The sequence below is a fragment of the Eumetopias jubatus genome, unplaced genomic scaffold (assembly GCF_037043125.1).
Source record: "Eumetopias jubatus isolate StellerSeaLion01/CBP00866 unplaced genomic scaffold, mEumJub1_p1.0 scaffold_8, whole genome shotgun sequence".
NCBI lineage: Eukaryota > Metazoa > Chordata > Mammalia > Carnivora > Otariidae > Eumetopias > Eumetopias jubatus.
The window spans coordinates 14,722,238-14,975,809 of NW_028274814.1; the positions used below are offsets into that span (position 1 = coordinate 14,722,238).

Below are 253,572 nucleotides of genomic sequence, written 5' to 3' on the forward strand. Positions count from 1 at the left end.
ACCATTAGAAGATGAAAGGTATTTTTCTTTTAAAATTCAACAATATTTATTGAAAGCCTAATATGGGCTATGTGCTTTTTGGAGAAATGAGTAAGAGAGAGACAAAGTTCTGCTCTCAAGGAGCCTGTATTTTAGTAAGTGGAGTCATATAATAAACAAATAATGAATAAACAAGGAAACAACTAAGAGTGGTTAAGTGCTGGGCAGAAAATTAAATAGGGTGGTGATTTGAAAGAGAGCAACTGGGTCACTTTTTAGGTCAACTGGATGCCTTTTTAGGTTAGGAGATTGAGGTAAGTCTATCAAAGGTGGTCAAATTTCAGTGCAGAACTGAATGGAGGGAAGAAACCAGCCATATGAAGATCTGGAAGAAGAGCAAGGGGAGTGCAAGGCCCTATGAGGGGATGAGCTTGGTGTGCTCTGAAGGAAGACCCGTGTGGTGAGAGGGAGGATGATGGTATGAGGTGAGGCTGCACGCGGCCAGATTATGAAGGACTTTAAAAACCAGAAATGTATTCTAAGCATCATGGGAAGTCATGAGACTTTTCTTTTTTTTTTTAATAGACTTCTTTCTTATTATTATTATGTTATGTTAATCACCATACATTACATCATTAGTTTTTGATGTAGTGTCCCATGATTCGTTATTTGCATATAACACCCAGGGCTCCATGCAGAACGTGCTTTCTTTTTTTAATAATTTTTATTGTTATGTTAATCACCATACATTACATCATTAGTTTTTGATGTAGTGTTCCATGATTCATTGTTTGCATATAACACCCAGTGCTCCATGCAGAACGCGCCCTCCTTAATACCCATCACCGGGCTAACCCACCCTCCCAGCCTCCTCCCCCCTAGAACCCTCAGTTTGTTTTTCAGAGTCCATCGTCCGTCACGGTTGTCTCCCCCTCCGATTCCCCCCCTTCATTCTTCCCCTCCTGCCATGAGACTTTTCAATCAAAAATGAATGAATAGGACTCATCTGGACTGCATCCTGCAGCCCGCGGCAGGTGCTGCTGTCCCATGATTCGCGAGGAACCCGGCCATGGTGGCTGGCCCCCACCCCAGCTATGGGTGAGGTCACCTTCAAAAGTGACACTCAGCTCTCAGATGTCCAAATCTACACCCCGAACCACAGGCACCTCATGGTGCGGCTGAATGGCATGGGGCAGCCCATTTTCTGGTCCCAGTTCAAGCTTCTGTGGAGCCGAGACTCTCAGACAGACTCAGGGGTTGAGGGTGGCCGTCATGCCATGGGTCCCGCAGAGGAAATGCCTCCCTCTGGGCCGGGCAGTGCCAGAGCCCCCTCTGGGGAATGGCTGCAGGAGTGACGCCACCAGCCAGGAGCGGGTGGGAACTCGGCTGGACGAGGACGGAGATCTGGACGTCGAGAGGAAGCCACGGGCGGCTTCAGACCCCGAGCCAGCGGGGCCTCCGAGAGACAAGGTACATCCCACGATTCTAACGCAGGAGGAAGATGACCCCCCAGGCAGACGAAGCACGAGAGAGCATCCCCCAGGATATCATCAGAATAGAACACACCATGGCCACCCCCCTGGAGGATGTTGGCAAGCAAGTGTGGCGGGGTGCCCTGCTCCTGGCTGACTACACCCTGTTCCAACGGGACCTCTTCCAGGGACGCACGGTGCTGGAGCTTGGGGCGGGCACGGGGCTGGCCAGCATCATGGCAGCCACCGTGGCGCGTACCGTTTACTGCACAGATGTCGGTGCAGATCTCTTGGCCATGTGCCAGCGAAACAGTGCCCTCAACGGCCACCTGGGGACTGCTGCAGGAGGTGGTGTAGTTAAGGTCAAAGAACTGGACTGGCTCAAAGACGACCTGGGCACAGATCCGGAGGTCTCCTTCAGCTGGTCGCAGGAGGACGTCTCCGACCTGTACAGCCACACCATCATCCTGCTCGCGGCCGAAGTGGTTTACGATGATGACCTAACCGACGCTCTGTTTAAAACGCTGTCCCGCCTCGTTCACAAACTGAAAAACGCCTGCACGGCCATTCTGTCTGTGGAGAAGAGGCTGAACCTCAAGCTCAGACCCCTGGACGTCACGTGTGAAGCCTACCACCACTTCCGCTCCTGGCTGCAGCGGCTGGAGGGGCTTGCGGCCGGCCGGCTGCGCTTCGCGGTGGAGCGGATGGAGGCCTCCCTCCCACAGCTTCTTGTCTATGAGCGCATCCGGCAGCTGGAGCTCTGGAAGATCTTTGTGGAACCGGTAATGTGACCCATCGCATCCACCAGCACGGCTTCTCGACTGTTCTTAGAATGCGTTTCTAATAAAATGGAAAGCTCATGAAAAAAAAAAAAAAAGAATAAATATCTTGAAAGAAAATTAAGCAATGGATAAAACATTTTAATAAACTAACCTTAATATCAACCTTCAAATTATTGTATCATGAAGTATGTATTGTACCAAGATTCCCCCCGCAGCTGAAGAATATTATTACTATCTGCTTATTGAGAGAAATACAATGTACAACAATGTGTTGAAAACTGGTTTAACATTTTGCAATAAAATGAAGGTCTGATTCTAATTTCAGTTTATGTAGATGCTTAATTTTAATGGATATCATAAGTGAGCATATTCCTTACAAAGAGACATAAGTCCCAAAAATGAAGTATATAGTTGGTTCTGCTACTAAGTCATAACTTGTTTTGCAATTCCATTCAGCAATTATGCAAAGGTTTTTGCTAAAATTTAGATTAGCAATTTTCTATCCTTGCTGATGTCAAAATAATTGTTCTTACAAACAAATCAAAAAGCGAAGGGTTTTTATATTTTTAACAAATGGATTTTAAGTCCACTGAAAATTTTCATTTGGAAGATTTAAAATGAGTTGTTAAGAATTTAGATAATTTGAATTAGCGATACAAATAATTTTTGGCAAAAGAAAAAAAATCATATTTGTATAATGATGGGAAAATTTCCAAACACCCATTTCCATGCTTCTTTTGTAGTCTGAGCTCCTTTCTTGGTCATTGTTAAAGTATTGATTTTACCTTTAAGAGATTCTGTATGTGTTTTAAAATATTTTTAGGAAGTGCTAGATAGCAAACTATGGACAAACACTTGCCATTACAAAAAAAGATCAGAAAATTTGGCCCAAGGCCAGGTGCTGTCAGAACACAACCACGGGAGGCTGGTTGAAGCCAGTGTGAGACTGGTCACTTGGCTGAGGTTAGTGTGAGTTGGAGAGGGTTTGAAGAGATGCACCAAGGTGCCTAACGCAGGTTGTAATGTATCAGAGTGAAAACCTTCGCCTTTGAGCAGTTAGTTGCTGGGCACAGCTGGAGGACACTCAGTGAGAAAGAAGGAGTGGATTTTGTCAATTCACACTAAAACAAGTTAAAAATAAAAAAGCAAATCGACAACAGTAAAAAGAACACTTTATCTCCAAATGTCCCTTGATCACTAATTTAAAAGGGCTGGGTCACAGAATATTCTTTAGTGTGTCTCTAAATAGACCCTTAATGCGGAGTTTTTGCAACTTCTCTTTCTCCTTCAGTTTGCTTTCAGTATTTATTTCAACATGGTTTCATCTGGACAAAAGTGTTCTTTAGGTGAACCCACGGTGGTGTCTGGTCCAATTCTGTACCGCCTGGAGACAGCCCTGGTGGTAAGGGCTGACAGTGCAGATAAGGACCAGGTGTAGGGTGAGCAACTGAGGGAAGGGAAAGTAGCAGATCTTGCCAGACCACTGCGGTGTCTTCATTCTACTCCAGGCCTAATTTGAAATAGTGGCATCATTATAATTGATTCAGGGAAATGTGGTCTCAGCAGGTACTTAGGAGCAGGAAGAGGGCAGAGAAAACAAGCCAAGAGAAATAAAATGTGGTTTTTTTCCCATACCACAGATACCTTGATTTCAAAACTCTCAGTTTTGCTTCCATTACCTCAATTTTTACCAAGTTGCAAGTCAGAAATAATCAAATATCCTGCAACTTCAGAACACAGGATTTATGCATATTGGGCCACATTTTTCACCTCTTACCAATAATTTACTGTATCAGTAATTTTGTTATTGTCTATTAGTTAGCCACAGCTTTGGTACTCACCAAGTAAGTGCAGTGATACCAAGTTCTCAAAAGAGATCATTTCAATTGATGTGCTTGTCAATTATTAATATCATTTCACAGTTATAAAATTAACAAATGGCAAAGTATTAAAATAAGAGTCAATAAACCTGATTTTAGACGGAGGTAAAAACCTGAGTACCATTAATCACACTAAGTTAACAAAAAAGCAGAGCCAAAATACATGCTTAGGAAACCATTGGTTAAAAGATAGCATGTGCTGGGGTGCCTGGGTGGCTCAGTTGGTTAAAAGTCTGCCTTGGGCTTGGGTTGATCCCAGGGTCCTGGGATGGAGCCCCACCTCGGGCTCCCTGCTCAGAGGAGAGCCTGCTTTTCCCTCTCCCTCTGCACACCCTCTCCCCCGCTTGTGCTCACACAATCTCTCTCTCTCTCTCTCTCTCTCTCTCTCTCAAATATAAATAAATAAATAAAAATAGCATGCGCTAAACACAATTTAAAGGCGAGCATAGACAAGGTTAGATCAATATTTCAAAATTTCAGTTTCTATTTCTCTTCCTTATGTGCAAGTGTATGAAAGGAGAGGGAAAGGGGAAGCAGAAATTTCTGCCACAAAAAATGATAGTAAACGAATGGGTACCTGGTTATTGGCAACTTGTACCATTTCCTCTTTTATAAGCACGATTCTTCTCAAATTTATAAATTTCGGTTAGAATCTATATCTCTTAATTTGAAGCTACTGAAATCCTAACAACAGTAACAAAAACTATGTTCATGCAGGTAATTTCTTTAGAATGTTAAAAAATAACCTTTGCCTGTAAAACTGTTCTTTGCCCCCTGGTGGTGAAATTATTATTGTTCAAGTTTTTAAAAGTTGTTAAACGAGTCTAATTATGTATGGGGTCTTGGCACTAGGAATCTTTCTGTGGTGGATAAAATAATAGAGAATTATATATTGGAAGTAGGGAGAGATGAAGCTGGGCCATAGGCGTGGTAAAGGAATTTAAGTTTCCCATAGCCTACCATTGGGAGCTAAGTTTTCCTTAATCTATCTCTATTTGTTTCCATGTTGAACACATTGCTAATTCAGTATTATTTTAAAATTCTGCCTCCTCTTCGTAAATTACATAATAGGCATTTCTGAGGCATGGAATTTCTATGGGTAAACTAATGCCTTAGTTGTGGCCTGTTGACTGAGGTGAACAGCAACTTTGTACTGTTTTTTCCTTTGTATTCCAATTTGGCATCACAAACAATATTAGGACTCTGTGGCAGAATGCCAAAACCAGGCTGTTCAGCCTGAAAGAGTAGATGATGAAGGGGTCTGTTAAAATTTTCTTTTGCACACTAATTGGAGCCTTTGTATATGAGTAAAATACAATGTGGCTGTGCTGCGGCTGAATTGAGGAGTCAGTAGGAGAGAATTTATTTCCTCCTTGGTTGGCTAAAGGGAAAAGGAGAAAAACTCGTTTTCACATTATAAAAAGTGATTCAAATGAGTTACTGGAAACCTTTGAAAAAATCAGTGATAATCTTCAAATTGTAGAAGGTGAGAGAAGAAAGAAATTTTAACAGGGATTGTGTTGTGACATGCTGAAGTCTATGTAAAGTGGAAAACCTCATTATCTGAAAATACAAGGCTACTTCAGGGTAAGACAATGACCGGTGACTATTTAGTGACTAAATCATTGAATGTGAATATTTCCCCTTCCTTTTGTTCAACAGGGTCACATGCTTTTAATTAGGTATCTATTGTACAACCTTAAGCCGGATTTAGCCCCAAAATCGTGAATAACGTTTTATAGAGTTGGAACAAAAAAATTAAACTGGCTTTGAGAAACAGTCATTATTTTGTAAAGACAGTCTCCCACCATCTTGGGCAAGCCAGTGATTGGATAAACTTCTGGTGAAGTGGGCAATCACTGCCTAGGTTTAGTGACAAATGACTTAAAGATAACATTTTTTTAAGATTTTATTTATTTATTTATTTGAGAGAGAGAGTGCGTGAAGAGAGGGGCAGAGGGGGACAGAGAAGGACAAGCAGACTTAGCAGTGAGCTCAGAGCTCAACGCAGGGCTCGATCTCACAACCCCGAGATCACGGCCTCAGCCAAACCCAAGAGTCAGACACTCAACCAACTGAGCCACCCAGGCACCCCTAAAGATAACATTTAAACATTTAAGAACAGATAAGATTTATTTTGGAACCTTTAATACATGGTAGATGGAGACTTCCCATAAAATAATAGTAACATTTAAATTGTAACTACTATATACCAGGCACTATCTCACTGAATTCCCACAAGGACCTTATGATTTGGGAAGTATTATTCTTTTTTATTACAGATGAAGAAGCTGAAGGATAGGGCTCAGTCAACAGGCGATCCGGGTGGTAGAGCCAGGATTCAAATTTAATCAGTCTGGCTCTAGAATCTGTGCTCTTAAACACTATGACATTATTCAAGTAAGTAGTACATTATTCAGAGAAATGAAAACCATGTGTCAACATGTTAGAAATATATTTATTATTTACAACATGAAGAAAATCTGTATTTATGAGGACCTTACAAATGATTAAAATTGAATACTGCAATAAAGAAGAAACTACTTTCCAAAAGGGTGCTTCTCCCAAATAATATTTTCCTAAACTTTGTCAGTTCAATATAAGTTTGTGAATGGTGTTTGGATAAATAAAATTACTGAGTGATAATGTTCCCTTAAAGAACAATGATATCTTAGAACTTCAGGTCCTATATTTGAGAAACAGTTACAAGGGAGCAAAAGAGAAAATTTCAGGATTTAATGAGAGCCAGACATTTCTAAATCATAGGATGAATAGGCCTAACCACTAAATGGCAATTTTAAAAGAGGTTTGGATTTTTACTATAATAGGTATTGTATTCAATTCTGTTGGTATAGTTAAGTCTGATCTTACCCAAAGTGAGGAATGATGGCTTCTTTATTTTATTTTTTAAGATTTTATCTATTCATTGATGGAGAGAGAGAGAGCACAAGTACCCGCTAAGCAGAAACCCCAATGCAGGGCTCGATTCCATGACCCTGGGATCATGACCTGAGCCAAAGGCAGACACTTAACCGACTGAGTCACTCAGGTGCCTACAGATGGCTTCTTTGAACCTCTTTGAGTCATACTGGTCTATGAAATTACCAGTGCTCTTTCACAATTGCTCCCAGAAAGTAGGGGTCATTATGATGTTCAAGTTCATCTATAACAAGATCATCACATACCTTCTATGTGGAAGACCCATCCAACAACCTAGATCCTCTCTGCTTTCCTCATTGCCAATGGCATATTCTTATAAGACATCTTAGCCACACACACACACACACACACACACACACACACACACACACACACACGACAGCTTAGCCACACACTATCATGGTCACATCTTGAACCTTGTCAACACCAGAACCTACAAACCGATGAAATTTTTAAAAATTATTTGTATATGAACTAATATGCACCCCACTCACTTGTATGAATGCCATATGAAAACATTTATGGTTATTTATGTACCCCCTTATGTTGAACATTCAACTCATGAATTTTCTGTCTTCCTAAGACATTTAAGCCTACAAATGCTTAATCTTTAAAGTTACTGCCTTCACTTGGTGGGAATGCAAGCTGGTGGTGCAGCCACTCTGGAAAACAGTATGGAGGTTCCACAAAAAGTTGAAAATAGAACTACCATACGACCTAGCAATGGCTCTACTGGGTATTTACCCCAAGGATACAAAGGTAGGGATCCGAAGGGGTACGTGCACCCCAATGTTTATAGCAGCAATGTCCACAATAGCCAAACTATGGAAACAGCCAGGATGTCCATCAACAGATGAATGGATAAAGAAGGTGTGGTATATATATACAATGGAATATTATGCAGCCATCAAAAGGAATGAATGAGATCTTGCCATTTGCAACGACGTGGATGGAACTGGAGGGTGTTATGCTGAGCGAAATAACTCAATCAGAGAAAGACATGTATCATACAACCTCACTGAAATGAGGAATTCTTAATCTCAGGAAACAAACTGAGGGTTGCTGGAGTGGTGGGGGGTGGGAGGGATGGGGTGGCTGTGTGATAGACATTGGGGAGGGTATGTACTATGGTAAATGCTGTGAATTGTGTAAGACTGTTGAATTACAGACCTGTACCTGAAACAAATAATACATTATATGTTAAAAAAAGAAGAAAAGAAGAAGAAGAAGAAGAAGAAGGAGAAGGAGAAGAAGAAGAAGAAGAAAGAGAAGGAGAAGAAGGAGAAGGAGAAGAAGATAGCAGGAAGGGAAAAATGAAGGGGGGGATTTCAGAGGGGGAGACGAACCATGAGAGACTATGGACTCTGAAAAACAAACTGAGGGTTCTAAAGGGGAGGGGGTGGGGGGAAGAGCTAGCCTGGTGATGGGTATTAAGGAGGGCACATTCTGCATGGAGCCCTGGGTGTTATACGCAAACAATGAATCAGGGAACACTACATCAAAAACTAATGATATTATGTATGGTGATTAACATAACATAATAAAAAAAAGATTACTTTCATCTTACTTAAATGTTTTACTCATTGAATAAACACTAAGTTAAATGAGATATTTGGGGAAGATGCCTCTCACCTTAAGAAAAATGACATGCCAAAAAGCAAGCTAAAAAAATTGTACTGGGAGAAATGGTGGAGGATTTTCACAGTTGCAGGGTTCACTAATTAAATGCTAGCATGTGCTGGGCATTGTGCTTTGTACTGGGGATACACAGAAAAGGTGATACCCCTTACTATGGACTAAATGTATTTCCCCATAATTCATGTGTTGAAGCCCTGACCCCCAATGTGATGGTGTTGGGAGATGGGGCCTTTGGGAGATAATTAAGTTTAAATGAGGTCATCATGGTGGAGCGATTAGTGCCCTTATTAAAGGAAACACAGATCTTCATAGACCTCTCTCACTTTCTCTCTCTTTCTCCCTCTCCCTCCCTTCGTCCCTCTCCTCCTCCCTTCCCCCAGTCCTGCCTTGTAAGGGTACTAGAAGAAGGCAGCTGTCTGCAACCAGGAAGAGGGCTCTCACCAGAACCCTACCATGCTGGCACTTAGGTTTCAGACTTCCCAGCCTCCAGCACTGTGGGAAATACATGTCAGTTGTTTAAGCTACCCAGTCTATAGTATTTTGTTGTAGCAGCCCTAGCAGATAAAGACACCCTTGCTCTTATATCTTTGAAAGGTAAGCCTCAGGATCAAATTAAAATGTGATGAATTCAACCATATACATTTTAAAGCAAGGTATTCTTGCATTCATTTATGACTAAAAATATTTTTAAGTTTTATAGTAACAAAAGGATTTCTTAAGATTCTTCCTAGATACTGTTATTCTACCTTTATCAAATATAAAATATACTTACTATAAGAGTGAAAATAGTTTTATCCTTCTCCTATTGAGCTTAACTTAACTTCCCAAGATGGGAAAAGTATAATGTAAAATTTTCAAAAACTGGGCGAGCACCCTGAGTTATACAAGCATATGTTCCCTTCTACATCCTCGACAAGAGTAGGGAGTCAGGGAGGAGAAGTGTGAGAAGCCTGAGAAGAAAATAAAGTTTATGCAAGAGCAAGCAATAGTGGTAGAGGAAAAACTTAAAACATACTGAACAGAAGCAATGTAAAACTAGGAGGTAGGACATTAGTGGGAAAGAGAAAGGAGGTTGTAAGCCTACATGTCTTTTTAAAAACATCTCAATTGGGAAAGGAACCCCAATTGGAAATGGGCTAAGGTGGATAAATTGCACTTCCCTTAAGACCATGATTGAGTCAACATTATTCATTCTACCAAGCTGCCTATTTTATGGTATTATGCCTATGAATCTTATTTAGAGGTATACATTTTTTTGTTGGTCCGAATTCCATTTCTGCTTCACCTCTGTCATAAAGGACACTCTAGACTACTCACTAGATATTCCCCCTTTCAGGCCATGGGTTCAATTCCTCCTATATCTAGGAGCTCCAGTGGCGCAACCGGTTAGCGCGCGGTACTTATACAATTCTTCCTATATCTTGATGACCGACAGTATAATGAAATGTATGTAACAGAAGCCATAGTCAAATCAGTTTCAAGATAAGCTCTATGTTTTCAGTATGGGGCTAGGAGAGTAAGAAGGTAGACGTTTCCAGGGAAATTTATACTTGGGATGCTCCAGGTACACGCGTGATTCCATGTGCCTTAATCTGCGTGAATAAACCTACAGCTTCTCAGTGGGCGCGAGCGACAAAAAACGCATTTCTCCGAGGCCCGGATCTGGGGCGCCCAGCTCCCCTACTTCCGGCCCCGCCCACCCTCCCGCGGTTGCTAGGAGACGTGATGTCACCGGAAGCGAGGCCTGGGATAGGCTGAGACGAGGGGAAGCCTCTCCCCCTCTGCAACCTCAGCGCCCCGCGCTGGCTTCACAGCTGTTTGTAGGCCTGGGGTTGAGGGTCTGCGGAAGGTAGAGCCGGCTGCGGCCCCGCCCGCCCACCCGCCGCTGCGTTCGCCCGCTCCTGGCCGCCTTTGCCCTGCCGCTGGGGCGGGCCGCCGAGCGGGCGCCTCCGGTGCGGCTGCCCGTGCTTCTGACTGACAGGCACTGTCCCCACAGCCCGCGCTGCCCGCCACGTCCCCGGTCTCGGCCGACGGCACAGCGTGGCGAGTGACCTTTCCGAGCCCAGCGCGATGACGGCTACCTGCTCCCTGCTGGCCCGTCTGCCTCGGCGCCGCTGGCGACGGCTGGTGCCGTTCCCGCCGCCGCCGCCGCGGCCACTGCTGTTGCTGCTGCTACTGGCAGCCGTAGGGCAGGCACACGGCTGGGAGAGCGGAGACCTGGAGTTATTTGACTTGGTGGAGGAGGTGCAGCTCAACTTCTACCAGTTCCTCGGCGTGCAGCAGGTAAGCGGGGCCGCCGGCCCGCGCGAGGGCTGAGCCTACTTCGGCTGCTCCGGGGCAGAAACGTGCAGGTCGGGGCAGGAAGGAGGCGGTGGGGCGGGCTTTGACCCTGTTTCCTCCGAGGGAGCCGGGCACCGCGGCCAGCACTGGGGCATCCTGGGCTCTGGCTGCCCTCCTCACCCGGGCCCACCGGGGGCTCTTCGTAACCCCAGCCGCAGAATTTGTCCCCCTACCCCCGCTCCTCACCGCCGTGCTCCTCTTCTCAAGTTCCGGTCTCAGTGACAGGTTGGGACGGTGCCACCAGCCTGGGGTGGCGATACCTTCTCTTACCTCTGCCATTCTCGGGGAGATCCTTCCACCCAGCTGTGTTGGAGGAAGAAGGAAGAGTAGTATGGGTAGACCTTTTACACCTTTCCTGTCCTGCCCTCTGAATGTGGAAAGAATAGTCATGGCTCCCCTAAATTTTCACCTACCCGGTTACATTTACTATTTTAGTTGCTTTCTTGCCTCTTCCTTTCCCAGAAGATAGGAATGCGTTTTCGTCGGCGTCTGTGTTGCCCAAGTTTTTCTTGCACCGTACTTTGGACTTTTTAGCCTGTTGGATAGGGGTTCGTATCACAGTTTTGAAATCTGGAGGATCTTGAAGCCTCCACCGAGTTGGTCCTGGAATTAGAAGAGAAGGCGCTATGAAGTGTTCTGGGCATCGGAGGCACTTGGGGTGCTACAGGAAGAGAAGCCCAACCAGTAACGCGAAATCGTTTTCTTTCTTTTTGTTTTCCTTCCATTTCTTTTCCTTTCCTTTTTTTTTAGCTTGAGGCCAACCTGTAAAGTCCGTTTGTTGCTCTTTATCCAATCTCTATCTGAAACCTACTGCCAAGGAGATGGCATTTCACTGATTTAAGGATAATGGAGTCAAAGACTTAGAATTTCGCACGATCAGATTGAGCCCTTCAAAAAATGCTTAGAATAGTTATGTGGGTAAAAAAAAAAATTAAGGTTTACCAACAATTGTCATCCTAGACAAGATATGAATATGATATGTCATTCATGACTAGGTATGAAATGTACATTTTCCGCCTATAGAGGTTATCATAAATTTGTATGAACTATTGAGTTTAACACTAAATGGAATTTTACATTCAGTGAAAACTGATGGAATATAAAATTGCTTTTGCCCTGGCACCATGATTTTAACAATTTCATTTTTGTAAGAGTTATAAAGTGTAAGCATTTCACACTTAAGATTCTTACATGCAAACAATTATGATATGTCTATATTCATTATCTTCACCTGGTGCCACTTCCTTCTCATGGAGACAGAGTATACCTCATTTTCAGAGTTAATGATGCTACAATATGTGTAAAAATCATTAGTGAAAATATAACTCTGAAGACTTTTAAGCATAACTTTAATATCAAGAATACTTTTTAGAATTTATCATGATTAAACTCTGTAGCTAGAGTCTTTTTTTTAAGCTTTTATTTATTTATTTATTTATTTATTTATTTATTTATTTATTTATTTAGAGAGACAGAGGAAACAGGGAGGGGCAGAGGGAGAGGGAGAAGCAGACTCCCGGCTGAGCCGGACTCCTGGGATCATGACCTGAGCGGAGGCCAGGCAGACGCTTAACCTGCTGAGCCCCCCAGGGGTCCCTAGAGAGACTCTCGATACATAACCTGACCAGAGATCCTTAAGATGCTCTCCAGTTACTCATGGAAAATTAAGGCCTTTTAAAAGAATACAGAAATTTAGTAGCAGTAGTTTAAAATGTAGTTTATATAATCTAGCTTGCATGTGAACCCTCGTAAAATTTTCTTTTATAATTTCATGCAGTTTAATTTCAGAGTTAATTAGGCAGTATGAATACCAGAGTGCTTAACTGTATGGGCAAGGATGGGAAAATAAAGACGCATAGATAATCGAGAAGATTCTATGTCGAGATAGAATTTGAAAAGAAGGATCCTGAAAATTGTTTTTCATCTGTGTTTCTCTACTTAGCAGTGTTGAAAGTGGAAGGAATGTCAGAAAAAAAAATTTTATCCTACCCAAGCAGAGACACTGATTGGAACAATTTCTTTACATTACATTGAATCTTAACTTTCTTGAAAGACTTTCAGGGGACCAGAAATTTGGTAGAGACAAGTGCAGCCTCTTTTTGGTTCTTAATGTGTAATTTTCAGGCCCGAGCCAATCGGTCTTTCGGGGACTAGGACAAAGCGGATAGGCTCCTTAGGGTTGTAACCTGGCTCTCTGCACTCGTCAGTTCTGTTGTGAATTCAACAGAAATTTATTTGGTGCCTGCTAAATTTTAAGCCCTGGGAATTGGCTGTTATATAAAACAAAACCCCCTAGCCTCATGAAACTCACATTTTAGTAGGGGGAATTAGTTGGAAACAACCAACCAAGTAAATATCAATGTCAGGTGGTCAGAAAAGGCCTCGGAAGGAAGTAAGGGCATGAGTCATGTTGACAAGTTGGGGAAGAGCATTCAAGAAAGGCAAACAGCAAATGCTCAGGCCTTGAGGCAAGAGCTTGCGTCGTGTTGGAGGAATAGTGAGGCAGCTAGCACGGCTAAAGCAGGGTGAACCAGGGGGACAGTAACATGAGATGAGATCAGAGTCATGGACTTTGGTTATTACAAATAAGTAAGTTGGGGACCATGTTGGGGAGTTGAACTAAAGAGGTACGTGATTTGACTTACACTGCAGAATGATTATTGTGTTGAGGATGGTCTGTATGTATGTCATTAGTTACTTAGTGGGATAATTGTGTTGTAGAATGTAGAGTGGATCTGGTCAAATTCTAGATTTAATTAGAACAAAGAGCTGACAGAATTTTACTGACTTTTTTAAATGTGCGATATGAAGGGGAAAAAGTTAAGGATAATTCTAAAGCTTTTGGCCTCAGCAATTAAATACTTGTCTAATTGCAGTTGCTACTACTGAGATGGAGAAGCCTAGTATACAAGCCGGTCTGGTTGGGGGAAAATCAGAAATTTGGTTTTGGTCATGCTAAATTTAATGTTAAACATCAAGTGCACCTGGCATATAGAGAGTTGGTTATGTAAGTCTGGAGTTATAAGGGGAAAGGTTTGAGCTGTAGATATAAATTTGGGAGTCATTGGCACTTAGAAGGCAATTTGAAGCCACAAAACTGGGTAAGTTCACCAGGGAGAGTGAAAGTAAGAGAGAAAAACAGAGGTCTGGGAGGTAAGCCATGGGCATTCCAAACTTTAAGAGTCAGGGAGATGTGGGAGAACCAGCAAAGGAAATGGAGAAGGAACAGCTAGTGAAGCAGGAGGCAAACCAAGAAAAAGATGATCTCTTTCAAGTCAAGAAAATAGTGGATATTCTTTCCTTGTTGAAGATTTGCCCATATCGTTGTGGGTTCATTTCTGGGTTTTCTATTCTGTTCCATTGATCTATGTGTCTGTTTTTGTGCCAGTACCATACTGTCTTGATTACTGCAGCTTTGTAATATAACTTGAAGTATGGAATTGTGATGCCTCTAGCCTTGCTTTTCTTTTTCAAGTTTGCTTGGGCTATTCAGGGTTTTTTGTGGTTCCATACAAATTTTAGGATTGTTTGTTTTAGCTTTGTGAAAAATGCTGTTGTTATTTTGATAGGAATTACATTAAATATATAGATTGCTTTGGGTGGTATAGACATTTTAACAATATTTGTTTTTCCAATCCATGAGCGTGGGATGTCTTTCCATTTCTTTGTGTCATTTTCAGTTTCTTTCATCAGCATTTTACAATTTTCAGAGTATAGGTCTTTCACCTCTTTGGTTGGGTTTAGTCCGAGATATCTTATGGTTTTGGGTGCAGTTGTAAATGGGATTGATTCCTTGGTTTTTCTTTCTACTGCTTCATTATTGATGTATAGACATGCAACCGATTTCTGTATGTTGATTTTGTATCCTTATTGAATTCATGTATCAGTTCTAGCAATTTTTTGATGGGAGTCTTTTGGGTTTTCTGTGTAGAGTCATGTCATCTGCAAATAGTGAAAATTCTACTTCTTTCTTGCCCATTTGGATGCCTTTTATTTCTTTTCCTGTCTGTTTGCTATAGCTAGAACTTCCAATACTATGTTAAATAATAGTGGTGAGAGTGGACATCCTTGTTCCTGACCATAGAGGAAAAACTCTCCCTATTGAAGATGATATTAGCTGTGGGAATTTTGTATATGGCCTTTATTATGTTGAGGTATGTTCCCTCTTACCTTACTTTGTTGAGGGTTTTTATCATGAATGGATGTTGTACCTTGTCAGGTGCCTTTTCTGCATCTACTGAAAGGATCATACGGTTCTTGTCCTTTCTTTTATGAATGTGATGTATCATGTTGATTGATTTGAGAATATTAAACCACCCTTGCAACCCAGGAATAAATCCCACTCAATCGTGGTGAATGGTTCTTTTAATGTACTGTTGGATTCAGTTTGCTAGTATTTTTTTGAGAATTTTGGCATTCAGATTCATTAGGTATATTGGCCTATAGTTTCTCTTTTTTGAAGGAGTCTTTACCTGGTTTTGGTATCAGGGTAATGCTGGCCTCATAGAATGAATTTGGAAGTTTTCCTTCCTTTTCTATGTTTTGGAATAGTTTGAGAATAGGTATTAACTCTTCTTTAAATGTTTGGTAAAATTTGCCTGTAAAGCCATCTGGCCTGGATTTTTGTTTGTTGAGTGATTTTTGATTACTGACTCAGTTTCTTTGCTGGTTATTGATCTGTTCAAGTTTTCTGTTTCAGTTTTGGGTGTTTATATGTTTCTAGGAATTTACCCATTTCTTCCAGGTTGTCCAATTTGGTGGCATATAGATTTTCATAATATTCTCTTATAATTGTGTTTCTGTGGTGTTGGTTGCTATTTCTCCTCATTTGTGATTTTATTTATTTGGGTCATTTTCTTTCTTTTTTTTATTATGTTAATCACCATACATTACATCATTAGTTTTTGATGTAGTATTCCATGATTCATTGTTTGTGTATAACACCCAGTGCTCCATGCAGAACGTGCCCTCTTTAATACCCATCACCAGGATAACCCATCCTCCCACCCCCCTCCCCTCTAGAACCCTCAGTTTGTTTTTCAGAGTCCATCGTCTCTCATGGTACGTCTCCCCCTCCGATTTACCCCCTTCATTCTTCCCCTCCTATCTTCTTCTTCTTTTTTTTAACATATAATGTATTATTTGTTTCAGAGGTACAGATCTGTGATTCAACAGTCTTGCACAATTCAGAGCACTCACCATAGCACATACCCTTCCCAATGTCTATCACACAGCCACCCCATCCCTCCCACCCCCCCACCACTCCAGCAACCCTCAGTTTGTTTCCTGAGATTAAGAATTCCTCATATCAGTGAGGTCATATGATACATGTCTTTCTCTGATTGACTTATTTCGCTCAGTATAATACCTTCCAGTTCCATCCACGTCATTGCAAATGGCAAGATTTTGTTCTTTTTGATGACTGCATAATATTCCAGTGTGTGTGTGTGTGTGTGTGTGTGTGTGTGTGTGTGTGTGTGTGTGTACATTCACATACATACTACATCTTCTTTATCCATTCATCTGTCGATGGACATCTTGGCTCTTTCCACAGTTTCTTTTTGATAAGTCTGGCCAGGATGTTATCAATTAATTTTTTCAAAGAACCAGCTCCTGTTTTCATTGATCTGTTCTATTGGGTTTCTTTTTTGTTTTTGTTTTGTTTTGTTTTTAGTTTCTATGTCATTTATTTCTGTGCTAATCTTTATTATTTCCTTCCACCTGCTGACTTTAGCCTTCCTTTGTTCTTTCTCTAGCTTGTGTGGGTGGAAAGTTAGGTTGCTTATTTGAGATTTTTCTTATTTTATGAGGTAGGCCTGTATTGCTATGTACTTGCCTGTTAGGACTGCTTTTGCTGCATCTCAAAGGTTTTGGACCACTGTGTTTTCATTTTCACTTGTCTCCATGTATTTTTTTTTTATTTCTTCTTTGATTTCCTGGTTGACCCATTCATTATTGAGTAGAAGGATGTTGTATAACCTCTATATATTTGTGGTCTTTCCAAATTTTTTCTTATGATTGACTTCATTTTTCATAGTGTTGTGGTCAGAAAATGTGCATGGTATGCTCTCAATCCTTTTTGTACTTCTTGAGGCCTGATTTGTGACCTAGAATGTGATCTGTTCTGGAGAATGCCCCATGTGCACTTGAAAAGAATGTGTGTTCTGCTGTTTTAGGATGGAATGTTCTGAATATATCTGTTAAGTCCATCTGGTCCAGTGTGTCATTAATTTTTTTTAAAGACTTTATTTATTTATTTGTCAGAAAGAGAGAGCACGCACGAGCACAAGCACAAGCAGGGGGAACGGCAGGCAGAGGGAGAAGCAGGCTCCCTGCCGAGCAAGGAGCCTGATGCGGGCTTGATCCCAGGACCCTGGGATCAGGACCTGAGCCGAAGGCAGATTCTTAACTGACTGAGCCACCCAGGCGTCCCCCAGTCTGTCATTCAAAGCCATTGTTTCCTTGTTCATTTTCTGTTCAGATGATGTAAGTGGTGTGTTAAAGTCCCCTACTATAATTGTATTATTGTTTCTTAGTTCCTTTTTGTTTTTTATTATTTTATATATTTGGGTGCTCCCAGGTTGGGTGCATAAATATTTACAATTATTAGACCTTCTTGTTGGTTTGCCCACTTTATTATGATACAGTACCCTTCTTCATCACTTGTTAAAATCTTTGTTTTGAAGTCTAGTTTGTCTGACACAAGTATCGCTACTCTGGCTTTCTTTTGACACCTATTTGCATGATAAATGTTTCTCCATCCCCTCAATTTCAGTCTGCAGGTGTCTTTAGGTCTAAAATGAGTCTCTCATAGGCAGCATATAGATGGGTCTTGTTTTTTTTATCCATTTTGACACCCTGTGTCTTTTGTTTGAAGCGTTTGGTCCATTTACATTCAGAGTAATTATTGATAGATATGTATTTAGTGCCATTTTATTACTTGTTTTGTCATTGTTTCTGGAGATTTTCTCTGTTCCTTTCTTGGTCACTTTGGGTCTTTCCTTTGCACTCCAAGAGTCCCCTTTAATATTCCTTGCAGGGCTGGTTTAGGGGTCACAAACTCCTTTAGTTTTTGTTTGTCTGGGAAAATATTTATCTTTCCTTCTATTCTGAATGATAGCCTTGCTGGATAGAGTATTCTTGGCTCCAGATTTTTCCTGTTCAGCACTTTGAGTATATCATGCTGCTCCCTTCTGGCTTGCCAAGTTTCTGTTGCGAAATCTGCAGCTAGCCTTATGGGTCTTCCCTTGTAAGTTAAGGACTTCTTTTGTTTTACTCCTTTTAAGATTTTTTTCTTTATCACTATATTTTGCAAATGTAATTACAAGATGTCTTGGTGTTGGCCCACTTTTGTTGATTTTGATGGGCGTTCTCTGTGCCTCCTGAATCTGGATATCTGTTTCCTTCTCCACACTAGGGAATTTTTCAGCTATTATTTCCTCAAATAAATTTTCTGCCTCCTTTTGTCTCTCTTCTTCTGGGACTCCAATGATAAGAATATTATTATGTTTGATGGAGTCACTGAGTTCCCTAAGTCTAATCTTGTGTTCCATAATTCTTCTTTCTCTTTTTTGGTCAGCTTCATTATTTTCCATTTTTCTGTCATCTGTATCACTTATTTGTTCTTCTAATTCTTCCAGCCTTGTGTTCATTGTATCAAGCCTGTTTCCAATCCCAGTTATTGCATTTTTCATTTCTGACTGTTTTTTAACTCCTTTATCTTCATGGTAAGGGTCTCCCTGAAGTCTTCCATTCTTTTCTCAAGCCCAGTTGAAATGATTACTGTGTTTTAAGTAATATCACAGTATTCTATTTTAAGAGCTAAATATTTTGGCTTTTTACTTATATTTTCTTAAAATTTTTTTTAAGAGTGTCATTAGGACTTAATTAGAAATTTAATCTGGAATCTGGGTCTTATTCCCAAGTAAGGTTAGGATTCATTCACTTATTTAGTAAGTGTTTCTTTTTTTTTTAAGATTTTATTTATTTATTTGAGAGAGAGAGAATGAGAGATAGAGAGCACGAGAGGGAAGAGGGTCAGAGGGAGAAGCAGATTCCCTGCCAAGCAGGGAGCCCGATGTGGGACTCAATCCCGGGACTCCAGGATCATGACCTGAGCCGAAGGCAGTCGCTTAACCAACTGAGCCATCCAGGCGCCCCTAGTAAGTGTTTCTGATTAATGTCATCCACCAACTGAAATCTCATATGTAATTGAGCATGTTGCAAAAGCAAGGATATGCCACATTCTACATTTCTGGTTAGAGAGAATGTGTGTTTAAAACAATGTTTCTTTATTAGAAAGACACCCATTTTAGTGCCAGCGAGGCAGTAAGCATAAAGCTCTGTGCAGCTACAGTCAGTTAATAGAATTTGAATTGTTAAAGGTGAAGAGTAATTGTTGAAGATAAGAGTCTAAAATCAAGTATTAAATAAAGGGAATGTCATAGTATAAACAGTGGAAAATGGAAAAGAAGCAATATTAAAATGCCACGAGAGCAAACACTAGAATTCTAAGAAGGAATAATTTCCTTAGTTAAACAAATTCTGGAATACATGCAACACCTGGTTATGGAAGGCACAAGAATTTTAAGAAGTTACATGAGACTCTAATGAGCAGTAGTCAAAACCATTTAAGACCAGAAAGATCATTGTCATTTACTGAGAAGGTCTGAACAGATCATATAGAAATCATAGGGTCCATATACATGCCTACTAAGGAAGGCTGAGACTTCTTATTTCTAGTCAATTTTTGAGGACTTTATTCATACCACATCAAAATAGGTCAAGTTAAGGAAGCTATCCCATGACCAGTTGAAGTTATACATTACTAAGAAGCCTCTGACTTTTTGAAATTAAAAAAAAATTGCGGGGCGCCTGGGTGGCTCAGTCAGTTAAGCGACTGCCTTTGGCTTGGGTCATGATCTCAGGGTCCTGGGATTGAGCCTTGCATCAGGTTCCCTTCTCCCTCTCCCACTCCCCCTGCTTGTGTTCCCTCTCTCGCTGTCTGTCTCTCTGTCAAATAAATAAATAAAATCTTTTTAAAAAATTGCATATCTTATTAGTTATTTTCAATGACCACACTTTTAGTTAACAGATAAAAGATTAGTATTTAGGTTCTTTTCTGACTTTAAGTGGTGTTCTTTGTTAATAATTGGTTTCTAAATTTGATTTAAGGAAGCTAACATGTATGTATAATGTAGGATGGTTGGAAATTGTGATTTTACTTGTAGTTGATTATATCCTATCTTGTGGTATTTTTTCATGGATCTTTTATCTATGGTAGGAAATAGACTTCTTATGTTTAAAGAATTTTGGTTTAGACATTTGATAAAGTTCAAATGATTACCATGCTATACAATTCTGTAGTAGTTACACGGAATTAATGTGTGACTTTTTGTATCACGTCTTTGGAAGTAGTATATGAGGTTCAACTTAGACTAAATTAGCTTGATCTTGAAATTATTTATTGTGGAAAGTGTTAGAGGTTTTCAACAGTATTGCCATCTCTGAAACTATTGTCGAAACTTCTTATTTTGAATCACCTTCAAAGCCTACAGCATATTTGGCAGATTATTCTCATTAATAGTACATTTTTAAGATGGATTTGATTTTCAGCTATAGCTAATAGTGATTTGGAGCTAAATTTGGCGACTAAATTGGGTTAACAAGCTTGGGTAAATATAGTTTGGACTGATAAAGAGATCTGGATATAAATTTCATATAAGGTTCATAAACTAATTTAAGGACTGTTCTCAAAGAAGATTTGCAGAGAAGTTTGGAGCAATATCAACATGAAGTAAATCTATAGCCTTACAAAGTAATGTATTCTAGTAAGCGACTTTTGGAATGCTTATTACTTTGTGGGTAGCAAATTTTTTAAAGATTTTTTACCTAGAGGAGAACAATATATGAAGATTATCTTAATTTTAGAGAGGTAGAAAAATACTGAGTTAGAATAAAATAATTTGCCTTCTTTTAATATTAAAAACAAGTATTCATTATATAATACTTCTTTAATAAAGCTAGTTAAAGCAGAGTGGGAGAGGAACCAGAATAAATGTTAGCGACAGGGACAATACCTGAGAATACCACTGACGTGAGAAAGTAGAAAGTACATAGGGAGAAGGAAATGTAGAAAAATGCAAAAACTACAAATAAAAATGGTAATGGAGTAATATCTCCATCTTGTGGCCTTCTTTGGGTATTGTCATTAAAAATGTTGAAGGGTTGTATTTTCACAACTGTAGGCATAAGTAAAAATAAAATATGAATCAGGTGAAAATAAAATATGGGTCAGAGATTTTTGCAATGTTTTATGGGGACCTTTAAAACCAAGCTTCCCAATTAATGTGCTACAAGCAACTGTGCTTAAATGGTGATGTCCTCTCTTGAGCAAACTTAACAGTTTACTCCAATGTGTCTATACAAATATAATTTTCTGAGAAATGCCATGGTATGAAAAAGGTTGGAAAAGCACTGTAAAGGCATATGGTTCTGATGTCTTTCTTCCAGGAGAAAATTTATAAGCATATATGTATGATATGCTTTTATAAGAAATTATATATTATATAATAATATTAATATATAATATAATATATAGTAATACACACATATAAATATAAAGGTAGTTTTATTAAAATCTTGGCTATACTAAAGATCCTTATGTAGCTCTCATAGATGCAGAAGCATTATTTACTGTATCAGTGAGAGAATCTGAATATAAAAGGAATCAATAAGTCTGATGATTCAGTGTCCTTCAGATACTTGATTACTCATTCTGGATGCTGGAATAACCATTAAATATTACCATAGTTTGCAATAACTTAGAGGAATACTTTAATGATTTGTACCAATCCTCTGTGTGAAGTGGATACAAATGACTTTGGAATATATAAATATACAAATTATGAGTAACCTAAAGTAATATTTGTGACATTAGGAGATAGGTAATAAGGTAATATTTTACTTAGAAATCCGACTGACATATATTTCAAATTTGGAGCATTTGACACTTTTTCAAGCCATTGATCCCTTAGAGCAGCACTGTGTAATAGATAATATAATACAAACCACATATGTAATTTTAAAGTTTCTAAAAACTACATTTAAAAAGTAAAAAAGCAGATTAATTTTAATAATATATTTAATGCAGTGTATCAAAAATATTTCAACATGTAATCACATTTTATTAATGAAATAGCTCACATTCTAGCTTTTTTACTGACTTCAAAATCTGGTATGTATTTTACATTTATACTTCCAGTACACTTCAATTCAGATACTAAGTTTTGATAGAAAATACTTGATCTGCATTGAGATTTCATAAAATATACTGCTAACTAGTGGATTCATGTACCCCAAATCTTCCAGGCACACTTAAAAGCTTCCTAGTAACTGAATCAAGTATCATGTTTTAAATTTAAATGTAAATTAATCAAATAAAATTAAAAATTTGGTTTCTGAATTGTACTAGCACATTTCAAGTGCTTAAATATGGTTAACGGCTACCTCTTAGAAAAGCACAGGCTTAGAGAATTAATACTTCTGTGTTGTATAGATACATCTAAATATTTTTGGATAAAATCACTTACTACTATTTCTATTTTGTCAGGGACATAGTTTGTAGTTTTTGTTGTTTTATGGGTTTTTGGGGTTTTTTTTTGTATTTTAAGCATAGTTTTTGTTGCTTTGTTTTGTTTTTAGATTGTTCCAGTTTTGCTAGGTATCATCTTCCTGGTTAATTATCTGTACATTTTTCCATTCTTTTCTTTGGCCTATAAAGGCTATTAGTATAGTCCATGCTACTCTTCTAGGGACAGTGGATTGTCAGTGTCAATGCATAGAGAGCTGTCTCCTAATAAGGGTGTTTTCAAGTAATCAGCTTGATTCAAAGGGGTTATTTACTTTTGCTGACTTGCCTGTTACATTTGATAATTCTTAAAGTGTTATTAATATGTTAAGTTTTCAATGTTGCTTTAACCAAGAATTCACCAGTGTTCCTAGTTTATAATTTTAACTTTGAGGTTGCCCATTCTATTTATTCTGAAACTCATCCATCATATATATTGCTAGCTATGAAATAGTTACTGTATTCTCTACTGTCATCTATTTTGATTATTATAGCTTTAATTAAATGGTTTTAAAGATTTCTAGATGCAGTTCTATTTATACGCCAGTATTTTGGCTCTTTATCAATCAGGGATGCCAAGTCATCCTTTTTTACTAGATGCCTCTGCCACCTCTACATAGCTCCTAATAAGTATTGCCTTCCTTTAGACTGAATAATTGTCTATCTTTTTGAGTTCACCTTTTGTAATTTCATACACACCTGAGGAAAAGACGTAGATCTTAATGTTGATGATTTTTATATCTAGCTATTGTTGTTTTAGGTAATCCTGGCACAGGAGCTCCTGGGTGACTCTTGATCTCAGCTCAGGTCATGATATCAGGATTGTGAGATGGAGCCCCTAGTCAGGCTCCCTGCTCAGCGGGGAGTCTGCTTGAGATTCTCTCTCTCCTTCTGCCCCTCCCCCTGCACGCCCACGTTCTCTCTCTCACTCTCTCAAATAAATAAATAAATCTATAAAAAGAAATCCTGGTACAAGAAAGAAATTACACTGAGGTCAGAAATGTTAAAAATTCTGTTGAGTGAAAAAAACAAAAATTTAAAAACCAATAATAGAATCCTGAAGTTGGAAGAGATCTCCCCAATATTTCCTCATATAGGAATCTCTTCTATAGGTCTTCTAGCAGATGGTCATCCACCCTGTTTTATTTATGTCTAACAATGGGGTTATGAAACAGCCTGTTAAGTTTTTGGATAATAGTATTCAGTGGAAATGTTATTCTTATGTGAAGCCAAAACTGTAATTCTTACCTACTTTCAGCTTCATTTGCAATCTTCTTTTGGAGTACCACTGAATATGGTATATATTCCATCTAAATTATTGCTGTGAAATGCCTTAAAATAAAATGCACAAGGGAAGTAGTTACGTGTTGATTCTCTCTACAGTAGTAAGGTTACTCAAAAAAAGGTTAACCCACAATTCTTTATGAATCAGTTATACCTCAATAAAGCTATTAAAAAGAAAATATACTGGCAACTTGAGGAACCTTCTTGTTTTCATGGTCTTTAGATATGTACTAAATCCATCCTAGAGAAGACCCAAGCCATCATAGTTACAGTTGTCTTAGAACTACACTAAGCGTGATTTGAGATTACTATAAATGATTCCCTGGGGTAAAAAGTCAGCAACAGCAAATTTCTAGAAGTTGAAAACATAAGATGATTTGGGGTATGTCAGCTTTGATAATGTGAGCCACAAGATTAATTTAGTTAAAATTGTACCCAGAAGTTGTTATAGACTCTTAAAGAGGAATGCATATGTGCCATTGTACAGGTTGTGTGTCTACTAAAAACCTCCTATCATTATAATATAAAAATATCTTAGACTTTGAGATTACTATAAAGAACTGCGCATAGGTGATTCAACTTGAAGGAAATAATTTCTTTTTTATAATTAAGATGTTATATTTCTTTCAGTAAAATTTTAGTTTACAAGTTTATCTTGAGTGGGAGTTTCTCTCTCCTTTTCCTGCAGCCCTCCCTAGGGGCTTCACAGTGGCTTTTACTCCTATAGGCAGCTTAGGGCTCCCTCCTGAGGTTATATTGGGGCCACTGCAGATCCAGCTACCAACCCTGCAGATCGCTTGGCCTGGTCTCAGCTGTGGCGCTGAAACCATGGCCTCTTACCATCTCAGATACATAGTATTTTATAAGCTGTAGCCTCAGGTAGTGAGTGGCCTTTTCGCTTTTTACTTTTTTTTCCCCTACAGGTGGTAGAGTCCCACTGTAACTGTTGGTTTCAAGCACTGAGCCTGGCTCTGATCCCAGGCCTTTTGTAGAGTATTTTAGTCCTCATTATTCGTGAGAGGCCTACTTCTCGATTACTGCCTACTTCTAGGTGTGGAGTCCAGTAGGCCTATACCTTAAGCTCTCATTGCGGCTACAAGTTTCCATTTGTTTTTGTCTACAGAGATACTTAACTAGTATTTTTCATGGTTATGTGTTTGTAATTTTCTCTCTAAATTTTATCATTGGTATGTATTTGGAGTGGGGTTAAGGAGGAAGTCCCTCGATTCTTGCAGTGCTACTTTAACCCTGGAATATTTTTAAAAGCTGCATTTCTCTTATAATAATAATTATTTTTAATGCTAGTTTTCCTGTTATCTAAGAACATTTTACCATTTATCATCCAGAAGTATAGTCAGCCTATTATTCACAGTAATATAAGAGACTATTACTTAGATATTAAAAGGGACAGGACAGTAGGCCGTTCACTTTCTGACCACTGTTCCTAGACTTTATTCAAGTGTGGGTGCTAAAAGAGTCAAGTAACATTTCTAAAATAATTGGCTCCTGTAAGGTTTTGAATGTGATAATAAGTAGATCACATTACCTCAGAGTGATGTGTATGGCCCTGTTGTTGGAGATGCCCAGAGGAGAGTTCTGAACTTTGTCTTGAACCTAGTTAGAAAAATATGCCAGGTGGGGAGAAGACAGTGAAACTCAGCATACATTCCATAAAAGCCATTGCTGGGGGAAATGGATGGTCCTAACGTTAAATTATATACAGGTAATGTCATGTGAGCTGTAAATATTTGCTACTTGCAAACCTCTTAAAAAGACTTTCTCTGGGGCGCCTGGGTGGCTCAGTCGTTAAGCGTCTGCCTTCGGCTCAGATCATGGTCTCAGGGTCCTGGGATCGAGCCCTGCATCGGGCTCCCTGCTCAGCGGGAAACCTGCTTCTCCCTCTCTCTCTCCCCCTGCTTGTGTTCCCTCTCTCGCTGTATCTCTCTCTGTCAAATAAATAAATAAAATCTTAAAAAAAAAAAAGACTTTCTCTTTCTGGGCCTAAATAACATTATGTTCTTTTATATTCAGTCTTCAAAGATGCACAAAACAAAACATAGGACAGTGAGGGTTAACCTCACTGAAAACTGTTAGTAATCAGCTTCAAGATAATACTAAAATCATAGAATTTCAGTGGATATTAGCTTCATGGAATTGAATTGGATGATCCTTAATTGAAGCTTCAACAAATGATTTAAGGAAAGAAGTATAACAGTTCAGATTTACAAGGAAGATAAAGAGTCCTTTCATTCTGGATTCATAGGACTCAAATATAATCGGTGTACATACAATTTGAGGAACACGTTTGTTTTGTAATTATATGTACATTTAATATTTAGTTGTTAATACCAGGGAAGTCTTTAAAGACGCTAACATGGAAGAGAATGGTGGTATAATGATCTTTTTAAAAGACATTTCACTTACAGTCATTGTTGGTTTTCTAACATGGATAACAATACTGTCTCTGCAGCAGTTCTCTGCAGTAATGTTTCTAACCTTTGTTTTTGTGACAGTAGAATTTGCAAAGCTATCTAGATTATGTTATGAAACCGATAACAAAGCCTGTTTTTCATATTTGTTAATTCATTAGTTCTTTTGATAGCATTACTAATAATAGTAAATAATTGGAAACAATCAAATTTTAACATGAGACTGTTTCGGTAAATTATGACATTCTTGGTCTGATGTGTAATCATTAATAACACAATATGTGAAAAGTACACAGCAACATGGAAAAATACTTATAATGTATGTGAAAAAAGCCAAATATCAAGTAGTTCATATTCATATTCATATTTGGTTATAATGTTGTAGGAGTTATATATGTGCACAAAGGTGAGGCAGTAACATGAGCTAATGGAACAGTTTGAATTGTGGGATTAGTAGAATTATTTTATTTCTACTAATAATAGAAATATTATTATTAGTCAAATGAAGTCAGATGAAGTAGCTTTATGGTTGTAAATATACTTAGGATAAGCTGCAGATATTGTTCTTCATTCTGGCGAACGAACACTATGGTATCCTGGCCAAGAAAGCCAACTAATAGGTCTTGAGGATGAGACCACACTTCAGTGCCTCTTAACTTTCTATTATTCTTCTGAATGCTTTAATATATGCACACAGTATATTATAGATACTGTTGAACAATCAGCTATATTATAGGCTTATTTATAACTTCTTCAGTCCTCACAATGCATATAGTTTAGAGGTGTGCTGTCCAGTATTGTAGCCCCCAGCCATATATGACCGTCAGGCACTCGAAATGTGGCTAGACAAAGAACATTAATTTTACATTTTATTTAATTTTAATTAACAATTTTAAAACTGAAGGAGTATAAAATATTTTCCCATTAAACACAACTTTATTGTTTGGGGAGGACTACATTTCACTTTAACTGTCAAAAATTTGGCTTATTCATTGAGATGTGCTGGCCATGTAAAATATACAGTGGATTTTGAAGGCTTTGTATAAAAAGTATATTTTACTTTGTGTAAAATATCTCAACAATTTTTAATATTGATTACATGTTGAGAAGAATATTTTTATATATTGGTTTAAATAAAATATTAAAATTAATTTTATATATTTCTTTTTCCTTTTTTTAAATGTGACTCCTCGAAAATGTAGCTATACATATGGTTTGCATTATATTTTTATTGGACAGTGCTGGCTTACTGCAGGCATCAGCAAAGTATGACCTGTCCCTGGTTTAGATTTCTGGGTGGAAGAGCAGGTACAGGGTGCAAAAGATAATTGTTGGGCTCAGGAAAAAATGTTGAAGCTTCTACTCACTTATATTTTATCCTTTAAAATCTCCTATTTTCATATATGTTTTATAATATACCATATATTGGTATGGTAATAGACTACATATAAGTTAATGAATAAATAGATATATAAAATTCAAATATAAATACAAAAATTAAAATTGTTTATGGATAGTTTATACAACCAAAAATATTTGGAAATCATAATTTAGAGGTGCTGTAAAAGAGAGAAAAAGAGTGAAAGACAAGGCTTTTGTATTAATGGAGTAAGGAGCTCAGCAAATCTGCTTCCCTCCTCCCCCCAAAATGATGAAATTTGACAAAATTGTCAAAAACAACTATTTCAGGACTCTGAAAATTGAACAAAGACATATGACAAATTGAGAAGCATTTGTTAAAAAATAAACTGGTGAACTTCAGGTAAGGTAAGTGGGAGTTGGTGGCATTTTTGCCTGGGATTGTACCATCCCTCCCTCTAGCTCTGTGAGGTAGTGGGCAGAGCAAGCTATGAGAATCAACTTCACTGCTGGTGGAAGGTGCTGACTTGATTTGGAGTGAAACACAGAAAAGTCTCTTGCCATTGGTTGTAGTCAGGGTTACTAGCTATCTCAATGGCAAACAAATAGGGAAGGCCATGATCACAGCCTGCCTGAGGTTGTGATCCTAGATAGGGAAAGCAATAACCCAGTAGAGGAGTCAAAAAATTAACTATGAGATCCAGAGAATAAGACAGTCATGTGGGCCTTGATAACATCCCACATGTCCATTATAATCTGGAAGGCCATGGAGGGAACGGAGAAGGTCCTAGCTATTCACACATTCCTGCCTGAATAAGAGGTCTTATGCATATACAGATGAGCCACAAGAGGGTCAAACAAAATAAGAGCCTCAAAAGACTTATAAAATGCCTAAATTATGAATATGTTCCCTTGCTGACACACAGACCCATCATCAAAAAGTAGAAGCTTGGGGCGCCTGGGTGGCTCAGTTGTTAAGCATCTGCCTTCGGCTCAGGTCATGATCCCAGAGTCCTGGGATGGAGCCCCACATCGGGCTCCTGCTCAACGGGAAGCCTGCTTCTCCCTCTCCCACTCCCTCTGCTTGTGTTCCCTCTCTTGCTGTCTCTCTCTCTGTCAAATAAATAAAATCTTAAAAAATAAATAAAAGTAGAAGCTTTACTCACCTAAGATATTTGAGCACAACCTCTAGCTAATGATTAACTAATCATTAAACTATGTTGCACAAACTTAAAAATAAAAGCAAGAGGGGGAATCCCTGGCAGGTCACTAAACATACGAACAAAAACATAAGAACAAGCCCCAGTGCAAGGGGGCAATCAGAATCTAAGGTTGCTCCAATATATTATCAAATAGCCAGTTTTCAACAAAATCTGTGATACATAAAAAGGAATAAGAAAGTGATCCGTACTCAGGGGAAAAAAGAAATCAATAGAAACTGTGTTTAAATGGGCCCAGATGTTGTACTTATCAGGCAAAACTTCAAAGATGCGGTTATAAATATGTTCAAAGAAAGGAAGTCACGTTTAAAGAAAAATATAACAATGATTCTGCAAATAGAGAATATAAAAAAAATAGAAATTTAAAAAATAAAACCAAATCAAAATTCTGGAGTTGAAAAAGACCTTAACTGAGATGAAATACTCACTTGATGTGATCTGCCGCAGATTTGAGATGGCAAAACAATCAGTGAACTTGAAGACAGATTAGTAGAAACTATTCAGTTTGTAAAACAGAAAGAAAAAAGAATAAGAAAAATGAAGACTCAAAAACCTGTGGGACACAATCAGGCATATCATCATGTATGTAATGAAAATCTCAGGAGGACAAGAGGAAAGTATGTTGAATGCCCCCAAATTAACCAAATTTGATAAAAAAAAATATTAATCTGTACATCCAGGAAGCTCAACAAACTCCAAATAAGTTCAACACAAAGATATCCATACCTAACCAAATCACAGTGAAATTGTAAAAATCCAAAAATAAAAGAGAAAATCTTGAAAGTAAAATTTAAAAATCATACAGGATGACAGCAAGATGATTAAAAACTGACTTCTTATCAGAAACAACGGAGGCTAGAAAACAGTGGGCTGGCATATTCAAAGTTCTGAAAGAAAAAAAAGTGTAACCAGAAATTCTATATCCTACAAATTTATCTTTCAAAAAGAAGGTAAAATAAAGACATTTCCAGATAAGCAGAGATTAAAGGAATTCATTGCTAGTAGACCTATCTTACAAGAAATATTAAAGGAAGTTCTTTAGACCGAAATGAAATGAAACCAATGTAATGCGAATCTATATGAGGGAAAAAAATCAGAAAATATAAATATGTAGGTAAACACAATTACATAAAACAACTATAAAACTCTATTGTTGAGCTTATAACATATAAAGATTACTATATATAATAATGATAACACAAAGAAAGGGAAGAAATTGAGCTATAATGGAGCAATGTTTCTATATTTTTTTTTCAGTAAAAGATTAGTATTAATCTGAAGTACATCTTGATAAGTTACAATATATATTGTAATCCTTAGAGCAACCACTAAGAAAACAACTAAAAAATTTATGTAGTAAAAATTCTAACAAACTAAAATGGAACACTAGGACATATCTATAGCTGTGTAACTAAAAAGAAGGCAATAAAGGAGAAATGGGAAAAAGGATATGAGATATATAGAAAACAAAGCAAAATGATGGATGTAAATCCGACCATATCCATAACTAAATTAAAAATGACTAGATTAAACATTACAAAATATAAAGTAGAGAATGTCAGGCTGGATTAAAAAAAGATCCAACTGTATTCTTTCTACAAGAGACACTTTAGATTCAAAGACACAAATAGGTTGAATGTGAAGGGATGGTACAAGCATTAATACTATATCAGTAATATACTAACATTAGGCAATATACCAATATATAATATACTGTTATACTAATATTAGGCAAAATTGACTTGAAGACAAAAAATATTACTACAGAAAATGAGGGACATTTCATAGTGATAAAAAGGACAATTCATCAAGAATATACAACAGGTATACACATCTAACAACAGGACTCCAAGATACATGAAGCAAAAACTTACAGAATTGAAAAGAAAAATAGATAATAAGAAATAATAATTTAATAACCTCTCAATAAATGATAGAATACCTAGACTGAAAATCAACAAGAATATACAAGACTGGAATAATTCTATCAACCAGCTTGGCCTTACTGACATGTATAGGACACTCCACCCAAGAACAGTAGAAAACACATTTTTTTTAAATTCACATAGAACATTTGCAGGATAGTTCATATACTAGGTCATAAACCAAACCTCAGTATATTTAAAAGGATCAAAATAATACAAAGTATATTCTCTAATCACAATGGAGTTAAATTAGAAATCAACAACAGAAACAAATTTGGGAAACACCAAATATTTGGACCTTAACACATGTAAATTACCCATGGGTCAAAGAAAAAAAATCACAAGGGAAATTAGAAAATATTTTAAACTGAATGAAAATTAAAACAGAACATATCACATTCAGGAGATGCAGTTAAAGCAGTGTATAAGTGGAATTTATAGCTTTAAATACCTGTATCAGCAAAGACGACAGATTTCACATCAGGTGCCTTAAGCATTTGCCTTAAGACACAAAGAGGGGAAAAAGAGCAAACTAAACTCAAAGCAAGAAAAATGAAGGAAATAATAAAATTAGAGCCAAAACCAATGAAAAATAAAACAGAAAAACAATGGCAGAACCAATCAAACCAAAAGTTTGCCCTTTGAAAAGATTATAAAATTGATAAACTGTTAGCTAGACTGATCAAGAAAAAAAGAATAAATGACCAACTTCAAGAATGAAAGATGTGTATCACTACGAATGCTACAGAAGTTAAAAGCATTATGAGAGAATACTATGAACTTTGCCAATAAATTAGGCAACATAGATGAAATGAACAAAATTTATTTACCACAATTGTGTCAATAGAAAATCTGAACAGACCTATAACAGGTAAGTAAATTGAAATAGTAAATAAAAATTTTCCATGAAGCAAAGCTTATACCCAGATGGCATCATTGGTGAATTCTATCAAATATTTAAAGAAGAAATAATTACAGTCTTCCACAAACTTACAGAAAATAAAAGAGGAGGGGAGGGAATACTTCTCAACTCATTCTGTGAAGTAAGTATTACTCTGTAACACAAAGTTAGACAAAGATGTCACAAGAAAAGAAAATTATAGACCAATTACTTTCATGGATGTAGATGTAGAATTTCCAGCAAAAATGTTAGTCAACTGGATCTTGCAACATGTAAGATGAATTAAACACCGTGATTAAGTGGGTTTTATCCCACGAATGCAAGGGTAGCCTAACATCTGAAAACCAATTAATGTAGTACAGACTGTTAATAAAATCAAGGACAGAAACAACATGATCATCTCAGACACATGCATCCGCTTTTAAAAGCCAACTCTAATTTGCATTAATAAACTTATAGTAACTTGATCATAGAAAGTGAGAAACATAATGTAATCCCTATCAGTATATTATGTACAACCCTAGAAATAGATATATTATCAAATGGAATTTTTAAAAGGGTGAGTTACAAATATAAAAGTGGTTCTGGGAATCTTATCCAGTGAAGAAATACTTAATGTGAAAAGGAGAGGCTAAAGAGATGTATGATCACTGACTTCAAATATTAGAATTAAGAAAAATATTTTTAAACTATTTTTACTTATTATCTTTCATTTTGGAATAACTTAAGACAAAAAAAGTGGCAAGAATAATACAAAGAGGTCCTTATACCCTTTTACCTAGCTTTCCCAAATATCTTGCATAACCTTAGTAAAATTATCAAAATCAGGAAATTAACACAGATAGTACTGCTAACTGACCTACACTCTTCTACGCCTATCTTTTCACTTGCTAATTGTCTTTCTCACTTTACTGAGAGGCTGGCTTTCTGAATTCTATAAATTACTTTATCAGTATACGAGTACTACAAAATCTTGCTTCAAGAAATAATGAAAGTTCTTGTGGAGTTTGCATTTATGTTTCTCTCTTGCTCTTTCCCTCCCTCCCCCATTAAGATTTCCCTTTCTTTGTTGTTGTTATTGTTGTTGTTTTTAAGATTTTATTTTTAAGTCTCTACACCCAACATGGGGCTTGAACTTACAACCCCGAGATCAAGAGTCACATACATGCTCCACTGACTGAGCCATTCAGGCACTCCAAGATTTCCCCCTCTTGATGGAGATATGCTTCTAGGTGGCTAGTGGCTGTTTATGTTTTATATTCTTTAGTACTTCTTAAATACTGTATTACCTATTAAAAAGAGTTAATCAAGAAAAATCTCACTCTATCAATTTATATTTGGTTGATGAGGAGAGAGAAAGGTGGAAGGACTTTTGAAGAGAAGAGCTTTAGGGAAAAAAAAAAAACTACTGAAGCTTATCCAAATTACAAAATAAGCCAAATGTTCCTATGTACAAACTAGCCATCTTCATTTAAAATTTAAAAAAAAAGCTTTTGCTGTTAAATATCGTCTAAATGTTGGCTTAATGTACAGAATGTACCAAAATAATTTGGGAATGGGTTTTTTTTTCCCTTGTTACTTTGGGAAAATTTCATTTATTTATTGCTTTTCTGTAGACTTTTCAAAGAATGTTTATATTAGACAATCTGATCAACTTTCCAAAAGAGAGAAAAGACCTGTTATCGGCCTTCATTATCCAGGTAGGGAGGGAGAGATCCATTGATGTAATGATCATATGTAGGGTCAGCATGAGAACATAAGCCTCCTGACTTTTAACTTAAATGCTGTATTATATAGATTAGGTTGTACTTGTTTTATTTAATGTGAAAAAAAAAAATTCATGGTAATTGACTACCTGCTCCTGGGTATGTCTATTTTGGTGCTCTGCACAGGGATTCAATTCTAAACTTAAGTCCAAAACGGGCTCCAGGACTAGAGTGTTCAGAAGGAAACTAGGAAGAGATATCTGTACTTACACATCCTTGCTTGGGTTAAATTAATAATCACTACTTTTGGAAATTATTTCTCCTTCAGAATGATTGCAATTTGTATTATAGTTTGTGTGTTTATCTACAAAACAAGGAAGTAAATTCCTGAAGAAGACCTTGTGTAAGTGCTTTAGAGAAACGGAGCTTTGTAAATTAATTAATTGCACTATCTATATTGCAACTTTAGGTAAATAACCTATGTTTACTTGTCATAGTCTAGCATTGTATTTTTCTTTACATTTTTGAAATTTGGTACTTTTCTTTTTAAAAAATCACTTAGATATGGGGTGCCTGGGTGGCTCTGTTGGTTAAGTGGCTGCCTTCAGCTCAGGTCATGATCCTGGAGTCCCAGGATTGAGTCCCGCATGGGGCTCCCTGCTCAGCGGGGACTGTGCTTCTCCCTCTGACCCTCCCCCCTCTCATGCTCTCTCTGTTTCTCTCTCATTCTCTCTCTCTCTCAAATAAATAAAATCTTTAAAAAGTCACTTAGGTAAAATCTTGAATTTTGTGTGGCATTTAAGTACTAAGTACTAAGATTTGCTTTTGTGCTTGGGTGTCGACCATATCCTCTATCTACCTACAAAGAAGCATCAGTATGCTCAGGCTCATTCATGAGAGCAGATTTGGAGTTAACACTGTTTCTTCTGTTTCTTACCATTCATTGGTCCTACCATTGGTCTTCACTGATGCTGTTGTTTCGATTGGTTGCTTTTGCAGTGGTTGTGCTGGTGTTGTTATGGAAGAAAAGAGTAATGGGGGAAACTGGTGGGTGGCCTGCATTCAAGAAGAGACTTCAATAAAGGCAGAGGCTGTATCCTTCTCTTCCTTCACTGATTTTAACCTAGCCGTAGAAGTCAATAAACATAACCTCTGTAGCATAATGCAGGCCAAATTCTCCACCTCCCTCCTCTTTTGTTACCCATTGGGAAGAACTGAGAAAAGCCAGAACTAGGAAAAGTCCCTTGCTCCTCAAAGCAAGTCTAACCTTTTTGAACTGGTATTAATGTTTATTAATCTTTGTTGGGTTAGGAAATATAGTGTGTATTCCTTTAAAACCCACCTCAAAAAACTCTGTTGGCATTTTCCCCAGTATTTGATTAGCATCTTAAAAAGTATTGTTATTGGGGCCCCTGAGTGGCTCAGTGGGTTAAGCGTCTGCCTTCTGCTCAAGTCACTGATCTTGGGGTCCTGGGATTGAGCCCTGTGCGGGGCTCCCTTCTAAGCAGTGAGTCTGCTTTTCCCTCTCTCTGCCCCTTCCCCCTCTCGTGCTTACTCTCCACTCTCTCTCAAATAAATCAGTGAAATACTTTAAAAAAAAAAGTATTGCTATTAAGATTCAATGATAAATACATGACCAGAAGAAGATTTGACATGGAATTTTAGCTAATAGTGGGATGATATTGGTAACCTTCGGGAGCTGTGGGTAGTAGGGAAAAGAGTGTTAGGATTAATGAATAAATGTTTATGTGGATTGCCTTCACTTACTATTGAACAATATATGCTTTTATTATTGGCCGTACTATGTCATAGAAGCAAGCCTTTCACATATGCCACCATTTCTCATTCATCATTACCAAACATATGCATGCCTATATAAAGTGTGTGATACTTTTCTAGGTTTGATAGAATGTGTGGAAGATATGATTCTTGCTCTCAAATATAGATCATTCAAAGAAGATACATAACTGTATTTTGAAATTAGGAAGATGAATACAATTTTCAACAATAAACCTATTTACTGTCTTTTTAAAAAACTATAATAATATAGCCCTTCAAGATGCAAAGTTCTCGTAAGTAGTAAATCATGAATATAGATATAACTGCTTACACAGCAGCTGGGTGGTTTACAGACATCTTCAGTGCATATTAGGATTTCCCTATTATATTTTTGCTCATTTAAATATGTTTCTCTTTCCCTAATTTTCCCCTAATTTATCTAGAAGAAATTTGAGGTGAATCTAACTGAAAAAAAAAATCCTTTAGGCCAGAAAACTTGAGTAGTAATCAGTTCATAGTTTAATAAAGGACATGTGTAGTTTGAGTTTTTGGATAACCTTCCTTCCTTTGAAAGCGTTCTTAATTAAAGCCAGATGAGAGTAGTAAAGAAGGTATTCAGAACACTAAATAAAATGGATATGCTTCATGGAATTTGCAGAATTCATCAATACATGTAACAATGATTTATAATTACATTTGGTTCTAACACATCAGTGTAGATCTAACAGAGGCACATTAAGTAAGATAGCTAGTATAAAACACTAAGGTGAAAGGGTTAATTGGCCTTGCACAGTTCAATTTGCCACTCTAGTGGCACTTTCTGTTGTCTGTGTAAACAGAGTTGCTAAGTACTTTCCCACTAAGCTGCCACCCTTTTATTTATACAGTTGAACCACCGAGGAGGAATGGATCAGTTTACCAGTTGTTAGGCCTTTTCTTCCTGCCTTTTCAGTCCACTTCATGCTTTCCCCCCCCACCCCCAGCTGTTGCTACATACCTCCCTAATCTTTCCTTAGTCCATATGATTTTGGTCCTTTTTCCCCCCAGCTTTTTTCTCTCTTAATCATTGATGCAAGTGTATGGATATATACACCTGATTCTCCTCTACCTCATTGTTTCTACCTCTACTCCCATTCATTCATTCTACTCCTATTCCTGTCTCAAAACTTGCTGCAACTCTTCCCAAATTTTTTTCAAGTAACATTTAAATATTCTTTAAAAATTAAAACATGACATATGTCACTTAAAGGCTCTCAAACCTGCCTTTACTATCTGAGAACCTCCCACTCCCCTGTGAATTAATATATTAAAATATATATATACTTCTGGCCATTTTAATAATTTTGTATATGTATAATATGGTATTGCTGGAAATTACATATTTCTGGAAATATTGTTCTGCCTCTTTTTTCACTCTATATTTTCAAGATCTGTTAACTACTTCATAATATTACATTGTATTTTACATTTTAATTATCTACCTATCAATGGACATATAAATTATACCCAGTTCTATTTTAACAATGCCACAGTGAGCAGTCTTATAGATGTTGTCTTGTACATATTGCTACAGTTTTTTAGGGCAGTGTTTTCCATGCAGCAGGTGGTGAAATCAATTTAGGTAGGTTGGAATCTGCATTTTGAAAAAGAATAGAATGTAGTAGAAAGTGTCAGAGTAAAGGGCATTTATTTTTTTCATGAGACATGTATCACAACTCAAAATACGATTATATAAAATGTATTTTCCTACCGGTCTCAATCAAAAAGTTTATAGTGTGATACAAAATATATTTTGTACTATGTATCTGAGTCTGTTTTGGTTATATACCTAGATATGGATTAACTAGATCATAGGCTACATAATATTTTGAATTTTGTTAGACACAGCCAAATTACTTTCCATAGTGACTACACTAATTTACCTTCCCTACACCCTAATCAATAATTGATATTCTGGTCAGGCTTTTACATTTTCTATATTCTTAAGGGTGAAAAATTCCATTTTATTTTAATTTTCATTTTAACTGGTGAGGTTGAGCACAATTTCCTTATTACTAAAAAGAAAGTTGTCAAGAACATTGGTTGGTGGGATTGCTATTCTTGCAAATCTTTCTTCAAACTAAAGAATGTTTTACCTCCACAATCTTTGCACTTTCCTTTTTTTTTTTTTAAAGTAGTGAGCATTACAACTACATGGACTTATGAAATAATTACTAAAAATAATGTTGTTAGCCAAGACACATTTAGGTTTGTGTCAAATTTGTTTTGAAACACAATTTCCTTATCCACTATGAATAACTTTAGGTATAATAACATATTTGAGGAATACTGATATCACTCAATATATGAATTTAGATTCATTTCCCCAAAATTCCATCTATCATGGCCATTTCTTCTATTGTAGAAGAGGAGTTCCAGCCAAGTGCTAGGAAATGTTTCATCCCTTTGTTAGGACCACTATGGATGGATAGAATCTTAGTATTGAGCAGAACATTAGAAAATAATTTTGGTTTAATTGTTGGTTATCTACTCTAAAAAATTTATAAGAAATATATACTTAGGTGTGCCTGGGTGGCTCAGTTGGTTAAGCAACTGCCTTCAGCTCAGGTCATGATCCTGGAGTCCCTGGATTGAGTCCCGCATCAGGCTCCCTGCTCGGCAGGGAGTCTGCTTCTCCCTCTGACCCTCCCCCCTCTCATGTTCTCTCTCTCTCTCATTCTCTCTGTGTCAAATAAATAAATAAAATCTTTAAAAATATATATATAGTCATTTAAATGACCAAAATATATTTCTCAGTTATATTTGGTCTTTATTCACAGCTCCTAAAAATACCTTGGAGCCATAAAGGTGACATGGGTATCTTGTTATTAATGAAGGTGACTCTTGGACCCTGCCCATAGGTAGAGCCTGGTTGCCAGGAGGACTAACCATGTGATTAAAAGGTTGGAACTTTCAGTCCCACCCCTTGACCAGAGAGGGGAGAGGAACTATAGTTTGAATCAGCCATGGCAAATGCCTTAGTAAATCATGATGGCAATGAGGTCCCCAATGAAAACCCAAATCGGAGGGGGAGACGAACCATGAGAGACGATGGACTCTGAAAAACAAACTGAGGGTTCTGGAGGGGAGGGGGTGGGGATGGGTTAGCCTGGTGTTGGGTATTAAGGAGGACACGTACTGCATGGAGCACTGGGTGTTATATGCAAATAATGAATCGTGGAACACTACATCAAAAACTAATGATGTAATGTATGGTGATCAACATAACAATAAAAATTAAAAAAAAACACCAAAAGGATTGGATTCAGGGAGATTCTGGATTGGTGAACACATGGAGGTGCTGGGAGAGTAGTGTGCCTGAAGAGGGCATGGAAGCCCTGCCCCCTTTCCCCATACCTTGCCCTTAGGTACCTTTTCATCTGACTGTTGATTCATAACTTTTATCATATTATAAACTGGCAAACAAATGTGTTTCCCTGAATTCTGTGAGCCACTCTAGCAGATTAAAAGAACCTAAGGAGGAGGTTGATGGGACCTCCAATCTGAAGCTGGCAGGCTAGAAGCACAGTTAATAGCCTGGGGCTGTGACTGGCATCCGCAGTGGGAGGGTCTTGTAGGACTGAGCCTTAACCTGTGGAATCTAATACTATCTTTTGGTAGATAGTGTCAAAATAGAGTTGAATTCTTAGACACCAGCGGAGTGTCCGAGGATTGCTTGGTGTTGTGGGAGTGGGAACCCCCCGCCCCTGCTGCCATGCCAACACATTGGCATTAGATCTGGGAACCCTAAAGGAGTTTCTAGCGATAGATTTGCCTCTGTTTGATTTTCTATGGTAATAGAAATATAGTCACTTTCTTCTTAGATAGGCTTTTTCATTGTTAGTTTTATTATTTTAATAATAATTTCTTTCATTGGTGCTATATTTGCCCTCAGAAGTCACATAGGAAAGAGTATACTTCTTTAATTATGACAGTTTAATATCGGAAGCAACAAGACTTCCTTGTTATGGGAATTGTGATTTTTAGAGAATTGAGAAACCAGAACACATGTGCAGTAGTACAACCAACAACAAGTAGCCCTGTTCTTTAGGTTATGTTCATATTTATGTGTGCATACTAATAATTTCTGGATTTATTACTTTGTAAGGCTTATTCCATAAGTTGCCACGTCTTAATATTACCTTACTTCAGTTAACCATGTGGTTTATAAATCTGTTAATGAAGTTGGAAGCTGATTTGAAGATGACATCATCTTTTGTTTTGGTTTTTTTATTTTTAAGATTTTATTTATTTAATAGAGAGAGAGAGAGAGAGACAGCGTGAGAGGGAACACAAGCAGGGGGAGAGGGAGAAGCAGGCTTCCGGCTGAGCAGGGAGCCTGATGCGGGGCTCGATCCCAGGACTCTGGGATCATGACCTGAGCTGAAGGCAGTCGCTTAACCAAATGAGCCACCCAGGCACCCCTGACATCATCTTTTGAAGAGCCTTTCAGCTTTCTACTTTTTTGAAGCAAAGATTTTTTTACTGGAATATATCATGATACTCTGTTTCTGTTTTCAACCTAACATTACCCTACTTCCATTTTCTTGATGTAGAATATGAACTATACCAGCAACTATTCTCAGGTAGTAGAAATAGGGCAGAAGTAGTTCTGGATTAAAACCAGTGGATGATCATCGGTCTGTCTTATGCTGCCCATAGCTGTATCCTCCAGACCTCGTATTTATCAAGTAATGTTTTATACCAGACAAGTAGGAATTGGTTATGGGACTGCTTTGACAACCAGTGTTACTCTTGAGGGGAAATTAGATTAAATTAACTTGTAGTTTCTTTTATTATCAAGATCCAGGCTTGTTGTTTTTTTTTTAATTTAAATTAACATCAAACTCTGAACTTGACTTCAAATGTAATAAAGCTACTTCTTAAGGAAGCAGGAAGTTATATTCAGTGCATTTATTTTAGATTCAAATATATCCTCTTCAACAGCAAACTTGCTGAATACTTAGCACTTGAATAAAGCTTCAACCACTAATTCCTAATTATTATTTTTTTGTGTGTTATGTTCTTTTTGGTCTCTGAGATAATGCTACTCAAAGTATGATCTGGGGACTGGTGCTTGTTTGCAGTGTGATAAATACAGAAATTGAGAGTAAGCATTTAGAAATTTTATGGCAATGTGGCAAAGATATATATGCCTGTTGAAACTAATAACAAATTTGGTGGTTATATCTGGTATGTCCTTGTTTCAAAATTTATTCTTCCAGTAATTCATTTATATTGCATTTTACATAAGTCTCCTTGAAAGCAAAACAAACCCTGGGTCATGCTCCATATTAGTAAACAGCTACAGCAGAGTGGAATTCTTAATTTTATTGAATATGTATTAAATAAAGAAGATAAAGGGAAAAGAGAAGTTGGTGAACTTATAGAGTCCAATTCCTGAAAGTTTTTCTGAGAACAGCATTTTTTTGTATTTGAAATTTGTTTAGATGACATATTCAGTCCTATTGTGTTGTTTTCCCTTGATATGCTTCAGTTACTCTATGCAGTTATAATACCATCCAGGTTGCTCTAAATTTCTAAAGTTCTGTCAATGACCGAGGTATCTTTTATGCTATACATTTATATCTGTACCTTTTCCTCTTTAGTTTTAATGATTAATTTCAGTAGAAGTAATTTGAATTATGATGTCAAACTCTTTGCTCAATACGTAAGTTTTAGGAGAGTTTCTGAAATGAGCAGAAATTGGTTGACAAATTATAAAAAAAAAGTACAACGTATCTTATGTTTCTCAAAGGAAGGGGCTTTAAAAATGACTCTGTGTTATGTTTTTCTTATGTCAGTTTTTCTGGGCTAGTAATTCTTAGTTAAAAGTTCAAATTATATCTCCAGATGTCCTTTTCTTTTGATTTCTTCTAGAACTTAAAAATTTCTCTTAAGCTGGTCCTTATAAATATATAGCAAAGAGGAAGACAAGATGTGACTCTTTGAGATGATTTCAGCTTCTGAAGGTGAAATATATTAAGATAAACAACTCATTGTTTGACATTAACAAAGGATATCCAAATAAATTATTTCTTTCACCCGAGTTATTGAATTGTTAATGAGCCAAATCTAATGTTTAAAGGGAAACATTTATTAGTAGTCATTGATTTTCTGAATATCTCTAAATAAACTATAAAATTAAGGCATTATATCACATGTATGTTTAGACAGTTATTATATATACTTCTGTGGCCAGAGTCCTATCAAGACAAACTAAAATATTTACCCTAATTAGTATGGAATAAAAGTTTAGAAGCTATCTCTCAAAATTTTACTGTGATATAAAATGTATATGAGAGATTAGCAATATAGAAACATTTGGGTAGGATTAGAAAAACATCACAAAATATTCAGGATGAGGTTCCAAACTCTTAAGCTGATAATTTTATCTTTTTTTCTACCATAACCAGTGATCGTACTTATTGTCTCTGAGAATATTAGGAATAGTTTTGTGGAAGTAGCACAGCAAAAATCAAATCAACTTCATATTTATTGTGGTCCATGTTTAAAAATAAATCTTTGGCCTATAAGAAAGAGATGCTGATGGGGCACCTGAGTGGCTCAGTCGATTAAGCGTCTGCCTTCAGCTCAGGTCATGATCTCAGGGTCCTGGGATCGAGCCCCAGTCTGGCTTCCTGCTCGTTGGGAAGCCTGCTTCTCCCTCTCTCTCTGCTGCTCCCTCTGCTTTGCTCTCTCTGTCAAATAAATAAAATCTTTAAAAAGAGAGAGAGAGAGAGATGCTGACACAGGAAGGAGTCTGTCAAGATCTACAAAAGAAAGTATTCATTATGGAAGGACAGGAACAAATACTTGAATAGGATCACAAATATTTTCTCTCCTGTTGATAAATTTCAAATCTTTTATTTAAAAATGTTTATTAGCCTGTTTTGTAACTAAGAATTTCCTGCTTCTACTTGTTTTCTGGCTCCAGTGCTATTTCTGAATTTTTGTTTTTAAAAATTTTTATATTTTAATACCTACTGAGAAATGGGGAATTTTTTGTTTTCTTCTACCGACCTCCTTAAGGAACTTAGTATGAGAGGAAAAGGAGACTTAATTTGTTAGTTAACTGTCAGAATAATAAAATTTGGAGAGCACAAAAGAAGAGAATTTACCTTATAATTCATAGTGTTCATCACATTTTTATTTGATAGTACAAAAGTACAGTTATACAGCTTTGAATTACATTATTTTTTAGAAACATTGCAATGTTGAGTAGCAAAAAATACTAACAAATCAATGAAATTATTAAAAGAATTTTTCACAGTAACAATGATAATTTAAGAAAGTAACTTAAATGCCTAAAATATTTTTAGTTGTTACCCCAGCCTTACAAATTATATATAGGCTAAAACATAAAGGAAATCACGAACTGAATAAATTGGAAACTCAGGGGAAAAGCATTACATTTTATGAGCCTGAAAAAATTGAGAAAGTGTCCATGCTATGATATGGGTAAATTATCAGATTTTTGTCCTATGTAATGCATAAGCTCCTCATCAGAAGGTGAGGTTGGTAGGAGGGGGCATGATTTTGTTGATGTTATATCTGAAGCTCTATATTAAGATGTCCTATAGTGAATTGTATAGTAAACACTGTTTTTGTTATCATAGCATGTTGTACCATGATTTTATATACTAATTAAAAGGAAAACATACTGTTGAGGCTTTTTACCATTTAGAATTTTCATATTTATCAAAAGATAAATAAAGAATTAATGAGACATAGATTTTATTATTTATAACTTTTGCACATACCTGAAAATGAAAATAGATATGAAATAAATTGGTTAAAGGATTGCTAAATTTCTTTAAATTCGAAGTCCAACTCTCCAATCACTTTTTGACTCAGTCAGTGATGTTCTCTTTTTCCACATGGAGTCTTTGTCTGTGCAGCATTTCTAAAACGAATCAAGAGGCATTGCTGCTGAATTCCTAAGACCGTTTTGCAATTATGTGGAGCTAACCCACTTTTTGATTCCCACTTTGGAAATGTTGCTTGGAAGTGTTGCTAAATAGGTCTTCTTTCCTCCACCTTCCCCCTCTCTTCAGCAGTTTTTTTTGGTTCTTAAGAATTAAAAGAATGTTCCAGTATCATCTCTAGGATTTTCTTCCAACTCAAATTCTGCAGGTTTGGTACTAGTGTTTTGGAGGTTTGTGCATGCACAGGGAATGACAGCTGCCACATTATTGTTGCTTAGTGTTGCTTCAACAGCTGTCGTAGTACACCAACAATTTTAAGATGCGTCCTGAAGTTAAAGAGCTTAAAGTATGGGGAAAATGTTCATTTTAAAGCATAGTGGCTAGGATCTCAGAGATGGGTTGCTCTAATACTTGCTCATTGTATCATCTCGGATAAGTGCATAAGGTCTCTAAATCTTGGTTTCCTCATCTGTGAAATAAGCAGTTCTTACCTTTTGAGATGGTTGTGAGGTTTCTGTATTTTGATATATATAAAATATACGGCTTAATAAATGTTAGCTATTACTTTTAGTTTCTAAAAAAATATACTTTTCTTGAGCTTCTTGTATATTTTTTTATTTACATATGCTTTTGCTTTAAAGATAGCTGTAACTTGTAAAGGAAAAAATGCAAATTCAGGTAGCAAATGGCTGAGTGAAAATTCTGAAAAAATATTTTAATTGGACTTTAATTATTGATGCAATATAAAATTATTCAAATATGTATTTACAATTAGAGGATGGTAATGGAAATTTGTATATAATTGTTTTAGAAGGTAATTGATTATTTTAAATTGTAGACTCTGAAATGATACATTTTGTAACCATTATAAGAGTAAAGGTTAAAGCTGTTGGCATATTTTGTGACCTTTGCTTTGGTTCTTGATCTGTGATCATTCAGTGAAATATTGCCACCTTGCACAGTTAAAAGAGCAGGAGGGCATATGGTTTGTATGTGGGATGATCCTCTCAGTTGAAACAATTACAATATTGATTATAATATAAGGGGGGAAGTTAAATGCAATTACTCAGCTAGCGTAAAGGTAGCATTTCTCAGAACATCAAAACTGGGCTATCTCAACCTGGTGCTCTTTTAAAAAAGGCAAAAACATCTCCCCAGAGATTTTGTAACTATAAGTAAGTCTTCAGGTAAGTTGGCAGTCCTGTGTTATGCTTCTTATGTAGGACAAAACCTCAAGTGGGGAATTTAATTTGAAGTGGACTCTAATTGGCACAAGAGTCTCTAGTGCTAGTTATCCACCCAGATTCCCTAGGTTATAGATGAATATATCCTGTTTATGGCTGCCAAACTGAAAACTACATTTACTAACTTCCCTTGAAGGTTGGTGTGGCCAAGGCTAATTTTGGCCATGGATTATGAAGTGTCATGTGTGGCACTTCTCTGTCTTGCCTTAAGAAGAAATGCCTTTGTATGCCCCCTTCTTGTGTACTGATAATTAATGAAAACTTGAGTCAGCAGAATTTGGACACGGAGATTAAAGTATGTGTTGAACTGCCCTGCCAGCCAAGCAAGCACTGCTTATTTCTAGACTATTACATGAGAAGGAAACAATCTATCTTATTTAAGCCATTATATTTTAGAATCTCTTTGTTACAGGAGCTTAGACTAGCATATCCTAATTAATGCCCTTAAAAAATAGCCAACAGATTTGAAGAAGGACCAATTAGTACTAATATAAATGAAAAAGAAAATTGAAATAAAAACCCAATGAGTAAATAAAAAATAAAAATAAATAAATAAAAAGAACCAGGGCTACATGAAATGATTGTTTCCAGGGCTGGGACAGGGAAAATAGATGAATCTAGAACACTGTGTGTGAGAAAGTAAGGAAGTGCCAGGGCACCTGGGTGGCTCAGTCAGTTAAGCATCTTGACTCTTGATCTCAGCTCAGGTCTCCATCTCAGGATCATGAGTTCAAGCCCTGCGATGGGCTCCATGCTGGGTGTAGAGCCTACTTTAAAAAATAATAATAATAAAGAAGTACTTAAAATAGGATAAGGTTGTAATACTGCTCGGTAATTTTTTAAAAAATGAAATAATGATACATGTAACAACATGTATGAACCTCTAAAACATTATGCTAAATGAATGAAGCCAGATACTTAAGACTATATATTGGATGATTCCATTTATACGAAATTTCTGGAGAAGATAAAATTAAAGAGATGGAAAGTAAATTGGTGATTGTAATAATTTACTGTTCATTCACCCAGCAGTGATTTATTGCCTGTTTCCTATGTGTCTAGCACTATTTTAGGGACACAGCACTGAATAAAACAGACAGAATTCCTGCCCTTATGGTATTTACATTCTGGTGGAGGAGAATGACAATAAATAAGTGAAATACATGATATACCGGATAGCATAAATGCTATGGAGGAAAATAAAGCAGAGAAGATGGGTAGGAAGTATCACGGGAGAGGTTGCAGTTTTAGGTGGAGTGATCAGCAAAGCCCTTACTTTAAAGGGTGATATTTAAGCAAAGAACTGAAAGAGGAAGGATGTGAGCCATGAAGATGAGGGGGAAGTCCATTTCAGGCAGAGGGATCAGTAGATGCAAAGTCTCTGAGCATGATTGTGTTCTGTGTGCATTCAAGGAACATCAAGGAGGTGTGAGTGTGGAAAAGCCAGAGGAAAAGTGGAGATGAGATCAGAGAGATAATGAGATATGACTTGGTAGGCCATTTTGAAAGACTTTGGAGATTTTAATGTGATTGTGAAGACTTTGGCTTTTTTTTAAAAAGTGTGGTGAAATATGTATGACAAAAAGTTTGCTATTTTAACCATTGTTAAGTGTACAATTCAGTAGCATCAGGTACCTTTGCAATGTTCTAAAACCCAAATCACCATCTTTTTCAAATGTTTTTCTTCATCCCAAACTGAAACTCTGTACCCTTTAGGCAATAACTTCACATCCATCCTTCCCCCAGCCCTTGGTAACCTCTAATCTATTTTCTGTCTTACAAATTTGCCTATTCCAGGTACCTCACATAAGTGGAATCATACATTATTTGTGCCTCTGTACCTGGTTTATTTCATTTAGCATAATGTCTTTTCAAGGTTCATCCATGCTGTATCAGTATCTCATTGCTTTTTTTATATTCCATTGTATATGGTTTCATCTGTTGATGAACTTGTGTTGTTTCCACCTTTTGGCTATTGTGAATAATGCTGCTATGGACATCGGTATACAAATATGTTTGAGTCCATTTTCAGTTCTTTGGGGAATATACTGAAAAGTGGAATAGCTAATAATTATCATATGATATCTAACTTTTTGAGAAACTGTCATACTATTTTCCATACTGACTGCATCATTTTACTTTCTCATGAGCAATGTACAAGGGTTCCAATTTCTCTACATTGTTTTCCACACTTACTGTTTTCCATTTTTAAAAAGTATATCCCAGTAGTTCTGTAAAGTGGTATCTATTATGGTTTCGATTTACCCTTCCCTAATTATTAGTTTCCTAATTATTAGTGATGTTGAGCATCTTTTCATGTACTTATTAGCCATTTGTATGTCACTTTTAGAGAATGTTCAAGTCCTTTGCCCATTTTTTAACAGTATTGTCTTTTTGCTGTTGATTTCTTTATGTATTCTGGATTTTTTACCCCTTATCAGATATATAATTTGCAAGTATTTTTCCTCTTCTGTGGTTGTCTTTTCACTCTTTGATAGTGTCCTTTGAAGCTATTTGCTTCTATATCTTGTATGTTTTTTGTTCCTCAGTTTCTCCTTTTTTGGCTTTTTATTGTATTTAGTTCATTTTTGTAGTATACTCTTTCTACTCCCTTTCCTTTTTTTAAATTTCTTTTTTTTTTTTGTTATTTCTTGATGGCTACATAGGTTGTTTCAAGTTAAGCTAGGTTGTGATAAGTTCAAGCATTAATTATAATTCCTGAGATAACCACCAGGGACTTTGACTTTTGATCTGAGTAAAATGGAAAGCTGTTGGAGGTTTTTGACTAGATCTGTTTTTTGTTTTAATCTGGCTGCTGTGCTGAAAACAGACTATTGAGGGAAGGGGCCAGGCAAGGGCTGAAGTCAGACAGTGTGTTAGGAGATTTTGTAATGATCCAAACAAAAAAGGGTAGTAGCTTGGCCATTGTGGTAATGGTAGAGATGTTAAGGTTCAGATTATGGTATGATTTTGATAGCGGAAACATCAAGACATGCTAGTGAATTGGATGTGGACTGTGAGAAAAAGAGGAGGCAAGGGTGACACCAGATGTTTTTGAAAGGTGGAATTGTAGGCGATAAAATTGCATTTGGAGACAGAATCCCAAATTTTAGAAGACCTACATTAAATGGATTCCTGGATGGGTTTTTGTTTTGTTTTGTTTTGTTTTGTGTTTTGTTTGCAAATGTATTTCACATTTAGGAGAAACTAAAACATCTCAAGGATATATGTTCTGTTTTCTTTTGCTTTTCGCTAAGCTATCAAGATATGTAATGGATTCAATATTAAAAGGCCATTCCTTCCGTATACCTTCCATGTATACTATATTGAAAAACTGTGGCTTTTTGAGAGTGATGATCATTAGATATTACAGAGTGAAAACTGGTAAAAGGAAGAAAGGAAGGAAAGAAGGGAGGGAGAGAAATAGGCAAAGGAGTTCAGTTAATATATACTGCCCTTACCAAATGAGCAAAGCATGTTTATAACTTTTAGAAAGAACTTCAACTGCAAAACCTTTATGCAAAAAAAAAGAAAAAACTTTTTTTTTGCTAAATCTGATACTTAAGTCTATCAGAAAGAGTTCATCCCTTCCATGTATATGAAATGTCCAGAAAAGGCAAATAAATCCATAGAGATGGATATGAGAGATCTTTTTGGGGATGTCGGACATATTTTAAAACTGGATTGTGATAATGTTGCACAACTCTATAAACTTACTAAAAAAATCATTGTATACTTAAAACGGGTGACTTAATACTTAAATAAAGCTGTTACAAATATAAATGCACCAGAAAGAAAATAAAATTCTCATTCCTCGATCATTCTGATTGATATTTTAGTACTTAAATGGAGAATATTTTGGTTAAACTTTAATCCAATTATAGTTTTAGTTTCCCATCCCTACTTACAAATTTATTTGTTAAAATAATGTATGTTTTCCATAATGGTATTCCTAATTAAATATTTCTTTTTTTAAAGATTTTATTTATTTATTTGACAGAGAGAGACACAGCGAGAGAGGGAACACAAGCAGGGGGAGTGGGAGAGGGAGAAACAGGTTTCCCGAGGAGCAGGGAGACTGATGCAGAGCTTGATCCCAGGACCCTGGGATAATGACCTGAGCCGAAGGCAGACGCTTAACGACTGAGCCACCCAGGCGCCCCTAAATATTTCTAATAATAAGTCAAATCCTTGGTAAGACTAGTGTTAAGTAGCATAACTTGTATGAAATGAAGACTACACCAAAGCCCAGCCAAGGAATATGTGAATGGACAGAAGCAGGCATTAATTATGAGTTCTGTGTTTTTAATATAAGGAAAGTACTTTGCTTAATGATGGTATAATATAAAATGGAACCTTCCTACACGTACACATGTATGAAAGTAAATGCATTAAAAAGAAAAGGTACTGAAGTATATGCAACAAACCGATAGCCATAGTTACTTTTGTTGCAGTAGGGCTTGGTGGGGAGGATAGTTAGTGGGATGTTTTACTCTGTGTTATTTAAATTTTAATAAGACATATGAATTTATTTAATCATGTTTTACAGTTTAGCTAATAGAAAACAAAAGTATAAAGAGACTAAACAACTAAAAAGAAGGAAAAAAAGGTCAGAGCCTAAATAAAGGCAGTGAGGATAGAGAAGAAGGTGAAAATGTGAAAAATATTTAGTTGCCAAGTCAATATAGTGCAAAATCATTGCAGATATCAACAGAGAATGGGTAAGTAGATTATACCAAATTAACTAAATGGTGCTGTATTACTTGAACATAAACGTTACAAACATTGCTTTATTAAATTTATGAAACAAAATGGAAAATGGTTACATATATCAACTAAAAGATAAGGATGCAGTGTAATATGTACAATTTAGTTTACAACAGTAAAAAGAAGTAGGGAAATTGAGAAGAGATAAAGATGACAATGAGGGTATTTAAAGTTAAACGAATAGAAGAGCCCCTATTACTCTGTGCTTTCTTTAAAGGATTTCTGAATAATCAAATAATTGGGAAGAAACCTTGCTCTAATTGGGAATTGGCAAATGCATATGGTTAAAGTTATTGCAAAAAATTTTAGAAATAAGAATTGTTTGAAAAGAAAAACTTATACCCACTTTCATACACATCTTTAAGCAGCACTCACTTAAATATATACCTCTAGTGTCCTCTTAATTATTATTCAGTTTTGCTAGTTTTCAAACCTATGGTTGACTGTCTAATTTATATTTTTTGCCTGGTTAGGTACAGTTATTTTTATCATGAATTTTGTCATGAATATGTTATATTTCAACGTTCACATGTAAGATAGAACATAACAGGGAGAAATATAGGAAAACCAGTGAAAACAGCTTACTTAAGTAAGCATAACTGAAATGCTAATTTTAGCAAGAGTTTTTCCTAAAGTCTGGTTTCTAAAAAAACTTAGTAAAAAACCAGCATGTTTGAAAAATTTAACACAATACAAAAATAAATAGAGTAAAAGGTGATATTCCCATACTTTGTTCCTCAATCCCATTTGCCAGAGGTAGCTACTTACATAAACTTGGATGAAATTTATGTATCTCCATTATTTTCATGTTCACCTAATATTTTCATGTTTGTGTATACAAACATTGCATTATGAGGTTTGCCCTTCATAGTATGCTTTTAATTATATAACACGTTATCCCCTAAACTGTAAGACTTAGAGTATTACTCTCCTAACCCATCTGTAGATTTAAAAATTTCTGTATTGTGGTAAATAACTTAAAATTAGGGAAAACTAATTTCAGATAATTTGGTCATCATTTGTTTCTGCAGTGTTATAACAGATTAAATTGTTATCTTATATCAGTGATTCTCAACTGTGGGCAATCCCCCCAGTCTTCCTCCCCCAGACATTTGGCATTGTCAGGAGACATTTTAGATTATTACAACCTGGGGGGTGAAGTGATGCTAATGGCGTCCAGTGGTAGACGTCAGAGGTGCTGCTAAACATCATGCAATGCACAAACAGTGCCCCCCACCCCGGGCCAATAACGAATTATCTAGGGGCACCTGTGTGGCTCAGTCAGTTGAGTATCCAACTTGATTTCGGCTCAGGTCTTGATCCTGGGATTGTGGGTTCCGGCTTCACATTGGGCTCAGCACTGGGGGTGGAGCCTACTTAAAAAAAAAAAAAAGAAAGAATTATCTAGTCCAAAATGTCAGTAGTGCTAAGATTGAGAAAACCTGCCTTATATGAAAGTGGTTAAGAGTAAGGACTACCCAGGGAGACTGCTTAGGTTCATATCTTATTCCCACCACTTACTGGATGGTTATTTAACCTCTCTGGGCCTCAATTTCCTTATCGCTATAATATTAATAGTACCTATGGTAGGGTTGTTGAGAGACTATTGAATACATGTGAAACATTTAGAATAGTGCCTGGCATATAGTAGGAACTCAATAAATGTTGGCTGTTACTGTTTTTTGTTAATTTAAATGGGGATTCATACCTACAATCAAAGTTATAAATTTTTCAAATTCTCTATGATTTATAAACAAGTGTCATGGTAAAAATTAAAATCTAATCAAAAGAATAAAATCAGAGCATTCAGAAATTTTCATGTTACAAATATATAAAACAAAAAGAGTGACTCAGTACGTATTCTAGCAATTTGGAGGAGTTTCTAAACATGATTATGAGACTTAGTAAGTTAACTATACTCCCACATACTATTTCATACACAATTTTTTTTAATATTTTAAAACGATGCATGAGTGATGATGCATTTCACAGAGCAATATCCCTTGAACCGAGACATTATTTCATTGGTCTTTTAGGTTCTGTAGTTTTGTTTCTTTGAAAGTCCTAAGTCCTGTAATGTAATTCAGGAAGTATGTGTTCATAAAAAGAAGAAAAGATATTAAATAATTTGGATTTGAATTGAATCTTTGACGTTTCCTCATTGTGAAATTTCTTTTGTTTTGTTTGTCTTAGTGTTGAATCCCTTATTCTGATCTTTCTCCATTCATAGGCTGTAAAAGACATTTTGGGGAGGCAATATTATGAGTGCACCCTGAGAATACAATGAGAGTGTTCAATTTATTAAAATCTATATTATTTTTAGAGATAATAGAAAATACTTATTTTAGTTATATCATGGTTTTATTCTTTTCATAACTGTTGTACTATAACATTCTTTATTCACAAACAATTCTTTGTGTTTCTCACTGCTATCTCTATCAGTGAAGTAATTTATGAACTGTACTTATATTAAATATATCATTAAACTACCTAATGATTTAATTCAAAGTATTTTTATACACCTTGCAAATATAAGAATATCCAGAAAAGTTCAGATTTACAATGTATAGTGCTATTTTCTGGAAACAGATGGCAAATTTATTTTCTCCTTAATTTGACCAAGAATTTAAATGGCACAGGAAAAAAAAACAAAACCACAAACTCATTTTTTGAACCAAAAAAGGTGTATAAGTGGTATAGAGGACATAAATTTTTTTCCTGTCTTTTTTTTTTTTTTTTTGCCTTATTCCTTTTTTTCCCCCCCAACTTCAGTTTTGGTTTTTTACCACTTGATGGCAGTGATGGAGCTAGAGCTACCCTAAGAAGGTTAGGGCAAGAACTCATTATGAATGACAAAAAGGTAGATAGAAAAGAAATCTCTGACATTTTAATATTATTCACATTTCTAGGTGATATTACTTATATTGCAAGTGACAGTAATAGGGGGAAAAGCCTCTAGATGGAGCTTCAGTACTTTCTAAGGGAGAACATTTTCTCTGTCTTTCCAAATATATGCTTTATATTGTTTAGATAATATGTTGAATCCAGAATGTATTTTTTAAAAGTAATATTTAAGAATGAATGTCACTTGTAATTAGAGAAATAGGTCACCAAGTCTACCAATAATTTGAAAAAAATGGCTATTAAGTATCTTAGAATTCTATTTCATCGTTAATATTTGTTGAAAAAGTATGTTAAAAGTGTTCGTCAAATGTTCCTAACCTAGTATTAATTAGAATGACTTTACAAGTTAGTAAAAGACACTTTATTAGTAGGAAATCAGGTGCTCACAATCAATATTGCACCGTAATTAAACATTAGCATCTATACTGTTAATTGTTATATTCTCTTAACAGAACTTATTTTTTCAATTCAATTCCTTAAGTTTTAAAAAAAATTAAAATTAATTTAACCAAAATTTAGGATATTTTATGTAAAATATTCTTTTAAAGAATATACATGTTCTTTAAGTGGTAAATATTCTTGCTCTCATTAGAAATGTTTTCCTTTTATAGTCAAATAAAGAATCCGTTACCACTATATGTCCCTGGAACTGAGACATATATATGGGAGTAAAGTTGTGATTTTTATTAGGGAAAAAAAACGGATGTTGATATTCTCAGTACACTGTTGATTTTAGTGTCTAATTCTTTTAGGATAACAAGAAAATTCAACAAGAATAGTAAGTTTTCTTACCTTCCTACTAGTATACCATTACCTGGATTAATTTTTTTTTTGAGGATTCATTTTTTTAAATTTTATTTTATTATGTTATGTTAATCACCATACATTATATTATCTGGATTAATTTTGATGTCTTATAAAGCGTTTTAGTAAGTCTGTGCTGTTGGTTTACAATTAGTATTTTTATCACTCAAAATATCAGAGGGAAACCATGGGTAGTATTTGGTCTGACATTAGCATGAGATAATAGTTTTTCTATGTTGAAAGAGAATGTATGTTTGGAAAATAACATGAAAAGCATGAAAAATGGTTTGTAGTGGTTTTACTTTTCTTTAGTTTCTTGATAAAATTCTTATTCTCTATCAAGATAAAAAACTCACTGAAGTAGAGTACTTGCCAGTAACTTCTATAATTATGCTTAATAGAGTTTGTAACAGGTTGGGGTTTTTTTTGTTTGTTTTGTTTTGTTTTGGGTAAGGAAATATGGTACACATTCATTTCAGGTTGTGTATAAAGTCAGCTAAATTTGCAGCATAATTTGCTTATTAAGCACCTTAATGTCTGCAATCTTCCAGAAAGTCATGAATTGCTTCATTTGTTTCTTATCTTACTAAGTTTTGGGACTCTAGTGAAAAGGAAACACATTTCAGAAACATAATTTTCAAGCATCTCCTTTTATTATTAATACCTTCTAAACCAATATATTTGCATTAAATTAGTTTTCAATTCTGTAATAAAATGAACTTTGAAAAGATATAGTCTGTTTCTCAGAGATAGGAAAACTCCAAAAAATTGTTAAGCTACTTCAAATATCTATAAATGTTAACCTTGTAAATGTAGTTACTAATGAAATAAATCCATTTAAAATAGTTATGGTTAAGTTTGAACTGAAATTTTAATTTGAGCAATCTCTCTTGACAAAAGATAGCTGAAATATTCTCCATTTTTCTGAAGCTCTTGCCCTGTGAAAGAAATCAGTTATGTATCAAGTTAATTTCACATGTTAAACCTTTTTAAAGGGAAAAAGAATGAAGCTGTGCAGTTATTATTTGCTACAAACAAATTTTAAAATTGTCTTTAATTTGGTGGAAAGTTCCTTTATTTTACATTGAGGTTGCAGAGTTGCATTTTCTCCTTTTTAACCAGTATGTTGGCATTGTATAGTATCATCTTTAGTATTTATTTATATTACTTTTATACTTGCTAGTTGTAGTGCCAAAACCTACAATGTAGCATTCCTTTTGACTAACATAGCATTATAACTAGAGTATTCTACTCACTTTCAATGTTAGTGCTATACCCATTGTTAACAGTAAATTTTATCAATGTCGGTAAGACAAAAACTAACCAAGTAGAAAAGGATAATCAAACATTTCTTTTTGTAAACTATTTTTTTAAAAATAAATTTTCCTGAAATGTAGAATACTTAACAGATTTTTATTAAACTATATTTTGTAAGTATAATAAGCAAAAAGAAATCTGTAGCAGTTATTATACTGCTTAATAAAAATCTTTTGATTTGTCAAAACATTATATTAATATACCAACAAAAGCAGATACAGACTGAAAAATACAGCTTATGTTTGTCAACTCTTAAGATGTGTCTGGACAACTCTATATTCCATTACATATGTGTTCTAATATTGTTTGTCTTCACTCTGTGTTCAAGTTTTGGTTTTACATTAATATTTGATAGCTTTCATTGCTACCTAAAATATCAAACAGCAGCTAGAAAAACAGTTTGGTTCTCTGGTTGTTACTTTATTTTAATAAAAATTTTCTTTATCCTTTTCATTTATTCTGGCATTAAAGAATTCCTATTTTATTTTAGTTTTAAAAATAAATTATATGTACAGTGAAATAATTTGTTTCATTATATATTGTATCATCAGGCTACCTGAATAGCTAATAAAATACTTTCCAAAGCTCACTGTCTTCTGAAAAAAGTTCTTTAATGAAGCTGTACTACACAAATGATATTTGGGTTGTCCCTCACCCTGGATCCAACCTTCCCTAAAGTTTTCATTATTAAGCAGAAAAAAAACCATGATTACTTATGTAATAATACCTTTTTTAAACTAAAAAGCAAAAGATACCAATAAACAAACCCTCTGAATTTATTCTTTTGCCTGCTTTAAATATTTATGAAGGTAAATAACACTGAGTAAAAGGCCATATTAATGTAATTAACGTATATGTAATTTTCATAGCAGAGGTATTATTTTAATTGACCTTTTTTAAAAAAGATTTTATTTATTTGTGAGAGAGAGAGCATGAGTAGGTGGGGAGGGGCAGAGGCAGAGGGAGAAGCAGACTCCCCACTGAGCAGGGAGACTGACATGGTGCTCCATCCCAGGACCCCAAAATCATGCATGAACTGAGCCAAAGGCAACTGGTTAACCCGCTGAGCCAACCAGGCACCCCTTAATTTACTTTTAAATATAAATCCTTTGTTAATACTCTTAAATAAAGTAGCCCTGATTTATGAACAAATTTATTTGCATCCAGATACAGGTGTGATGGTTTGTAAAACTTGTAGTCATTATGTATCTCCAGATTCATTGATACTTAAAAAAAAAAAATTAGTTGATATCTAAAAAGGAAACTTCACTATGAATTAGTAGCTTATTAATGAAAGTGAAATAATAAAGTCATGACATGTGACACAAAGTATATATAAAGTCTGTAGAGTGGATTATATGTTATATGATTATAAATATGTATGTTTGTAAGATACATTTTGTGGCATATTGATGATAATGAAATAATCAGTTATTGATAAGAAATAATAGTAAACATTAGGAACTGCATAGAGAATTTGCCAGTTCTCTATTCATCTGTTCTCTAAAATGTCAGCTAAATAATATCTTATTTTTTAATATTTTGATGATACCTTAAAGAAATCTATGTTCTCAGTCCTCTTGCTAACATATTTATTGAACTATAGCATGAAAATAATAATTAATAACTAAGTAAATTCATGTAACTGAAGATGAACTGTAAACAGAAAATTTTAACAGATACAATGGTATATATGTGTTAGAGTGTTGTATTATGAAAACACATTGTATTTTATGATTTTAATTTTCATCCCAGACCTAATACAAAGACTAGTTTAATGAAATATTGAAATTGAAATATTTAATTTAAGTATTTATCTTAAATTTTATATTAGGTGTTTGAATCGATAATAGAATTTTTTAATGTTTTTTATGTTTTTAATTCTTTCACTTCCTTTTATTTTTGATACTCAGTTTATTGGGAATGTACTTTTGCATGTAAAATAAATTTCTAAGTTCACTTTGAATGTCATCTATTTTAGGATTAAAAATATGTCTATTTTTAAAACTTTCACAGACTTATGTTTGTTAATATTTTCTCAATTTTGAAAATTAATTAACAAGGAGGAGTAATGTTTTATATATTGAATGAACATGTGTGCATGTAAAGAAACTAATGAAATATTTAGGGTCATTTCATAATGTTTATTTTCTTATAGGCTAGCCTAAGTATTGCATTTAAAAATAAATAAATTTTATCCTAATGGGTATGATATTTTGATATGAAAAGCTATAACTTAAACCTTTTTATGCTAAAAAATTTTAATATGTCAAAGTTTATAAATTAGTTTGTTAATCACTTATAATTATTTGAATACTTCATAACATTACATAAAATGATATAGCTCCAGAATAGTAATTTAAACACATAATGAAACTTAAATTAGCTAGTAAATTTAAGAATATGGGGTACCTTGTATATAAATTTTGACTTTTATTTTTTGTTCATGGGCTTAAGAATTTGGGGGGTTATTTAAATTGGGATATCCTTGTATTTAATATAGACCTAGTAGCCAAATTTCTTTAATTAATATGTACTTTTTAGAAAGTTTGCTTGGTATGCTATTTTGCATTTAGAGTAGTCATGAAGAAGACTTTAAAGTGAAAAGACTTTAGAGTAGAGGGTTAAGGAAAAAGTTTTCATCTGAACTCCTGACTTCCTGATCCTGGGTAATTTTCTTTGTATACACTAGTTTCTCTTTCTGATTTATTATATCAAATGGTTATTACATATGTATGATTATCTTGAAGTTTTAGAAGGAGAGTGTTTTGTTATCAAGGTAAGTTGTCATTATCTTTAAAAAATTAATTTGCTTTGACTTAAAAATTTTTGTTCAAATTGTCTTAATAAAGTTCCCTGCAAAACCATGCGGACTCATAGAACTGGATATTACAATTAACAAAGTAAGCCTAAATTATTCAGATAAATAACTGTGAATGTAATTAATTAAGGTCGTTCATAGTTTTGTTAGCTTATCAATTAAGTTGTTTTCCAGGTAATGTTGTTTTAATGCATAATGATATCCAAAGACTTGTTTTGTTTTAATTATAAGTACAAATTTTAAAATAGAGCTATTCTGGGTTGGAGTAGAAGTGTATTTGACTTTTGAAGACTAGTTTGATTTCTCAGATATTGCTAACATTATGGTTCAAGGAAATGGGATATAATAAAAGTAAGTAGTACTAATCAGTCTTTATATCCTTACCAACTTGAGGTCTTTAATGTTTAAGTCTGTAACTGAACATTTAAAGTTCTGCATATTTCCTGCTTTTCAAGAATATCAGAAACCATTGCACATAATAATTTGGGGAACAAAATAAATGGCAGAATACTGACTCTAAGAAGCACTCATAGTATCACAGCAATCTCCAAATCAGTCCTAATAGACTCAACATAGAAAATTTCTAATTCCAGGCAGATTGTGTTTGGTGACCTGTAGTGTACATTAGGAATCAGTCTAAGTTCAAAAGAAACTTAGGACAAGTTAAGAGTACCTCTTGTTTAAAATGCTTGCCGCTTATCTCAGCTTCATTCTCCACTCCTTCCCAATTGGAGACTTTTCTAGGAAATTGATGTTACTAAAACACATTTAATTAATTTGGAAGAGTACCTCAAAGAAATTTTTATCTGTCCCAGTGAGAGGTCAGACTCCACCAGTTACACTACAGGCAATACATTTTTAAACGTTTTGCTCACCGTAAGTAGTTAAAAGTCTTAAAACTTGGATGTATATTAGGGGTTTTCCTTTCTGACTCTTCTGTTTACTGCTTAAAAACAAACAAAAACCAAAAATAAGTAAGATTCCTGAAAGAGAAGTGAAATAATCCTAGTTTAAGAATGAAGGTTCAAATTTTTTCCCTGATGTTACACGTGTATTAGAACCAGGAATAGATTGTTGAAATAATTTCTGGATTTGCATTAGTTCTTTTTTTTTTTATTCTCTACTTTTAACTGGTTTGATAAATGATTTAAAATCATTTCCAGATTCACAAGAGTTATATCCCATTCTGTTTTGAAGTATCCATGTTTCAAAAAATGATTGCTTTCTAACATCAAACTAGGTTAATCAGTCCTTTAAGCCTTCAGGGTTACCTTGGTAATTAGGAGAGTTAAGGAGAAACATAGTTCTATGAAATAACACATACCATACTTTTAATTTGGTTGGGTCTTTGTGTGTGATTTTTGCCTCATAACCAGTGTTTAGAACTAGGTTGATTTTATGGTTTTGCTTAAGTAAGTGTTCATTGCAATAGCGTTTTTTTCTAATTTGTTCTCTCTTCTTAGGAACCAGCATTACTGAATTCTTCAATCTTATAGATACCTCTAGTATCCATTTGTTGTTACTTTGCTTCTCAGATCACATCAAATTCCCAGTCTTCTCTGTCTACATACCACTGAGGCACTTCTTCCTTGTCTTTCACAATCATTTTCTACTTCAGCTACTGCCATCATCTCCCAACCCATTCAGCCATGTGCTAATTCTTGGAAATATAGATGAAATAGAATTTAGAATTTAATAACCTATATTTGCTTTGTTTCTTTTGTAATCTCTGCAAAGGTGGACTTAAAAAGTATTACAAATAATTCGATGAAAATTTGGTCTACAAGTAAAGTGTTGACAAATATACTAAAGTAAAATACTTCAGAATTTTTTTCAGAGATAAGAACTATCAGACACTTCTAGAACATAATGATCATGAAATAATCTATAAGAAGCTATCGCATAATAAAATGCCCTTGAGGAAACAAGAGTCTGAAAATTCTTGGCTTCAGGAGCTGCTAAAATGTACAGAAAAAATACATAGTATCAAAGTATATACTCTAATACCGATTTTCTTTTATTAATAGCTGATTTGCTTCTTAAATCATAGAAATTAGAACTATCCTGCAGCAGGGAAAAGAAATGATCGCAAATCTTCTCTCTGGTTATATAGTCCTAAAAGTAACCACAGAGCAAAGAGGAAGAATAAATTAGGCCTTTATCATTTCATATAGTTTTATCTCTTGGAAGGCTACAAGTGAGGTTTCTTTCCTTTTGTTTATTACAGTAAGGAAGGGGGGAGATCACATGATGCTGTGGAATGAAGCTGGTTGGTGGAAAGTTTTTGTTTTATTTGTGTGTGATATTTTTTGTCCTTTTGTTTTTTCTTTGGAAGAGAAGTTGTTTAAATGTGGAGATTATATATTTTATTTTCTATTGGATTATTGGTATTTCTGTAAGGAGCTCTTTGGAGAGTCAGATTTACCAAAGTAGTTTAAGAGATATACAGTTTTCTGAAGTAAAATTTTTACTGAAATGCACAAATTCTTACATTCAGAAAAATGCAAAAAATTATAAGTATTTAGTTGAATGAGTTTTCACAACCAAATCCATTTGTGTAATGACCAAGGTTAAGAAATAGAATGTTACCCCACTTACCCCAGAATCCCCCCACTTGTGCTCCCCCTCAATTACTGTCCTTCCAAGGACAGTCATCATCCTGCTGTATAACACCATAAATTAGTTTTATCTTTAAAAAAATGTATATACCCAGACTCATATAGTATATATAGTCTGGTTGCTTGACTTCTTTTGCTCAACATGCTCATGAAATTCATCCATGTTGAGTAGAACAAAAGTTCCCTCGTGTTCATTGCTGTCTATGTATTTCCATTGTTTGAATGTACCCCAATTTATTTATCCATCCTACTGTTGATGGGTATTTAGTTTGTTTCCAGTTTGGAGCTATTATGAACAGTACATCCGTGAACATTTTTGTACATATCTTTTGATAAGTATATGTTTGCATCTCTGTTGGATATGTACATAGGAATGAAGTTGCTCGATCATAAGGAATGTGTAGATGCAGCTCTAGTAGATACTGCCAAACGGTTTTCAAATGGTTGTACTAGTTTTATATTCCCTCTAGCTGTGCTTTGATGGTATAGTTGCTCCATTTTTTTGTGAACACTTGGTATTATCCTTTTTAAGTGGAAGTCTAGTTAAATTTTTCATTTTACAAAGATTAAAAATTATCTTTTTAATTTTGACCATTCTAGTAGATATGTAGTAGTATTTCAGTGTGGCTTTAATTTGCTTTTCCCCAGTGATGAATGAAATGGAATACTTTTTCATATGTTTGTTGGCCATTTGGATATAAAATATATAGATGATAAAGTATTATCTACTTCTATGTAATGTTCTTACATAAGGAGAAAAGCTGGGAATTTGAATTTACTGATCATTTTCTTCAGTGATTGTCTAGTATAATTTTGATTTTTCACATGTCACTTCTAAAATTAATAAATTTCAGTTATTTTGCATAAAATTAGAAATATTAAGAAACACTAATGTAGGAAAAAGGGTTAAGTTAAGATGTAAACTTATCACTACATACTTCAGATCTTCTTTTAAAGAACAACTGGACAAAATTTACAGACCGTTAGTAGTTCTATCTCCCCTCTATCCACTTGTCCATTTTTAGTGTGACTTTCCTACTACCTCTGATGAAGAATTGAAGGCTAAAAGAATTCTTTTACCACCAGTTCTTTTACTGTCATTCCCGTAAATCCAAGTAAAGAATTACATTCCCAACTTTTGTTAGCAATGGAATTTATATATCATCAAAATTTATAACATTTACATTCAGATGCTTTCATCTGTCCATGACCCACCTACAGACTTATTCCTACATCTGTCCTCTCCTTTTTGCTGTTGGAGATGTCCCTATTTTGAAGGCCAGTTTTTCTCTCAGAATTTGAATTTATCCCTCTCTCTGCCCCCACCTGCTCTGGAAGCATACTATCAATAATCCTGTATTCACCTGTGTTTAAATTCACCTCTCAACTGGATCCTTCTCAACAGAATAAAAAGGGAAGAAAACTTATCTCAATCCCACATCTCTTAACTTTTAGCAGTCAAGTTTCTTGAATTTCTTCATTTCCTCACTTCACACTCTCCTTATCCCACTCTGCTTTGGCATCTGTACTGAAACAGTAGCCAAGGTCACCAGTGATCGTCATAATAGCAAATCCAGTCAATATATTTCAGTGTTCATTTTACTTAACAGTAGCAGTGTTGATACTGCTGACCATTCTTTTATTCTTGAAATAAAACTACACTTTTCTGACTTTCTACCTACCTCTGGTTTTCTGCCATTAATTACTTATATTTTTTATATTCATTAGGCTTTCATATCTTACCACTCCATACTTTCTTCTTTAAGCAATGTTATTTTCATGGTTTGATTTTTCTTTAGGTACCAACGAAATTTATATATCTAGCACAAACTACTTCTTTGAGCTTCAGACCTATGTATCCAGATGCTTAATTGACCACTTGACTGTTTCAAAGGCACCTCCTGCTTGGCGAACTCATGGTCTTCTCTGCCCTTCCAGTCCTCTTCCAGTATTCCTTATTTCTAGTAATGGTACCAGTATCCTTACTTGTACAAGTCTGACACCTACAAGTCATCTATCATTTATGCCCTTAACCTCAACCTAGTTTATCAATGGAAGTTCTTCTAATAACATTTCTTTTATATATATATATATATATTTTTTTAAAGATTTTATTTATTTGACAGAGAGAGACACAGCGAGAGAGGGAACACAAGCAGGGGAAGTGGGAGAGGGAGAAGCAGGCTTCCCGCCAAGCAGGGAGCCCGATGCGGGGCTCGATCCCAGGACCCTGGGATCATGACCTGAGCCGAAGGCAGACGCTTAACGACTGAGCCACCCAGGCACCCCCTAATAACATTTCTTACAGATTCTTCCTTCTCTTTCCCCCACAAGTTACCCAAGATAATAAACTCATTGCCTGTCTCCTGTATCTCTTACTTAAACCATACTCTGACTGCTACAATTAGGAATCACCAGGATCAGGAAACTTCCATGACCAGTTAGCCACTGCAACTTCTGCCAGCTCCAGAACTACCCACCTCACTCAAAGAAGTGTCCAACATTCATGAAGCTAGTGGTTGAATACTAGGACCTTTACTAATACTATCACAGAAAAACCTTTGACTCTGTTTGCCAGCAAAAGTGGTCTTTACCTCATTTCTGCATTCTATATCAGAGTGCGTCTGCAGGTCAAACCCAACTCACATCTAGTTTTTTACTTTCTATCTTCTGTGATATGAAAAGGTGCTCTAGAAATGCGTTGTCAAGCACAGCTGGTAGCCACATGTGGCTATTTAAATGCCATCTTTTCTCTGAAAGGGAATAAATGCAAAACTGCATTAGGTGAACAACAGATTTTAAATGTTCCCTGTGTCATATCTAGAACTTGTCTGGCCTAATCTTTTAGATGAGATCATTCGGCTCTACTATTGAAAAGGAGACAGAGGCAGAGGAAAGGAAGGTAAAACTTGATATGCGACCATTTTCACGATATAGAAACTGAGGTTTTAAGTTACTACTGAGGTACCCTCTGGTACATTTTGTTCATCTTGCCAAAAAACTAGCTTTTTTCCTTTTTTGTTTCACTACTTTCAGCTTTTATAATTATTCCTATTTTCTTCTGTGTATTTTTTTTTCTACTTCCTTAGGCTGGGCACTTGGTTGATTGATCTTTCAGTTTGTCCTGTTAATAATAGCATTAAAAAAATAATAGCACTTGTGGTTGCATATATTTCCCTCTAAGTAGAGCTTTAGCTCTCAGAAGTTTTGATGTTGAATATTTTCCTTTTTATTAATTTCTAAGCAATGTGTATGTAATTTCAACTCTTAATTCTGCTTCCAAAAATCTTTTTTAAAAAAATCTGTCAGCGGCTGAGGGGCTTTTTGTTATTTTTGACACTGATAGTTATTTGATTATTATTTTAAAATGTGACCTGTAAAATCTCCACTTTTTAGAATTAAGGCTTTCTTTGTGACCAAATTCATTACTGATTTTTTTAATGATCTCTGAACTTAGACTTTGGTATACTGTGCTGTTTATATATATGTTTGTATGTTTCTATCTTTGTGAAGTATAAGCATCTTAAAGGTTTTTTTAAATTATTCAAATTCCTTATAACTGTGCTTATTTTTCATTATGTCAAATTCTGTAAAAGGCATATGAAAGTCTTTGACCATAATTGTTTTTATGAAGTTCTTATATTTAGGAATTTTTGCTGTTACATGTATATGGGTTTGGGGTCACTTGGAGCATAAAGGTTTATGACTATTTTAATTTTTCAGTGGGTTATATATCTTTTGTAATTACCTACTACCACTCTTTGTGGTGAATTTTGACTGTACATTCCCATTTTTCTGATAGTAATGTCAGCACTCTTACTTTACTTTCGTTTACTTTTATCTTTGTTCATCTCTTTGTTTTCAGTCTTCTGGGTTTTGTTTTTAACCCAGTTTGGCGATCATTTGTATTTTGGTAAGGGAACTCAATATATGTTTATATTTACTGAGAAATTACTGTGTTTGATTTTATTCTTATTTTGTCTGTGGTATTTATGATACTTTTTTGTTGTCTTTTACTTGCTGTTGTCTTAGCAAAATTTCTTTTTCTGTTAATTTGGAAATTTTCAGTGTCTACCTTCTCATCTTTAAAAATGATAATAAAATCTCTATTTCTCTAATGGATCATAATCAAATAGTAGCTTTTGCTTCACTACTTATCCTTCTTTCCCTCTTTACTCTTCCTTTTTTTTTTTTTAATTCTTGGCTGTTATTAGGTTGTCTCTTATGCCATATCTCTTCTGTTTCAAGAACACTTAGTAAGTACATGTAATAACCAATTATAATAGATTTAACTATATAGTGCGTGATTTATTGCTTACCATTTTGATTTATGGGGGTTTTATTATGAATATTTAAAAACATACACAAGGGGCGCCTGGGTGGCTCAGTCGTTAAGCATCTGCCTTCGGCTCAGGTCATGATCCCGGGGTCCTGGGATCGAGCCCCGCATCGGGCTCCCTGCTTGGCGGGAAGCCTGCTTCTCCCTCTTCCACTCCCCCTGCTTGTGTTCCCTTTCTCGCTGTGTCTCTCTCTCTCTGTCAAATAAATAAATAAAATCTTTAAAATAAATAAATAAATAAATAAATAAATAAAAATAAAAACATACACAAAAGTAGAGAGAATAATTTAATCTCCCATATACCTTCACTAAGATTTAACAGTTAACAACATTTGCCACATTATCCTTTTATTTTTCCTGAAGTACTTAAAAATGAACATCAGATAGTATAACATGTTATGTATCTTTTAGGTAAAGGTATTTTCTTAAATAATTATGATATAATTATCTACCCAATAAAATTAATAATAATTCCTTAGTAGCCCCTAGAATGTAGTTCTTTTTTTATTATTATGTTATGTTAATCACCATACATTGCATCATTAGTTTTTGATGTAGTGTTCCATGATTCATTGTTTGTGCATAACACACAGTGCTCCACGCGGAACGTGCCCTCTTTAATACCCATCACCAGGCTAACCCATCCCCCCACCCCTCTCCCCTCTAGAACCCTCAGTTTGTTTCTCAGAGTCTGTAGTCTCTCATGGTTCGTCTCCCCCTCCAATTTCCCCCCCTTCATTCTTCCCCTCCTGCTATCTTCTTCTTTTTTTTTTCTTATTTAGATATTCCCAGTTGTCCCAAAATGCCTTCTCACCTTGGTTTTGTTTGAATCAGAGACCAAACAAGGTCCATACATTACATTTGGTTGTTCTCTCAAATCTCTTTAATATTGAACTTGTCCCTCCCGCTTTTTCCACCTGCCATTGACTTGTTAAAAAGACCTCCTTTTAAGAGGAATTAGTTGCAAAATGTAGTCTAAGGTAACTAATCTGGTTACCAGAAGTGATGATTTTGTTTTCTGTATAGCAGTCCCCTAGTAATTAGATCTCAGAAGCAGATGTTTCTTGAAGCTACAATCTTTTTTTATCTACATTCTGGAAAATGCTTACTTTTTTAATCTTGTGAGAGCAGAGGTGTGTCCAACTTAAATAAACATGTCATTAATCCAAATTTACTTAGATACAAGTTAAAAATGAGAGGGCAGAATTCCTCTTTTACTGTACTCGAAATTACCTGATTTGTCAACAAATCATTTTTACTGATCATGACTCTCAAAGAATAATCAGGTAAATGTTCTGTATGAGCATTAATAACCAGGAATTTTATACAGGCAAACCTATCATTGGTTCCTGTGTGTAGTTTAATGCTAAGAAAAGTCTATTAAAGCTGTCATCTTATATAAATCTCAATAGATTTCTCTAAAGGTAATTGACTTTAACAGTGATTTATAATGGAAGAACTCAAAGCTTCCCCCTGCTTCTTTTGTAGATTAGCCATGGAAGCCCGGACTTAATATTTATCATGAAGAAAACTACTTTATTCTATGATATTTATTTACTTATTTATTTATTTATCTTTACCATGGAAGTCATTGTTTATTTTTAAAATATTTTCCTTTTTCAAGTTATTTTGAACTTTATATGCACCTGTTATAAAATCCCATGGTCCTGAGATATGATGAATACATGTATTAGTATGAATGAGTTTAAGTTTCCTGCCTTATCCTCCCAGTCCATTGACCGGAGACAGCTTCTTTTCAATGTCTCTATTATTTAACTGTTCTAGTGGCACATGCATTTATGTCTAGGCATACAGTTTTTGTTTGTTTGATGGCTTTTGGGGGGAAATGAGGGGGGGTAGACTCTGCTGACTGATAAATTTAAGTGCAAAGCCAGAATTAAGAGGACAAAGTTATTAAGAGTTTATTTAGTTTGAGCTTTTAGTCAGTAATACCAAATGTGAAAATGACCAAGTCAGAAAGATTACATGGAATTAGTAACTTTGAGGCAGTTGATCTTATGTAGTAACACTACACAAATTAAGATTCATAGATGTCAACCAGAGTTTGAAGTTCTTCAATTTTGTGCCTAACTATATAGTTTGGGTAACTGTAGTCTTTTCTCCTTGCTGAATCTGATAGCCAAATATATGTTCTTCTCTTGGATTTAATATCCTTGAGTTTTTCCAAGACAATAGAAAGTTTTATTAAGAATTTACTTTGGGGGCGCCTGGATGGTTCATTTGGTTAAGTGTCCAACTCTTGTTTGGGCTCAGGTCATGACCTCAGGGTCATGAGATCAAGCCCTGCATTGGGCTCCTCACTCAGTGGGGCATCTGCTTGAGATTCTCTCTCTCCTTCTGCCCCTCCCCCCCCACTCACACACTCTGTCTCTCTCTCTCAAATAAATAAATAAAATATTTTTAAAAAATAAAGAGGAGTTTATCATGGTCAGATCTTGGATAAGGTCTTCTGATTTTTTGCTTTGATTAACTAGTCATGTGTTTTTCTACCACCTGGCAGACCTAAAAAAAAGGTAGGTCTCACATTTGCAGAATGAGTGTAAATAAAATGAGTTTTAAGTTATTAGCAATCCATTGATATAAATCAGAGGTCAGGGCTGGGTGGCTCCGTTGGTTAATCATCTGCCTTTAGCTCAGATCATGATCCCAGGATCCTGGGATCAAGCCCCACATCAGGCTCCCTGCTCAGCAGGAGGCCTGCTTCTCCATCTCCCTCTGCCTGCCCCTCGCCCTGCTTGTGCTCTCTCTGTCAAATAAATAAATAAAATCTTTAAAAAAATCAATCAATCAATCAGAGGTCAACAGACTACAGTTCATGGCCCAAAGACAGGCTTTACCTGTTTTTGAAAATGAAATTTTATTGGAACCCCACCACACCTATTTGTTTATGGATTTTCTATGGCTGATTTCTCACTACGATGGCAGAGTTGAATAGTTGCAACAGAAACTCTTTGGCCTGCAAAGCCTCAAATATTTACTGTCTGACCTTTATATAAAAAGTTTGCAAATCTTTTATAGAAAGTAAAATAAGAAATCTCTCTTAGGTTATGTAAGGAAGAGATTTCAGTGCTCTTTTCAAAACTTTTATGAGGATAGAGGTTGTGTTTTGTTTACCACTATATCCTCAATGCTTGCACATAATAAGTACTCAATAAATGTCAAATCAATAATTAAAAACGTCCAAATCCATTTTACTCTCCTCAGTTCCCTAGTCCTTGTGGTTTAAAGCACAAATACATCGAAAGAAAGAAAGAAAGAAAGAAAGAAAGAAAGAAAGAAAGAAAGAAAGAAAGAAAGAAAGAAAGAAAGAGAGAAAGAAAGAAAAAGAAAGAAAGAAAGAAAGAGAAAGAAAGAAAGAGAAAGAAAGAAAGAAAGAGAAACAAAGAAAGAAAGAAAGAAAAAAAAAGAAAGAAAGAAAGGAAAGAAAGGAAAGAAAGAAAGAAAGAAAGAAAGAAAGAAAGAAAGAAAGAAAGAAAGGAAAAGAAAGAAAAGAAAGAAAAGAAAGAAAGAAAGAATCCAAATATACTTCAAGTCAGATTTGCCAAGTGTAAAATGAAGGAGAAATAGTGACTTTCTAGCCTACATTTTATAATGATTTTCATTTACTCATCACTACTACCACATACTATAATAAGCACATCATTCATATACATCTCATTTAAACATCACAGCAGTGTTTTAGGTGTTGTAGCATTATCAGCCCCATTTTACAGGTGAAAAATTGATATTAGAGAGAGCAGGTAATTTGTCCAGAATCACAAGCCAGTAAGTGGCTTCGTTATGTTCAAACCCATCTCCATCATAAACATTGTAATAAGTGGAAAGGGGTTTAACTCTAATATGTTCTAAAATATAAGTAAAATTTCTCTGAGATCTGCCTCAATCTAATAGCTAGCCCCCCACTTTTTTTTAAAGATCTTATTTATTTATTTGACAGAGAGAAAAAGAGCACATGCAAACAAGGGAATGGCAGGCAGAGGAAGAGGGAGAGGGAGAAGCAGGCTCCCCGCTGAGCAGGGAGCCCAATGTGGGGCTAGATCCCAGGACCCTGGGATCATGACCTGAGCCAAAGGCAGATGCTTAACCAACTGAACCACCCAGGCACACACACAACCCCCCCCCCCGCCGCAGTCTAACAGCTAGCCTTACCAGGTTTATACATAAGTAAATTAGATGAGAACTTTTTCTTTTACATTAGTATATCTGTCTCTAGAAGAGCCGTTCACAGGGAGCAACCCATAAATTGTATACATCTCTGGTTGAGCTGTATCAGATCTGCTTTTCAGATTCCCAGAGATAGCTGACTCCATTTTGAGGTATATAGCATATCTTACATTAAAAGATAACCAAGGAGTGGCCATAGGATATGCATAAAATAGTCTTTAAAAGAGATAGCATGAGAAGTGAGACCAAATTTCTTGCAGGAAATTTTTGCCATGCTACCTGTGTAACATTGGGCAGATTACTCAGCCTCAGTTTGAGCCCCAGTGTCCTCATTAAAATAGAGATAGTAGTTACACTTATCACAAAAGGTTGTAGGAAATAAGGCAATTAATAATATATATGGTGGCTAGAATAGTGCCTAGTACATAGCATGCAATAAAGGTATTTCTACATTCTTTCAATTTTTTAAAAGTAAGATAAAATTCATGAAACAAAATTCACCATTTTAAAGTGTATAATTCAGTGATTTCCAGGATATTCACAGTGTTGTGCAGTCATCATTTTCCAGAATATTTTCATCACCCCGACAGAAACTCTGTGTACATTAAGTAGTCACTCCCTCATTCCTCCTTCTCCCCAGTCTGTGGGAACTACTAATTTGTGTTTTCTCAATGGATTTGTCTATAAAGTACAAATGTACAGTTAAAATGGAATCATATAATATGGCTTTTGTGTCTAGCTCTTTTCACTTAGCATAGTGTTCTCAAGGCTTATTTGTATTGTGACATATATCAGTACCTTATTCCTTTTTATGTCTGAATTATATTCAATTGCATGTATAGACCTATGCCACATTTTGTCTATCCATGCATAATTGGTGGACATTTCGGTTGTTTTCACTTTTTGGCTATTGTGAATAATACTGCTATGAACATTTGTGTACAAGTTTTTGACTAAACACCTGTTTTCAGTCTTTTCAATAAACGTCTAGGAGTGTAATTACTTGGTCATATGGTAACTCTATGTTTATTTTTTTTAAGGAACCACCAAACATTTGCCCAGTGGCTGCGCAGTTTTAAATTTTGATGAAGTGTAGTTCTCTATTTTATCTTTTGTTTCCTGTTCTTTTGATGTCATAGCTAAGAGTCCACTGTAAAATCCAAGGTCATATAGTTTGACCTCTATGTTTTCTTCTAAGAGTCTTATCATTTTAGCTCTTACATTTAGAGCTTTGATTCAATTCCAGTTAATTTGTGTTTGTAGTGTGAGGTAGGGTACAACTTAAATCTTTTGTGTGTGGATATCCAGTTGTCTCAGCATCATTTGTTGAAAAAACTATTCTCTCCCTATTGAATGATCTTGGCATCCTTGTTGAAAATCAGTTGACCATAGATGGATAAGTTTATTTCTGGACTCTGAATTCTTTTATTGAGCTATACATCTATCCTTATGCCAAGACCACACTATTTTAATGACTGTAACTTTATAGGAAATTTTGAAATCAAGACTCTGTGTTCTCCAATTTTGTTGTTTGTTTTCAAGGTGTTGTAGCTATTCTGAGTCTCTGGCATTTCCCTATGAATTTCTGCAAAATTCCAGGTAGGATTTTCATAGGGATTTCATTGAATCTGTAGATCAACTTGGAAAGTATTGCCATTTCAACAATATTAAGTCTTCCCATCCATGAAATGAATTTCCCTCCATTTATTTAGATCTTTCATTTCTTTCAGCAGTGTTTTATAATTCACAGTGTACAAGTGTTACACTTTTGTTAAACTTATTCCTGAGTATTTTATTCTTTTTGATGCTATCATAAAAGATTTGTCTTTTCAGATTTTCTTATTGCTAGCATATGGAAATACAACTGATTTTTATATGTTGATCTGGTGTCCTACAACTTGTTGAATTTATTTATTAGCTCTGATACTTGTTCTGTGATGCTTTAGGATTTTCTTTTTTTAAGATTTTATTTTTAAGTAATATCTACACCCAATGTGGGGCTCAAACTCACAACCCCGAGATCAAGAGTCACATGCTCTTCCAACTGAGCCAGCCAGGTGCCCGGTGCTTTAGGATTTTCTGTGTATAGAATCATGTCATCTGTGAATGGAGATGGTATTAATTCTTCCATTCCAATTTAGATGTTTTTTATTTCTTTTTCTTGACTAGTTGCTCAGGCTAGGACTTCCGGTCCAAAAGTGGTAAGAGCAGACATCCCTCTTATTACTAATCTTGAGGGAAAACTTTCAGACTTTCACCATTAAGTATGAGGTCAGCTATAGGTTTTTCATAGATGCCCTTTATCAACTTGAGAAAGTTCCCTTCTAATCCTAGTTAGTGTTTTGTGATCAAACAGTGTTGTATTTTACCATATCCTTTTTCCATCAATTGAGATGATTATGTGATTTTTGGCCTTAATTTTATTGATTTGATATATAATACTAATTTTCATACATTGACCCACCCTCGCATTCATGGTATATAATCCTTTTTATATGCTGGTGAATTTGGATTACTAGAAGTTTGTTGAGGAATTTTGTATCAATATTCATAACGGATATTGGTCTATAGTTTTCTTTGTGGTATTTGTCTGGCTTTTGGTATCAAAGAGTTAGGAAGCATTCCTTCTAATTTTTGGAAGAGTTTATAGAGAACTAGTAATTTCTTTAACTCTTTACTAGATTTCACTAGTTAAGTCATCAAGTTTTGAGGTTTGGGACTTTGTTGGATGTTGAGTTTTTTGGATTTGGGTTTTTTTTAATTGATCAATTTCTTTACTGTTATTTTTTTTTTAAGAGTTTATTTATTTGATAGAGACACAGCGAGAGAGGGAACACAAGCAGGGGGAGTGGGAGAGGGAGAAGCAGGCTTCCCACGGAGCAGGGAGCCCAATGCTGGGCTCAATCCCAGGACCCTGGGATCATGACCTGAGCCGAAGGCAAACGCTTAATGACTGAGCCACCCAGGCGCCCCAATTTCTTTACTGTTATAAGTTTATCTAGTTTTTCTATTTCTTCATGAGCCAATTTTTGTGTTTCTAGGAATTTGTCTATTCATTTGAGTTTTCTAATTGCTTGGCAAACAATTATGCATAATATTTTCTTAGAATTGTTTTTATTTCTGTAAGATTGATGTCCCCACTTTTATTCCTGATTTTAGCAACTTGAAACCCCTGTCTCACTCTCACTCTAGGATAGGTTTATCAATTTTGTTGACATTTTCAGAGAACCAGCTTTTGGTTTTATGGAGTCTCTCTGTTGTTCTGTTCTCTATTTCACTTATCTCTGCTCTAATCTTTATTACTTCTTCTATTTGCTTTGGGTTTACTTCACTATTCTTTTTCTTGTTTTCTTAAGGTGGAAGGTTAGTTTGAGATTTTTTTATCATTAGTTATAGTTGTAAAATTCCTTCTGAGCACTGCTTTTACTGCATCCTAAGTTTTCTATGTTGTATTTTTGTTTTCATTTATTTCAAAGTACTTTCTAATTTTTATAGTGATTTCTTTTTTACTTTATACAGAATTGAATATCATTATTTAATTTAGTTCTTGCTTAATCCTTAGTCAAGTTAGGAAAATAGTTAGAATTAATTATTTACATTAATGCATTAAAACTTCACAGAATGCATAAATCCAAAAGGAAATTATATGCTCCTGAAATTTAATGACCTTTCCTGTTTCAGTCTTAATCTAAACATCACTGGAAAAAAAATTCTCCAGAGCTTTTCAGTTTTATTCTTCAGGAGCACAGTTTTCTGGCCTGTTACTATGTTCTTCTAACATGTACACAGTTATCTTATAGGGAGATAACATAATAGCACTTTTCATTCATATCTAAGTATTTTCTAATTTATTTTTTATTTTTTGACCCAGTGGTTGTTCATGAGTGTGTTATTTCCACATATTTGTGAATTTTCCAAATTTCCTTCTGCCGTTAATTTCTAATTTAATTCCATTTGGAGAATATACCTGGTATGATTTCAGTATTTTAAAATTTGTTTCAGGGCATCTGGGTGGCTCATTCATTAAGCGTCTGCCTTCAGCTGAGGTCGTGGTCTCAGGATCCTGGGATCAAGTCCCACATCAGGCTCCCTGCTCGGCAGGAAGCCTGCTTCTCCCTCTCCCACTCCCTCTGCTTGTGTTCCTGCTATCGCTATCTCTGTGTCTGTCAAATAAATAAATAAATAAAATCTTTTAAAAAAAATTTGTTTCAGCTTACATTGTGTCCTAAAATCTGGCCCATTCTGGAGAATGTTCTGTGTGTATTCTGCTGTTGTTGGGTGGAATGTTTTGTGGTTATCTGTTACGTTCGTCCAGTTGCTTTATAGTTGTTCAAGTCTTCTGTTTACTTGCTAATGTTCTGTCAAATTTCTGTAGACATTATTGAAACTGGGGTGTTGAAATTTCCAGTGTTACTGTATATATATATATTATAATATTCCTGTACAAATGACCTGTTTTTCCCTTTAATTCTGTTAAGTCTTCACTTTATATATTTTGGGGTTTTGTTGTTAGGTGCATATATGTTTATAATTGTTATATCTCCTTGATGCATTCACCTTTTTGTTATTATGTAATGTTCTTTTTTGTCTCTTGTAACAATTTTTGTCTTAAAATCCATTTTGCTGGTATTAATATAGCTATCCTAGCTCTCTTTTGGTTACTGTTTACATTTAGTATTATTTTCCACCTACACACTTTCAATCACTTTGGTTCTAAAATGAGTCTCTTGCAGATACCATATAGTTGGAGCACGTTTGTTTATAATCCATTTGCCAGTTTCTGTCTCTTACTTGGAGAGTTTAATCCATTTTTTAAAGATTTTATTTATTCATTTGAGAGAGAGAGCATGTGTGCATGAAGAGGAGAGGGACAGAGGAAGAGAGAGAGGAACAAGCAGACTCTGCACTGAGCCTGGAGCCTAACACAAGGCTCGATCTCATCACCCTAAGATCATGACCTGAGCAGAAATCAAGATTCAGCAGCTTAACCGACTGAGCCACCCTGGTGCCCCAATCCTTACATTTAAAGTAATTGCTGATAAGGAAAGACTTACTTTTGCCACTTTGCTGTTTGTTTTCTGTTTGTTTTATATCTTCTCTTTACCTCATTTATCCTTTACTGCCTGTTTTTGTGTTAGATCTTTTTTTCTACTGTACCATTTGATTCATTTTTTGTTTCTTTTACTATGGATCTTTATTTTCTTTGTGTTTGCCTTGGAGATTTCAATTAACACATTAATTGATAGCAATCTAGTTAGAATTAATACCTATTTAGTTTAAATCATATAAAAAATTTGCTCCTACAAAGCCTGTTCCTATTCCTTATGTAGTTATTGTCACAGATTACATCTTTATGCATGTATGCCCATAGACATAGATTTATGTTATTGTTTTATTTGACACTGATTTATAATTATTGCTTTATAGTTGTCCTTTAAATTATATAGAAAAAATTTAATTACTACCCCCAAATACACAAATGTTGACGTTTGTATTTACATATTATCTTTATTAGTGTTTATTTCTTCATATAGATTTGAGTTACTGTCTAGTATTTCTTTCTTTTCAGCCTGAAGAACTCCCTGCAGCATTTCTTCTGAGCAAATCTAGTAGCAGTGAATCCAGTTTTTGTTTAATTGGAACATCTTCATGTCTCTTTCATTTTTGAGGGATAATTTTGCTAGATATATAATTCATGGATAAAAGTTTTTCTTAGCACTTTAAATATGTCATTCCCCTATCTTCTGGACTCCATGGTTTCTGATGAGAAATTAGCTGTTAATAATATTGAGAATCCCCTGTATGTCATGAGTTACTTCTCTTGCTGCTTTCAAGATTCTCTCTCTTGGTCTTTGACTTTCAACAATTTGATTATTATGTTTTGAGGTATGGCTATCTTTGAATTGATCCTACTTGGGATTGTTGAGATTCTTGGATGCATATATTTATGTCTTTCATCAAATTTTGGCTGTCTTCAGGCATTTTTATCTTCAAATATTTTTTTTTCTACCCCTTCTCCCTCTAGGACTTTCATTTTATGTAGGGTGGAACTCTTTATGGTGTTGCACAGGTCTCTTAGGCACTGTTCATCTTTTTTCATTCTTCTTTTCCTCATGTCGGGTAATCTCAATTTGACCTATCTTCAAGTTCATAGATTCTTTCTTCTGCTCAGCTCTGCTTTTGAGCCCCTCTAGTGAATTTTTCTTTTGCTATTGTATTTTTCAAGTCCAGAATTTCTTTTTGGTTCCTTTTTAAAATTTCTGTCTCTTTATTGATATTCTCAATGTGGTGAGACATTACTCTCATACTTTAGTTCTTTGTATATGCTCTTGAGCATATTTTAAATAGTTAAAGTCTTTGTCCAGTAGGTTCAATTCCTCAAGGACAATTTCTATTAATTTCTTTTTTTTCTTCATACTTTCTTGTTTCTTTCCATGCTTCATAATTTTTAATGAATACTAGACATTTTGGGTATATCATGTAATCAGATTCTCCCACCCCACTAGGGGTTTGTTTGTTTGTTTGTTTGTTGTTTGGTTGTTTCTTTTGTGTGTGGTTTTGTGTGTGTGTGTGTGTGTGTGTGTGTGTGTGTGTGTGTGTGTGTGTGTGTTCTGTTTTTGTTTTTGTTTTTTTGTTTTTGGCTTTTGCTGCTTGTGGTTTTTATTTGTCTAATGACTTTTTTTAACTAATTTTGTAATGTGTGTATTCTTTGTTGTGTGTAGCCACTGACATCTCTGTTTGATTTGCTTAGTGGTCAGCTAATGATTCAACAGATTTCCTTAAAGGCTTGGAACCATTGGGGGGAAAAAACTCAGTCTTTGCCAGTGGGTTCTGTGTATATATTGGGGCATGATTTCTACACTCAGCTAGGTTTACAACTCTCTCTTAGCCTTCACTTTCTGCTGTGTCCAGGCTAAAGATCAGTCAGAAGTGAGAATTTAGGGCCTTTGCACATCTTTCTGAGGATGTACTCCACCTTGGGCATGCACATGGTCTTCTGGTTTCCAAGGAATATATGGGAGCTTTTCAAAGCCCATATTCCCCAAAGCATCTCACTAGTCTTTTCTCCCAAGCTCTTTGATGTTTCTATTGTATGACCCAACGGCTATCCCTTGCCCCATTTTGGCACTGGCTAGTAAATTTGCCTTTAAATGTTTTTAACAAATGTCCTAGATAATTAATTACCTCTCTGACTTGGGAGAGTACTGAGTTAGGTAAAATAAAGGTAAGCCCTTTACACAATCCATCAGGGAACCAACAGACCAAAACGAACAACCACAGTTGAGAATCAAGTCTGTTTTGCTTCCTTCTCCACTAGGAACCCACACCAAGAACTCAGATTAGTGTCTTCAAGACTCTGAGAATCAGCTACCTTTTCCCTGATTAAGTAATTGCCTGGTTTGAGTAGTTTGCATACTTCAGATTGGGTTGATTCTGACTGTTTTTGCCAGAATATTTGCTTGTTTCTGTGAAGGGACAGTTCCCTACTCTATTTTTGCTGATGTCCATTGCATTTAATTTTGACAAACATATTACTTTCATAGTTGGGGTTTTTTGAGGGGGCTGGCTTTTGTTGTGTTTGTTGGTTGGTTTAGAATGACCATATGTATCTTCTTTACAGAGGTCATCCAATTAAGATAATTCATGTCCAAGTTGCCAAGGAACTATATCACATGTAGAAGGAAAAGAATTCTGGCAATTGAACCCTGCAGATCTGATGTCAAAAGTGTTAAAGATAGCCAATTCACTGATAACCCTATCAAAAAATTTTCTTTGCATGCGAGAGAGGTAAAAGGCTAATCTAGTGAGTATGGGAGGTAAATGTTTTAATATTCAGGTCTCTCGCAGAAAGATGATGTGAAATGTTAGACAAGTTAACACATATCAGCATCTTTATCTTTAAAATTGCAGTTGAACATTCACATTGTAGTTATGTGGATGTTTTCCATATGGTTTATCAGATCAGTATGATTGTAACAATTGTTCTCACTGCCTTCCCACTGCCTCTTGTGAAGTGACTCAGTCCAAATCTACTAACTGAATCTAAAGAGTGAACATAGGGATCTCTGATTCTGATAAAACACTTTTGGGGTTTGAATTCTATTTTCATCTATTTACCAACAGCATGAACTTGAACAAGTTACTTAACCTCTCTCTGCCTCACTTATCTTATCAGAAAATGGGCCTAATAACAACTATAGTTACCTCATAGCTTTGTTATAAGGATGAAATAAGATTCTTTGAATAATTTACTAAAATTAACTACATAAGCTACTTCGAGGTGAAGCTTATCTAGAGCATGTCTTTTAGATAGGGGAATCCTCAAGTTTTTCAGTTCTGTCTACTTAGGGTGGAGCTAATTGATGAAATAACCATCCTGGGCAGATTCTCAAGAGGAAAAAGTCAGGCAATATCTGTGTGTAGGCCAAGACACTCATTCTCTAGTCAGGAGAGAATTGTCTGTATCTACAGCTGGGTGCAAAACAAAAACATGAGGTTGGGGAACAGCATCCTAATGTGTAATGATCTGGGGGACCAGGAGGATGGGCCAAGATAGTGGGAGATAAAGCTAAAAAGATTGGAAAAGACAGATGATGAAGGCACTTGGGAGTTACTGAAGGGTTTGAAATAGGAGAGCCATCTGGCTACATTTATATTTAGGGCACATATTGTGGCAGAAAAACAGAGAATTAGAATCAACATGGCAAGACTGGAAGGAGGGAAATGCCTGAGGTGACTATAAGTTATTTTTATTTTTAAGTAAGTCATAGGTGTTCCATAATGAGCATGCATTAATTTTGTAACACAAGAAAACACGTAAGCTTTATTTTGTAAGAAATCTACTTTGGGAATTTTTCTATGATATAGTCCTAATTTAATAAAATCCAAAATTAAAGTCCCAATTAGAGAACAGTTATTCATTTGACACTTGACCTCTTCGCTCAACAAAATCTCCATCACAAATTTTCAGTAAATAATCATCCTTTTCTACTTCATGTTACCTATTAAGTATAGGGAATACATCGATTCTATTTAGCAAATTAGAATGAAAATATTAACTGTATCATCTGCAAAATTTACTCTGCTAACTTTATATCTTCTCAGCCCTCTGTAAGTCACAAAAATATTCACACCTAAGTTGACATTTTTAACTAGAGTGACACCCTGGAGGAGTATGCCCCAGAAAATTGATAATGAAAATAACGGTTCATAAAGAAAAGTTTGACAGACAAATTATAGTCTCATTTTGCTTCTCTCCAGCTCTATTTCTTTAACAACTATTTAATCCCAGGGACACAGATTTTTCTTCTGTTTTGTTTTGGTTTGGTTTTTTAGTCATTTGAACTTTTTCAATAAAGTAGTTTTAGGAGTTAGCTGAACAAATTTTCAGCTATAAAACAAAATACAATTTAATAAACAATTTTATTATCATTTTGTCATTATCATTATCATTACCACTATGACCATGCTAGTTATTGGAATAATTTTTAAACTCAGTGGAGATGAAGTTTTAAACCCAATTTTACATCATGTTCTTTGTTACCATTATGTGTTTTATGCTGGCCATGTAAAACCATGTTTTCTGAGTTTATCTGTACACACAGGATTATATAGAATGTAATTTTAACATCTGCTTAATCCAACATACTCTTACTGAACTATTATGACTTTTTAAATATGTTTAAACTATATTAATAATAGTGGGCAAATTTATTTCTACAAACTAGACTGTGGAAACTGGACACCACTGAAAACACCCTTGGAAGTACTAAAGAAATGTTAAGTACAATATATACCACTACTTCTAATTACAGTTATTTTGGATAAATGCAAATGTAACAGCCTTCAAATAGGCATACTTTTGACATAGGAAATTGAGATTCCATAGGTTGTGGCTCAATGGTAAATTCAATATAAATAACAATGAAGAAACCACATATGGTAAGCCTGGGATTCAGAAATTGGCTTTAAGATTCTCAAATAAATAAAGACCTTCTTTGAAGGCACATGGATGTATTAATTTTTAATTTGTTTCTTTTTGATCTCTTAATTACTGAAAAAGATTTATTGGTTAATTTTAGGAAGGCAAGTGTTTGAAAAGTTTTGCCAAATACTGTCTTCTTTAAATGACTGTATGGTAATGAAAAGTTAAGAGGAGAGCCAAATTAGATTGAATAATTGTTCAGTCATGTGGGTCAGGCTAGTTGCATAGCCTGGTTGTTAGACTGATTGCTCAAATTACATTGCCTGGGGTCCTGCACTTGGTTGGCTGTCTTCTCAGATCTTAACAAGGTTCTGGGAATTTCTTTTTCTGACAACGTTTGCTTTGTGTTTTTCCCCTCCCCCTACCACCTCCAGGATGCTTCATCTGCAGACATTAGAAAAGCATATCGTAAGCTTTCACTAACTTTGCATCCAGACAAGAATAAAGATGAAAATGCAGAAACTCAGTTTAGACAAGTAAGTGACGTGTGCTGTTGTTATATATATTTTGCAACAAATTTATAAATTAATGTTTTCTAATAAAAATAGTAACTTATATGTAGAATATTTTTGTTTGAAAATGAGGTTGTAGTTGAGAAATAGAATGTCATGTTCACTCAATTTTTACAGAATATCACCATTTTTTATATTAGAATCTCTAGGTTCTTGGAGGGTCATAATTGTCATAATTTCCTTGTCTGAATTACAGCTTTTGCTTTTTAAAAGCACATTTTAACATAATTATTACTTTTGCATCTCTCACAAAGATTTATTTTGGTATCAAGCATTTTATAATCTCTTAAGGTTCTACTAAAAATATAAAATGTTACATATAATTAAGATTGTATCTGTTCATTGTATATATGAGCACATAGGGTTTCTCTTTGTGCATTATAGTGTGTTCACCTTCCTAAGTGATTTCTTATAGCTGAGAGTATTTTTATTTTAAAGTAATGCTTTTATTTTAGTTGGTGGCCATTTATGAAGTTTTAAAGGATGATGAACGAAGGCAAAGGTGAGTGTTCATTTCTGCTTTTGAATTAAGATGTTACAGTTTGGTATCTCAGTTTATAAAGGAAGGAATTGTCTCACTAGACATTTATTATAAGTTAGTATTTTATTTTTGTTCCTTCCTATGTTTAGAGCAGAGTTAATGTCTATTGAAAATATTCACTAGGTTGATTCAGTACTTATACGCTTTAGGATCATGAGTCATAATGTTACCAAGTCATAGCTCCATTAGATATGATTTAACATGAGTGTCTATGCTCCGGGAAATACACATACCATTTGACTTCAAACAAATGCCCAATCATTTTTGACATATCAGTAATAGCTCCTATCTGTGCTTGGTGGTCTTTTTCTTTTTTCCCCTATTCCTTAAATGTTTTGGAATTAGGCTGTTAGTGATACTCACGTCATCACAATTTCTTGATGTTTCCTCACTCTCAGAATAAACCCTGATATTTGTGAGAGAACAGACTTGTATAAGTCTGTAGAAAATAGGTGTGGAAGAAAAATATTTGTTTCTTTTTCCTATTTCTTTTGCCTCCTTCCTTTCCCTTACTCTGCTCTGGTGATTCTGCATTTAAGTTAAACTTTGGAGTGGAGGCAGCCCCCTCACTTCGAGACTTCTCTGTGCCCCTTTCAGAAGAGTAGTAATATATTTATACGTAGTTTATAGTGCCAGTGACTTAAGAGGAGATTGCAGAAAGGCCCCTTTCTTCTACTCCTTTAGAATGTGTGGAATGTGTAGACACTATTGCGTTGGGCTAGAAAGTTTCTTGAGTCAGTCCCACAGTAAGAAGTATATTTAGGGGGAAAAAAGCATGTTTCGCATGATGCCTCAGAACACACGTACACATACACACACTTGAAGCAAAAATTTCCCAAAACACTTTATAATGTGTGATACAGACTGATATTTTCTATTCTAGACTAGTACAGACTAGTTTTTCTTTAAAAAAAAAAAAATTCTTCAGATATATTATCTGGAATTATTCTATATCCTAAAATGTTAGCTACTACTCTTCTTATCGTAATTCTTTAATTTGAATACCTCAGTTAGTCAGATTGCAAAGCAAGGACTCAAGATATTCTCTGTAAGTGTTCTTTGCTTTATAACAAGGGCTGGCATTGGTCCAGATACCATAGCAGACATTCCTCTGGTTTGAGATAATCCATAGTGTTGAAAGAGTCCTAGAAGTGTGTTGAAAGAAGTGTTGGTCATTCTGTGCATATTTTCTAGTTGGTTTCTCTCACTGAGCCCCTAGTTTTATTTCACACATCAAGAATGTGTCTGTAAAGATAGCTTTATTTAGTTTCCCTATGTCTTTGGCATCAGATTTTGTCTTTTTGTTTGTTGTTATCTTAAAAGTCAGTAAACTTTGTAACAATTTCTTTCAGTTCCTGAAAAATCATTTATATCTTTACAGAACAAATCACTTCTTCTGTATAAAATGTTTCTTCATTAACATAAATGTTTCTAACATTTTCTTTTTAGGATTCATTCCCTTTGCAATTTTTTTACAGTGTTAGTAGAAAAAAAATGGATCTGACAGTTACACAAACAGCTGTAGTATTTATACCCCTTGAGGCACAAGTAACTCTTTGGTAACTGGTTTTCCTTGAGGCAAAAATCTTAACTAATCAACTGAGAATCACTTCTCTAAAGCTTGCGCCTGAGGCCAGGTGACCTATGTGTATTTAAACATATAGGAGAAATGCACCTCTCTAGACAATTACCTAATGTTTCTAATTCCTTTGGGAAGAAAAACCCAGTAGTCATTTATATCTTCTAAAGGAAGATTATCTTATACTGGTATTAAAAAATGCTCTTTGGTATCACAATTATTTATTATAAATATTCATTAAATAAGTACTTTTAAATGTGTAACCTCCCAGGAATTTGCAATTTGGAAAATTGTCCTGTATGTTTCTCTATTTCCCTTATGAGTAATTGTGTTTTCACTGAAATCAAGTGCATTCTTTAATTTTGGCAGGAAAGAGAATAGCAATGAAGTAGATAAACTGGATAACCTTTTTTTTCTTTTTAAGGAAAAGGCAAACAATTTTTAAACTGCCTTATTTAGGTATAATTTGCATACCGTAGAAGTCAGCTATTTTAAGTGTACAAGTCAATGATTTTTAATAAATTTACAGAGTCGTGCAAACACCACAGTCCAGTTTTAGAACATTTCCGTCACCTCCAAACATTCCCTCAAGCCGGTTGGCAGGCAATCCCCACTCTGATCCCAGACCCAAGCAGTCACTGATCTCCTTTCTGTGTTTATAAATTTCTTTTCTGGGCCTCTCCTATTAATGAAATCATGTAAAGTGTACTCTTTTGCATCTGGCTTCTTTCTATGATAATCTTTTTGGGGCACATCCATATTGTAGCATATACCAGTAGTTAACTCTTTTTTATTGCTGAGTAATATTCCATATCATATACCACTTTTGTTTATCTGTTCACCAAGTAATAGACATTTAAGTTTTTTCCACTTTTGGGCTATGATGAGCAATGCTGCTATGAATATTCACATACAAGTCTTTGTGTGAACAGATATTTTTCTTTATTTCTCTTGAATAGATTCCTAGGAGTAAGATTGTGAATGAACTTCTAAGCCTTTTTTTTTCTCCCCAAAACATAGACTATAGTATGAAAATAACAAGTTTGTCTGGTTAGCATATGGAAGGTATAGCAGCCTTTTCTAAACTCCCAGGTAATTTGCTTATTTTGGGGAACAACAACTCAGTTTTATTCTGACATAAATTTCTGTACAAGTGCCCTAAGTGTTAGCTGAAAAAAGTACCAAGTAGATACTAGTCATTACATATATACACTAGATTGTGCTTTAGTAATATTAGTATATTACTTTTATTTAAAATCTATTATAAATTTTTAACCAGTATTATTTTGCTAACCCAGTTGTGCAACTTTAAATTTGCAGGGGAGGGTTTGTATATTTTATGGTACTATATTTGTAAAAGTTTAATTTTTTTTTAGTTTACTAAATAAAATCATGTTTTATTTACAAATCCATTACCTCATTATTCTAAATTTGATTATAGGTGTGTTTGAAGAAAAATAAACATTAACCTGAGAATAAGAACTCTTAGTACCTTCTCTAATTAGAAGATATAAGATACCTGTTATATGGAATATATAAAGTGCTCTATACCACAAGTTTTGGCATATATATATATACATTTTTAAAGGAGAGTAAGATCGATTAATTTAGATGTGTTTCCTGTTTATGATCTTTGTGTAATTAATTTTTACTCTTGGGTTCAAAATGTGACCTAAATGGATATTGTTGTTATTGTTTTAAACTAAAAATTCAAACTTTGTATGATGGGAAATTCACAATTTAGGCAAATTCTAGAATTATTTAAATATTTATTTTCATAATAGATATGTTTTCTATTTTAGTTTCATAGTTTTATATTTCAAAATATGAGAATATTTTGTATTTACATAAAATTTTTTCTGTTGGTAATTTAAATATTCTTAGATTTATTTGCTTTCCAGTGTTTATATATTTGCTTTCCAGCTAAATATATTTGATAAATTGAGATTGTAGAATGAAACTCACTAATGATTATGTAACCGTTATTTTATGTTTATCATGTACATTTTAAGAAAATCAAACCTATATTAAATCATATGTTGAATATGGTATTGATTAATCAGTGTTTTAATTTCTAAGATAATAGCCTTTATAATTCCGTATCATTTTTTGCATTAGTGATATTTTCATCACACATATTTACTTTTGTATTTTTTTATAACATAATGATATGTGTGTACATTCTTAATCTAGTTTTAACAGATTATTCAGAGCAGTTTGTATGAGCTGAATTACAGAACATTTTAACAGTGTTATGTGTTAAAATATAGAAAAAGCAAAACACAGTGATGTTTTAAATTTTATGTGTTCTCAACACATTTTTTCTTAAATAACTATGACTATAGTCTGTATATTTTAAGAAATATCTTTATTTTTCAGTGTTTCAGGAAAGCAGTGATTTATCTCTTAACAGCATATATTCTAAAAAAGTGAACTATAATAGAAGCTATCTTCCCTTAAAATGGCCAGTCGTGTGAGCCATAATGTTCATTGATAGTAAAATCAATAGAGCATTGATTCTAAGCTTAATCCTTGGAGACTGTTGTTTAGAGTGGCAGACATAGCTTAGTAAATATCTGGTTCTGTTTAATGTGTTCAGTGCATGAGGTTTTGCTGTCTTGAATTTGGCTGTACACTATATACAACTTGTATGTGGGGTAGAAACGAGTAGCTATTAATAGATACATGGCATTTCAACAATGATGATGATAAAATATGTAGGATGAGATTCATAGCTATGAGTTTAGTTATGTTTTCTTCCAATACATTTTTTATCTAAAACAAATTTAATACTTAATGCTCTTAGGGAATTGTCACCATTTCCTGAGATGTCCTTTATTAATAACCACTTTTCATAAGTTATTTCATGGGACAGATTAGCTGGAAATAGTGATTTTTATATTCACCTCTTTCTCCCTGAACAAATCTGGAGTAGAATATAGATTTAGAATAAATTCAGGATTTAACACTCATTGGCCTTCATTCAAATGTTGTAATCCTGCAACATTTTGCCAATCCATTTCTAATTTAAACTGAGTCAGTTCATACAAAGATAAATTGAAACACACTTTTGAGGACAGGATGATAGTTTTTGATGAAATCATATTATTTTATCTTGATATTATAGTGTTCAAGAATTGCTATGCATATTTAAAAAGGAGAATATTTAACATCAAATTTTGTCTGGTCTAGCTACTACACAGCCATATTTTAATCTGTATACTCTTGTACATTACACATTGCCTTTTAAGAGTTTAGTACTAATTAATGTCTTTCGCTTTGAACACAGGTTATTCTGATCTGCCATTATTATTAATAATCTAAGTTGATCTAAATGTTAGGTTTTCCAGATTTGCTAATAAAATATATTTTGAATTTGTAACCAGTATTTTTCTACTGAAAAAAGAAGTTGCCTATAATAAATCCTTTGCTTATTTTTTTTAAGCATATCTCCAAGGTATCAATTTAATAACTATCAAAGTAGCTACTGCAGTTGTTGCATTTAAATTGATTTACATGTCAAGACTGGCAGTTTAGCAGCTGCGCTATTATTCCTAGATCGGTCAATTTACTTGAGAAAAACCTACTACTGAGTTCTACTGACCTGCCTGACAATATAGGCCCTATTTCTATTCCTGTAATTAGGCCTGCGACTAACTCAGAATATTTTTAATTAAAATATTTTGGTCAATGTGTTGCACCAAATTAGGCCTTTCAGTGAAGATTTAATTCGAGAAATAGTGTGATTAGAATATTTAATGAGTTGTGTTCAATTAAGATTAACAGGTTGTGTGTTTTGAACATACAGTGTTTGTGTGTGACCATTTTGAGTTTTACAGTCATAAATGTTACTCCTGATTTTTAACCTTAAAAATATATGTCTTTGTAATGGTCTGACAGGTAAATTTCAGTTCAGCTGAAATTTTATTCTAAAGAAAGCTGATTTAAAATGCATTACTAGGAAAGCTTGTATTATGTTCTTTCCCTCCAGCAAAGCCAAAAATGAGGAAATTGCCACTTAAATGTTTACAAATAAACAGTTTTATTGAGAAATCTGACATAAACACTGGTTGTTTCCCATCTCTTTCTAATTTGGAAACTTTTTATCCTTTAAAGGAATTTGAGCAATACAAAATTAAAAGGTACTCATAGGTTTCTAATCATGAAGAAGCTTTGATAAAATAATATATATAAATATTTCCAACAGGGTTGGAAATAATAGCACTGACTAGAAAAATTTATCCTGAATTCGGTTCAATTAATATATAATTCATGGTAACAAACAGAGCTCTTATCTTGATTTTTCTTCCATTGAGATCTTTCCTTTTGTTGCTGACTTCTATGGTGGGGTCTTTACCGCAGACTGTGATAAAGAAGTAGATTATATAGCTCCTTTAGTTTAGTTGTCATTCCAGAAGTCACATCATTGGGGTGCTGTTAAACACAGGGTCTAGTATCCACAGTATATCACTGTGTATCTTTTGGAAGGTTGTCTGTGACTGTACTATATACAGTGTTTTGAATTTATAGACCATTGTAGTGCTAATAATCTACATAAATCTTACATATTTTGGAGAAGTTCTTTTCTCTTTCCTCTTTTTAAATATAGGCATAAATTAATTTTTTTGCTTTTATTTTAAACTTCCCATGAAAAACTGTTGTATTTGCTACTGTAGGTATGATGATATTCTGATCAATGGACTTCCAGATTGGCGACAGCCTGTATTCTACTACAGGCGGGTGAGAAAAATGAGCAATGCTGAGCTGGCATTACTTTTGTTCATTATTCTCACAGTGGGTCATTATGCTGTGGTTTGGTCAATCTACCTGGAAAAACAACTGGTAAGTATTGGTAATAAATCAAATGGCCTAGCCTTAATTTTATATGGAATTTCAGACATTTTATTTCTCAACTGATAAAAATTTCAATTTTTCTATATATACTCCTTATCCTAAAAGTTTTCTACTCAGTATTTAGTGTTTGATGTGTTTCTAAGTCAAGAAGAACCCGTGACATAAGAAAAAAAATGCTTCTTTTTTAAAAATATGGCATTTGAGTTTGTCATAAAATTTTGTGAAGGCCCAAATATCTAGCTGATAGTTAGAAGGTAAAGTCACATTTTCTTAATTGTCACCTTCTAAACAGAAAATTTTTTATGTAAAAATGATTTTAGAAATTTTTGTCATATAAAGTATGTTTACTTTAAAAGGTTTTAACTAAATACAAGACTTGAAATGAGTATAATTGTTTAATTTCAGAGATCACTTGGTTAAAAAATTATACTTTTCTTATTTTAACATACCATTACATAGTTTATTCAGCTCTGGATTTTTATTTATGTGCTAAAGATAATCAAACATATTTATCAGTATTCATAAATTAGCATCTGTTTACTCATTCTTTTTGAAGTGACATTATTAAAGTTGGATGAATGAGAAAAAGTAAGTTGAATGCTTTCTCTTCTTAGAAAACTTTGATTGCTATGGAGATACACATGACTGACAGTGCTGAACTTCATGTGTGTTTAAGGACTGGATGCCATGGCAACAGTTATTGTTAAAGATTGATGATTTTACTTAATCATGTTGGACCCTACATACATTTGCATAAATGTTCTTCTATAATGTTTACCCTTCACAGAAGACTCTTGATAACATTTGAAGAGTACATGTTAATGATAACCTGTAACCATAATTCTTTCCACATTAAGGATGAACTGCTTAGTAGAAAAAAAAGAGAAAAGAAAAAAAAGACAGGCAGCAAGAGTGTGGATGTATCAAAACTTGGTGCTTCAGAAAAAAATGAAAGGTGGGAGCATGTAAAAATATTTTGTAATTTGAAACTGTTTTAAAATGTCTTTAATATTATTCAACTTAATATATATATTCATTTCAGATATGTAATATTTACATCTGTAGTAGGTTTTTTAAAAGATTAGTACTGTGCCATAGTTTATGAAATAAATTCTAATCTTAGACAAAAGTTCCACAGGTTTTTTTTCCCCTTGGGAAATGTTAATATATATTTAAGTAATCAAACCCCCAAATTCTTGTCGTTTGAAATTTTTATACTGAACTTTAGAAATAAAGTATTCCTAGAAGAATCTATCACTTTGTGTTTAGCTCAGAAGTGACAATATGTAGAAAGGCAATGAAATGCAGTACACTCAGAAAGATACCATTTCTAATATCGATTCATAAAAAGAAATAAAGGGTTTAAATAGTTCACACAGCAGGGCAGGAACTGGATCAATGTGAGATGGAGATCAGAGACTATTCTGTCTGTCTTCTGTTCTGATGACATCAGTGAGTAATGCTTCAGTGAACTGCAAATGACATTAATTTTTATGTATTGGTTTGTTTATGCTACAGTCTTCATATCTGCTTGTCAGCACTTGGGAACACTCTGATGATGTTTAGTCTTTTATAGCTGAAGTAATCATAAGGTTTAAGAATTCATTTTGCAGAACTGATGAAAAGTCCAGGTTAGAAAGAGGCCTTTTGTTTCTTTATCTTTATAACTTGTTTAGGAGTCTCCTTCCCCAAAATCTTAGCCTAGATGCTCTTAGTTGTTATACATGTTGCATTTGTTGTAACTAACGTATTTCATGATAAAATACCTCAAATGTAGTGATAACTGTCATAAGGATTACATTGAAAAATTTCTTTGTACTTTTGTTGAAACAGGCATTCATAACAGAATTCATGATCTTTATAAAAATATTTGTCTCCCACCTTTCTTTCTATATTTTGCTTCTTTGTTTTTGTTTTTGTGTTTTCCCTTTAGATTACTGACAAAACCACAATGGCATGATTTGCTTCCATGCAAGCTGGGAATTTGGTTTTGCCTTACACTAAAAGCATTGCCTCATCTAATCCAGGTAAAGTATATCTCCTCTTTCATATAATATTAGATGCTTTCATTTTAATTATTCATGAAATAATTTATGCCCATGTCTGCTATCTGAGTGCTGATATACAGTGGATGCTTTATAATGCTGATTGAATTGATATAAGTGTAAACCTATTTAGAATAGTTCTAAAATTATTTAGGTATCTATTCCTATAACTGTCTCTGACATTGCTTTTAGAACACCTTAGAATTCCAAGACATTAGAAAAAGGAAAAAAATACTATCATTAGGACAGGTAAAAGAGCAATAAAAATTTAATTCACTGTAATCATTTAAGGCGTATCCAGAAAAGAAGAACAGGACTCAAAGAGCCTGTCACCCATTATTTTAATAGCATTTAAGAACACAGTATAAAAAAAAAAAAAAAACACCTTTACATGAACATTTGTGTAATTTTGCAAAAATATATATTGCTTTCCATTTTATTTGCAACTTTAAGAGGAGTGAGGTATTTTATCTTATATTGGTAATCAGTTTCTGTTGCTAGTCAGTCTTGGTCAAACAATAGAATGTGGGTCTATATCATATTATGGCAACTTCTCTTATTTTTTTAATATTCAACATACCAAACCAGATTTTATTAAATTATTGCTTTGCTAATATTAATTATCACATCTGGTTAGAAAATTCCCAACACCTAAACATAACATTTAAAAGTATATGTAATATTTTGGGTGTACAAATTTTGAGGTTAAGTTGTAATTTTGGGGAGGAAGTGTTTCATTTCAGAAAATGTTTAGAAAAAAAAGAGACAGAATTCCTACCCAGTTCTACCCACTTCTTTTCACATATCAGAGTTGTTCTTCCTAATCATTTAAGGAAATGAATCACTCCAACTTCTGCATTTTATTCTCTTTCTTCCTCGTATAATAAAAATTTTTTGTTAGAAGGGAAAATGAAATAAAAATCACTAGTGTGTTTCTTTCTAGCCTTTGTGAAATTATTTACCAGTCTTCCATCAAAATAGTTCATCTTAGTAGTTATTGCTTACAGATTCATATATTTTGTTTCTTTCTAATAGAGAAAATTACAGTATTTTGGTAATTTAAAAGCTTTTGTTTATAAGTTGTTTAGCATATTATTTATTTGAATAAAAACCCACAATCCTTGTATGCTATGTATGTCTTAATAAGAGAGAGGTAAAGTATATTTACCATACCAGTATGTATATGTGAAAATGTGACCAAAAAATATTTTAGGACATGTATTTTCATGTTTTTTTAAGAGTGGTTTTTGGGTTTTGGGTTTTGGGTTTTTTTGCTTTAGAATTTGCAATAGGCAAACCAGAGTGTAGATGAATTTATAGTCATGAGGCAGAGTAAATAGAATATCACATAAAATGTCAGTTGAAACACTTCTTTGTAATTTTAAACTAAGCCATTTGAAACAACATTTATTTGGTAAAATTAACATATTTCCTGGTTAGCATGCAGAGTGATTTGCAAAAATAGAACCAATATATTAAGATGGCTTAGATTTATAAGTTATTATTTTAAATTATCTCCCTGTGGTATCTAGAACTAACATTGTGTTGCCTCACCATATATTTTTTTAAAAGTTACAGAAATTAGGAATTTTACAAAAAAATTTTAGTCTCTTTAGCGACTCTGCTTTCTTAAGCTGTTGGATCAGTTTGAATTTTAAAGTTTTTACTTACTTGGTGATACCTGTTGCTTTCAGTTTTGAGATGGTAGGCATTAGATTTTTAAAACCTTTGTAAATCTAACTCATAAATTTTGCTGTAATTTTTTTCTTTCTGATAAATTCATTCCAAGGAGAAAAATAAGACAATGCTCTTTTTTTTTTAAGCAAATACTTGCTATTTTAATTCTGCTTCGAGGAAGTAAGATTCGTTTTTTTTCATGTTCACTAACAAAATAATATAGTAGATTCTGATACAAACTGTGAAAGTGAAAGTATTGCAGATTGATAAACATAGAAAGCTTGAGCAAAGCAATACTGAGTAGTTGCTTTTAGGATTAGATTTTTGTCTCCTTTTTTTTTTCTTCAGTCTACTGTAACCTTTGTATTAATTTATCACCCATAAAATTGTGTAATGTGAGTACATATGCCTTATCCACAGTACTAAAGTTTTGATGTGATACTTCTATGAGGTCTTAAATAAGATATTTATGAAATTGAGAAGAAGCCCTCCTTACCTAAAGCAGTCTGGGTTGGTAATTGGTACAGTGGTCAAAAAAGAGCTCTACTCGAGCTCTGAGTATAAAAATGATACATAGGACCTTAAACATTTTAAGCATGTACTTTACCTGTATTCACCACTCTTGTGATATAGGGCCATTGTTTTATTTTTTCTTGCATATACTGCATCTATAATCTTGGTTTCTTTAGGGATGAACTTCCAGTTGATTTCTTTAAAGAAGAGTTAAACTAGACTCTTACAAAGCAGTATAATTGTATAATCCTTACAGAGTTTAATGACTTCCTGTCTTTCATAACTGACGGACTTCTATCTAGTTAACAGCATTTTTAGCAACTCTTTTATTGAGCTTCCCAAAGCATCTACTTGGTTTTCGTAGAAACAACTCTTTTTCTACTTACTTTTCACCTTTTTTTATATAATACTTAAATTGAATCATATAATTACAATAACAAGTATCACTGACACAGACAAGTTTAAGAGCTAATATTATCCAGCTCCTATTAAGCATTCAGAAGTTAGATAAGCAGGTATCAGTTAAGAGAATTTTACTTCTGTGTGTGAATCCTTTGACTTTTGTGAAATTCATTAAAACTGGTCTGCAAGGATTCTGTATAAGTATGGAGCTATCGGATAAGAAGCAGGGTCCAAACTGAAAGTGGGAGACTCAGAGACTTCCAGCAAATGGCCTTTACACTAGCCAGATCTGTACTTAAATTTTTCCTTGTCATATCAACAGCTCTTCATCTCCAACTTCTTTCCTCCTATTCTTCCTCTAAATACCCATTCCTTTATTGTACTTTATATACATAAATGGTTATCCAGTGGGAGTTGGAAAAGTGGCAGTTCTGGTTCAGCTTATGCTCCTAAGTTCACTGTTTATTACTGGGCATCTAAGATCCCTAAGAAAACTTCTTATTACCTGATTAATTTACCTAAATTATTTTCTATCCCTCTGACAAAAAATTACAAATGACAATATTTACAACAGTATTTGATGTGTAAAGCTTCTTCTAAGTTATTTATTTAGAGAAACAGGTTAGCCAGTTCAGTAAAAATTTATTAAACATATCAGAACAAGGCACTATTAACGGGCCATTGAGATGATATGCCTTCTGGGACCTTATAGTCAGGTAGAGATTATAATACATGAATTAAAATAATTATAATATAATATGGTATATAATCTTCACGTATGTCATATAAACAAAAGACTTCTGTAGATGATCAGATGAGTAAGATTGTCTCTATTTAGAATGACCAAGGAAAACTACAAAGAGGAGCCACTTGAATTGAGTCTTGAAAGATGAATAGACCATTGACAATGAAGTGCCCACTTTGTGTAGTAGGTAGTATACAAAAATGATTTCATAGATACAGTAATTCCCATACAATCATTCTGCGTTAAGGCTGAAAGAGCCCTAAGAAAAACATCATACAACTGCTTTTTATTTAAAAAAAGGTATCACATAGCCCATTACTATCATCTAAGCCTATATCCCAGCTCTCCAACTCTGTATATAACCATTCAGGAATTTATACTCTAATAGATAAATCTGATATGGGGAATCTATAACGGACATTTAGACAGAATAAAGTTTATTGATTAGACAGCAAAGTATTTCCATCACACACATCTGTCAAAGACACATACATAATGTTAGGAGTGGAAAAGTAACAGTACATAATGGGCAGAAAAGACCCAAAGTTGTTCTGTGATCAGACTGGGTAGAGATAAAGGTATATCTTTGATAGCTTCCTTTGCTTTTCAAGAAGATCCTTATTACCTCCAGCTCTGGGGTTTTTTCCTTTCCTTTGTTCTGAAAAAGATAATGGGAAAATTACAAGAATTGATAGACTAGAAGAATGAGACCAAAAAACTAAAAACTATTATATTTGATACATATAAAATATTTGATAATGTTAAATAGATATCAGACATTTCCCAGATTGGAAAATATCCAAGCAAAGATGTATGTATTTAGCAAAATGTATACTTCATATCATTCATGTACCCACATATGCAGAAAAGTAAAAAGTCAGATGAGAAACCAAAGTAAAAAATGTGGAGAGTGTTTGTAAATTGATGAGTAGAAGGAAGGTTAGTGTGTGCATAGAGCGATGAGAGAACATTAGAGAAAAGTTAAATGCATGACTATATGCAAAGAAGTTGGGAAAACTTGAGAAAATGTGTTTAGTGCAGAAAGCAAGTGGAATGATCAACAGAAGACTTGGAATATGAATTAGAATATAACAAGGAACCTGGACTGTATCAAGAGAGGCATTGTATACTTTGAGCCTAGAATTTTAATTTTAACATTAAAAGTTTAGCCCTAGTGACACTTGTATCTTACTAGTGTGTTTCTGTTCTCATGGTAGTTTCAAAGGGAATACACATTCTCTTGGAATCTGACTAAACCAGTCTTCCGTGTTGGCTAATTTCAGCCTATAATCCCAAGAAATTTTTCTAGCCTCCAAAATGCCCTTCTTGGATATTTTTTGATTTATCATATATGTTCTGAAACATATTCATAACCATGAAAGTAGCAAACAATTATTGAAATATACCATGTGCATATTTTCAGTTTAACCCTTATAACTTAGTTTATTTTTGTCAGTGCCTATCTGTGTTGGAGTCTCATATATTTGGGCCCATAATAATTTAGATTGGTAATACCACCAATTTCTCATATATAAAATCAGTAAGTGCCAAATATCCTAAGCGATTACCAGTCTAAATCATGGTGTTCATAGTTCTCTACACTTTCTAAGATGACACAGGTCTTAGGTATTCAGAATTTATTTGCTTAATAGTTTGATTCTGTGGGAATTCAACATTCAAGTTTCTCTCTAACTGCTATGTTATATTTCTCAGTTACATAATTTGTAAAATATAAAATTCCTTTATGTGTGCATTGCCTAAAGTTGTAAATTTTTCCCATTGTTAAGTCCCAGCCCCATCTTTTCTCACTACCAAGCTGATCTTATGTGAACACAGTTAAATTAAAAATCATTGTAGGAAATTTCCAGCATGGATAGCTCCACCCCTATCAGGATTTGTAGGTTGTCTAGGAACAGTGTCTGAGAAAACAGAGGAATCTTATCTATAGTCCTGTGGCTTTTGCCTTAAAAAATAAAATGAAAGTTGCCTAAGAGAGTATTGGAAATATTATACTTTATAGAACTATCTGTAAATGGAGGCATCCTCCCTCCCAAGAAGCTTCTCCCATGGAAACTACAACTGTAGACAAGCCTGGAGGTCACTCTCTGTACAGTCAGGGCCCTTCCTTTCTAGCCCCTTTGCTTCTGCTTGCTGGGGCTCTGTCAGAAACCAAATAAACAAAACATTCACAGCTAATTAGCAACGGAAAAAAGCTTCTAAAAGGCTTTGAGGCAATTGTAGCAAGCTGAGTTGCCTGTTCTACTCAGAGTTAAACACAGATTCTCCAAGGGATGAAAACGTTTACTTTTAGTCCTCTAAGAACTTTTTAAAAGAACTTTTCAGACAAACATCCTTTATGTAGGGAGTATGCAAACAAATGAAAAGGGATGGAAAAGTACGTCTGAATTTTTGTAAGGCTGAAACTCTACTGCTACAGAAGGATAGAGAGAGAAAGGAAAATTGGAAACACCTCCCAACAGAAGACAAAGATTCCATTCCTTCTGCCCTCTGAAAGGGGTGGCATAAGATACAAGTAGTAGGAGGTCCAAAGACAGAACATAAAGTAGAGTTCTGTAGGTTATTGCTAGATGTAGAAAAGATTTAAAAAAACACAAAATGTTAGGTAAGATGTTAGAGATATATATTCTCATTGATTCCATATTTTATAGATAAAAACTTAAGACTCAGATTGGTGAGGCAGTTTGCTCAAAGTGACACAACTACTAAATGGTAGAAATGAAACTTAAAGCAAATGAAAATAAATATTAAAATATGAGACATATAAAAGCTGAGAAAGAATAAATTTTCCCAATAGTGGGATAACTAGCTAGATAACTACTTTATACTGAATGAGTAAGCTGTCTGATCTTAAAGTCCCTACCAGAGTATTTAGGCTGATTGTAATTATTATAAAAGTTATAGAAGGATTCTTGCATTGAGTTGGAGCTGAATAGATGACTTCTGTAGTCTCTTCTGTTTCTTAGCCCAAGTGGAAAAAGTAGCTCTTAGCCTTATATCTCTTTAAATACCACTGACTCAGGAGAGGAAGGCATAGCTTCTGGGTTTTTGTTTTATTTTTATTTTATTACTTTTTTGTGAATTCAGTGTTTGTACAAAAATTTGGACTCTTATTCAAAGTCTACAATTTAAAATTTTTCCTGTGTTCTTCATTGTAATTTTATTACACATTATTTGTAATTCTGAGATTGTAGTTTAAGCCAGGGGGAGAACAAAACTTGATACGGAGTAAATGACTGTGTGAGCAGATTGTCCGAAATGTACCTCTGGTATTTTCCTATGTTGAAGGTTATATGTAAGCTTCAAATGAAAGAGATTTGTGTTGGCCAACAGTCAAAAAAAGAAGTGGAACATCCTTCATCTCTTGTGTAGTTACCTGTCCTCAGAGCACTTCCATGTTCCTTAGTCCAATAGCATAGGTGATAGCAGTTCACTGTTTGTACCACTCTAGATCAACCCCTTTCTTTCCTAAGTTTTCCTTCAGTTGTTTAATATTTTGAACTTTATATGGAGAAGTAAAAGTAAACTGAAACATGGCAGATAGTACTAGCTCAGCATGTTATTTTATCACTCAAATGAACTATGTCAATAATGTTAAAAGAAAAGCTTTTGATATAGATATCCTCCATCTCATAACTCACTATTCTTGAAAATATTACATCTTCAAGGCTTACATAAATGGTCTTCATCATTAGGAAGCCTTTCCTGACCAGGCCAGTTGAAAACTCCCATTGTATATTCTCTGTATTAACTTCATAGCACTTATTATTTGTATTATAGTAAGGATAGACTGTGGCAAGGTACACATCATCCTGAAAATCCAGTGGCTTAAAATTTTTTTCTAGTTTATGCCACTTGTCTATCACTGGTTGATAGGAAAGAGGGCATTCTGCTCTAACTAGCCATTCAGGGACTCAGAACAATGACATCTTGACCATCTTCCAACCGTACCCACCTGGAACATGTGGCCTCTTTCCTCACGATGGATGAGTAGAGAGCTGAAGGATTGCACGAGCTTTTTGATTCTTTGGTTTGAAATGACACATGACATTTCCATCCAAGCCCCATTCAGAATTACTGCCATGATTCAACCTAATCTCAAGAGGACAAGGAAATGTGGGGAGACAGAATGTTGGGTGAGCTTCATTCTCTCTTCCAGTAATTCATTCAACAAATATTGAGTGCCTGTTTATTATGTGCCAGGTGCTCCTCTAGGCCCTGGAAATACAAAAAATAAATAAATAAATAAATAAATAAATAAAAATAAATAAAACACAAAAATCTCTGTTCTCACATAGGTTATATTCCAAATTTTGGGTTATTCAATTATTTTTACATATGCCTTAAGGGCAGCTGCTTGTCTTATCATATAATCTCCATATATCCTAACAAGGTACAACATATATAATAGTGGTTAAGTAAATAAGCATAAATAAATATAACTGCTTAATGTCTTCTGTGCAAGAGCCATGCTCTACAATTAGATACAGAGGATACTCATAACATGCAAATTCTTAAAGTTGGCTATAGTTCTATAACGTAAAATCAGTTCCCTGCTTGATATCTATGTAGACAAGCTTTGAGCCCTTCAAAAAATTTTGTCTAGTACTAGGAGAATTGCTTCTAAAGTAAAAACTTTTGCTCATGTTCCATCCATAATGATTATAATATAAACTCCTCGAGGATTGGAACTCTTTCTGTTTGGAACCATGTAAATCCCATAGTTTTAATACAATATTACAGAGCTAAACCTCAGCGGTCCAGAGCCCTGATTGATTAGAGTAAACATTCATTCATTCATGGAATATTTATTAAGCTTCTATTATGTTTCAGGCAGTGTCCACAAAGATTGATGTTTATATCTATAAGATATTCTAATTTTCTGTGTGTAGGTAAACTGGGGCTTATTCTGGACTCAAAATGAGACTTTATTTTCTCTACTTGACAAGTATATTGACGTGAATTAGCCACTCATGAAGAATGGGGGGGGGGGGGGTTTGAAAACAACTGCTCTTTTTTTTTTCTCTTTTTTCCCCTTTATTTTTTTATTTACTTATTTATTTTTTAACTTCAATTAATTAACATATAATGTATTATTTGTTTCAGGGGTACAGGTCTGTGATTCATTAGTCTAATATAATACCTAGTGCTGTTTACAACACATACTCTCCCCAGTGTCCATCACCCAGCCACCCCATCCCCTCACCCCCCTCCCCTCCAGCAACCCTCAGTTTGTTTCCTAAGATTAAGAGTCTCTTATGGTTTGTCTCCCTCTCTGGTTTCATGTTGTTTCATTTTTTCCTCTCCTCCCCTATCATCCTCTGCCTTGTTTCTTAAATTCCACATATCAATGAGATCATATGATAATTGTCTTTCTCTGATTGACTTATTTCAGTTAGCATAATACCCTCTAGTTCCATCCACATTGTTGCAAATGGCACGATTTCATTTTCTGATGGCTGTGTAATATTCCTGTGTGTGTGTGTGTGTACCACATCTTCTTTATCCATTCATCTGTCAGTGGACATCTGAGCTTTTTCCATAGTTTAGCTATTGTGGATATTGCTGCTATAAACATTGGGGTGCAGGTGCCCCTTCGGATCACTCCGTTTGTATCTTTGGGGTAAATACCCAGTAGTACAATTGCGGGGTCATAGGGTAGCTCTAATTTTCACTTTTTGAGGAACCTCCATACTGGAAAACAACTCCTCTTATTCAACCCCTTTTGAATACGTGATTCTCCCTTAGAATATACTTTAAATAATAGCCACCTGGTCTCTTCTTGAATATTATCTCTGAAGTCAGTCTCTTTCATTTTAAGGTAGTTTAAATTATTAGAAAACTCTTCTTTGTATTTATCCAAAATCAAAATTTCCGTCTCTGGAACCATATATGGTGTTACACCATTCTCTCCTGTAATGACCCTTAAGATATTCTCTGATAGTTACCAGGTTATCTCTAATCTTCTTATCTCCATTCCCCCTTTTTTTTTTATGTAGTGTTCCATGCTTCATTCTTTGTGTATAATAGTTTCAAGCTTCCTCACCATTTGATCACTTTCTTCTTAAAGTCTTAGTTTGTCAGTGCACCTTAAAGTACGGTACACCAAACTGCACACAAGGAGAGTGGGAACAATGTAGAGTGTTGAATGCAGGAGAGCTATTTGAGATCATAGGTTTCTTAAAGAAGTAAGCCTTTCTGGAGTAGGCATATTGTACTTACAGTTTGAAAATACAAGTAAGATGTGAAGAAAAGAAAAAGGATGAGGAACATTTGAATGCTTAGAAATGGAGCAGAGGGAAGAAAGCGTTCTCGGCCTAGAACAAAACAGTGAGTGAAACTAGGGAATGTGTTAAAACTCTTGGAATTAGGTAGAGTAGGCTAAGGTGATGAGGTACATAGTGATCCTCAGATGAGTGTGATTTTTGGATCAAACAGATAATTTTAAGGAGGGATTTTAGTGGACTTCTGTGCTGTAGCAGGAAGAAGCACATTAGCAGAGAAATACTCAGATTTGGTAGGACCAGTAGGAAGAAGCTACTATTACCCAATAAAAGATTTTTGCATGGAGACGGTACCAAAGGTAAAGAAAATCATGTAAGCAAGAAGATACAGGATTCTGCCAGAGGAGTTTTGGTGAAGTATGAAGCAGAAAAACTCACTCTTTGTGGTGCAGAATATGGTTTTTGGTAAAAGGATGAAGTTATAATCAAAATAGGTAACATATAGAAGGCCTATGTGTAAGATGTTATTCTAAGTGTTTCCCATTTATCAACACTTCGGTCTTTACAATAGCCCTGTGATTATCCCCATTCCTGAATGAGATAATTCACCCAAAACTAAGTGAAGTAATTTGCTCAATGTTATATAGGCTCTAAGATGGCAGAGCTGAGACTTTAATTCAGGTAGTCTGGTTCCCAAATCTGCCCTCTTACTCCCTGTATTTTATCTCACTATACTGTACCATGATGGTTGATTTCAACCTACCTTCTTTCACATCTCATGAATAACTTACCTGTGCCCTTTTTTCTTGCATGGTGCCACCTTTCCTACTCCCTTCAAGGGACCAGTGCCTTTCTGACCTTTTCTTTTCCCTACTATTAAAAACTACTGTCTGCAAAGAAGCTAATAAGCGCATTCATTCATTCATGTCAAGGAATAAATGACTGATATGGCTTAAGGAAAATAATAGTGTTCCAGGTTGAGTTTTTTAGGGGGGACAGGGAATGTTAAGGGGCCATATATCCTTAATCCAAAAGTATATATGGGCTAGGAGGATAAGTATGTTGGATGCATGACTTTCTGTACCCTTGAAGTGATACCATTATTTCACACACCCAGGGCTTATGGAATCCTTCTGGTAGAAATGAGGTGGGAACATAGAAGTGAGAATGGGAGAATAGAGCTAAATCCTTCTGGTAGGGCTTATGGAATCCTTCTGGTAGAAATGAGGTAGGAACATAGAAGTGAGAATGGGAGAATAGAGCTAAATCTTGATTATATTGATCCAGTGATTTTAGAAATACCTCTTATTTACCTAATTCAGTGTTGGGTAGAAGAGTTCTGATATAACCCCAAGAGACATAGACTCTAAGAATATCTGTAACTCATAGACAGTCATAGATGAAAAGAGAAAATTCTATTCTAGAGTTTAAGTGTTCATGCATTTCAATTTGAATCAAGGTAGAGCCAAGAATTTATTTTGTTCCTTTATTTCCTTAAAAAATAAAACCCTCTCAGATGAGTCTATGATTTATCTGCCCTAGGAATCTTAAAATCTGGGAATGTTACCCTAGAGTTATCCTTGATACCTCTCTTTTTCTTATTCCACATCAATCATCAAGCCCTTTCATTTCTTTCTTTACAAGATTTCTCATATATTTTGATCTAGTTCAGTTCAATGAATATTTATTGTGTACCTGTTTTATGCCAGATACTGTACTCTGGTCATACAAGTACCCCTATCTCAAATTTCTCATTTTCTAGGAGAGAATATAGCCTGATACAAGCAATCCTAGAAGTGTGCTTAAATACAAAAGCAGTATACAGTAGAGAATTACTCTGCCAGGGAAGGTCAGAAAAACTTGCAAAGGAGGTGATGCTTGAATAGAGTTTTCAAGGATGAATAGGAGTTCATCAGAATAATGGCAGGGCAGCAAAATATTCTAGTTAGAGGGCAAAGCATAGGCAAAGACATTAAAAAAAAAAAAAAAGCACAATGTCGCCTGGCAGCTATAAGTATCTTGCTATATAATGGATGAAGTTTGAGTTAAGAGGTAGTGGAAAATTACCTATTCTGTTTTTCTCCTTGCTGGGATCTTCATATGTCTAGGGCATCAACTTGTTAATGTCCATGTTTGTGATTATTGAAGCCCTAGGCTTTTTTCATTACTCTGCTAGAGTCTTACCTGTGTGCCACTCCTTGAGACTTTGGCCACTATATTTTGACACCTAAGTATTTGTCCTCAATCCCCAACTCTCCATGATAGGAACTAATCTCTAAGTGTGGTGGAAGGAGGAATGACAACTTCATTTGTATCTACATGATCATATAGGTTTCATAATCAGATTTGCATATAATAATTTTGAAAATCTTTTGAAGTTAAGGGACTAATATGAAAATAGTACTTTGTTAGTTGCAGTAATATAATTTACTGTACCAAATAATTTAATTCAGTTTAGCAAGTGTGTTTTTCTGCTCTTTGTCCATTCAATAGCACAATACTGAGAAAATAAACAAGGGTGGAAAACAGGAAGAGGAGTCCTCTCTTCCATATCTAAGAGAAAAGACTTTACTTAAATTTATATTCCTGCAATTACTAGCCTTAATAAATAAGCTCTCTAAGAGAGAAAAATCATAAACATTTAGTTTCTTCTGTTCATCATAAAATGTAAAAACATAAACAGAAAGGAAGACTGCTTGTTAAATGAATATACTCTTTAAAATGAAATCATGTGGAAAATAGTGTCAAAGCAAACTGATTTTCATGTTAATTTATTTGTAACTTCTTTTTTTAAGGATGCTGGGGAGTTTTATGCTAAATATAAAGAAACAAGATTGAAGAAAAAGGAAGATGCATTGACCAGAGCTGAACTTGAAACACTTCAAAGTGAGTTTTAAACATTGTCTTGCTGTCTTAACAATATCATATAAAACTGATTATTTAAATTTGGATTTTCCCTTAAAGTCAGCAGTAATTAAATGTTCTGTGCTTTCTTTACCATCCTCTAAATAGAGTTACTTCCTTAATGTATTACTATATTAGTAATTACTGAACCACCCACAGTTCAGTATCAGAGGAGAGATAAAATCAACATGGGGTCATAGAGTTCCTCAAATCCAGGAGGCATCCAAAATCCAGAAAGTCCTAAGATACTCCAGTGCTGTAGTTGTCATTGATATTTAGTGCCAGGTCTGTCCAGCTGATCACTCAACTTGCTGTAAAATAGTAGTAAATGGGAAGCCTGAAAATATCAAGGATTTTTGTTTTGAAAGTCTTTGTTTCATTAATCAGTGTATTGTTATAACATGAAAACCCTTGACTAAATTGTCAGTATGTTGAAAAGAAGTCTTCTACTGAACACTAAAGGCAGTTGTTGCTGATTTTAGGAAAAGCTGAATATATAATTAAAGAAGGCATTTCCTCAGCCCTTGTCTTCTTGTCTAATTTTGCCCTATGTACATCTTCCCCACATGTATACACTCTTCCCTTTACTTTGCTTTATTTTTATTCAGAGCATTTAACACTACTTAACATTAATTTATTTGTTAATTTACCGTCTGGTTCTCCCAACAGAATGTAAGTTCTATGAGAGTAGGGACGTGATCTATTTTGTTCACTGCTATGTCTATCCAAATACCTTAAACAGACCCAGTCCACAGTAAATACTTGTGGACTGAATTTGTGGAGGTGAAATCTCTATTCTTTTAAAAATTCCAGTGTGAATATTTGGGATTTAGACTTCATTTCCCTCCACCTACCTGGATTCCTAAGAAGTGCCTGGTGTTGGAGCACCTGGGTGGCTCTATTGGTTAAGCATCTGCCTTCAGCTCAGGTCATGATCTGGGAATCCTGGGATTGAGCCCCATAGTCAGGCTCCCTGCTCAGTGGGGAGTCTGCTTCTCCCTCTCCTTCTGCCCATCTCCCTGCGTCTTCTCTCTCTCTCTCTCAAATAAATCTTTTAAAAAAATTTTTAAAAAGAAGTGTATGGTGTCATGGTACCAATATGGGCACAAGAGACAACACAATGATAATTAATAACTGGTCACCTCACACCTATAAATGCACACACATGCACAGCACACATAGTGTTACAAAACACTTGAGTGCTTTTGAGGAGGGTGTACAGTAAAAGCTGTTCCTGCAGCCCATATAAATATAGTTGACCCTTGAACAATGCAGGAGTTAGGAGCACTGACCCCCCACACTGTCGAAAATCCATGTATAACTTTTGACTCCCCAAAAACTGAACTACTAATAGCCTACTCTTTACCAGGAGCCTTACCGAGAACTCAGTTGATTAACACATATTTTGTATGTTTTATATATGATACGTTGTATTAAAATAAAGTAAGCTGGAGAAAAGAAAATGTTAAGAAAATCATAAGGTACAGAAAATACAGCACTGTATGCTATATATTGAAAACAGTCTGCATATAAGTGGGCCCACAGAGTTCAAACCTGCATTATTTAAGAGTCAGCTGTAATTTAGCCAAAGCAAACTGGAAGAGAGTAGCTGTGGTATTAGTATACCATGCATCGAATTCATACACTTCATATATAGAAAAATGGTGATAACTATTTCCCTTCAGAACTCTTTCCCTTTGTTTTCTGCCTTTAACCTGGCACCAGACAATGGTTTGAGAAGAGAGAAGAAAATTAGGTTCTCTTCAAACTCAGAGTACATTGCCACTACCTAAATGTGTGACTTTGAGGATTTTAGTTTCCTGTGTGTCAAAAAAACATTTTGGGCTAGGTAATCCAGTATTTCTATTGCTGCTCTCACAAATGGTCACATATTTAGTGGCTTAAACACAAATTTATTATCTCACAGTTGTGTAAATCAGAAGTCCAGCATGGGTCTCATTAGGCTAAAACCAAGGTTTACCAAGCAGGGCTTTTTCCAGCTTCTAGAGGTCCCCCATATTCCTTGGATTATGTTCCTCTTCCTCCATCTTCAAAGGCAGATGTGTGATGTATGACTTTTCTTCTGTAGTCACATCTTTCTCTGACCATAACTAGGAAAAGTTCTCTGCTTTTAAGGACCCATGTGATTAGATTAGGCGAATTTGGATAATTCAGGAGAATCTCCCATCTCAGGGTACTCAACCTTAATCACATATGCAAAGTCCCTTTTGCCATATAAGGTAAACTATTGCCAGATTCCGGAAATAGAATGCGAACATCTTTAAGGGTCCATTTTTCTTCCTATTAGAATCCCTTGGGTATCTGAGCAGCTTTAGAGCAGGGGCTGCTTCTGTTTTATCTTTATGTCGGCAGCATTGACTATGGGACCTGGCACATAATAAATGGATATATTGGATGACTATATGAATTAATGTAATGCCATAAATATTAATGAGCACCTATCCTGTATACAACACTGTTTCAAGAAGCACATAATTTAATTCAAAAAGTTTCAACAGTTAGAAATACTAAATAATATTCAGGGGTGCCTGGATGGCTCAGTCAGTTAAGCAGCCAACTCTTGGTTTCAGGTTGGGTCCTGGGGTCGAGCCCCGAGTTGGGTTCCGCACTTAGCAGGGAGTCGACTTCCCCTCTCCCTCTCCCTCTGCCCCTCTCCCTGCTCACTCTCTCTCTCTCTCAAATAAATAAATAATAATAATCAAGTCAACTATATCATTGATTAAAGCAGATTTCTGTTAAGAGGCAAGAGTTTAGGATGATAGAGGATTACATATTAAGCTATGTGTTGGGGAGGAATGGTGGGAAAATGATTATTATTGTTATATTAAACCTAGGATTGAAACAGAAGCTTATCTTATAGAAATTGTTGAGATAGTTTTAATTATATTGAGTAAATCAATAAATAAATGAAACTCTTAAGTGTACTACTTATATAATTATTTTTAATTGTTATGTAAAATTTTTCGAAGCTTTTTAAGACAAGTCAGAAGGAGAGGGGAAAACACATTTACAAGAAAAGAGAAAAATATCAAACTTTACCCAGAATTTACTGGTAGAATCAAGGTGAAAATACATTTTATTGCTTACATAGACACAGCTTATCATTTTTTTGTAGCTTTTGTAACAAACCACCTAATTGTTATAATTTTGGCATATATATTAGAATTCTGTAATAATAATGGGTATGTACACTACAACTTAGAATATAGGGGTTAGACATAAAATATTTATCACAATGTAAGATAATTGATCACTACATAAAAATTCCTTTTAAAGTTTATGACCATGGTGCGCCTAGGTGGCTCATTCGTGGAGCATCTGCCTTCAGCTCAGGTCATGATCCCAGGATCCTGGGATCGAGCCCCGCATCAGGCTCCCTGCTCCGCAGGAAGCCTGCTTCTCCCTCTCCCACTCCCCCTGCTTGTGTTCCCTGTCTCGCTGTGTCCCTGTCAAATAAATAAAATCTTTAAAATAAATAAATAAATAAAGTTTGTGACCATTTTCACAAAATCACTCAATTTTTGTTCTAAGAGTTTGATAGAAATTTTCAAACAGATTAATCTTTATTTTTTATTGTCTAATAAAAAAGATGATGTAAAGAAACACATTTTCAAATACATAAATATCTGAAAACTCTGTTTGCCAGTAAAAATATATAGTAATCTTTTAAAAAGTTTGAAAATTCGTCACTAATTTATCAAGTTATTGAAACTCAAAATGGAAAAAGTAAATGTCAGAAAGCATATTAAAAACAATACTTGGGGCACGCCCCACTTCTGGAGCTGTTGGATCCAGTGCGAGCACCTCCTGGGGAGAAAACCCGGAACACTTGGCTCTCAGGACAGGAGCTGATGTTCCAGCAGCATCATGGGCTGATTTCACTGGGGCCCGGGGAAGACTTTGTGGAAATGAGCGCTGCAGGGAGGATTGTTGTGTTATGGGGGGGGAAGGAAAGGAGGAGTAGGGGACCCTATTTCAACTGATCCCCGGAATTGAGCTAGAATCTACCAGACCACTCTGAGCACCCACGAAACCAGCCTGAGTTGTAAGAAGATCTGAATCTCTACAAACAGAATATCGCAGGCAATTGGTTTCGAGGTACGAAGCAGGGAGCCATGATTCCGCAGGCAGATATTGGAGGATAAATGGCAGCGGGAGGGAGCCTGGCCGTGGGGATCCTACACCGCCAGTGAGCAACAGCCTCACGCTCTGGGGACGGGGCACAGACTCACAGACCGGTAGCGGCGGGGAAAGGAGTTTAGGGCAGCCCCCGGGGCGGAAAGCGGAGCAGCGGGGTCCCGTGTGCGAACTGGGGGCGGCGGCAGTTTTAGAAGCACAAAGGGCAGAGACATGCCCCAACCTGGAGGCAGGACTGGGGGTGCTGCAGAGGGGCACACAACCCAGGGTGCTGCAGTTTATAGCAGCACAGACAGAAACGGAGACGGTGTGGCCTGGAGAGCTCAGTGAAGAACAGACTGTGATCTCTCTGCTCTGAGGCAGAGGGTTGGAAACCGTCTCTTCTGCTCTGACTCGCGGAAGAGATGTGGAAAGCCGCCAGGGAAAGCCCCAAAAACTGATTCCCGCTGAGCCCATCCCGTGCCACAGGGGGCAGGGCAACTCTGCCGAAACAGGGTTGCCTAAGCAACAGCGTGGCAGGCCCCACCCCCTGAAGACAGGCTGAGAAAACAAGAGGCCAGCAGCCCTAAGGTCCCAAGAAAACAGGTGCATCTTGCTTGGGTTCTGGTCAATAATTTGGACTCTTTACATTCCCTCAAATACCCATCAATGGAATGACTAGGAGGAGGAGCCCCCAAAATAGAAAAGACTCAGAGATTATGACTTATGCTGCAGATTTACAAATGAATGCAGATATAACCAAGGTATCGGAGATGGAATTCAGGCTAGCAATTGTGAAGACAATGGCTAGAATGGAGAAATCAATTAATGGCAACATAGAGTCTCTAAGGGCAGAAATGAAAGCTGAATTGGCAGAACTTAAAAATGCTATCAATGAGATCCAATCCAATCTAGATAATCTAACAGCTAGGGTAAGTTAGGTAGAAGAACGAATAAGTGACCTGGAAGACAACATAATAGATAAAAAGGGAAAGGAGGAGGCCAGGGAAAAACAACTCAGAATCCATGAAAATAGAATCAGAGAAGTAAGTGACACCATGAAGCGTTCCAATGTCAGAATAATTGGAATCCTGGAGGGAGTGGAGAGAGAGAGAGGACTAGAAGATGTATTTGAGCAAATCGTAGCTGAGAACTTCCCTAATCTGGGGAATGAAACAAACATTTGCGTCCTAGAGGCAGAGAGGACCCCTCCCAAGATCAAGGAAAACAGGCCAACACCCCAGCATGTAATAGTAAAACTTACAAATCTTAGAACCAAGGAAACCATCTTAAGGGCAGTTAGGGGGAAGAGATTCCTTACCTACAGAGGGAGGAACATCAGAATAATGTCAGACCTATCCACAGAGACCTTGCAAGCCAGAAAGGCCTGGCAAGACATATGCAGGGTACTAAATGAGAAGAACATGCAGCCAAGAATGCTTTATCCAGCAAGGCTGTCATTCAGAATGGATGGAAAGATGCAGAGCTTCCAAGACCGGCAGAAACTGAAAGAATATGTTACCACTAAGCCGGCCCTGCAAGAAATATTAAGGGGGGGGGGTTCTATAAAAGGAGAAAGACCCCAAGAGTGATATAGAACTGAAGTTTACAGGGACAATCTATAAAAACAACGTCTTCACGGGCCACATGATGACAATTCATATCTTTCAATAATCACTCTCAATGTGAATGGCCTAAATGCTCCCATGAAACGGCACAGGGTTGCAGATTGGATAAAAAGACAGGACCCATCCATATGCTGCCTACAAAAGACTCATTTTGAACCTAAAGATACATCCAGACTGAAAGTGAAGGGATGGAGATCCATCTTCCATGCCAGCGGACCTCAAAAGAAAGCTCGGGTAGCAATTCTTAAATCACACAAATTAGATTTTAAACTAAAGTCTGTAATTAGAGACACAGAAGGACACTCTATCATTCTTAAAGGGTCTATCCAACAAGAAAATCTAGCAATTGTAAATATCTATGCCCCCAACATGGGAGCAACCATCTACATAAGCCAACTGTTAACCAAAATTAAGAGTCATATTGATAACAATATGTTAATTGTAGGAAACCTCAATACTCCTCTCTCAGCAATGGACAGATCATCTAAGCAGAAAATCAACAAGGAAACAAGAGCTTTGAATGATACACTGAACCAGATGGACCTCATAGATATTTACAGAGCATTCTACCCTAAAATAACAGAATACTCATTCTTCTTGAGCACACATGGAACTTTCTCCAGAATAGACCACATACTGGGTCACAAACCAGGTCTCAACCAATACCAAAAGATTGAGATTATTCCTTGCATATTCTCAGACCACAATGCTTTAAAACTGCAACTCAATCACAAGAAAAAATTTGGCAGAAATTCAAACACTTGGAAGCTAAAGACCACTCTGCTCAAGAATGTTTGGGTCAACCAGGAAATCAAAGAAGAACTTAAACAATTCATGGAAATCAATGAGAACGAAAACACATCAGTCCAAAACCTATGGGATACTGCAAAGGCAGTCCTAAGGGGGAAATACATAGCCATCCAAGCCTCACTCAAAAAAATAGAAAAATCCTGAATTCACCAACTAACTCTACACCTTAAAGAACCAGAGAAAAAGCAAAAAACGATGCCTAAGCCACACATTAGAAGAGAAATAATTAAAATTAAAGCAGAGATCAATGAATTAGAAACCAGAAACACAGTAGATCAGATCAACGAAACTAGAAGTTGGTTCTTTGAAAGAATTAATAAGATCGATAAACCACTGGCCAGACTTATCCAAAAGAAAAGAGAAAGGACCCAAATTAATAAAATTATGAATGAAAGGGGAGAGATCACGACTAACACCAAGGAAATAGAACCAATTATTAGAAATTATTATCAACAACTGTATGCCAGTAAACTGAGCAATCTGGATGAAATGGAGGCCTTCCTGGAAACTTATAAGCTGCCAAGACTGAAACAGGAAGAAATTGACAACCTGAGTAGACCAATAACCAGGAACAAGATTGAAGCAGTGATCAAAAACCTCCCAAAAAAACAAGAATCCAGGGTCTGATGGATTCCCTGGGAAATTCTACCAAACATTCAAAGAAGAAATAATACCTATTCTACAAACTCATGCTATGAGGCCAGCATTACCTTAATTCCCAAACCAGGCAAAGACCCCATCAAAAAGGAGAATTTCAGACCGATATCCCTGATGAATATGGATTCCAAAATCCTCAACAAAATCCTAGCTAATAGGATCCAACAATACATTAAAAGGATCATCCACCACAACCAAGTGGGATTTATCCACGGGATGCAAGGGTGGTTCAGTATTCTCAAATCAATCAGTGTGATAGAACACATTAATAAGAGGAGGGAGAAGAACCATATGGTCCTCTCAATTGATGCAGAAAAAGCATTTGACAAAATACAGCATCCTTTCCTGATTAAAACTCTTCAGAGTACAGGGATAGAGGGAACATTCCTCAAGTTCATAAAATCCATCTATGAAAAACCCAGAGCAAATATCATCCTCAATGGGGAAAAGCTGAGAGCCTTTCACTTAAGATCAGGAACACGTCAAGGATGCCCACTCTCACCACTATTGTTCAACATAGTACTAGAAGTCCTGGCAATAGCAATCAGACAACAAAAAGAAATAGAAGGTATTCAAATTGGCAAAGAGGAAGTCAAACTCTCTCTTTTCACAGACGACATGATACTTTACGTGGAAAACCCAAAAGACTCCACCCCCAAATCACTAGAACTCATACAGCAATTCAGGAATGTGGCAGGATACAAAATCAATGCACAGAAATCAGTTGCTTTCTTATACACTAACAACGCAACTGTAGAAAGAGAAATTAGAGAAACAATTCCATTTACAATAGCACCAAAAACCATAAGATACCTTGGAATAAACCTAAGCAAAGAGGGGAAGGATCTATACTCTAGGAACTACAAAACACTCATGAAAGAAATTGAAGAAGACACAAAAAGATGGACAAATATTCCATACTCATGGATCGGAAGAATAAACATTATTAAAATGTCTGTGCTACCCAGAGCAATCTATACCTTCAGTGCCATCCCAATCAAAATTCCAATGACATTTTTAAAGTGCTGGAACAAACAATCCTAAAATTTGTGTGGAATCAGAAAAGATCCCGAATCGCCAAGGAAATGTTGAAAAAGAAAAACAAAGCTAGGGGCATCACGTTGCCCGATTTCAAGCTATATTACAAAGCTGTGATCACCAAGACAGCATGGTACTGGCACAAAAACAGACATATAGACCAATGGAACAGAATAGAGAACCCAGATATGGACCCTCAACTCTGTGGTCAAATAATCTTTGACAAAGCAGGAAAAAACATGCAATGGAAAAAAGACAGTCTCTTCAATAAATGGTGCTGGGAAAATTGGACAGCCACATGCAGAAGAATGAAACTCAACCATTCTCTAACACTATTCACAAAGATAAACTCAAAGTGGATGAAAGACCTCAATGTGAGACAGGAATCCATCAAAGTCCTAGAGGAGAACATAGGCAGTCACCTCTTTGACATCGCCCACAGCAACTTCTTTCAAGACACATCTCCAAAAGCAGGTGAAACAAAAGCAAAAATGAACTTTTGGGACTTCATCAAGATAAAAAGCTTCTGCACAGCAAAGGAAACAGTCAACAAAACAAAGAGGCAACCCACAGAATGGGAGAAGATATTTGCAAGTGACACTACAGATAAAGGGCTGGTATCCAAGATCTATAAAGAACTTCTCAAACTCAACACCCAAAAAACAAATAATCAAGTCAAAAAGTGGGCAGAAGATATGAAAAGACACTTCTCTGAAGAAGACATACAAATGGCTAACAGACACATGAAAAAATGTTCATCATCATTAGCTATCAGGGAAATTCAGATCAAAACCACATTGAGATACCACCTCAATGGCAAAAATGGACAGGGAAAAAAACAAATGTTGGAGAGGTCGTGGAGAAAGGGGAACCCTCTTACACTGTTGGTGGGAATGCAAGTTGGTACAGCCACTTTGGAAAACAGTGTGGAGGTGCCTCAAAAATTTAAAAATAGAGCTACCCTATGACCCAGCAATTGCACTACTGGGTATTTACCCCAAAGACACAGATGTAGTGAAAAGAAGGGCCATATGCACCCCAATGTTCATAGCAGCAATGTCCTCAATAGTCAAACTGTGGAAAGAGCTGAGATGCCCTTCAACAGATGAATGGATAAAGAAGATGTGGTCCATATATACAATGGAATATTACTCCGCCATCAGAAAGGATGAATGCCCAACTTTTACATCAACATGGATGGGACTGGAGGAGATTATGCTAAGTGAAATAAGTCAAGCAGAGAAAGTCAATTATCATATGGTTTCACTTATTTGTGGAACATAAGGAATAGCAGGGAGGACATTAGGAGAAGGAAGGGGAAAATGAGGGGGTGGGAATTGGAGGAAGAAATGATCCATGAGAGACTATGGACTCCGAGAAACAGACTGAGGGTTCTAGAGGGGAGGGGGGTGGGGGATTGGTTAGCCCTGTGATGGGTATTAAGGAGGGCACGTACTGCATGGAGCACTGGGTGTCATATGAAAACAATGAATCGTGGATCACTACATCAAAAAATAATGATGTATTGTATGGTGACTAACATAACATAATAAAATTTTAAAAAATAATAAAATCTTTAAAATAAAATCAAATCCTTTAAAAAAAAATACCCATACCAGCCATGAGTAATAAAATTCCTAATGCTCATGTTTTTGATATCAGTGGTATATTAGGGAAAGATGATGGTATCAACATTAAGAATGTTAAAGAACAGTCACATTATTAATGATGTCAGAAACTGTCATGTATTTTTTAATGTAGTCTCTAATGGTTTACATGCAAAGAATCTTTTAATTAATTTTGTTAACTTCATTACAGTGTTCTGTATTATATACTTTAGAATTAATATATAAAGACCCCAAATCCCCCAGTGTGCATTTCATTTGCCCCTATCCCTCTTAATTTTAAAGACCATCATTGGAATACTGAGTTCATAATAACATTTCCATCTGCTTAATTGAGTAAATGCATCTCATGCAGATTAGCAGTAGCTATTTTATGCTGCCTGTTTTTCATGACCTAATTGTTAATCTGCCCTCAAGTCTATCTGCTCCACTGCTGAGATTGTGCAGTATCCTCGGAGGGCCGTACCAGAATATACATTGAGTAAGGTGTGGTCGTCTTACTAAAATGGTATATTAGAGGAGAAATACAAAACGGGGAATTTCTTAAAAATTAATATCATTGTTCTGGGAATCTATGCAAAAAATGTGATATCTATTTGGAAAATTTGAGGCACTTATTTCTTTATTACAAATTTAATCAATTTTATGTTTTAGGCTTAAATAAGTTGAATATTTATAAATATGACTTTTTCATTGTTATATGTATGTTATATTATACATTCTTTAATTATTTGAGTTTCATTTTAAGTCAGTAGATGTGAATTCTAAGTGCTATAATGAAACAGCCCATATCATGAATGGGAAAAATGAGTTATTTTATAAAGAAATTGGTTGTAGGGGCGCCTGCATGGCTCAGTCAGTTGCGTGTCTGCCTTCGGCTCAGGTAATGATCTTGGGGTCCTGAGATTGAGCCCCACATCCAGCTCCTTGCTCAGCGGGGAGTCTCCTTTTCCCTCTCTCTCTGCCCTCCCCACTTGTGCAGGCTCTCTCTCTCTTTTGCTCTCTCTCTGTCTCAAATAAATAAAATCTTTTTTAAAAAAAGAAATTGGTTGTAAAGGTGAAATTTTGAATAGACAAAATTGGAAGAATTAAAATTTAGTATTTCCCTTATCTTTTTCTCTGTACCTTATATGATTTAAAACAAAAACAAAATCAAGTAATCAAAACTTTACTGTGAAGTATTTCTTTTTTATTTGCAAAAATAATAGTTCCAGACATTAATTATATTTTTCTCCTTGTTTCTTGGTCCCTGTTGCATACCCCAGTGATGGACCTAAGTAGAGGTGCCAAGGGAACAGTGAGAAGGTGGAGAACAGAATATGCCTTTTTGGGGTGGTAGGATGGGAAAACATTCACTCTCCCCAGAGTAAAGCAAGACTGGTGTTTCGAAAACTCGGGTTCATGAAGAAAGGAAATGCTAGTGATGATTTTAAGTTGATTCAGGGGTTGGTGGTGAAAAGGACAAGGGAGATAGGGCAGAGGTAGCCCCAATTTAGGTTAGATCATTTATCCTGTGGCAATATATTGTGCTCATGGATGGGAGAATACTGTCTGAGATAACTTACAAAAAAGCATAACACCAGTCACTAGCTCCAGTACATTTGGAAACATGACCAAGCAGAAACTCTGCCTTAACTTATGAATCATATTATATGGTGAAACCTAATAGCCCTAGTCCCACGAGTTTATGTGTAGGCAGAGAATACCTAAAGAATAGTCTTATTTCCTAGGTACTTTCCTCAATAACAATGAATTTTTAAAATCATATAGCTCAAATATAAATTTACAATTCCTTCAGCATTTCAAACCATAATGCTAGGTATCCTTAAGTATAATGCAATCTTAATTTCCCACTGAAGTGATTTGAAAACTTTTTATCCAATTGAATATGTAAACATTTATGGCTTTAGATTGGTTAAATTTGAACTAAGATTTTATTTAATTAATTTACTTAATTTGGAACTAAAAATATACTTATTTAATATTATACTTTTAATAAAATAATATGTCCATTTATAAGCTTCATGCAGGCAGGTATTTTTGTTTGTCTTGTTTATGGCTGTAACCCCAGAGCCTAGAACAATGCCAGGCATGTGATAGGTACTCAGGAAATATATTTAACAGAGTATATCACTTTTATTTCCATATGTAATGAAATATGGTCCCGTATGTGGTGCTGACACTGGAAATTTTATCCCAAGTCATAAGTACCTATTCATCTCATATTAAGATTTTTTTCCCTTTCTTCATGATTGCTACAATAAAATCACTATATTGTTTCTTTTTTTTCTAATATTTTTTATTGTGGTAAAACACGTATAACAAAATCTGCCATCTTAACCATTTCCAAGTATATAGTTCAGTAGTATTAAATATATTCATAATGTTGTACAGCCATCACCCCATTCGTCTCCCATAGCTCTTTTCATCTTGTAAAGCTGAAACTTCATACTCATTAAACAGTAACTCCCCATTCTCACTTCCCTCCAACCTCTGGCAACCACCATTCTACTTTCTGTCTCTATGATTTTGACTACTCTAAGTATCTCATATAAGGCTGATCATACAATATTTGTCTTTTGTGACTGGCTTATTTCACTCAGCATAATGTCCTCAAGGTTTATCTGTGTTATGGCCGGAATTTCCTTCTCTTTTAAGACTGATTATTATACCATTGTATGTGTATACCAGATTTTGCTTATCCATTTGAATATCTGTCAATGGATACTTGGGTTGCTTTTACTTTTTAGCTGTTATGAATAATTCTGCTATGAACATGGATATACAAATAACTGTTTGAGTCCCTGGTTTCTGTTCTGTAATTCTATTTTTAATTTTTTTTAAGTAGGCTCCACACCCAGTGTGGAGCCCAACATGGGGCTCAAACTCACAACCCTGAGATAGACATGAGCTGCGATCAAGAGTCAGATGCTTAACCGACTGAGCCACCCAGGCACCCCAATTCCATTTTTAATTTTTTGAGGAACTAATATACTGTTTTCCATAACAGCTGTACCATTTTACATTCCCACCAGCAGTGCACAATGGTTCCAATTTCCTCACATCTTTGCCAACACTGATTTTCTGCGTTTTTTGTTTTTGGTTTTTTTGTTGTTTTTTTTTTTTGTAGCCATCCTGATGGGTGTTTCTTTGGAGAAATGTCTATTCAAGTCCTGTATTCAGTTTTGAATTGGATTGTTTTTTGTTAAGTTTTAGGAGTTCTCTATATATTCTGGATATTATCCCTTATCAGATACATGATTTGCAAATATTTTCTCCCATTTTGTGGGTTGCCTCTTTACTCAGTTGACATTGTCTTTTGATGCACAGAATATTTTAATTTTCATGAAGTCTAATTTGTCTGTTTTCTCTTTTGTTGTCTATGCCTTTGTTGTCATATCATAGAAATCATTTCCAAATACAGTGTCATACAGCTTTTGCCCTATATTTTCTTCAAAGAGTTTTATAGTTTAAGGTCTTACATTTAGGTCTTTGATCCATTTGGACTTAATTTGATAGTGGGTAAGGGTCCAACTTCATTATTTTCATGTGGATATCTAGTTTTCCCAGAATTGTTTGTTGAATTATTACTTTTTTATTTAACTTTTTACTTTGAAATAAAGTTCTAAAAATAGTATAGAGAGGGTCCTATGTGCCTTCCTGAAAACCAGGAACTTGACATTGATACAAAGTGTGTATATAATTCTCTACCATTTTATCACAAGCATGTATTTATGTTAGCACCATCCCAATCAACAACTACCCCTTTATGATTGCACCCATATCCTCCCGTTCCCCCATTATCCCTAATATCTGGCAACTACTAGTCTATTTTTCATCTCTTTAACTTTGTCATTTTGACTATATGATTTAGAGAATATGATCTTGAGAATCATACAGTATTTGACCTTTGAGATTGGCATTTTTCACTCGGTTGTTCCATGTATCAATAGTTTATTCCTATTTATTCTGTGTATGGTTGTACCATAATTTGTTTAACCATTCACCAATTGTAGAACATTTTGGTTGTTTACAGTTTTTGACTGTTACAAATAAGGCTGCTGTGAATAGTCGGGTGTAAGTTTTTTGTGAACTTAGTTTTTATTTATCTGGGATAAATGCCCAGAAGTACAATTGCTGGGTCATAGGATAGGTTTATGTTTAGAGTTTTAAGAAACTGCCAGATAATTTTCCAGACTGCCTATATAACTTTTTACATTCCTACTAGCAATGTATGAGAGTTCTAGTCTCTCTGTATCTTTTACCAGCACTAGGGATTCTGTTTTTTATTTTAGCTGTTCTAATACATTTGTAGAGATATCTCATCATGATCTTAATTTGCATTTCCTTAATGGCCAGTAATGTTGAAACATTCATGTGCTTATTTGCCATCTGCATGTCCTCTACAGTAAACTCTTTCTTTTTGCCTTTAGCCTATTTTCAAATTGGATTTTTTTTTTAACTGTTGAGTTTGAGAGTCCTTTATATAATCTAGATATGATTTCTTTTTCACATATGTGGTTTACAGATATTTTCTTCCAATCTGTAGCTTTTCAACTTAATAGTCATTCACAGAGCAAAAGCTTTTAATTATGATGAAGTCCAATTTATTGTTTCTGTTTTTTCGATTATGCTTTTTATGTTATTTAAAAAAACTCTTCCCCAAGCCCTATTCTAAATATTTTCTCCCTTATTTTCTTCTAAAAATTTTATAATTTTATGTTTTACATTTAAATCTATGATCCATTTTGAGTTAATCTTCTATAAGGTGTGAGGTTTAAGTTAAAGTTTACTTTTTGCCTAAGAATATATAGCCAGTTTTTCTAGCAAACTAGTCTTCAAAAAGTGAATTGCTTTTGCACCTTTTGTCAAAAATCAGTTGGCCTTACATGCAAAGGGTTCTTTTTAAGTTCTTTATTCTGTTCCATTCATCTACATTTCTCTTCCTCTGTCAATATGACAGTCTTGATTATTGTGGCTCTACAGTAAGTCTTAAAATCAGGTAGAGTGATTCTTCCCACTTTCCTGTCCATTTTCAAAATGTTTTAGCTATTCTAGTTCATTTATATAAATTTTAGAATAATCTTGTATATATCTACCAAAAATCTTGTTGAAATTTTGATAGGAATTATGTTAAAGTTGTATATCAATTTGGAGAGCATTAATATTTACTATCTGGAGTCCTTTAATCTATGAACACAGTCTGTCTCTTCATCTGTATCTTCTTTGATCTCTTTCTAAAGTGTTTTATGGTTTTTAGCATACAAATCCTGTACATGTCTTGGTAGATTTATATCTAAGTGTTTCTCTTTTTATTTTAAGTGATTATATTTTGAGTGATTGGGTTTTTAATTTCAGTTTCCACATGGTCATTGCAAATAAAGAAATGCAGTTGATTTTTATATGTAGGTATGTATCTTGCAACCTTGGTAGATTTGCTTGTTAATTACAAGAGTTTTTATGCAGATTTCTTGAATTGTCTATGTGGACAATCAGGTCATATGGCAATAGGGATAGTTTTATTTCTTCCTTTTCAATCTATATGTATTTTATTACCTTTTCATTGCTTATTTTGCTAGCTGTAACTTCCAGAACTATATTAACAAGAGTGGTGAGAAAGGACATCTTTCCTTTGTTTCCAACCTTGGGTGGAAAGCCTTTAGTATTTTACCATTAAGTTTGTAAACTACAGGGGTTTTTTGTTAGATGCTCTATATGAAGTTGAGGAAATCTCACTCTATTCCTAGTTTTCTGAGTTTTTTATCATGACTGGTGTTGAATTTTGTTAATTTCTTTGTATCAATTAATATGATCATGTGATATTTCTTTGCTTGTTAATTTGGTGGATTATATTGATTAAATTTTGAATATTGAACTAGACTTGCGTCCCTGCAGTAAGTACCATGTAGCCACAGTGTATAAATTCTTTTTATATATTGCTAAATTCTATTTGCTGATATTTTGCTAAAGATTTTTACACCTACATGAGAGATACTGGTCTATAGTTTTCTCTTTTTGTACTGTCTTTGTATGATTTTGGTATCAGAGTAGTACTAACATCATACAAGGGATTGGGAAGCATTCTCTCTTCTATTTTCTGAAAGAAACTGTGTTGAATTGGTGTTAATTCTGTAAACATTTGGTAGAATTCTCTGGTGGGACCATTTAAGATTGGATATTTCTATTTTAGAGTTTCTAAATTACAAATTAAATTTCCTTTGTAATTACAGGACTTATTCAAATATCTCTTTTATATATCTATTTTATGGGTGAGTTGGGATAGTTCGTATTTTTCAAGCAGTTGGTCAGTTCCATCCAAATTGTCAAATTTATGTGTGTATAGTTGTTTCTAATACTAATTTATCCTTTTGATGTCTGTATGTTCTTAGTGATTTCTCCTGTTTCAGTGGTAACTTCTCTTTTCTTTTTCTTTGTCAGTTTTGCCAGATGTTTGTCAATTTTATTGATCTTTTCAAAGAACTAGTTCTTTGTTTCACTGATTTTTTTAATCTATTGCTTTTGTTTTCTATTTCATTTATTTCTGCTCTTATTTTTATTATTCCTTCTGCTTTCTTGAGCTTGTTTTGATTTTGTTTGCTTTTGATGTGGAAGGCTAGATTATGGTCTTGAGGCTTTTCATCTTTTCTAATGTAAGCTTTTAGTGCTTTAAATTCCTCTCTCAGCACTGTTTTGGCTGCATCCCACATATTTTGATACATTACATTTTCATTTGATTCAGTTCAGTATTTTTTTCCTTGAGACTTCCTCTTTTTTTTTTTTTTAAGATTTTATTTATTTATTTGACAAAGAGACACAGCAAGAGGGGGAACACAAGCAGGGGGAGAGGGAGAGGGAGAAGCAGGCTTCCTGCAGAGCAGGGAGCCCAATGCAGGGCTCGATCCCAGGACCCTGGGATCATGACCTGAGCCGAAGGCAGACGCTTAACGACTAAGCCACCCAGGCACCCCGAGACTTCCTCTTTGATACCTGGATTATTTAAGTATGCTGTTTAGTTTCCAAGTATTTGGGGATTTTTGTGTTATCTTTCTGTTACTGATATTTGGTTTGATTCCATTTTTGTCAGAAAACCTATTCTGTATGATCTCAATTCATTTAAATTTGTTGAGGTGTGTTTTATGGCCCAAGATATGGTCTAGCTTAGTGTATATCTCATGGGCATTTGAAGAGAATATGTATTCTGCTGTTGTTTAATGGAGTGTTGTTATAGTCCCCAAAGTCCCCAAGGCTCTATTCTTTTTTTTTTCTCTCTACTTTTCAGATTAGGCAATTTCTATCATTCTGTCTTCAAGTTAACTGATTACTTTCTCTGTTCCAGTTTTCTGTTGAGTTCTCAATTGTTAAATTTTTAATTTTCGTTAGCACATTTTCAGTTCTGATATTTCCATTTGGTTTTTCTGTATGTCTTTTGTGTCTTTGCTATTGACTTTTTATTTCTTCATTTATTTTGAGAATGTTCATTATTATTTATCAAACCATTTTTATATGGCTACTCTAAAATCCTAGTCAGATACTTTGGATCTCTTTTTCATCTTGTTGATTATCTTTTTTATTCAAATTGAGATATTCTTGGTTCTTGGCATGATGAGGGATTTTTTTAAATTAAAACTTGGACATTTGGGCGCACCTGGGTGGCTCAGTTGGTTAAGTATCTGCCTTTGGTCAGGTCGTGATCCCAGGCATCCTGGGATTGAGCCCTGAGTTGGAATCAGTGTGGAATCCCCTGTTCAGCGGGGAGCCTGCTTCTCCCTCTCCCTCTGACTCTCCCCCTGCTCATGCTCACGCTCTCTCTCTCTCAAATAAATAAATAAAATCTTAAAAAAAAAAAAAACTTGGGTATTTGGGGTATTATGTTATAATACTCTGAATCTTGTTTAAGTGTACTATCTTAATTGATGTTCTCTGACAGTGCTCTGGCTGAGCCAAGGAAGGGGAGAGTTGCTGCCCTATTACACTGTTACACTCAGGAAGTCCACAGACTGTTTTACAGCTGAAGGAGAGGGTGGTCGTGGATCTTCTTAGGGTTGGGCAGGTGTGGGTGTTCTCACTTGCCAGTGGGCCACACTGATAACACTCAACTGATATCCCCTTGCTGGGATAGGCAAGAATGCCTACTTACAGTTTCCCACCTGGCCTCTGCTGACATTGTGGAGGGTTGGTCTCTTTACTCCTGGGCTGTTGTGAAAGCCCTGACTCTCCTCAAGACTTTCTCTAAAGCTGCCGTAGCAGGGAGAGGGAGGGATGCCCCATAAGCCCTGGGTAGATATGGAAGTCTAAGCTTCCCATTAGCCTAGGCTACCCCTACCCCTATCATTGACTTTACAGGGGAAGGGATCCTTATTACCTCTCAGCAGGAAAGAAAGACTTTCCCATCACCCTGGTAGGGAGATCGGGGTGCTTTATTCCAGCCTCACAGTGGCAGAAGTCTAGGCTTCTTATTAGCCTTTGCTGGCAAGAAAGGGTTGGTCACAGTTTTATCCCTTGTTTGCTTGAAGTGTAAATCAGTTGTTATCTAAGCTTGTCTTACTATGCAAGGAAGCCAAGGGTACTCACCACCTTGGTGTTCATCATATCCTGTCACACCCAGCTGGCCTGTGTTCTCTTCAAAAATCAGTCTTCAGTGTTTGTTTTATATGTAACATTTAGGGTCTTTACATTTTCTTAGTGAGAGGAGTATGGAAAAGTACTTTTCCTCCATTTTTTTAGAAGTGGAAATTTTGAATTACTTTTTTAAAGTGATTTTTTAAATGCTTCCTTACAAAAGCATCAAACACTTGCAATTGTGATACAGTACCCCAGAATTAAATATAAACAGCTACATTTACTTATTTGCTTTATAACTGATTCTCTATAAGAAGGCAAAATTAGTACTAATGAGGTGGGTTCTAGCTTATATGTGTTTTCTTCAAGCAGTATTTTGGTGTTCAAAATAAAGAAATTGAGAGAAGCTGAGTAATGTGACATACTTCATAAGGAGTCAGTTCTATGACTTGTTCCCCTTTTATGAAAATATTTTGAAAAACAAAAACCTCGTCTACAAATTTGGGCTCATATGGTACTCTGGTGACACCATCCTAGTTTTTTGATAGTTTTATATTAGATTCCCCAGTCACTTAAATTACCAATTGTCTAATATAGTATCAGGGACTTTTTTTTTTTAAATCACCCATCTTAAAAGCCTGGCAATATAAAGGTATGTAAGCAGTACAAGGTAAAATATAGTAGTTAGATACCACATAATTTCTAGTTAAGGTAATCCTTTTTAACTAGAACTGTTCCCACAGTACTGTATTCTTAATGTACATTATTCTTGGCACACACTAAATTCACAAACTTGAATGAAATGTGAGTGAATCAATAAATGATACTACTCCTACCTTCAAAGTTTTCTGTTCTTCTGGAAATTCTTTTATTGGAAGGGGAAATAAAATTCTTAGAAAATTAGGTATTAATTTGTTCTACTTTGACCTTTTCCCTTAGTTGTTTCACCTGGTCCACATATGCATTTTAGTACTTCTTCCTTTCTCCAGAACTCCCCTCTTTGTATCTTTTGTATGTTAGGATAGTAATTTTTAAATCTTAACAGTACTATGTTTTGCGCAGTTCTTTACAAGGTCTTTATATTCTAGGTACCATTCTAATCATTTTATATGCTTTAATCTCTTTACTCCTCATTAACAACTCATGAGATATAGTATTACCATTGTTCCCATTTTACAAAACAGTAAAGGACTTTAAGCAAAAGAGCTAGTAAATTGCAGAGGCTGAGTTTTAGTCCCAGATCTGTCCACAGTGAGAGCTTTTTCATTCTTTCATTCATTCATTCATTCATTCACTGTTTATTTAGCACCAGATATTGTCCCAGGCACTGGGAATTCAGTAGTGAACAAAAGAAATAGGAATTTTTGCCCATGTATGTGGCGCCTGGGTGGCACAATAGGTCAAGCATCCGACATCTGATTTCGGCTCAGGTCATGATCTCTGAGTCATGAGATTGAGCTCTTATGTAGGACTCCATGCTGAACATGGAATCTGCTTGAGACTCTCTCTCCTTCTTCCTTTGCCCTCTCTGTCTCTCAAATAAATCTAAAAAAATTAAATAAAAAAAAAAGAAAGAATTTTGCCCTCATAGAAAGAGTCAACAAGATGAGTAGTGATATAGCCTGGTGATGGGTATTAAAGAGGGCACATTCTGAGTAGAGCACTGGGTGTTATGCACAAACAATGAATCATGGAACACTACATCAAAAATTAATGATGTAATGTATGGTGATTAACATAACAATAAAAATTTAAAGTAAAAAAAAAGATGAGTAGTGATAAATGCTGAAGTAAAGAGTATCAAGGAAGAGGGATGGGGAGCACATGTATATATATATATGTGGATGTGGCAGGCCTACTGCAGGGACAAGGAAGGCCTCGGCAATAGAGAGACATTTGAGCAAAGACCTGCAGGAGGTTGGGGAGTAAGCAAGGCAGGTGAGGGAGTGGCTTTCAGGAAAAGGCAACTGATGAAAGGTTTGCATTTTTTAGGAACAGCAAGGAGGCTGGAGAATATTAAAATGAGGTCAGAGAGATGATGAATGGGTGGGGATGGGAGGCATACTCACTTAGAGTAAGAACTTGGATTTTACTCTGGAATGGGAAGTCCTAGGAAGGTTGAGCAGAGGAGTGACATGATTTGATACATGTTCTAAGAATTCTGGCTGGGAGGTTAAGAACAGACTGAAACAAGGACTTGATACAAGGAGACCAACCAGTTGGGAGTTGTTGTAAGACAGACAAGAAATGGTGATGGCTTGGATCAGAGTGATAAAAGTAAAAAAATGGAATTCTTACGTATTTTGAAGTTAGAAACAAGATTTCCTACTGGATTTCATACAGGATGTAAGAGAGAAGGGGAAATTGATGACTCCAAGGTTTGGGACCCCAGTAGGCCGAAGGAATGGGAACTATATTGGAAGAAGCAGATGGAAGTGAAGGGAATTTTATCAAGAGCTTAGTTTAACACATAGTTCTATCCCTCCTTAATATTTAGAGCACATTCCTGTACAAGTCAAGATTTCATTTCTGCAACTGTGCTGTGAGATAGGTAGAGCAGATATTTCATTTTACAGGTGGAGACTTAGAGATAAGTAATGTGAAGGAAATACTAATGTATTGGTGAATGACTAAAGATACAGAACCTAGTTTTTCTGACTTCTTGTTTTCTCATTTTTCTACCACTTTTCATATTAATGACATGATTTCAAATCTCCTTACTGTTCTGATAACTTTTCTGACATAATCTAGTTTTTCAGTTCTGGATTTTAAGTATAATGCTCAAAACTGATTAAAACTTCCTTCCTTTTCCTCTTCCAAGTTACATTTCATTAATATCTGCTGCACTATTGTCTCAGCATTTCCAAAGAGAAATCCTCTGTGCCTGCTAAAAAAAGAAGGTAATAACTTAAGATGTTATGACTTTCTCAGTTTAAACTCTTTTCTACTCTTTTCAAAACCATAGAGGTACAAGTGTTAATCAAGACCTAAAGAACAGGGGCACCTGGGTGGCTCAGTCGGTTAAGCATCTGCCTTCGGCTCAGGTCATGATCCCAGGGTCCTGGGATCAAGCCCCGCATCAGGCTCCCTGCTCGGTGAGCCTGCTTCTCCTTCTCCCTCTGCCTGCTGCTCCACCTCTCTCTCTCTCGCTCGCTCTCTCTGTCAAATAAATAAAATCTTTAAAAAGGAAAAAAAAAAGACCTAAAGAATATCCTCAGGTTCATGGTCAAAGAGCCCAAATTACTATTCAGCAAATGTGTCTTAGCATAATAAACACTGTTGCAGTGTGTGACAGGAAGTATTTGATCTAAATGGCTGACTTATTAGTTGAATTGTTTAGTGTAAGTTTCCAAATATATGAGAAGGTAGGCAACTTATGCCAGAGTTTTTTGTTTTTTTGTTTTTTGTTCCTGGACCCAAACTATGTCATTTTGTTGAATAAGAGCCTTAAATGGAAGGACTCCCTTAAAATGATATTTGGCTCATTTCTCATTCCTTTGACATTTCTCAAAATTTTTCTTTTGAGAGGAAACCATTTCTCTTCAGTCACTAGACACTTAAGGTAGCATGGGTTTTACTTCTTTTTTGATTTGTTTATTTTGGATTTTGTTGTTTGATTTTTCTTGTTGTTGTTTGGTTGGTTGGCTTGTTTTTGTTTCTAGCCTTTGTCAGGCTTGTCATTAAGAAGAACCAATCTATCTTAACTTGATGCCTATAACTTACTAAACTTTAATAAGACTTACTCTTCCAAGGGAGACAAACCATAAAACACTCTTAATCCCAGGAAACAAACTGAGGGCTGCTGGAGGGGAGAGGGGTGGGTGGATGGGGGGGGGGCTTGGTGATGGACATTGGGGAGGGTATGTGTTGTGGTGAGTGTTGTGTATTGTGTAAGACTGATGAGCCACAGACCTGTATCCCTGAAACATAATACATTGTATATTAAGAAAATAAAAATTAAAAAACTTACTCTTCTAGCAAAAATACTCTATACCTTTTATTTAACTCAAAAATTTCCCTATAAAATTCATTATGCTGCTAAAAAAATCTTAGATTTGTGTTTCTTTTTTTTTATGTTAGTCATCATATAGTACATCATTAGTTTTTGATGTAGTGTTCCATGATTCATTGATTTGTGTTTCTTGGATGAACTATAAATAGGGTTGTGTTTATAATGCCAAAAATCATGATAGCTGGGCCCATACTAATTATATAGAGTTTATTGAAACCAGAAATTTGCAGGAAAGATGAGGGTAGTTAGCAAATAGAGGTCTTTTTTTCCCTTAGACATATTTTGAAAACACATTTTTTCTAACATATGAAAGATTTTGCCAAGCGCACAATGTTAGATGCTACAGTCTTAGCCTTGTATTAGTAAAGTAGCAAGAAATCAGTGAATATTTATAAGCTGTGGGTTTATTGATTTTAGAAGTTGTATTTTTAGATAGATTTATGTTATATAATCTTTAAATTTTGTTTTTATATTTATACCTACAACTTTATAAAAATATATAAGTATACATTCATATATATTATTTATTTTTTAGTGATATGTTCCTTCTCTTTTCCTTCATTGTCTCTGTGCTTCCTCTTTTCTTTATCTCTACCCCCTATATACCTTATAGACACTCATCCATATTTTTCTCCATGCTTTTATAATGATATTCAAATACATTTAGATGAATATATATACACAGGCATATGTAGAGATTTGAAGAGGCATTATTTTGTTTTGCAAATAGAGAATCTTACATGCTTTTCTCCATCTTGCTTTTATTTCCCGAACTCATGAAAATCTCTGTAAGTCAATCGGTATAGCTCTACTTCAATATCTTTTGATGACAAATTAATATTCCTTAGTATAGATACATCACCAACAATTATTCTCCTACTAATTTCTCCTAATATACATTTACTACGTTAACAGTTTTGTATCTCTATGAATAACAAATAATTGTACAGACATACATATATACCCATGTACTTACATACAATTACATTTTAATGCTTTTACTTCTGAGGGAATTGCTGGAGAAAACATTTTTTTTTTTTAATCTTAACAGGTTCTCTTAGATCACTTCCCAAAAAGGCTACAATATAATAATTCACATTTCTACCACCAATGTAGAGATGGCCCTTTCCTGGCCAACAGTACCTTTTATTAGATTTTTAGATTTCTGCCCATATGATAGGTATAAAATCATATGTTATTAATCCAAACTGCATTTCTTTAACCTTTAGAGGATGTATCTTTTGTTTCTTGGCCATTTAGATTTGTTCTTTTGTGACTTTTGCCCATTTTTTTCTGTTGGGTCCTTATCCTCTTGTAATTTATAATATCTCTTTATATGTTCTCTATATCAGTCATCGTTTGTACTCTGAATTGTAGATACTATTTTCAAATGTATTATTTCTCTCTTGATTTGTTTATTCTCTCCTTTATCTTTTTATAGCATCTGTATTTCCATTTTAGTTAAGATTTCCTCATCCTTTAAATAGTACATGTAGTTTTCTCGATTTCTTTTTGCAAGATGTTTATTATTTGGGTTTTTAAAGTCAAGTCTCTTATCTAACTGGAATTTATTTTTGTGTATTGTGTAAGATTCTGTCCAGTTTTCTTTCAACTGGATATTCAGTTGTGCCAGCATCATTTATTAAATCCTTTTCCCACTGAAGTGAAACGTTTATGGATTCTGTGTTCTAGGAATTTATCTATTTCTATGACAATATTGTATTAGTTTTACTACATCAGCATTAGAGAATATGCAAACACACATGCACACACAATGGTGAAGATATGATTATAAGAAATTTGACTACAGAATTTGACTATAGCAATTAAGAGTGGAGTTGCTTCTCAATATTGACTCTAATCAAAAGGGCTTTAATGAAGAGGCCAGTTGATAGCCATCTATTAATAACTACCCCTGGTGCCATCAGATTAGATTTTGCATTTGTTAAAATATCGAAAAGATGAATGTATATACTATTTATCAAGAGCCACTTTTGCACCAAGTAGTATGTTAGCGTTATATCATTTTCCACATATCAGCTTTATAAGATTAGATTTAGCTTTCTCTTACAGATGAGAAAATAGACACTTGTTCTAAGGGTTAAGTTAATTGCCCAATATTATGTCACTGTTATGACCAGGCTTTTTTCATTGTGTTAGTATGAAACGTTTCATAAAAAGTACTTTGAAAACTAGAGATATATACAAATTGACATGGTGGTTATAGCGTGATCATCATCTCATCATTAGTATCTCTGAGTTTCATTTAAAAACGGTGCAGTAGCTACTGCACAATAAAACAGCTAGTTATTTATAGCAAAGCAATTGTAATTTTTTTTAACCCCCTTCACCCATTTCTCCCACTCCCCACACCCGCCTCTGAAAACCACCAATCTGTTCTCTATATCTGTGAGCTGGGTTTTTTGGGGTGTTTTGTTTGGTTTTGTTAAGATTCCCCACATAAGAGAGATCATACAGTATTTGTCTCTCTCTCTCTGACTTATTTCACGTAGCATAATGCCCTTGCAGTCCATCCATATTGTTGCAAATGGCAAGATTTCATTCCTTTTTATGGCTGAATTATATTCCATTGTATATAATTCTGTTTTGATGAAAGAACAATATATGTTTTTTCAAGATTCGGTATATGAATAAAATGTTAAAAATTATTTTCTTTCTTAACAAACCTCAATAATTTATTCTCTTAAACATTTTTAGAACAGAAGAAAGTTAAAGTAAAAAAACCAAAACCTGAATTTCCTGTATATATGCCTTTAGAAAGTGCATATATTCAATCTTATGATCATGGAACTTCTATAGAAGAAATTGAGGAACAAATGGATGATTGGCTAGAAAACAGAAACAAAACACAGAAAAAACAGGTAAGTAAACTTTAAAAAATTTATTCTAATTAAATAAAATACAGAAAAGTACATAAAATATAAGTATACAGTTCAGTGAATTGTCACAGGTGAACCAAGTTAACTGTTGCCAAAATCAAGAAGATATAGAATATTGCCATTTTTCCAGACGCCTCCCTCGTTCTTCCTCCTGGTCTCTACCTTCCTTTTCTTCCACAAAGATAAAACAATCCTGACTTCTAACATCGTTGATTAGTTTTACCTGCTGTTTGAAGTTTCTAAATGGAATCATCCTGTTTTAGTCCATTCAGGCTGCTATAACAAAAATATAATAGACTGGGTGGCTTACACAACACACATTTATTTCTAACAGTTCTGAAGACTGGGAAGTCCAAGATCAAGACGCCGGCAGGTTCGGTGTCTGGTGGGGGCCCTCTTCCTAAGTCATAGACCGCAGTGTTCTCGCTGTGTCCTCACATGGCAGAAGAGGTGAGAGAGTGCTCTGGGGTCTCTTTGGCAAGGACACTAATCACATTCATGAGGGCTCCACCCTCATGACCTGATCATCTCCCAAAGGCCCCACCTCCTAATACCATCACATTGGGGGTTAGGATTTCAACATAGGATTTGGGGGGAACGCAAACATTCAGTCCATAACACATTCCATATGTACTCTTTTGCATCTGCTTTCCTTCATTTAGTCTTATATTTGTAAGATTTGTCCATTGTTGTGTGTCATTCGTTTTCTTTAATGTGTATAGCAGAATTTTTTTTGTTGAAAATTGTATTTTTTCCAGTTTTTCACTACAATAAATAATTGTCCTATGAATGTTGTACTTTAGTATGCATATGTGTAAATTTCTGTTTTGAAGTTAAGTTGCAGTAAAGCTCAACTTTCCTTCTAAACAGTTTTTTAGAATGTTTTTACCAACTTATACTTCAGCAGCAGGATGTGAAAATTCCAGTTACTCTACATTCTTGCCAACACTTGGTCAAGTCTTTTGTATTTTAACCATTCTGGTAGGTATGTAGTGAAATCTAATTATGGTTTAATTTGCATATTTTTTGATCAATAAGATTGAATGAACACCTTTTCTTATGCTTACTGGACCCTGATAATTTCCTATGTGAAGTCTTTTCAAGTATTTTCTTAATTGGTTTGCCTGTGTTTTCTAATGATGATTTGTAAAGAGTTTGTTATATATTTCATAAATAGATCTTCTGCATATATTTTATCCCACTCTGGCTTGCCCTTTCACTCTCTTAATGGTGTCTTTTGATGACCAAAGTTACTAATTTTAATCATCATGCTTTTCCTTTCCTTTCCATACTTGGTGTATTTTGTGTTGTGTTTAAATCTCTTCCTACCTCAAAGTCATAAAAACATTACTAAATCCTTCTATAAGCTTTAATGTTCTGTTTTTCACATTTAGATCAATAATCTGGAATTTATTTTTGTGTGTGGGTGAAGTAATGTTTAAATGTAAATTTTTTTTCAAAAGTTTGCCAAACCAGTTGGCTCACTTAATGAAAATACTGCTTCCTACAGCTCTACAAATACCATCCTTATTTAAAAGAAATGTTCATAACTGTGTGGATCTGTTTTCAGGCTTTCTACTTTGTTCTGTTAATCTACTTGTACATCTTGCACCAATACCATACAGTATTAATTATTGTAGATTTATAATAAGTACCTGGTGCAATAATTTTCCAACTTATTTTTCCTTCTATAAGATTACCACTTTATGTTTTCATATACATTTTTAAAGTAGCTTGTCATTTTCCACGAATTATTCAGCTGAAATACTTAATTTGAAGTATATTGAATATATGTAGATCAATTTTTGAAGAATTGATATCCAGACAGCATTGATTCTAAAAACCATGAATAAACCCATTCATTTACATATTTAAAAATTTTTTAATAATGTGTTACAACTTTTTGTATGTACATATTGCATATTTTTTCCTTGGATTTATTCCTGGGTATTTAATGTTTTTAGATGACACCATATATGATATTGTTTCTTAAATTTCACTTTCTAATTCTATTTAGAAATATAATTGATTTTTGTGTAATTACCTTATATCCAGCAACCTTGCTAAATTTATTTTTCAGTTCTATTTATCTGTATATTATACTTTTATTTGTGCTAATTAGGATCTCTAATACATGTAGAATAGAAGTGATGATAGCAAGTATCCTTGTTTCATTTCCAATCTCAAAAACTTCCATCACTGAAATTTATTTCATCATTGAAATTATTTATTAAAATTTCATCTTTTCATTATTAAATACAACGTATGTTGCCAGCTTTTTATAGAATTTTTTATTGAGATATATTTCACATAACATAAAATTCACCATTTAAAAGTACATACACTTTGGTGGTTTTTAGTCTCTTCACTGTGTTGTGCAACCATTACCACTATCTAATTTGAGAACATTTTCATCACACCAAAAAAAGTAAAATAACCCTCTACCTGTTAGCAGTTAATTTCAATTCTCAGCCTTCCTCTTCCATGACAACCACTGATCTACTTTCTGTCCCTATGAATTTGCCTATTATAGACATCCCATGTAATTAGAATCATGCAGTATGTGATCTTTTGTGTTTGGCTTCGCATAATGTTTTCAAGGTTCATCCGTGCTGTAGCATTTAACAGTGATGATGACACAGTTTCTATATCTTTAGTCCTTTGTATGGGACATATTGTCTTTTTTCTTTGCAGGCCTTGTAATTTTTTTTGTTGTTATTGAAGACCAGATATTATGAATATTATAACTTGAGAACTCTAGAAACCAGATTCTGTCTCCTTTCTAGGATTTGTTATTTGGTCTAATTGTAGTTGTTTGTTTAGTGCTTTTTTGAACTAATTTTATGAAGCCTGTATTTTTTTTTAATTTTTTATTGTTATGTTAATCACCATATATTACATCATTAGTTTTTGGTGCAGTGTTCCATGATTCATTGTTTGTTCATAACACCCAGTGCTCCATGCAGAACGTGCCCTCCTCAATACCCATCACCAGGCTAACCCATCCCCCTACCCCCCTCCCCTCTAGAACCCTCAGTTTGTTTTTCAGAGTCCATCATCTCTCATGGTTCGTCTCCCCCTCTGACATACTCCCCTTTTCTTCCTCTCCTGTTATCTTCTTCTTTTTCTTTTTTCTTAAAATATGTTGCATTATTTGTTTCAGAAGTACAGATCTGTGATTCAACAGTCTTGCACAATTCACAGCACTCACCGTAGCACATACCCTCCCCAATATCTATCACCCAGCCACCCCATCCCTCCCACCCCCAACCACTCCAGTAACACTCAGTTTCTTTCCTGAGATTAAGAATTCCTCATATCAGTGAGGTCATGTGATACATGTCTTTCTCTGATTGACTTATTTCACTCAGCATAACACCCTCCAGTTCCATCCACGTCGTTGCAAATGGCAAGATCTCATTCCTTTTGATGGCTGCATAATATTCCATTGTGTATATATACCACATCTTCTTTATCCATTCATCTGTCGATGGGCATCTTGGCTCTTTCCACAGTTTGGCTATGGTGGACATTGCTGCTATAAACATTGGGGTACACGTACCCCTTCGGGTCCCTACATTTGTATCTTTGTGGTAAATACCCAGTAGCGCAATTGCTGGATCGAACGGTAGCTCTAATTTCAACTGTTTGAGGAACCTCCATACTGTTTTCCAGAGGGGTTGCACCAGCTTGCATTCCCACCAACAGTGTAGGAGGGTTCCCCTTTCTCCACATCCCCGCCAACATCTGTCATTCCCTGACTTGTTAATTTTAGCCATTCTGACGGGTGTGAGGTGGTATCTCATTGAGGTTTTGATTTGGATTTCCCTGATGCCAAGCGATGTTGAGCACTTTTTCATGTGCCTGTTGGCCATTTGGATGTCTTCTTTGGAGAAATGTCTATTCATGTCTTCTGCCCATTTCTTGATTGGATTATTTGTTCTTTGGGTGTTGAGTTTGATAAGTTCTTTATAGATTTTGGATACTAGCCCTTTATCTGATATGTCATTTGCAAATATTTTCTCCCATTCTGTCGGTTGTCTTTTGGTTTTGTGGACTGTTTCTTTTGCTGTGCAGAAGCTTTTTATCTTGATGAAATCCCAATAGTTCATTTTTGCCCTGGCTTCCCGTGCCTTTGGCGATGTTTCTAGGAAGAAGTTGCTGCGGCTAAGGTCGAAAAGGTTGCTACCTGTGTTCTCCTTTAGGATTTGGATGGACTCCTGTCTCACGTTTAGGTCTTTCAACCATTTGGAGTCTATTTTTGTGTGTGGTGTAAGGAAATGGTCCAGTTTCATTCTTCTGCATGTGGCTATCCAATTTTCCCAACACCATTTGTTGAAGAGACTGTCTTTTTGCCATTGGACATTCTTTCCTGCTTTGTCAAAAATAAGTTGACCATAGAGTTGAGGGTCCATTTCTGGGCTCTCAATTCTGTTCCATTGATCTATGTGTCTGTTTTTGTGCCAGTACCATACTGTCTTGATGATGACAGCTTTGTAATAGAGCTGGAAGTCCGGAATTGTGATGCCGCCAGCTTTGCTTTTCTTTTTCAGTATTCCTCTGGCTATTCTGGGTCTCTTCTGGTTCCATACAAATTTTAGGATTATTTGTTCCATTTCTTTGAAAAAAGTGGATGGTATTTTGATGGGGATTGCATTGAATGTGTAGATTGCTCTAGGTAGCATTGACATCTTCACAATGTTGATTCTCCCAATCCATGAGCATGGAACGTTTTTCCATTTCTTTGTGTCTTCTTCAATTTCTTTCCTGAGTATTTTATAGTTTTCTGAGTACAGATCCTTTGCCTCTTTGGTTAGATTTATTCCTAGGTATCTAGTGGTTTTGGGTGCAATTGTAAATGGGATCGACTCCTTGATTTGTCTCTCTTCTGTCTTGTTGTTGGTGTATAGGAATGCCACTGATGTCTGTGCATTGATTTTATATCCTGCTACTTTACTGAATTCCTGTATGAGTTCTAGCAGTTTTGGGGTGGAGTCTTTTGGGTTTTCCACATACAGTATCATATCATCTGCAAAGAGTGAGAGTTTGACTTCCTCTTTGCCGATTTGGATGCCTTTGATTTCTTTTTGTTGTCTGATTGCTGTGGCTAGGACTTCTAATACTATGTTGAATAGCAGTGGTGAGAGTGGACATCCCTGCCATGTTCCTGACCTTAGGGGAAAAGCTCTCAGCCTTTCCCCATTGAGAATGATATTTGCTGTAGGTTTTTCATAGATGGCTTTTATGATATTGAGGTATGTACCCTCTATCCCTATACTCTGAAGAGTTTTGATCAAGAAAGGATGTTGTACTTTGTCAAATGCTTTTTCTGCATCTATTGAGAGGATCCTATGATTCTTGTTCTTTCTTTTGTTAATGTATTGTATCACGTTGATTGATTTGCGGATGTTGAACCAGCCTTGCAGCCCAGGAATAAATCCCACTTGGTCGTGGTGAATAATCCTTTTAATGTACTGTTGGATCCTATTGGCTAGTATTTTGGTGAGAATTTTTGCATCCATGTTCATCAAGGATATTGGTCTGTAATTCTCTTTTTTGATGGGGTCTTTGTCTGGTTTTGGGATCAAGGTAATGCTGGCCTCATAAAATGAGTTTGGAAGTTTCCCTTCCATTTCTATTTTTTGGAACAGTTTCAGGAGAATAGGTATTAATTCTTCTTTAAATGTCTGATAGAATTCCCCTGGAAAGCCATCTGGCCCTGGGCTTTTGTTTCTTGGGAGATTTTTGATGACTGTTTCAATTTCCTTAGTGGTTATAGGTCTGTTCAGGTTTTCTATTTCTTCCTGGTTCAATTTTGGTAGTTGATACATCTCTAGGAATGCACCCATTTCTTCCAGGTTATCTAATTTGCTGGCATAGAGTTGCTCATAATATGTTCTTATAATTGTTTGTATTTCTTTGGTGTTGCTTGTGATCTCTCCTCTTTCATTCATGATTTTGTTGATTTGGGTCATTTCTCTTTTCTTTTTGATCAGTCTGGCCAGGGGTTTATCAATCTTGTTAATTCTTTCAAAGAACCAGCTCCTAGTTTCGTTGATCTGTTCTACTGTTCTTTTGGTTTCTAGTTCATTGATTTCTGCTCTGATCTTTATGATTTCTCTTCTCCTGCTGGGTTTAGGCTTTCTTTGCTGTTCTTTCTCCAGCTCCTTTAGGTGTAGGGTTAGGTTGTGTATTTGAGACCTTTCTTGTTTCTTGAGAAAGGCTTGTATTGCTATATACTTTCCTCTCAGGACTGCCTTTGCTGTATCCCAAAGATTTTGAACAGTTGTGTTTTCATTTTCATTGGTTTCCATGAATTTTTTTAATTCTTCTTTAATTTCTTGGTTGACCCATTCATTCTTTAGTAGGATGCTCTTTAGCCTCCATGTATTTGAGTTCTTTCCGACTTTCCTCTTGTGGTTGAGTTCTAGTTTCAAAGCATTGTGGTCTGAAAATATGCAGGGAATGATCCCAATCTTTTGGTACCGATTGAGACCTGATTTGTGACCTAGGATGTGATCAATTCTGGAGAATGTTCCATGGGCACTAGAGAAGAATGTGTATTCCGTTGCTTTGGGATGGAATGTTCTGAATATGTCTGTGAAGTCCATTTGGTCCAGTGTGTCATTTAAAGTCTTTATTTCCTTGTTGATCTTTTGCTTAGATGATCTGTCCATTTCAGTCAGGGGGGTGTTAAAGTCCCCCACTATTATTGTATTGTTGTCAATGTGTTTCTTTGCTTTTGTTATTAATTGCCTTATATAATTGGCTGCTCCCATGTTCGGGGCATAGATATTTACAATTGTTAGATCTTCTTGTTGGATAGACCCTTTAAGTAGGATATAGTGTCCTTCCTCATCTCTTATTACAGTCTTTGTTTTAAAATCTAGTTTGTCTGATATAAGGATTGCCACCCCAGCTTTCTTTTGGTGTCCATTAGCATGGTAAATGGTTTTCCACCCCCTCACTTTCAATCTGGGGGTGTCTTTGGGTGTAAAATGAGTCTCTTGCAGACAGCATATGGATGGGTCTTGTTTTTTAATCCAATCTGATAGCCTGTGTCTTTTGATTGGGGCATTTAGCCCATTTACATTCAGGGTAACTATTGAAAGGTATGAATTTAGTGCCATTGTATTACCTGTAAGGTGACTGTTAACTGTCTGTTGTCTGTGTTCGTTTCTGCTCTTTGCTGCTTTTAGGTTCTCTCTTTGCTTAGAGGACCCCTCTCAATATTTCTTGGAGGGCTGGTTTCGTGTTTGCAAATTCCTTTAGTTTTTGTTTGTTCTGGAAGCTTTTTATCTCTCCTTCTATTTTCAATGATAGCCTAGCTGGATATAGTATTCTTGGCTGCATATTTTTCTCGTTTAGTGCTCTGAAGATATCTTGCCAGTCCTTTCTGGCCTGCCAGGTCTCTGTGGATAGGTCTGTTGCCAATCTAATGTTTCTACCATTGTAGGTTACATATCTCTTCTCCCGAGCTGCTTTCAGGATTTTCTCTTTGTCTCTGAGACTCGTAAGTTTTACTATTAGATGTCGGGGTGTTGACCTATTTTTATTGATTTTGAGAGGGGTTCTCTGTGCCTCCTGGATTTTAATGCCTGTTTCCTTCCTCACATTAGGGAGGTGCTATAATTTGCTCCAATATACATTCTGCCCCCCTCTCTCTCTCTTCTTCTTCTGGGATCCCAATTATTCTAATGTTGTTTCGTCTTATCGTATCACTTATCTCTCGAATTCTGCCCTCGTGATCCTGTAGTTGTTTCTCTCTCTTTTTCTCAGCCTCTTTATTTTCCATCATTTGGTCTTCTATATCGCTGATTCTCTCTTCTGCCTCATTTATCCTAGCATTTAGTGCCCCCATTTTTGATTGCACCTCATCAATAGCCTTTTTGATTTCGATTTGGTTAGATTTTAGTTCTTTTATTTCTCCAGAAAGGGTTTCTCTAATAACTTCCACGCTTTTTTCAAGCCCAGCTAGTATCTTTAAAGTCATGATTCTGAACTCTAGGTCCGACATCGTACTAATGTCCGTATTGAGTAGGTCCCTGGCTGACGGTACTACCTCTTGTTCTTTTTGCTGAGGTGATTTCTTTCGTCTTGTCATTTTGTCCAGAGGAGAATAGATGAATGAGAGAACAAAAGGCTAACAGGTTTACAACGTCCCCAGGAAATATACTGTATACAAATCAGAAAAGACCTGAAACCAGGGGAAAAGAAAGGGAAAGAAAGAAAAAAGAAAGAGAAAAAGAAAAAAAAAGATAAAAACAAAAACAAAACAATTCAAAAAAGGCAGAATATGATCAAATATGATCAGGCTAGTGCATAGATCAGTGCCACACACTAGATTTTGGGCGTATTTTGGTCTGTTAGAAAAAAGTGCCTCCTAAAATTTTAAAGGAAGAAAGACATATATGTACAAAATAAGGGTTGATACAATGAAGGGATGGAAGATGACTGTAAAGATGAAAATTATGAAAGATTTTATAAAAGGACTTGGTAAGATAAGTTGTTTGAAAAAAGAAAGAAGATTTAAGGAAAAAAAAAAAAGGAAAAAGGGAGAGAATGTGATCAGGCAGGAGACTAGAACAAAGCCATACACTAGTGGTTTAGGGTATATTTTGATCTGTTAGAAGAAACTGTACCTCAAAAATTTAAAGAGAGAACAACTTATATATATATGCCAAAAACAAGGATAACTACTATGAAGGGATAAAATATGACTCTAAAAATGAAAAAAAAATAATGTTTTTTTTTAAAAAAAGGGATTTATAAGATGTTGGTTGAAAAAGGGAAAAAGAAAAATAAAAAAAAGTCAACAAAAATTAACTTTGATGAAATAATGAATCATGGTAAAAAAAAAAAAAAAAAAGCCATGAATCTATGTGCAGTATTCCCCTAGCGCTGGAGTTCTCCTATTCTCCTTGATCGATCAACGTGGTCTTGGCTTGCTGGCTGTTTGTGTTGATCTTCTGGGGGAGGGGCCTGTTGCTGTGGTTTCCAAATGTCTTTGCCGGAGGCGGAATTGCCCCGCCCTTGTCGGTCCGGGCTAAGGAAGCTGCTCCAGTTTGCTCTCAGGAGCTTTTGTTCCCTGCAAGCTCTCGGTACAGCTTTGGAGGACCAGGGCGAAAATGGCGGCCTCCCAGTCTCCGCCCGGAGGAGCCGAGAACTCGGGGCCCCACTCCTCAGTGCGCCCCCAGAGAAAAGCAGTCACTCCCGTGTCCCCGGTCTCTGGCCGCACTCCGTGCTCACCCGGCCTGTGATCGAGCGTTGCTATCTCTGGCACCCGACCCCGCTCGGAGTCTCCAAACCCAGCAGATCCCTGCAGTGCGTTCCCGCACCGCTCCTCCCCGGGGGAGGAAGGGGAGTCTCCCCGGATCTGCTGCTTGTTGGGTCCTTGCTGGGGGAGCCGTGCCCCGACTGGGCCGCAGATCACAGTTTATGGCAACCCCGAGCTGAGAGCCCGCGACTCTGCTCCGTATCTGCAGCCGGCTTCCCCGCCCCGACACCTGGGAGCTCTGCCGCACTCAGGCACCCCCGGTCTCTCTGTGACCCCAAGGGTCCTGAGACCACACTGTCCCGGGAGGATTCCACCCCCCGCTTAGCCACTGCAGCGACGTCCCTCCGCCGAGCCAACTTTTAAAAGGTCCGATTTTGTGCTCCGCGGCTCTAGCACTTGCCAGAAGCGGCCGGCGGAGGCCCCTCCCCCGCCGTCTATCCTCCCGAATATCGCCTCGGATTCACTTCTCCGCACGTCCTACCTTCCAGTAAGTGGTCGCTTCTCTGTTCAGAGAGTTGTTGCTACTCTCCTGTTCGATCTCCTGTTGAGTTCGTAGGTGTTCAGAATGGTTTGATCCCTATTCAGCTGAATTCCTGAGACCAGACAAAATCTAGGTCTCCTACTCCTCCGCCATCTTGCTCCCATTCGAAGCCTGTATTTTTTGTCACGTGTGGCCACTGAAATCTGTTTCATTAGCTTAGTGATCAGCTAATAATTGGACAGAGTTTCTTTAAATGCCTAGAGCCCAAAATTCTTCCAGTCTTTGCCATGGTTTCTGTGTATGTATTGGAGATTGCCTTCCATACTCAGCCAGGCAGTTTACAACTCTGCCTTAGCCTTTACTTTGTGTTTCCAAAGACACTCAAGGTCATCAGGTAGTGAGAACTTTTGTCATTTTCAGGTCTTTTCTGAGCATGCTCACAGCTCTGAGCATGCATGTAGACTTCTAGATTCCCAGGAATGTCAGAGCATCCCATTCCTCCGCCTTTCCTCCCAAGCTTTTTGGTTAATCTCTTGTTTTCCCAACTGTTTTCTGTCACCTCAGTCAGCGGTGGCTAAAATATTAGCCTGTAAAAGTTTTCAACAAATGCCTCCAAGGGGGGCGCCTGGGTAGCTCAGTCCTTAAGCATCTGCCTTCGGCTCTGGTCCTGATCCCAGGGTCTTGGGATTGGGCCCCGCATCGGGCTCCCTGCTCAGCGGGAAGCCTGCTTCTCTCACTCCCACTCCCCCTGCTTGTGTTCCCTCTCTCATTGTCTCTCTCTCTGTCAAATAAATAAATAAAATCTTAAAAAAAAAAAAATGCCTCCAGGGAAGCAGCTTTAGAATTAGGCCAGTTTTGAGTTAGGGAAAATAAAGACAAGCTTTTTGAACCTGTATTCCAGGGAGCCACCAGACAGGTTAGAACAAATAATTATAATTCTTTGCAAATTAGCTCATTCTGCAACTGCCATGATTAGAAATCAGTTACTATTTTCACAAGCGGTGATGAGCTGTGGAACAGGGGATAGGACTAGGGTCCATCAAAGTGCCACAAAGTTTGCTGCGCTTTTTTTAATTGAAGTATAATTGACATACAGTGTTATATTAGTTTCAAGTGTATAACATATTGATTCAACATTTGTGTACATTACTCTATACTCTGCACAATAAGTCATCATCTGTCACCATACAACATTGTTACAGTATTATTGACTATATTCCCTATGCTGTACTTTTATCTCTGTAACTTATTTATTTTATAACTGGAAGTTTGTACCTCTTAATCTTCATCTATTTTGTCCATCCCCCAACTCCCCTTCCCTCTGGCAACCACCAGTTTGTTCTTTGTATTTAAGAGTCTGTTTGTTTGTTTTGGTTTTTAGATTACACGTATAAGTGAAATCATATGGCATTGTTTTTCTCTGTTTGACTTATTTCACTAAGGATAATTCCCTTTAAGGCCATTCCTGTTGTCACTAATGGCAAGATCTGATTCTTGTTTTATGGTTAAATAATATCTCATTGCGTGCACGTGTGTGTGTGTGTGTGTATGTGTGTGTTTTGTGTGTGTATCCCATCTTCTTTATTGATTCGTCTATCAATGGACACTTAGCCATATCTTGACCATTGTAAATACTGATACAGTAAACTCAGAGTGCATATATCTTTTTGAATAAGTATTTTCATTTTCTTTGGGTAAATGCCCAGTACTAGAATTACTGGATCACATGGTATTTATATCTTTAATGTTTCAAAGAACCTCCATACTGTTTTCCATATCAACTGCACCAATTTGCATTCTCACCAACAGTGCACAACTGTTCCCTTTTCTCCACATCCTCACCACCACTTGTTATTTCTTGTCTTTTTGGTACTAGCCATTCTAACAGATAAAAGGTGGTATCTCATGGTGGTTTTGATTTGCATTTCCCTGATGAGGAGTGATACTGAGCATCTTTTCATGTGTCTATTGGCCATCTGTATGTCTTTTTTGGAAAAATGTCTACTCAGATCCTCTGTTTTTTCATTGTAATGTTTGGATTTTTTTGGTGATGAGTTGTATAAGTTCTTTGTGTATTTTGATATTAATCCCCTATGGGATATATCATTTTGCAAATATCTTCTCCCATTCTGTGGGTTACTTTTTTGTTTGTTGATGGCTTTCTTTGCAGTGCAAAGCTTTTTATTATAGTGTAGTCCCAATAGTTTATTTTTCTTTGTGTTTCCTTTGCCTGAGAAGACATATGCATAAATATGTTGCTAAGACCGATATCCAAGAGTACTGCCTATGTTTTCTTTTAGGAGTTTTCTGGTTTTCAGGTCTCACATTTAGGTCTTTAATTCATTTTGAGTTAATTTTTGTGTGAGGGGTAAGAAAGTAGTCCACTTTCATTCTTTTATTGGTAGCTGTCCAGTTTTCCCAGCATCATTTATTGAAGAAACTGTCTTTTCCTCATTGTATATTCTTGCATCTTTTGTCCTAAATTAATTGACTATATAAGTACAGGTTTATTTCTGGGTTCTCTATTCTGTTGATCTATGTATCTGTTTTTGTGCCAGTACCATATTGTTTTGAATACTGTAGCTTTGTAGTATAGTTTGCAATCTGGAAATGTGATACCTCCAGCTTTGTTTTTCTTTCTCAAGATTGCTTTGGCTATTCAAGGTTTTTTGTGGTTCCATACAAATTTTACGATTATTTATGCTAGTTCTGTGAAATATGCTGTTGGTATTTTGATAGGGATTGCATTGAATCTGTAGATTGCTTTGTGTAGTATGGACATTTTAACAATATTAATTCTTCCAATCCACGAGCATGGTGTATCTTTCCCTTTGTGTCATTTTCAGTTTCTTTTATGAATGTCTTATATTTTTCAGAGTACAAGTCTTTTATAGGACTATGTTGAATAAAAGAGGTGAGAGTAGACACCCTCATCATGTCCCTGACTTTAAAGGAAACACTTTTGGTTTTTCACCATTGGGTATGATGCTAACTATGGTTTTGTCCCACTTGATTGTGGTAAATGATTTTTTTTAATGTATTGCTAAATTTGGTTTAATACTATTTTATTGAGGATTTTTGCATCTGTGTTCATCAGAGATATTGGCCCATAGTTTTCTTTCTTTGTAGTGTCTTTGTCTGGTTTTGATATCACAGTAATGCTGCCCTCACAGAATGAATTTGGAAGTTTTCCTTCCTCTTCTGTTTTTTTGGAAAGTTTGAGAAGAATAGGTATGAACCCTTTAAATGTTTGTTAGAATTCACCTGTGAAACCATCTGGTCCTGTACTTTTGTTTGTTGGGAGTTTTTAGATTACTGATTCAGTTTCATTGCTGGTAATCCATCTGTTCAAATTTTCTATTAATTCATGATTCAGTTTTGAAAGATTCTATGTTTCTAGGAATTTATCCATTTCTTCTATGTTGACCAGTTTGTTGGCATGATTTTGCATAATATTCTTTATAATTTGTATTTCTGTGGTGTCAGTTGTTATTTATTTTCCTTTATTTCTGATTCTACTTATTTGAGTCCTGTCTTTTTTTCTGATGAGCCTGGCTAAAATTTTATCAATTTTGTTGATCTTTTCAAAGAACCAGCTTTTGGTTTCATTAAGCTTTTGTATTGTTGTGTTGTTGTTGTTGTTGTTTTTGTCTCTGTTTCATTTATCTGCTCCAATCTTTATTATTTCTTTCCTTGTTCTAGCTTTGAGTTTTGGTTGTTCTTCTTTTCAACTTCCTTTAGGTGTAGAGTTAAACTGTTTATTTGAGATTTTTCTTGTTTCTTTTTTTATTAAGTTTTTTACTTTAATTCCAGTATAGTTAACATACAGTGTTATATTAGTCTCAGGTATACAATATAGTGATTCAACAATTCTATACATTACTCAGTGCTCATCATAATAAGTATACTCTTTAATCCCCATCACCTCTTTCACCCATTCCTCCCCCACCGGCCCTCTGGTAACCATCAGTTCTGTATAGAGTCTGTCTCTTGGTTTGTCTCTCTCTTTTTTCTTCCTTTTCTCTTTTGTTTTTCTTAAATTCTACATGTCAGTGAAGGGATTTTTCTTGTTTCTTGAAGTAGGCAGGTATTGCTATAAACTGCCCCTTTAGAACTGTTTTAATAGTGTCTCAGAGATTCTGAACCATTGTGTTTTTGTTTTCATTTGTCTCCATGTATTTTTTAATTTCGTCTTTGATTTCTTCATTGACCCCGTGATTGTTGAGTAGCATGTTGTTTCACCTCCACACATTTGTGTTTTTTTCCAGTTTTACTTCCTGTAATTGATTTCTAGTTTTAAACTGTTGTGGTCAGAAAAGGTAATTGTGGGGCGTCTGGGTGGCTCAGTCAGTTGAGCATCCAGCTCTTGATTTTGGCTCAGGTCATGATCTCAGGGATGTGAGATTGAGCTCTGCATTGGGTTCCACACTCAGCATGGAGTCTGCTTGAGATTCTCTCTCTCCCTCTGCCCCTCCCCCTCCTCATGTGCACTCTCTCTCTCTCAAATAAATAAATAAATCTTAAAAAAAAAGAATAGATAATTGATATGATTTCAGTCTTCTTAAATTATTTGATTTGTGGTTAAATATATGATCTATCTGGGAGAGTGTTTCATGTGTACTTGAAAAGTATGGGTATTCTGTTTTGGGATGGAATGTTCTGTATATATGTTAAGTCTGTCCATTTTAATATGTTCAAAGCCACTGTTTCCTTGTTGACTTTCTGTCTGAATGATCTATCCATTGATGTACGTAGAGTGTTAACTATTATTGTATTACTACTATTATTGTATTACTGTCAATTTCTCCTTTTACATTTGTTAATATTTGTTTTAGGTATTTAGGTGTTCCTATGTAGGGTGTGTGTATATATTTACAATTGTTATATCCTCTCATTGGATTATTTTATCATTAGGTAGTGCCCTTCTTTGTCTCTTACTGCAGTCTTTGTTTTAAAGTCTATTTTGTTTGATATAAACATTGCTGCCCAACTTTTTTTCACTTCCATTTGCATGGTATATGTTTTTTCATCCCTTCACTTTCAGTCTGTGTGTGTCTTTAAGTCTGAAGTGAATCTCTTGTAGGCAGCATATAGTTGATTTTTTTTTTTTTTAATCCATACAGTCACCCTAGTTCTTTTTTTGGAATATTTAGTCCATTTACATTTAAAGTAACTATTGGTAAGTAAGTATTGCCATTTTGTTAATTGTTTTCTGATTGTTTCTGAAGTCCTTCTATGTTCCTTTACTTCTTCTCTTGCTCTTTTCCTTGTGAATTGATGGTTTTCTTTAGCATTATACTTGGAATCTTTTCCTTTATTTTTTGTGTATCTATTATGAGTTTTTGATTTCTGTTTACCATTGGGTTCATATATAGTATCTTATATGTATTGCACTGTATATTAAATTGATGGTGGCTTAAGTTCGGACATGTTCTAAAATCACTAAATTTTTATACGCTTTTCCACATTTTATGTATATGATGTCATATTTTACATCTTTTTATTTTGTGTATCCCTTGATGAGTTTTTGTACGTATTGTTGATTTACTACTTTTGCATTTTAACCTCCACACTGGCTTTATAAATCACTGATCTATTATCTTTACTATATTTTTTGTTTTTACCTATGAAATTTTTTGCTTTCATAATTTTCTTCTAGTTATGGCCTTTTCTTTCCATTTAAAGAAATCGCTTTAATATTTCTTTCAAGGTTGGTTGAGTGCTGATGAACTTTAACTTTTGTTTGTCTGGGAAACTATCTCTCCTTCTATTGTGAATGATAACCTGGCAAGGTAGAGTATTCTTGGTTGTAGTTTTTTTTATTTTCAGCACTTTGAATATATCATACCACTTCCATCTGGCCTGCAAAATTTCTGGTGAGAAATTAGTTGATAGCCTTATAGGGGTTTTTTTTTGTACATAACTATTTTCTCTTCTTGCTTTTAAAATTCCCTCTTTTACACAAACAATGAATCATGGAACACTACATCAAAAACTAATGATGTAATGTATGGTGATTAACATAACATAATAAAATAAAATTTTAAAAAATGTAGTGTTTGGCCCAATAGCTAATTGTGCAACTTATACTATGCATTCTATTACTAAAAAGAACTAAGTAGATACTAAATACCATGAAAATTATTTTGTCGCAAAAACCAAGGAAACTTTGGGCACCTGGGTGGCTCAGTCGTTAAGCGTCTGCCTTCGGTTCAAGTCATGATCCCAGGGTCCTGGGATCGAGTCCCACATTGGGCTCCCTGCTCTGCAGGAAGCCTGTTTCTCCCTCTCCCACTCCCCCTGCTTGTGTTCCTGCTCTCGCTATCTCTCTCTCTGTCAAATAAATAAATAAAATCTTAATTAAAAAAAAGGAAACTTTGTTCTTATTCTAAAAATGCAGAGGAGGTTTAAAATCTTTTTTTTAAAAAATAGAACTAATGAATCATTGAACACTACATCAAAAATTAATGGTGTACTATATGTTGAATTGAATTTAAATAAATAAAAAATGAATAAAAAATTTTTAAAAATTCCCTCTTTAGCATTACTTTTTGCTATTTTCATTATATGTCTTGGTGTGGGCCTCCTTGGGTTCATTTTGCTATGGGCTTTGAGCTTTCCAAACCTACACATCTGTTTCCTTACCAGATTAGGGAATTTTTCAGCTATTATTTCTATAATAAGTTTTTTGTCCTCTTCTTTCTCCTCTCCTTCTAGGATCCCTATACTATGAATGTCATTCTGCTTAATGATATTGTAGAGTTCCCTTAACCTATTTTTATTATTCTTTTTTTCTTTTTCAGGCTCAGCTTTGTTGCTTTCTATTACCTTGACTTCCAAATCAGTGATCCATTCTATATCCTCTAATCTTTTTTTTTTTTTTTCCAGAGCGAGGTAGGGAAGGGGCAGAAGGAGAAGGAGAGAGAATCTCAAGAAACTCCACACCCAGGGTGGAGCCTGATATGGGGCTTGATCTCACAACCCTGAAATCATGACCTGAGCCAGAATCAAGAGTCAGATGCTTAATCAGCTGAACCACCCAGGCACCCCCGCATCCTCTAATTTATTGTTGATTCGTTCTAGTGAGTTATTTCAGTTATTGAATTTTTCAGCTCTGACTGGTTCTTTTTAATATTTTCTATCTCTTTGTTGAAGTTCTCACTGAGTACATCCACTCTTTTATCAAGTCTAGCGAGTATCTTTATCTCCATTACATTAAATTCTGTATCAGAAAGTTTACTGTTCTTATCAAGAATTTGCTGACTTGGGGGAACCTGGGTGGCTGGTTGGTTAAACCTCTGACTCTTGATTTCTGTTCAGGTCATGATCTCAGGGTCCTGAGATCGAGTCCCACATTGGGCTCTGTGCTCAGAGTCTACTTGAGGTTCTCTCCCTCTGTCTCTCAAATAAATAAATCTTTTTTTTTTTAAGCTGGTTTTCTTGAAATGGTCCTGCAAACTTTTGGCTAATTTCCAGAGTTCAGAAAAAGCTGATTCTAAAGTTTTTGCCCATTTTTTTCTTGCTTTGATGGAGAGATGGAATTTGGAGTTCCTTACTCTGCTTTTTCATTGACATCATTGTAGATTTTTAAAAAAATCGAATTAAGTTAAGTTCTCTTCCAAGTTTTGCTATGAATTTTTATTCATTAAAAATTAATATTATCGGGGGGCAGAGTAAGATGGTGGAGGAGTAGGAGACCTGGATTTCGTCTGGTCTCAGGAATTCAGCTGGATAGGGATCAAACCATTCTGAACACCTACGAACTCAACAGGAGATCGAAGAAGAGAGTAGCAACAACTCTCTGAACAGAGAAGCGACCACTTACTGGAAGGTAGGACGTGCGGAGAAGTGAATCCGAGGCGATATTTGGGAGGATAGACGGCGGGGGAGGGGGCCTCCGTCGGCCGCTTCTGGCAAGTGATAGAGCCGTGGAGCACAAGATCAGAACTTTTAGAAGTGGCTCCACTGAGAGACGTCGCTCCAGTGGCTAAGCGGGGGATGGAACCCTCACGGGACAGTGTTGTCTCAGGACCCTCGGGGTCACAGAAAGACCAGGGGTGCCTGAGTGCGGCAGAGCTCCCAGGTATCGGAGCGGGGAAGCCGGCTGCAGAGACGGAGCCAAGGCGCGGGCTCTCAGCTCGGGGTTGCCATAAACTGTGATCCTCGGCAAAGTCGGGCCACTGCTCCTCCAGCAGGGACCCAACAAGCGGCAGACCTGGGGAGACTCCCCTTCCTCCCCCGGAAGGAGCGGCGCGGGAGTGCACCGCACGGATCTGCTGGGTTTGGAGACTCCACATCGAGTCGGGTGCCAGAGATAGAAATGCTCGGTCACAGGCCGGGTGAGCACGGAGTGTGGCCAAAGACGGGGGACACGGGAGTGACTGACTGCTTTTCTCTGGGGGCGCACTGAGGAGCGGGGCCCCGAGTTCTCGGCTCCTCACGGGCAGAGATTGGGAGGCTGCCATTTTCACTCTCATCCTCCAAAGCTGTACCGAGAGCTTGCAGGGAACAAAAGCTCCCAAGAGCAAACCCGAGCAGATTGCTTAGCCCGGACCGACAAGGGCCAGGCAATTCCGCCTCTGGCAAAGACATTTGGGAACCACGGCAACATGCCCCTCCCCAAGAAGCCAAGACCAAGTTTACCGATCAATGAGAATGGGAGAACTCCGGCGCTAGGGGAATACTGCACATAGAATTCATGGCTTTTTTAACATGATTCATTAGTCTTTCAAAGTTAATTTTTAACTTTTTTTTAATTTTTCTTTTTCCCTTTTTCAACCAACATCTTATAATTCCCTTTTTTAAAAAAAGCATTTTCATTTTTCATTTTTAGAGTCATATTCTATCCCTTCATAGTACTTACCCTTATTTTTGGCATATATATATATAAGTTGTTCTCTCTTTAAAATTTTGAGATACAGTTTCTTCTAACATATCAAAATATACCCTAAATCTCTAGTGTATGGCTTTGTTCTAGTCTCCTGCCTGATCACATTCTCTCCCCCTTTTTTTCTTTCTTTCTTTCTTTTTTTTTTTAATCCTCTTCTTTTTTCAAGCACATTATTTTACCTTTTGCATAATGAGTTAGCTAGAACAATTTAACAAAGAGAACTTAAGCTAAGCACAATGGCTTTTTTTTAAATTTTTTATACTTTTAATCTTTACAGTAATATTCCCTCTCTTCAATGTATCAACCCTTATTTTGTACATATATAAGTCTTTCTTTCTTTAAAATTTTAGGAGGCACTTTCTTCTAACAGACCAAAATACACACAAAATCTAGTGTGTGCAACTGCTCTATGCACTAGCCCAATCATATTTGATCATATTCTGTTTTTTTTTGTTTTGGCTCTGGGTTTTTTTTTTTGTTTGTTTCTTTTTATCTTTTTGGGTTTTTTTTTCTCTTTTTTCTTTCTTTCCCTTCCTTTTCCCCTGGTTTCAGGTCTTTTCTGATTTGTTTAGAGTATATTTTCTGGGGACGTGGTTAACCTGTTAGCATTTTGTTCTCTCATTCATCTGTTCTCCTCTGGACAAAATGACAAGACGAAAGAAATCACCTCAACAAAAAGAACAAGAGGTAGTACTGTCTGCCAGGGACCTACTAAATATGGACATTAGTACGATGTTGGACCTAGAGTTCAGAATCATGATTTTAAAAATACTAGCTGGGCTTGAAAAAAGCATGGAAGTTATTAGAGAAACCCTTCCTGGAGAAATAAAAGAACTAAAATCTAACCAAGTTGAAATCATAAAGGCTATTAATGAGATGCAATAAAAAATGGGGGCACTAACTGCTAGGATAAATGAGGCAGAAGAGAGAATCAGCGATATAGAAGACCAAATGATGGAAAATAAAGAAGCTAAGAAAAAGAGAGATAAACAGCTACTGGATCACGAGGGCAGAATTCAAGAGATAAGCGATACGATAAGACAAAACAACATTAGAATAATTGGGATCCCAGAAGAAGAAGAAAGGGAGAGAGGGGCAGAAGGTATATTGGAGCAAATAATAGCAGAGAACTTCCCTAATGTGGGGAAGGAAACAGGCATCAAAATCCAGGAGGCACAGAGAACCCCTCTCAAAATCAATAAAAATAGGTCAACACCCTGACATCTAATAGTAAAACTTACGAGTCTCAGAGACAAAGAGAAAATCTTGAAAGCAGCTCGGGAGAAGAGATATGTAACCTACAATGGTAGAAACATTAGATTGGCAACAGACCTATCCACAGAGACCTGGCAGGCCAGAAAGGACTGGCATGATATCTTCAGAGCACTAAACGAGAAAAATATGCAGCCAAGAATACTACATCCAGCTAGGCTGTCATTGAAAATAGAAGGAGAGATAAAAAGCTTCCAGGACAAACAAAAACTAAAGGAATTTGCAAACACGAAACTAGCCCTCCAAGAAATATTGAAAGGGCCCTCTAAGCAAAGAGAGAGCCTAAAAGCAGCATACACCAGAAAGGAACACAGACAATATACAGTAACAGTCACCTTACAGGCAATACAATGGCACTAAATTCATACCTTTCCATAGTTACCCTGAATGTAAATGGGCTAAATGCCCCAATCAAAAGACACAGGCTATCAGATTGGATTTAAAAACAAGACCCATCAATATGCTGTCTGCAAGAGACTCATTTTAGACCCAAAGACACCCCCAGATTGAAAGTGAGGGGGTGGAAAACCATTTACCATGCTAATGGACACCAAAAGAAAGCGGGGGTGGCAATCCTTATATCAGACAAATTAGATTTTAAACCAAAGACTGTAATAAGAGATGAGGAAGGACACTATATCCTACTTAAAGGGTCTATCCAACAAGAAGATCTAACAATTGTAAATATCTATGCCCCGAACATGGGAGCAGCCAATTATATAAGGCAATTAATAACAAAAGCAAAGAAACGCATTGACAACAATACAATAATAGTGGGGGACCTTTACACTACCCTCACTGAAATGGACAGATCATCTAAGCAAAAGATCAACAAGGAAATAAAGACTTTAAATGACACCCTGGACCAAATGGACTTCAAAGACATATTCAGACCATTCCATCCCAAAGCAACGGAATACACATTCTTCTCTAGTGTCCATGGAACATTCTCCAGAATAGATCACAGCCTAGGTCACAAATCAGGTCTCAACCGGTACCAAAAGATTGGGATTATTCCCTGCATATTTTCAGACCACATTGCTTTCAGACTGGAACTCAATCACAAGAGGAAAGTCGGAAAGAACTCAAATACATGGAGGCTAAAGAGCATCCTACTAACGAATGAATGGGTCAACCAGGAAATTAAAGAAGAATTAAAAAAATTCATGGAAACCAATGAAAATGAAAACACAACTGTTCAAAATCTTTGGGATACAGCAAAGGCAGTCCGAAGAGGAAAGTATATAGCAATACAAGCCTTTCTCAAGAAACAAGAAAGGTCTCAAATATACAACCTAGCCCTACACCTAAAGCAGCTAGAGAAAAAACAGCAAATAAAGCCTAAACCCAGCAGGAGAAGAGAAATAATAAAGATCAGAGCAGAAATCAATGAAATAGAAACCAAAAACACAGTAGAACAGATCAACAAAACCAGGAGCTGGTTCTTTGAAAGAATTAACAAGATTGATAAACCCCTGGCCAGACTTATCAAAAAGAAAAGAGAAGTGACCCAAATCAACAAAATCATGAATGAAAGAGGAGAGATCACAACCAACAGCAAAGAAATACAAACAATTATAAGAACTTATTAAGAGCAACTCTATGCCAGCAAATTAGATAACCTGGAAGAAATGGATGCATTCCTAGAGATGTACCAACTACCAAAATTGAACCAGGAAGAAATAGAAAACCTGAACAGACCTATAACCACTAAGGAAATTGAACCAGTCATCAACAATCTCCCAACAAACAAGAGCCCAGGGCCAGATGGCTTCCCAGGGGAATTCTACCAAACATTTAAAGAACTAATACCTATTCTCCTGAAACTGTTCCAAAAAATAGAAATGGAAGGAAAACTTCCAAACTCATTTTATGAGGCCACCATTAACTTGATCCCAAAACCAAAGACCCCATCAAAAAGGAGAATTACAGACCAATATCCTTCATGAACATGGATGCAAAAATTCTCACCAAAATACTAGCCAATAGGATCCAACAGTACATTAAAAGGATTATTCACCAGGACCAAGTGGGATTTATCCCTGGGCTGCAAGGTTGGTTCAGCATCCGCAAATCAATCAACGTGATACAATGTATTAACAAAAGAAAGAACAAGAATCATATGATCCTCTCAATAGATGCAGAAAAAGCATTTGACAAAGTACAGCATCCTTTCTTGATCAAAACTCTTCAGAGTATAGGGATAGAGGGTACATTCCTCAATATCATAAAAGCCATCTATGAAAAACCTACAGCGAATATCATTCTCAATGGGGAAAAGCTGAGAGCTTTCCCCCTAAGGTCAGGAACGCGGCAGGGATGTCCACTATCACCACTGCTATTCAACATAGTATTAGAAGTCCTAGCCACAGCAATCAGACAACAAAAAGAAATCAAAGGCACCCAAATCGGTAAAGAGGAAGTCAAACTCTCACTCTTTGCAGATGATATGATACTTTATGTGGAAAACCCAAAAGACTCCACCCCAAAACTGCTAGAACTCATACAGGAATTCAGTAAAGTGGCAGGATATAAAATCAATGCATACAAATCAGTGGCATTCCTATTCACCAACAACAAAACAGAAGAGAGAAATTAAGGAGTCAATCCCATTTACAATTGCACCCAAACCCATAAGATACCTATGAATAAATCTAACCAAAGAGGCAAAGGATCTGTACTCAGAAACCTATAAAATACTCATGAAAGAAATTGAGGAAGACACAAAGAAATGGAAAAACGTTCCATGCTCATGGATTGGAAGAACAAACATTGTGAAGATATCAATGCTACCTAGAGCAATCTGCACATTCAATGCAATCCCCATCAAAATACCATCCACTTTTTTCAAAGAAATGGAACAAATAATCCTAAAATTTGTATGGAACCGGAAGAGACCCCGAATAGCCAGAGGAATATTGAAAAAGAAAAGCAAAGCTGGCGGCATCACAATTCCAGACTTCCAGCTCTATTACAAAGCTGTCATCATCAGGACAGAATGGTATTGGCACAAAAACAGACACATAGATCAATGGAACAGAATAGAGAGCCCAGAAATGGACCCTCAACTCTATGGTCAACTAATCCTTGACAAAGCAGGAAAGAATGTCCAATGGAAAAAAGACAGTCTCTTCAACAAATGGTGTTGGGAAAATTGGACGGCCACATGCAGAAGAATGAAAATAGACCATTTCCTTACACCACACACAAAAATAGACTCCAAATGGTTGAAAGACCTAAACGTGAGACAGGAGTCCATCAAAATCCTAAAGGAGAACAGAGGCAGCAACCTTTTCGACCTCAGCCGCAGCAACTTCTTCCTAGAAACATCGCCAAAGGCAAGGGAAGCAAGGGCAAAATGAACTATTGGGACTTCATCAAAATAAAAAGCTTTTGCATAGCAAAAGAAACAGTCCACAAAACCAAAAGGCAGCCGACAGAATGGGAGAACATATTTGCAAATGACATATCAGATAAAGGGCTAGTATCCAAAATCTATAAAGAACTTATCAAACTCAACACCCAAAGAACAAATAATCCAATCAAGAAATGGGCAGAACACATGAACAGACATTTTTCCAAAGAAGACATCCAAATGGCCAACAGGCACATGAAAAAGTGCTCAGCATCGCTCGGCATCAGGGAAATCCAAATCAAAACCTCAATAAGATACCACCTCACACCTGTCAGAATGGCTAAAATTAACAAGTCAGGAAATGACAGATGTTGGCGGAAATGCGGAGAAAGGGGAACCCTCCTACACTGTTGGTGGGAATGCAAGCTGGTGCAACCACTCTGGAAAACAGTATGGACGTTCCTCAAAAAGTTGAAAATAGAGCTACCCTATGAGCCAGCAATTGCACTACTGGGTATTTACCCCAAAGATACAACTGTAGGGACCCGAAGGGGTACGTGCACCCCAATGTTTATAGCAGCCATGTCCACAATACCCAAACTGTGGAAAGAGCCAAGATGTCCATCGACAGATGAATAGATAAAGAAGAAGTGGTATATATACACAATGGAATATTATGCAGCCATCAAAAGGAATGAGATCTTGCCATTTGCAACCACATGGATGGAACTGGAGGGTATTATGCTGAGTGAAATAAGTCAGTCAGAGAAAGACATGTATCATATGACCTCACTGATATGAGGAATTCTTAATCTCAGAAAGAAACTGAGGGTTGCTGCCGTGGTGGGGGGGTGGGAGGGATGGGGTGGCTGGGTGATAGACATTGGGGGGGGTATGTGCTACGGTGAGTGCTGTGAATTGTGCAAGACTGTTGAATCACAGATCTGTACCTCTGAAACAAATAATGCAATATATGTTAAGAAAAAAAAAAAAGAGTGCAGGAGGGGAAGAATGAAAGGGAGTAAGTCGGAGGGGGAGACGAACCATGAGAGACGATGGACTCTAAAAAACAAACTGAGGGTTCTAGAGGGGAGGAAGGTGGGGGGATGGGTTAGCCTGGTGATGGGTATTAAAGAGGGCACGTTCTGCATGGAGCACTGGGTGTTATGCACAAACGATGAATCATGGAACACTACATCAAAAACTAATGATGTAATGTATGGTGATTAACAATAAAAAATTTTTAAATATATCAAATATTATCAAATACCTTTTTCTGTGTTAATTAAGGTGGTCGTGTGATTTTTTTCACCTTTACTTTGTTAGTGAGATGATTTATATTGATTGATTTTCTAATATTAAATAACCTTGCTTACCTGAAATAAACCCATTTTATTTTTTTTATTATTATGTTATGTTAATTGCCATACATTACATCATTAGTTGTTGATTTAGTGTTCCACGATTCACTGTTTGCATATAACACCCAGTGCTCCATGCAGTACATGCCCTTAATACCCATCACCAGGCTAACCCATTCCCCTGTTCCCCTCCCCTCTAGAACCCTTAGTTTGTTTCTCAGAGTCCATAGTATCTTATTAAACCCATTTTATTGTTTTGATTTGACAGTACTTTGTTTAGGGTTTTTGTTATGTTTAAAAGAGAGATATCAGCCTTATGAGAAAGACTGATATTCTTTTCTTGTATTTTTTTATTTTAGATCTTATTTTTTTAATTTTATTTTATTTTATTAGGTTACGTTAGTCACCATACATTACATCATTAGTTTTTGATTTAGTGTTCCATGATTCATTGTTTGCATATAACACCCAGTGCTCCATGCAATACATGTCCTCTTTAATACCCATCACTGGGCTAACCCATCCCCCCACCCCCCCTCCCCTCTAAAACCCTCAGTTTGTTTCTTGGAGTCCATAGTCTCTCATGGTTCGTCTCCTCTTCCAATTTCCCCCCCTTCATTTTACCCTTCCTTCTCCTAATGTCCTCCCTGCTATTCCTTATGTTCCACAAATAAGTGAAACCATATGATAATTGACTTTCTCTGCTTGACTTATTTCACTTAGCATAATCTCCTCCAGTCCCATCCATGTTGATGTAAAAGTTGGATATTCATCCTTTCTGATGGTGGAGTAATATTCCATTGTATATATGGACCATATCTTCTTTATCCATTCATCTGTTGAAGGGCATCTTAGCTCTTCCCACAGTTTGGCTATTGTGGACATTGATGGTATGAACACTGGGGTACATATGGCCCTTCTTTTCACTACATCTGTGTCTTTGGGTAAATACCCTGTAATGCAATTGCTGGGTCATAGGGTAGCTCTATTTTTAATTTTTTGAGGAACCTCCACACTGTTTTCCTAAGTGGCTGTACCAACTTGCATTCCTACCAACAGTGTAAGAGGGTTCCCCTTTCTCCACAACCTCTCCAACATTTGTTGTTTCTTGCCTTGTTAATTTTTGCCATTCTAACTGGTATAAGGTGGTATCTCAATGTGGTTTTGATTTGAATTGCCCTAATGGCTAATGATGGTGAACATTTTTTCATTTGTCTGTTAGCCATTCTATGTCTCCTTTTGAGAAGTGCCTGTTCATGTCTTCTGCCCATTTTTTGACTTGATTATTTGTTTTTTGGTTGTTGAGTTTGAGTTCTTTATAGATCTTGGATACCAGCCCTTTATCTGTAGTGTCATTTTCAAATATCTTCTCCCATTCTGTGGGTTGCGTCTCTGTTTGTTGACTGTTTCCTTTGCTGTGCAGAAGCTTTTTATCTTGATGAAGTCCCAGAAGTTCATTTTTGCTTTTATTTCACTTGCCTTTGGAGATGTATCTTGAAAGAAGTTGCTATGGCCAATGTCAAAGAGGTGACTGCCTATATTCTCCTCTAGGATTTTGATGGATTCCTGTCTCACATTGAGGTCTTTCATCCATTTTGAGTTCATCTTTGTAAATGGTGTTAGAGAATGGTCAAGTTTCAGTTTTCTGTATATAGCTGTGCAGTTTTCCCAGCACCATTTATTGAAGAGACTGTCTTTTTTCCATTGTATATTTTTTCTTGCTTTGTCGAAGATTATTTGACCATGAGTTGCGGGTCCATATCTGGGCTCTCTATTCTGTTCCATTGGTCTATATGTCTGTTTTTGTGCCAGTACCATGCTGTCTTGGTGATCACGGCTTTGCAATATAGCTTGAAATCAAGCAATGTGATGCCCCCAGCTTTGTTTTTCTTTTTCAACATTTCCTTGGTGATTCGGGGTCGTTTCTGATTCCATACAAATTTTAGGATTGTTTGTTCCAGCCCTTTGAAACATGTCATTGGAATTTTGATCGGGATGGCTTTGAAAGTATAGATTGCTTTGGGGAGCATAGACATTTTAACAGTGTTTATTCTTCCGATCCATAAGCATGGAATGTTTTTCCATCTTTTTATGTCTTCTTCAGTTTCTTTCATGAGTGTTCTATAGTTGCTAGAGTATAAATCCTCTACCTCTTTGGTTAGGTTTATTCCAAGGTATCTTATGGTTTTTGGTGCTCTTGTAAATGGAATTGATTCTCTAATTTCTCTTTCTACAGTTGCCTTGTTAGTGTATAAGAAAGCATCTGATTTCTGTGCATTGATTTTGTATCCTGTCAGATTACTGAATTGCTGTATGAGTTCTAGTAATTTAGGGGTGGAGTCTTTTGGATTTTCCACATAAAGTATCATGTCATCTGTGAAGACAGTGACTTTGACTTCTTCTTTGCTAGTTTGAATACCTGTTATTTCTTTTTGTTGTCTGATAGCTGCTGTCAGGACCCTAGTACTATGTTGAACAATAGTGGCGAGAGTGGGCATCCTTGTCGTGTTCCTGATCTTAAGGGAAAGGCTCTGAGCTTTTCCCCATTGAGGATGATATTCCCTGTGGGTTTTTCATAATGGATTTTATAAACTGAGGAACGTTCCCTCTATCCCTGTACTCTGAAGAGTTTTAATCAGGAAAGGATGCTGTATTTTGTCAGATGCTTTTTCTGCATCAATTGAGAGGACCATATTGTTCTTCTCTCTCCTCTTATTAATGTGTTCTATTACATTCATTGATTTGAGAATGTTGAACCGCCCTTGCATCCTGGGAATAAATCCCACTTGGTCATGGTGGATGATCATTTTAACGTATTGTTGGATCCTGTTAGCTAGGATTTTGTTGAGAATTTTGGAATCCATATTCATCAGGGCTATCGGTCTGAAATTCTCCCTTTTGATGGTGTCTTTGCCTGGTTTGGGGATTGAGGTAATGCTGGCCTCATAGAATGAGTCTGGAAGCTTCCCTTCTGTTTCTATTTTTTGAAACAGCTTCAGTAGAATAGGTATTATTTCTTTGTTGAATGTTTGGTAGAATTCCCCAAGGAATCCATCAGGCCCTGGACTCTTGTTTTTTTGGTGGTTTTTGATCACTGCTTCAGTCTCATTCCTGGTTATTGGCCTATTCAGGTTGTCAATTTCTTCCTGTTTCATTCTTGGTAATTTATAGGTTTCAAGGAAGGCATCCATTTCTTCCAGGTTGCTTAATTTATTGGCATATAGTTGTTAATAATAATTTCTAATAATTGTTTCTATTTCCTTGGTGTTAGTCGTGATCTCTCCCCTTTCATTCATAATTTTATTAATTTGGGTCCTTTCTCTTTTCTTTTGGATAAGTCTGGCCAGTGGTTTATCAATCTTCTTAATTCTTTCAAAGAACCAGCTTCTAGTTTCGTTGATCTGATCTGTGTTTCTGGTTTCTCATTCATTGATTTCTGCTCTAATCTTAATTATTTCTCTTCTAATGCATGGCTTAGGCATTGTTTGTTGCTTTTTCTCCAGTTCTTTAAGGTGTAATGTTAGTTGGTGAATTCGGGATTTTTCTGGTTTTTTTGAGTGAGGCTTGGATGGCTATGTATTTCCCTCTTAGGACCACCTTTGCAGTATCCCATAGATTTTGGACCGATGTGTTTTCGTTCTCATTGGTTTCCATGAATTGTTTAAGTTCTTCTTTGATTTCCTGATTGACCCAAACATTCTTGAGCAGAGTGGTCTTCAGCTTCCAAGTGTTTGAATTTCTGCCAAATTTTGTCTTGTGATTGAGTTCCAGTTTTAAAGCACTGTGGTCTGAGAATATGCAGGGAATAATCTCAGTCTTTTGGTATCATCTGAGACCTGGTTTGTGACCCAGTATGTGATCTGTTCTGGAGAAATTTCTATGTGTGCTTGAGAAGAATGAGTATTCTGTTGTTTTAGGGTGGGATGTTCTGTATATATCTATGAGGTCCATCTGGTCCAGTGTGTCATTCAAAGCTCTTGTTTCTTTGTGATTTTCTGCTTAGATGATCTGTCCATTGCTGAGAGTGGAGTATTGAGGTCTCCTACAATTAACGTATTGTTATCAATATGACTCTTAATTTTGGTTAACAGTTGGCTTATGTAGTTGGCTGCTCCCATGTTGGGGGCATAGATATTTACAATTGCTAGATCTTCTTGTTGGATAGGCCCTTTAAGAATGATAGAGTGTCCTTCTGTGTCTCTAACTACAGTCTTTAGCTTAAAATCTAATTTTTCTGATATAAGAATTGCTACTCTAGCTTTCTTTTGAGGTCCACTGGCATGGAAGATGGATCTCTATCCCTTCACTTTCAGTCTGGATCTATCTTTAGGTTCAAAATGAGTTGTAGGCAGCATATGGATGGGTCCTGTCTTTTTTATCCAGTCTGCAGCCCTGTGCCGTTTTATGGGAGCTTTTAGGCCATTCACGTTGAGAGTGATTATTGAAAGACAGGAATTTATTGTCAGCATGTTGCCTGTGAAGTCCTTGTTTCTATGGATTGTCTCTGTGAATTTCTGTTCTATATCACTCTTGGGGTCTTTCTCCTTTTATAGAACTCCCCGCTTAATATTTCTTGCCAGGCCAGCGTAGTTGTCACATATTCTTTCAGTTTCTGCCGGTGTTGGAAGCTCTGCATCTCTCCATCCATTCTAAATGACAGCCTTGCCGGATAAGTTATTCTTGTCTGCATGTTCTTCTTGTTTAGTACCCTGAATATGTCTTGCCAGCCCTTTCTGGCTTGCCAGGTCTCTGTGACGTTATTCTGATGTTCTTCCCTCAGTACATAAGAAATCTCTTCCCCCTGACTGCCCTTAAGATGTTTTCCTTGGTTCTAAGATTTCCGAGTTTTATTATTACATGCCGAGGCATTGGTCTGTTTTCCTTGATCTTGGGAGGGGTCCTCTCTGCCTCTAGGACACGAATGTTTGTTTCATTCCCCAGATTAGGGAAGTTCTCAGCTATGGTTTGCTCAGATGTATCTTCTAGTCCTCTCTCTCTCTCCACCCCCTCAGAGATCCCAGTAATTCTCACAGTGGAACATTTCATGGTGTCATTTATTTCTCTAATTCTGGTATCATGGATTTTAAGTTGTTTCTCCCAGGCCTCCTCTTTCTCCTTCTTTTCTATCAGTTGGTCTTCTAGATCACTAATTTGTTCTTCTGCCTCGTTTACTCTAGCTGTTAGAGTATCTAGATTAGACTGGATTTCACTGATAGCATTTTTAAGTTCTGCCAGTTCAGCTTTCATTTCTGCCCTTAAGAGTATGTTGCCATTAATCAATTTCTCCTTCTAGCTATTGTCTTCACAACTGCTACCCTGAATTCCATCTCTGACATCTTAGTTATATCTGTATCCATTTGTAAATCTGTGGCAAAAGTCACAGTCTCTGAGTCTTTCCTATTTTGCGGGTTCCTTCTAGTCATTCTGTTGAGGGGTGGTTGAGGGAATATTCAGAGTCCAAATTATTGACCACAACCCAAGCAAGATGCACCTGTTTTATAGGGACCTTAGGGTTGTCAGCCTCTTGTTCTCCCAGCCTTTCTTCTCGGGGAGGGGCCTACCACAGTTACTCAGGCAACCCTGTTTGGGCAGAGTTGCCCTGCTCCCTGTGAGGGGGATGGGCTCAGTGAAAACCGGTTTTGGGGAGCTTTTGTTCTCTGGCGGCTTACTGCATCTCTTCCAAGAGTCAGAGCTGAAGAGACCGTTTCCAACCCTCTGCCTCAGAACAGAGATTGCAGTCTGTTCTTCAGTGAGTTCTCCAGGTCACACTATCTCCATTTCTATGTGTGCTGCTAAAACTGCAGCCCCTCAGCAGCACTCCCAGTCCTCGCCTCCAGGTTGGGACCCATCTCTGCCCTTTGTGCTTCTAAAAGCTCCAGCCGCCCCCAGTTCACATGCACGGCCCTGCCACTCCAGGTTTCAGTCTGGGGGGACTGCCCTAAAGTCCTTTCCCCACTGCTTTTAGTCTGCGAGAATGTGCCCCATCCCCAGCGGGGGAGTCTTTCACAATCTGGCAGTGTAAGATCCTATCAGCTCCCTCTCCCTTCCGTTTATCTTCCAATATCTTCCTGCAGAATCAGGGCTCCCCGCTTCATACCTCAAAACCAACCGCCTGTGATATTCAGTTTGTAGAGATCCTGATATATCTTCTTACATCTCAGGCTGCTTTCGTGGGTGTTTGTTAATGTCTCTGGGAACATCTTTTGTCAAATTTATATCTAAATATTTCATACTAACAATACCAATATTTATACCAACAGTATTTCAAATATTGTTGATATTCTTCTAAATTGGTGGCTTTAATTTTCAATTTCTGATGACCTTTATGAGTATACAGAAATACAATTGATTTTTGTATATTGACCTTTTATCCTGAAACTTTGCTAAATTCACTTATTAGTCTTAGTACCTATTTATTTATTTATTTATCTATCTACCTATCTATTTAGGTACACTCCTTGTTATTTTTCTACATAGATGATTATGTTGTCTGCAAATACCAACAGTTTTACTTCTTCCTTTCTAATACTGAGGCCTTAAATATCTTTTTTGTTGCCTTTTTGGTTAGATAGGACCTCCAATTGTAAGTGATGAGAGAAGATATCTTTGTTTCCTTCTTGCTCTTAGAAAGTCTTTAAGAATGATGTTAGTTCTAGGCTTTTAACAAGTGCTCACCATTAAAATGAGGAAAGTCCCTTTTATGTCTAGTTTTTGATAGTTTTTATTGTAAAGAGATGTTAGGTTTGGTCAAAAATTTTTTTCTGCATCAAATAGGATAGTAATACAGCTTTCTCTTTTGTGTGTTAATACAGTGAATTCTACTGATTTTTTAAAAAATGTTAAACTGGCCTTACATTCTAGGGATAAACCCCACTTTGTCTAAGTATTATCATTTTTTATGTATTGTGGATATGTACAAAAAAAATTTTTTTTAAGTAGGCTCCATGCCCAGGATGGAGCCCAATGTGGGGCTTGAACTCATGACCCTGAAATGAAGACCTGAGCTGAGATCAAGATTAATATAACTGACTAAGCCACCCAGGCACTCCTCATATATGAGAATTTTAAAAATTATGTCAACGGTCATGAGGGCTATTGGCCTATAATTTTGTTTTATTTTAATATTTGTGTCTGTTTTTCATGTCAGGTAAATTAGCCTAATAGAGTGCATTGGGAACTATTCTTTCCTATTCTCTTTCCTACAAGCATTTGTGTCAAATTTCATCTCTTTTTTCTTAAGTGAGCCAGTAGTTTGTGTCTTTAAAGGGATTTTACCATTTCCTCTGTTTGAGTGTACTGACATAAGTTGCTTGTAATATTCCTTTATTATCATTTTAATATCTATAGTAGCTGATGAGAGAAGATCTCTTGAGTGACGACTTCTCTTTTGTTTCTCATACGAGTAATTTGTGTCCTCTGTTTTATTTCTGGTCAGGGTCCTCACAACTACATGCATTTTACTGATTTTCTTTAAAACTCAACTTTCAGTTTTATTGATTTTCTTTGTTGTTCTTCACTTTTGTATTTCATTGATTTCTACTCTTTCATTTTCTTTTTCCTGTCTTCTACTTATTTTGGTTTCATTTGCTCTCTTTTTTAGTTTCTTACGGTGGAAACTTAGGTCATCGATTTGAGAACTTCCTTCTTTTCTAAGTGTTATTGCTGTCAACTTTTGAACACTGTTTAATTTAAGTGTAATTTTATATCTTTATATATTTATGTTACATTTTGGCTGTATCCCACAAATTTTGATATGTTTCATTTTTATTCAGTTCAAAATATTTTGATTTATCTTTTCTTTTTTGACTCATGTTTAGTTACCTTGTTGATGCGTATTTTCCAGAGATCCTTCTGCTATTGCCTTCTTTTTGCATATAGTTTTTTTAATTTAAGTATTACAGTTTTTAAAATCTTGGGTGAGCATTTAATTCATTTATATTTAGTATTATTATTGACATTTTGGGATTTAAATTTATTATCTCAGTGTTGGCTATTTGTCCTTCTTGTATTGTGGGTTTTTTTGTTGTTATTGTTCTTTTCTCTCTTGCTTTCTTTTATTTTTTAATTTCCATTTCTTTCTGTGAACTTGGTATAGCCATATGCTCTTTTGTTCTTCTTTTATTGGTTAATCTAGAGTATTCAAATGCATCTTAACCTATTACACTCTTGTATGACTTTGTTTTTGCCACTTCCCAGACCGTGAAATGATCTTAGACCCTTCATGTCATCTGTCTTCTTCCTGAACTTTCTGTATGATTACATGTTATGAGTTGAATTGTGTCACTCCCAAAATTCAAATGGGAACTCCCAGTATCTCAGAATGTGACAAATAAATATAGGATAACTGCATATTTAGTTTAAATGAGGCCATACTGGAGTTTTTGTATGTAAAACTCTGTGATTATGCAGCGTTTCCTTTCCTCGATTTCTGTGTTTCAAAGCTTATTTTCTTATTAGAATTTTTATCTATGGTTTCAGTGGTTGAACTGACCATAGAAATGTGTACACATTAGACTCTTGGTATTTGTTAAATTAATCAAGTGTCCACAGTAAGTTATTATCGTGACATCTGCCAAGAGAGCATAATAATGAGGGGAGTGCATGACAAAATACTGGACTTTTAAGGTTGGGAGAACTGAATCCTAGTTTGAGCATCACTGTTTATTCTCTACTTGATCTGGGTTTTCATTTTCTTATTACTTAGCCCCATACAAAAAGTGTGAAGTTATCAACTCTTTCCACTCTAGAAATAAGAATATGTATGTTAAAATATTTTATAAACTGAGAAACCTAAAACAGTCTTCCTTTTATTCTAGCCTTTTTTTTTCTTTTTTCTTTTTTAAAGATCTTATTTATTTGACAGAGAGAGAGAGAGATCACAAGCAGGCAGACAGGCAGGCAGAGGCAGTGGGAGAAGCAGGCTCCCTGCTGAGCACAGAGCCTGTCACGGGGCTCGATCCCAGCATCCTGGGATCATGACCTGATCCAAAGGCAGATGCTTAACCAACTGAACCACCCAGGCGCCCCTTATTCTAGCCTTCTTTGAGATCCTGCTGTAATTTTCAAAGTTTTTATCTACATTTCCATTTTTCTTTTGTCTTGGAAACAAAATGAAGATAAATATGTCCCAGTTGACCACTCTGCCCTTTGTTTTAAGAAGTTGACTTTTTCTTCAAGAGTTTCTCTGATATTCTCCCTAACTAGTTTTGGTTTTGTCCTGTATATATTTGGGAAGGTTTTAACTATCCTATCTGTAAGTTCTTACAAAGTATTGATGTAAAATGATATAATTGAGTGATGTGCTTCTAAGAGGAAAGGGTACGCTGGACACATGACATGTTGGTGAATAACCATAGACAGGTTCATGTACCCGTGTACACCTCACATAGACAAATTGCAGAGTAGAAAACTAGCTGTTGATTTCACTGATAATTCCATGTCAAATAGAGGAAATAGAGAATTTTTATCATCATTCCTAATATCTTTTGAATGCTAGATATTGTTGTATGTACTGTATATGGAGTAGCTCATTTAATCTTCACAAGAACCCTAATTGAACAATGTTTTCTCCACTTTGCAAAGAATGATTGGTTATTGGGGCCACTGTGATATATGTCCTTGAATCATTTTCAATTGCCATTTTTCAGGGAAAAAACTTACAAATATTGGGAATTTTACATCACTCAACCAGTATAAATAAATGAAGCACTATTCCATCCTTGGAATTTCTTAACCTTCTTAAGCTCATGGAAGGGCCAAACCCAGGTAATTTCTCCCTGAATTTGCCAGGGCTTTCATTAGTGAAAGTGCCTAGAGCACTGTGCAGCAATAAGCAAAAGATGAAAAAATCCAAATAGGAATATGTAACAAAAAGTGAAATTTTAAAAAGTTACTTCAGATTATTTTATAATTACTTAGCGTTATAAGTTAAGTTGGTGATAGTCATTTTTGTCCAGTTTCTGAAACAATATAGTGAAATATTTTAAACCCAAAAAGCAGGCGTCAAACATTTTTTTGTTGAAACAGTCATTCAGATATATGATTAATAGAAGTGAGGTTTAATGAGTCATTGGGTAACTGAAACCAAATCATTATCCACCATAAATATTATTATAACAAATAAACTCTTTTAAAATAAAATAGTTTCTTCTCCCCCCCACCCCACCCTACCCCTGTGACCTCATTGTAATGTTCTGCAGTGTTTTATGTAGGAGACCTGGATTTCATTCCTGTTCTCGTTATCTCTCTCCCTGGGGCTGCAATGAATAAAGTAAGAAAGAAAATCACTATCCTGCATCCTATTGCCATGGGCTGTACCCTTGTCAGATTTCATAAGCTAAGCTAGATGGGCCTGGTTAGTACTGGGATGGGAAACCTCAAAGAAACAGAGGCTGTGGAACACACAGCTTCCGTGCAGCCAGTATTTCATCTTTCTTGAACTCTTGTCCTACAGTTATTATTGCATTTTACTCTTTATGATTTGGTTGATTTACTTGCTCTAGGAAAAAAAAAAGGGGGGTCTTTAAAAGTAAATGCATTGCTAGTAATTTAAATCAATGCATTTACTTATTTTCCCTTTTCAGATTTGAAAGTCTATTTAGTTTGAAAGGTGTTTGGCTATATTCTTGAGGAGACAGTATTCCAACCAGCAGTATCTTTTTATTGTCTAAAAATCTACTTTTTCATTTTATTTATGTCTGTAAAGTACTGTCTGTTTCTATCTGTTTTGAGAAATAGTGTTGCCCTTCTTTTACAAATGATAAAATACCACACATGAAATTATTTTTAAATAATTTATATAACTATATGTAATTAATACACATATAATTTAACTGTGAAGATTCAAAACAGAATTGTTTTCTTATTCCCTTTAAAATAGATTAATAAATGTATGCTGTAATTTTAAAATTTAATTTAGAAGTCTCAAATGACAATTTTAATTAATTAGATATATATGTATATATATAATACACAGTGCATATAATTCCGTTAAAAATGCACTAATGTTGGGGCGCCTGGGTGGCTCAGTCGTTACGTGTCTGCCTTCGGCTCAGGTCATGGTCCCAGGGTCGAGGGATCAAGCCCCACATCGGGCTCCTTCTTGGCAGGGAGCCTGCTTCTCCCTCTCCCACTCCCCCTGCTTGTGTTCCCTCTCTCGCTGTCTCTCTCCCTCTCTCTGTCAAATAAATAAATAAAATCTTTAAAAAAAAAAGTGCACTAATGTTTTAACTATGAATGACCTGATCTATCTACAGCTATTCCTTCTAAAACACAAACACACCTTTTATAAGCACATGCATAAACACATGTTCATTTGTACATTTTCTAAAACACTGGTTTTGTTCCTTCCTTCTTCCTTCCCTCCTAACCTCCCTTCTTTCTAATGACATTTTACATAGAACCTCAATATATGCAAGGAAGATATAAAAAGCTGAGCTTCTCTGGTTAATGTCAAAATAAGGAAGACTAGTCCCATCTATTCGTCCTCTTCCTCACCCCATGGGAACAAGGCACCCAGGAAAAACCCTAAAAGTTCTAAGATACATGTCTGCCCTCCTCAGTTTCACATCAGTCCATACACACAAATATTTAGTGTTTTGAAAAAGAGTAAACAAAAATGAGAAAACAAAAAAAATAGTAAGAACAAAAGTCTGGTCATAGCAATCAGTTAAAGATGAATGGCTTATCCTTTATGAAATAAGAATGCTCGTTTATTTATATTATGTAGTATTCTAGAATTGATCTAATTTATAATTTAGTACCATTTAAGATAATAGTCCCTATATGTCATTAATGATTTTTCAGGGAACAGTTTCTCAAGTATTTTACAGTGTTACTCATTTAAGCCAGCCCTCTTCATCAAAATTTTAGGATGATCCAGGGGAGTGGTAAATAGTAAACTAGTAAATCTTTAAATATTGATTCTTTAGAGGGAGAAAGCTTCAATTTGTAGCATTTGCCAACTTCAGTGATAATTACTCACATTGTGACTGATTTGAAATTATCAATGTGAAATCACTTAAAAGTGGAGTTGGAAAAAGAGTAGTAGTTTGTCATTATGTAATACTTCCACCATGTAGATACAATAGATGGGAATATCTTCAAAGGCATACATAATAACAAAATATAGTACAGTAGGCAGTGATGAGTTTTGGGTTTTACCTTTTTTAGTATCATTTAATTCGTTATAAGTTTATATAATTTAAATTTTAGTGATGGATTTGTTTAACAGTGGGCTACATTTAAAATTCTTAGTAGCTCATCTTCTTATGGAAGTTTTCTCTGAGTGGGAAAAGAGAAAATAATCAGTCTTGACTTCAGAGTTTTACAGATTCAGATAAAGTGAAAGCAAAAAGTAAGAAACTGTACCTCTGTGTGTACTAAAGTAAGTATGTGAGATTTATATATCAGTTTGTATGTATCGCATTCGTGCATACATTCAAGTATATATAAGTAAACAAAAGTACTGAGAGTTAATATATACAAAAATTTTCAGACACATCAGAGCCCTTCAATAAATTAGTTTCATTTTAAGTAGATAATTTTGAATTAATGGATTTGTGGTTAAAATGGGTGTTTATCAGCATGTTTTATTCTATTGACAAATAATCTGTAGCATCTTTAGTTTCATAATGTCTTTCAAAGACTATGTTTCCAGATGTAGTGAAAAGAAGGGCCATATGCACCCCAATGTTCATAGCAGCAATGTCCACAATAGCCAAGCTGTGGAAAGAGCCAAGATGCCCTTCAGCAGACAAATGGATAAAGAAGATGTGGTCCATATATACAATGGAATATTACTCAGTCATTAGAAAGGATGAATACCCAACTTTTACATCAACATGGATGGGACTGGAGAAGATTATGCTAAGTGAAATAAGTTAAGCAGAGAAAGTCAATTATCATATGGTTTCACTTATTTGTGGAAGGAATAGCATGGAGGACATTAGGAGAAGGAAGGGAAAAATGAAGGGGGGGGAATTGGAGGGGGAGATGAACCATGAGAGACTATGGACTCCGAGAAACAAACTGAGGGTTTTAGAGGGGAGGCGGGTGGGAGGGATGGGTTAGCCCAGTGATGGGTATTAAGGAGGGCACATATTGCATGGAGCACTGGGTGTTATACGCAAACAATGAATTATGGAACACTACATCAAAAACTAATGATGTATTGTATGGCTACTAACATAACATAATTAAAAAAAAAAGATGGTGTTTCACATAGCTGAGGAAGATTTTTTTAATCATTTCTCTTGTGATTGCTATTTAACTTTTTAGTTATAAATGTAATTTCTTCTTAGAAATTTTCTATAATGGAAACAGTTTATAATTATCTTGAAGAATGCCAAGATATTATTGATAATTAAGTCTTTAAGGTGGGTCTTTAGTAAGCCTGGGTATCTTATAATTAATGACTGCTACCACACCACCTGCTCTTTTCTGCCTGGAACCTTATCACATTGATGTTGGTTTGAAATCTGAGAATGTTTTCCACTTCCTAACAACTAATGTTATTACTTGTTCTAGTCAGACATGATATTACCGATTAGCTGCACACTATTTCCTATTTTTTTCACTCTATCTCTAAATAAACTATTTCTGTCTTAATAGGATTATGATGTTACATAAAATACTTAAATAAATTAAGTTTGTTTTTTGTTTTGTTTTTTTTTTTTGCAGAGGGAAAGGGATAATAGAAAAGACCAATCATAGTATACTAACTGCTTTCCGAAAGTAAAATTTTAATGATATTTGAAATATAGCTAGGTATACCTATGGAGAGAAGAGTTTTTAAAAATCTACATTTGTTTCTGGTATTCCTTTTATAATGTAATGAGTTTTTTCTGTATTCTGTAGTATAGAGTTTACATATTGTTTCTCTTGCATCCAGTCTTATTAGTAATATTAGTAATATAAATAACTATTTTTTAGGAAGAAACTGAAAAATAGTTCTGGCTTTAGAATTACCTAGTCACTTATTTTCCTTCTTTACTCCACCATAAACCACCTGATAGTCGAGCTCATGCCCTTTTATATTCATGGTGGTGTCTTTCTATGGGGTATATGTTAATTGATTCAAGTCAGTTGTTCAATTAAACTGATCCCACTAATTTACTTACTCCATTATTGAGTATCCATTACAGGTTCTTATCCTTTATGTGTTTTCCTTTCAAAGGGCAATCTTATTTACATAATTTTAAAGTTCCTGGGAGTCTCTCACCACACTCTCAACGAGGAATCACAGGGGCAGAGCTAACTTATTTTGACTCTGAATTAGATTCAAATTGATGGACCAGAAAAGCAGTTTTTCAGTGTCATTCTTTTAAGATGAGACATTCTGATACAATATGATTACTATAGAGGAAATAATAACTTCTTTTACCTAAATAAAATGCCCAGGAGGCCAAAGTATGCCTCTGAATGTTAACTTACTCATTTGTCATATGGATCAGACTACTCTCTAAATGTGATCAGTTTATTCTCTTCCATGTGTAGAGGACCTCTTATCAGTATACCATGAAAAATCACTTTCTCATGACCCAAAGATTTGAGACAGTGAATTCTTGGAAGAAAGACATGTTGAGCAAAGATACAAAGGAAAGATATTTCAAAGCCTGTTCAAGATAGGTGGTCAGCCACTGTATCTAAAACATGGTGGGAGTATACTATGAGAGAAGACTTGAAATACAGGTAATAATATGTAAAAGTTTTTGAATGCTAGGCTAAGAAATTTAGATATTATTTTTTATGTAGTGAGGAAACTGGATTTTGAGCTGCAAGGAGTAGAGTGTTGTGCTATTTCATAAATATGACTGTGGCAGCAATAGACAAACTAGAATGAAAGTAAAAAGGAAAGAAATTCCAGAAATGATACAGAAAAAAAATTCAGACTTGCCTGTAGTCATAGGTAACTATTAAATCATGGAGCCAGGATTCAAATGGTCTGTCTGATTCCAAAACCAGTATCTGATTTCAAAACCAATATACTATCTACCCCCCACATATATAAGTATATTGTATTATAATTATTTATGTGTCTTATTTATTAGAGAAAACTGTATATTTTCATTTTTATGTCCCAGTGCCTAAAAAAAGAGTGGGTACTTCATAAGTTCAACCAATAAATATTTATTGAGCACATTCTAGGCATTGTGCCAGGGTGTACATATGGTTCAGCTCTAGTAGATATTGCCAGTTGTCTTAAGTATAACCAACTTAACACATCCACCATTAGTTTATGAGTGTTCCTGTTGCTCCACATCCCTGCCAACATTTGGTATGGTATGTCTTCTCCTCATTTAGCTCTTCTAACAGACATCCCAATATGGTTTTTTTAAAAATAATTTTTAAAATTGAGGTGAAATTCACATAAAATTAACCTTTTAAAAGTGAAAAATTCATTAGCATTTAGTACATTAACAATGTTGTACAACTACCACCTCTATTTAGCTTCAAAACATTATCACCTCAGTGGGACACTCTGTACCCATTAAGCAGTTGCTCTCCCTTCCCTGCTCCTGTCCACACCAGCCCATAGCAACCAATAATCTGCATTCTGTCTCTATGAATTTACCTATTTTGGATATTTCTTAGGAATGGAATTTATAATATGTGACATTTTGCTTATGGCTTCTTTCACTTAACATGTTTCAGTGTTTATCCACATTGTAACATGTATCAGCACTTTACTTTTTGTCGCTAAATAATACTCCATTTTACACACACACACCCCCTCCCACAATTTGTTTATCCATTCATCAATTGATAGACATTTGAGCTGATTCTACCTTTTGGATACTGTGAATGGTGCTGCTATGAACATGTCTATATATGTATTTGTTTGAGTACATGTTTTTAATTACTTTAACTGTATATCCAAGTGGAATTGCTAAGACATATGATAATTCTATGTTTAGCTTTTTAGGACTCCCCAAACTGTTTTCCACAGCAGCTGAACCATTTTACATTCTCACCAGCAATGATTATTCCATTTTTACATATCCTCATCAACACTTGTTATTTTCTGTTCTTGTTGTTAAAACCATCCTATGGTCAGTGATATCCCATTGTGGTTTTGATTTGCATTCTCCTAATGACTACTGATATTGAGCATCTTTTCATTTACTTGTTGGCATTTGTGTGTCCTCTTTGGAGAAATGCCCTTTTTTGATTCAGATTGTTTATCTTCTGTTATTAAGTTTATTATGTATTCTGCATACTAGACCCTTATCAGATATGATCCATAAATATTTTCTCCCATTCTGTAGGTTTTCTTTTCACTTTCTTAAAAATGTCTTTTCATGAACAAAAGTTTTTAATTTTCAAGTCCAGTGTATCTCCTTTTTCATTTGTTTCTTTTGGAACCATAGCCATAGGCCATTGTCAAATTCAAGTTCATGAATTTTACCCATTTGTTTTCTTCTATAAATTTTATGGTTTTGGTTCTTATAATTAGGTTGATTATAATTTTGTATTAATGTGGATATATTGTATGAGTTTGGAGTACTTCTCCATTCTTTTGCATGTGTATGTATAACATCAGCACAGTTTGTTGAAAAGACTGTCCTTTCCCCAAGGATGTCTTAGCATCCTTGTCAAAAATCATTTGACCATGTATGTGATTTGTTTCTGGGCTCTCTATTCTATTCCATTGGTCTGGTCTATTATGTCTGTCTTTTGCCAGTACTCAACACTATTTTGTTTACTGCAGCTTTAGAGCAAGTTTTGAAATCAGAAAGTGTGAATCCCCTAGCTTTCTTCTTGTTTTTCCAATTATTTGAGGTATTTGGGTTCCCTTGAGAGTCCATGTAAATTTTAGGATGGATTTTCCTGTTTCTGCACAATATGTAATTGGGATTTTGCTGGAGATTGGACTGAATCTGTAGATTGCTTTAGGTAATATTCACATCTAACAGTATTAAGTCTTACAGTCCATGAACATGGGATGTCTATTTATGTCTTCTCTAATTTTTTTCAACAATGTTTTGTACTTTTCATTGCATGAGCCTTTCACTTGTTTGGTTAATTCCTTAGTATTTTATTCTTTTTGATGCTATTGTAAATGGAATTATTTTCATAATATCCTTTTCAGATTGTTCATTATTAGTGTATAGAACTACCACTGAATTTGTGTGTTGATTTCATATCCTACAACATTGCTGAATTCATTTATTCTAACAGTTTTTTTGTGGGATCTTTACAGTTTTCTACGTATAAGATGATGTCATCTGCAAACAGATCATTTTACTTCCTCCTTTATAATTTGGATGTCTTTCATTTTTTTTCTTACCTAGTTGCTCTAGAACTTCTAGTACTAGATTGAATAGAAGTGGCAAAAGTGGGCATCCTTGTCTTTTTCCTGATCTCAGAGGGGAAAGCTTTTAATCTTACCATAAAATGTGATATTTGCTGTGGTTTTTTCCATATATGACCTTTATTACATTGACATAGTTTCCTTCTATTTCTAGCTTAAGTGTTTTTGTCTTGAAAGGGTGTCGAATTTTGTCAGATGCTTTTTCTGCATCAATTGAGATTTGATCATGTATTTTTTCCCCTTTGGGGTTTGTTTGCTAGTATTTCATTGAAGACTTCTTCATCAGTATTCAAAAGGCATATTGGTCTATAGTTTTCTTGTGGTATCTTTGTCTGGCTTTGGAATCAGGGTAATACTTGCCTTATAGAATGTGTTAGGAAGCATTTCCTTTTCGTTATTTTGGAAGATTTGGAGAAGCATTGATGATACTTTTTCTTTAGTAGAATTTAAAAAGTGAAATCATCTGGTCCTAGACTTCCTTAGTTTGGAGTTTTGTTTTTATTTTTAACCAATTCAATATCTTTATTGTTATAAGTCTGTTCAGATTTTCTATTTCTTCTTCAATTTTAGAAACTTGTGTATTTCTAGGAATTTGTCATTTCATCTAGTTTATCTAATTTGCTGACAATTATTCTTAGTAATCTCTAAAAATTGTTTTGATTTCTGAAAGGCTGGTAGTAATGTCACCACTTTCATTTCTAATTTTTATTCGCGTCACCTCTCTTTTTTTCTTTGCCAGTCTAGCTAAGGCTTTTCCAATTTTGCTGATGTTTTAAAGAACCAGTTTTTTGTTTCAGTAATTCTGTTGCTTTTCTCTGTTTCATTTTAATTACGACTTTTCCTAACTTTGGGTTAAATTTTAGCTTCTTTTTTTTTTTTAAGATTTTATTTATTTATTTGAGAGAGAGAATGAGAGATAGAGAGCATGAGATGGGGGAGGGTCAGAGGGAGAAGCAGACTCCCCGCCGAGGAGGGAGCCCGATGCGGGACTCGATCCCGGGACTCCAGGATCATGACCTGAGCTGAAGGCAGTGGCTTAACCAACTGAGCCACCCAGGCGCCCTTAGCTTCTTTTTTTAAAAAATATTTTATTTAGTTGAGAGAGGGAGCAAGCAAGCAAGAGAGCATGAGCCAGGGGAGGGGCAGAGGGAGAGGGAGAAGCAGACTCCCCGCTGAGCAGGACAAAGCAGGGCTCGATCCCAGGACTCCAGGATCAGGACCTGAGACGAAGGCAGACACTTCACCAACTGAGCCACGCAGGAGCCCCTAAATTTTAGCTTCTTTTTCTAGCCTTCAGATATAAAGTTTAAATTATTGATTTGAGATTTTTTTTATCAGTGTAGGCATTTAGTGCTATAAATTCCCTATCGAGCACAGTATTCATTCTATCCCTAACTTTTAGCATGTTTTTCATTTTCATTAATTTCTAAATATTTTCTAATTTCCCTTGTGATTTTTGACCCAGTATATTGCTTAATTTCTATATATTTGTAAGTTTCCTAGTTTTCCTTCTGTTATTGATTTCTAATCTCATTACTTGTAATTGAAGAAGATACTTTGTATCATTTCAGTATTTAAAAATTTATTGACACTTGTTTTGTGGTCTAACATAAGTTTATCCTGGAGAATATTCCATGTGTACTTGAGAAGAATGTATACTCTGTTGTTGGGTGGAGTGTTCTACAGATGTCTGTTAGGTCTAGTTAGTCTACAATGTTAAGTTCTCATTTCCTTTTTTTTTTTAGGGTTTTTTTTGTTTTGTTTTTTTAGTTCATGAGAGGCAGAGGGAGAAGCAGGCTCCCCACAGAGCAGGGAGCCCAATGTGGGACTTGATCCCAAGACCCTGGGATCATGACCTGAGCTGAAGGCAGACACTTAACCTACTGAGCCACCCAGGTGCCCCAAGTTCTCTATTTCCTTACTGATCTTTTGTTTTGTATATTTTGGGCTCTGTTGTTTGGGTCATATATGTTTATAAGTATCACCGTGATGAATTGACTCATATAAATATATAATGTTTTTCTTTCCTTAAAGTCTATTTTGTCCATTATTCGTATAGCCACCCAGTTCTCTTTCAGTTACTCTTTACATCAAATATCTTTTTCCATCCTTTCATTTTCAGCCTGTTTGTGTCTTATTACAAAGACAAGTGCTTTGTATTAGTTTTTCAGGTAGCCCTAGACAGGTTAGAAGAGATAAGCACAATAATTTGCAAATAAGGTCTACTCTGTTTCCTCCTTAGTCAAGGACTAGGGTCCAATACTGGGAATGCAGATTTCCATCTTCAAGATTGCCACCAACCTGGGCTGGGGCAAGAGCAGGTAAAAATGCCTCAAAACTTGCTACCATTTTCAATTTGCCTTTTCTTTGATTCAGCATTTAGTGGGTTTCTACAAGCCTTTATTTTCCAGTGTACTGACAAAGTTGGTTCAGATAATTTCAGTGTTTATGTGGAAGGGAGGTGTTTGGGGCTATGTTACCATTTTTGTTGGTGTCACTCCCCTAAAGGGAATTCATGAACATAGTTTTTAGTGCCAAGCAGAAGGAGCAAAGGAAGAAATACACATTGAAGCTACTAAAAGGGGATGATTGAAGGACCAAGACCTTAAAGGAAATAATAGCAGATAGGATCAAAGCCATGGGATAAGAGGCGTTGGTTTTGGAAGAGGAAGGAAGGAAGGAAGGAAGGGAGGGAGGGAGGAAGGGAGGGAGGGAGGAAAAGGAAAGGAAAGAAGGGACAATTCAGAGGACATTTTAAGTGAATGGGTGGAAAGGAAAGCTATAATCTTTATTCAAACGTTTTTTTTAATTCAGTTAACAGTTACTGAATTCTAACTCTAATAATACACATATGCATAAGGATCCCTAAGGGAAGAGGAAATACACTTGAGCTGAACATTAAGGACAAGGAGTCAGCCAAACATTAGAAAAGGGAATGACCTAAGAATAGTACATACTTATTTCTGGTTATAATATTATGCCAAACACTTATATTTCTTTATCAAAGGAGCCTCCTATTTGTTTGTTCTTGACACCTTCAAGCAGCATTCTCTTTCTTATTAACTCTGCTAAATTAACAGGAACTCAAGACACAGAATTACAAAATAATCATGATCCAGTTGTCTATCATCTTTAATATGGAAATTTTTATTTTTTAAATAAAAATGGAGATAATACTTTCATCATGTTCTTCTAAATTGGGTATATTAGTAGGGTTGTTGTGAGTTAATATATATAAAACACTTTTGGTAATTGACTTGCAAAAAGTATTTAATCCTAACCTCTACACAGAGATTAGGGGACCTCTAAATGGTAGACAGAGATTCAGCTTGACAGTGACAAAACTGTCATAATCTATCATCAACCAAATTTTTGCTTAAGAGTTAGCATTTCTTTTTTTCTCCCATTTCCACTTGTATTTGGATATTTTGAAACAGCTAATAAGGATGGTCTGGGAGAGTTGTTGTAGTTTTTATACTGTTATTTATCCCTTTGTTATGATTTAGGAAATAATGGAGAATACTTATTGTTTTATTATTCTTAAATGTAAACATTGGCTGTTATTTTATAGTATTTAACATCCTCCAAATCTTTAATTATATCCCTTTATTACCCTTAGTCTTATTTATTATGTGTCTGGTTTTATCATTTTGTCATTCTTTTTTTTTTTAAAGTTTTATTTATTTTTTATTTGACTGTGAGACAGCGAGAGAGGGAACACAAGCAGGGGGAGTGGGAGAGGGAGAAGCAGGCTTCTGGAGGAGCAGGGAGCCCGATGTGGGACTCGATCCAGGACCCTGGGATCATGACCTGAGCCGAAGGCAAATGCTTAACCACTGAGCCACCCAGTTCCCCCTCATTTTGTCATTCTTGCCAAAGAATCAGTTCATGACTTGATTTATCAAGCCATTTTTTATTTTTATTTTAAATTTCATTAATTTATGCCTTTGTGTTTATTGTTCATTCCTTTTGATTTTTTTTAACCATCTTTGGCTTTTTACACTTGAATTTTCATCTCAGTATTTTAATGAATGCATTTGAGGCCATATTTTTCCCTCTGAGTACAGTTCTGGCTATACCCATAGGTTTTGTTTTTTTTTTTTAATTGAGGTATAATGACATATCACATTCAGGTTGTACAACATAATATTTGCACATAATGTAAAATGATTCCCACATTAACATTCATCACCACACGTTGTTACAATTTTTTTCTTGTCATGAGAACCTTTAAGTTTTTATTCAAATTCCAGTTAGTTAACATACAGTGTAATATTAGTTTCAGGTGTACAATTTAGTGATTGAACACTTACATACAACACCCAGTGCTCATCACCAGTGCCATCCTTAATCCCTACCACCTGTTTAACCCATCCCCCACCCACCTCTCCTCTATAGTTAAGAGTCTGTTTCTTGGTTTTCCTTTATCTTTCTTTTTTTCCCCTACACTCATCTGTTTTGTTTCTTTTGTTTAAATATTTTATTTATTCATTTGACAGCAAGAAAACACAAGCAGAGGGAGCAGCGGAGGGAGAGGAAGAAGCAGACTGCCCACTGAACAGGGAGCCCAACTTGGGGCTTGATCCCAGGACCCTGGTATCATGACCTTAGCTGAAGGCAGATGCTTAACCAACTGAACCACCCAGATACCCCTTGTTTGTTTTGTTTCTTAAATTCCACATATGAGTGAAATCATATGGTATTTGTCTTTCTCTAACTTAATTCACTTAGCATAATACTCTCTAGCTGCATCCACGTCATTGCTAATGATAAGGTTTCATTCTTTTTATGGCTGAGTAGTATTCCATTTTATATATATACCACATCTTCATCCATTCATCAGTTGATGGACGCTTGATCTGTTTCCAAAATTTGGTTATTGTAGATAATGCTGCTATAAACATTGGAGTGCATGTATCCCTTTGAATTAGTATTTTTTTATCTTTTAGGTAAATACCTAGTAGTGCATTTGCTGGATCATAAGGTAGTTCTATTTTTTAGAGGTTACTTTAATCCATTTTGAGTTAATTTTTGTGTATGGTATAAGATAGTGGTCCAGTTTTCCCAGCACCATTTATTGATAGAGATTGTCCTTTCCCCATTCTATAGTCTTGGCTCCTTTGTTGTAAATGAACCATATATACATGGGTTTATTTCTGGGTTGTCTACTCTATTCCTTTAATCTACATGTCTGTTTTCCCATAGATTTTTATGTAGTTTGTTCTCAGTCTTTATTTCTAACATCTTTAAATTCTATATTTTTATTTGCTCTGATTTATTTTGGAGTGTTTTATAAAATTTTAAAATGATTAGTTTTATTGTTGTTTGCTGTCCTTTTGTTATGAATACCTTTTTCATTGCTGTATAGTCAGAATATGACTTAGATGGTTTCTAGGTCTCTGAATATATCAAGATTTTCTCTTTGTAGCCTATTACTTGATCAATTTTGGGGAAATGTTCCATACTTTTTTTTAGAAAGGTATTTTTATTCTATTATAACAGAGTTCATAGCTCCAGTGTATCTTTTAAAATCACAATCACTAATCTTTCTCATGTCATCACCTCTAAATCTTGGAGTGCCCAAGAGCTTTATCTTTGGACTTCACTTTTCTATCCCCACTCACTTCCAGAGTGATCTTATTAAATCTCTTGGCTTTAAATCCAATTTTTATGCTGATGCCTCCCAAATTTATATCATTACATGGTATTTCTTACCTGAACTCGACCTGTTTATTTCTGCCTACATATTTCCACTTTTGTGTCTCATAGGCATCTCCAATTTCACATGTTTTTTTTTTGACTAATGGTTTTCTCATTCCAGTTTTTCCCTTCTTATAGTTCTCAAGTTAGACACCTGTTTCTATTCTTTTAGTAGTTACCATGATAATTACAATATTCATCATTATTTAATCCTTTTCCTGAATAATATTAAGATCTTGGAATATTATAACTCTTTTTATTCCTTTTTTATTCCTCCTCATTTTATTATTTTTTTAAAAAACACTTCAAGACATCTTTATTATATGTACTATTTTTTGTGCATTCTTTCTTTCTTCTCATTCCTCAAATTTTCTATTGGGAGTAATTTTTTTCCTGAACTTCATGCTTTAGATTTTGCTTTAAAGACTATTGGTGTGAAAACTTAGTTTTATGTCTTTATTTTCATTCTTAAAAGATATTTTTGCTGGGGAGTTCTAGCTTGAAAATTATCTTCTTCTAGTGATAATAATAAATAATAAAGAGCAATCTTAATATTTCAGTGTCTTCTAACATTTTTACTGTCAGCTAATTGTTACTCTTTTGAAGATAATCTCTTACTGCTTTTGGCTTTTTTAAAATTTATCATAATCTGTTGGCAGCACACAGATATTAATCAAACCAAAACTATGTTTACATAGAATGGGCAATGACATGTAGCCACCATATGGGAACTGTGCACATTTAATCATTGTCATCATGTTTTGGATGCTTGATCATCTTCTTGTGCCGCTCAGTTTCTTTCTGCGGATGCTCAGTCTCCCTTATACAATGAGTGATCTCATCTTCATGGTGTTTCTTAAGGCTGTCAGGTGTTCTCTAGTGCGCACTCAGAGATATCCTTCATCTTCAGTTTGCTGTCTTCCCAAAGGCCCCATGGGCTTCCTGTGTGGAGCCTGCATAGCGCCCTGGAGTCCGCTGACCTTGGGTGCTGCAGCCTCGGGCTTGTGTGGCCCCAATGGCCCACACCTGCACCACGAATGGTGTGACAGCTAATGTTAGAGCAGCACCTCTCCAGTCCCACTTCTGGCTTTTTAAAAAGAACTTCACTTTGTCTTTGGTGTTCTCCATTACCTGGCTAGGTGTCATTGTTTTTTTCTTGTGCCTTTCTTGGGATTTGTTGGGCTTACTGAATAGGGAATTGGTGCTTTTTTGTTGTAGGAACAGTTATCTCTTTATAGAATTGCCTTGTGCTGTTTCTGCTGCATTCTGAGGCTCTGGTTAGATATTTGTTAGACTTTCTCCCTTAATATCCCTTATCTCATAACCTCACTATCACATTTTTCCTACTTCCATTTCTTGGGGCCTCATTCTGGATGGCTTTTTATTTCCTGTGTTCCATCTCAATAATTCTCTTTACAGCTATGTCTAATCTGATGTTCAATTTATTCACTGAGTTTTTATTTCAACTGAAAGAATATTAAAATTAGAGGCTCTACATAGTACTCTTTCAAGTCTTTTTGATAAATATTTGTAGTTTTCTAATCCCTGTGGATATTTTCACTCTTTTTTTCAAAGATTTTTTTATGTTACTTATTTGCAAAAGAGAGAAAGAGATCACAAGTTGGGGGGGAGACTCATAGGGAGAGGGAGAAGCAGACACCCCGCTGAGCAGGGAGCCCGAGGTTGGGCTCAATCCCAGGACCCAGAGATCATGACCTGAAAGAAAGACACTTAACCAACTGAGCCACCCAGGTGCCCTTATTTATTTCTTTAAACATATTGTACATGGTTGTTTTATAATCTTTTTATGACAATTCTAATATTCTGATATTCTAATATATATATCTATGTTTTTGTGGGTCTTTACCTTCTGCCTATTGTTTCTGCAAGTTCTCACTCATGCCTAGTGATTTTCTTCATTATTCTTTAAAAAAAAAAAAAAGTTAACTCTTAGGCCTTGGATGAATTTACTTCCTTCCAGGCACCTGGTGATGGCGACACCACTAACATAGTACCACTTTATACTGAATTCAAGACTGGGCTTTTTTGGATTGCCCAGGTAACATAAATTTGGGCTATAAATCCTGGTGAGATCCAGCTCATGGTTACAAATTTTCAGGAACTTATTTTTATCTTTCTAAGGTGCTCAGCCTTTTGAAAACACCTTTCCTTACAATGCCATGTGGATGGGAGGGTGTGGTGATTTTTTTATCTGCCTTAAACTAAGGATCAATAGAAATCCCAGTTTTATTGTGAGGAGGGGAAGATTCTATTAGACTTCACACCTTCTGTGGATTTAAATTTTTGATATCCATTTGCTATACCAAATTGTTTTTTCCAGAGTCAAAATTGTATTCTAAAAGTGTCAACTAAAGCAGTTTCAATAAAATAGCAGGTAGCTCCCTTCACAATGATATTCTAATAGCAGCTAATGTTTGTTGACCATTTATATGACAGGCATTGTACACAAACTACCTCAGTTAAGCCTCACATCAACTATATGGGGTACTATTATTATCCTCCATTTCCTGATAAGTTAACTGAAGCTTAAAGTAGTTATATTTTTTGCCCAAGTTTACATAGTAATTAGGGGAACTTAGATTCAAAAGGCAGTCTATCTGATCCCAAGACTTTTACTTTTGGTCATTACACCATACTGCCTTTAATCAGATCATGGCCATTATATTATAGACCTTTCATAACTAAATTTGATTCAGTTATGCATGCTATACTTAGGAAGTACAATTTAACCTAGAGCTGGTTTAGGAAATCTGAAGCAAAAATTCTAGAAGTATTTATATTTCATCAGTACATTCAGAGCATGGAATGGCATACTTTCTCTGGCATTTTAAGTAAATTTGTTTTCATCAAAGAAAAATCATTTTCCCAAATTTTAACAATGTAATATCTATATAATTTGTAAAAGTTTTTAATAGACACTAGTGTACTTCTTTCTCTGGGTGTATTACAGTCTAATTACATGCTCAAACTGTAGTGTATTGATCTACGTGCCTGGTTATCTTACAACAGAATTACCAGAGTATTTTTTAATCATTATTTTCTTCATTAAAACAGTTGCTTTGGAATATTTAACAATCAAAAAATAATTAAGACTTTATGCTTCTAAGTGCTTCTAGTTAAATTGGTCAGTCCAATTCAAAAAATAACATTTTAATTTTTATGTAATTTATATAGACTCAAACAGGAATTTTAGTGTAACATCTGTTAACCACTTAATAGTGACTTTCTTCCTCCAGTTTGCTTGATGAAAGGTCAGGCTCTATGCAATCGCAAATGAAGTTAACAAATTTGTAGTTTATCATCTTATTAGTGCAGCTTGAAGAGACAAAAAGAAGCATCAAAATTAGAGTCTGTTGGGGCACCTGGTGGCTTCAGTTGGTTAAGCTTCTGACTCTTGATTTCAGCTCAGGTTGTGATCTCAGGGTCATTAGATGGAGCCCTACATCAGGCTCGGCACTGAGTGTGGAACCTGCTTAAGATTTTGTCTTTCCCTCTCCCTCTCCTCCTCCCCCCAAAATAAATTAGAGTATATCATCTAGAAAAGCCTTTATATTTATCTCCATATAATTACCAAAACCCAGGGAGTCTATTCCCTATACAAAAGCTGAAAAATCTATTCTCTCAAATAGCCTTTAAACGATAATATCTTTGAAAGAACTCTGAATGTATTAGAAAATGAAGTATAAAACAAACCGATTTGAAAACCAACATACAGGAAACTATTCAAAATGAATGATAGGAATAAAAGCTGCAAAGTTAGATAATATTCTTTTTAAAAGTTTTTTTTTAAAGATTTTATTTATTTATTTGAGACAGAGAGAGAACACGAGCGGGGGGGGGAGGGAGGGAGTAGTAGACTCCCCACTGAGCAGGGAGCCCAAAGAGGGGCTCCCTCCATTCCAGGACCCAAGGATCATGACCTGAGCTAAAGGCAGAAGCTTAACTGATTGAGCCACTCAGGCTCCCCGATAATATTTTTAAATCAGTGTCATTATTTTCCTTTATCACTAAAACTTGTTAAATTGACATTGTTCTCTATATACTCCTAAAATCTTTAATTTTAAATTCCAGTATAGTTAACATACGTGTTATATTCGTTTCAGGTGTACAATATAGTGATTCAATAATTCTAAAAATCTTAATATTCATATCTCCTTACAGAAAGAAACTGTACAGATGAAAAACTGTTCAGTGATGATAAAATTATAACATAGTTTCAGAATTTTGAGGTCACTAGCAAAACCTTAGTAAGTAAATGTACTAACTAAAACTGTAATTTTTATTAAAAGACAGTACATTTATATCTTCTTTGATTTGAATAAAAAAACTAAGCTCTTTGCCAGAAAGGTCAGAGAGCTAGAACTTACTTCACTGAGTTTACAGAAAAAGCTAAATTTTTTTGGATTATCTGACTGATAAATGCAGGTGTGTGACAGAAAAAGAACGTTAAGCTGATTCCAATAAGGATACATATTTCTTCTAACTTGTGAAATATTTTTTCTCAATTCCAAATAGTATATATTTTTGAGAACTTTGTCCCTCTGATTCTGACATTTTGCTTAATATTTGCACATATTGAATATTATATTAAATCTTTTCACCCACAAGCACATTTTTCAGTGCTTCTTATTCACTGATTCTAATCTGTTGACTACTATGTGCAAGGCATGAACTAAGCCCTCGGGATACATTTGCGAACATCGCAACCCCTGCTCTCACGGACTTTGCATTCTGACTAGAGAGACAGGTTTTACTGGGTGTTCCCAATTACTGAGTTTACATATATCCCCGATCAGAACATACTTTGACAGTTTTTGATAACTTTATTAGAGACATTCAAAATTATAGAAAGGCAGTGATGAATTTCCTCACAAACGGTACTTGGTAGTCCTCTGCTCATCTTCCATCTTCCATCTTCCATCTGTACTCCTGGCAGCTCATCATACCTATATTTTCAGCCATCAGCTCTATTCTGAGGACTTCCCAGTTTACATCTTTAAAACCTCTCCCCGTTCTTTTATGGCTACCTGCAGGACCTTATTATATCATAACACACAATGTACCTTCAATTCAACATATCTAAAACAGAACTTAGGCCTCCCCACTTTCTCAAATCTGTACTTGCACCTTAGTCGGCCAGCATCACAGACTCAGGATTTTATACCGTTTTCTCTAACTTCTTCCTATTTTTATAAGCCCAGTTTATTCTGGCTTTATTTCTGTTTTTATCCCTCTCTTTGAAATACCTCTTTGCTGGGATGCCTGGGTTAAGCATCTGACTCTTGGTTTTGGCTCAGGTCTTGATCTCAGGGTCGTGAGTTCAAGCCCAGTGTGGGGCTCCACGCTAAGCATGGAACCTACTTAAAAAAAAAAAAAACAAAAAAAAAAACCTCATTGCTAATCGCCGTAGTCTAGAGTCTCATTATCTCATGACTGCTAATAGTTTCTTGACTATTACCCTATCAGTTCATCCTGTTGGCTTTTCTCAGATTAAACCTTTTAAAATACTACTGCATTGGAGAATCACTCTTTCCTAAAGTATTGTCTTACAAAATGATCTTACTGTGATCCTCCTCTTACCTGAATTCTTCTAGCACTATTTGTGTACTGCTTATACTTGGCTGTTATAGTACCTGGAATTATCTAGTACAATTTGTTGGTTATAATTTTTTTCAATTAAGAAAAAAAAAATTTGCTGACTGCCTGCTGTGTGGAAAATAGTATGACTGGGTGATACAGTGATAAGTAAGACATGCCCAATTTTGTCCTTAATATTAACTAACATTTGTTAAATGGCTAGTATGTGTCTGGTACCGTTCTATGTACTTTATATATAACTCATTTAATCCTCTCAGCAACCCCGTGTGGTATATGCTATTATTTTCCTAATACGCAAAAGAAGTTAACTTCTTCCAGATTAGTCAGCTAATAATTGACATTGCCACAATTCAGACCCACTTCACTAGCTTCAAAAAACATGCTCTTAGCCACTACCACTACTATATCATTTAGTTGAAAAGGTAAGACAGAGACTTAAGCACATTTTGAGGTGTACTATAAGAGCTTTGTGAGAGGTTTAAAGTACTTACACTGTTCAGCAGATGGCAAGATTACTTCCACCTAGGAAAAAAAAAAAAGCTTTATGAGGGATTTGGAAGTGGGGTGGGGAGAAACATTCCAGAGAGAGGAATTTGCATGATATAAGGCACTCTTGAGACAGACTATTCAGAGCATATTACCAGGAACTGCGAGTAATGTAGTTTAGCTGGGACAAAGGATACTTAAAATGGTAAAAGGAAGTAAGTTTATAAAAGTAGGTTGCAGCCAAACTGTAGGTCTTGAATGTGAAATTAAGGTGTTTAAATCATATTTTATAGGTTGTAGAGTGATATTATTAAGTCTGTATCTTAGAAATGTTCGACTACAATAATGTTTAAGGCCAAAGTGAAGGGAAGGACCAGTTAGAAACTTATTGCAATAGTCTAAGAAATGATGAAGCCCTGAATTAGGTACCTAGCAGGGGAAGTAAGAGACCAGAGGAGAGATTGTATGAGTCTTCTTGAATTTTCAACATTTGCCAACTGATTGGCTACCAGGTAATTGAAAGAGGCAGGTACCATTGACTAAAGATAAGGGAGCACAGTTAGGAGATTATAGATAGAGAAAGGAGATATAATCAGTTTGAGAAATATGCCAAATTTATGATGCCAGTAGAAGGAAACATCCAGCAGACAGTAATGTAGAATTTAAGAGATCAGAATTAGAGATGTAACTATTAGAGACCTTGGCATACATCCGACAGCTAACACCAGGGAGGCATGTAGAGGATAAACATCTAGGGGACAGATGGGGGAGTCAGAACTATCAAAGGAATATTCCCAAAGTAAAAAGAACCAGAAGGATTAAAATAGGAAGTGAGACAGTGGAATGTTGCAGAGAGGTAAAACAAATGTGACAAATCTTTGGCCACATTTATGAAATCTAGGTTGTGGGGTCGTGAGTATTTAGGCTTATATACACTTATGCCTTATGTATGTTATTTTATTCCTTTCTCTTAGACATTTATTGAGTTGTTTTGTTTCCTGTCATTGGCTGTTCTACTTCAAATTATTTTCTAGTCCTTGTATCATAAGTCAATTCTAGATTCCCTCATAGCACCTAGAAATCATAGATTAACTATGGTACCTATACATATTATATATAATATGTATATATATAATAAATGCTATATTATTATATATAACATATACAAATAAAGTAAATATTATGTTACAAACATAAGAGTCATTGTACACTAGTCCTTGAGAACGCTCCTCTAGGAACATGAAAGACTGCTGATATGAATGAACCCTGCCCTTCAATATAAAATGAAGTATTAAGAACAAAAAAAAATGTAATTATAGCCTTGATTAATAAGAGAATAAAAGGGAAATCCAGTTCTGTTTTAGTGCCAATAACAACAGTTCAAAACCATAGTCATAAGTAGAACTGATACCACAGAGTATAAGCCTCGGTGCCTACGGTTTTAATACCTACTTGAGGCAGAAGTGCGTTTGGGTCCACAGAATTGGAATTGAGCCTCTTGCATGGAGCCTGGTCTCAAATGGCTAGTCCCTTGTGAAAGGAGAATGAGCAAAATTCAGGGGTCCAAAGCTATTAAAAACTCTAGGACCCTGACAAAAGCTAATTTTAAAATGTTCTCTACCATGTAACTTAGGTCTTTTGAAACTCCTGTTGAGGGAATTTAAAAAAAAAAGGGGGGGGGTCAGTAAGGATGTGCTCACAATAAAAATATAAATTTTGAGGGTAATCAACAGATCCAACAAAGAAGAAAATTTTAATTCCATAAACAGAAGAGAACCAATTTGAAAGAGACCATAAAACTACTTATATTAAAATAAGTAATTTTAAGAGATTAAAAAAAGGAATAAAACCATAATGAAAGAACATGACAGAAATAACAGGATAAGAAAGAAAAAACAAGAGAATGTCTAGAAATGAAATGTTTATTGTATTTTTGTTTGGATGGATTAAACTGCTGAGATGAGAATTGGTAAATTAGATGATCTGGTCAAATCACACAGAATGTAGAACAAAGAGAGAAGGACAGGAAAATATAAGAATAATTGGGAGATATGGAAGGTAGAATGGGAAAGTATAGATCTATTTAATGACAGTTTTAGGAGAGAATGGGAGATGTAATACTCAGTAAAATAATGGCTGGGATTTTTCAGAATTTACAAAAGAGACAGCCCTGATATTTAAGAAATGCACAATGTCCTGGACGGGAGAAATAAAAAACAATCCATATCTAAGCAAACCATGGAGAAACTACTAAACATTAAAGTAAATAAAACATGTTAAAACTAATTATGGAGAGAAAACTAAGGAACACCAGCTATAGGAACAATTGCCATCTCATCTACAGCAAAAGGTATCAGAAAAAGCAGAAAAATACCTTCAAAGTGCTGAGAGAAAAAAATTGTCATCTTAGCATTTTATGCCTAACTAAAATATTAGTTGAGAATAAGAATAAAGATATTTTCAGAAAATTAAGACTTAACAGCTTGCCATTCCCCAACCCTTACTATAAAGGCTATTAAAGGATATGCTTCAGCTAGAAGAAAAATGAACATAGAAAAAAGGAGAAGGCAGCAAGACAAAGTTGTGACCAAAAATAAATAAATAAATAAACATGTTGATAAATCTTGTGTTGGCTGTAAAAGAAACTATTGTAATAATGATGACTAATTTGGATGACTAATTAAGAACAAGCTGAAACTAAAATACATGACAGAAGTACTTAAAAAACTGAAGTAGGAAATCAGAAACATTTTAGGATCCTCATATTGAGTGGGGAAAATGAAAAACTAACTGTAGATTTCGCTGATTATTTTTAAAATATAGGGGTATTCATTAATAAAACTAGAATATACAACTTTTAAGCCCACAAAATGGAGGAAAAGAGACTAAGAAAACTTGATCAATAGAAGGGAAAGAGAAAGAACAAAAAGAAACACATGGTAATTCAAAGCATAAAGTAAGGTAAAGTCCTGGTATTTCAGTAATCACAGTAAATGAATGTAGACTTTTCAAATTGAAAAACTAATACAAAATGCAGCACGTTATTTATAACAGAGACATCTAAAGCACAATGTCCCTGAAAGATTGAAAGTAAAAGGTTAGAAAAAATAAGAATCATGAGCCTAATAATCTTTATGCATCTAACAGAACCCAAATTTACATATGACAAAAAAAATACACAATTACCACAACTTCAAAGACCAGATAACCTCTATCTAATATAAATTATTCAAGGAAAAACTCCCCAAGTATTTTTGTGAGGCTAACATAAATCTTAATTTCAAAATTAAATTAAATATGTATTATGAAAAAGGAAAAGTAGAGGTCTGTGTTGCAAATGAATATAGATAGAAAAATCTCAGAAATGGGGCACCTGGTGGCTCATTTGTTTAAGTGTCCGACTCTTGATTTCAGCTCAGGTCATGATCTCAGGGTTGTGCGACCGAGCCCCGCATCAGGCTCTGTGCTTGGAGGGGAGTCTGCTCGAGATTCTCTCTCCCTCTCCCCCCCCAAACGAGCTCTCTCTCTAAAATTAAAAAAAAATCTCAAAAAAATGTTACTGAATTTTAAGAAGTTGTTTTCTAATGTCTTAGAGTTGCTTTAAAATAATACAAGTAATCCATTATACCCAACTGCCAAAATGCAAAATCCTGTCTACTTACTTGTGAAATATTTGAAGCATTCCCTTAAACATCATGAACATGAAAAGAATATGTGCATTTTCTTCCATTCAACATTATCTGGAGGTCCAGTTTATAAATAGTTACTCATTTGCTGTGAGACCTTAAAAAAGTTACCTTATTTTTGGGCCCTAAGTTTCTGGTCTGTTAAATGGGTGTGATTATAATACCTACCTAGGAACATGGAATATAGGTGATCCAGCTGAGTTACCTGAGCCAAATCCAGCCTGGATCAGCCATTTCTAAGTCCCACAGATTCGTGCCATAAATGCCTGTTGTTTTAAACACTGATGTTTGCAGTTGTTTGTTTTGCAATAACAAACTAAAATACCTGGCAAAGTTAAAAATTAGATGTTGGCAAGTATGTGGAGGAAAACAGGAACTTTCCATTGCTATCAGTGGGTAAGTAAATTAATACAATCTCTTTGGGGAACCATATGGCAATAGTTAATTGTAAAGTTGAAATTACCCATTTCCTATTAATAGAGATCAGAAATTCCAGTTCTAGATATCTACACTAGAGAAATACACATGTAGGTAAAGAGTCATCTAAAAGATGTTTATTACAGCATTCTCTCTTTTAAGATTTTATTATTTGAGAGAGAGAGCACAACAGGGCAACAAGGGGGACGGGCAGAGGGAGAGGGAGAAGCAGACTCCCTGCTGAGCAGGGAGCCCGATGTGGGGCTCGATCCCAGGACCCTGGGATCATGACTTGAGCCAAAGTCAGACACTTAATCAACTGAGCCACCTAGGCGCCCTCTTACAGCATTCTAATAGTAAAAATTGGAAATAGCCTAAATGTCTATCAATAAGGAAAATGAATGGATAAATTATATATTACAGTCATACAATGTGTAATGGGTAGAACTGTGCCCTCCAAAAATTCATATCCATTCAGAAGTTCAGGATATGATCTTATTTGAACCAGGGTCTTAGTTAAGATATGGTCATACTGGATCCAGATGGGCCCTAAATCCAAGTATCATTATAAAAACAGAAAACTCACAGAAACACCCAGGGAACAGCTGGTGACACAGCAGAGATTGAAGTGATGCAGCTATAAGCCAAGGAACACCAACGATTGCTGGCAGCCACCAGAAGCTAGGAGAGAGGCATGGAATAGATTCTCCTTCAGAGCTTCCAAAAGGAATCTACCTTGACAACACCTTGATTTTGGACTTCTCGTCTCCTCATATCGTGTGAGCTACCCAGTTTGTGGTAATATTTTATGGCAGCCCAGGGAACAAATACACAATGAACTAGTTAAAAGTAATGAACTACAACGACAGATAGATAATAGATTGATAGATATGGGTAAATCTTAAACTCAATTATCAATGTGGAATCAATGTCAAATGTGGAAAGTTTATAGCATGATAAAATTTATATAACCTCAAGACAGGGGTGCCTGGGTGGCTCAGTCAGTTAATTGTTCCAACTCTTGATTTCAGCTCAGGTCATGATCTCAGGGTTGTAAGATCGAGCCCTGTGTTGGCATGGAGCCTACTTAAGATTCTCACCTTCTCCCTCTGCCCCTCTCTCCCTCTCTAAATAAAAATAAAGTTGTATATAACCTCAAGGCAGACATGGGGGTAGGGAGGAGACTGTGATCTCTAGTAAGTAAGTGCTACTGACTAAACAACTAGCTTTGATCTTCATTATAAAAATGAATGAGGTACACTGAGAACTATATAACATTGCTGAAAGAAATTAAGAAGACATGAATAAGTGGAAAGGCATCTCATGTTCATGGAGGAAAGACTTAATATTGTTAGATGTGAATACTAACAGCATTTCCAACAGCAGTGCATAATAGGTCATTTTTCTCCACATCCTTGCCAACACTTTTCATTTGTCTTTTTGACTCTAGCCCTTCTGACAGGTAGAAGGTGATATCTAATTGTAGTTTTGATTTACACTTCCCTGATGATGAGTGATGTTGAGTATCTTTTCATGTGTCAGCCATCTGTGTATCTTCCTTGGAAAAATGTCTATTCAGGCCCTTTGCCTATTTTTAATTGGATTATTAGTGTTTTTTTATGCTGAGTTGTATAAGTTCTTTATATGTTTTGGATATTAACCCCTTATCAGATATATAATTTGCAAATATCTTCTTCCACTCAGTAGGTTGCCTTGTTTTGTTGTTCCTTTGCTGTGCAAAAAAATTTTTTTATTTTGATATAGTCCCAATAGTTTATTTTTTTTATTTTGTTTCCCTTGCCTGAGGAGATATGTCTAGAAAAATGTTGCTGTAGCCAATGTCTAATAGATGAATGCCTGTATTTTCTTCTAGGAGTTTTATTATTTAAGTCTCATACTTAGGTCATTAGTCCATTTTGAATTTAATTTTGTGTATGGTGTAAGAAAGTGGTCTAGTTTCGTTCTTTTGCATGCAGCTGTGCAGTTTTCCCAAAATTATTTCCCCATTGTATATTCTTGCCACCTTTGTTATAGACTAATTTGACCATATAATTGTGGATTTATTTCTGGATGCTCTATTCTGTTCTAATGATATGTGTATCTATCTGTTGAACCACTACCATACTGTTTTGATTACTCTAGCTTTGTAGTATAGTTTGGAATGTGGGGTTGTGATACCTCCAGCTTTGTTCTTTCAAGACTGCTTTGGCTATTCAGGGTCTTTTGCAGTTCCATACAAATTACAGATATTAGGATTATTTGTTGTAGTTCAATGAAAAAATACCATTGGTATTTTGATAGTGATTACACTAAATCTGTAGAATGCTTTGGGTAGTTATGGCTATTTTAACAGTATTAATTTCTAATGTATGAACATGATATATCTTTACATTTGTTTCATCTTCAGTTTCTTTCATCAGTGTCTTACGGTATTCAAAATATAGGTCTTCAACTCCTTGGTTAAATTTATTCCTAGGTATTTTATTCTTTTTGATGCACTTATAAATGAGATTTCTTTCTTTTTCTGGTAGTTCGTTATTAGTGTGTAGATATGACACAAATTTCTTTATATTAATTTTGTATCCTGCAACTTTACTGAATTCACTTATTCTAGTAGTTTTTTGGTAGACTGTTTAGGGTTTCTATATGTCATCTGCAAATAGTGGAAGTTTTACTTCTTCCTTACCAATGTGGATGCCTTTTATTTCTTTTTCTTGTCTGATTGCTGCAGCTAGGACTTCCAGTACTACACTGAATAAAAGTGGTGAGAATGGACATCCTTGTCTTGTTTCTGATCTTAGAGGAAAAGTCCTCAGCTTTTTACCTTTGAGTATGTTTTTACCTGTGGGTTTGTTATATATGGATTTTATTATGTTGAGATATGTTGCCTCTAAACCCACTTTGTTGAGAGTTATCACGAATGGATGTTGAATTTTGTCAACTGCTTTTTCTTCATCTACTGAGATGATCATATGATTTTTATCATTCATTTTGTTAATATGGTATATCACATTGATTTGCATATGTTGAACCATCCTATATCCCTGGAATAAATTCCACTTGATTGTGGTGAATGATCCTTTTTAATGCATTGCTGGTTTCAGTTTGCTAATATTTTGTTGAGGATTTTTGCATCTGTGTTTATGAGGGATATTAAACTGTAATTTTCTTTTTTTGTAGTGTCTTTATCTGGTTTTGGTATCAGGGTAATGATGGCTTCATAGAATGAATGTGAAAGCATTCCTTCCTCTTCAAATATTTGTACTAGTTTGAGAAGAATAGGTCTTAATTTTCTTTAAATATTTGGTAAAATTCACCAGTAGAGCCATCCAGTCATGGACTTTTGTTTGTTGGGGGTTTTGATTACCAACTCATCTTCATTACTAGTAACTGATCTGTTCAAATTTTTTATTTATTCCTGATTCAGTTTTAGAAGATTGCATGTTTCTAGGAATTTATCCATTTCTTAGGTTGTTCAATTTGGTTGACATATAATTTTTTACAGTCGCTTATAATTCTTTATATTTCTATGGTTGCAGTTATAACTTACTCTCCTTCATTTCTGGTTTCATTTGAGTCCACTCTTTTACTTGATGAGTTAGCTAAAAGTTTATCAGTTTTGTTTATCTTTTGAAACAATAGCTTAGTTTTATTGATCTTTTCTGGTTAGTTTCTGTTTCATTTATTTCTACTCTTTATTATTTTCTCCTTCTACTAACTTTCAGCTTCATTTGTTCTTCCTTTTCTAGTTCCTTTAGGTTTGTAAGGCTAGATTGTTTTGAGATGTTTCTTCTTTCTTGAGTAGGAAGGTATCGCTATGAACTTCCCTTTTAAACTGCGTTTGCTGTGTCCCAAAGATTTTGAACCATTGTGTTCCCATTTTCATTTGTCTCAGAGTATTCTTCGATTTCTTCTTTAATTTCTTCCTCGACTCATTGGTTGTTTAGTAACATGTTGTTTAGCCTTCACATGTTTTGTGTTCCCCCCTTTTTTTCTTGTAATTGATTTCTAGTTTCATACTGTTGTGTTTAGACAAAAATGATTGATGATTTCAATCTTCTTAAATTTATTAGGACTTATTTTGTGGCCTACCATGTGATTTATCCTGGAGAATATTTCATACGCACTTGAAAAGAATGTGTATTCTGCTGTTTTTGGATGGACTGTCCTGTATATATCTATTAAGGCCATCTAGTCTAATTTGTCATTCAAAGCCACTGTTTCCTTATTGGTTTTCTGTCTGGATGATCTATCCATTAATGTAAAGAGGGTGTTAAAGTCCTCTACTATTACTGTATTACTGTCAGTTTCACCCTTTATGTCTGTTCATATTTGATGTGTATATTTATGCTTCCATTTGTGCTCCTATGGTGTGCTCCTAGCACAGATTTACAATTGTTTTATCCTCTTGTTGGATTGATCCTTTATTATTATGTAATGCCTTTCTTTGTCTCTTGTTACAGTCTTTGTTTTAAAGTCTATTTTGTCTGATATAAATATTGCTACCCCAGCTTTTTTTTCCACTCTCATTTGCATGGTATGTGTTTTTTCATCCCTTCACTTTAAGTCTGTAAATGTCTTTAGGTCTCTGCCCCTCCTACCCTTCTTTATGTGGCTTTTTCTTTGTATCTTCAGCTGTGGGAGAGCTGTTCTGCTAGTCTTCATATCATTTTCAGAGTGAGTTGCACTATATTGAGTGCAGCCCTGATGTGTCTGTGGGAGGAGGTGAGCTCAGGTTTCTTCTCTTCTCCCATCTTCCTGAGCTCCAAAGCCAGTAAAATCATGTTCAGTTTTATATATGCTGATTTTTAATCCAGAGCTTGCAAGTGACTTTGGAGGCTGAGAAGTCCCATGATCTGCTGACTGCAAGCTAGATATCCAGAAAGGCCTGTAGTGTAGTTTGAGGGCTGTCTTTGGTGAGGAGGACCAGAGAGTGATGGTATAGATTCCAGTCCAAGTCTGAAGGCTTGAGAATCAGGAGTGCTTAAGAGGTTTTCCAGTGAGGACAGACTGGGTGGGCCTCTCCCAGGAAACTTATTCTTAATAGAGGAGGAGTTAGGTAGACCATGCAGAGTATGCATTCTGGGCAGAAGGAAAATATTCAAAATATTCAGATGTCACAGAATAACAGCCTGACTGTTCAGCCAGTAGTTCTGGATATCTGAGGCATAAAATATGAGGCAATGATTAAGATGAAATAAAACTGGAGAGGTAGGCAAGAACCAGATACCAAGTCTTTGGATGTCATGCATAGGAACATGAATTTTTTTTCCTATAGGAAATGGGGAACATTGGTGGATTTTTAGTAGTGGATCAAATTTGTAAGCTCTTAAACAAGTTATGTAATATCTCAATGCTCTGTGATACTCTCATAGACTGGTGAGTATTAAATGATTTAATACATGTGAAGCACTTATAGATGCTTATTATGTACCTGACACTGTCTAAGAAGGCCATCAAAGCCTTGTATGATCTAATCCCTGAATTCTTGAGCCTCAGGTCTCAAAATCTTACTTACCTAATACTAGACCCACCCATTGTGGTTTTGATTTACATTTCTCTTGTAGCTAATGATATTGAGTATATTTTCATATGCTTACTGGCCATTTGTATATCTTCTTTGGAAAAATGTCTATTAAGATATTTTGCCCACTTGCCTAATTAAGGGTTATTTGCCTTTTTTATTGTTGAGTAAGAGTTCTTTATGTATGCTGGATACCAGAACCTTATCAGGTATATATCTAGAATATATATTTCACATCAGGGAAAGGCAAACCAGTGAGAGAGCATGTTACACCCAGTAGGTTGGCCATAAAAAAAAAAAAAAAAAGACAGATAATAAAAAAATCTTGGCAAAGACATGGAGAAATTTAGAACTCTCGTGAATGGCTGGTGAGATGTAAAATGGTGGAACTGCTTTGGAAAGCAGTCAAGCAGTTCCTCAAAAAGTTAAAAAGTTACCATATGATTCAGCAATCCCATTCTTAGGTGTCTAATCAAGGGAATCAAACATGTCTACACAAAAGCTTATACATGACATGTCTATAGCAGTATTATTCATAATAGTCAAAAAGTGGAAACAATCCAAATATCCATCAGATGATGACTGGATGAACAAAATGTGGTATATCCATACACTGAAATATTATTTGGCAATAAAAAGGAACTGTACTTTGACACATACTATAGCAGGAACCTTGAAAACATTATGCTAAGTAAAAGAAGCCAGTCAGAAAAGACCACACACTGTATGGTTCCACTTACATGAAATACCCAGAATAGGGAAAATTTTAGAAACAGAATGTAGAGTAGTGGTTGTCTAGTGCTGAGGAGGTTGGAGCAAAGGTAAAAGATTTCTTTTGGGGATGAGGAAATGTTTTAACATTGATTGTAGTGATCGTTGCACAACTCTGAATATACTAAGAAACATTGAATTAGATACTTTAAATAGGTGAATTTATAGTATGCTGTTTAGATCTTAATGCATTCAATAATGATTTAATAAATTTATTTTTTTACTAAGTGTGGCCAAACTAAATTTTAAAAGCTATCTCCCATGTACTACATATCTAATCTTCTATAATTTTAAATTATGTTAGTAGTAAGTCAACATATTTTTAGAACTTGCATTTCAAAGCATGACTGACAAGCTGATAGACTAATTCATTTCTGCCAAAACTGAAAAAAAGTAATTTTAGCTGCTTTTTCATGAGTTCTTAAAGCCGCTGTCATGCTCTAAAATTTTTCTATTAACATCATGTTAGTCTTGAAATATGATTTTACTTTATCCTAAATCGTGTAATAGTGATGCATATAACTGACATTTGATACTTTACTCTTCAGTATTGTTCTAAACACAAGAGTTTCAGGCAGTGAGTATGACTGTAATCCATTAGAAGACATTTTCTACCTTTCAGCATATAAAAAACAGTAGAAACTAATGACTGCACAAAAATTTTCTAATATAAATTTACCAGTGCTCATTTTCAAGTCTTCCTAAATAATATAGTAAATACATATTTTATATTACATATGTAATATATGTCTTTGTATGTATATGTAAATGATATAGTAAAAGTTGGAGTTTAGTCATTTATATTTTTGTTCAGAATACTTTTTTTCGTTTATTAGGAACTTTTTTTTTTAGTTTTTATTCAAATTCCACTTAGTTAATATACCATGTAATATTAGTTTCAGGTGTACAATATAATGATTCAACACTTCCATACAACACCCAGGGCTCATCACAAGTAAATGCCTTAATCCCATCACCTACTTAACCGATCACCCCATCATTCTCCCCTCTGGTAACCATCAGTTCTCTATAGTTAAGAGTCTGTTTCTTGGTTTGCCTCTCTCTTTTTTCCCTTTGCTTGTTTTGTTTCTTAAATTCTACATGAGTGAAATCATATGGTATTTGTCTCTCTGACTTTATTTCACTTAGCATAATACTCTGTACCTCCATCTATGTTGTTGCAAATGGCAAGATTTCATTCTTCTTTATGGCTGAGTAATATTCTATGTATGTACCATGTCTTCCTTATCCATGCATCATTTGATGGACACTTGGGCTATTTCCACACAAAAACAGACACATAGATCAATGGAAGTGTAATAGAAATCCCAGAAATGAGGGGTGCCTGGGTGGCTCAGTTGGTTAAGCAACTGCCTTCAGCTCAGGTCATGATCCCGGGGTCCTGGGATCAAGCCCTGCATCAAGCCCCTGCTCAGCGGGAAGCCTGCTTCTCCCCCTCCCCCTCCCCCTGCCTCTCTCTGTCAAATAAATAAATTAAAAAAAAAAAGAAAGAAAACCCAGAAATGAACCCACAACTATATGGTCAATTAATCTTCAACAAATCAGGAAAGAACATCCAGTGGGGAAAAGATAGTCTCTTCAACAAATGGTGTCAGAAAAACTGGACAGCAACATGCTAAAGAATGAAACTAAACCACTTTCTTACATCATACACAAAAATAAACTCAAAATGGATTGAAAACCTAAATGTGAGACCTGAAACCATAAAAATCCTTGAAGAGAGCACAAGCAGAAATTTCTGTGACATCAGCCATATCAACATTTTTCTAGATATGTCTCCTGAAGCAAGGGAAATAAAAGCAAAAAATAAACTATTGGGACTACATCAAAATAAAAAGCTTTTGCACAGTGAAGGAAACAATCAAAACTAAAAGGCAACCTGTGGAATGGGAGAAGATATTTGTGAATGTCATATCTGATAAAGAGTTAGTATCCAAAATCTATAAAGAACTTATCAGACTCCTCAATACCCAAAAACCAAATAATCCAACTAAAAAATGGGCAGAAGACATGAATAGATATTTTTCCCAAAAAGACCTACAGTTGGGCAACAGACACAGGAAAAGATGCTCAACATCACTCATCATCAGGGAAATACAAATCAAAAGTACAATGAGATATCACCTCAACACCTGTCAGAATGGCTAAAATCAACAAAAGAAAGAAGTGTTGGCGAGGATGTGGAGAAAGAGGAACCCTCTTACATTGTTGGTGGGAATACAAACTGGTACAGCCACTCTGGAAAACAGTATGGAGTTTCCTCAGAAAGTTAAAAATAGAACTACCCTATGATCCAGTAATTGCACTAGTAGGTATTTACCTAAAGAATACACAATTACTAATTCAAAGGGATACAGGCACTCCAATGTTTACAGCAGCATTATCATTAGGAACTGTTAATCCTAATTTGGCTACTGTATTGACTTCCTAGGAGGCCTTAAAAATATCATTATATCTTTTTTTGCCAGTTTCCTAATCTTAAAGGTAATGACAGTATTACTGTTTTAGGAAGAGCAAGACAAGATATAACTTCTATAGAACAGAAAGATGTGACTAAAAAAGAAAATGGGGGAAAATAAACAAACACTGGAAGTCATGATTTAGGTCCTTTGCCTCCATGATCAGACAGACTATACAGCATTATTCTATAGGCAGGGATAAAGATTTAAATAGATTGAACATTTCTTTATTTAAAATAGGGGGAGTTTTAAGATTTTATTTGAGAGAGAGAGAGAGACACCAAGTATAGTCCCATCTTTGTCACCAAATTGTCAAGAACTATGAAGAGCTGGAAATTTTACTCTACTTGCAAATGAGTAAGTTAAACTAGTATATTTTCATGCTTTTTGAAGACACAAGACTACTTGATCAGAGACAAAGGACACTGTATTACAGCAAAAACAGTAGCTAGAGTATTAGCATTTTTCTTTTGGTTCCCTAAGCCCTATTCCCACAGGGCAATACAAAGAGGTCCATATAACCCCTTATACAACCAGTGGATTATGTTACAGAAGAGGAATCCAAAGTTTAGGGAACCCAAATCTTTTTATAATGGGCAGTAAGCACGGCTGCCCTTTCCTCCAGAGGGAGGCAGTATCTTCACTATACTAGACAATAAGAATGGTTGCCCTTTGATCTTGAGGAGAGACTATCTCTTCCTATCACTGCTTATCTGTTGGACTGCTTGAATGCCCTCACAAGTTGGCACTGACTTTCTCCAGAGCCAAGTGATAGAAGAGAGAGCAAGACAGAAGCTGTGAAGTCTTTTATAACCTATCCTTGTAAGTCATTCCCACAATATCCTAGAAATCAATTAAAAGTGTAATAGAAAATTCACAAATATGTGGAGATTAAACAGCATGCAGCTGAACAACCAGTGGGTCAAAGAAGAAAATGAAGTATCTTGAAACAAATGAAAATGAAAATACAATATACCAAAACTTATGGGATGCAGCAAAAGCAATTTTAAGAAAGGTAAGTTCATAGCAATAAACGCCTACATCAAGAAACAAGAGGGTGCCTGGGTGGCTCCGTCAGTAAGCATCTGCCTTCAGCTCAGGTCATGATCCCAGGGTCCTGAGATCTAGCCCCACATCGAGCTCCCTGCTTACTAGGGAGTCTGCTTCTGCCTCTGCCCCACCCCCTGCTCATGCTCACTGTCTCTCTCTCTCAAAAATGAATAAATAAATCTTTAAAAAAAAAAAAATGTCAAACAACCTAACTTTGTACCTCAAGGAACTAGAAAAAGAATAAACAAAGCACTGAGTTAGTAGTCAGAAGGAAATAAAGATCAGAACTAAAGTTCTGAAGTTTCAATGAAACTAAGACCTACTTCTTTGAAAGACAAAATTGACAAACCTTTAACTAGTCTCACCAAGAAAAAAGGACTCAAATAAAATCAGAAATGAAACAGGAAACATTACATCTTATACCACAGAAATATAAAGGGCCTTAAGAGACTATGAACAGTTATACACCAACAGATTGGACAACCTCAAAGAAATGGATGTTCCTACAAACATACAACTGACCAAGACTGAATCATGAAGAAAAAGAAAATCTGAGGGATGCCTGGCTGGCTCACTTGGTAGAACATGTGACTCTTGATCTTTGGGTTGTGAGTTCAAGCCCCATGTTGGGCACAGAGCTTGCTTAAAAAAAAAAAAGAAAGAAATAGTAAATCTGAACAGACTGATTACTAGTAAAGACATTGAATCATTAATCAAAAATCTGCCAACAAACAGAAGTCCAGACCCCAATGGCTTCACTGGTGAATTCTACCAAAAATTCAAAGAGGAATTAATCCCAATCCTAATTAAACTTTTCAAAAAAAAAAGAAGTACCCTGATACCAAAACCAGAAAAGGATGGCACAAAAAAAAAATTACAAGCCAATATCCCTCGTGAACATAGATGTCAAAATCCTGAACAGAATATTAGCAAACCAGACTTAGCGATATATCAAAAGTACCATACATCATGATCAAGTGTGATTTATTCCAGGCGTGTGAGGACAGTTTAACATCTGCAAATCAATCCACATGATATATCACATTAACAAAATGAAGATTAAAGTTATATTATCACAACAGATGCAGAAAAAAAGCTTTTGACAAAATTCAGCATCCATTCATGATAAAAATTCTCAACCAAGTGGGTATAGAGGGAACATACCTCAACATAACAGAAGCCATTTATGACAAGCCCACAGCTAACAACAGTGAAAGCTTTTCCTCTAAGATTAGGAGCAAAAGTAGGATGCCCACTTTCGCCACTCTTATTCAGCATAATGTTGGAAGTACTTGTCAGAAAAATTAGGCAAGAAAAAGAAATAAAAGGCATCCAGATTGGAAAGAAAGAAGTACAACTGTCACTTTTGTAGATGACATGGTATTATATATTTTTAAACCCTAAATACTCCACCAGTCAACTGTTAGAACCAATCAATGAATTCAGTAAGGTTTCAGGACACAAAAATCAGTTATACAAAAAGAATAAAATACCTAAAAATAAATTTAACCCTGAAGGTAAAAGACCTGTATACTATCTATTAACAAAGATGAAGGAAACTGAAGAAGACACAAATAAATGGAAAGATATACCATGCTCATAGATTGGAAGAATTAATATTGCTAAAATGTCCATACTATGCAAAGCAATCTGTAGATTCAGTGCAATCATATTAAAATTCCAATGGCATTTTTCACAGAAATAGAACAAACAATCCTAAAATGTCTATGGAACCACAAAAGACTCTGAACAGCCAAAGAAGTCGTGAGAAAGAAAGCTGTAGGCATCATGCTCCCTGGTTTCAAACTATTACAAAACTATAGTAATCAAAACACTATGGTATTGGCATGAAAAGAGACACATAGAACAATGGAGCAAAATAAAAAGCCTAGAAATAAACCTACACATATATGGCCAATTAATTTACTATAAAGGAGCCAAGAATATAGAATGAAGAAAGGAAAGTCTCTTCAGCAAATGGTGTTGGGAAAACTGGACAGCCACATTCATTCAAAAGAATGAATCTGGACTACCATCCTACATCGTACACAAAAATTAATTCAAAATGGATTAAAAACTTGAACATAAGACCTGAAACCATAAAACTCCTAGAAGAAAACATAGATGGTAAGCTCCAAGACAAGGCACATAGATACAGAGAATAAACTGGTGGTTGCCAGAGGTAGGGGATGGGCAAAGTGAGTAAAGGGAGTCAAAAGGTACAAACTTCCAGTTTAAAATAGTTATAGAGATATATTATACAACATGGTGACTATCATTAGTATGGTATTGCACATTTGAAAGTTGTTAAGAGAATAGATCTTAAAAGTTTTTATCAATGGGGCACCTGGGTGGCTCAGTTGGTTAAGTGACTGCCTTCGGCTCAGGTCATGATCCTGGAGTCCCAGGATCGAGCCCCACATCGGGCTCCCTGCTCAGCAGGGAGTCTGCTTCTCCCTCTGACCCTCCCCTTCTCGTGTTCTCTCTCTCAAATAAATAAAATCTTTTTTAAAAAAGTTTTTATCAAAAGAAAGAAATTTGTAACTATGTATCATGACTGATTTAACTAGACTTACTGTGGTGACCAATTCACAATATATACAGATAGCGAATCGTTATACACCTGTAACTAATATAATATGTCAATTATACCTCAATAAAAGTGTATTTACATCATAGGTAGCTGGATTACGAGCATATGGGAACTCCATACTATTTTTACAACTCTTCTAAGTCTGAAATTATTTCAAACTAAAAGGATTTTAAATGAAAATATGTTACAGATGGAAGAAAATATTCATAAAACATATCTGACAAAGATCTTGTGTCCACAAAACATAAAGAACTCTTAATCAATTAACAAATTAGCAAGACATAAACACATTCATAAAAGTAGATATTCAGTTGGTCAATAAACATATGTAAATGTAAACATATGTAAACTAGATCATTTGTAATATGGGAAATGCAAATTATTACCAAAATAAAACAACTGGTAATATCAAGTGTGGGTAAGGACCTGAAGGGACCCTTCATACACTGCTGGTTAGAATGTAAAACAATCCAAATTGTTTGGAAAAATACTTATGTAGTTTCTTATAAAATAAAATGTATACTTTCCCTATGACCCCGCAATTCCACCACCAGCGATTTATCCAAGAGGAATTAAAACATATGACCATTAAGACAGGTATAAATAAATGTCCATAGCAGCTGTGTATTCGTAATACATGATAACCAACAGCTGGCCGCTACCCAAATGTCCATCGACAGGAGAATGAATAAACAAATTGTGATATGAGTCTTTTTTTTTCCTGTATGTGTTGTGGAATATTTGCTCCCAATTTGTGGCTTTCCTTTTCATTTTTTAAACAGTTTCTTTGAAAGGCCAAAAGTTTAATTTTAGCAAAATCCAAATATTTGTGGTTTTACCATTTTAAAGTTATTATTTATATATAAATGGTATTCTGATGCTGACAGAAAGTTGCCAAAACCTCTACAGTGAAGGAGTCTAGGGGGAATTAACAGGAGTGTCGGTTATTTTGCAAATTTGGATGGATTCTAGAGCCTTGTATTAAAAAGGGGACCCCCCCCACTCGAGAGCCAGTTTGCAAGTAACAGCATAAAAGGACTTAAGTACAATACATAAAGGAGAAATGTGTTTCCTCTAGAACCCAAAAAGGCCTAAAAAAGTTGTGGGTCTGAGAGAATCAATAGCTGTTTCTTGACAGCATCATGAGTAGAGCAGCCCTCTGTTTACCAGTTAATTTTCCAAGACTTTAACGAAGTTTGCAGGACATTACACTAAGTATGAGGCAGTGACCCATTTTCTTTTTGTGAGCTCCTGAATGAGTAGGTCAAACAAATCTCCTCAGGGGACAAAGTCACCAATGTAATGTCATACCTGTCTTCCTGAAGAAAGCAGGATATAGTTAAGATCTTGCCCTTAAAGACTGTGTGTGATGACAGGGCTGTTGAGGCTCCCCATGGTAGCTGGGTAGAAGTATATCATACTTTGGAGGTGAGGTAGACTGCGGTCAAGGGACACCTGGATGACATAGTTGGTTAAGCATCCAGCTCTTGGTTTTGGCTCAGGTTGTGTTCTCAGGATCATGAGATCAAGCCCCACGTCAGGCTCCACTCTCAGCCATGGAGTCGGCTTGGATTTCCCTCTCCCTCTCTCTCTGTCCCCCTCTACTTGCTCTCTCTCTTTCTAAAATAAATCAATCTTAAAAAGGGGGAGTGGCTCAGATGGTTAAGCATCTGCCTTCGGCTCAGGTCATGATCTCCAGGTCCTGGGATCAAGCCCCACGTCAGGCTCCCTGCTCAGCAGGGAGTCTCCTTCTCCCTCTTCCTCTGCCTCTCCCCGCTGCTGCTGCTCTCTCTCTCTCTCTCTGAGGCTCTCTGTCTCAAATGAATAAATAAAAAATTATTTAAAAAAAAAACTGCAGTCAAGAGGCTGTTGAAATAGTCACTGAACAAAACATATTCACCAAATCTATAATGGCAAAATATTTACCAGTTGCTGATAGGATGAAGTCAGTAACTGCAATAATATTGACTATGGGGACATTAATGAGGCCCACAGCATGAAGCTTGAGGTAATCCACCAGGAGGCACCATTCATTCTTCCCAAGTTTAAGAGCAGGCCAAATTGAGCTGTTGAATGGCAAAGCAGTGGGATAATCACCCCTTCTCTAAATGTGTCTAAATGTGTATAGTGGGCTTCAATCATTAAAAAGGCCATGTTTTAATATACATTGGACCATATTATCTGTTTTAATGGGAGAGGAGGTCCATGTGGTTCCATTTTATCAAGATAATTTGTAAGTGCCAACTACTTAATTGTATTACTCATCCAGTCAGAGAGTCCATGACCCCTATGCATATGGGATATTTTAGGAGATAAGTACTGCAACCATGAGCAATTTGGCAAGAGTAGTTCCTGTGGTTAAGGTGAGGCATATCTGTTTGTCCTCTCATCATGTTCAGTAGTTCCCCTAATATTATAGGTGGCACTTTGCTTAAACTAATTGGTATCCCCTGTATAACCATAATTTGAACCCCTGTATTAAAGCCATGAAAGTTTGGCAATTGGTGTATTTCAGCAGATTTTAAATTAATTGAGAACCAGTATTATAGAGGCACAAAGTCAATCTGTGCCCTTTTAGTAAATTTTGGGTTACCAACTGGGCCTAATTGTGGACTTTTGTTTTAGTTTTTGTTTCCTCCTTATCGTAGACTGAACTGTGTTCCCCCCCCCCCCTTCACACATTGAAGCCCAAAGCCCCAAAGTGACTATTTGGAAATGGAGCCTTTAAGGAGGTAATTGAAGTTAAATTAGGTCATAAGAGTGGGGCCCTAATCTGACAGGACTGGTGTCCTTATAAGAAGAGGAAGAGAGACCAGGGCTCTCTCTTTCTCTTCCTCCCACATACAGAGGAAAGGCCATCTATAAGGCAGGAAGAGAGGCCTCACCAGAAACAACTCTGATGGCGCCTTAATCTTGGACTTCCAGCCTCTGGAATTATGGGAAAATAGATTTCTGTTGTCTAAGCCACTCAGTCTATGATATTTTATTACAGCTACCCTAACAAACCAATGCACTCCCCCTGTATCCAGGTTTCTTTTTCTTTTTTCCTGCTACTGGTGGTGGTTACTAGATTTATTTCAGGGAGGTCTTCTCTACACTGCTCATATTTATCAATTTCTTCCTTCAGAGAGACTCAAATCAGTATTATCAGGATTAGGGCTCTTCCCCCATGACAGTGGTTGAATGAATGAATGCCTTGGCTGTGCCACAGGTATTCCATGGGCATTTTTCCCTATAACCCTGAGGATCAAGATCTTTCTGGGGTCAGAGAAATAGGCAGCAGAAGCTACAGAAGAATTTTGTAGGGTCATACCGAGCCATGTGCCTTTAGAATAAATCTGAGTAATTCAACTCTTCAAATAATGCCTGCTGTTCTTCCACACACAAATGACCAACCAATGGGCTTATGTATTGTAGAAGCTACAAGTCTTTTCCCCTACACCCTCTATAGAATAGGGGCTAACATCTGATTGAGACACACAACCAGTCAGTTGATCACAGGATGAGTCTTTCCTGAATCTAGTGTCAGTCATGGCTTATGATGGAATCACAACACACAATTCAATGTAAGACACACAAGACAGGTTTGAGCTGAGACACATGACTCGAGGCAACCTAAAGGAGGGCCCAATCCCATACTCCTCTCCCTAAACACCAGTTATTGAAACTTCCACCTTAAGTCAGTTCAGTCTAAAACAGAGGCTTGGTAGAACTCCGCAAATATAGCACAGAGCCAGTTAACAAACTGAAGCAAGCTCCTCAGCCAGCGGTAGTGGTCCTCTAGACATCCTGCTTCTAATACCAATTGTGTGGCCGCCTTGCAGGGACAGAATGGACCTCCTCCACACCCCAAATTTGGCTTATTATCTAATAAGGCTCTCTGAGGCAAACAAGGCAGACTTCCCATATTAGCCCAAAATTGCCTGACAGAACAAGGAAAAGGAGACTGGCTTGGAGTTTTTCATTGTGCTTGAGAGTGGGACTCGGGTAAGGGTTCTTGTGCACAGGGAGGGCCTTGCAAGGTCTCAGTTTCCTGGGCTTTCTTAACAGCTTGCCCAGATGTAGGGCACAAGGGGAAGATGAAAGAGTGAGACTTCAAAGCTATCAGCAATCAAACATCATAAAATGGAGTCAGCTCTTTGTTACCATATTAAATTATTGTAAATGGATGATTCTAGTACATACTATTTAGATTAGAATTTGAATAATGTAATGTGTGTTTCACCATTTTAAATAAGACTTCGCAAATTTTTTCACGTAAAATTATATTCTTGGTAAATAGATCACTTTGATCACATTTGTTTATCATTAGTCCCTTCTAAATCCTCACAAAATGAGAATAAAGGAATAAAAAGGCATAAACCCTGGAACAAAGAGAATAGACAACTATAGCAGTCAGGGAATGTTAATGAAATTTTATAAGATGGGGAGCAGTAGATAATTACCAGCATCTTAGGCCTTACCTTTCCCAGTCTGTCCTTGCAGGAGACTGACTCATGTCACAGAAGCCCAGAAGAGCTCAGGAATTGAAGGTGTGGGGTAGGGCAAGGGGACTGGATAAAAGACCGTGCGAGGAGTAGTTTGACACCGCCCTCCAGATCTTTTCCCCAACCTGAACTTGTTATTTAACAGTGTTCTAAGGAAAGGAATAAAAATGGGCAGGAAAGCTTTATTGAAAAATAGCCTGAGGAACACCAATCTAAAATTTCAATTATGCAAACCTCCAGTAACTATTCCCTCAGCCTTTCTCAGGCATTTCTCTCTCATAACGAGAGAATTATGCCCTACTGCCCTATGCATCTATTATGTGTAATGAACTAACTTCTCTCCTATGCTATTTATGTGCCATCCTTGGGAGAATTTAAAAAATGTCATTTCAGTAGTTTTCTGTATCTTATGGTTCAGACAAGGAACCCCCGTTGAGAAAGAGTACCCCCAAACACGAAGTCAAAACTACTGCTTTCCTGGGAAAATTACAGAGATTAGTACTATCATTAGAGACTTGAGAAGGTCTTATCACATCCCCATATTACTCCATATCACAAATTTAATTAGAAACTGATGCCAGTGGGGGCTGGGTGGCTCAATTGATTAAGCGTCCAACTCTTAGTTTCGGCTCAGGTCATGATCTTGGGGCTATGGAGTGAAGCCCCATATCTGGCTCTGTGCTCTGCTCAGAGTCTGCTTGAAATTCTCTCTCTCCCTCTCCCTCCGCCCTCCCCCCTCCTCCTTCTCAGCCCCAACTCAAGTACACATGCATGTACACTTTCTCTAAAATAGCTAGCTAGATAGATAGATAGAATATTTTTTAAAAAGAAAGAAAAAGAAGTTGATGCCAGTCTCAGCTGTGGTTCTGGATGTGGTCATCTTGGGCCAGCTTTGTCCCTCCACCTGATTTCACTATTACCTGTAAGGACACCAATTCTTTGGGAGTCTTCTCTTCCAGGTTTTAGCTATCAACACTGTTAATAACACTACACTAGCACTTGAAGTCCTCCTCCACCCATACCTTTGTAAATAAAGTCCCAACAAATAAAATAAAGTACACAACAAACTGAAGGGGAAAAAAAATCCCTTCAGAAATCAATCCCATTTACAATTGCATCAAAAAGAATAAAATACCTAGAAATAAATAAAGTGGAAGACCTGTACACTGAAAACTATAAGACATTCATGAAAAGAAACTGAAGATGACACAAAGAAATGGAAAGATACTCTGTGCTCATGGATTGGAAGAATTAATATTGCTAAAATGACCATAGTACTTAAAGCAATCTATAAATTCAGTGCAATCCCTATCAAAATTTCAGTGGCACTTTTCACAGAACAGAACAATTTTAAAATTTGTATGGAACCACAAAGACCAATGGCCAAAGCAGTCTTGAGAAAGAACAAAGCTAAAGGCATCATAAAACTATGATGATAACAATATTACAAAGCTATAATAATCAACAAGTATGGTATTGGCATAAAAGCAGACACACAGATTAGTGGAATAGAGCAGAGAGCCCAGAAATAAGCTCACACATGTATGGTCAATTAATTTATGATAGAGAAGCCATTGGAGAAAGGATAGACCCTTCAATAACTGTTGTTGGGAAAACTGAATAGCCACATGCAAAAGAATGAATCTGGACCACTATCTTACACCACTTACACTTAAAAATTAAAATGGATTAAAGACTTGAATCTAGAGTTCTGAAGGGGGGTGGAAAGAGGACCCCAGAGAGCCCTGAGCAGCCTCACTGCCTCCAGCGGCCTAGTTACCACCACACCCTGGGGGGAGGCACAGCTGGCCCCAGTCACCAAAACCGCAGCCATGAGCAGCCGCCGCCACCCCACCCTCTGTGCTGCAGACACCAAGTCCCATACCACCACAGTGGCTTCACATCACTGGCACCTGCCAGCAGGGACAACAGGATCATCTCAAGGAAGGTTGTGGGAACAGTAAAGTCGTTCAATGTAAGAAACGGATCTGGTTTCATCAACAGGACTGACACCAAGGAAGATGTATTTGTGTACCAGACTACCATAAAGAATAACAACCCAGGAAGTACCTTCACAGTGTAGAAGATGGAGAGACTGTGGAGTCTGATGAATGAGAAAAGGTTTTGGAGGCAGCAAATGTGACAGGCCTTGGTGGATCTCCAATGTAAAGCAGTAAATACACAGCGGACCATAACCATTATAGATGCTACTCACGTCACAAGGTCCTCCACACAACTCCCAGCAGAATTACCAGAATAGTGAGAGTGGGGAGAAGAAGGATGGATCAGAGAGTGCTTCTGAAGGCCAGGCCCAACAGTGGTGCCCTCCCACAGGCAGGGGTTCCCACCTTACTACATGTGGAGCCCCCATGGGCATGGACCACAGTCTTCCAACCCCCCTGTGCAGGGAGAAGTGATGGAAGGTGCTGACAGCCAGGGTGCAGGAGAACAAGGTAGACCAGTGACACAGAATATGCATCAGGATTATACACCACGATTCTGCAGGGGCCCTCCTCACCAAAGACAGTCTAAAGAGGAGGGCCACGAAGAAGATAAGGAAAATCAAGGAGATGAGACCCAAGGTCAGCAGCCACCTCAATGTGGGTACCTCCACAACTTCAGTTACTGTCGCAGATGCCCAGAAAACCCTAAACCACAAGATGGCAAAGAGACAAAAGCAGCCAGTCCACCAGCTGAGAATTCATCCACTCCCTAGGCTGAGCAGGGCAGGGCTGACTAAATGCCAGCTTACCATCTCTACCATCATCCAGTTTAGTCCAACAAGAAGAAATGAATATGAAATTGCAGCAATAGGAAATGAACAAAAGTTTGGAGCTGAAGACCTTAAGTGCCTGCTTTTTTTTGCCCATATTGATCAGATAAATAGAACTATCTACATTATCTCTGCAGCATGGGGTTTTTATTATTTTTTAAATTTTATTATTATTTTTACCTACAGATGTCTCTTTTTGGTAATGACAAAGTCTTAAAAAAAAAAAAAACCTGGTTTTTCTCAATGCACCTTTAAAGATTTTTAAATTGTTTCATATCTGGTCAGGTTGAGATTTTTAAGAACCTCATTTTTAATTTGTAATAAACGTTTACAACTTGGTTTAAAAAAAAAGTCAACAAATGGCAAGCACCAGTTAATAAGTCTTAGATAATTAAAAAAAAAAAAAAAACTTGAAATTCAGACTTGAAGTCTTAAAAATCCTAGAAGAAAAAAATGTAGTAATCTTGACAAAGGTCTTGGCAATGACTTCCTGAATCTGACACCAAAAGTAAAGGCAGCAAAAGCAAAAATAAGTAGAACTACATCAAACTAAAAGGCTTCTACAGAGCAAAGGAAACCGTCAACAAAATGAAAAGGCAGTGCACTGAACGGGAGAAAATATTTGCAAATTCTGTATCTGATAAGGAGTTACTATCCAAAACATGAAGAACTCAATACAACTCAATAGCAGAAAAACAGTCTGATTAAAAACTGGACAGAGGATCTAAATAGATATTTTTCCAAAGAAGACATACAGATGGGGCGCCTGGGTGGCTCAGCTGGTAAGTGACTGCCTTTGGCTCAGGTCATGATCCTGGAGTCCCGGGATCGAGTCCCGCATCGGGCTCCCTGCTCGGTGGGGAGAACTCTGACCCTCCCCCGTCTCATGTGCTCTCTCTTTCTCTCTCTCAAATAAATAAAAATAAAATCTTAAAAAAAAAAAAGACATACAGATGGCCAACAGATACATGAAGATGCTCAAGATCACTAATCATCAGGGAAATGCAAGTCAAAACCACAATGAGCTATCACTTCACACTTGTTAGAGTAGCTAGTATCAAAAGGACAAGAAAAAAATGTCGGCAAGGATGTGGAAGAGGAGGAACCTTTGTGCACACTGTTGGTGGGAAGGTAAATTGGTGCAGCCACTCTGGAAAACAGTATGGAGATTCCTCAAGAAATGAAAAATAGAACTACCATATGATCCAGCAGTTCCATTTCTGGGTACTTATCTGAAGGAAACCGAAAATACTAACTCAAAAAGCCGTATGCACCTCCATGTTCCCTGCAGCATTATTTACAGTAACCAAGATATGGAAACCATCTAAGTGTTCATTGACAGATGAAAGGATAAAGAAAGTATGCTGTGTATATGTATATGTATTATATATATGTTATATATATGTGTGTGTGTGTGTGTATACACACACAATTATTTAACCATAAAAAAAGAAGGAATTCTTACCATTTGTGACAACATGGATGGACCTTGAGGGCATTATGCTAAGTGAAATAAGTCAGAGTAAGGCAAATACCATATGATCTCATTTATATTGGAATCTAAAAACAAACAAACAAAAAATCATGCTCATAGATACAGAGAACAGACTGGTAGTTGCCAGAGGGGGAGGGAAGGGAGTAAGTGAAATGGATGAAGGAGTTCAAAAGGTAGAAACTTCCAGTTATGAAATAAGTCATGGGATGTAATTTACGTCATGACAACTGTAGTTAATACTGTATTGCATATTTGAAAGTTGCTAAGAGTAAATCTTAAAAGTTCTCATCAGATACCACCTCACACCTGTCAGAATGGGTAAAATTAACAACACAAGAAACAGCAGGTGTTATCAAGGATGCAGAGAAAGGGGAACCCTCTTGCACTGTTGGTGAGAATATAAACTGGTGCAGCCACTCTGGAAAACAGTATGGAGGTTCCTCAAAAAGTTAAAAATAGAATTACCCTACGATCCGGCAAATTACACTATTAGGTATTTACCCAAAGGATACAAAAATACTGATTTGAAGGGGTACATGCACCCCCAATGTTTACAGCAGCATTATCAATAATTGCCAAACTTTGGAGAGAGCCCAAATGTCCATAAGAAGAAGTGGTATAGGGATGCTTTGGTGGCTCAGTCGGTTGAGCATCTACCTTCAGCTGCGGTCATGATCCCAGGGTCCTGGGATCGAGTCCCACATTGGGCTCCTTGCTCGTTGGGGAGCCTGCTTCTCCCTCTGCCTGCCGTTCCCCCTGCTTGTGCTCTGACAAATAAATAAAATCTTTTTTAAAAGGGGGGGGAAGATGATGTGGTATATTGGGCGCTTGGGTGGCTCAGTTGGTTAAGCGTCTGTCTTCAGCTCAGATGATGATCCCAGGGTCCTGGGATGGAGCCCCGAGTTGGGCTCCCTGCTCAGCAGGGAGTCTGCTTCTCCCTCTTCTGCTGCTTGTGCTCTCTCACTCACTCTCAAATAAATAAAATCTTCAAAAAAAAATGTTTAAAGGTGTGTGTGTATACACATATGTGTGTGGCACAATTGCATATTATTCAACCATCAAAAAGAATGAAATCTTACCATTTGCAAGGATGTGGATGGAGCTACAGTATATTATGCTAAGCAAAATAAGTCAGAGAAAGACAAATACCAAATGATTTCACTCATACATGGAATTTAAGAAACAAAACAGATGAACATATGGGAGGGGAAAAGAAAAGAGGGAAACAAACCGTAAGAGACTCTTAACGATAGAGAACAAACTGAGGGGTGATGGAGGGAGGTGGGTGGGGGATGGGCTAGATGGGGGATGGGTATGAAGGAGGGCACTTGTTATGATTAGCACTGGGTGTTGTATGTAAGTGATGAATCACTGAATTCTCCTGAAACCAATGTTGCACAGTATGTTAACTAAATGGAATTTAAGTAAAAAAATTTTTTAAAGTTCTCGTCACAAGAAAACAAAAGTCTATCACTATCGTGACATGTTAACTAGACTTATGTTATTTCTTAATACAGTTGACTCTTGAACAACATGGGGGGTTAAGTGTGCCAGTCCACTTCCCCCCCTTGTGCTCAGTTGAAAACCCCCTTATAACTTTTGACTCCCCCAAAACTACTAATAGCCTACTATTGCCCAGAAGCCTAAGTGATAATATAAACACAGATTTTGGGGGCACTTGGGTAGTTCAGTCAGTTGGGCATCTGCCGTCAACTCAGGTCATGATTCTAGGGTCCTGGGATCAAGTCCCACATCAGGCTCCCTGCTCGGCGGGGAGCCTGCTTCTCCCTCTCCCTGCCACTCCCCCTGCTTGTGCTCTCTCTGTCTCTGTCAAATAAATAAATAAATCTTTTTAAAAAAACATATTTTGTATGTATTATATATATTCCTAAAGTAAGCTACAGAACAAATGTTATTAAAATCACTTACAGTACTATAAAGTATTTTAAAAAAAAATCTGTGTGTAAGTGGACCCATGCAGTTCAAACCCATGTTGTTTAAATAAGGGTCAACTGTATATATACAAATATCAAATCATGTTGTACATCTGAAACTAATGTAATGTTGTATGTAATTATACCTCAATTAAAATAAAAATCCCTACAGAGACACCTGGGTGGTTCAGATTCCTGAAGCATCTGCCTTCAGCTCAGGTCATGATCTTAGGGTCATGGGCTCAAGGCCCCACAACGGGCTCCACACTCACTGGGGAATCTGCTTGAGTTTCTCTGATCATATCCTCCCACCCCCGTGGCATGCCCACGCTCACTCTCTCTCTCTCTCTCTCTGTCATATAAATCGTAAAAAAAAAAAAAAAATCCCTCCAGTAGCTTTATGTGTCATACAGAATAAAGGAGCCAGAATCCTTGCAGTGGCCTCGAAGTCTTTATGTGATTTTACCTTCTTACCTCCCTGGCCTCATCTCCTCTCCCTGCCCCCCCGCCCCTTGCTTGCTTTGCTGCAGCCACCCTGGTCATCTCATTATCGCTCAGACATCCTAGACATGTTTCCACCTCAAGCCCTTTACAATTTACCGTTTCCTATCTCAGGGTAATCTTGCTGTATTGTATTTTACTGTGTATCAAATCACCACAACACTTAGTGGCATAAAATATTTTTTAAAGGAACGGATCAAACATCCTTGTGTCCATTTCTCCAAGGGGGAGGATTTATTTACTGTTGCTCCCCAAAGAGGAAGTAAAAAGGAATTTGAACTACATGCACTGTCTTGAGCAAAGTTTCTCAAACTATCTGTAGTAAAGAACCAGGTTTAAAATATTTCTTTTGAGAGAGTGGGGAGTGGAGAGCACACGAGTTGGGGGAGGGAGTAGAGAGGGAGAAAAATCTCAAGCATGGAGCCCAGTGTGGGGCCCAATCTCACGGCCCATGAGACCATGACCTGAGCTGAAATCAAGAGTCAGTCACTTAACCCACTGAGCCACCCAGGTGCCCTGGATTAGAATATTTTTATTTCCATCTGTTGCTGACCAATCAGTAGTCCTATTGTGCCTAACAAGAATGCAGCTCACACTTAATGTGACCCACCATGGTAGTTTGACATCTCACTGGCTTATATTCTGTTTAAAAGAAGAGTTTATTGCTCACATACTTTGTCGTGGCAGTTTTAATTTGCTGGTTCTAACCCTTACTTCAAGTTTCTGGACTCACTTTGTCACAGATGGGTAACAAACCGTTGGCAGATTGGCACCAGCCAATGGACCACACTTTAGGGTCACTGGTCCAGAGGAGACCTCTCTTTTTGGGAAGGTAGCTAACTCGTAGATGAGAAGACCTTTCTGGGCACAACAGGAAGTGTTTGCTGCTGAAGGGTCACAACCTTAGAACAGTTTGAGAGAAGTTACAAGATTTTCTTTAAAGAAGAGTGTCTCCTCCTGAGAGTGAAAAGACATTTGAAGTGATTTTTTAAAATTTTGTTGTTTGGTTGTCTTTACATACAATTTATCCATATATATAGTCAAGGGCATTTAACTGCTCTATTTTTAAATTGGAAAGGAAAACTGTAGAGGTGAACATCAAATATACATTCTGAAACACAAAGTCAGTATAGAACATGGATTTGGAAGGTAGCAGATTATTAGATATACCATCCACATTATTAGGTATACATTATTAGATATATCTGATATATCTGATATTTTAAGTGGGTGATGCTATTTGCAAGGACATTATTTCTTAAATAAAATTTCTGAGAATTTGAGTTGAGCTGAATCTACTGAAAATTGTTGAATCCGAAATCGTTACTTTTGTAATTATATAAAATAATGATCACTAGTAGGTCATTTCAATAGAAATATTCATTAGGGAGCTTCAAGATCTATCAGATAGAAATGGACCTTTTGTCTTTAAAGAAAATATAATAAAGACATATAAAATTTCTTCTAATTTGGCCATAAGTTTTCAGTACCTAATAAATTGCATGATACTTAGTAATTAACAATTTTATGGTCTACAGCTGTGAGGGGGGAGGTATGTATAGGTTACTCAAAAAATAGTGTGCTTTCCCATACAGCCTCCAACTCCTCTCCCCCAAGAATAGTAAGGATTTTCAAAGGCATCGAATCTTGGAACATATGTGGTTTTATGACAAAAATCTATCCCAAAGGGATATTATTTGGGAATGCAATTTAAATTTTCTTATCAGCTCTTGCTTTAGTAGATATATTTTGAGGTCATTACATAAAAATATTGAATAATTTGAAAACTGACTTTTTATTTTTTATTCAGTATGGAGATTTATTCCCAGAGCGGGGCTTTTCTGATGCAAAATTGGAATGCTTGTGTAGTCACAACAGCTGTCCCCACACCATGTGGTGTCTTCCATTACTTTACTGTAGAGATGAATTTTTGGCCCGGTGTCTCAGTAATATTGGACACACATGGTTTTAAGTGGCAAAGCAGTATGTTTATGCATTCATCTGACTTTCACAGCTACAGTTGGCTCCAGATTAGAACAAGGAGAATACATTCACACCGTGGCCACCCTCATGGCGGCTGTAGTAGCTGGATCACAGTGGGCTCTGTTGCTTCTAAAGACACAACTAACTATTGCTGAGGAATCACACATTCACCAAAGTGCCCTACAGCTGTAGGAGAGAGAATAATGAATTGCTAAAAGGATTCTTTCAAAGATTTCAGATTATGAGCCTAGTTATTATCAACACAGTTTTTTTTTAAATATTAATAATGAAAATCACAGCCATGAAATAACTATGAAGCTAAAAGGAAAGATTGTCATAATAGATGCTTTTTCAGAATATCAGTCCAAATGCTTAAAATTTTTCCTTCCCAGAAAAAAAGTGGCACTGTACTTTAAGACTCATTAACAAAGAATTAAAATCTGATTGATTTTTAATGCCCGTTATTCATGTATGCAGTGTATTTGGAAAGCCAGCTGGTTAAAAATAGAATTATTTTAAAGAATTAGTTTACTATGTGAAACAATCGCTTTATAGTATTGATATTTAGACAACTTTGCTAAAAAAGTTTGTATGATTAAATACAGAGATAAGATGACTTGATTTAATGTGAAGTTGCATTGTTATACAGTATAGTTTAAATACTGTATCTCTCAGCAGTGTCAGCCTAATGCTCTTCATGGTATGACTTTTACCATAAACTTAAATTCTTATTAACTCTTTTGCATTTCTGAAGCCAACTGGTATAGTTCTTAAAGTTTCAGCTTTTTTAGAAATTAAAGTATTTCCTTGGAAATCACTTATGTCCCTCTAATGTCTGAATAATAAATTCTCCCCTAAGTAAAGTTAAAAAGAAAAAACCTTCTGTGTAAATTTTCAAATTATCAGATATGGAGCATTAGATTTTTGATATTCATTAAATATCAAAGAAATTCTGGCCATACCCTATGGAGGCTACCTTTTTATAGAAGTGAATTGATGCATGTATCGTACGGGCTGTACTGATGAATATGTTTGAGGCTTTCAGCTTTTAGTGGATACAAAATAGAATGATTGATAAAATCCTCCCTGCTATTGGCTATTATTTACTGACTCTTAAGTGGCAGGTTGTATTTATGCCAATTTATCTGCTTCAGGGAACATTCTTGATAGCAGAACAAAGTGAATAAAAGTAGTTTGCTTTGCAAATGAATGCAAATGGGAGAGCCTTTCGGAAAGCCCTTTAACAGGGGCAGTGCACTTTGATTATGAGTGAAGCTGCCATTTGGACATGTGAAAAGAGCATGCTTGAACCATTGATTGGGGGAGACAGTAAAAAGTCAGGAAGGGCCCCGTTAAGCTTGCAGTGAGGCAGGCGGATGTCAGTGTGCTTAGAGCACAGTGGGAGAATGACAGGGAGGATTAGTGTCAGGGAGAAGCTTTGCTGTAGCTGTGGAGATAGTCCCTGGGGTCACTCACCTCTGACTGTTGTTCTGTGCTGATGGTTCTGTAATGCAAACGGCCTGATGTATGCCTGTTCATTATCGGAAATGGTGATTAGAAAAGGTATTTGTCTCAAAGGTTTCCTTCTTTCCTTTTTTCTTTCTTTTTAATTAAAGAAAATCAGGTGGGCTTCCTCCGTTTCTCTGCTGACTCCTAGAGTATTGTTCAATACCAGAGTGGCTGTCGCCTCTGGTAGGCAACAGTTTAGTGCTAAAATCTAATGTAAAATTATTGTAACATGGTTATTTGTTATTAAATAATAGTTTCTTTGCTTTGCTCAGCTCTGGGTTTGACCAAGTAGTAGTGCTAAATAAAATGCAGAGAATATGCTTGCTCTTAGAATGTTTGCTTTTGCAAAAAAGATTTTATAATCTTAAAGGTATTTTTTTCATTCAGTTTAACAGTTAGATCAACTTTTATCTTCTCAAAAATGAAGTTTTGCTTTGCATGGACTGGATAGTTTAAGTCTTGGTTATAGGCATTTCTAATTCTCTGTTCCAAGTTTTATAAAATGCTAACATTTGATAAGTTAAACTTCTTGAAAATACATGATTTTTTACCGTTAAATCTTGTTACACAGAATGAACAAAAAGTATCTCTTTGTTTCAGTTCTAATTCTAAAGCAGTACATTTACTTGTTTACATTTTCATTTTTACTTATAAGATGTTTTGTTTTCTTTAAAGTATAATTTTTCTTAAAACTTTGAAGACCTTTTATAGTAACCTCATAGGAGACATCTGTGAGAGTAGGGTGACACACAAGGCATTTCATAGGCTTGGAGAGTGGTTCCTCACTTAATGCAAACCGGATTTTTTTTTTTTTTTAATGTCTTCAAAAGCCTGGCCTCACAATATTTCTGCTTATTTGGTATTCATAGGAAAATTTAAAAGGCTGCGCTGGAGCTTTGCATTCTTATGTTAAATATGCAGCTTAAACTTTATCTAAACTATTGGATACATGTTAATAGTATTGTTTTTGTAGAAAGCAAATTGCCCATAGTTTGTTTCACAGGCTTATTAAATGTTTTAGCAAACATTCTCTAAATTATCTTTTTCTGCAATTTTTGCAGGCATCTGAATGGACAGAAGAGGACCTCAGCCAGCTGACAAGAAGTATGGTTAAGTTCCCAGGAGGGACCCCAGGTCGATGGGAAAAGATTGCCCACGAATTGGGTCGATCGGTGACAGATGTGAGTTCACTCAGATTTGCATTGTATGGAGAGTGACAAACCAGAACAAGCGAACTATGTAGAAGACAGACATAGATGCATCCGACATTCTCTTTGGAGAAAGGCTTTTAGGACCTGGAAGTGAACCATTAATGAAATAAGCAAGAAGCAGATGTCAGCCAGTCCCCTGGTCCACAATTAACAGCTGTGTGAGGAATTCTAGTGTTTAGAGACTTAAGCTACAGTAACCTAATCACAGAAAACAGTGCTGGTTTTTGTGTTTAAAGTGACCCCTTTAGCTGTGGAGAAAATAGTTCTCACCCTGATCAGAATTAGAGAAGTTATATTTCAGCTGGATCTTTTTAACATTGAAGTACAGATTGCTATAGGTATTTAATCAGGTGGTTTGCATTAATTAAGTCAGCAATGTTCCTACGTATGTCTTTTTATTTCAAGGATGGTAACTACCATCCATTCTGACAAGTTGTTTAACCAAAAAAAATTATAATACGGGAACGAATATATACTATAATATATATATGTGTGTGTGAATGAATATATATATGAGTGATTGGCTATATCTAACATTTAAAGACTATTTACCTGGAAAGTTTTTAACACTTTATTCAGGAAATTTAGGGCAGAGAATCTTATTAAAGCACCTACCACAGTATCTGACATGTGCTAAAATAGTAAATGTTTACTTGAAATTCAGAGAAATCTTTATATTTATCAATATGAGCCTTATTTTCATAAATGATAGTAAATATTCTTTACTAAATAAGTTACTTACTGAATTTAAGTAAATCCTATACACCTAAAATCTTTGAAAGCAAAGATTCACATGTCCTCTTCAATTCTATTAGTATACCCTTGAGTCTTTCGAAATGAACAATTTTAAAACCTTACCAAATGCTTAACACAACTATCCCCCCCAGAAAAATCCAGCTTGTTTCATAAATGCTATAAGTTATTTTTCATAATAAACTTCCATTTTAATTTAGAAACAAACTTACAAAACATTACTATCAATTTTTTTTTGGATAGGAACTGCTTTGAGAATTTTAAATTATAGATATATTTTTACTATCATATAGGTCTTTTAAAAATCACATTTAAAAGAGTACTTTTTGAATTTTTTGAATTTTTATATGATGTTTTGCATTATTTTGGCTTCAAAGTTAAAGTCTCATCTTGTGAAAAAAGACCTTTGTATCTTTTAACTTTTTTTTTTTTTTTTGCTGTTTCATGAGGAGACCTTAGGTGACTGAAGAACCATAAGGATACCTTTTCTTCTGCTAAGAATGTTACTGGGATGTGCATTTTATAACCTTGTTTTTAGGTTGCTTGTAAAAGATAAGTTAATAATGCCTTATCAGTAAATATCTGACCAAATTAAAGATATTCCATGATTATTGATGTTTTAAGTACTATGACCCTCTAATTATACAACTACTGTTACTATATGATTAACAAACATTACCGAAATAATTTTTAGAGTTATAAAACAAACTGGTTAAAGGGCCCTAAAAGTTTTAGTTTTAATGGAAAAGAATAGTTTATTAATTTAGTGTCTCCTTTAAGGGCAGCATTGCCTTTAACTTTTCAAATAATACTTCTATGAGACCTCAGAAATAATATCAAAGACAGGAAATTGAATAGAAGCAATATTTTAAATTAAGTTGTCGTTAAAATCTAGTTAAATATTTTTATATTACATATTTTTAATATAATTTATATATAATAAATATATAATTTATATTTTTTTAAAAAGAGAGATGAAAGTTTGTATGCTAAGAATATACATGATGTAACCAACACAGCCTTGAGAATAGGGCTAGTATCAGAGACCTAGAAAACCTATACATTATATAGTAGTCTTAGTGCAGTCTTGGTATATGCAAAGACATCTTTTCAAACTTTTGCAAATTCATCCCATGTGTTTCAGTTGTTTTTCTTCTAGACTTACCCAAGGGAACTGAATCCATGTCTGCAGTAGACATTTTTTCCTTTTACAATGGAAGTAGCAAACATGAATTTTTGGGACTTTTTTTCTCCAAATAGTCTATTTTCATAATACCAAAAGTACTCTAGTACTTTTAGTAAACCTAAACTTTTTTGGCACCAAGAAATGCCCTTGTAACTTTTCTTCTATGTACATCATATACACTGTATTTTCATTCTGTGAGCATCATGTCCATAGCTGGACTACACATTTCATTTCAGTAACCCCACACACATGCGCATGCACACACAAATCACTCTACATAAAAGAGAGCAGGTGTCTGAAGACTCAGATAACTTGTTTTAGTGAACACACAATGAATTACAGTGAAGCAGCTGAAGTGGGTTCAGCTAATACAATTCCTTTAGTAAAATGTTAAGTGAAAGTTGACCACACTTTAGAACACCTATACTTCTTTTTGGCTTATGGCATTAATTAGATTTGTTTTCATTAAGTATTTAATTATGGTGAAAAAAACAAGTTCAGTCTGCTGTCATCAGAACCTCTGCTTCCTGACCTGATCACCTGTACCAATTCTTCCTGGTCTGCACATCTGTTCCTTGAGCCGTTTGTTTTTTTGTTTTGCTAACTTTCTAACTTCAGGTTTAGTTCTCTTTCCTTCAAGAAACAATTGCCCTTTTTGGAGGAGCAGTAAGAGTATACTCACGGAGGGCACCTGGGTGGCTCAGATGGTTAAGCGTCTGCCTTCGGCTCAGGTCATGATCCCAGAGTCCTGGGATCGAGTCCCGTATCGGGCTCCCTGCTCCCTGGGCGCCTGCTTCTCCCTCTGCTTCTTTCTCTCTCTCTCTCTCTCCCTCTCCCTCCCTCTCTCATGAATAAATAAAATCTTTAAAAAAAAAAGTATACTCATGGAACTATATGTCCTTTATTTGGGTTGACAGATTACAATGAAAAACCCATTTTATTCCTCATTTAAAAAAGGAGTTTTCAGTGTATTAATCCACAAGTTGCTAAATTCTACTTTGGGTAAAATACAAGCAATGTAATTGCCATTGTAAAAAATTCAAAGTATATTTTAACTCAGATATATCAAAACTATAAGATCTATTTTATTATAGAATAAGTATTTTAATGTTAATATATGCCTTTCAGCAAATAATTTTGGTAACCACAAAGGACACTCAAATTGTAAAAACAACAAAGGAAACAAAAACTGGCACATAAAACCAACTTTAATGTGATTATTAACTGCAGGTTTTCTAAATTAAGGTCAGGGAGCCTCAGATTTCTTGCTAGTGAAGTAATATCATTCTCTTGCCTGAAAGGATGTAAACTGATGCTGCTTCTCTCCTGGTCACTAATCTCTTGCATTCTGGTTGTGATAACTGACTGATTGGAGATTTTCTGCCTGCTTGGAAAAGGCCCAGCTAGGCGGCAAAACAAAAGACAGGTGGATAGATTTAAACAGACTTTTCTAATTAGCTTAGTGCCACAGTGAGAGGTAAGAGTTGTGTAGTTAGATAAGCGTCCCCATGTGCGAGTGAAAAAGAGAAGGGAAAATCATAAAATTCCCAATTGTATGTTATATAGCTAAGCTAGAGAGGAGATACTCTCAGGGGAATTTATATATTATGGTAGTTGTTCCAAAAAATATGTAAGTGGGATTTTATTCAATAGAAGATAAGCTTTATGGTTTATCAGTGAATTAAATATATAGTAATTATTTTGGCAAATATATTACTGCTATTACTTTTAGAGTTAGACTAGACCTACACCAGTTGTAAAGATGACAAGGAATGTCTCACTGTCCTCTTAACCAGGCTTCCTGCTACAGCACTTGTCTTGGTCTAAGCCTGACCTCATACTCCACCTCCTCTCCTCTTTCACTTCCTCAGCCTCAAGACCTTTAAAGATATTTAAATTTTAGAAAGGAATAGGCTCTTTATCCCATTCTTCTTGCTAGAGGAGTCACTGGCTAATCTAATAACCAATTTTCAAAGTAGTATTAGTAAGTGATAAAAATGTGTTACCAAAATCTGTTTCTCTCTTCCTCTCTCTCTCTCTCTCTCTCTCTCTCACACACACACTCACTCACTCACTCACCCTTGTATTTTAATAGGAGGCTTTAGGTTCTTATCCCGAGTATATGAATGATTGAAGTGAAAATTTCAGGCAACTTGATTGACTGCCTGTTTAAAGGAGAGAGAAGACAGTAGTAGGACTGTTTGGTGTCCATCAGAGAAAATTACATAATTAATTGCTTAATCTGTCTACTGACTTTGTTAGAGTTTTGCTATAATCTGACTTCTGGGGCAAAGGTTTATAGATCTGAATTCCCTGTCACCATTTCTGTGTTAACATTGAACAATATCACACATATAACAGGATGGTAAAGTATATATTCACTACATGAGAATAATATTGCAAAAATCAGTTAAGAGATCCACCTTTTTAACTGTTTTAAGTGATAATATTGATTATTCCATCATTCATTTTCATAGTATTTTATATTTTTCAAAACACTTAAATACTCATTGTTTTACTTGATCTTCACAACAACATGGTGAGACAGGCAGCCATTTTTATCCCCATTTTACAGTTGAGTACACTGCCACTGAGATGTTTGTTCAGGGTGACACAACTACTAGTAGAATCAGGACAACACCAGGTATTTTGGTTCTTCATCTAATATGTTCCTACCACTACCTGATGCTGTTTTATTGCTGTCTGTATGAAAAACACTTTAAATGTGTCTAGAGACTTTTTATCATTAGGCCTTTCTTGGTAAAACTATGCTCATAGAAAAAAGAAACTTTTAAAAATACACTCAAGTAAAAATTTTTTTCTCCTCAGCCATAATAAAAAATTATCTCTATAAACATTTTGTCAATTATCATCTAGACTTTAGTCTTCCTCTATAGGCATGGGTATACATAATTTTAACAGTATTAATCAGTACCCTGTCCTTTTTACTTCACTATGAAACATGAGCTACTCTTCATGACAGTGAGATCCACTTCATTTTTCTAAACACTTGCAGAATACTTTATGTTGTCTTGATATAATTAAGGAGTCTCCTACTGATTGTCATTTAAATTGCTTCCTTTTTTGCTATTTTACTGGATTTTTTTCCCTTCATCCAACTTTCCACTTAATTCTGTTTTCTTAGCTTGTATTCCTAGAAGTAGAACTGCTTGGTTCAAGAATAGGGATGATTTTAGAACTTTTGATGGCTTTAAAATTGGCCTCCAGAGAGGTTATAACAATATACAATGCTACTGGTAGTATACAAGAGAGGTCACATCCTCATAATCTCACAATGTATTTTTTGTTTTTCATCATTGCCTGTCAAATAAGTGAAAAGTGCTACAGCACTGATTTTTGTAACTTGCCTCCTTACATTTTCATCTTATTTCACATAAAGTTTGTGTTAATTCATTAGAATTTTAGGATAGAAAGTCCTACTGCCTGCAAATACTTTGCCACTTTCTTTTTTTTTTTTTTTAAAGATTTTATTTATTTATTCATGAGAGACAGAGAGAGAGAGAGAGACAGAGAGAGAGGCAGAGGGAGAAGCAGGCTCCCAAGGAGCAGGGAGCCCGATGCGGGACCCGATCCCAGGACTCCGGGATCATGACCTGAGCTGAAGGCAGACGCTTAACCATCTGAGCCACCCAGGCGCCCACTTTGCCACTTTCTTTATATCTTTCTTTTTTTTAAGTTTATTTATTTTTAGTAATCTCTACCCCCAGCATGGAACTCAAACTCACAACCCTGAGATCAAGTCACATGCTCTACTGACTGAGCCAGCCACGCACCCCTATATCTTGATTGTATTACCTAGCTATTCCAGAGAACTACTATATATATTACAGGAATAGTGATTAGTGCAGACTTTTTTGCACAACATTATAAGAAAACCTAATGTTTGGCCATTAATTTTAATATTAGTCATTGATATGAGACATATTATTATGCTGGAGAAATTTTCTTCAGGATTTCCAATTCTAATTCATTACAGTTGTCCTCAGGGATAGATACGAAATTTTAACAATGGTTTGTTTTTTTTTTTACATATATCAGCATGATTGAACAATTTTTTTCATATGACCTAATGAGGATAAATATATTATCAAGGCCTCTTCTCTGTATTTTCAAGACAAACTTCACTTGGTCATATAATACTGTTCTTTAATACAGCTGGATTTAATTTATTAATTATTTAAAATTCTTGCATTTTTATATATAAGAATATTGTAGAATTTTTGGTGTTTTGTTACTAGGATATCTTTAGATAGGGTTATCTAGCCTTCTAGCATCTATAGAGTCAAGACAGTATTACATTCATAAAACAGAGGAAAAAGGAAAGGATGCTGTGAAAAAAGAATCAGAACAGGGACGCCTGGGTGGTTCCGTCGGTTAAGCGGCTGTCTTCGGCTCCAGTCATGATCCCAGGGTCCTGGGATCAAGCCCCGCATCAGGCTCCATGCTCAGCAGGAAGCCTGCTTCTCCCTCTCCCACTCCCCCTACTTGTCCCTCTCTCGCTGTCTCTCTCTAATAAATAAATAAAATCTTAAAAAAAAAAATCAGAACAAAAATAAGTATCCAAATAAGTAAAGTAGAATGGCTGAAAGTTATCAGGAAAATCTCCTACGGAGCAAAAATTTTAAAAATGTTAAAATATTATAGAAAAGATAAACACAGGGGCGCTTGGGTGGCTCAGTCGTGGAGCATCTGCCTTTGGCTCAGGTCATGATCCCAGTGTCCTGGGGATCAAGCCCCGCGTCGGGCTCCCTGCTTGGGGGGAAGCCTGCTTCTCCTAATCCCATTCCCCCTGCTTGTGTTCCTTCTCTGTCACATGAATAAATAAAATCTTAAAAAAAAAAAAAAAGAAAAGATAAATACAGGAAATCATCAGTCCAAGAGGTCCAAACCTAATTTAAAAGTTCCAGTGAGAGAGAGAGAGAGAGAAAACAGATGCAGGAACATTATTCAATAAATAATACAAATGAAGTTTTCCAGGGATCAATTTGTAAAAGCCTGAGACCAATTTGTAAGAACCTTCCAAAGTCAAGTAGGATACATAGAAAAGATCCTGGAAAAATTTATGAACACTGAGACTACACAGATGATCTTTAAAGCTTCTAGGGAGAAGAAACATCCACATAAGACCAGAGTGACATCAGATTGCTTAGCAACACTAGGTTCTGGGAAACAAGGCAACAATGGCTTCACTGTTCTAAGGAGAAGTGGTTCTGAAGATGGTGAATACATGAGGCAAGGTTGCATAGTCTTTCTTTCTTACAAAGTTCCCTGAGATTGTACTCTAGCAAAATAAACAAAACTGAATAAAATTTAAAAAGAGAAAGACATGGAATCCAGTCCAATGAACAGAAATACCAAAAACCCCACAGTGATACAATAGGCCAAAAGTGCAATATATCCACATGAAGTAGGAGAATGAAGTATTGTGAGAGAGCAACCCTTGAAGAAAGGGAGATTTTATAGACTAGATAGTATGGCTGAAAACTTGAAAAAAAATGTATATATATATATATATATATATATATATATATATATGAAAAAAAGGCAACCAGAAACTCTATAAATTATAGAAAACCATACAAAAAAGGCTTAGTCCAAATTTAAGTATACTAGACAGTAGAATAATACAGCAAAATAATTTTGAGAACATTCTCCTTTGAGGGCACAAGAAGTGTGTCCACAGCATAGTACTTGTCTCTACAGTAATATTTACCAGATCATAATTTGTAAAATCTTACAAAAATGACTTTTCATATTTTAAACATTTTATGTATTTTACAGATGGTTTTCCAATTTTTAAAACCAACAAATTGTAGAAGACCATGGCAAGTTGCCCAGCAACAGTTTGTCCAAGTCCCCAAAAGCTCTGCTCTGTCTAGGTTACTAATTTTTCAGAGGAACATAATTGAAATAATGTGTGTTCATAGGAGCTCTTATTCACTTTTCCCTTCTACTGAGGTGGAATACCAAATTTGCATGTGCAACCAAGTTACAACCATGCAGGTAAAGACAATTGCCCTAAAGATGGTGGAGAAGCACACAGTGGAAAGAGCCTGAGTATATGAAGCAAAAGGCAAATCACAGATAGTGACAAGTGCTATAAAGAAAAATAAAGCAGGGTAAGAGGTTAGAGACTAAAGGGAATTGCAGTTAAAAATGGGGTTCTGAGGAAAGTCTCTTAAACAGGTAATATTCGAGCAGGGACACAAAGCAAGTGAAGGAGCAAGGCTGTCTGAGAAAGTGTTCCAGGTAGAGAAAACCACATTTACAAAAGCTCTGAGAGAAGATCATGCTTAGGGTGTGCAGAGTCTAGCATAGAAGTCAATATGGCTGACAAAGAGTGAGTAGGAGGGGAGTACAGAAGATGAGAGCAAGAGGCAGTGGAGGACCAGGCTATATAGAACCTTGCTGGCCACAATAAAGACTGTGGATTTTACTCTGAGGGAGATGGTTTAAAGATTTTATTTATTTATTTGACAGAGAGAGACACAGCGAGAGAGGGAACACAAGCAGGGGGAGTGGGAGAGGGAGAAGCAAGCTTCCCTCTGAGCAGGGAGCCCGATGCGGGGCTCAATCCCAGGATCCCGGGATCGTGACCCGAGCCAAAGGCAGATGCTCAACAACTGAGCCACCCAGGCGCCCCAGAGTGAGATGGTTTAAAGCACTGGAAATTTTTGAGCAAAGAAGCGCAAGATCTAAATGGGTCATTCTGACTGCTGTGTGGAGAAGACACTGTGGCAGGGAAAGTACGCAAGCAGGAAGGCAGGCTAAGTAAGATGCTATTTCAGTTGTTCTTGAAAAAGATGATGGTAGTTTGGACCAAGGGTTATTGAAAGAGGTTTGGAAAAAAAGAGGTTGAACTCAGGATATAATATACCAAAAGCATGTTATTTAGTTATATGTACACTGTAAACTGTAACTATCAGAACTATAAACAGAAATCATTGACTTTGGATGTAGGGTATGTTTCTTTTCATCATAAGCCCTTGTTGTATACTGCATTTTTTTAAGCTATGAACATATACTACTTTGATTTTTTAAACTACTTTTAAAAAATCTAAGGAAACAGAATATGTTACCTTTAATATTTTTCCATATCAGTATATATAGGCCTACTAATTCTTATTTTTTTATTATAAAAGCTTTATTGATTTACAGAAATAGGAAAATCAGTCCTAAAATTTGTGTGGAGCTACAAAGGACACCAAGTAGCCAAAACAATCTTGAGAAAGAAGAACAAAGCTGAAGGTGTCACACTTCCTGATTACAAAATATATTCTAAAGCTACAGTAATCAAAACAGTGTGATACCAGCATAAAGAAGACAAATGGACAATGGAACAGAATAGACAGCCCTGAAGTAAATACACACAGATACAGTCAACTGATCTTCAACAAGAGTGCTAACTATACACAATAAGGAAAGGATAGTCTCTTCAGCAGTGATGTTGGGAAAACTGGATATCCACATGCAGAAGAATGAACTTGGATTCTTACCCCATGCAAAGTCAACTCAAACTGGATTAAAGAGTTAAACATAAGACCTGAAACTAAAACTCCTAGAATAGGGGAAAGCATCATGACATTGGTCTTGCAATGATTTCATTGATATGACACCAAAAGCACAAGCAATAAAAACAAAAATAAACAAGTGGGACCATATCAAACTTAAAAGTTCTGCACAGCAAAGAAAACAGTCAACAGAATGAAAATGTAACCTGTGGAGTGGGAGAAAATATTTGCAAACCTTATATCTGATAAATGATTAATCTCTAAAATATATAACGTTCTCCTACAACTAAAAGCCAAGATATCTACATTACTTGTAATCAGGAAGTTAATGGAAGATGCTCTTTTTAAATGGTTAAGATGAACTCTATTTCTTGTATTTTTGTCTCCAGAGAATCCATAGAAAAATTTAAAGACACTGAATAAATAATAAAAATGAACAGCACTGCTTTCTACCAGCTGGAAACATTTTTCAGGTGGTTTATTTAATATTCAGATAAAAAAGTGCCTTTGTACTTGAAGGGTATGGTAGTTCTCAGTTATAGAGTTGGCCAAAATTAAATACTACTGATGAAAATAATGAACTGTGGTTACATAATTTTTTTATTAGAGTAATACTTTAAATATCAAATCAGCCAGAATTTGAAAAATAGGACTTGAGATTATCACTAGTAGTCAACATTTATTTTCTGAGTTATCTGAGGATGCCAGGAATTGAGCATACACTTTATATAGGTCAGAAAATTAGAAAATTCTTCTGTATATTGAGTAGAAATATGCCACCATGTAACTCTCCACTGATCCTAATTGGACCTTATGGAATATAATTTTCATTTTGCTAATTTAATTTTCTGTTATTTTCATCAGTATTTTCACTAAAAGGAATGAAACTATTTTAGATTTTATTTTGTCCATTCCACCCTATCCCATACATCCCAGATTTGATGATAGAGCCCCTATTTCATAAGAATTTTCAAGATAAATTTAGGTATACTTATATTAAGAAAAAGGATTATAAAACGTTTTCTACTTGGAATCAGAACATGGGAAAACAAATTTTCCTACAATTCTACAATTCATGTGACTGTTAAAACACATGTAGCAGAGTGTTATCCAAATGCCTACCTTAGACAGTAGCCCATGATATTTGTTCAGATACTGGAGAAGAGAAGCCTCATCTGTGTGAGACCTATGTAGAAATACACGTCTTCTCCCAAGAGAAGGGTAGTAAAAAGTCTTGAATATAGCTTGACGCAACCTACCTTTAAGTCAGAGACCATATCTTCTACAATGATACATGATATAAAAGCAGAATGAGTAACTGAAATCTTCATTATGGAATATGTGAGAAAAATAACACTAAACATTCAAGACTAAATTGGCACACGTGTTACTGAAGTCATCTAGATCTAAAGGAGAGAAATAGATTTGGTGATGACCGTGTCACCTCCAGTGTCATCTGTTTGCAGATGACATGATATTATATATAGAAAACCCAAAGGACTCCACCAAAAAAACTGTTAGAACTAATAAACTATTTCACTAAAGTTGCAGGATACAAAATCAATATACAAAAATCACATCTATATGATTTTTGTATATCTATATACAAACAATTTCAGAAAAAGATATTAAGACAATTCTATCTACAATAGCATCAAAAAAATAAAATACTAGAAATAAATTCAACCAAGAAGATGAAAGACCTGCATGCTGAAAACTATAAAACATTGATGAAAGATATTCTGTACTCATGGATTGGAAGAATATTATTAAAATGCCCATACTACTCAAAGCAAGCTACAGATCTGATATAATCCCAATCAAAATTTCCATGGCATTTTTCACAGAAATAGAACAAATAATCCTAAAATTTGTATGGAACCCCAAAAGAATACCAATGGCCAAAATAATCTTAAGAAGAACAAAGCTGGAGGCATCACACTTTCAGTTTCAAACTATATTACAAAGCTGTAGTAATCAATCAGTATGGTATAAGCATAAAAACAGACACACCAATCAATGGAACAAAATAGAGGCCACAAATAAACCCACACATACAAGGTCAACTAATCTTCGACAAAGATTATGGGGACAATGGGGAAAGAACCAGTCCCTTCAATAAATGGTGCTGGGTAAACTGAAGAGCATATGCAAAAGAATGATATTGGATCCCTACACAAAAATCAACTCAAAATGGATTAAGGACTTTAACATAAAACCTGAAACCATAAAATTCCTAAAAGAAAACAAAGGGGGTAAGCCCCTTGACATCAATCTTAGTGATGATTTTTTGGATTTAACACCAAAAGCAAAGGCAACAAAAGCAAAACTAAACAAGTGGGACTACATCAAACTAAAAAGCTTCGGCACAGCAAGGAAACCATGAACAAGACAAAAGAGAAACCTATGAAATAGGAGAAAATATCTGCAAACCACCTATCCAATAATGAGTTAATATTTAAATATATAAGGAACTCCTATAATGCAATAGCAAAAAAAAAAAAGGAAAAAACACAAAAAAACTAAAAACTGAGCAAAAGAACTAAATAGACATTTTTCCAAAGAAGATATATAAATGGCTAACAGGTATATGAGAAGGTGCCCAATACACTAATCCTCAAGGAAATATAAATCAAAACCACAATGAGACATCACACCTGTTAGGATGGCTGTTATCAAAAAGACAAGACATGCTGGTGAAGATGTGGAGAAAAGCAAACAGTTGCACACTGTTGATGAGAATGTAAACTAGTACAGCCTCTCTGGAAGACAGTATAGAAATTCCTCAAAAATTAAAAATAAAACTACCATATGATTCAGTAGTCCCACTTCTGGGTATATATCCAAAGGAAGTAAATCATTATCTCAGTGAGATATCTGTATTCCATGTTCATAGCATCATTCACAATTAACCAAGGAATAGAAACCTAAGTGTCTGTCAGATGAATAATGAAAATGTGATTTTTATATGTATATGTGTAGACACACACACACACACACAGTCACAGTGGAATAATTTTCAGCCAAAATAGCTGAACTCAGGATTCAGAGAAAGGGAACCCTCTTACACTGTTGGTGGGAATGCAGACTGGTGCAGCCACTGTGGAAACAGTATGGAAGTTCCTCAAAAATTAAAAATAGAGCTACCATAGGACCCCGCAATTGCACTACTAGGTATCTATCCAAAGGATACAAACATACTGATTGGGGGCACCTGGGTGGCTCAATTGTTAAGCATCTGCCTTCGGCTCAGGTCATGGTCCCAGGGCCCTGGGATCGAGCCCCGCATCGGGTTCCCTGCTCAGTGGAGAGCCTGCTTCTCCCTCTCCCACTCCCCCTGCTTGTGTTCCCTCTCTCGCTATGTCTCTCTCTGTCAAATAAATAAAATCTTTAAAAAAAAAAAGTGATTGGTGCACATGTACCCCTATGTTCATAGCAGCAACATCCACAATAGGCAAAATATAGAAAGAGCCCAGATGTCCGTTGACAGATGAATGGATAAAGAAGATGTGGTGGATAAAGAAGATGTGGTGTATACACACATGCACACTGGAATGTTACCCAGCCATCAGAAATAATGAAATCTTGCCGTTTACAACAACATGGATGAACTAGAGGGTATTATGCTAAATGAAAAAAGTCAGAGAAAGACAAATACCATGTGATTTCACTCATATGTGGAATTTAAGAAACAAAACAGATGAACATGGGGAAGGAAAGGAAAAATAAATGAGAATTGAGAGGGAGGGAAACTATAAGAGACACTGAACTCTAGGAAATAAACTGAGGGTTGCTGGAGGAGAGGTGTTGGGGGGAAGGGATAATTGGGTGATGGGCATTAAGGAGGGCACTTAAGGTAATGAGCACCAGGTGTTACATGCAAATGATGAATCACTAAATTCTACCTCTGAAACTAATTAAAAAAAATACAATTAGGAAAGAAAAGTCAAACCCATAGAAAAGGGGCTGGCGGGTGGGGAAAATAGGGAGAGGTTGGTAAAAGGATACAAACTTTCAGTTATAAGCTGAATAAGGTCCGAGAATCTAATGTATAACATGGTGAGTATAGTTGATAGCACTGTGGTATATAATTAAAATTTGCTAAGAGAGTGGAACTTAAATGTTCTCACCAAAGGGGAAAAAATATGAATGTATGAGGTGATAGATATGTTAATTAACTCAGTAGGAGGAATTCTTTCAGTGTGTATAAATATAAAATTACCATGTTGTGCACTTTAAATATCATACTACAATTTTAGCACAATTTTGTCAACTATATCTAAAAAACAAAACAAAACAAAAAATTGACATCCATGTAATTGAAGTCATCTAGATCCAGAGGAAAAATTGGATTTGGTGAGGATCATACTTACTGAGAGATGATTTTCATTTCCTAAAGTGACATGCTATCATACTCAAGGCACCCTGGCCTTATTAAGCTTTATATTAGACCATCACTTGTTTAGAAATATCTTTATCTGCTTAGAATCATAAATAATATGCTGAGGATGCCAAACTTGCCCCCAAAACGAATATTTTGTGATTGTTGCCATATACATCCTTTCTCCTGAGACAAAAAACAAATGAAAGGAGAAATTCTCAAGAAAAAAGGATCATTTGCAGTTCTCATTGTGATACAACCATTTTATGACACCAGGAAATATGAAGTTGACTAAGAGGCCAGAATATTAAAAGAATTACTTTATCACATAGAATTGGAAAATTAACCAGTTGTGCTTTGCTTTTTTCTAGTAAGTTCTAAGTTGCCTTTTCAGTGGGAGAAAAGTATGGTTCAAAGATGACTATGGTGACATCCCATTAGTTTTATTGTTTGATGCTGAAGATCTCAAGGACTCAGATTATAGCAGCTATTTGTTTTGTATGGTAGGCCAGATTTTGAACTCAGAATTCTCTGTCAATACAAGGAGTAACTAATCAGGTATTCTCAAACCAATTTACCATTACCTTCTCTGGGAGGAGCCCTCCTGAAGTCAAAACAAATATCAAACACTGACCTCAGAAATTTTCCTTCAAAGGAGCCACAATTTGATTTGACTTGTTTGTTGAGCAATTTATGTCCCAGGGCATTTTGTAAACAGTAGAGCACCTGTCAGCAATTAGTGGTGTTTAACATTCAGTGTGGTCAGATAAAGAGAGGAAGAGAGTCCTGCAAATACCACTGTCATCCAAAATTACCAGGCCTGTCCATACCTGCACTTTCCTGAGGAGCAACATCAGAGGCTTAACATTGTAGGGGGCAGAGGGGCATAGACTTCACTAAAATAATTGAGCCATCCACTGAACAAACATGCAAATAATAATAAGTGTGATGGGGGGGTGTGAGGGTGGAAGGGACAGGAAGGGGAAACCAGTAACCAGATGTGCTGCCATATGTTATCTAAATATTTGGTTTATAATGAAAATAATGAGCCTTGGGGACACCTGGCTGGCTCAGTCGAAAGGGCATATGACTCTTATCTCAGGTCATGAGTTTGAGCCCCACACTGGGTGTAGAGATTACTTAAAAACTTAAAAAATAATAATGAGCCATGGAAAAACCAAGAAGCCCTGAAAAAACAGAAGGCAACAGAAACTGCCCATGAGAATGACCAGATTTAGATTTAACAAAAAAAGAGTTCAAAGTAGCCAATATAAATATGTTTTACCAGAACTAAAGGAAAGCATGATTAAAGAAACAAAGGAAGGTATGATGAGAGTGTATATCATACAGGAAATATCAGTCAAGAGATAGAAATTATTTTGAAAAAGAAACAAGTGGTAATTCTGGGATTGTATAATTGAAATTTTAAAAAATTCACTAGAGACTAGGGCTCCAAGTAAATTTGAACTGACAGAGGAAAGAATTAGCAAACTTGAAGACAGGTCCATGTAGACTATTCAAGCTGAAAAATGAGGGGAAAAATAAAAATAAAGAGCTTCAGAGAAACATGAGATACCATTAAGCACAACAACATATGCATAATGGGACTACTGGAAGGACAGAAAAGAAAAAATATCCAAAGAATAATGGGTAAAAACTTTCCAAATTTTTTAAAAAACACTAGCCTATACATCTCAGTGAATTTGCATAGGGAAACCTTAGATATCCACAAAACGCACATATAATTAAAATGCTGAAAGCCAGAAATAGGGAGAAAATCTTGAAAGCAGCAAGAGGAAAATGACTCATCACTTACAAGGAAACCTCTCCCTCCCACACCCAAAAAGATTAACAGCTGACTTCTCAGCAGAAGCAATAGAGGCCAGAATGCAGTGGAATAACATTTAGCGTGCTCAAAGAAAAACCTGCCAGCCAAGAATCCTATATCTAGCAAAACTATTTTTCCAATAATGAGGGTCAATAAAAACTTTTCAAGATGAACAAACACTGAAGTCATTCAGTCTGAAAGCAAGTGATCCCACATGGTAATTCAAATCCACATGAAAAAACAACCAATAAAGGTAATTAGGGAATTATAAAAGACAATTAGAAATGTATATTTTGTTCCTACTAAGTAATTTAAAAAGCAATTGTATAATAGATATATAATGCTTTGTTTGGCCTATTAACATATAGAAAGATGATATATGTATAATATATTTGCCAGTAAGAGCAACAAAGGAGGTAGTTGGGAGCAAAACTACTACAGATAATAAAGTAATAATTATGACAATATGTTGTTGGATTTATAACATGAATAAATATAAAGTGTATATAATGATTATACCACAGTTTGGAGGGAAAAGAAATAGAGCTATAAAGAAGTAATGTTTATTTTTATCACTGAAATTAAGCTTATGTAGATCTGAGGCTGATTTTCGTAAGTTAAGATGTATATGCTAAACCCTGGAACTTCCAAAAAAAAAAAATCTCAAGAGAATATAGTAAAAAATCATTAAAGAAATTAAAATGCTACACTAGAAAATACTCACTTATACAAAAGAAAGCAATGGACAGGAATCTGCAGCAATGGACAAATTCCTAGAAAGACAGACTACTAAAACTGAATCAAGAAGAAAGAGACAACTGACATAGATCTATAACAAGTGTAGAGATCGAACTAGTAATAAAAGAATCTACCTACAAAGAAAAGCCCGGATCTAGATGGCTTCATGAAGCCATCTAGATGAATTCTACCAAACCTTTAAAGAAGAATACCAATACTTCACAAAATCTTCCAAAAAAATAGAAGAGAATGAGTACTTCCTAATTCATTTTATGAAGCCAGTATTATCTTTATACAAATCCAAAAATGACGAGAAAACTACAGGCTAATTTTTTTATGAGTATGAATGCAAAAATTCTCAACAAAATACAGCAAAATGAATCTAGCAACTTACAACAATAATTTTATACCCTGATCAAGCAGGATTTAACCCAAGAATGCAAAGTGGATTCAATGTCTGAAAATCAATTACTGTAAATACATTGTATCAATAGAATAAAAAATAAATTCACAAGGTGATCTCAATAGAAGCATATGACAAAATCCAGCACCCTTGCATGATAAAAATACTCAACAGCCCCTTCCCTTCTATGTAATAAAGCCTTTTCGGAACTTGGGGGTCTTGTGCTGGTCTGGGGAAGGTGGGGGGGGGGGCGAACCTTCCAGGGCGCACTGGTGAGGGGCAGGGTGTATAGAACAAGCAGCCAGGCAGTACTGGAAAGGGGTTTTAATCATAATTAAATATTCATATATGTCAAAAAAAATACTCAACAAATTAGGAACAAAAGGGAAGTGCCTCCAGCTGGTAAAGGGCATCTACTAAAAACCCACAGTTAACATCATGCTTACTGGGGTAGGAGAGGATGTTTTCCTGCTAAGATAAGGAATAAGACAAGGATGCCTGCTCTCACCACTTTTCAACATTGTACTAGAGGTTCTAGTCAAGGCAGTTAGGCAAGAAAAGAAATAAGATTGAAAAGAAAGAAGTCAACAGTCTCTATCTGCAGATGACATGATTTTATATATACAAAATCCGAAGGAATTAATTTAAAAAACTGTTGCTACTGAGTTCAGTAATATTGGAGGATACACATCAATATACAAAAATCAGTTTTATTTTTATAAACCTGCAGGAAACAACCTGAAAATTAAATTCAGAAAATAATTTCATTCATAATAGTATCAAAAAGAACAAAATACTTAGGAATTAGCTTAACAAAAGAAGTACAAACTTTAAAAACTACTATAAAACATTGTTGAAAGAAATTGAAGATCAAAATAAATGGAAAAATATCCCCTGTTCATGGATCAGAAGTATTAATTATCATGATGGCAATATTCCCCTAAATGTTAAGAGCTAAAACTATAATTAGATCAATTGAACCTCATTAGATTTAAAAACTTCCCTGCTTCACAGGACACCATTAAGAAAGTGAAGACAACCCACAGCATGGGGGAAATATTTGCAAATCATTTATCTGATAAAGGGCTTATATCCAAAATTTACAACTCGATAGAAGAAATCACCCAAATAAAAAATGGAGAAAGGATCTGAATAAACATTTCTCCAAAGAAGTTCTACAAATGGACAATAAACACATGGAAAAATGCTCAATATCATTAGTCTCTAGGGAAATGCAAATCAAAACCACAAGATACTACTTCACACCCACTAAGATGACTAGAATCAAAAAGTTTGATAACAAACTTTTTTCCATAACAAATGTTTGCCAAGATGTAGAGAAATCAGAAGCCTCATACACTGCTGGTGTAAATATAAGATGGTGCAGCCATATTGGAAAACAGTATGGCAGTTCCTCAAAAAGTTAAATATAGAGTTACCATATGTCTCCACAGTTCCACTACTAGGTATATACCCAAGATAAATGAAAACATTTTGCCCAAACAAAAACTTATACACAAATGTTTATAACAGAATTATCCATAATAGCCAAAAGATTGAAACAACGCAAATGATTATCAACTGACGAATGGATAAACAGAATGTGGTACATTCATACAATGGAATATTATTCAGCAAAAAGGAATGAAGTACTGATATATACCACAACTTGGATGAACCTGGAAAACATTACCCTAGGGGAAAGAAGGCAGCCACAAAAATCCATATATTATATGATTCCATTCATATGAAAGTCCAGAAGAGGAAAATCTATAGAGACAGAAGGTAGCTTGGCGAGGGATGGGGTGGGATGGGGAAGATGATAGCTAAAGGGTATAAAGTTTCTTTCTGGAGTGATGAAAACGTTCTGAAGTTGGCCATGATGGTGGTTGTACATAATATACTAAAAACCACTGAACTGGACATTTTAAGTGGGTGAACTGTATGGTATATGAATTATATTTCAGGCTATTTTTTTAAGATTTTATTTAATTATTTGGAAGAGAGTGAATGAGAAAGAGAGCATGGGCAGGGAGTATGCAGAAGGAGAGGGAGAAACAGACTCCCCGCTGAGCAGGGAGACTAACATGGGGCTCAGTCCCGGGACTCTGGGATCGTGACCTGAGCCAAAGGCAGACACTTAGCCAACGAAGCCATTCAGGCGCCCCTCAGTTAAGCTATTAAAAAAAAAAAAAAAAAAAAAAGAACAAGGGAGATCTTTGTGTACTATTCTGCAATAATCTCCAAAATACTTTGTTAAACAAGAAAACAAGATGCAATAAAAAAAAGAATTATTTCAACATCCTATATGTGATGGTAGTTGAATCTCTGAGTTAAAATGCATAGAACTATGTGACAAAAGAGAAAAAGATAATTTTATTGTATGATAATATAAAAAGACTAAATCTTAGAAAACATAATAGAAATTGAGAGAGAAGAGGGATTGTCACCAGAATTGGTCACCCTGGTAGTGAACATCAGGGAAGTCGTCAAGAAGAAAGTCATACTTTAGAGTACCTTGAGGGATGATTTGGGTCTAGACAGATATTTAAGAAGAGGTTTGATGAAAGGAAAATCATTTCAGGCAATGTTAACAATGAGCAAAAGTACAGGGTAGAGAATTTCTGACTATCTGGGGAAGCATTAATTATTCAGTTCTGCTCAGAGGAAAGCTATCTACAAAAAAAGAGAATAGATCAAATTGTGGATCTCCTTGCATGTCACGTTAAGAATTAAGGGGCGCCTGGGTGGCTCAGTCGGTCAAGCGTCTGCCTTCGGCCCAGATCATGATCTCAGGGTCCTGGGATTGAGCCCCCTGTCGGGCTCCCTGCTCAGCAGGGAGTCTGCTTCTCCCTCTCCCTCTGTCTGTCCCTCTCCCACCCCGCTTGTGTGCTCGCTCGCTCTCTGAAATAAAATCTTTTTTAAAACAAGAACTAAATATTATACAATCAGTGATGAGCCATGAAAGGAATCTGATCAGAACTCTGCCTTAAGGGTGTTATTCTATAAAAATTATTAGTAAGTAGGAGTCCAGTTAGAAGACTATTCTAGTGGTTCAGTCAAGTGAGAATGAAGAATTAACACAGAAGGTGGCAAGTTGTGAGAGAAGGGAACAGATGGGGTTGACATTGTGGCGCATGTGGCAGCTGGCTGGGGAGTAAGAGAAAAGTCCAAAACCTGACTGTTAGGTTATGAGCCTAGGTGACTTGGGATGGTGGCACTATCGCAAAAAGGAAGCAAAAGCAGAGAAGTTGAGTTTAGTTTGAGGAACTAGGAGACCTCTAAATAAAAGATTTAGTGGCAGTTAAAGAGAGGAGCCACATAGCATCGCAGAAAGAGAACATGGCCCATTTCTTCAACTGTAAAATAAGAGATGTGGATTCCAAAGGCAGTATGTTACAGTGATTGAGAGCAAAGATTTTAGAATCCAACTTGCCTGGGCTCAGCTACTCATTAGTCTTTTAATCTTGGACATGTTATTTATGCCCCGTGGGCCTCGGATTCTGTAAAGTGGGGATAATAATTGTATACCTACCTAATATGACTGCTGTGGGGAATATGTGTACAGACAGGTATCTTAGAACAATGCTTGGGCCAAAGAAAGCTTATTGTTATATAGATGAAGTCCTTTTCGATCTGATGATCCATTGTTGCTATATGGTCAATTTCTATGACACTGCTCTTCCATCCTTGGAGGTCAGGGCCAGAGATACAGGTTAAGCATTCCTTTTCTAAAGTAATATTGAACAGTGGTATGAGATACCAAAGGAGAAAATAGAAAGAACAGATCAATGGCAAGGACAGAGTGGTGGGGAGCATTATATTTGGGGTGGGGGGGACAGTAGGCAGTGAAGGAACATTGGGAGAGAAAGCCAAGTGGAGTAGAAAAGACAACTTAAGGGAAGATCATCTTTTAGAGTGGAGGCCACTTGAGTTCAGTGTGAAGAATTATGGGACATATCTGATGGACAGGGAGAAACTGAAGATGAAAGCAAAGGAAATTCATAGATGGAGGATAGTTCTGTGAACATCCAAGAGGAAGGAAGATAATTTCTTTCTTTGAATTGGGGTAAAAGATAGGAAGGATATATGGCAATGCAACTGAGCTGGGGCAGCTGGAATGTGAGGAGGCTCATGGTGGAGAATTTCCTTTTTACGTTAAATAAGAAACAAGGTCATCTGGAAAGAGAGAGGAAGGTGGGGAATAAAACTGAAGAGTGTTTCTAAGCAGCAGCTTCAAATATTTTCTCTAATTCTGTCCTTTGTATGAATGAAAAACAAGTGATCCATGTCAGTTATAATAGGTAGTATTTACTGAGCCTTTAATATCTGCTTGGTATCATGCTAAGAGCTTATTTCAAATTTAGAGGCAAATGGCATTACTAGTATTATCTACATATTACAGAGGGTAATGCATGACACAGAGAAAGGATGAGAAATTGCGCAAGGTTACCCAGCTAGTAAGAGGTGGGACCAAGACAAGTCGACCTGAGTTCTTAACAATCATGCTTTTTGAGGTTTTACTTTCAAATTTCATTAAAGCAGTGAAACACTGGTTCAAGAATATGCATGCATTAATGGGACAGAACACAAAATATAGAAAAATAGTTCATGTATACAGTGGAACATTTCATAAAGTCACCATTCCAAATAAGTAGGGAAAGGATGGCTTGATTGATAAATTCATTGTGCGATTAACTATTTTTAATTTTTTTGAATTAATTTTGACCCTGTATTTTAAAATATGTATAACAGAAATCAGAACAGTGGTTGTCAGTAGGAGAGTAGAGATTAAATTAGGGGCACAAGAGAACTTTCTGAGATAATAGGAATGTTCTATAATTTGATTAGAATTAGACTGGTTACACAGGTCCTTTTTTTTTTTTGGTTAAAACTCATTGAATTGTACATTTAAAATCTGTACGTTGAACTGTATGTAGGTTTTATCTCAATTTAAAAAAAAAGGGGGAAATCCATATGTAGATCTCCAAGACATCGTTAAATGAAAAAAGCAAGGTATAGAATGAGACTGATGATGTGATACCATTTGTATAGAGAAAAAAGAAATAATTGCCATTGAACAAAATTATTTCCGTGGATCCACACTCACGTATGTAAAGGTCTCATGAGTCTTGGGTCTAACTGCCCTACTCCACCAAGAGATTCTTCCTCTATTGTCAGATTTCTTGACAGTTCTTGACGGTTTCTTGAATGCAAAGAAAAGACAGATGTTTATGTTCTAACATTAGTTAAGAGTAAATCTCTCCACTGTTTATAATACTCATTGGTATAACATTCTCTGATGAAGAAAGATATTCTATCAGCAAATCCTAACTAAAAAACATGACTTGTTTGTATCGTATATTTTGAAAAGCAGCCTAGTGTGATGCAACTGGCGTTGAACTAGAAGTTGTCAGGTGATCAAGTTCTTGTTCTGACTCTGCCACCGATCACACGGCTATTTTGGACCTAGCCATTTAATCTTCCTGGGCTTCAATTTCCTTGTTGGTTAAATAAATGAGTAGATGGATGACTGAGGGTCCTTCCAGGCCTAAGATTCCATAAACCCATTTCATTCACATGGACTTTATATGAAATAGGTCACTTGACCTACAAGAGACATGTGGAAAGTAAGGTTTTCTTTGCTTTTATAATTTGGAACAGGTGACAACCAAAGCCAAGCAACTGAAGGATTCAGTTACCTGCTCCCCAGGTGAGTTAGCACCCACTTCATCCCACTGATCTAAAGTGATTTCCTCAAAGTAAATCCCTTTTTATAATAACTACTTTAAATACAATGGTTTAGTAGTTTTGGCCAATGAACTCTACTGGTCATATCCCTAAAAGGGGTCAAATCACAGGTACCAACAAAACAGTCCAGTCCCCCCCACACACAGTGGGTGCTAAGATGGAGTTAATACGTTTAAAAAACTGTAAAAGCCTTGCTAGTATCGCGTGGAGGGGGCACACAGGGAAAGCCACTCTGCACACCCCACAAATGCAACTGTGCACTTTCCCCACACTGTCCGCCTTGTCACCACCATGCACACAGCACAGTCTTTCAGAATAGACAGGCAGCTTTCCCAGTGTTTCTTAAAAAATCTATGTTTCTTAAAATATGTTTCCTTCAGACTCACTGGAATTTTGCTAGAATCTCTGTACTGTTTGCTTGGAACCAGGAAGAAAATACTTCCTAACACCTTCCAACTTAATTTAAATACAGGTCCCAAAGAGAGCAATGCAGGTGAGCAAACCCAGAAAGTCATCCCCAGGGCTCTGCAAGCTTCAGGAAAGAGGGCATTTCCAGATTCCTTTTCCACTGACACGGTTATTTGCCAGCACAGAGGCTGAAATAGGCAATGAGAAGCTGCGTGAAAGAAGCCTGCCTCCAAGACACCCTCTAAAAACTGTATTCTTGAAAAGGCGGTGTAGACTGTTGCACAGATACGGATCTTGGTAGAGAATCGGTGGAGTCAGTAAAAAGTGTGAACAGATTAAGAGTTGTGTAGTTGAACATTCAGGGGTATCTCTGAAATGGCCCCCAAGCCTGGGAGACAGAGTCTGTTTGTCCTTTACTGTCCAGCATGGTGGCACGGCGACACCAGGAGCAGCTTTGAGCAGAGAGCGGGTCCCACAGAGTCGGTGGCTCACCTGCAGATGGCGAGCATAGCACAAGGTTTGACAGATTCACTTTAGCTTTGCTAATGGAATTAATAACAATTCTGGATGGTAAAGAACATCCTTTTTTACCTAAAAAGTGGCAGGTTATTCCTTCTCAAAGAGCTCTTTGCATTCTTTGGTCACAACCTGACTCTGTTTATAACCCACTGTCCCTCAAAGTGTTGGTAAGGACAGAAACTTGGAATCAGGCAGAACTGGGTTCAAATTCCACCTCTGCTGCTTTCTGAGCCGCATTTTTGTCATCTGTAGAATTAGGACAATGACACCTATCTTTCTAGAACACTGTGAAAACTAAGTAAAATAATATACACAGAAGGCCTTCCCACATCGTCTGCTGTGTCAGGGGCAGTGTTGTTACTCTTGTCACCTGACCTGACCCTGCCCTTCCATCCGTGTGATGTGTCCTTCCTCACAGGAATGGTCAGACTCTCTGAACTCAGGTCTACAGCTCAGAATTCCAGGCCCACCAAGGCCACCACGGCCTTGCCAGATGACATCATCACCCAGAGGGAAGGTGCGAAGCCGGCTGAGGGGGAGGAAGGCGAGCAGGAGGACGACGACGGCGAGCCGGAGACAGTGGTCCCGGAAAGCCGGCCACGGAGGCGAAGGCCAGCCAGGCCGCCTGAGGCCGCGGCAAAGGTGGAGCCAGAGGAGAAGGTCAGAGGAAAGAGGCAGAAGGACTTTGATATATCAGAACAAAAGGAATCCAGCGATGAGGAGAGCCAGAAGAAAGACAGAACTCGTGCTGCCGAGGAGCCATGGACTCAGAGTCAACAGAAACTTCTGGAATTAGCATTACAGCAGTACCCAAAGGGATCCTCTGACCGCTGGGACAAAATAGCCAAATGTGTCCCGTCTAAGAGTAAGGTGGGTGAGGCGGGGAAAGAAAGAGGCCTCTGTACTGGTTTTAGGGTACCACTGAACTAGCTGCGGCCACGTCCCCCAATTCTTCACCTTAGTCCTACCCTTCCGCCCCCAGCTGCCCACGCGGTCTCATTTACCAGGGGTCTTCCCGTGTAGTTCTCCTGACAGCATGCCGAATCCGCCCCTGGCTTGATGTATCAGTGAGGTCAAGATTCTAAGGTAACCATTCTATAGACCGATTGGTTTTTCTCAGGGAAAATTCCATGTAGAGAACATAAATTTCACCACAAGTCTGCCAACCTTCTGGAGCATTCACCCCAGTCTGGCAGTTTGAAAGCGGCCCGGGATGGCTGGGCCGCACCCCCCCGCCCCCCCACCCCCCCCACCCACCCCCACCCCCCCACCCCCCCCACCCACTCCCACCCCCGTCCTCCTCAGTGGGAGTGGCTCTGCAGGCCGGCAGGCCCTCCCCCGCGGGTAGAGGCTCGCTGTAACCAGAGTCAGGAGAATGTTTCCCTCTCCCTCTGTAACGGCCTTCACCCGAGAGCATGTGTGGTAGGTGAGCATGCTGTCATGGTCGTCAGGCCTGCAGGCATGTCCCTCCGGGCTCTGCAGCCGCCATGGGCTCACCTGAGACTCTGGAGGCGGGGGTGGGGGTGGGGGGTGGATCTGAGCAAGGTCGATATTTAGGATTCGGCACACCCTGGAGCCTTGACTGTTTATACTTAACTCTTTCCCCTGTTTACAGCTGTTAGGATCTGCTTCAATACACCCGCAGTTAGTTGTCAAACAAAACCTCAGACAGGTGGGCAGATGGGGTGCCCCTGGGAAAGCCAGCCCCTCACCCCAGTCTTTGCCTACTGTCTGTCAGTTCGGGGTTGTGGGACTCGTGGTGTGATCCTTCCCATTCGGGCCTTTCTCGAAACACACAGTGTCTCCTGGGTTTCTTTCCTTGTCGCTTTCCTCTCAGTCTGAGGCACCAGGAATGCTGAGAAATCAAAAGAACGAGTCTCCTCTGCCTTCTGTGCCTGTATCACTCAGCAGCCTCTGGGCACACTGATGTTCATTTACATTCTTATTTTTTTTTTAATTGAAATTCTATGTTGGAAAATCTAGCTCGTGGCCATGAATGTCCCCGTGTGTACAGGTCTAGTTATCTATCACCTTCTTGAAAATGATGAAGTTGAGAATTCCCGGGGAGAAAAATAAACCATTAGCAGTTGATCTATTTGAGAAACACGGATTCTCCCAGCCTCTCCAACTGGTTTGCCAGAAGTAATTATTTTCCCTGAATTTCTCTAGCATCTGTCAGGACACAGGCATCTACATGTGTGATGAATTGACATTGGCTTAAAATGAAGGAGCTCGAACTGGATTCCTAAGGATAGAACATTCAGAAACTCATTGCCTCAGGGTTTGGAAACCCTCCTGTTTGAACCAGAAATAAGCAGCACTTTTATTGTCCTGCAAGGTTTCCCTTTAAGCCTTGACAGTAGAACCAGTTCCAGGAGAGGTAGCCTGCTGGCTCGCCTGCTATGGAGTGACTCCCTGTAAGTGGCCTGCAAGCCACTGGGAATTCTGGGCCTGAAGGAGGAGCCTTTGCCTGAGGCACATGCCAGGTCGGGCTCACTGCTGCCCAGAGCCCGGGTCGTGCTGTCCTCAGGGAAGTGTTGGGGCTGCGTTGGTGTCATGCACTAGGCTGCACCCCTGGGCAGCAGAGCTAGAAGACAAGGCTGAGATTTTCAAAGACCCTAAACAAGTAGTCTTTGGAGAGCCAGCAAAGGCACTTATGAGAAGAAAGTCTCATACCACTCCTAAGCTAGAATCCTAGGAAAAGAATGAACATCCATGCTCTGTCCATGGCTGATCGAAGCATCTGCCACGGAGCAGAAATCATTTCACATTAGACCTCGTTAGTGAAGGCGTCCAGTGCCATTGAGGTGAGTGTATTTTGAACAGAAACAAATGGATTCTGGAAAGTACCTTGTGACAAACATGAGACTAATAGGCCCCTCCCCAGCATCACCCCAGTTAGTTCTCAGTCCTCACCCCAAGCTGCCTGTAGCTGTCACCCCTTGGGGTGAGGATTCAGGACTAACGCGGAGCTGGGCAGCTGGGATCTGAAGCTGGTAGTTCCGCGTCGACAGGCCAGAGGATGTGGGGGGGGGGGGCGGGGGGGGCCGGGACGAGCAGGAGGAAGTTTGGCACACTCCCTGCCGTGGTCCTAGGAGGCCAGCGAGGCCACCACAGGAAGGTCCCAGCAGCCCCTTGAGGGGCAAACGCAAACGAGAATGATAATCGTGGCCTCAAGTTTTTTGGTTCCTCTGATGGGGCCATTTGATGATACAGTGAAATGTTAAAACCGATCACTATCGTTAGCAAGTTGAAAGTCATAATCATGGTAACAGTGGTGTGCCTCACACACCTTGGCCCTGGGCCCCTCAGGCCAGCGATTCGCACTGCACCTTGGGCAGGGCTTCGGCCGGCCTTCTGCAGCGCCCGTGCCGCCTCGTCTGCCGGTGAGCGGCGGACCCAGCCGGCCGCGGCGGGTAGGTGTGCGCGGAGCCGGGTAGGTGTGCGCGGAGGCGGGTAGGTGTGCGCGGAGGCCGGTAGGTGTGCGCGGAGGCGGGTAGGTGTGCGCGGAGCCGGCAGGTGTGCGCGGAGGCGGGTAGGTCTTCGCGGAGGCCGGTAGGTGTGCGCGGAGCCGGCAGGTGTGCGCGGAGGCGGGTAGCTGTGCGCGGAGCCGGCGGACGGAGGCCGCCCCACCCCCACGGGGCACAGGCCGCAGGCGGCCACAGCGGGCGCAGCCCGCGACGCTCAGTGACTCGTGGAAGTAACTCTCACCTCTCTCTTTCTCTTCCTACAGGAAGACTGTATCGCTAGGTACAAGTTGCTGGTTGAACTGGTCCAAAAGAAAAAACAAGCCAAAAGCTGAGTATTCTGGAAGATGATGCTCACCTTCATTTTCCAAAATGATTATTTTAAAAGTCTTATGCAGAAATTTGCATTTTGTACCTCAGTATTTCCATACGTCATGTGCCTTAGTAAAAAAAAAAAAAAATTAAAAAATTTTAAAAATGTTGTGCTGTATTGTTTAAAACAAACACTGTTAAAGGAGAAAAAGGATCTGGGTATTTTACAGATTATTTTCTTTCTCATCATTGCAAAGCTTACTTTCCTGCAGACCAACTCAGTAGTGCTAACAATCAGCAAATACAGGATTTTGAAGGAACACAGGAGTGAACTAACATGTAAGAATTAAACTTAATGTGTGTCTTTGACCGAAGAGCTCACGGCTTCGGGAGCTTATCGGCAGCAGGATGCAAGTGCTCGGGAAGCTGGCTAAGAATTGTGTGAGGCTGTCTTCACTATAGTCAGATCTATCTAGAAAAAACATCCGTCTACATGAACAAGGAGAGAAGGGGATGAAGGTAATAAACCGGCAAGTTTGGGTTGTTTGGCAGAGCCGCGTCCCCAACTGCTCGAGCCGTCAGGCCGCCTTGTCCCTTCCTGCCAGCAAGCCAGAGCGGAGCCCCAGGGATGCAAGGGGGCCAAAGCCGCTCCCCCAGAGCCTTCTCCAGAAGCCGGTGGGGCTGTCCCTGTGCGCCTGCCTTGGCCACGGCCGCCTCTCCATTCGTTCTGGGGGTCTGGAAGGAATAAAGCCTGACAGAGGGAAACCATGGAGAGCACTGGGTTGTTCTGGCTTCATTCTGGCCCTGGGGCCCCTCGTCTCGGAGTCCAGCTCCGGGCCTGTCTTTCATGCAGCCTGGTGGTCCAGCTTGTGGCCTTCTGGGATTCTGCGAGCATCCTTCTGTTCAAATACCCTTTCTACTTGCAGTAGTTTGAACTGGGTTCCTGTCGCACGTACCCCCAAACTGCATTACAAGAGTTCTGGGCTTCCAGCTTGGGGAGAGCCCCACAGGGGTCCAAAGATACCTAATGAATTACAATCGAGGCTACGTTTCCCTAATTTGCCTCCCAGCCCCATCTTTCTAGACTCCTTAAGCAAATAAGGCTCTAGCACAGCTTTCTACCCATGACTATGCTGCCTACCACCTTCTTTAAAAAGAAGTCAGGAAGGGGCCCTTTCCTCAGGGGATTCTGGGAGCCGCCAAGTTTTGCTGAAGTAGGGGGGGGGGCCAGTGGGCTGGGGGGTCCCAGAGCTCAGCCACACTCCAGAGACCTGTAGGGTTCAGTTTGAGCAAGGTCATGGCCAAGAAAACAAACGAGCCTCCCCGAGGAACGTGCTACACAGATCATGCGGTGGGGGTCACGCACGCACGGCAACGCCCACCGGCAGCCCCCTTCTCCTGGCCCGGCTCCCCCTCCAGAGCCACCAGGGGCAGGCTTAGTTGTGTTGTCTTCAGGGAGGGAGTCTACATATTTCACTAGGTGTCCCCAAGGGTCTCTCACCCCACAAAAAGCCTTTTACAGCCTCTGCTGTGGTATTTATCCCAACACGGCCCGCGGACAAGGAGACACCTCAGACGTGGCCTCTGAAGAGCGGTTCACGAACTGGGGCCTGGACCAGCCTCCCTCAGCCTCTCAGCGCTCACTTCCTGCCCCTGAACCTCAGACGCGCGGACGTGTCGGTGAGCGGCCTCACGTGAAGGAAAAGGCCTTCACGCCAGTGGCCGCCTGGCCCCAGTCCCTGCCTCCTCCTCAGACATGGTCTAAGGAAAGGCCAGAGTAATTTTAGAGTCAAAAGAGCCACATCCGAATCCTGGGTCAGGCGCAGTGAGCAAGGAGTGGGAACGGAGCCATGAAAATGGTCTTGAACGCCTGGGGTTTGGAAGGAGGCGGGGAGGGCAGGGCAGGCAGTGTGGAGACAAGGCTTGAGGCACAGGACTTGGTTTCGATTCTTCGAGGTCCACACCCCAGTCAGACCCCAGCAGAGAACAAACGGCTGCACAGACAACAGCCCATTTCTGTTGGCTTTGGAAAGCCCTGGGCGGGTGGTGGGCGCATCCTCTACTGACGCCATCGGGCCGCCAGGCCCTTGCCCACGTCCCACCCCCGCCCCCCTGCACAGCCAGGTGGGGCCCGCAGGGGAGCCGAGGCTTTGGGGCCTTTGCCCTCCTCTTCTGGGGGGACAGGTCTTTTATCCTTTAGTGACTGAGGTTTACTTTCTCCACTGGGACAAAAATCTCCCAGCTTCCATTTCTTTAAACTTAACATTTAGAGCACCCATTCCTGACGCCCACTCACATGTTGTCTGATATCTCACAGCACCCCCAACTGGCTGACCAGGCCAGGCCCACATCCCCTCTCCTGCCCTCGGCTGGTGCCACCACCCACTCCGCGGGGGCTCGGCAGGCGTGGGCCTGTGCAGGCCCAGTGGAATTCTTTCTTAGCTGTGCCTTACCCAGCTGTGTTTGTGGAAACCAGACAGACCACACGGCTTGCACTTCCAGCAAGGAATCCGCTGCTTCTGCCGCATCTGCGTGGGAACCATCCAGAAGTCCCGCACAAGCCTCTCTCACCCCGATCAATCGCGTGTGCTGGGCCAGACGGCCCAACCCCAGGAGGGGATGATTGCTTTTGGTTGGAATATTGTAGCCAGTGGGTTTTCTCACTCGGTTTTAGAATAAGATCTTAATAAGGTTTCTACTGAAACTGTTTTGGGAGAGCTTAAAAAAATGCCTCGGGACTTGTTCTTGCCATGTGCCAGTCCCACCCCCCAAACCATGTCCACCCTACCCCTTTGAAAGCAGAGAACTAATCCCTTTAAAATACCAGCTATTTCATTCCTACTTATATCCGTAGGGTATTTGTGGTAGTTGTTTTAGCAATTATGTTTTTTCCTAGAATTTAAAGGGCACAGGTGAAATTGTGATACTCTGTACACATGGGACGGACCGTATACTGTGCAGGACAGTCCCAGTTTACACCTGTCTCAATATGCCCACTTGCACAGTGTGTTACATGGTCACAGGTCCATGTGGGATTGCAAACAGATGGCGGGTCCCCGAGGCCCTTGAGGGATTCTGAATCCCCCCGAGGAGGACAGACAGCTGGGAGACTTCGGCAGGCATTCGGTTTGCCTTTGCCCTAGAAAGCCCCAGGGGTAGAGGGGTTGTGTGGACCCTGATCCCCAGCTCCTCCTGAGGGACCCCCACCCCACTCAGGGAAAACTGAGGCACGGGACATGCCTGAGTCAGAGCCCACCCTGACCAGGGGCTCCTGCAACGGGCCCTTCTGGCACCGGTGCTCGTGGCCTCCCATGCCCTCACCGCGGCCTCCCGTGTGGTCCCAGCGCCTTTGAGAGCGAGCGGGGGCTGCGTCTGGAGGCTGAGGGGCAGGGAGGCCTGCGGGGGGGGGGGTGGCACACGGGGGCACGCAGCTTAGTCATGTTCCGTCACTGGTAGAAACAGGTTGTGACATTCAGTCCTGAATTTTCAAGTTCATTCTCACCAAATGGTCAGCCCAAGCCAGCTTTCCAAAGAACAGGCTGAGAATAAGCACCGCGCTCTCAGGGCGCAGCCCCCCGTATAACCTCACTGCCGCTCTGCACACAGCGGGGCGCCCCGGGCGGGGACAGTGTGGCCGCGGGACACCTCGGGGTGCCGGGCCCTCTGTGCTCCTACAGCCTTCCCAGGGCGCCGCCGAGGATCACAGGCCCCTTTACAGACTGGAAAGGCGGGGGGGGGGGGGGTGGCCCAGGTCTGGCCCGCAAAGCGGGGGAAGTGGCTTTCTTTTCGGCCATTTGTGGCCATGAGCGGACAGCTTCCCCTGTGGGAGCCCCGCCTTGGCTCCACCTGTGGCCGGGAAGCCATCCCCACGGTCCTGGCAACAGTCCCCGTCTCCTGTCTGAGCAAACTACTTGGCCTTCAGCCTTAGACTTTATTCACCGGGGAGTTCAGTTAACACGCTGTAAAACTGAGTGGCTGCAATTATTTTCCTCTGGTCTGCTGGAAAAAAAGAACAGCTTCGTGTAGAACCGAAAAAGGGAAATCACTTCATCAATCTGATTCCCAGGCGGAAACAACCAGTGTCTGAAAGGGCAGCGTCCCAAGGCAAGCTGGGGACGGGTCCCAGGGCTGTCGCCTCACCGTGGGGGGTGGGGGGGGCAGACCCCTCCTCCCTCCCTCCCCCCCACCTTGCACTACTCCCAGCTGGAAGCCTACGGAACAGGGTTCTCAAACCCAGCTCCCTGCCTCGCCCCCTCTGCTGGAACTTCCCGCTTCGGAAGCTGCTCTGGGGATGGAAAGAAAATACACACCCAATTGTTCCCTCCTGCCTTCGCTGCCTGGAGTGAGCCAGGTGTGTGAGGGGCCCCGGATCAGTGTCTCCTGAATTATTACAGGAGTTTAACTCGGCCAAGTCCATCGGTTTAAAAAGAATCCCAGTTTTACAAAAGGAAATGGACCAAAGATTTGAGGGGCAACGAGGCCTACTCAGAGCTATGGAGTGGAGAAAGAAGACCGCTCTGATGGAGGGGTAAATGTAGGTCCTAAAAGAAAGACACTTTCAGGAACCGACGACGTGGCAAAGCTGTGACAGCGGCAGGGCCAGAGTGGGCGGCTGGTGTGTTACAAGGTCATAGTCTTTCCTGCTTACAAAGGGTGAAGCCGGCAGAGCCACTCAGTCCTGCAGCAAAATCCAAGACTAAGCATCCGCACGAGTTGCGATTCAAACATCAAAGCTTCACATTGTAAGGAGGACAAGGCCCCCCGGAGGCGCAGCTGGGAGGGGAGGCTCTGCGGCACCCCACCCGTTCTGGGGATGGCGGGGCGGGGGGGGGGGGGGGGAATAGGGATTTCCCTGCACTGGGCTTCCAGGCGCTGGCTGGAAGGCTTGAGCCCCAAGCCCCAGGAAGGAGGAAGGCGCTCCCAGAGGGCCTGAGGGGCCAGGAAGAGGCGGGAGAGTGGCCTGAGGCCAAGCGCACCCCGAGGCCGGCAAGGCCAGCAGGACCGGACCCATGCGGTTCTCCGCCCGGAACGTTCGCACGCTGGGCTTGCCCGGGACGCCGAAAGCGCAGATGCCCGCCGCCACACCGGAGGCTCCTGTTTCCTGCTCCTGGCCTGAGCGAGCCTGCTCAGGGACCCCACCTGCCGGGGACCCCGGCGCTCAGCCGAGCAGGACAGCCCCTGCACGAGGCCGGGATCTTGCAAAGAAAATGTACACCTTATTTTACTCAAAGAAGCCTCTGTACGGGAAGAGTTCAGCTGCAGAAAACACCTGTCTGTGCTTGCGCTGGGAGGAGACCAGGAGGACCGGAGAGAGAGTTGCGCCGGGAACGGCAGCGGTGCCAAAAATGTAAAATCTCCTAATTAATCCGTCTGCTTGTTAAGTGAGCCAAGTGAAAAAACACCAGATGCATCAATCAGAATTTGAGGGAAATCAAATTAACTCGATCAGCAAAAAAAAAGTGCATTTCTTCAAACTTCAGAAGGCACTATCAGAATCCGAAGGCTGAGCGTTCCCTGGGGCGCACGGAGAGGTCGCCCTCCCGCCCGGCCTCGCAGCTGGTCCCTCGGGGCCTCGCACCTGGCGCTGCCGGCTGTGCATGCCAGCCTCATGCAGTCAGCAGGCCCCTCACCGGCCCCGAGCACCCCTTCAGTCCCCACAGCCCTCTCGTGCGGCCCCAAGACGCACCTCCGGTTTGATCCCACAGGGCCCCCCAAAGCCCTGACGGCCAGGGGGCCACGCTGCCTTTCAACGTTGCGACGCCTCCAGTTCCTTTGGGAATGAAGCGCATGTAAATAAATAAACCAGGGGGCTCCCCCGCCGGTCCTTAGATTCCTGTGCAGGTGACCCCAGGCTGGCCCTCGGTTCCCGGCCATCCTGCCCAACGGCCGCCACTCCCCTGAGCCCAGACCCGGTCGCAGACTCAGGAATCTCCCGGTCCCCCGCCCGCAAACAAGAGGCTCAGGGACACCCCTCACCCCCCGCCCCAGCTGAGAAACAAGACCGTGCGTACAAATCTCCGGCCCAGAGCCCGGGATTCAGTCCGTCACTTCTTGGCCCCTAGAAGCGTCCACGTGGTGCCACAGCCCCTTTCTCTGGCGCGTCCTACTCAGCGATCACCTCCGCCCCGGCCCCCAGAGATCCCAGCTGGCCTTTCTTCCCTAGGCCTCCCGTGACCTTGTCCGTGTCCCTTCCCCGGCTTTCGGGGTCCGCTCTGCACCGAGTGCAGTGGGACGCGGGCACGGCGGGCACAGCCTGGAGCTGCCGGCACGGGGCCCGGAACGTGGGGCAACGCGTGGCCTTGCACCCACCGCGCCCCAGGAATGAACGCCAACAGCCTGGGAAAGGCCCCGGGAGGACGGGGCCTGGGCTTGCTGGAGCCCTCGGTGAGAGAACCGCGGGGGCGGGGGCCAGAGTCGGACGCCCCGAGTCGAGCCCGGATTCCGAGGGGCCTCGTGTGCCATGCTCACCGGGGATCCGGGGGGAGGAGGAGGAATTATCATTGAGTGCTTCCTCCCTTACCCGCCTCGGCTGTTGTTCTGATTTGTAGCGACCGGCGCTTTGGCGGCTGGGAAGCTGCCCGCCCTCTCCAAGCCTCCATTTCCTCGCCTGTAAGCCGCAGAACAACACAGGCCTCACGGGGCCCGCCGCGGGCTGAAGGGGTTTGATGAAGCCGGGCTCCCAGCCTGCCCTCGGGCTTCGCTGGGCGGGCCCCCCGCTGGCCCGCCGCCCCACTCCCGCCCCAGCAGGCCCTGGAGGCGGGGGGGGGGGGCGAGGGGGGCACCGGGAGCTGCGGTCCTTACACACCCAAGGCCTTAAAACTGGTTTGCCCTGCAAGAAACCGCATCAAGCGCTGTGCACAAAACCTGAAAAGTGAACTCAAGTCACTTGTAGCTGCTCAAGGAATTTGAGAATCTCCAGTGAAGACCACGCCAACGAAGACACAATACGTCGGTTTCGGTTATCTGGGTTGCTGTTTACGGACCCCGATCTGGAAAACATACGTTTGCCCTTCTGACCTCCCCCTCGTTCACCCCATCTGCCCTCCCTCCGAGTTTGCCTGCGCCATGCCTTGCTAGCAGCCTTATCACGCGGTGAGCTGCCTCCACCGGCAGCCGGCTGCCGAAACCGCTCAGTGGCACCCTCCACAAGCTCTTTTTCACAAACCCACAGCACCTTTCCAACCTCGTGTCCTGGGCCCACTCGATACCATTTGGGAAGCTCACACCCACCTCCCTGAAACCTGTCTCCCACAGCGCTGCATGGCCGTCCTGCACCAGGCCTCGCTCTCTCCTGCCTCTCTCCTCCCCTAACTGCCCGGGCCCCGCGGCCCTGAAACAAAGATTACATGTCTGGAGCTCCTACCCCGCGTGCCACCCCTTTCCAGCCTGCCCCGGCAGATATATCCCTGGGTGGTGACAAGAGAAGGCCTTTGGCCAAAAGTAATGGCTTTCCTTTGGAAGATTTGCTAGGAATTATGAGGGTTTCAAGCTGTGGGCCCAAGAAACTGGTCATCAAAAAACATCCTTTCTAGAAGAGTCCATGCTCATATAAAGATGATGCACTGACACTTGTTGGACAGGACCTGTCAGGACTTGGGAAAACCGCACATCTGACCCAGAAAATCACTGAGTTACACCAGATACAAAATTCAGTTTCTAAAATGTTTCAAGTATCTGTCACTTATTTACGGGACAAAAGCGGGGCACAAAATTATGTGTGTACTATGAATCAACTCTGTAGGAAGAGTGTACATAAAAATAGATAGGAATATTGGCTATCTGTGTATATTTTAATATAAAAATTGCCAGTTGAATGGAGTAAATGAGACATTGCCTTTCTTTTTCTAGTACCCAAATTTCTGGAAAAGTGGTCATGATAACCGGCAATTTAAAAAAATATGTTCAGGCCAGCGCTTAACTGTGTTACAAGCACCTTGAGGGTGCTCTTCACACTTGTTCACCACCAGCTGGTCTGCTCAGCAGCTCCAGGGGAGGGGCACGAGGCGGCATGGGAGCAGCAGGAGCAGAGCGCAGGGAGTGACGATGTGTGTCAGGGTCTGCCCCTCAGACAGCCCTGCCAAACCTGACCGGTGACCAAATTCACAATCAAAGGACACTCACGCTTCACAGTAATCTTCACTGTCCTTAAAGGATAGTAAACACTCAGTTATTGGTATGAAAGAGATGTTTCTTTTGATGCCAAGAACAAGGTGAGGAGCGGGACTCTACGTGGAATAACAGTTGGCATGAATTTTTAACCAGGTAAAATCATTTAAAAATATAACAGCTTCCAAATGTTTACAAAAGATCACAACGACTTCATTTTGAAAGGCCTTGTTCGATTTACACAAAGCGATGGTGCCATCCACGTATGTTTCATTTTCAGTAAATAAAACTAAGGTTAATGGTACAGTTCTCACTGAGAGTGCTAAAATCCAAAACAAAAGCCCATCCCCTACTTTTAAAAGCAGAATTACATTTTACTGGCAGGCACCTTTGGCCTACAATTCCAGGGGCCTCTCCTGTCTATTTCGGGGAGAGTCTGGTTACAGTGATCCTACTTTTGCTTGGCTGACAGAGAGCTTAAGAAAACAAGTTGGCAACTTGTTTTTCTTGGCATTCACTCTCAATGCTTGCTCTTGACCCGTGACACCGATCACACACCCACAGGACCTATGCACAGAAGTCCAGACAGGAACCAGCTGACAGAAACCCATTTCTAAGCACAGCACCCTTTTCCAAGGGTCAAGCGCTGAGGAAAGAGCAACAGCTCCCCAGAAACTTCCCAGAGCAAGAATCTAACAACCACGTGGAACCACAGAGCAGCAACCCAGAAAACCAGGTGTACTTGGCGGTGGAGCTGACGAAGGCACCCAGTGCTTCAATGAAGTAAGTTAGCAAGACACAAAAGCATGAGTAGTTACACTCAGACACTATACAAATAAGCGGCCAAAGTGAATGACACACTCTTCCGAAGAGAAAACCTGCATGGCCAAGTCCGGCTTTTGTTTAGATTCCTCCGAGCGTGAGAAACAGGCAGGAGTTAATGATCAGTCATCTGTCATTTTAGCGGAGTGACATTCCTCAGTGCTGCCAGAGACAAGACTTTCCAGAATCAGGTGTTTTCCGTTTGTGTCTAGAAGAGGAAGTCTCTCTGGGAACCTAAACTTCACTCTTTAGTACAGTTAGAAGCCCAGAGCCGGTTTTCCTTGTTTCCTTGACCCCTCATCACTGGGAGCACATCACACAGACCCCTGCACTCGCTTCCACGATGGCCACCGGGGTGAAGCTCCACAGGTGATTCCAATGCATACCAAGACCCAAGAACCACTAAGGATATGTAAATTTCTCTTTCATTGAAATGACTCTGGTTAAAGCTAATAAGGAGGAATTCAGTCTTTACCAAGTATGAATACTACTTTATTAATGTGCTAATAATTATCTCATCTGGAATTTATTTTCCTTTTATCTCCACTGTAATTCTTTTCCTCTCCTTTGCATTACAGCAATTTTCCGAGTGCACTCTTGGTAATGATGCACGAAGATTTAAACACAAGATCAGTTTGCGCTGCAGAATATCCCACATTGTGTATCAAGTTTACTCATGAGCAAAACTAGGTAACTCCAACATGAATCCTGCAAAGCACGCAGCCCACCCGAAAACTACCAGAATGAACTGTCACACGAGGCACCAACAGTCCTCAGGGTCTTCATTCTCTCCAAACAAGAATGACACAGAGCGATGTCACCAAGCTGGTGTCATAGGTCATTCCTGAGTTCACACCTCCCTCATAAAACAACTAGCAATTATTCAGGAATAAGACACCACGGAGAGAATCCTAGAATGGGGGGGAGGGGGGGAAGCTAAGTAACCCTGCGCCCGAGAGGGCAGGAGCATCCACCTTGGGAGGTAAGAGCAGCAGCTGTGTGCTGACCCCATGCCAACGCCACCCGCCCCCACCCCCCAGGCCAGCACAGCACCACTCCGAGGTCTCCCCTGAGCCTCTGGTTCCTTCGTGGGAAAAGACAGCCGGGGGGTGGGGGGGGACATCCAGCCCCCACCCCAGCACCGTGGGTCCCGTCATGGAACCCCCTACTCCACTTCCAAAGCCACGGGGCTCACAGAGGCATCTGTGGGGCCAACAGTGGGAATCTGACAGAGAAGCGGGGAGGCACGGGCAACACCCAGCACTTGGATCTTGACCCACCGAGTTCTTACCTGCAGCACCTGAGAGGTCCCAAGCAGCGCCTCTGCTCATGGGCAGAGCTGGGCCGGTCTGAGCCGGAGCCTGGGTGGCGGGCCGCTTGGCCCTCACTCAGGCGGTGCAACTAACTTACAGCTCCTTCCGCCACGGAGTAGAGCCCCCAGGCCCTCCTGACCGGAGACTGCCTGGGAGCACCGGGGAGGCCGACCAGAGCCCGGCGAGGAGAGCTCCTTCACAGGCCACCCACGACGGAATGCGGCTCCCAGTCACCTGACCAGAGCGCCCAGCCGTAATACCTGGAAGCTGGGTAGCCCGGAATTGCTGAGAGAGGAGAGCAGGCAGAGCTGATCATGCCCAAAAAGCGGCACCTAGGTAGGGCACTGGCATGAGTCAAGACCACAAAGAGCTTAGCCAGGCTCGGCATCAATTCCCCCACTCCCCTCAGGCAGCGGGGGGGCTCACTGCCGGGCCCGCCCACCTGAACACAAAGCCTGGGCATAAGGCCTGGAAAGCGCAGCCCCCCCCTCCAGCAGGCAGCGCTGATGTCTACAGGACAAATCCAGTGGCCCCATTCAACCAGAGAATTCACCAGATGGCCTGAGTCAAGACCAGAAAGAGTCGTGCGGTCTTGGAGCCAGTTCTTCCCCTCCACCCAGGTGGGGAAACTAATTAGGAGCCATGCCCATTGCTGAAAACAGCCCTCAGATGTGCAGCCAGGGAGCCTGACCAGAGCACACAGGAAGTTATGTGACCCATCCCTACTTACAGGGTAGCCACTGAACAGAAACACATTCTGTGATTTCCCCACCTGCAGAGCAAAACCAGTAGCCCTGCCTGGCCAGAGAATTCAGTGCATAATCTTGTCTGATCAGGTTCTCCAGTGAGCCCTGCAGGCCCTAGGGCCCATTCTCCTGCGCATCCCTGTCCCAGGGATGCTCACAGCCACGCCTACTACTGAGCATAGCACCCAGTCCTGACTGTCTAGTAAGCCTGACCAGAGAACCCAGGCAATGGTGGAGCCCAACCTACAGCTCCCCCCACCCCACCCCAAGGCTCCCATTCATGACCTCAGAACTAAGGCAATGGCCTCACCCAAAAATGAGCCCAGGAGCAGGCCCCACAGCTGGAAATTCCCAGCAGACACATTCAGAAACCTAAAGTGAGCTGTCTGATGAACTGTCTCTGTCTAAATGAACCTGTAAAACCCAGAAAAGGAGACTACTTACTCAAATGCATAGATCCCCAAGTAAGGAAGAAAGATCACAAATCTCAGGTCAACATGACACTACCAAACTAATAAAACTCTAATAACTGACCCTAAAGAAATAGAGATCTATGATCTGTCAAAGAATTGAGAATAATACTCAAACTTTGGTGAACTACAAGAAAACACAGAAACCAAATGAAATTAAGAAAACAATGCATGAGCAAAATGAAAAGTTTGACAAAGAAACAGAACTATTAAAAAAATAACAAAAACAGAAATCCTACAGCTTAAAAACATGATGACAAATAGAGAGCTTCAAAAGCAGACTTGACTAAGCAGGAGAAAGTATCAGTGACCCAGAAGACAGGACATTCAAAATTATTCAGTCTGAGAAACAAAAAGAAAAAAGAATGAAAAAGAGTAAAGAACGTCTATGGGAATTTTGGAACACAACAATATTCACATTATGGGAATTCCAGGAGAAGAGAAAGAGAAAAGGACAGAAAGTATATGGTAATGGCTGGAACTTCCCAAACTTGGGGAGAGAAGTGGACATCCAGATCCATGAGGGCCAAAGGATACCAAATCGGTTGAACCTGAATAGGGCTACGCCAAAACACACTATGACTAAATTGTTAGAAGTCAAACACAAAGAAAGAATTCTGAAAGCAATAAAAGGAAAGAGAGAAGTTACACAAGAGAGAAGTTACATACGGAAACCCCTTAAGACTATAGGCAGATTTCTCAAAGGACACATTTCAGGCCAGGAGAAAATAGGAGGACATACTCAAAATAATGAAACAAAATAACCATCAATCAAGAGTTCTATACATGAAGCTGTCCTTCAGAAATGAAGGAGAAAGACTTTTCACAACAAAAGTGGAGAGAGTGCATCACCACTTGTACCACCAGCCTTACAACAAATACTAAAGGGAGTTCCATGAATGGAAGCAAAAGGATACTAATTAACATCATGAAAACATTAAAAGGTAGTATAAAACTCACTGGTAATGGTAAATATATAATCAAAGATTCTGTAATATGTTAATAGTGGTATGAAATTCACTTACAACTCTAGTTTAAAAGTTAAAAAGCAAACAGTAAAAGTTACCATGACAATAATCTTGTTACTGAATACACAGTATAAAAAAATATGTAAACTATGACATCAATAACCTAAAATGGATTAAACATAAATGGATTAAATTCTCCAAAGTAAATAGAATGGCTGAATAGACTAAAAAAGATACAACTGCATGCTGTTTACAAATGATTCACTTCAGCCTTAAAGACACACAGACTGAGTGAAGAGATGGAAAAAGACATTTCAAGAAACGATAACCAAAACAGAAAAAGCAAGAGTAGCTATACTTTCATCAGACAAAACAGACCTTAAAAATGATACAAGAAACAAAGGTCATTATATAGTGACAACGGGGTCAATCCATCAAGTAGATATAACAACTGTAAATACTTATGCACCCAACATCAGAGCACCTAAATATATAAAGCAAAAGCTAACAGAGCTAAAAGGAGAAAAAAAAAAAAAAAATATATATATATATATACCCCACTCTCAAGATGGATAGATAATTCAAAGAATCAATAAGGAAAACAGCAGATTTGAACACCACAATAGAACAAACGGACCTAACAGACATATAAAGAAATTTCTGACAACAGCAGAATATATATTCTTCTCAAGCACACATGGAACATTTTCTAGGACATATGATATATACTGGGCCACAAGACAAGTCTTAGGACATTCAAGAAGACTAAAGTCATACCAAGTATATTCTCTGATCACAATGGTATGAAACTAGAAATTAACAGAAAAAAAACCTGGAAAACTCACAAATATATGGAAATTATATAATACTCTCCTGAACAACCAGTGATTCAAAGGAGAAATTACTTTTATTTTATTTATTTTTTTAAGTAGGCTCCATGCCTAGTGTGGAGGCCAACATGGGGCTTGAACTCACAACCAAGATCAAGAACTGAGCTGAGATCAAGAGTCAGACGCTTAACCACCTGAGCCACCCAGGCACCCCAAAGGAGAGATGAAAGCAGCTCGGGCTCGCTGCTCAGCGGGGAGCCTGCTCCTCCCTCTCCCACTCCCCCTGTTTGTGTTCCCTCTCTCGCTGTGTTTTTGTCAAATAAATAAATAAAACTTAAAAAAAAAAAAAGCAGCTTGGAATAAAAAATGAAACAGAACATACCAAAACTTACAGGATGCAGCAAAAGCAGTTCTAAGAGGTAAGTTAATAGCAATAAATAGCTATATTAGAAACAAAGATCTCAAATAAACAACCTAACTCAGCCTCAAGGAACTAGAAAAAGAACAGAATGAGCCCAAAGTTAGCAGAAGGAAGGAACTAATAAAGATTAGAGCAGAAATAAATGAAACAGAGAACAGGAAAGCAACAGAAAAAATGAACAAAACTGCAAGCTGGTTCTTTGAAAAGATAAACAAAACTGACAAATTTTTAGCTAGACTAACCAAGGAAAAAAGAGAGGAGACCCAATTCAACACAATTATAATGAAAAGAATGTTACAACTGACACCGCAGAAATACAAAGGATCGTAAAAGCTATTATGAACCAACAAACTGGACACCCTAGAAGAAATGGAAAAATTCTTAGAAACATCAAATCTACCTAGACTGAATCAGGAAGAAATAAAAAACGTGAAGAGCCCAATTACTGGTAAGATTGACTCATTATCAAAGATCTCAAAACAGAGAAAAGTCCAGGGCCAGACGGCTTCACTGGTGAGTTTTACCAAATATTTAGAAGAATTAACAACAATCCTTCCCAAACTCTTCCCAAAAAAATTAAAGGGGAAGGAATGCTCTCAAATTCATTTTATGAGGCCAGCATCACCCTGCTACCAAAGCCAGAAAGGACACTACAAGAAAATGCAACCACAGGCCAATATCCCTGATGAATATAGATGCAAATACTAGCAAACCTAATTCAGCAGATCATTCACCATAAAAAAAAAAAAAAATCATTCATCATGATCCAGTGGGATTTATACCTAGGATGGTTCAGCATATACACATCAGTCGATGTGAAACATCACATTAATGGAATGAAAGAAAAAAATCATA

The 253,572-nt window shown here is 37.0% G+C and overlaps 1 protein-coding gene and 2 pseudogenes across 2 annotated transcripts; all 3 read left to right on the forward strand.

Annotated features, from left to right (window-relative positions):
- Nucleotides 1-1,004: 1,004 nt before the first annotated feature.
- On the forward strand, nt 1,005-2,304 carry LOC114217286 (methyltransferase-like protein 22 pseudogene; annotated as a pseudogene).
- Nucleotides 2,305-10,571: 8,267 nt separating this feature from the next.
- DNAJC1 (DnaJ heat shock protein family (Hsp40) member C1) lies at nt 10,572-239,179 on the forward strand. 2 transcript variants are annotated; one of them, XM_028114124.2, is made up of 13 exons: nt 10,572-10,974; nt 78,589-78,690; nt 79,182-79,228; nt 85,523-85,688; nt 86,558-86,655; nt 87,634-87,727; nt 100,120-100,210; nt 125,413-125,576; nt 211,614-211,733; nt 234,249-234,297; nt 234,808-234,828; nt 235,681-236,132; nt 238,996-239,179. In XM_028114124.2, exons 1-13 carry the CDS (start codon nt 10,762-10,764, stop codon nt 239,062-239,064), a joined length of 1,686 nt encoding a protein of 561 aa, XP_027969925.1. In that variant the 5' UTR covers nt 10,572-10,761; the 3' UTR covers nt 239,065-239,179. The 2 variants fall into 2 exon arrangements, with proteins under 2 accessions (XP_027969925.1, XP_027969926.1); XM_028114125.2 differs by lacking the exon at nt 234,808-234,828.
- Nucleotides 199,402-203,097, forward strand: LOC114217290 (Y-box-binding protein 1 pseudogene; annotated as a pseudogene).
- Nucleotides 239,180-253,572: the final 14,393 nt, after the last annotated feature.

Coding starts and splice junctions, on each gene's coding strand:
- DNAJC1 (XM_028114124.2), top strand. CDS start 10,762: ATGACGGCTACCTGCTCCCTGCTGGCCCGTCTGCCTCGGCGCCGCTGG. Junction 10,975..78,588: donor AGTTCCTCGGCGTGCAGCAG/GTAAGCGGGGCC, acceptor TACCACCTCCAG/GATGCTTCATCTGCAGACAT. Junction 87,728..100,119: donor CATTGCCTCATCTAATCCAG/GTAAAGTATATC, acceptor TCTTTTTTTAAG/GATGCTGGGGAGTTTTATGC.